Source organism: Halichoerus grypus, chromosome 9 (genome assembly GCF_964656455.1).
Source record: "Halichoerus grypus chromosome 9, mHalGry1.hap1.1, whole genome shotgun sequence".
NCBI lineage: Eukaryota > Metazoa > Chordata > Mammalia > Carnivora > Phocidae > Halichoerus > Halichoerus grypus.
The window spans coordinates 142,976,023-143,259,883 of record NC_135720.1 but is presented as its reverse complement, the minus strand read 5'-3'; the positions used below and the strand labels follow the sequence as shown (position 1 = coordinate 143,259,883).

At 43.6% G+C, this 283,861-nt stretch overlaps 20 protein-coding genes, 19 non-coding genes and 1 pseudogene across 47 annotated transcripts in view; 22 read left to right on the top strand and 18 right to left on the bottom strand.

Annotated features, from left to right (window-relative positions):
• Window positions 1–845, bottom strand: part of LOC118524382 (olfactory receptor 2W3-like) — a 921-nt gene extending 76 nt beyond the window's left edge. Inside the window, exon 1 of the mRNA XM_036074502.2 lies at window positions 1–845. This exon is cut by the window's left edge and continues 76 nt beyond it. Within this exon, the coding sequence (XP_035930395.1) occupies window positions 1–845 (845 nt within the window).
• A 24,744-nt stretch (window positions 846–25,589) lies between these two features.
• Window positions 25,590–26,448, bottom strand: LOC118524380 (centromere protein H pseudogene; annotated as a pseudogene).
• A 73,098-nt stretch (window positions 26,449–99,546) lies between these two features.
• Window positions 99,547–100,491, top strand: OR2B2 (olfactory receptor family 2 subfamily B member 2). The gene has a single exon (XM_036121605.2). It carries the CDS (start codon window positions 99,550–99,552, stop codon window positions 100,489–100,491), a length of 942 nt encoding a protein of 313 aa, XP_035977498.1. The 5' UTR covers window positions 99,547–99,549.
• Window positions 100,492–119,376: 18,885 nt separating this feature from the next.
• TRNAG-GCC (transfer RNA glycine (anticodon GCC)) lies at window positions 119,377–119,447 on the top strand. The gene has a single exon. It is a non-coding gene; the product is annotated as a tRNA-Gly (tRNA).
• A 379-nt stretch (window positions 119,448–119,826) lies between these two features.
• On the top strand, window positions 119,827–119,898 carry TRNAM-CAU (transfer RNA methionine (anticodon CAU)). The gene has a single exon. It is a non-coding gene; the product is annotated as a tRNA-Met (tRNA).
• A 1,606-nt stretch (window positions 119,899–121,504) lies between these two features.
• On the bottom strand, window positions 121,505–124,495 carry LOC118554190 (histone H2B type 1-C/E/F/G/I). 2 transcript variants are annotated; one of them, XR_013441497.1, is made up of 3 exons: window positions 124,039–124,495; window positions 121,726–122,315; window positions 121,505–121,605 (listed from the first exon to the last, which is right to left on the bottom strand). XR_013441497.1 is itself a non-coding variant. In XM_036121578.2 (2 exons), exon 1 carries the CDS (start codon window positions 124,426–124,428, stop codon window positions 124,048–124,050), a length of 381 nt encoding a protein of 126 aa, XP_035977471.1. In that variant the 5' UTR covers window positions 124,429–124,495; the 3' UTR covers window positions 121,662–122,315; window positions 124,039–124,047. The 2 variants fall into 2 exon arrangements, 1 of the variants encoding a protein (XP_035977471.1); XM_036121578.2 differs by lacking the exon at window positions 121,505–121,605 and having other exon boundaries at window positions 121,662–122,315.
• A 249-nt stretch (window positions 124,496–124,744) lies between these two features.
• H2AC17 (H2A clustered histone 17) lies at window positions 124,745–125,464 on the top strand. Its single transcript, XM_036121562.2, has one exon. The coding sequence runs from the start codon at window positions 124,758–124,760 to the stop codon at window positions 125,148–125,150; it is 393 nt and encodes a 130-aa protein (XP_035977455.1). The 5' UTR covers window positions 124,745–124,757; the 3' UTR covers window positions 125,151–125,464.
• Window positions 125,465–126,201: 737 nt separating this feature from the next.
• On the top strand, window positions 126,202–126,689 carry LOC118554195 (histone H3.1). The gene has a single exon (XM_036121603.2). The coding sequence runs from the start codon at window positions 126,236–126,238 to the stop codon at window positions 126,644–126,646; it is 411 nt and encodes a 136-aa protein (XP_035977496.2). The 5' UTR covers window positions 126,202–126,235; the 3' UTR covers window positions 126,647–126,689.
• Window positions 126,690–134,824: 8,135 nt separating this feature from the next.
• H4C13 (H4 clustered histone 13) lies at window positions 134,825–135,191 on the top strand. Its single transcript, XM_036121577.2, has one exon. The coding sequence runs from the start codon at window positions 134,825–134,827 to the stop codon at window positions 135,134–135,136; it is 312 nt and encodes a 103-aa protein (XP_035977470.1). The 3' UTR covers window positions 135,137–135,191.
• Window positions 135,192–135,867: 676 nt separating this feature from the next.
• On the top strand, window positions 135,868–137,006 carry LOC144379139 (histone H3.1). Its single transcript, XM_078055834.1, has one exon. The coding sequence runs from the start codon at window positions 135,883–135,885 to the stop codon at window positions 136,291–136,293; it is 411 nt and encodes a 136-aa protein (XP_077911960.1). The 5' UTR covers window positions 135,868–135,882; the 3' UTR covers window positions 136,294–137,006.
• A 1,377-nt stretch (window positions 137,007–138,383) lies between these two features.
• On the bottom strand, window positions 138,384–141,035 carry H2AC16 (H2A clustered histone 16). The gene has a single exon (XM_078055836.1). It carries the CDS (start codon window positions 141,009–141,011, stop codon window positions 140,619–140,621), a length of 393 nt encoding a protein of 130 aa, XP_077911962.1. The 5' UTR covers window positions 141,012–141,035; the 3' UTR covers window positions 138,384–140,618.
• Window positions 139,382–140,077, top strand: H1-5 (H1.5 linker histone, cluster member). The gene has a single exon (XM_036121558.2). The coding sequence runs from the start codon at window positions 139,397–139,399 to the stop codon at window positions 140,075–140,077; it is 681 nt and encodes a 226-aa protein (XP_035977451.1). The 5' UTR covers window positions 139,382–139,396.
• A 169-nt stretch (window positions 141,036–141,204) lies between the features above and the next one.
• Window positions 141,205–152,180, top strand: LOC118554185 (histone H2B type 1-K). Of its 2 annotated transcripts, XM_036121572.2 has the most exons (3): window positions 141,205–141,259; window positions 141,407–141,826; window positions 151,548–152,180. In XM_036121572.2, the coding sequence occupies exon 2, from the start codon at window positions 141,429–141,431 to the stop codon at window positions 141,807–141,809; it is 381 nt and encodes a 126-aa protein (XP_035977465.1). In that variant the 5' UTR covers window positions 141,205–141,259; window positions 141,407–141,428; the 3' UTR covers window positions 141,810–141,826; window positions 151,548–152,180. The 2 variants fall into 2 exon arrangements, with proteins under 2 accessions (XP_035977465.1, XP_077911966.1); XM_078055840.1 differs by lacking the exon at window positions 151,548–152,180 and having other exon boundaries at window positions 141,407–141,954.
• Window positions 146,457–154,662, bottom strand: LOC118554182 (histone H2B type 1-K). Of its 2 annotated transcripts, none has more exons than XM_036121565.2 (2): window positions 154,161–154,662; window positions 146,457–148,997 (listed from the first exon to the last, which is right to left on the bottom strand). In XM_036121565.2, the coding sequence occupies exon 1, from the start codon at window positions 154,562–154,564 to the stop codon at window positions 154,184–154,186; it is 381 nt and encodes a 126-aa protein (XP_035977458.1). In that variant the 5' UTR covers window positions 154,565–154,662; the 3' UTR covers window positions 146,457–148,997; window positions 154,161–154,183. The 2 variants fall into 2 exon arrangements, with proteins under 2 accessions (XP_035977458.1, XP_077911965.1); XM_078055839.1 differs by lacking the exon at window positions 146,457–148,997 and adding an exon at window positions 152,207–153,209.
• Window positions 154,663–154,806: 144 nt separating this feature from the next.
• LOC144379140 (histone H2A type 1-E) lies at window positions 154,807–161,936 on the top strand. The gene is made up of 2 exons (XM_078055835.1): window positions 154,807–157,155; window positions 159,818–161,936. Exon 1 carries the CDS (start codon window positions 154,889–154,891, stop codon window positions 155,279–155,281), a length of 393 nt encoding a protein of 130 aa, XP_077911961.1. The 5' UTR covers window positions 154,807–154,888; the 3' UTR covers window positions 155,282–157,155; window positions 159,818–161,936.
• A 6,283-nt stretch (window positions 161,937–168,219) lies between these two features.
• LOC118554187 (histone H4) lies at window positions 168,220–169,360 on the top strand. The gene has a single exon (XM_036121574.2). The coding sequence runs from the start codon at window positions 168,262–168,264 to the stop codon at window positions 168,571–168,573; it is 312 nt and encodes a 103-aa protein (XP_035977467.2). The 5' UTR covers window positions 168,220–168,261; the 3' UTR covers window positions 168,574–169,360.
• Window positions 169,361–171,436: 2,076 nt separating this feature from the next.
• Window positions 171,437–171,748, bottom strand: LOC118554188 (histone H4). The gene has a single exon (XM_036121576.2). It carries the CDS (start codon window positions 171,746–171,748, stop codon window positions 171,437–171,439), a length of 312 nt encoding a protein of 103 aa, XP_035977469.1.
• A 4,426-nt stretch (window positions 171,749–176,174) lies between these two features.
• LOC118554186 (histone H2B type 1-C/E/F/G/I) lies at window positions 176,175–176,616 on the bottom strand. Its single transcript, XM_036121573.2, has one exon. It carries the CDS (start codon window positions 176,592–176,594, stop codon window positions 176,214–176,216), a length of 381 nt encoding a protein of 126 aa, XP_035977466.1. The 5' UTR covers window positions 176,595–176,616; the 3' UTR covers window positions 176,175–176,213.
• Window positions 176,617–176,894: 278 nt separating this feature from the next.
• Window positions 176,895–177,810, top strand: LOC118554181 (histone H2A type 1-E-like). Its single transcript, XM_078055837.1, has one exon. It carries the CDS (start codon window positions 176,924–176,926, stop codon window positions 177,308–177,310), a length of 387 nt encoding a protein of 128 aa, XP_077911963.1. The 5' UTR covers window positions 176,895–176,923; the 3' UTR covers window positions 177,311–177,810.
• A 2,392-nt stretch (window positions 177,811–180,202) lies between these two features.
• On the bottom strand, window positions 180,203–180,994 carry H3C10 (H3 clustered histone 10). The gene has a single exon (XM_036121560.2). It carries the CDS (start codon window positions 180,783–180,785, stop codon window positions 180,375–180,377), a length of 411 nt encoding a protein of 136 aa, XP_035977453.1. The 5' UTR covers window positions 180,786–180,994; the 3' UTR covers window positions 180,203–180,374.
• A 541-nt stretch (window positions 180,995–181,535) lies between these two features.
• Window positions 181,536–183,144, bottom strand: LOC118554176 (histone H2A type 1-E). Its single transcript, XM_078055831.1, has one exon. The coding sequence runs from the start codon at window positions 183,127–183,129 to the stop codon at window positions 182,641–182,643; it is 489 nt and encodes a 162-aa protein (XP_077911957.1). The 5' UTR covers window positions 183,130–183,144; the 3' UTR covers window positions 181,536–182,640.
• A 175-nt stretch (window positions 183,145–183,319) lies between these two features.
• On the top strand, window positions 183,320–189,074 carry LOC118554183 (histone H2B type 1-C/E/F/G/I). Its single transcript, XM_078055838.1, has one exon. The coding sequence runs from the start codon at window positions 183,363–183,365 to the stop codon at window positions 183,741–183,743; it is 381 nt and encodes a 126-aa protein (XP_077911964.1). The 5' UTR covers window positions 183,320–183,362; the 3' UTR covers window positions 183,744–189,074.
• Window positions 189,075–189,458: 384 nt separating this feature from the next.
• Window positions 189,459–189,530, top strand: TRNAQ-UUG (transfer RNA glutamine (anticodon UUG)). The gene has a single exon. It is a non-coding gene; the product is annotated as a tRNA-Gln (tRNA).
• A 3,622-nt stretch (window positions 189,531–193,152) lies between these two features.
• Window positions 193,153–193,224, top strand: TRNAQ-CUG (transfer RNA glutamine (anticodon CUG)). The gene has a single exon. It is a non-coding gene; the product is annotated as a tRNA-Gln (tRNA).
• Window positions 193,225–195,782: 2,558 nt separating this feature from the next.
• On the bottom strand, window positions 195,783–195,854 carry TRNAM-CAU (transfer RNA methionine (anticodon CAU)). The gene has a single exon. It is a non-coding gene; the product is annotated as a tRNA-Met (tRNA).
• Window positions 195,855–200,890: 5,036 nt separating this feature from the next.
• TRNAV-CAC (transfer RNA valine (anticodon CAC)) lies at window positions 200,891–200,963 on the top strand. Its single transcript has one exon. It is a non-coding gene; the product is annotated as a tRNA-Val (tRNA).
• Window positions 200,964–202,289: 1,326 nt separating this feature from the next.
• Window positions 202,290–202,363, bottom strand: TRNAT-AGU (transfer RNA threonine (anticodon AGU)). The gene has a single exon. It is a non-coding gene; the product is annotated as a tRNA-Thr (tRNA).
• Window positions 202,364–206,595: 4,232 nt separating this feature from the next.
• Window positions 206,596–206,678, top strand: TRNAL-UAA (transfer RNA leucine (anticodon UAA)). Its single transcript has one exon. It is a non-coding gene; the product is annotated as a tRNA-Leu (tRNA).
• Window positions 206,679–213,369: 6,691 nt separating this feature from the next.
• Window positions 213,370–228,540, bottom strand: LOC144379137 (uncharacterized). Of its 6 annotated transcripts, none has more exons than XR_013441495.1 (5): window positions 228,127–228,540; window positions 224,520–224,586; window positions 219,793–219,896; window positions 217,741–217,863; window positions 213,370–215,528 (listed from the first exon to the last, which is right to left on the bottom strand). XR_013441495.1 is itself a non-coding variant. In XM_078055832.1 (5 exons), exons 2-5 carry the CDS (start codon window positions 224,544–224,546, stop codon window positions 214,399–214,401), a joined length of 456 nt encoding a protein of 151 aa, XP_077911958.1. In that variant the 5' UTR covers window positions 224,547–224,586; window positions 228,127–228,540; the 3' UTR covers window positions 213,370–214,398. The 6 variants fall into 6 exon arrangements, 1 of the variants encoding a protein (XP_077911958.1); XR_013441494.1 differs by lacking the exon at window positions 217,741–217,863 and having other exon boundaries at window positions 213,370–214,710; window positions 214,983–215,528; XR_013441496.1 differs by lacking the exon at window positions 217,741–217,863 and having other exon boundaries at window positions 213,370–214,710; window positions 215,166–215,528.
• Window positions 228,541–231,346: 2,806 nt separating this feature from the next.
• On the bottom strand, window positions 231,347–231,420 carry TRNAI-AAU (transfer RNA isoleucine (anticodon AAU)). Its single transcript has one exon. It is a non-coding gene; the product is annotated as a tRNA-Ile (tRNA).
• Window positions 231,421–233,610: 2,190 nt separating this feature from the next.
• TRNAT-AGU (transfer RNA threonine (anticodon AGU)) lies at window positions 233,611–233,684 on the top strand. Its single transcript has one exon. It is a non-coding gene; the product is annotated as a tRNA-Thr (tRNA).
• A 3,179-nt stretch (window positions 233,685–236,863) lies between these two features.
• On the top strand, window positions 236,864–236,936 carry TRNAV-AAC (transfer RNA valine (anticodon AAC)). The gene has a single exon. It is a non-coding gene; the product is annotated as a tRNA-Val (tRNA).
• Window positions 236,937–238,468: 1,532 nt separating this feature from the next.
• Window positions 238,469–238,550, top strand: TRNAS-CGA (transfer RNA serine (anticodon CGA)). Its single transcript has one exon. It is a non-coding gene; the product is annotated as a tRNA-Ser (tRNA).
• A 1,165-nt stretch (window positions 238,551–239,715) lies between these two features.
• TRNAR-ACG (transfer RNA arginine (anticodon ACG)) lies at window positions 239,716–239,788 on the top strand. Its single transcript has one exon. It is a non-coding gene; the product is annotated as a tRNA-Arg (tRNA).
• A 1,450-nt stretch (window positions 239,789–241,238) lies between these two features.
• On the bottom strand, window positions 241,239–241,312 carry TRNAI-AAU (transfer RNA isoleucine (anticodon AAU)). The gene has a single exon. It is a non-coding gene; the product is annotated as a tRNA-Ile (tRNA).
• A 2,363-nt stretch (window positions 241,313–243,675) lies between these two features.
• Window positions 243,676–243,748, bottom strand: TRNAF-GAA (transfer RNA phenylalanine (anticodon GAA)). Its single transcript has one exon. It is a non-coding gene; the product is annotated as a tRNA-Phe (tRNA).
• Window positions 243,749–254,189: 10,441 nt separating this feature from the next.
• Window positions 254,190–254,283, bottom strand: TRNAI-UAU (transfer RNA isoleucine (anticodon UAU)). The gene is made up of 2 exons: window positions 254,246–254,283; window positions 254,190–254,225 (listed from the first exon to the last, which is right to left on the bottom strand). It is a non-coding gene; the product is annotated as a tRNA-Ile (tRNA).
• A 17,779-nt stretch (window positions 254,284–272,062) lies between these two features.
• Window positions 272,063–272,135, bottom strand: TRNAT-CGU (transfer RNA threonine (anticodon CGU)). The gene has a single exon. It is a non-coding gene; the product is annotated as a tRNA-Thr (tRNA).
• Window positions 272,136–278,203: 6,068 nt separating this feature from the next.
• TRNAL-CAA (transfer RNA leucine (anticodon CAA)) lies at window positions 278,204–278,309 on the top strand. The gene is made up of 2 exons: window positions 278,204–278,241; window positions 278,264–278,309. It is a non-coding gene; the product is annotated as a tRNA-Leu (tRNA).
• A 3,679-nt stretch (window positions 278,310–281,988) lies between these two features.
• On the bottom strand, window positions 281,989–282,094 carry TRNAL-CAA (transfer RNA leucine (anticodon CAA)). Its single transcript has 2 exons — window positions 282,057–282,094; window positions 281,989–282,034 (listed from the first exon to the last, which is right to left on the bottom strand). It is a non-coding gene; the product is annotated as a tRNA-Leu (tRNA).
• Window positions 282,095–283,861: the final 1,767 nt, after the last annotated feature.

Genomic DNA, 283,861 nt, shown 5'->3' with positions numbered 1-283,861 from the left:
ATGGGGGTCACCAAGTTGTAGAAGAGGGTAAGGAATTTCCCTTGGTCCTGAGAAGAATGATTTCCTGGTTGCATATACATATAGATAATATTCCCATAAAACAAGGAGACCACGGTGAGGTGGGACCCGCACGTGTTGAAAGCTTTCCTTCTTCCCACGGCCGACTTCATGCTCAGCACCGCTAGGGCAATGTAGCTATAGGAGACGAGGATGAGCCCCAGGGGCACCAGGACAATCATTACTGATAAGATGAAAACCGTGCTCTCCACAGCCACAGTGTCCACACAGGCAATTTTTATCAGAGCTGGCATCTCACATAGGAAATGTTTCACCTTACATCTTCCACATCGTGGCAGCCTCATGGTCACTGGAGACATAGCCAGGGAGTTGAGGAGCCCGACACCCCAGGCCACAGACACCAGCTTCCAACAAAGCTGAGGGTGCATAATGATGGAATAGTGGAGGGGCTTGCAGATTGCAGTGAAGCGGTCATAAGCCATGACTGCCAGGAGGACACATTCTGTGCCACCCAGACCCAGGAACATGAATAGCTGGATGGCACAACCTGTGTAACTGATGGTCTTGTCTGGGCCACCCAAGTTGAAAAGCAGCTGGGGGATGGAACTGGTGGTAAAGCAGAGGTCTAGAAAGGACAGGTTGGTAAGGAAGAAGTACATGGGTGTGTGGAGGCAGGGGTCCAGGCAGGATATCAAGATAATGATGATGTTGCCCACCAAGGTCACAAGGTAGAAGATGAGCACAAACACAAAGAGGGTCTGCTCTAGCTGGGGTCTGTCTGAGAAACCCAACAAGATGAACTGTTCCCGGCAGCTCTGGTTGGTCATGACAGTGGACCATCAGTAGAGGCCTGCAAGGAAGCAGATAGGAACACAATGCACTCTTACTGAAGTAGGCTAAGGGACTAAGACCAGAGTAATAACAAGTGCAAATAATTAAGTAAGATTTCAATATACTATGCCCATATAGATTGTACATTTTAGGAAGAATATCTCTTTTTATTAGCTTCTTTCGTTTCTTTTTGGATACCAAAAAAAAGTAGAGATCATTGTAGAATTTTTGGAAAACACAGACATCTATAAAAGATGGGAAAAGGGTTTTCTGGAGGCAAGATGGCAGAAAAGTAGGGGACCTCATTTCACCTGGTACCTTAAATTTAGCTAGATAACTATCAAGTTATTCTGAACACCTATGACTTCATCCTGAGATGTAAGAAAAGAATTGCTGGAATTCTACAAATAGAAAAGCAACCACTTTTTGCAAGGGAGGAGGCATGGAAAAGTGAATCTGAGGGGATATATTGGAAGATAAATGGCAGGGGGAGGGAGCCTTCATAAGCCAGCTACTGGAAAGTGATATAGCCCCAGAGCACAAAATCAGAAACTTTAGAAGTCTACTCCAGTGAGGGATGTCCCTGCCTAAAAGGTGCTTAGGTGGTGAAGTGGGGCAGAATCCTAGGTGGGACAGTGTGGTATCAGTATCCTTGAAGTCACAGGAAGACTGGGGGTGCCTGAGCCAGCAGAGTTTCCAAGCATTGGAACAGAGAAACTGGTTATGGTCAGTGAGCCTAAGAGGGACTTCTCAGCTCCATTTGCAATAAACCTCCAACTGTGGCTGATCAGGCAACAGCTCTCCCTGCAGGGACCCTGCAAAGGACAGAAACAGGAGGACCCTCCACCTTTCCCTGGGAGGGGCAGCACGGGTGCAGGCACAACTGGGTGACTGCTCTCCATGAGGGGGCCCTACAAAGGGCAGAAATATAGGGACCCTCCACCTTTCCCCAGGAATATTGGTGTGGGCATACACCACGGGAGTCTGCAGAGTTTGGTGCACACAAAAGTGAAAACTGCTTATCCCTGAGGGTTTACTGAAGAGAGGGGACTGCGATCTCTTGGCTCTGGGGTTGGAGATTGGGTGTGTCCATTTTTATTTGCAACCACCAAATAAGTGAGGAAAGCCTTGAGGGGAAAAAAGCCACGTAGAACAACCAGAAGCAGCTCACACTGATCTTGGCCCCCTGGCAAGGGGCTGTGCAACTCTGCCCAGACAAAGACACCTGATAATCAGTGCAATAGGCCCCTCTCCCAGAAGACCAGCTGAAACAACAGATGAATACCAAGTTTACCAAGCACACAGGACTCCAAAACTCTAGTGCTAGGGGAAAATAGTATATAGAATTCGAGGTTTTCCCTCATGATTCATTTATCTTTAAGTTTTAAATTTTCCTTTTCTTTTTTTCTTTTTTCCTTTTCAACTAGTTTCTTATTTTATCAACTCTTTGTTTTTAACTTTTTTAACTTTCATCTTTTTTTTACATTTACATTTCATAGATATATTCTTCATTTTTGGCTTCCTTTCACTGTATTCAATTTTATTTTTTTTATATATATAAGTTTTGCTTTCTTTACAATTTTGGGATTCAGTGTCTTCTAACAAACCAAAATACACCCAGGACCAAGTGGATTACCCTGTTTTGTCCACCTGGGAGATTATATTCTCTCCCTCCCTGCCTTTTTTTCTTTTTCTTTTCTTTTTTAGTTTCTGACCTCTTCAGATTTGTCTAGTGTGTATTTCTCTTGGGTCGTGGCTGATATTTTTTACTTTGTTCTCTCATTCATCCATTCTCCTCTGGGCAGAATGACTAGAAGGAGGAACTCAGAACAAAAGAAAGAACCAGAGGTAATCCTCTCTGCCACAGATCTAATTGATATGGATATAAGTAAAATGTCAGAGCTGGATTTCAGGATAACAATTATAAAGTTACTAGCTGGGCTTGAACAGAGCATAAAATACACTAGAGAATCTCTTAGTGCAGAAATAAAATCTAATCAGGCCAAAATTTAAAATGCTTTAACTGAGATGTAGTCTAAATTGGATGCTCTTAAAGGTAGGGTAAATGAATCAGAAGAGAGAGTAAGTGACATAGAGGACACAGAAGACAAATTGATGGAAAGGAAGAAAGCTGAGGAAAAGAGAGAAAAACAACTAATGGACCATGAGGGGAGGCTTCGAGAAATCAGTGATAACATAAAGCAAAACAATATTAGAATTATTGGGGGTAGAAACATTTAGCTGGCAGCAGATGTATCCACAGAGACCTGGCAGGCCAGAAAGGACTGGCATGACATACTCAGGGTACTAAATGAAAAAATAATGCAGCCAAGAATGCTTTATCCAGTAAGGCTGTCATTCAGAATAGAAGGAGAAATAAAGCGCTTCCAGGACAAACAGCAATTAAAAGAGTATGTGGTCACAAAAACCAGCCCTGCAAGAAGTATTAAAGGGGATCCTGTAAGTGAAGAGAGAGTCCAAAAGTAACATGGATCAGAAAGAAACAGAGACAATCTACAGAAACAGGGACTTTACAGGTAATACAATGGCATTAAATTCATATCTTTCAGTAGTTACTCTGAATGTAAATGGACTAAATGCTCCAATCAAAAGACACAGGGTACCAGATTGGATAAAAAAGCAAGACCATCAATATGCTGTCTACAAGAGACTCATTTTAAACCTAAAGACACCTCCAGATTGAAAGTGAGGGGGTGGAAAACCATTTATCATGCTAATGGACATCAAAAGAAAGCTGGGGTAGCAATTCTCATATCAGACAAATTAGATTTTAAACCAAGGACTATAATAAGGGATGAGGAGGGACACTATATCATACTTAAAGGGTCTATCCAACAAGAAGATCTAACAATTATAAATATTTATGCTCCTAACTTGGGAGCAGCCAATTATATAAACCAATTAATAACCAAATTAAAGAAACACATTGATAATAATACAATAATAGTAGGAGACTTCAACATCCCACTCACAGCAATGGGCAGATCATCTAAGCAGAAGATCAAAAAGAAACAAGGGCTTTGAATGACACACTGGACCAGATGGACCTCACAGATATATACAGAGCATTCCATCCTAAAGCAACAGAAAACACATTCTTCTTGAATGCACATGGAACATTCTCTAGAATAGATTACATACTGGGTCACAGATCAGATCTCTACTCAAATCTCAAAAGATTGGGATTATTCCCTGCATATTTTCAGACCACAGTGCTTTGAAACTAGAACTCAATCACAGGAGGAAATTTGGAAGGAACTCAAACACTTGGAGGTTAAAAATCATCCTACTAAAGAATGAGTGGGTCAACCAGGAAATTAAAGAAGAATTAAAAAAAAATTCATGGAAACAAATGAAAATGAAAACACCAGTTCAGAACCTTTCAGATTCAGCAAAGGTGGTCCTAAGAGGGAAGTACATAGCAATACTAGCCTCTCTCAAAAAATTAGAAAAGTCTCAAATACACCTAAAGGAGCTGGAGAAAGAATAGCAAATAAAGCCTAAATGAAGCAGGAGAAGAAAAATAATAAAGATTAGAGCAGAAATCAATGAAATAGAAACCAGAACAGTAGAACAGATCAAGGAAACTAGAAGCTGGTTCTTTGAAAGAATTGGTAAGATCGATAAACCCCTAGCCAGACTTATCCAAAAGAAAAGAGAAAGGACCCAACTTAATAAAATCATGAATGAAAGGGGAGCGATCATGACCAACACCAAAGAAATACAAAAAATTTTAAGAACATATTATAAGCAACTATATGCCAACAAATTAGGCAATTTGGAAGAAATGGAGACATTCCCGGAAACTTATGAACTACCAAAACTGAACCAGGAAGAATTAGAAAACCTGAACAGACTCATAACTAGCAAGGAAACTGAAGCTATGTAATAAAAAATCTCCCAACAAACGAGTCCAGGACCAGATGGCTTCCCAGGGGAATTCTACCAAACATTTAAAGAAGAAACAATAGGGCAAAAATTAACAAGACAGGAAACAACAAGTGTTGGTGAGGATGTGGAGAAAGGGGAACCCTCCTACACTGTTGGTGGGAATGCAAGCTGGTGCAGCCACTCTGGAAAACAGTGTGGAGGTTCCTCAAAAACTTAAAAATAGAGCTACCCTACAACCCAGCAATTGCACTACTGGGTATTTACCCCAAAGATACAGATGTAGTGAAAAGAAGGAGCACATGTACCCCAATGCTCATAGTAGCAATCTCCACCATAGCCAAACTGTGGAAGGAGCTGAGATGCTCTTCAACAGATGAATGGATAAAGAAGATGTGGTTCATATATACAATGGAATATTACTCAGCCATCAGAAAGGATGAATACCCACCATTTGCATCGACATAGATGGAACTGGAGGGGATTATGCTAAGTGAAATAAGTCAAGCAGAGAAAGACAATTATCATATGGTTTCACTCATATGTGGAACATAAGGAATAGCACAGAGGACCATAGGGGAAGGGAGGGAAAACTGAATGGGAAGAAATCAGAGAAGGAGACAAACCATGAGAGACTCTGGACTCTGGGAAACAAACTGAGGGTTGCAGAAGGGAGGGGGTAGGGGATCGGGCAACTGGGTGATGGGTATCAAGGAGGGCATGTGTTGTGATGGGCACTGGGTGTTATATGCAACTAATGAATCCTTGAACACTACATCATATGGTGACTAACATAATGTAATAAAATAAAATAAAATTTAAAAAAAAGAACATTACATCAAAAACTAACGATGTACTATATGTTGGCTAACTGAACATAATAATAAAAAATACATAAAGAAGAAATAATGCCTATCCTTCTGAAGCTGTTTCAAAAAACAGAAATGGAAGGAAAACTTCCAAACTCTTTTTATGAGGCCAGGATTACCTTGATCCCAAAACCAGACAGAGATCCCATCAAAAAGGAGAATTACAGGGCGCCTGGGTGGCTCAGTTGGTTAAGCGACTGCCTTCGGCTCAGGTCATGGTCCTGGAGTCCCGGGATCGAGTCCCACATCGGGCTCCCTGCTCGGCAGGGAGTCTGCTTCTCCCTCTGACCCTCCTCCCTCTCATGCTCTCTGTCTCTCGTTCTCTCTCTCTCAAATAAATAAATAAAAAAATAAAAAAAAAAAAAAAAAGGAGAATTACAGACCAATATCCCTGATGAACATGGATGCCAAAATTCTCATCATGATACTAGACAATAAGATCCAACAGTACATTAAAAGGATTATTCACCACAACAAAGTGGGATTATTCCTGGGCTGCAAGGGTGGTTCAACATCTGCAAATCAATCAACATGATACACCACATAAATAAAAGAAAGGACAAAACCATATGATCCTCTCAATAGATGCAGAAAAAGTATTTGACAAAGTACAGCATCCTTTCTTTCTTAAAATTCTCCACAGTGTAGGGATAGAGTGAACATACCTCAATATCATAAAAGCCATCTATGAAAAGACCACAGCAAATATAATTCTCAATGGGGAAAAAATGAGAGCTTTTCCACCTTTTCTCTTAAGGTCAGGAACATGGCAGGGATGTCCACTATCATCACTGCTGTTCACCATAGTACTAGAAGTCCTAGCCTCAGCAATCAGACAACAAAAAGAAATAAAAGGCATCTGAATTGGCAAGGAAGAAGTCAAATTCTCACTCTTTGCAGATGAATGATACTTTATGTGGAAAACCCAAAAGACTCCCTCCACCCCAAAATTGCCAGAACTCATACAGCAATTCAGCAACATGACAGGATGCAAAATCAATGCACAGAAATCAGTTGCAGTTCTATACACTAACAATGAGAGTGTAGAAAGAGAAATTAAGGAGTTGATCCCATTTACAATTACACCAAAACCCATAAAATACCTAGAAATAAACCTAACCAAAGAGGCAAATGATCTGTACTCAGAAAACTATAGAATACTCATGAAAGAAATTGAGGAAGACTCAAAGAAATGGAAAGACGTTCCATGTTCACGGATTGGAAGAATAAACATTGTTAAAATGTCTATGCTACCCAGAGCAATCTACACATTCAATGCAATCCATATCAAAATACCATCAACATTTTTCACAGAGCTGGAACAAATAATCCTAAAATTTGTATGGAATCAGAAAAGATCCCGAATAGCCAAAGGAATGTTGAAAAAGAAAAGCAAAGCTGGTGGCATCACAATTCTGGACTTCAAGCCCAATTACAAAGCTGTAATCATCAAGACAGCATGGTACTGGCACAAAAACAGACACATAGACCAATGGAACAGAATAGAGAACCCAGAAATGGACCCTGAACTCTAGGTCAACTAATCTTCAACAAAACAGTAAAGAATATCCAATGGAAAAAGGACAGTCTCTTCAATAAATGGTGCTGGGAATTTTGGACAGTTACATGCAGAAGAATGAAACTGGACCATTCTCTTACACTATACACAAAGATAAACTCAAAATGGCTGAAAGACCTCAATGTGAATCCATCAAAATCCTAGAGGAGAACATAGGCAACAACATCTGTGATCTTGGCCACAGCAACTTCTTGCTAGAAACGTCTCCACAGGTAAGGAAAACAAAAGTATAAATGAACTACTGGGACTTCATCAAGATAAAAAGCTTTTGCACAGCAAAGGAAACAGTCAACAAAACTGAAAAGCAACCTATGGAATGGGAGAAGATATTTGCAAATGACATATCAGATAAAAGGCTAGTATCCAAGATCTATAAAGAACTTATCAAACTCAACACCCAAAAAATGAATAATCTAGTCAAGAAATGGGCAGAAGACATGAACAGACATTTCCCCAAAGAGAACATACAAATGGCCAATAGACACATGAAAAAATGCTCCACATCCCTTGGCATCAGGGAAATACAAATCAAAACCTCAATGAGATACTACCTCACACCAGTCAGAATGGCTAAATTTAACAAGACAGGAAACAACAAATGTTGGTGAGGATGTGGAGAAAGGGAAACCCTTTTACACTGTTGGTGGGAATGCAAGCTGGTGCAGCCACTCTGGAAAACAGTATGGAGGTTCCTCAAGAACTTAAAAATAAAGCTACCCTAGGACACAGCAATTGCACTATTTACCCCAAAGATATAAATGTAGAGATAGGAAGGGGCACCTACACCCCAATGTTCATAGCAGCAATGTCCATAATAGCCAAACTATGGAAAAAGCCCAGATGTCTATTGACAGATGAATGGATAAATACAATGGAATATTACTCAGCCATCAGAAAGGATGAATACCTACCATTTACATCGATGTGGATGGAACTGGAGGGTATTATGCTGAGTGAAATAAATCAATCAGAGAAAGACAATTATATGGTGTCACTCATATGTGGAATATTAAGGAACAGCCCAGAGGATCATAGGGGAAGGAAGGGAAAACTGAATGGGAAGTCATCAGGGAGAGAGAAAAACCATGAGAGACTCTTAACTCTAGGAAACAAACTGAGGGTTGCTGGAGGGATGGTGGGTGGGGGGGATGGGGTAATTTGGTGATGAGCATTAAGTAGGGCACATGTTGTGATGAGCATTGGGTGTTACACCCAACTGATAAATTATTGAACACTACATCTGAAACTAATGATGTACTATATGTTGGTTAATTGAATTTAAATTAAAAAATTAAATAAATAAAAGATAGGAAAAGATTATCCATACCCCAGAAACAACCACTACTGCAATATTGACTTATTTCCTTTCAGTCTTTTCTTGAATACATCTAAATGGTAATGTGTTTATAAATTTTATATTCTGGATTGCCTTTCACTCAATTTTATATTGTGAAAATTTGCCTTGGTTTTAAAATTGTACAAAAAATAATCATGAATGTATGATTATTATAGCTGTGTCATCATTTTCCAAACATTTCTCTGTAGTTAGTCATTAAGGATATTTCCAATATTTTAAAGGTTTTGAGAGAGATTGTGGAAGGACCTGTTTTACTGCACTCTAACTAACATGTTTTTCCTTAAATCTTTGGCAGTCATTTGATCCCCCAATAAATCTCATATTTTTAATTTGAAGTTATGAGCCATAGAATCGATTCAGGTTTTTGATGCTTATTAGCTTTTCACATTTGGGAAAACATTTCTTTGTCACTGAGCTGCATTGTCACAGATCATAGAAGTCTTCCAACAGAACTAGGAAATGACCATTTGCATATCAGGGAAAATAGGAGTAAAGGCTGATTTTCTTTTATTCATTGGAATTCAAGGCACAACTTTTCCATTTGTGTTCAACAGCTGAATCTATAACAACAAATAACTTCTTTTGTAAATAATGAGATCCCTGTTTCTACTTTATCCTATGTTCTCGTTCTCCTCACCTACAAATATATTCACATATTTCATAAAATTTTGATGTTATGAAGGACACAATTATGTAAAGTTTTCAAGGAATATCATATTTTAACAATTTCTTCCTTTAATGAGCAATGTTCATAATTATACTTTTTAACTGGATATAACTGAGACAGACTTATAGTTGTTAATCACATCAAATTCTAAAATGGCATAAATTAGAAAATGTCTAAATATAATCATTATATAAATATAAAACTTACATTGATATAAAAATAAAATGATATGATAAAATTATAAGTGACATAAATATAAAATGATGTAATTCTATTTATATCATTTAGAGTATGTACTTATATATTTATAAGATATAAATTTACATATATACTTACTTATATGATTTAGAAATTTTAATACATTGACAGAGAATACGATCATGTTGCTTTAAAAAATATATGCTTTTTTTTTATACCCAAGAAAGAACTAAATGCCAAATAAGATAGAATCTAGGTAAATAAATTTTTCACATTTCAAACTGATCAATTCAAAAGTCATAAATGTGTTCTTTATAAAAAACATTTCTATGCACAAGAAAAATCTCAAAATCCTTTTAATACTTCCTGGAACCAAAGATTCCCTTGATTGCATTATGTAGTTGAAGAAGTAAAAGTTTTAGTTTCATTTTAATGTGTCAAAGGCATTGCCAAAATCACAGACTTTAAAACACTCAAAGATGATCTTATGACCTATCACGTAAAGGACATTTCTCAGCACCTCGAATGATTAATGATGTCTCCTGTGCTCTATCTACAGAATATGGTGGGGTGGGTTTTTTTGTTTTGATTTTTGTTTTTTTAAGTAGGCTCCACATCCAACACAGGGCTTGAACTTAAGACCCTGAGATCAAGACCTGAGCTGAGATTAAAAGTCAAATGCTTAACCAACTGAGCCAACCAAGCACTGTACAGAATATGGTGTTTTGAGTCAGAAGACTTTGACTTGGTGCTATGTGGATCGTCCTGTGAGCCACCTCTTGCTCAGGTGCGTAAAGAGCTTTGTGAATCTGCCAGTAACCACTTTAGTTAAGTAACTAGTTCCTACTATAGTTGGTGGACCAGAGAGATCCGGGAGAGGCAGGAGAGAGTGAAGGAGCCACATCTCAATCTCCACCTCTGAACAAGTAGCTCATACATATTGATGTCTTACACACCATTACTTTTGTTTGTAAAGGACTTTGCACATAATAAACCGTGCTAGAGATATTAGTTATTACTATTATAAGCAGGAAAGACCAGGTCTATATTTTATATGACCAAGACAAGAACTTTTCCCATGCTATTTGGAATATGAATATTAACTGTGTTATCAGCAAAGACTAAACAATTTAAGCCAGTTTAAATTAATTATAACTGTATAGATGACTTGAGAAGCAAACTTTTGACTAGATGTTATACCCTAAGTGATCTGAAGAGAACCCTGATGATCTGTATGTCAATACAGCCTTAGGTCAGAAAAATTAAGATTAGCATCTGTGAAATAAACATTACTAAAAACATTTATATTAATAAGTCATTCTGTATTCAATAAATATTTATAGAGCTCCTATTATATATCACTCACTGTGTTACATGCTAGAGATACACTACTTACAAAAATAGATAGTAATTTACCTCATTGATTTATAGTCTAGTGGGAGAAACATTCATCAAAAACTCACACAAATCAATGTATAATAACTAATAGTATTATTAAGCCCTGACTTACTGCCAAGCACTGTGCTAAGTATTTTCTTAGACTGTTTTATTTAATCCTCATACCTGAATTTGAAGGATATAGGTACTAAGTAACTTACCAAGGGTGCACAGTTAGGAAGTTGTAGATGTGGGATTCGGGTCCAAGCCTGTTTGACTATCAAGCCAAGTTTCTACACACCGTGAGACTGAAATAGAAAGATAATTCATTAACCCATGACCTCAGTAATCTTCCATTTGATACAATTCAGGTGAATCCAATGATTTGCGTCCTTTAATCACTGGTTTGGTCTCAAGTGAAGAAGAATGTCAAAGAAGTCAATGTAAGACAAATCAACCTAAGGAAATATTACCAAAACTCAGTTTTCTTAAACAAATAAGAAATACATAATTATTAATTGGTTCACAAATTGCTGGATTTTAAATTAAAAAATAAGTGATAAATTCATACACAACTATATATTGGCCAATATAAATTGCTAAAAATAACCTTTTTTGGAAAACTGGATATTGCAAAGATAACCTAAAACAATTATTGAAAAGGATTATGATTGAAATTATTAGAAGACCAACATGAAAATTACATGATCACAGAGCACAATAGTTAAACATGCATTTTGCAAATATTTTAAATCAATAATTACAGCCAGAATATATATTATTTTATCTATCAATTGATCTATATTGGCAGATAGTATTGGTTGCTCTTATTTTTAATTATCTAAATCAATAATTATGACCAGAATATATATTATATTTTATGTGTACTTTATATATATTTTTTCTACCTATATTGGCAGATACTATTATTTTTTAATTATTTATTTTATGTCATAAAATATGTTATTTTATATGGGTTTTTTTCTTACTTATTGAACATTGATTTTCCTTAGGTGTCAGATGGGTAGAAATGTGTGTGGACACATGGGAAGAACTATGATTTTCTGTCTTATCTCTGTGATAAGTTAATTTTGCTAATCTGATTCTCCTTCACCTGTTAGGGACGTAGAGGTGTTAGAAAACTTAAGTCAAATTTGACAAACAAGAGTTAGCTGCTGGAAAGAGCTGGGAGCTGTCCCATAGAGGAGAGGTGGAAGGAAGGCAAGAGAGACAAGAAATTTGTAAATGTAGTGAAAAAGATAGTTGAGAGTCAACGTAGTGGTAAAGAGCCCAGACTTGAGCATGGTTTCATATCCTAGTAATGCTATTGAGTATAAGAGACCTCGGGCAAGTTATTTAAAACACTCTGTGCCTCAACTTTATCATCTGTAAAATGGGCATAATAATAGTTCTTACTTCGGAGAGTTGTTTGGAAGATAAAACAAGTTAATGTGTTTATATTGGGTTAAGAATACAGACACCAAACAAATAAATGTATACTTTTAATTTGTTGAATTATTTATCAGGACTTTTTTACTCTATCAGGCACACTGACTCTAAACATGTGCAGATATATCCCAATTACAGGTCCAATAAAGCTTCAGTTCTCACGCAGATTGATTAGGCTATGGGAAATTGTCAGGCTCAAAACACGTGACAAATTTCAAAGAATTACTATGAAAATTTGGAGATGAAATTTGTTCTGAAATTTGCGAGTGTAGGATGGATGAGGTTGTCTTGATGATGCTCTCCTACCATTAATGTGTCTCCATGTTCTCAGTTTTGGGAAGGCAGCAAAGTTAGGGTGAATCTACTTCGGTCAGAGCAATGCTAGTTTGAAGGCTCAGCTTGGTGTGTAGCTACGTGGCCTCAGGCAAGTTACATTCACATGAGTGAGTATCCTTATTTGTCTAGCAGGATGACAACAATAGCAACAACATCCCTTATCCTGATGTAAAGATAAAGAAGTTAACTTATGAAATGTTTATAATTCTGCCTAATAACATCATTCACTCAAAGGCCTATTATTATCACAACAGTTATATTCCTTGTAAGTGCTTCTGGCCATATGTGGTTCAGGAACTGCTTGGCTTTAAAGGAGGGTTGCTTTGTTGTGTTTACATATGGTATTTATGGGTTTTATTTCTTTCATCAAGGCAGCATTCTGGGAAGAAAGAGAGCTATGGAGTCCACAGTGTCCTGTACATGGAGGGAATGAGTTTTGGCCTATAATTTTTGGGAGTAGAGACATAAAGAATATTTCAAACTCCTTTCCCTATTATTGTCTGTCCCACCGCAACAAATAATACTCCTTGTCTTTTTAAAAGAAATTTAAAATTTTATTTTTCATCAATAACTTTGCCTCTGTTTACAATTCATTCACTTTTTCCAGTCTAGTCTTTATTCAGAAACTTCTAGTAGGTTAGCCAACTGCTGGTGTCATACTTGCACAGAATGAAACTATGGAGAATATTTGGGAAAAAATAAAACATGAGTGTTTATCATAAAATTGATGCTGTGGTAAATTCTGGGGGTAATATGACAGATAATGTATAGATGATCCATGCCCTCACACAGATTATAGTCCAGTGTGGGATTTGGAGAAAAATAAGGCAACTATACTGGAGGGTGATATATCACGTGATTGGAGGGTGTGTAGACCCAGACGGGATGCTTTCCTGAAACCCAGGGGATGAGGGATGTGTTCTTAGGGGAAGTGGTACCTCAGATAAGAGCTTAATCAGGAAAGAACTAGAGGCAGGAGAAAGAGTGGATATGGGGGAAGTTGAAAAACCTCCGTATTGTGAAATGTGATGGGGCAGCGGCGTTCGGTCGGACGCGAGAGGCAATAACGGCTAGTATACGCGTGGTCTTGTAGCTCCTGCTCAGGAGTTGGTCTTTACGTTAAAAAACAAACAAACCAAAACAAAACAAAACCCCAAAGAAACAAAAAACAAATAAAAAATCGAGAAGCACTGAGTGATTGAAAGTAGGTATGTTACTGCATTGGGAATTTGGGCCCTACTCCGGCTGCAGCGGATTGGAAGAGGGGATTCTGTCAAAGGTGCTGCAGCTGACCTGCTCTGGGCTGAGAACTGGCGTACAGCCGCCGAGCCTCGGAGAGATCAGCCGCAGCCCTGGGAGATCTATCAGATGAGAGATGGGAGGGGAAGCAGCTCTTCAAGTTGCGTCTCCCTATTTGCACAGATGCCTCATGAAATGGGAACACAGAGGGAGGGAAGCGCTTCTGTGTTGGTGGAGAGTCAATTTAATTTGGGAACCAAGTGAGAAGTTTCTACAAGACCTCATAGTGAACAGGTCTGTTAGGCAGATGGACATCTATCAGCAACCTTCCCACCTTATCAAATCACTCATAGTCAATTGCTAAATGTATGCAATTTTGTTTATCTGGAAAACGAAAAGAACTTTTAGGAAATTTTCAGTTTTTAAAAAAATTAAAGTGACAAATCCATCTAGGCACATATTAAGGCAATATGATACATAGCATGTTGTAAAGATTTGGGAAACAATTCATTTTGTTAATTTACTTTGTTTGCATTAGTTCATCTATAATTAGAGTCACTGATCACATGAGGTACATAAATTAATTAAGAAGTTGAAGATAGCTAGTTCTCAAAACTCACTGGTATGAAGAAATTTATACAGTCCATGTCTTGAGGTAAAAAATAATGACATACAATAAAATCAGTAGAATTTCCCAATAGCAAAAGAAGAAATTGATTCCACTTTGGCTTGAATTAGTGAAATCTTAGGCTGAGGGACATTTAATCCAATGTGATGAGTCAGTTATTATGGATGGATTTTTCAAATGTCTGAAAGATTTTATCTTTTTATAAGAAGTTTTCTTACAGTATTCCAAGATAAAGGAAACATTTTGAAACATATTTTATCCATACAAGTTATATAAAAATGGTACAACTTTACAAATTATTAGCAATAGCTAAACATGGCCAAAAAGTGAACTTAGGAGACCTATCTCTGACATCATAATGAACACCTGATGAATATGTAGATTTTTGAAGTTTGGCTAGACTGTTCTGTGTCAGAATCCAGGAATCTGAACTCTGTCTGGAACTTTATAAGCATGAATTTTTAGTATATCATCTGTCTACATGAATTCTACTTCTACAATTATCTGTCTTCTTGCCATTACCAACTCTATTAAAAGTCATGTTTCAATCCAGCATTTCCTTCCTTGTGTAATTATCCCTATGGTCCTCTTTTTTCCTAGATTTGTCAAAGGAAAATACAACCATTAATAATATCATTAAGTGTGACCGCCAATCCTATTTTTATGGTTAACAGGAAAGTGGATCAAGGTAAGAAAAATTAATTTATTGTTAGAAAATAAATAAATTAAATAAATAAATTACCTGCCTTCTTTTAAAGTATCCATGAAGAAATATTGTCAGGATTTACTTCTGTTCTCATTCTTGTTTTCTTATTCTTTTCTCTTCTCTGAAAATTAACTTTAGTTCTAGGAAGTTGGTTCGTGGTCTCTGTTCTTGAAGATATTTGCCCTCTTGTGACTTTACCTTGTAACTTGCTTCTGAGCTTGAAAATAAATTCTACGAGGACATCAGTGTGAGAGAGCAACTGCTCACCAGGTGAGTGTACAATTCACAACCACAACTGTGACCTCAGTTACTTTGACCCTCAGCTGGTGTTGAGCTGAAACACAGTACCATTTGTGAAGCCATACTGAGGCTTCAGCGCATCCCACACCAGGAGTCTGAGATCAGATCTTCAGACTCCTAAAGGACTATTCTGAGGTAATAAAGACCATTTATACTTTAAATTCTTACTAAATGTCTCAGATTGGAGAACTAAAAATGTTTTCCTCTCTTCACTAAAGCCTTTGGGAACGTATGTTCCATTGAAGCAATTAGACAAGTTTGCTTTGACCAGAAAGGAAGACCGGTGGGACGCATATAAGAAAACTCAGATCTGTGCTTCTGTCAGAGTTTGAACATGGGGGCCCTCATGTTCACTTTGAATAAGATCCCTATTTCCTTTAGCTCACCTCTGAGGCCGAGGAGACTTAGCCAAGCCTGAGACTATCCCAAAGGATCTAGTGTTCTTTTAAGTGCCAGAAGTTTGTTTTTAGTTTTGTCATGATTTCAAACTTACAGAAGAATTGTAAGATTGGTACAAATCCTGCATTATTTCCTACATTATTTGAGAACAGTTTGCTCCATCATACCCAAGTACCTTAGTGTACTTCCTATAAACAAGGTCATTCTCTTATATAACCACAATACAACCATTAAAATTATGAAGCTTACATTTACACATTATGACCTATTTCACACTCTCCATTCAAGTTTTAACTGTTGTCCCATTAATATTGCATATAGCAAAAGGATCCAATTCAGGATCATGTATTGCATTGATTTCCCATATCTCTTTAGTCTCCCCAATCCAGAAAAGTCCCTCAGTCTTTCCTTGACTTCTATGACTTTGATACCTTTGAGGAGTACAGAATAGTTATTATAAAATAAGCCCAATTCCTCAACATGGTCTTATCTGATATTTCCTTATGATTAGATAGTTTACACATCTTTGGCAGAAATATCATAGAGACCAGGGGTACCTGGGTGGCTCAGTTGGTTAAGCCTCCCACCCTTGGTATCAGCTCAGGTTATGATCTCGCAGTCATGGGATCAAGCCCTGCGTCAGGCTCTGCACTCAGCACGGAGTTTGCTTCAGGTGGTCTCTCCTTCTCCCTCCCACTCACTCTCTCTGTCTTTCAAATAAATAAATAAATAAAATCTTGAAAAAAGAAAGAAATATCATAGAGATGATGCTGTGTCCTCACTGCATCTTATCAGGACGGCACAAGAGGTCAGTTTGGCTCATTACAGGTGATATGAACTTTGATCACTTGATTAAGGTAGCATGTTCTGGGTTTCTCCACTTAAAGTTCCTCTTCTTTCTTATTGTAATTAAGAAGTATTTTATGGGGCAGTAATGTAAATATCCCGTTCCTCATTACTTTCTCTATTTGCTTTAGTACTTATTAATGTTTCTTGGCTGAATTAATTATAACTATGATTTTCTAATTCCACTGTTCTTTCTACAGTTATTAGTTGGTATTTTACTTAAGGAAAAAAAAAAATCACTCTTCTTCCTTCCTCTTTTTCTCTCTTTCTTCTGTCTTTCCTTCCCTCCCCACTCCCTCCTTCTTCCATTCAATATGGATTCCTATTTATTCAATTGGTTACAATATATTAATATCATTATTTATTTATATGCTGAAATTATCCCAGATTTGTACTGCAGGAACTCCTCCAGCCTGGCTTCTACGTCCATTTTAAAGAAACGTTTATGGGGCACCTGAATGGATTGGTCAGTTAAGTGCCTCCCTTTGGCTCAGGTCATGAGCCCAGGATCCTGGGATCAAGTCCCTTGTCAGGCTTCCTGCTGGAGCCTGCCTCTCCCTCTGCCCTTTACACCCCCTTCATGCTCTCTTTCACTCTCTCTCAAATAAATAAATAAAAATCTTTAAAATGAAAAAAAAGAAACATTTACTTTGAAATAATTTTAGATTTACAGAAGGGATGCAGCATAGTACAGAGTTCATGTGCTCTTCACCTGTCTTCTACTACTGTTAAAATTTTATGTAACCATGGTTCTGTGTCCTTTGACCTGTCCCTATCATTGTTTGAACACTTCCTTGCTTTTTAACACAAGATATTCCAGATTCATCTTATCATTCTCTTGTCCCAACTCTAGACTCAGCCATTTCTGCAAGGGGTCCTAACCCACAAGGATTTGTGGCAATTTGCCTCCACTTTGTGAAATCAGTCTTCTGCCAGTTTCCAGATATGAGCTAGCACACAGAATGAGAGATCATGGAACTAGAACGAAATCGGTTCCCATTGAGGAAGGACATGCACTGCCACAGTGTTTATAAACTCTGGCTGGGCTTCAGCAGCAATCTCCCCAGTTCCTCCTTGAATGGTACTGTGGTAACTTACCAGATTGACCGCATATGGGAAAAAGGAAATTCTCAGAGTTTTCAAGGATTTTTGGCTATGGGGGCTGAGATAACATTGATACCAGGAGACACAAATGCCATCGTGGACCCTCTGTTAGAGTGGAGACACATGTTGGCCAATTGATGAATGGAGTCCTGGCCCAAGTACATCTCAAAATGGGTCTGTATTAGTCTTATATTGTGGCTTTTACAAATCATCACAAACTTGGTGGCTGGAAACACCACAAGTTGATTAACTGAGAGCTCTGTAGTCAGAAGTCCAACATGGGAGTCACTGGGCTAAAATCAAGGTGTCCATGGAGGTGCATTCCTTTCTGGAGGCTCCAGGAGGGAACTTGTGTCCCTGCTGTTTCTAGCCTCTAGAGGCTGCCTGTACTATTTGGCTTGTGGTCCCTTGCTCTATCTTCAAACCACCATTTGACTGAGTCTCATGTTGTTTTTCTGAGTTGTCTGTCATTGCTCTCTCTGATCACAGCTGGGTAAAATCCTCTGCTTTTAAGAACTCATGTGATTAGATTGGACCCAGTCTAGATAATTCAGGATAATCTCCCCATCCCAAACTCCATATCCCTAATCATGTCTGCAAAATCCCTTTTGTCATAAGGTAGCATTCACAGATTCTAGTGACATCTTTGGGGAGCTATTAGTGTGCCTGTCAGAGTTCAGTGGATCCATGGATCTTATGGTGGTCATTTCCTATGTTCCAGAGCATAACTGGGATGAACTGGTTCACATTGGTTCTTTTTTTTTTTTTTTCTTACTATATTGCTGGCTGATTATAAAAGGATATAACTCAGAATGGCCAGATGGAAGAGATGCATAGGGTAGGGTATGGGAAAAGGGTGTGGAGCTTCCACACCCTCTCCAAGGGCACCACTGTCCCCAAATCTCCACATATTCATTAATCCAGAAACTCTCCCGCATTGGTTCCTGACTTGTTGACTGGGGTCCATTGTGGTATAAAAGCCTAAAAGGAGGCCCATTAAACTTCGCCCAACTCCCAGCCACAATAGTATATCAGAATCAATATCACATTATGGTTGAAGCAGCAGATTAATGCCACCCTCAAAGACAAAGGTATAGGGATAGTAGTTTCCATCATATCCCCATTCCATTCACCAGTCTGGCTCCTACAAACATCAGATGGATTGTCATGGGTGACAGTGGTTTATTGCAAGTTCACCAAATGGCAGCACCATTGCAGCTGTGGTGTTGGATAAGGTATCGTTAATAAAACAGGTCCACATACATGCTAGTCATTATTACACACTCATTGACCCAACAATATGGACAAGTAGAGGCAGTTTGGATTTACTTGGTGTGGACAACAGTATACATTTACAATATATTTCAGAGATACGTTAATTTTTTGTCCTCATTGATAGTAGAGCCTGAAAGGACCTTGATTATCTGGCCATTCTGAAGAGCATCATACTCCTCACCATATTGATGACATTATGTTAACTGGCCAGGTCATCAGGAAAGTAGCAACTACTCTAGATGCTTTTTAGGATACATTTACCGCGCAGAGTGGGAAATAAACTCTACAAGATTTAGAGTTCTATCACATCAATAACATTTTAAAGTGGTTAGGGGAAAATAGGTAGTCCAGATCCCTATGTCATTTACTTTAGTTTTACCAATGCCTCTCTCTCAACTTACACCAATACAGTAGTGGGGGGTTCACTAGGACCACCTGAAACAGGAAGGAAAACACAGACTTGGTTAACAGATGAATCAGCTTGGTATGTTGGTGAGAGCCAAAAATAGAGTGCTGCTGATTTATAACCCCGCCGGCACTCCAGGATGTCTCAGAAAGACACTGGTGAGAAGAAATCCTCCCAATGGGCAGAGCTTCAGGCCAACCACCTAGTCATCCACTTCATATTGAGAAAACATAGGTCTGAGGTAAGGATCTACTATATTCCTAGGCAAAAGTGAATGGGTTTGCTGGTCTATCAGGGACCTGGAAGGAACAAGATTGGAAATTTGAGGACAAGAGGGTCTGAGGAGTAAATAAATATGTGAGTGGATCTGTAAGAGTGGCCACACCAAGTATGCATCTCTGTATCACATTTGATGACCACCCAAGAAATTAACTACAGAGGAGGCAATAAATAGCACCACACATGGGCCCAATAGGGACTCCCTCTCACCAGCATTGAGCTGGTTATTGCTGCTGTGAACCTATGTACCTAAGAGAACTGGAAGCAGGGCACCTGGGTGGCTCAGTTGGTTAAGCGACTGCCTTTGGCTCAGGTTGTGATTCTGGAGTCCCAGGATCGAGTCCCTGCATCAGGCTTCCTGCTTAGCAGGGAGTCTGCTTCTTCCTCTGACCCTCCCCCTTCTCATGCTCTTTCTCTCAAATAAATAAATAAAATCTTAAAAAAAAAAAAAAGAATTGGAAGCACACTTTTGGATTAATGTTGCTTGAAAATGAAAATTGAAGTTGCAGTCTATTTAAAACTGAAAGACAAAGAAGTCATTATATATGAACACCTGTAGTGTAGGGCCAAAGGAAAGAGGAAAGATTTATAGCACTAAGTCCTGTTGACAGAAACTAAACAAAATGGGAAAAATGAATTAAAGTTTCAATTCAAAATGGTAGGAAAATAACAGAAAAATGGATGAAAGAAGAAAGACTAGAACAAAGAAGACTAAAGGAGAAATTGATGAAATAAGGTCAAAATGAAAAATAGTTAATCCATATAACTAATATTTTCTGTTCAAAAGATGCATGAAATAGGTAATTGGTTAGTATGATCTTGAAAAAAGAATTAACAAAGTAGCATGAAGGAGAATTAGAAGAATGAAAAAGATACAAGAAGATTTTAAAACAAGTATTAGAGAATGTTATTCAACTCCATCTCAATCTGTGATGTACTAGATAATATGAGCAATATTCCATGAAATATACATACCAAAATTGGCTCCCAATATGAAAACATTAATATTCAATACATAATTCCATAGAAGTAATTGGAAATGTAATAAATATCTATTTCTCTAAGACACACAGATGGTTTTATGAATGATTTTATCAAACTTTCAAAGAACACATAATTCCCACAATCATTTCAAATCATTGGAAACTATGAAAAGCTACTCAAGTCATTTTACAAGGCTGGAATCATCCTGATATTATTGTCAGACCAAGATAGTAAAAGAGAAAAAAATTAGGCTCAGCAGTGAGCATAGAAAGAAATATTCCAAATAAAATTTTAGTAAACAGAATCAGTATAAAGAAAAATAAATTTATAATATGAACAAATGGAGATTATTCCAACAAAGCAAAGAAGGGTTAATATTATGAAAAACATAATTTACCACATCTACAGCTAAAAGTGAAAAAAAAAATCATGGGACAGATATTTCCCACCAATAGGATACTTTCCACATAAATATGAAAAGATTTACCTTCTCTCTCTCCCCTCCTCTCTCTATATATTTATACTTGGTATATAACTCAAGAGGATTAAAAGGATATAAAGTAAGCATGTTGATACCAAAAAATATTCTGTTAAATTTAGTATTCATTAATGATCGGTACCTTGAGTATATGGTCCATGAGTCGGAAACACAATGATAGGCAAGCTACCAGAAAACCCAAGTAGAGTGACTTAAACAATTAGATGTTTATTTATCTTATGAAAAAAATACAATTCAGGTTTGGTGAAGGAGCCAACAGTGTTATCACAGAATCCAAACTTTGTCTACATTTCTGTTCCATTATCTGTTAGGTAACACATTCATGCCCTGGCAAGTCCCCTACAGTTTCACTAAGACACCAGCCACTCCTAGCCTTCTGTGTGCTTTGCAGGTAGGAAACTAGATAAGAGAAGAATAAAACAATGAAAATACTTGAGATAATAAAGATGTTGATTGTTTAGTGTTATGATGATATCCCTGAAGCCCTAAGAAATTTGGCACTCAAACTATCAGAACTGATGAGCATTTGGAAGGAAATTGAGCCATATGCAAAATCAGTGACAAAACTTTTTTGCTGTTGCAAACCAGAAATAACCATTGGACACTAAATAAGAAAATGCTATTAAGAAGAGTGAAAATAATGAAGAAAAATATCAACTTTAGCAAAGTCTTGAGTAACTACAGAAATATGCCATATTTTTGGAAGAGAAGCCTTAGTAGTTTACAGTTAATTTCGCTTAAATGAATTTATAAATTTATTTCCATCCCAATAAAACATCATCATAAGATTTTAAAATAATCTCAAAAAACTAGTCTTAGACTATAATGGGAAGTTTCAATGAAAAATCATTATAGGATATTTTAATGTATGGGAAAACCTAACTTTTTAATAAATATTTTATTTTAGAATTGTTTTAAACTTACAGAAAAATTATAAAGATAGTACAGAGAGTTCCCATATAGCCCACATCCAGTTTCATCTATTATTTTTTTAAGATTTTATTTATTTATTTATTTATTTATTTATTTATTTATTTGAAGGCAAGAGAGTGCACGCATGAGCAGAGTGAGGGGCAGAACAGGAGGGAGAGGGACAAGCAGACTCTGCTCTGAGCACTGAGCCCACAGACCCTGAAATCAATGACCTGAGCACCTAAGCGGAAACCAAGAGATGTTTAACTGACTGAGACACCAGGCACCCCTCTTCTATTATTAATACCTTACAATAATATGGAATATTCATCATAATTAACAAACTAATACATTTACATTGTTATTAACTGAAGTCCATACTTTATTCACATTTCCTACATTTCTACTTAGTGTACTTTTTTCCATTTCAAAATCCTTAACAAACTAAATTTAAACTGTATTAAAAAAGTAATTATGTAGGAGTGATCAACCACACTTGAAGAGAAGCACAAAAAAGGGACTTGGCCCACAATTCATTTGTAATATTTAAAATTGTGATATTAACATAAAAACAGGCAAGCAGATCAATAGAACAGAATCAAGTATCCACACGGACAAGTGCTATGTTGATTTTAGTACACAATAAAGAAGGGGTTATTCAATAATTAGCATTTGCAGAAATGGGCTATTTTGGAAAATAAAGGAAATTTAGAAATGTGTCTTTCAATACTCAGAAAATTTCAGATGGTTTAATAATTCAGTTTTTAACCTATAAAACTTTAGAGGAATATATATCAGAATATCTCCATGATTTTAGAGGAAAGAAAGCTTTATCAAACAAAATGCAAAAAACAAAAGTCACAAAGAAACTGATCAATTGAGAAGGAAAACCCCTCTACATCAACTAAAGGAAAACTTTTTCCTACTCATTCCACTCACAGAACCTTTCTGTGACCAGATGTGTGGTTTTTTTCTCTACACTGACCAATTCTCTAACACCAGCTGGGTGTCCTACAATTCATCTCAGATCTGACACTGTCTACTTGGAGTTAGGGTCTGATTCCACAAGTTAAAGGCTCAGTCCCACTGGACTACCCTACTTCAGACACAAATTGCAAGTCCCAAGCTATCACCTGTGCTTCTGACCAGGACAAAGATAAAAAATATATATATTTCTTACTATATTATAGTATAACATTAATAAATATCATTACATTGCTTTATAAACTCAGTACAAAAAATACTTTGTTAATAAAACCTTTAAAAAGAACGACAATAGGAGAAAATACTTAACAGTAAAATAAACTTGGGTGCCTGGGTGGCTCAGTCAGTTGGGCGTCCAACTCTTGGTTTTGGCTCAGGTCATGATCTCATGGGTCATGAGATTGAGTCCCGAATTGGGCTCAGCACTCAGTGGGGAGTCTGCTTGAGATTCTCTCTTTCCCTCTCCGTCTGCCCCTCCCGCCACTAGTACATGTGGATGCACATGCACTCTCTCTAAATAAATAAATAAATCTTTTTAAAAAGTTAAAAAATAAACTGTATGGGGTTTAGAATCCTGAGTAGGTAAAGTAACCATTCGATTCAGTAGGAAAAATACAAATATCAATGGAAATGGAAAAATATATGAATTGTGATTCACAGATGAGAAAATTCTGTTAGCCAATAAAATATATGAAGATTTTCAAATTCAATGGTAATCAATATGATGCAAATTCAAACAATAATTTACCATAGTTCACCTATAAAAATGAATTGTAGTGGCACTGTGGGGTGCATGCTAGAAGGGATTATATGTTAATACCATGTAGGAGGCAAAGTTCAGTCTTCCTGTTAACATAGGGTATGAAGTAATTAATAGAATGGGAATAAAAGAAACAGTTTAAAAGATATTTCAACAATGTAATTGAAAATCTTTGATGTATGTTGGTAATAGAGAAGACAGAATAGTTAATTGTTATATAATAAAAGAAATGCTGTTCTCCAACATCTAATTTAGTTATTCGATGGTTAACTTGCAGTAATATAGAAACAAAATGTATTCTTCCAAAACAGAAGTAAACTGTCTCATCATACGCTACAGAGAAGATATTATAAATATACTCTAGAGAATATACTTTAGAGAAGTATAGGAAGTATAGGAAAGATTTATTTATTTGAAACTGAAAAAAAAATGTACACACACTAAAAAAAAAGCCCAGCAAAATATAAAATGAGAGATGAAAAAACAAAAAAGCAAATTAAAAAATAAAAAAGCAGAATAATCCTAGAAATGAAGTATAAAATACAATCTTACTATCTTCTTCCTTAACTATGTGAGGCTATGAATTTCATGTAAGCACTGATTTCGAAAAATTCCAGAAAATAATATTTAGCATTTTGTCAGTATTTTCTAAATGTTTTATAATCAGTAGCCTTTGTGGAAAATTCTAGGTATGGATTATGTCTGTTTGCTTTCAAGATTTGATGTTAGGTTTTACTTCTTACTGTGATCAGGAAATTATGTCTCTAATATTCCTGTTTTTTAGAATTAATTAAAATGTTCTTTATAGTCTAAGACATGGGTACTTCTGGCAAATGCTCCATAGATATTTAAGACAAATGTGTATTCTGTTTTAACTTGTAAATTTTAAAATAAATTTTCATTTAGAACAGTTTTAGATTTACAGAAATATTGTAAAGATAGTACAGAAAGTTTCCAAATAGCTAATATCCATTCCCCTATTACAAACATATTAGTATAATACATTTGTCACGATTAAGAAGCCAATATTGATACACTGGTATTAACTAAAGTCCATGTTTACCTTACTTTTATCTAATGTTCTTTTTTTTTGAGATAAAACTAAAATGAGATTTATTTCAATAAAATACAACTGATAGTTGAAAAAACATCAAGATGTGGATACCCTTTTCTAATTTTTCTAGTATTTTAGTTGACTGACAAATGCACAAAAGTATTCCAAATAATGGGAGGTGGAAGGATGGGTTAAATGGGTGACGAGTATTGAGGACACCTGCAATTAGCACTGGGGTATCATATGTAAGTGATGAATCACTAAATTCTACTCCTGAAACTAATATTACACTGTATGTTAACTAACTGGAATTTAAATAAAAACTTGAAACGAAAGAAAGGAAAGAAAGAAAGAAAGACGAAAGAAAGAAAGAAAGAAAAAGAAAAAGAAAAGGAAGAAAGAGAAATAAGAAAAGAAAAGAAAAGAAAAAGAAAAAAAGAAGTATTCCAAATGAGAGTTGGGACTGCCAGAAATGTTGTAGAAAAAATGTCCACGTTCAGTGGAAAGCTAGATTAGATGTCTTTTGGGGCCCTTGCAAGGATAAGACTTTCAGATTCTTTTAGAGAATGCCAGTCACTTTAATTAACATAGTTGAAAGAACAAATTCCATGTTATAGTGTTAAGCTACAAAAACTTTGCAATATTAGTTCCGAAAATACTAAATAAAAATTTTACTTTAAATTTGCTATTTAAATGACGTATTAAAGACTGAAACAAAAAATAACAAAACAGAATTCTTATTAGATCATGGTGAGATTCTTCTCAAGCTGTAGAACAGTCTCCTTAAAGGCAGACTCCTCTGCCCAGTTGGCTTTACTTCCTAAAAGGAGGTTCTGAAACACATGTTGAATAACTGTCGTAATTTGTATCTCCATCTGCAGGTTTTGTGGTATGGTCTTTATCTTGTCTGAATTTTCCGTATTGGCCAAATCATCTTTCTGTTTGTTCTTTTCAGTCTGTATTTCTAAAAGCTTACTTTCTGAAGCTTGTTTTAATTGTAATCTCTTCTTTCTAGCATCAAGTAGTTTTTCCTCCAAATCCCAAGATTCCTGGTGTGATTTCATTATTAATTTGTTTAGCTTTAATACGTGTTTCATGTTATCCATGAGCGCATTGGTCTTGGGGTTAATTTTCGCCAGGTTTTTTTTAAGTGCAGTTGAAAGTTGCATCCTGTCTAATGCAAGCGTTTTTATGTCAAAAGCAATTTTCACATCTTCCATTTCATTTTCCAGGTCTTCAATTTTAGCTTCAATTTGCTTATCTTGCATAATTTGTTCTGGAGTTTTTTCTTCATTTGAATCAACCACTGATTTATATTCCAAGAGTTGTTGTTTTGTCTGCGCTCTCAGCCTGAGCAGCAGGGTCAAGCGGTCCTCGGGACGCGCCGTCTGGGCGCGGGCGACCTGTGGTGGCCCGCCTTCCCCTCCTCCCGCTCCGGAGTCCGCGGGCTGGTGGCCGCTTGCTCTCGGGGTGGCTTCTCCATTCTGACTGGCGCGAAGAGGAATTGCCTGGGACAGAAAGATGCAGCCTCAGGAGCCGATTTTCCCGCCACTAAACTGACCTATCTAATGTCCTTTTTCTGCTGCATGATCCTATCCAGCACACCACACTATTTAGTGTTAGGTTTATATCTAATCATCGTATTGCCTTAGACTTTTCCTGGTTGTGAGTTTCTCAGACTTTCCTTGTCTTTGATGACCTCCACAGTTCGGAGGGTTTCTGTCCCTCAATTGATATTTGTCTCATTTTTTTCCTTATAATTAGACTGAGATTATATGTTTCCAGGAGGAAACACAGGCAGATAAAGTGCCATTCTCATGAAATCCTATCAAGGGTACATACTATCAACATGACTTACCCTGTCGATGCTCTGGATTACCTGGCTGAGGTGTATTTGTCAGATTTCTCCACTGTAAAGTTACCCTTTTCTCCTTCTGCATACCTTCCATACACTTCTGGAGAAGATCACTATGTGAATATCAGAGTTACAGAGTAAGAGTTGTGACTCCACCTCCTTGAGGGTGGAATATTCACATAATTTAGAGTTTTTCTTTTGTTTTATTTTATTTTATTTTATTATGTTATGTCACCATACAATACGTTATTAGTTTTTGATGTAGTGTTCCATGATTCATTGTTTGCGTATAATACCCAGTGCTCCATGCAGAACGTGCCCTCCTTAATACCCATCACCAGGCTAACCAATCCCCCCTCCCCTCTAAAACCCTGTTTGTTTCTCAGAGTCCATAGTCTCTCATGGTTCATCTCTCCCTCCAATTCCCCCCCCCATTTTTCCCTTCCTTCTCCTAATGTCCTCCATGCTATTCCTTATGTTCCACAAATAAGTGAAACCATATGATAATTGACTTTCTCTGCTTGACTCATTTCACTCAGCATAATCTCCTCCAGTCCCATCCATGTTGATGTAAAAGTTGGGTATTCATCCTGATGGCTGAGTAATATTCCATTGTATATATGGACCACATCTTCTTTATCCATTCATCTGTTGAAGGGCATCTCGGCTCTTTCCACAGTTTGGCTATTGCAGACATTGCTGCTATGAACATTGGGGTGCATATGGCCCTTCTTTTCACTACATCTGTGTCTTTGGTGTAAATACCCAGGAGTGCAATTGCTGGGTCATAGGGTAGCTCTATTTTCAACTTTTTGAGGCACCTCCACACTGTTTTCCAAAGTGGCTGTACCAACTTGCATTCCCACCAACAGTGTAAGAGGGTTCCCCTTTCTCCACAACCTCCCCAACATTTGTTGTTTCTTGCCTTGTCAATTTTTGCCATTCTAACTGGTGTAAGGTTATTTATTTGACAGAGAGAGACACAGTGAGAGAGGGAACACAAGCAGGGGGAGTGGAAGAAGCAGGCTTCCCACTGAGCAGGGAGCCCGATATGGGGCTTGATCCCAGGACGCTGGGATCATGACCTGAGCCAAAGGCAGATGCTTAACCGACTGAGCCACCCAGGTGCCCCTTTTTTTTTGTTTTAAAGATTTTATTTATTTTTGTGAGAGAGAGAAAAAGCATGAGCAGGGGGAGGGGCCAAGGGAGAAGCAGACTCCCCACTGAGTGGGGAGCCGGATGTGGGACTCGATCCCAGGACACTGGGATCATGGCCTGAGCTGGAGACAGACGCCCAACTGACTGAGCCACCCAGGCGCCCAATTATTTAGAATTTTTCTGCATGAGACCTATGTCTATTCTCCCCATGTATTTAGTGTTCATTTATTTATATCAATATGGATCACATATTTATTTTATACTTCAGGTTATATCTCAATACATTTTATTTATTTTGTTGCTCAAATTGCTATGGCTTTGGCCACTGGGAGCTCTTTCAGTTGTCTGCCATGTCCCTTTCATACACTCCCACCATGTGTTGTCTTAGAGTACTTCCTTATTGTCTGGTACCATAAAATGCTCCAAGATTATCTTGTATCTTCCCTTCCTTAATCCTAAAATCGGCCATTTCTTCAGAAAGCCCAGGTTCCTTTTATTGGAGACCAGTGTTAGAAATCAAGACTTGAGTATGAGGTTTGCTCACAGTCCTTGGGACGTCAATGCTTCTAGACCCTCTGAGTTGAGAGAGCCAATACATGTGTGCTGCCTGGTTTTGGTGTGAGGGTAATACTGGCCTCATAGAATAAGTTAGGAAGTTTTTCTGCTTCTTATAATTTTCTAGAGGAAGCTGTAGAAGATGGGTATGAGTTTGTAAGTATTTTGTAGAATTTACAAGTGTAGCCAGTGGGGTCTGCTGCTTTATGCTTTGGGAAAGTATTAATTATTGATTCAATTTCTTTAATTGAAATAGTTATTCAGATTATCTATTTATCCATGTCTGAATTTTGTTGGTTTGTTCTTTTAAGGAATTGGTCCATTTCATCTAGTTTATCAAATTCATGGTCCAGATTTGTTCATAGTACCCTTTTATTATCCATTTGAAGTCCCTGAGGTCAGTGCTCATGACCCCTCTTTCATTTCTGATATTGGTAACTTGTGTCCTCTCTCTCTGTCTTTCTGTTTAGTCTGGCTAAAAGTTCATCAGTTTCATTTATTCAGCCTTTGATTTCATTAATCTTTCTTGATTGTTTTCCTGCTTTCAATTTCCTTGATTTGTCTCTAATTTGTCTTTTCTGCTGCTTGCTTTTAGCCTATAAATATTTAAACTTATAACCTGGATCCACATTTTATTTTATTTAAAGATTTATTTATTTATTATTTATTTATTTTAGAGAGAGAGAGAGCACCAATGGGAGGGGGCAGAGGGAGAAGGAGAGAATCTCAAGCAGAGAGTGTGGAGCCTGACACGGGACTCGATCTCACGACCCTGAGATCATGACCTGAGCTGAAACCAAGAGTCGGTTGCTTAACCAACTGCACCACCCAGGCATCCCTGGATTCACATTTTAGATTATTGGATCTCTCTCTTAGTTTGGTCTGTTTAATTTGTCAATGAGTATTCAGGTTCAGTTGAATTTTCTTACTGAGAATGTTTCCATGTTACTTCCTCTTTTAAATTCTTACAGTGTAACTTGTGAAGTTGATGCTAAATGATTTCATTGCACATCTTTATTGTATATAGAAAACGCCATCACGGGGTGGCTGAGTGGTAGAGTCGGTTAAGTGCCCGACTCTTGGTTTCGGCTCAGGTCATGATCTCAGGGTCATGAGATCAAGTCCCACGTCGGGCTTTGTGCTCAGTGGGGTGTCTGCTTGAGATTCTCTCCCACTGCCTCTGCCCCTCCCCCTGCTCTTTCTCTAAAATAAATAAATAAACCTTTAAAAAAAAAAAGAAAGAAAACCCATTGCCACAACTGTCCTTTGTTATCTTGTTCAATGTTTTGAATCTTAATTTAAACTTGTCTGCTGCTATATTTGGACTCTTTTATTATTATTATTATTTTGCATATGTTTGATGTGCCTTTGAAACCATTTAATGTCAATCTTTCTGTGTCACTTTGTTGAAAAACTAAAGAGAATTCTTGGAAAGTTACTAGTTTAACATTTTACCTCTGCTCTTAACCTCAAAATATCCCCTCTACCTGCCAGAGCTAACTGTTGGAACAAGCAGATGGATGGCTTGAGTGAGACTTCAGGCTCTCTTAGATATCCAGGTCAGGGTGCCTTGAGGGCTTTGTCCCTGGAAGTCAGCAAAATGAGAAAAACAGTCCGTCGACCCCTGGAGCTGATCCTGAAAAGATGTCAATTCTACCTTTTAATACCCAGATATAAATTTGTTGGAGCCCACATCCATATGTTGGGAGTGTCTCCACACTGCAATTGGAGTGATATTTACAGATGCATTATTATCATGTTATCCCTGTGCATATAGCATCTCAATTGAAATACAAGCTCCTTAACATGTCTTCTGAGTCCTGTGTGATGCGATTCCTACCTACTCCCCCAACGTCACCTCTCTTACCACTGCACCCACACTACCTGTGTCGAAGTTCTTTGATAGGTAAACTTTTTCCCACCTCCTCTTCTTGAAACCTGTTTTTCTCTAAAACTGTACTCATTTTCTCTCTGCTTCTTTAGTTGAATAATGCCACCTCATCCTTTAAATCAACAATTTAATTCCCTTAATCATAATGTCTCACTTAGCCCACACCTACACCTTATTACGACAACTTATACTTCGTAGTCATAGCTTTTATACCGAGCAGTTATAGGGCTTATGAAGAGAACTCACAGAGTCAGAACGGGATGGTGTTTAAGAATGTGGACTCTGGATCCCGGTGGCCTGGAGTCAAACACAACTCTGCCACCTAGTTGTGGGATCATAGCAGACTTAACCTTTCTATGCCACAGTTCTTTCATCTGTAAAAATGAAAGTAAGAGGAACTAAATCATATATTTTTGGTGAGGATTAAATAATATATGAAGAGCTTCGAACAGTTCCTGGCACGCAATACATTCATATGTTAGCTATTAGTACTATTGTTTTTATGGCAAATTGTACCTATGGATTTGTACGTGAATTTGTGCTTACTGTTTTCTCCCACACTGGTCTAGTAGTTCTCAGAGAGCAGAGAACGTGATAATTACTCTGCACTGTGTCTTCAGCAGTGTCTAATGAATTAACATTTGCTTAATTACTTAATTAACATTAAAGTCATGAAATAATTTTGGCTTTCCAACATCAGCTAATATCCTGCAACATAACATTTATGAGACTATGTGAGGTGAAAAGTTGTGGACGGTAACAAGGACGAAATTACTGGAGCTTTTTCTACCTAACACCAAATAATGTACTCAATCTCATAAGAAGTTATTAATTTATAACACTCGCTTTCAGCTATTAAACCGGAAGGACCAATACAGTCAGTACTCTCGGGAGCATGGTGGAGGTAGAGTGCTGTCAGTTACAGCCGAGACAGTCCTGCAGCTGCTTCAGAAACTGTAAAGGAACTGGGATAAAATACAATTTGACTTCAAAATGTGAAATGTAGAGTTTAAAAACTCCCACTTACTAAGACTGATTACTTCCTACAACCAGAAACATTTATGACATTTAGAGGGGCGCTGTTACAAAGAAGACACAGAAGAAACCCATGAATCAATAGCAAGCTGCTTTACATCCTCACTCTGACTGACTAATCTCAGAATATACCAAACTGTTGAATTGTGTGGGGAGCACGAAAGCCATAATTTTCTGTCCCTGCCTTAAACTGGGCCCAGACACACTTTCCACTCCCCATTTTATTTTTGTTGTTGTTGTTCATTTTGATTTCATAGTCATAAATCCAACTCTGCAATCCAGCTAGACTTGCAGGGGAGTAAGGAAAATAAGGAGCCCATAGAACTGCAGCAAGAGCACAGAGATCAAAGGATGTTTTGAGCAGATGGGGGTGCAGGGGTGCTCTCCTGAGCTACAGAAGGAATAGTCTGGTGGTTAAGATAAAACACAAGTCAAATTTATCAGGTTTGTCCACAGTCAGCAATGGTGGTCTTCTTGCTGGTCTTGCCGTTGCTGGACCCAAAGCGCTCCATGGCGTCCACAACAGTCCTGCCTCCCTCGCCTTGCCAGAGACCACGCTTGCCATCACACTCAGTCTTGGCAGTGCAGATGGAAAGCTGAACCGTCCGTGTTGGGTCCAGCGTTTGCCAGGACCCATATGCTTCAGGATGAGACTCTCATCATTAAACTTCTCCCCACACATGGAGTTACTGCCAGGGCCATTGTGGCGGGCGAAGTCACCCCCCTGGCACATAAATCCTGAAATAATCCTGTGAAAGCAGGAACCTTATAACCAAATCCTTTCTCCCCAGGGCTCAGAGCACTGAAGTTTTCTTTTCCTTTTTTTAAAGATTTTATTTATTTCTTTGACAGAAAGAGCATGAGCAGGGGGGAGGGGCAGAGGCAGAGGGACAAACAGACTCCCTGCTGAGTGTGGAGCCCCACGTGGGGCTCGATCCCAGGACCCTGAGATCATGACCTGAGCCAAAGGCAGATGTTTCACCGACTGAGCCCTGCAGTCGCCCCGAGCACAAGTTTTCTGCTGTCTTTGCAATTTGTCTGCAAACAGCTGGAGGGAGACGCAGCCCACGGGCTAGCCCTCCACAGTGATGTCAAAGGACGCGGTGGGCTTGACCACGGCTGGTGTGGCTGGTGACGCCTGAGCAGCGGCATCTGCGGCTCCAATCCCTATTTTAAACAACACTGAGACCAAGCAATAATAACTTAGCTACTCGCTCCAGGAAATATCAACTGAACGGCTCACTTATCAAGGTTTCTTTCAAGTCTTTGGCCTTGCTGTGCCCACCAACCAAAGCTACTATTTTTAAGCTCTGCCCAAACGCAACCAATTCTCTGTCTTGCAAGGTTCACTTCATAATCACTCATCCCAGGTCTGAAAACCTTATAAATATCCTTCCCTAACTTTTCCCTTTTGAGACACCAATACCGCTGTCGAGAATTTTCCATTTCTGGGGTGGGTGTGATAAACAGCTTTGCTTGATCAACAGCTGTGTATGGCGGTCTTTGGGGAATTTGACGATCAGTAGATACAGTGTAAGTTTTTGGTGGACATACACGTTTATTCTTTTTTTTTTTTTTACTGTGAATAAACTCCATTATCGACAGTTTCCACATTTCATAAAAGACAATAAATTGGAAGGAAAGTCCATCTTATGAGTGAAAGCAAACAATATAGTATGAAAATAGTAAGAATCATCTTGATTCCTGTTTTCTTATGCTTAGTAGGGACTTTGCTGAGGTCTACCTGTAGTAATGCATAGGAAACACCAGGAACATCCCAAAGGTGGTTTGCTGGGTAACTGAAAAGAAATGTTAAAATTGAATAATTCTTTGGGTTTACCAAGATGCCTTGAGGTAGAGGGAGTGGGAATTTTTTTCTTTAATTTAGTGTAGGTTTTTCTAACCTTGGTGATAACTGGTTTGTGGTTGCTAGGATACACAGGCTTTGCCATTCAGAGAACATGTTCTCAGAACATTAATTAGTCTTTTAACATTTGTTAACTTCTGTGCTGAGCGCATGGCACATCCAGTTTTTGAATATTGACTCATGCACATCCCCAGTGAGCTGACCATTGAATTGGTGATCATGTTTTTCCGTAGTGCTCATACACATTTATTCTTATTGAATATATGCCTAGGAATGAATTTTGAGGTCAGAGAATAGGCAGATGATATATTGTCAAGTAATGGCCTCTTCCCTAAATCCACGTCTTATAGTTCCCCCACACATCAGCTATGTGAGTAGCTTTGGCCAATGGGACGTTGCAAACATGACATAAGCAGAAATTTGAAAAGGGATTGTCCTCTTGGAACACTGATGCCATGTGAAGAAGCCTGGGTTGGTTTGTTGAAGACAGATAATCAACAGCCATCACTTGACATAGGAGTGAAGTCATTTTAGACTATCTGGTCCCAGACAAACCATAATACTGTAGTGCCATTCCCCACTCTTGTCTTCCCTGAACAAGACTAGTGGAAGAACCATCTGGCTGAACGCAGCCCAAGCTGCTGATCTAGAGAATCATGAACAAATTAAAGAATACTGTTTTATGCCACTAAACTTTAAGATGGTTAGTTAATGTGGCAAACATAACTGATAGGGTATATACTAACTTTAATAGAAACTGACAAACAGCTTTCCAAATGTTTGTACCATTGCAACACTCCCTCCAGCTGTGTAGGAGAGTTCGAGTTTCTCCACATCCTCACCAACGCTTGGTGTTGTCTTCCTTGGGTTTTCAGCCATTATTCATAGTAAGAATGTATTGCACTTTTTTGGATGAGTACTGAGTTGAGCATCTTTTTATATGTTTGTCAGCCATTTAGATCTCTTTTTGTGAAGTTCTTGTTCAAGTTAATTGCCCATTTAAAAAATTTTGATATTTTTCTTTTTAGGATTGATGCTGGAGTTCTTTATAGGTTCAGGATACGAGTCTTTTTATCAGGTATATAGAGGGTAAGTATTTTCTCCAGTACTCAGTAGCCTGCCCTTTGATGTTCTCAACAGTGTCTTTTGATAATCAGAAGTTTTGATGAATTCTAACTTATTTTTTTCATATATTGTTAGTATTTTTTGTGTCCTGTTGGAATCCTTGTTTACCAAGGCCATGAAGACGTTTTTCTGTGTACTCTTTTCCAGGCTTGTGGTAGTTTGTCTCCATGATGTTCACCAATTTCTTCCCTATGCACACATCATGCCATTCCCCTAATAATAGAAAGACTGTATTCTTCCTTTCCCTCTTGAATCTGGATTGGTGGTCTCATGACTCACCTGACTGATAGAATGCTGTGAAAGTAGACATTCTGGAACTTCGGAGTTTTGGTCATAAAAAGTTTAAAGCTTCTACCATGGTTTTTTAGAACACTCACATTAGAGGAAGCCAGCAAGCATGTTAGAAATCTAACTACTCTGAGACTACTTGGTGGAGAAGGAGTGCTCCCAGTAAGCACCCAGGCATTTCAAACATCACAGATGAAGCACCAGGCATGTAAGTGAAAGAACATATTGAATACTTTATTCCCAAAAGATGCTATAAGAAGAAGACATGAGGCCCCAGACATATGGCCCCATCTGAGCTGTGACAACCATTTTCCACTTTAGAAGCCGTCCTTGTTGAGGACCCAGACATCATAGAGCAGAAATGAGTGTTCCTGGAAGTTCTCTTTCTGAACCAAAACTGACAAGTGGCTGTGGCCCAGGGCTACTCTAGAGTGGTGTCGCATTTAGGGTGGGTTATTACTGGGTTATTAGTGGTATCACCTTTTATATTTGCTACTATATTCTCGTTGAACCTGAGCGAAGATTAAGGCAAGGCCTATTGTGTCTCTCCACTGGACTTACAAAGTCTGGTATTTCTATCCTTTTTCATAGAACTGATATTATACTAATAAAGATAATATAGTATGAGCTTTCAGAAAAGAAGACTTTCCTGAAAAATGTACAGTTCCTAGGGTGCCTGAGTGGTTCAGTTGGCTAAGCATCTGACTCTTGATTTCAGTTCAGGTTGTGATCTCAGGGTTGTGAGATTGAGCCCCGCCTCAGGCTCCCTGCTCTGCGGGGAGTCTGCTTCTCTCCCTCTCCTGCCCCTCCCCCTGTTCATGCTCTCCTCTAAAATAAATAAATAAATCTTTAAAAAATGTACAGTTCCTCAAACAAAGGTAATATTTATTTTTCCTCAAATACTTCAGGAAGTTTTTAGGGCTCGAATATTTCTTTTTTTTTTTTTTTAAAGATTTTTTTTTTTATTTCTTTGAGAGAGAGAGAATGAGAGAGAAAGCACATGAGAGGGGGGAGGGTCAGAGGGAGAAGCAGACTCCCCGCCGAGCAGGGAGCCCGATGCGGGACTCGATCCAGGGACTCCAGGATCATGACCTGAGCCGAAGGCAGTCGCTTAACCAACTGAGCCACCCAGGCGCCCAGGGCTTGAATATTTCTAATGATTAGTTTAGTCTGACTGTATTCTTTCCCTGAAATGACTATGATGATATGATCATGTTGGAATGTTTGCTATCAGTCAATATTATGAGAGGCACTTACCATAGCTCAGCTTACAGAATTTTTATGTTGAAAATTAATACAGGAAAATCAGGGCACCTGGGTGGCTCAGTCGGTTAAGCGTCTGCCTTCAGCTCAGGTCATGATCCCAGGGTCCTATAGAGTCTTGCATCGGGCTCCCTGTTCTGCGGGGAGTCTGCTTCTTCCTCTGCCCTTCTACCCACTCATTCTCTCAATCTCTCTCTCAAATAAATAAATAAAACCTTAGAAAAAATAAAACAGGAAAATCAAATCAGCTAACGTCGTTACTCTTAAATTAAATAATATTAACAAAGTTTATAGACTTAAGTCTAGACTCAAAGTGGAAATAACCTGGCAATACTGTTGAATCTTTCCAAAACCCTAAAAAGGGCAATTCAACCATTTGTTCAGAGTTTTGATGACTTAAAGGAGGAAGAGTCAAAATCTGGGAGTTACCCCCGTTCAGCCAAAGGATGCTGTGTATTTCCTCCATCTAAGGATGCGTTCTGACACGAAGCCAAACAGCTGCACACCCTGGGGGCTGTGGGCCCACAGTCAGCCCTCCATCCTGGGCTAGCCCACTGTTCCCTGGCCAGTACTATCAGCCCCCCTCACTGGCTGCTCTTCTCAACCACCTACACTTTCAAACATCCACACAATCGTCTTGCTTTTCATAGTTAAAGCAAACACATTAATGCAAACACAGTATCAATAACTGTTTAAACCAACCCCATTAGATTTGTAGAATAGTTCATATTTTACAGCTAAATAACCTAGGAATCAAAGAGATTAAGAAGCATAAGCAAGGATACACATTTAAAATATGATGGAGCTGGGATTCAATTCTAACTCAGTAACTAAATGGTCTATGCTCTTTCCACTGCTCTTTAGTGAAGGAAAATAAAAGTTAAAGACTAGAAGGGAAAGAAAAAGGGTATTTTCTGAGATCCAGGGCTAAATCTGGACGCTAACAATTCTATATACACCATGAGAAATTGATGACAAGAGTGAATTCAGAAGGAGAAACGTTTTTTTAATTTCTGGGGCATCTTATAATTTCATGGAAACCTGTATCCAGCCTTTGAAAAGGATATCACCGCATACAAATGAGGAATCACACGGAGGTGTTTACTCTATGTTAACTAACTGGAGGTAAAATAAGAACTTAAAAAAATAAAAAATAAATAAGCTGAGGTGTTTAAGGATTAGACAGTTTAATCATAAGATGTTTGAATCAAATATAAAATTAATTCCATCTGGACTGATCATTTGCATTGATTTGAAAGTAACTTCTGGGCATAATGTGTAGATTATACTTTTAAGTCAGAAAATGTTATGATGAAATCTTTATACAGTTGCTCTTGAAGAACACAGGTTTGACCTGTGTGGGTTAACTTACACACGGATTTCTTTCGATAAATACATGCAAATGTATTTTCTCTTCCTTACAATTTTCTTAATAACATTTTCTTTTCTATAGGTTACTTGATTGTGAGGATAAGTATAAAATACATGTAACATACAAAATATGTGCTAATGGACTCTCTATGTTATTGGTAAGGCTTTTGGTCAGCAGTAGACTATTAGCAGTCAGCCTTTAGGGGAGTCAAAAATTATACGCAGATTTTCAACTCCATCAGGGTGTCAGTGCTCCTAGGCCCCCCACTGTTCAAGAGTCCACTGTATTTATTCACAGTCTTAGAAGGTTTCTGCACCAACGTGACCAGAAATTTTCATCTGTGTATCCCAATAGATCAATAATTACTCCCTTGATGCAATTAATTTGGTCAGCCTCAAAAGAATTAGGGCTAGAGGTAATATTTTACATGGGATTCAGGATCCTACCAATAGAGTACATTTCAAATATATATGATTTGCAGTTATAACCAACATTCATCAGCAAATGAATGCAATAAATTTGTTATTTTGCCAAAATAGGTCAAGCAACATTTTTATTCACCTGTACAAGAATAAACATATCATCTGTGTTATTTTTTAAGCAAAATTTGATGAAATTAAAGGGAGACATAGTCAATTTCACAGTCATAGCTGGATATTTTAACATTCATATTAGTTGATTTCTCAGCAATTGACATAACTAGGCAAAAAAAAAATCAGTAAAGACACAGATGTTCTGAACACTATCAACCATGTTAACCTGACTGATACTGATGTCTCAGGCCACCTTGGTCGGAAAACTGTCCCAAGAACATAACTGCAGCTTGTTTTCAGCACGGCAACTCACAGCAGGCAGTCTCCAGGAATAAGACAGGCGTCCGCCCCACAGAACCTTCAAACCTGCTCAATAGACACCTTCCTTTCCTGCAACACTTGTCAAAAGAAATGGCAGACCTCAGTGGGCACATTGTCTGGTGGGTGGTGACCATCAGAACTTTCACAAAGACGCCTGTGTGAAGTCCCTAAGAAATCATCTAACAATTTTCAAAGGAATTCAACATTTTTGTTATCTTGGGTTTTGTTTGATGTCATAGAATAATGAAGTTTCTCATTTTACTTTTCTATGACTGTTTCTACTGGGACTCTTTAGATAACATTTTTATTTTTTATTTTTTTTATTTTTATTTATTTTTTTTTTTAAAGATTTTATTTATTTATTTGACAGAGAGACACGAGAGAGGGAACACAAGCAGTGGGAGTGGGAGAGGGAGAAGCAGGCTTCCCGCGGAGCAGGGAGCCCGATGCGGGGCTTGATCCCAGGGCCCTGGGATCATGACCTGAGCCGAAGGCAGCCGCTTAACGACTGAGCCACCCAGGCGCCCCTAGATAACATTTTTAAAGAAGCCTGCCACACTCCCCTAACATAGGGCATAGTTTGTATGGCAATAATTCTAGTTAATGCATTAAAAATTACGGCAGAAAAAATATGGTAGAAAAATTATGATAGAGATAGATTGTTGTTTTTCAGATAGCCAATCAATTCTGGACTTTCAGAAACTATCAATTATGCAAAGCAAAATAATTTTTTTTTTCTTCAAAAAGAGAATAGTGGCTTTTTTTTTTTTAAGATTTTATTTATTTATTTGAGAGAAAGAGAGAGAGACAGAGAAACAGCATGAGAGGGGAGAGGGTCAGAGGGAGAAGCGGGCTCCCCGCTGAGCGGGGAGCCCGATGTGGGACTCAATCCCAGGACTCCGGGATCATGACCTGAGCCGAAGGCAGTTGCTTAACCAACTGAGCCACCCAGGCACCCGAGAATAGTGACTTTTTAAACAAAAAATCAGAAGGAAGTTATTTTTTATGCTTAAAAAGTAAGTAAATTTTTTAATTTAAATTTTCTTATCAATTGCAACTGTGATATTTAATTTCACACAGAATGGATATGAATAGCTATGTCTTTGTGGAGTTTTGTGAGCCCTCCTCAAGTTGATAAATATTATTTTTAATAAGCATCATAATAATGAGTGATATTCTCATATTATGGATTCATTCCTTTGAATGGCTATTTTTTTTAAATGATCCCCTAAGACAATAAAATACTTAAGTGAAAAGAAGTTTGAATTTATCTTTTTTTTTTAAACACTTCTAAAGAGAGTGAAAACTGCGGTCCAACAGAAGAATTGCTTTGGTACCACAGTAGAGACAGAGTAATTAGTTTGTTGTGAAAAATCCTGAGCATGTCTTCAGGGAGTATGTCAGGAATGAAAGGACAATCATATATGATAAAAAAAATTCATATAATTTATAATAGGTGTATGACACTCATTCCACATTCACATTTGTTCTGTTACACCTCCATAAATTACTTCAGATAGATGTTAAACCTCTCGAAGCAGAATAAACCTTTTTCTTTTTGATTCTGTCTTAAGAATACTCCCTAGAAATTATGTCAAGACAGGAGTGCCTGGGTGACTCAGTCAGGTAAGCGCCCACCCCTGATTTCAGCTCAGGTCATGATCTCAGGGTCCTGAGATTAGGTATAAGATTCTTTCTCCCTCTGGGGATGCCTGGGTGGCTCAACTGGTTAAGGAGGTCATGATCCCAGTGTTCTGGGATTGAGCCCCCCCCCCAATGGGGCTCCTTGCTCCGCGGGAGCCTGCTTCTCCCTCTGCCTCCTGCCCCCCCCCCAGCTTGTGCGCTCTCTCTGACAAATAAATAAAATCTTTAAAAAAAAAGATTCTTTCTCCCTCTGCCCCTCCCCCTGCTCGTGCTCTCTCTCTCAAATGAATAAATAAAATCTTTTAAAAAAATGGGAAATGGGGCACCTGCGTGGCTCAGTCGTTAAGCGTCTGCCTTCGGCTCAGGTCATGATCCCAGGATACTGGGATCGAGTCCCACATCGGGCTCCCTGTTCTGCAAGAAGCCTGCTTCTCCCTCTTCCACTCCCCCTGCTTCTGTTCCTGTTCTCGCTATCTCTCTGTCAAATAAATAAATAAAATCTTTAAAAAAAAAAAGGGGGGGAAATGAGTAACAAATAAGGAATAATGAAATGGGGACTTTGAAGGCATTATACAGAAGAAAATCATTTTATTTTATTTTATTTTTTAAAGATTTTATTTATTTATTTGACAGAGAGAGAGAGAGAGATCACAAGTAGGCAGACAGGCAAGCAGAGGGAGAGGGAGAAGCAGGCTCCCTGCTGAGCACAGAGCCCGAAGTGGGGCTCGATCCCAGGACCCTGGGATCATGACCGGAGCTGAAGGCAGATGCTTAACCATCTGAGCCACCCAGGCGTCCCAGAAGAAAATCATTTTAATGAGGAGGGGAGAAATACCTTTCTTAGGTCAATCTGAAGAGGTTTAAAATTCTGAACTGTTGTTACTGTAACAAACAGCCTCTAGACCATGGCAGAATTCATAGTAATTCCCCTCGAGTTTATGACTCATATGTAGGAAAAGAAAAGGTTTTGTCCCCTAAAAGTTGGGGATGACTTTTGATACACATAGAGATTCCTCAATGGCTTTTTTCCTCTCTTATCATAGAGTTTACATTGAATTAAGAAAAAAATTATAAAACATTTGACAGCAAATGTAAACTCAAACTCCATATTGCGATAGATGCACTTGTAATCTTGAAGAACAGACAGAATTAGTGTATCAATTAAAGTGAAGGACTGATTTCTGGGTATAATCAGCTAAAATTAATAATCATCCCAAGCTATTACTGATTACTTACATCTACAAGGCATTTTAATAACAACTTAATACCTGAAACGGTGCTAAAGAGGATTAAATAAATAATAGCTTTATGATCAAGGAATTTATAGACTAATAGGAGACATATTAATATAATAATATTAACTAGAAAAACTGTCATTTCAGTGTATAAACATGCAATTGGTTAAAAGAAGAGACAGAGCATTTTTAAATCAAAGAGACTCAGATAATTTTACAAATATTATGTGAATGTAAGCTAACAACTGGAGCATGGGAAAGATTTGGACAGGGGATTTGCATGGGCACTGTGGGAATGGGTGATGTCGTGGTATTAACAGTTAAAGAAAAATGAGTTTCTGAATGGTAGAATTCTCTTGTAGGGTCTAGAGCATATCCAGCATGCTGGGACGACTGCACGAGTGGATAAAGATAACAGGGCTGGGGCTGATTACTGGGTGACCTGTACATGCATTAGACACTCAGTAGCAAGAGCAGTGTTATTCAGGGGATAACAGCAAAGGTTCAGACTAGTACACACCACTGCTGAACCCCACTTATCTTCTATGTGACCTGTGTTAACTTGCAAAGGATCTATAAACCATAGTTTTGTCGTTTTTAAAAAAACAGGATGAAAATACCTACATCCTTTCATTAAGAGGTTTGAGGCTGTATACTTAGTTTTATTTTTATTTTTTTTTAAAGATTTTATTTATTTATTTGAGAGAGAGAATGAGATAGAGAGAGCATGAGAGGGGAGATGATTAGAGGGAGAAGCAGACTCCCTGCCGAGCAGGGAGCCCGATGCGGGACTCAATCCCGGGACTCCAGGATCATGACCTGAGCTGAAGGCAGTCGCTTAACCAACTGAGCCACCCAGGCGCCCTGTATACTTAGTTTTAGAACATAAATAAGATACACGGTTAACTTTGTAGGGGAAAATGTATCCTTCAGTAGAAAATTATGCATTACTGGATTCTGATTCTGTGTAAATTATATATTATATATTATCATTAATTGTAAACTATAGATAAACTGAGAGGAATGCAAAATAACTCTTGTCAATGACATGTGAATTCAGTTCTGTCAGGTAGAAATGGAATTGGCTTCTCTCCCCACAGCAGCAGCAGAATTTTCTTGTCTCCTTTTGCACATTCATTCCAACATTTCTTCACTTTTATAAATTTGTGCTTTTTGACTTCTTTTTATTTTTTTTATCTTTATAGACTTTTTTAAAGTTTTTATTTATTTATTTAATTGACAGTGAGAGAGAGACAGTGAGAGAGGAAACACAAGCAGGGGGAGTGGGAGAGGGAGAAGCAGGCTTCCTGCAGAGCAGGGAGCCCGATGCGGGGCTCAACCCCAGGACCCTGGGATCATGACCTGAGCCGAAGGCAGTCACTCAACCGACTGAGCCACCCGGGCGCCCCAAGATTTTATTTTTTTAAGTACCGTCTACACCCAACACGGGACTGGAACTCACAACGCTGAGATGGAGAATTTCAGGCTACCCCAACTGAGCCAGCCAGGAGCCCCTTGACTTTTTTTTTTTTTAACTGGTTATTAAGTTTGCCTGATTCCTTTACTAATTGAGTGGAATAAAATCTTTAAGACATGTTTATTTTATATTTCTATGAAAATCATTTCACTGTTCTTCTCAGGCTTAATTCTTTTCACTGAATATAATTTTGCTGAGATAGATCCATATTACTCGTGGCTATGGTTGGTTCCTATTGATTCTGGATACACTTCAGGGTATTTATCCATACTTTTAAAAACCCAAGGGTTTGACTCATGGGCTAATTCTATTATAAGCACAAAGTAAATGGCAGTATTTGGGAAAAAAATCACCTAGGACTGCATAACTTAGCACATTGTTGCTGCTGCTCACTGTTGCCTCCCCGAAACCTTTTCGGCGCCCCCTTTACCTCGTATTCCTTAAGGTGTACATGAGTGGGTTCGACACGGGAGTGAGCAGGTGGTAGAAGAGGGTGGGAAACTTGCCTCGGTCCTGGGGGAGCTGTCTCCCGGCTGCTGCGCGTGTGGATGGTGCTCGCACCGGACGGGGAGCCCGCGGCGAGGGGGGACGTGCAGGCGCACGGCCGCGGCGACAGTAAGAGCGGGGCCGCAGGACACGAGGACGGCGAGGGAAAGGCCCCCACGGCCGCCGCTCGGGCGTCCACGCAGGCCGTCCCGTCCGCGCTGGCGTCTCGCAGAGAAGTGGTCGGCCCGGAGGGGTCCTTGTGAGCGGCCACATGAAGGCGGGGACAGTCTCCCCCAGGCCACGGCCACCAGCCGCAAACAAGCTGGGGGCGCGTAAGGACAGGTGGCGCAGGGCCCGCGGAGCAGCGCAGCGAGGGAAGGCGTCCCCGCCAGGAGGATGCGCTCGGAGCCCCGCGGGAAGGAAGGGGCAAAGCGGGGCCCCACAGCCAGCGAGCTGGTGGTCTTGTCGGGGCCCCGGAGCCTCACCAGCATCTGCGGGAAACGGCGAGCGCCGACGCGGAGCTCTAGAGAGGGGAACTGGCCAGAAAAGTCCATCGGGGGATGGAGTCGAGTGTCTACCGCACAACGAGGATTACGGCTGGACTTCCCGACACAGCCGCTGAGCACAGGGTGAAATCTACTCTGAAGAGCACCAGCTCCGGCTTGGGGCGCTGGGAGAAGCCGCCGAGATAAAACCATACCCTGAGCTGCCACTGGAGTTTTCCATTGTCTTCCTTGCACATCGTCTGTGTACCTGGTAAGAATAAAATGAATACTGGATCTATATCTTCTGAAAACCAATGAATGTCAGGAATTTTAAGGAACAGATAAGCCGTCAAAGTCTAGCAACCCATGCTATATTGGGATAGCTTCTGCCCAGCCATTTAAGCCATTCATCATTTGTTCAAGCATGTAACAAATTATTTCACTGTTGGAAAATTCCAACTTATAACCATCGTCCTTTTACTGAGTAGGAGTTTTCGTCCTCATTCATAAGACAAAGTATTTCAACTTTATTGAATATACATCATATCTAATCTCTCTTCATATGGCAACCATTTAAATATTTTAAGCTAAAAACTAAATTTTCTTTAGGCCAAGATGTTTCGTTTCCCACAACGATTCTTCCTATAACAAGGCCATCAAGTCTGTTACCACCTTATAACCGTCTTCCACATTCCCTCAATGTTGACAATGACTTTCTGGAACTGTGACAACCAGGGCTGAGTTGAGTATCCAAGATATGATTTGAAAAACACAAAGTACAGGGAAACTACTGCTACCATGACCTGGATATTATATTCTTTTTTTTCCAAATATTTTATTTATTTGAGAGAGAGCACAAGCAGGGGGAGGGGCAGAGGGAGAAGCAGGCTCCCCACTGAGGGCAGAGCCCGATCCGGAGCTCGAAACCCAGGACCCTGAGATCATGACCTGAGCTGAAGTCGACGCTCAACTGACTGAGCCACCCAGGCGTCCCTGGATATTATATTCTTATCAAGGTGCTATAAGTCTGCAGCTACTTCATAGTGTCAGTGTTAACTTTTTACTTAGGTTATAATTGGATCTACTAAATATTTACTTATCCTATGAAATGCTGTCAAATCTGACCTCTTTCATTCACTTCTTTGAAAGAAAAAGACTTCTGTAGCGTAGAATCCCAGGATCGGGGAACTCTGTCCAGTAATAAAATGGCAACTTTGGGTACATTTGTCTTCTGGTAGTCTTTTAGAAACATTGAAACACTGTGATTAGCTTTCAGAAGAAAGGTGCATAGCAATAGAGATGAATGGAGAGAGAAGGAAGGAGACTGTGGTGCATAGAGTAATTTTAAAAAGTAAACTGAAGAAGATTGACTCTAATATGGCTAAGAAGAATAAAAGACAGACTCATAATTGGAATAGAGGCTCTTAGGATAATAATGAGCAAAGAAAGGACAAGTATGAAAATGGCAGAATAGCAGAAGGAAATAAATGTAATTCAGACCCTTTGTCATGTTGATTCTTTGATGATAGAAACAAAAATAGCAAGACTAAAATTATTAAGTGGACATGATAAAATATCTACTGTGCTGTGTGATCTAGAGAATCCTGGGCTGCTTCAATTCATCATAATATATTCAACTAGTAAGCTGGGAAAAAATAAAGGCAGAGTAGAACACAAATTATTGTCACGAATATTTTCATTTTCAAATAAAAAACTTATCTTCAGTGAAAACTTCTCAGCTTCAAAGTTCTTATAGTAAATTTATTTTCCACAGTCAAATACATTATACCAAAGTAAAATAAAGAAAGTTTTCTTAATTTTCTCTAATCATTTAGGCCGACCTGGCTTTAACTTTCCCAAGGGATTTAGAGTTAACACATAGTAATGTTTTTTCTTCAGGTTGGGATTTGTTCCCTGGGATTTTATGGAAGATGGTGCAGTTAATATAAGTAGAAAATAACAATAGGGTGATGTGAGACAAATGCACCAGAAATCATATAGAAGTGGTTACAAAGGTCTCAACTTGCACATCAAGCCCTGAACTGACTTCATACGTTAGATTCTAGTTTCTTCCTCAAGAGTTGTAAAAGCTGTGTGATTATTCCAATGATTTGACTGAAGTGATAGAGTAATGATATATCCCCACCTCAGAGGAAAAGTAAAATGGAGTAATTCCCATAGGGTAGTTAAATTATAAAGAAAAGAGACAACTGTAATAGAAAAATAGCATTAGCATTCTTCCCTGTCTGCCCACCATTTGGGCCAAATACCCAGCCTTCAGGAGGCTTTTAGGAGCCTTCAACCAAAACCCCAAGGCAAAGACTTCCTGCTGGCACCAGAAGATAACCAACACAGATGTGAATGCTCTTATAGACCCAGATAGAAAAAATAGAAGACTAATTTCTTAGCATCAAAGATGGTGCCTAGAGGGTGACATAACATGTTTCCTTGTTGAGATCACAGGGACTGCATACTCCTTTGGGTAATTAGCAGGGCTGCAGAAGAGACTAGAAGAATATATTCTTAGGGAAAATCTTGGAATAACACCAGATGCTTAGGAATCAAAACTCTTAGATTCTTTTCTTGGTTTCTATCTGGGGTCATATCCTCAAAATTTGATCTTTTATTTTTGTGGTTAACTATTTCTGGTGTTTGGTGAGGCAAAAAGTTCAAGTTTGGCAATGTAGTGCGAATATGAATAGCTTTTGAACACCTCTTTATCCTTGAAATGAGATTTAGTCTGTTTTCTGAGGAAAAAAATTTAAATTCTAATTTCTTTCTCTCTTAATATAACTTTCAAAAGGATACCACAAAAGAGTGTGTCAAGTTTCTCTTTGTTACTTGATTTGTAACTTTTATTTTGACTTAGATTGGTTAAAGTTCCTGGAATATTGTAAACATAAAATAAATACTAGGAATTTGATTGATTGATGTTCTTTAAATTATATTCAAACAAACAAACAAAAAAATGGAAACCACACTGACTACCCTTTGGAGAAGGTAAAATTGCCCCCAAGAAACTCTAAAATGATAACATCATCTCTTGCAACCAGTGAAATCAAGGACTAGAGACATTCTTCTCAGAATGATGATAGCCTAAGAGTAATCATAAATCGTATTCACTGATGTGACACATTCCAGCTTACATGTTTTCCCCAAACTGATGTTATTTGAAACTCATGACCAACCCTTAAGAACCCACTTCCAAAGCAAAACATACATATAAATTATCTGGGTTTAAAATGGTATTTTACAGTTATAAAAATAATAATGAAGTTAAAAAAAAATGTAGGAACCAAGCATTACAGCCAATGCACCAACTGCAATGGTTAATGAGTCCTCAGATAAAGCCTGCTAATCGTTTTTGAAAACAGCAGAATAGCTACAACAACTATTTGGAACAAAAGCAAATATTTTTGGTATCAAAGGGGTTTTGCTAACATAATAAGCTTTTTCAGATAAGGATTACACTTGGATAAGACAATGGGAAAAGGATGAGATAAAATGTAGTGAAATTATAATTCATATGATCCCAAAATACATAAAACTTTTTTAACCTCGTTTATAATTAAATAAATACAAATTAAAACAATGAGATATTTTCAGTTTGGTAATATCCTATCAGTGAGGATATGAGAGGTTGGCACTCAAATGTTCTATGTGGGAATGTAAATCAGGCTTAAATTTTTGGAGGATAGTTTACCAAATTTAAATTTGGCAAATCCACAGTCTTTGACTCACTAATTTTAATTCCTGGAATTTATTATTTGAATTGCTTCCATAGGTATGTAAAGATATATATAGTCTATATTCCATAATCTCTCTCTATATAATAGAGATATATATTAGATATATAATAGAGATATATCCTATAATCTTCTATATATATCAGTTACATTGTGGCTAAAAAAGGAAACAGACTAAATGTCCATTGATTGAATAATAATTAAATAAATGCACAGTTGTGAAATAAATAACATTTAAAAATCACACAATGTGGTGTGTGTGTGTTGATATTGGTATTGATACAGAACTGATATGAAATTGATATGGAAACAAAAATAAAATATATAAGGTATATTTCAGGTATATTATATATGAAATATTTAAAATATATTTAAGTATATTGACCATATAAAAGTTATATTAAATATAAATTCCATTTTTAATATGTTAAAATTAATAAAATTATTAAAATATAATTATGTTAAATATATAAAATATGTTATACTTAAAATTTTTCAAAATTTCAGATATAGTGCATTCTCACTTCTATGTTTACATAAATATGCAAAGATAATTGGTGTTTGGAGGAGATGAATTTTCAATCTTCATTTTTTTCAAATTAAAAAAATGTTAACATATAACTACATAGAAATGTAACATATAACCATGATTATGTTACTTTAAACATTTAAAAGAGTTAAATAAAATTTTGGAAGTGAATAAAAATAATTCAGCTTGAGTTTAATATTTAGGTTTGACTCCAGAACAATCTTAACCTCACAAAGAATACATATCTTTGCATCTCACTTCTAAAGCATGAACGTTATTGGGATTGGCTACGTGCGTATTTTATAGAGCCCATGATTCCACACCAACCGAGAGTGCTCCAGCGCTCAGTCTTCTGATCCACAGTAATGCAGTGGTATAATTAGATTCAGCACTCCATCATTTCCTCACACAACCCAGGAATTTGGTAGGAGATAAATTATTTTGCCTCTTTCACAAACCGACATTTAGGTAGAGAAATAAATATTTTTCAAAGTCAAAGCAGGAAAAATGATTTGTAGCACTGAGACCAAATCGCAATTCAGCTGGTAAAATCTAGCACAGTTTCCACTAGATATTTGCCTGATCTGTCTAAATTAGACTTCACTCTGATTCTGTGGGCTCAGATGGAACCTGTAAACATAACATTACCTCAAGTATTTTTGTATAAACTACTAGTCTTTTAAAAGAAAAAAAATTAGCTCAATTTTCTTCTTTTTTCAAGGTAACAGTATGAATAAGTATGGAAGAAACCAGATATAATAATACGTTGTTTTCTACCTTTAAATATTTTACAGTTCTTTTTTTTTTTAAGATTTTATTTATTTGACAGAGAGAGTACAAGCAGGGGGAGTGGTAGGCAGAGGGAGAAGCAGGCTCCCCACTGAGCAGAGAGCGGATATGTAGGACTTGATCGGGGGACTCCCAGATCATGACCTGAGCCCAAGGCAGATGCTTAACCGACTGAGCCACCCAGGCGCCCTTTACAGTTCTTTATATGAACATAAAGCTAATGAATCTAAATAATTAAGAAGAAAATGCAGGGTTGTGAGTCTTTTGTTTTTTTCTATTTGCTCTGTCTTCTAAGTGAAAAGAAAATATAAGTGCTTATTATTTCACTGAACAAGTGATTTATTTGCCCTGATAGTTATGTTCTACAGGAGATGAGAAGGAAAGATGGAATTATAGACTGGAAAAACTGAAGAATGAGAAATGTTTGGATCTGTTTAAAATAGCAGTTTTTCTTAGACCATTTTTGCTTTCTGGTAAGACTGAAATATGGCTACATTTACTCATGTGATTCCCTCTGGATAACTGTGGAGAATCTTAAGGGATTTTTGGATGATGAGGTCCATGAGCAATATTTAAAACTAGAGCAGACGGGAGAACAATTTTCAACTTCTGCAGTTTTTATAAAAGTTGGAAGGAAGAACAGGACCCTAGAGAGCTCATTACAAAGCTTCTTAGACTAGGCTGCTGATGACAATGATCTCATCTTCTCCACGTCCACAAGGATCAGCTCTTGGAGAGTAGAACTGATTGCCATGTTCTCTCCATGCTGCATGCAGCTATTAAAAAGTTTCCAATGAGTTTCATTATAATTCACAGAATGGAGCAATCTCTAGGGTTATCTGCCTTAAAGGAGAAGCAGTCAATTAAGAACTGATTGCCGTGGAGAGCTAACTTGAGTCAGCCCCTATCACCATTGGGTTCCCTTAGCTGTGCAGTTGCTGCTCAGAGCTACTCCGGAGCCCTGGGGATTTGTTCAACAATGTTATTCACACTTGACCTTTCAAACAAAACACCAAATCTCAACTTTCCCAATATAACGGGAATAATCATCCCCTCACTTCTGGATGGCATTTTGTTGAGCAGGGATTTACTAGGAGTATCTAGGAAAGCTGTTCTCTGTCAGTGACTTTTTGTTGTTCTATACTTACTCTTCAGCAATAATTCCCATAAAAACGTGTAAGACAAGATTACTCTGGGAATGCAATAAACTTACTTAACAAACATTCGGTCATTGTGAAAGACATATGGTGTATAAATAAATTTTATGCATCTGCCCTTACGGATCTCACAACCCAGAGGAAGGTAAGAATGAGGAAGTTATAACATTCTATAACTATAACATATAGTTATAGTTTTATATATATAACTATAACTATTCTATTCAAGACAGAAAAAAAGGATAAACATTGGTTTATTGATTCTATTGTGTTGTTAATTGTTCATTATTTTCCCACTCTACCATATCTCTCTTCCCTTTATTTTTTTTCTTAAAGATTTTATTTATTTATTTGAGAGAGAATGAGAGAGAGAGCACATGAGTGGGGGAGGGTCAGAGGGAGAAGGAGACTCCCCACTGAGCAGGGAGCCTGATGAGGGACTCAATCCTGGGACTCAATCCTGGGACTCCAGGATCATGACCTGAGCCGAAGGCAGTTGCTTTAACCAACTGAGCCACCCAGGCGCCCCATATCTCTCTTCCCTTTAGGTATTGTATTCACTGTTGCATTCCCAATGCCTAGCAAAGTGTTAGCAGTGACTCAAAAAATGATATGTTAATATATCAGTTAATCTATAAAGTGATAGTAAATATAACATGTTGAAGACCTGCTGTCTTTTACAGGGAACATTTTGCAACAACAACAAAAAAACACAGGTAATTTTCAATAGAATGGATTCAAAATGATGACATCTGTATCATCTTTTTTCCTCATGCATTTCCATTTACTATACGTAAATATTCCTCACTTTATTGACAACTACATACATGTAGTTAAATAATAAAAATAATAAGTGGAAACAGGTGATATATAGTAAAATTAAAGATTCACATATATAATGTTCCAGAAATTACATACCTATAGAAAAACTTGCACATGGGCCCAAGAGATTGATACAATGTTGAATACAGCTTTATTTGTAACAGCAGATACTTGGAGAGCACCTAACTAAATAGCAATTGGAGATTAATACATGCTTGTCCATTCATGCAAAGGAAGATACTACAATATAGAAAATGAATCAAAATGGATGAATCTCACATGACATTAAATGAAAGTGAAGAAAGTTTGGCATTGGTGAAGCAATCATGCTGGGACTTATAAGCCATGTTAACAGTTTAAACTTTACAATAATGGCAACGGAGGGTTTGGGGCAAGAGTGAGTTAGTGCCACGGTTTCAACTAAAGTATGACATTAATAGATAAAGAAGATGTGATATATATATATATATAATGGAATATTGTTCACCCATAAAAAGAATGAAATCTTGCCATTTTCAAAGATGTGGATAAAGCTAGAGTGTATCATGCTAAGTGAAATAAGTCAAAGAAGGACAAATACCGTATGATTTCACTCATGTAGAATTTAAGAAACAAAACAAATGAGCAAAGAAAAAAAGAGAGAGGCAAATCAAGAAACATATTCTTAACTCTAGAGAACAGGGTTACCAGAAATGGGGGGGGGGGGTGTTGGGTGAAGCAGGTAATGGGCATGAAGGAGGGCACTTGTGATGAGCACAGGGTGTTATATGTAAGTGCTGAATTACTATACTGTACACTTGAAATTAATATTCTACTGTATGTTAACTAACTGGAACTTAAATAAAAACTTTAAAAATGGGGCACCTGGGTAGTTTAATTGGTTGGGCGCCCGACTTTTGATTTCAGCTCAGGTCTTGATCTCAGGGCTGTGGGTTCAGGCCCTATGATGGGGCTCCATGCTAGGGGTGAAGCTTACTTAAAAAAATATAAAGAAATAGCTTTAAAAAAACACTTAAAAATAAATAAATAAATGAATGAATGGATAAATAAATAAAGTCTTAAAAAGCATAACGTATGCCATTAATAGATATGTTTCGGTACGAGCAATTTCACTGGTGTGGGAATGAATGTGAGGGGAACAAGCTTAGAGGCCAAGGGAGAAATTAAGAAATTATTGTATTTACACTGGTGAGTGATAGAAGTAAGAAGTAAACACAAATTCAAGAATATGGATATTGAAGAGGAGAAACTGACAGGATTATTTATTGCATGCAAACAATGAGAAAAAGGACTGACTCATGGCTGCTATTTGAAATTCTGGTTTGACCAACTGAATCCTCTCTATAATCTCAGTTTCAAACATCTCTTTCACAAATAACACCTCTTATTTTTCCAGCTGACTTTGTCTTGTAATCTGATTCTAATTATCCTTCAACTGCTCTAATCCTTTGGTCTACCTTTTTTTTCCTTCCTATCCTCTTTCTTAGCCAAAATTTGCAATATCAAAACTTTGGTTATGTTCAACTCTCTATCAACTGCCCACCTCTCCTAATGCAGCTCAATATGACTGGAGAAAAGTCTATTTTGTTTCAAATCCACAACCACACACCTCAAGTAAACCCTCAATGCCCCTGGGCGGTTGTGTCCTATGTCCTCAGTCCTGTGCTTCCCATGGCACATCTCCTAGTTTCTCAAGCTACCAGCACCTCCTCGTTCACTCTCACTGTCAGTTTATGAACTTTGCACCTAGTTCTCCTGAGAAAATCAAGGCAATCAGAAGAAACCTTTACAGACTCCTCTTTAGTGACCTCTTCTACCACCTGCCGACATCACGCCCCAAAGTATCCTCTGCCACCCTGCCTATTACCACAAATGAACGCTCATCATCAGAGCAAAACCAGACCCTCCACGAGTTCATCATGTCCCACTCTGCCTCATCTTCTCAGGGGTAGAACTCCAGAAATTTGCCCATCCTTCTGGATCATCAAGTTCTCACTTTTTACCATATCATTGCCAATTCTCCAAATCCTTTTGTTATATAATGATCACCTTCTTGTATATTTTTTAAGTTATTAGGTGTAGTGTTTACTTTATGTAGTCTTTGACAGAATGCAAATCCTGCAAAGGCAGAGATTTTTGTCTATTTTGTTTACTCATGTGTCTCAAATTCTATAATAGTCCATGGAGTTTGGTAGCTATCCAATAAATATTTGCTAAATAAATTGAAAAAATAAACATAAGTACGTGTGCAAGTAAAGTCATAAATAGGATTTTAGTGTAAGCTATGTAGAATCTAATATTCTGAAGTTCATCAAAAGTAGGAATATTTAAAGAAAGAAAACACTGAGCTCATGGATACAGAGAACAGATTGGTGGTGGGGGTCAGGGGTGGACAGGTGAAATGAATGAAGGGGGCCAGAGGTACAAACTTCTAATTATAAGATAGATAATGTGTAGATGTCTTGTACAGCATGGTGACTCTAGTTAATAATACTGTATTCCATATTTGGAAGTTGCTGAGAGAGTAGATCTCAAAAGTTCTTATCATAAGAAAAAAAAACTTATAAGAAAAAAGTTTGTAACTTTGTATGATGACAGATGTTAACTAGGCTTATTGTGATGATCACTTTGCACTGGATACAAATAATCATTATGTTGTACACCTGAAACTAATATAATGTTATAGGTCAATTATACCTCAGTAAAAAAAGAAGAAATACCTACAGGCTATATCTACAGGTGTGAAATTAAGAAAAAGAGACCTGGACTGAAGACATATATGTATATAATCTTCCTTATCAACTGACTTTTTCTTTATTTTATTGCCATCTAATCATTAACATCATTACCACCTCCACCATTCACAGAGTCCCATTCCTTGAGCTTGCATACGTCAGTCATTCTTATAGCCATTAAATTTTTTTTTAAATTACTCAAGTAAAATGCTTATCAGGTGTTGTTAGGAGAAGCAGATAGTGAGAAGATGAACACTTGGCTTCATGGAGCTGATAATATAGAACGTGGAGAATACATTTAGTTCTTTTCTTATTTTTTTTAAGATTTTATTTATTTAGTTGACAGAGAAAGCAAAAGCAGGGGGAGCAGTAGAAGGAGAGGGAGAAGCAGACTCCCCAGTGAGCTGGGATCCCACTGTGGGGCTCGATCCCAGGACCCTGGGATCATGACCTGAGCCGAAGGCAGATGCTTAACCAACTGAGCCACCCAGTTGCCCCCATTTAGTTCTTTTATTGATCCTAATTCATCATGAAGCATTCTCAAGTAATTTTTGCTTACAAGACAATATCAATGGTTGTTTGGCATAAAATGGTTAATAGCTGATCTCTCTGGGACAAGTAGAGCACAACTCTAATTATGTGGATTGCAGAATGAGTATTTTGGTGGGCTGGGGGAAGACTATGAAGGACAGACCATACATCTTGGTTGGCACCAGAAAACAGATACGAGTAACAAGGGTCACTGGGAAGAATGCAATCATCCAATTTAAAAATGGGCAGAGGGCCTGAATAGACATTTCTCCAAAGAAGACATCCAACTGACCAATGGACACATGAAAAGAGGCTCAACATCACTCATCATCAGGAAAATGCAATTCAAAACCACAATGAGATACTACCTCATGCCTGTTAGAATGGCTAAAATCAAGAAGACAAGAAACAAGAAGTGTTGACAAGGATATGGAGAAAAAAGAATCCTCGTGCATTGTTGGTGGGAATGTAAATTGGTGCAGCCACTGTGGGAAACATTATGGGGTTTCCTCAAAAAGTTAGAAATACCACATGACCCAATAATTCCACTATTGGGTATTTACACAGGGAAAATGAAAACACTAACTCAATAAGATACATGCCCCCTTATGTTTATTGCAGCATTATTTACAACAGCCAAGACATGGAAGCAACCTACGTGTCTATCAATAGATGAATAGATAAGGAAAATGTGATATAGATGCACAATGGAATATTACACAGTCGTAAAAAAGGATGAGATTGTGCCATTCAACGCAATATGGGTGGACCTGAAGGGTTTTATGCTAGATGAAATAAATCAGGCTGAGAAAGACAAATACCATATGATTACATTCATAAACAGAATCTTAAAATTGAATAAACAAATAAAAAGCAGAATTGGAAATATGAATACAGAGAACAAACTGCTGGTTGCGAGAGGGGAGGGGCTGAGGGCTGGGCAAAATGGGAGAAGGGGAGAGGGAAATAGAGGCCTCCAGTAATGGAGGGAGTAAGTCATGGGAACATAAAGCAGAGCCTAAGGAATACAGTCAACGATACTCTAATGACCAGGTACTGGGACAGATGGTAGCTACATTATGGTGAACACAGCACGATGTCTCAACTTGTCAAATCACTAGGTTGTACACCTGAAACTATGTAACATTGTGTGTCTACTACTATACTCAAATAAAAAAGAAAACAAACAAAACACCAAAATACATTTTCCTTAAAAATGGTTTGGATTACAAAAATTAATTTCTCAGAATTGCAAAAAAAAAAAAAGAAAGAAAGAAATGAAGTCAGTTTGTATGTCTTATTCTAAATGAATCTATATTCTAAGTGAATACACATAAAGGATTTATATATTTTTAATAATCACAATGTAACTGATAATAGCTTATAGAATTTCCCTATAAATCATTTTCTACCAGTATAAAATTATATGCCAAGATAAAATCAAATCTACCAGTATAACATGAATCAACTAATCCTTCATTTAAAATTAAAAACTATTTCAATTTTGATTTCTTGTCTATGTCCTCATAATTTACCAAGTTTCACTGGCTTTGAAACACACATTTGCTTCTAGTTATTTAATATGCCATTTATTAGGACCTTTAGCAGTGAACTAATTCAGGATATTTCCATTGATTTTGCTGAGATAAATATAAGCTATTACCACCTGCTCGCCTGTGTATGGGTTGATGTTACATCCCCGGCTAAATGCTGGATTTTCTCACTCTGTGACTGACCTTTGGGGATTCAGAATGATGAGGTTCAACAAAGTCTTGGAAATCTTTTTTAAGCTGTGACTATGGAAAAAGCATTGAAATAAGAAAGGTGACCAGATGGGCGCCTGGGTGGCTCAGTTGGGTTAAGCATCTTGACTCTTGGTTTCGGCTCAGGTCGTGATCTCAGGGTCCTGAGATGGAGCCCCAGGGTGGGCTCTGCGCTCAGTGAGGAGTCTGCTTCTTCCTCTCCCTCTGCCCCTCCCCCTGCTCATGCAGGCTCTCTTGACTAAAATAAATCTTTGAAGAAAAGAAAGGTGACAATGATGAGGGAACAGAAGGCAAGCTGAGGACAAAGCGGAAGGGGACACCCCACAACACCCCCCCATGGGATCTATGTGACATTCCTCTCGAACTCCTGGCTGCCCTAAAGCTAAGGAAAGGAAAAACAAATGGTTAACTTGTAGAGATCAGAAATCCTGCAAGACCTGAGTGTCCCTCAGTTTACAAATGTCTTAGCAATCTACAAGAACAAAGTATTTCTATCAACGGTCTAGCTTCCAGAAGAGAATGTAGATAGAATTAAATGTCCTCATAACCTGCAGCCCTAGGACAGAGACTTTAAGCGGGCAGAGTGTAATGTTCCTCAGGGAATCTCCCAACTGTCTTCACGTTAATGCCTTGCTAGAGGGAAAAACAACCTTGACTCAGACAATGGCAAGGCCTCTGGTATCTGGTAGGTCCTCTTTAGCATATGAAAGTCCTTTTGAAAACCTCCCTTTGCCTCACCTCCCCCAGCCTCACAGTATATAATCAGCCTCCCCTCCCAACCCCGGGGCAGCAGCTCTTTCTGCCCACGGGTCCTGTCCCCAGGCTTTACTAAAACCACAATTTTGCACCAGAGGCGTCTCAAGAATTCCTTCTTGGTCGTCGGCCCCGGACCTCACCCCACCGAACCTCACCTATATTCCAAAACCCCATCAACAAGAGCTGTCGTTCAGATCCTGCCACGTCACTGCACAACTGGACGGCTACTCAGTGGTTTTAGAAAGTAATTTAATTTGCAACACGGGCATTTTCTGTTTTCCATGTAACATAGAAACTGTTGGGGTCTAAGTTTCCTCAAGTTATCATGCCTCTGTGAGCGTACAAAAAGCTTTTATATACTGCACTGAACCTCCGTATTGCTACTGGAGTGTGAGGATAAATAATAGTGATTTATTCACACAACACTGCAGTTTGGCTTAGAGAGGAAAGTTGGTCATTCCCCTCCCCTCTCATTTCATGAAAGACTGACTCAGGGAGAAACACAAATTAGGAAGCTCAGAGGAGTTCTTTTCCTGAGCTCGTACATAGCAGATTGAGGATTAGAACCAAGGACTGCTCTGCCCCAAAGTCTTAGTTTTCCGTAGAGGTAACAAACACATGCAAAGTAGTATTATCAGCAAATAAATGGAATGAAGAAATGGAGGCTTAGTCAGATTTTTGCGATATAATGATAAAGTCCATAAGATGAGTTTGCAGAACACCGACATTTCAGCATGTTTTATAGAATAATTTTCAGAAAAGTGTTTTACAAACCTCTATATTAAGCATTGTCCAAAAAGCTTTGAATTCAAATAAGACCAAGTAGGAGCATGCCGAATCAAGCTCTTCATAAGCTCTTCAATTGTAAAGTGGATATGACGAAGTTTGTCCAACTCCTTGTTCCCCTTTTCCAGTGGCAAATTATGAGATCTCCATTCGGGATTAACTCAGAAAATCTAAGAATAGGAAAAAAATATTGCAGACAACCAGAACGTGTGGCATCCCAATGCAAAGTATTAAGGCGTTAACTGCTGTTTTCAGAATTCTTGCCAGATTTGCAACATAAATGAGGACAGGGAATTGTCTTTATTAAATCGTGTTGGTGTGTGTTCTGATTTATAAGGGAAGGCAACCCTGTTCTGCGCTCTATAGTAATTGACCCTGATAGCTAATGGGCAGAGAGGAAGATCTCGGGGAAGCCAGTTCCATTTTTAGCTTGGATTTGCTCTAACATTACCCTTTCTCTGGAGACTGTCTCCTTAGCTTTTTCCAAGATGAAAGGGAATGGCAATAGGGACGAAAATACCTTATCAGATAAGACTTGAGTTTTGTGCCATCAAACTGGGAGTTAATTTCCTCTTGTAAGCTGCTAAGTGAGTTCTGTGAAGCCACATGGAAAAGAAAACTGTCCATTTGCTCTGAAATTCTGAGATCAGTTTTTATACCATGAAACAGATTCCATTTAATCTACCATAGAAATGCTTTTATTGCCTTGATTTAGATAAAGCAGTTTTATTTCTAATATACCCAAATATTTCTATCTTTTCTTTCATAGATTTTTGCAGTGGGTGTTGTACCTAAGTGATGAATCACTAAATTCTACACCTGAAACTAATATTTTTTTTTCACCTACAACTAATATTACACTGTATGTTAACTAACTGGAACTTAAATAAAAACTTGAAACTAAAAAGAGAAAAGATTTTTGCATTTCTAGACTTAGTGAAGAAGGTCTCCCTCTGTTTAGTATGGTTTTGTACATTTGTTTTTGCAAGATTTTAAAAAATGATTTATATTTTTCTATAGTCTCTTCTATCTAGGATTTATTTTTATATGTTCTACTAAGTAGCTCCCTATCAATTTTTCAGATGAGTAGACACATTAAGTATTAAAATATAGTTATAATTATGAGAGTACACACATTTTTAAAATATATTTATAATTATGAAAAGTTTATACTTATAAAAAATTTTTACGAAGCCCAGGGAAACATACAAATAACACAATAGAAAAAATACCAAATAATTTGAACATACAATTCAGAATAGCAAATCTATATGAGAAGATTTTAAATTCCCAATCAGATAAATACGTTGAAGTAATAATAAGTCACTTACTGGATTGAAAAAAAAAAGTGAACAGCAGGAACTCCTCTTCCTAATCTTGCTTAAGAGAAAAGGCTACTCTCACAAATTATGGGTAGAAATGTAAAGTATCACTAGATTTTTATAAATAAATAGGACAGTTAATTTTGAAAATACACATATATTTATCTAACAATATTATTCATGTAAATCTACCTGATGAAATAAAATTTTCAGTATATAAAGGCATAGGAACAAGAACTTTTATTGTTACAATGTTTGTAGTAGCCAAAGATGGAGAAAAAATTTAGTCCCTCGTTAGAGAATGGACTAATAATTAATCTGCACAAGAAGTATTTGCCTGAGATATTGCTGATTGAGATGAAGATGCAAGAAAAAGAGCACTAACATGCTCTTAACTATATAAAACAATGACTAAAATGGCCTAAATATAATTTTATGTATCATACTCTTATATGGGATTACATGAGAATAAGAATTCCTTCTTTCTGTGGAAGAAGGAAGGGGCATCAAGTAAAACAGGAAAGGAAAAAATTAAGATTTAATACACCAAAAATAATGCATAATATTTTAAAATCCCCAAACTAATAGCAGTGTTTACCTCTGAAAGTAAGAATGGGCATGAGGGTAGGATCCTTTGGGGAAAAATAATGCTTGTGATGTAGGATTTCTTTTTTTTTTTTCACAAGTTCTTGTAATAGTTGAGAAATTTAAATAAAGAAAATAGTACTTTATTTTATTTAAAAATTTTTTAGAAGATTTTATTTATTTATTTTAGAGAGAGTGAGGAGGGAGGGCCAGAAAGAATCTCCAACAGACTCATGCTGAGCTCAGAGCCCGTTGTGGGGTTCAGTCTCAGGACCCTGAGATCATGACCTGAGCTGAAACCAAGAGTCAGACGCTTAACCGACTGAGCCACCCAGGCCCCCCAAGAAAATAGTATTTTTAAAAGAAAATGGAGGGCTAAACCAGTGAGAAAATCTGAATAAAAACAAATCTTTAGTTTATAGAATAGACCAAGGTAAATAAACTAAAAAGTTTCAGTAGTCCTTAAAGTGGAAAATTAAGAGATAATGCCTGGTTATCAAGGGCCTGGAAATAGCAGAGAACCTGCAGAGCTTAGTACTAATAGGAGTACCATCTGATGGGTGCTCACTGTCCTCTGCAAAGTCCTCTAAAATAGCTACGCTTCTATCTTCAGTTTGTGGATGTGGAAACAGGCTCAGAGGACTTAACCAAACTTCCTGAAGGTCACGGAATCTGTTAGGAAACAAGAGATAAACTATGAAATATACACTCTGGTTCATTTAAATTTAATTTCTCTTCTTGGCTAGTGCCAATCTCCCTTCCCCCCTTTTCTTACCTTTATTTCCCAGAGGGCTGCTTATCGGCATAGGCCTCTCTCCCTCTCTCTCTCTTTTTTTCCCTAAGGAAAGAGCTCCTGGAATGCTATAATTTAGAATATTAATTTCTTTTTTTTTTTTTTTAAAGATTTTATTTATTTATTTGAGAGAGAGAGAATGAGAGACAGAGAGCATGAGAGGGAGGAGGGTCAGAGGGAGAAGCAGACTCCCTGCCGAGCAGGGAGCCTGATGTGGGGCTCGATCCCGGGACTCCAGGATCATGACCTGAGCCGAAGGCAGTCGCTTAACCAACTGAGCCACCCAGGCGCCCTAGAATATTAATTTCTGACCATCTAATCGATTACTCGGTATGAGAATGGAGCAGACATCTGCACAGAGATGTTCTGATGAAGCCGGTGTGGGCTGGATCCCTCAGTGCTAGACCCCAGGAAGAACTGACTGTGTTGGGAGGAACCGAGCACTGAGAATGGCAAACCTGTAATTGTGCATCCAGGGGCACCAAGTATTAAACCCCCCAGAGCCTAAGTAAGCATCTCAAGGCCTCTGGGTCAGAGGCAATTTCAAACTTGGAGATAATAAACTCAAAGCTCACTGCCAGGTGGATATGGAAACTGAAGAACGGCATATGAGAAACACAGGGAGGGTCCTGGATTACTGCCACAGTGTGCGTGGGTCTGTGTTGGAATTAATGGTGGCTAAGAACGTGCCCACGGATGGCAAGGACTAGTTTAAAGTGCAAATCAAAGTAGGATATCCAAACGTCTTTCTCAGTTTATAGTTTCCCTTTTTAAGATGGAAAGGTCTTGGGATATCCTTAGGTTCAGTATGTAAAAGGCGCAGATTAAACTTGGAATTCCTTGCATTAGATGGGTTCCCGTGAAATAATATTATGACTCAGGCAAAACTGAATTACTGGCCTCGGAGTTATTGTTGGTGCGGCTCTGGAAGGGTTGAGGCTTGTAACCCTGGCATCTTATCCCACAAGTATGTAGGGTTAAGGGCAGGCTCAGCAAGGCCTCCAAAAAGTGAGCATTCAAGACTAGAGGCTAGATACAAATACAGAGAAAGATTTGGAAGTGGTGTGAGGTTGAGAACCTTACAGAGTTTAATGGCCTTGGAAATAGTATTCTATTCCAAAAAGCAGAAGCGGGAATGGTCTTTCTTTAGTATATTTTATACGTTACAACAACACAACAAACACTTAACACTTACTACATGCCAGGAACTGTTCTAGATGCTTTCATGTATTAACTCATTTAAAATTAAAACAGTCCTTTGAGCGTGGCAATATTATTATCCACATTTTACAAGCGAAGAACCTGTGATACACAGAGATTAAGTGCAAGGTGGAGATGAGATTCCATTCATTCAAGAAGTCCGTGTTCTTAAACGCCTGGTCCTTCTCTCTGTGGAATCCACATAACCTCAAAATTAACTTTCTCTCTGACATATGTCCATTGGATTTGAGGGAGGCTGGAGTACCGTGCAGCAGCCCCTGTTTGAGAATCTGTCTTTGCCTTGTTCCAGAGGGGGCCGATCTGAGCGTCCGCAGGCTACAGGTGCCCTACGATACCCCAGCAAAGGGCCAGGGGGAAACGTACAGTAACTAGCACAAGCCCCCAGGACACCAGAAATCACCAGTGCTGACTGCTTCCTACTGGACGTGGACTATTATGCTGGTCGGAGAGGCGTTAACTAGACGGAGCTTTAGGAAGCATGTGTCATGTGAAGAGGGGTTTTGTAAATCTTTCTCCTAGGAGTTGCATACCCCCTGATTCTGGTGACCAGCATGAAGCCTCTGCGTCCCCTGAGTCTTCAGTCTTTACTGAAGTCTCACTCCTACAGAAGGCTGCAGCTGAACGAGAAGGGGTTGGGCGCGTGTTTTGAGGGTGAATTCCAGCATATCCGGAATTGGCTTGAACTGTTTTACTGAAAAAAGAGATGTAGTGCATGGCAGATTTGCACCTAGTCTAAGTGAAGCCCCAGGAGGACTCTCGTTGATTAGTAGCAAGAGAATGCCTGCATGACCAGCAGAGGCTAAGAAACCCCATCTAAGAGCCCTTGGTGTCCCCTGTCTTACTGGTGTTCCATGCATATGTCAGGGGCTTTTGATCTGAAATAGAAAACACGTCCATACAGTTTTTAGAGAAAGGAAAATCGGTGTTGATGCCAGACTTCTCCAAACCTCTAACTATGAAGCGGCCTTTAATGCTGTTGCTATTTTGTATCCTTTTCTTAAACTGTACTCTCTTAAGCACGGTTATGTTGGGTCCTGTGAGTCTTCCATAGCAGTGGGATCCTGTCTGCACTGTCGGTGCACATGACATTGGTTTCAAAATCGAAGAGAGAGGGATTTTCAGGAAGGGCTTAATAAGGGAAGCCTTCTTGGAGAAGTGAATTTCTAACTGAACATTTAAAAGGTGACATTTATTAAAAAAAAAAAAAGAGAACAGAAAATTCTTGTGAAAGCCTGCTATGAATTTTCACATATTCCATATTATTTAATATATAGGAGAAAAACGATAACGAGAGTGAGTTAAGAAAAGCAGGAAAGAATGTTCCAGCTAAAATGATAAACAAATGCTAAGACAAACAGGCAATGAACAGTTAGTTACCTTATATCAAAGAGAGAAAGATTAAATTGCAGCGAGTCCCCTAATAAATTCCTTTCAGGTATTTAAGTGGTAGTTAGTTTATTCTATTGGTTTAACATACTTGCCGCGTTAATGGTAAGGTTGCAATGCCTTCTTCCTATTTCAGACTGACAAGCATAGCAGTCAGAAGAGAACTTGCGTGAGCCCCCAGCTCAAAGCTACCTGACCGTCAGCACCTGGGCTCACGTACTTGGCCTTCCCTCTTACTGTTATAACCTCTTGCTCCCATTTCGCCAGACTGTCCCCTCATGAACCAGATCCTGCTCCTTTCCACCTACTCAAGGTCATCACTGCTGCAATTTTCTCTTTCCTGAATTTTCGTTTTACTGCTGGATCATTCCCTTCCCTGGTTTTTAAACTTGTTATAATTCCTCGTGTTTCAAAAATAATCCTGGTAGTCTCATAAATCTTCCATCCCTACCACCAACACCCATTTCTCTGTTTCTCTCCATCGTTAGGCTTCTCGGAGGATTTGGCTGTGCTCACTGCTTGCATCTCACGTTTTCACCTTTGTGTCTTGTGTGCACTCCAGCCAGGATCCTACCCCATCGCTCCACCGAGATAGCTCTTCGCGGGTTTGTCCGGGAGAGCGCATCACTAAGTCTGTTGGTCAGTTTTCATCCCAATCTCTCGTGGCCATTTGCAGCATGTTAGATAGTTGACCAGTCATCCCTCTGGAAACACTTTCTGTTCTTTCCTTCCGGGGTCACCGTGCTCTAGATGTCCCTCCCACTCACTGCCCATCCCGGTCTCTGCTTCCTCCTCACCTCCCTGACCTAAATGCTGTTCCCGAGGCTCCCTCTGCCCTAGGCTCTCTTCCCCGGAGAACCGCAGAGCTGCTTCCACATCTCCACCACGGCTTTGCTTAAACGTACTTTGCATGCTCTTCCTTGACCCTTGCCACTTAAAACTGCAGCCCTGCCACGTTTCCTGGCTTCTGTCCCTCCTATGCTTATCTTCCTAATACTTACAAATGTTACTGTCGTAATGAGGTTTCCAACATTTGTCCACTACGAGCTCAGTGCTTATTGCCTGGCGCAATATATATTTGGTGAATGAGAAGGAAAAATGTGAACATAGACAAAATATAAAATAGGTTCAGGTTGTCTTCAGGGTCCCTGTACAACCCATCAAAACAAGATGGAAAATGATCTGATAATCTTATTGATAAGCATTTATTGAGCTATCATCTCATCGCCCTTAATTTAAGATCACAGCGGGTTTAAACACAAACACACACTTACAAGCATATATGTAATATTTGTTTCTTTGGAGAAAGATTAAGCTCCATGGCTAAGAGATACACAAGTGTACCTGGGGAATTGAATCCTGATGCTCATTTCTACCGAAACCTCCATCTACTCTGTGTAAAAGATCAGTCTATAAGGATGAAGCATTAATTAGTGAAAGGAAGAATCTATAGAGGATAAAAATGAAATATTTCTGGTATTTTTTATTATGGGGGGTATTCTATTATTCCCATGAGATGGCGGAACAGGTAGAATATATTTGATTCTTTCTACTTTATGCCTAAGTAAGTAAACTAAAGAAACTTTATAAACTACTTCATAAACTAAGTAACAAGTGGTGCTAGGCCATCATAATGTTATTAAGAACATAGTGGCAATTTTTCCCCTTGAGATCTGATGCTCATCATTCCCTATTACCTATAATAGTGGTCTTAAAATTTTTTAGAGAAGAATGTAATGAAACTTAACCATTGTGGAGGAAAAGGGAAATTTTGAAGAGAATTAGTTGGAAATTCCATAAGGTGCTTCCAAAATTGCTATTTCTATAGAGATTTATACTCTCTCTTGATCTCCTGCCCCCACTCCAAGATGTTATTGATTCTAAAATAATGCATATCTAAACAGCAAAGAAATTATATAAAATTTCATTAGAGATTGATTCTAAAGGATTTTTATTTACTTATAAGTGCATAGCATATTTTTGCGCCAGTAGGACACATACTATAAGTTGTTTTTCGGTGCAAGAAGTGGAAAATGCCAAGTCATGGGTCTCCAAATTCTATACTTCAGCTGCATTAATAATGCCCTTAATAAAGATCATCATGGGGGGGCGCGGAGCAAGATGGCGGAGGAGTAGGAGACCTGGATTTCGTCTCCTCTCAGGAATTCAGCTGGATAGGGATCAAACCATTCTGAACACCTACAAACTCAACAGGAGATCGAAGGAAAGAATAGCAACAACTCTCTGAACAGAAAAGCGACCACTTTCTGGAAGGTAGGACGTGCGGAGAAGTGAATCCGAGGCGACATTTGGGAGGATAGACGGCGGGGGAGGGGCCTCCGTCGGCCGCTTCTGGCAAGTGATAGAGCCGCGGAGCACAAAATCGGAACTTTTAGAAGTCGGCTCCGCTGAGGGACGTCACTCTGGTGGCGAAGCGGGGGGTGGAACCCTCGCGGGACAGTGTGGTCTCAGGACCCTCGGGGTCACAGAAAGACCGGGGGTGCCTGAGTGCGGCAGAGCTCCCAGGGATCGGAGCGGGGAAGCCGGCTGCAGAGACGGAGCCCAGGCGCGGGCTCTCAGCTCGGGGTTGTCATAGACCGTGATCCGCGGCACAGTCGGGCCACTGCTCCTCCAGCAGGGACCCAACAAGCGGCAGATCCGGGGAGACTCACCTTCTTCCCCCGGGAGGAGAGGCGCGGGAGCGCACCGCGGGGATCTGCTGGGTTTGGAGACTCCACACGGGGTCGGGTGCTGGAGATAGAAACGCTCGGTCACAGGCCGGGTGAGCACGGAGTGCGGCCGGAGACCGGGGACACGGGAGTGACTGACGGCTTTTCTCTGGGGGCTCGCTGAGGAGCGGGACCCCGAGTTCTCGGCTCCGCCGGGGCGGAGACTGGGAGGCCGCCATTCTCACTCTCCGCCTCCAAAGCTGTACGGAGAGCTTGCAGGGAACAAAAGCTCCGGAGAGCAAACCCGAGCAGATTACTTAGCCCGGACCGGCAAGGGCGGGGCAATTCTGCCTCCGGCAGAGACATTTGGGAACCATGGCAACAGGCCCCTCCCCCAGAAGATCAGCGAGAACAGCCAGCCAAGACCAGGTTTACCCATCAGTGAGAACGGCAGAACTCCAGCGCTAGGGGAACACTGCACATAGAATTCATGGCTTTTTTTTTTTTTTTTTTTTAAAGATTTTTTATTTATTTATTTGAGAGAGAGAGAATGAGAGAGAGCAAGCACATGAGAGGGGGAGGGTCAGAGGGAGAAGCAGACTCCCTGCCGAGCAGGGAGCCCGATGCGGGACTCGATCCAGGGACTCCAGGATCATGACCTGAGCCGAAGGCAGTCGCTTAACCAACTGAGCCACCCAGGCGCCCTAGAATTCATGGCTTTTTTACCATGATTCTTTAGTCTTTCAAAGTTAATTATTTTTTTTAACTGTCTTTTTTTCTTTTTTCTTTTTCTTTTTTTTTGAATTTTTCTTTTTCCCTTTTTCAACCAACATCTTATCAATCCCTTTTTTAAAAAAAAAAACATTTTTATTTTTCATTTTTAAAGTCATATTCTATCCCTTCATAGTAGTTACCCGTATTTTTGGCATATATATATATAAGTTGTTCTCTCTTTAAAATCTTGAGATAGTTTCTTCTAACAGATCAAAATATACTCTAAATCTCTAGTGTATGGTTTTTTTCTACTCCCCTGCCTGAGCACATTCTCTCCCTTTTTTCTTTCTTTCTTTTTTTTTTTTTTAATCCTCTTCTTTCTTTTTTCAAACAACTTATCAAATCCTTTTTTAAAATTTTTTATAATTTCCATCTTTACAGTCATATTCCATCCCTTCATCATATCAACCCTTATTTTTGTACATATATAAGTTTTTCTTTCTTTAAAATTTTGGGAGGGACTTTCTTTTAACAGACCAAAATACACCCAAAATCTAGTGTGTGGCACTGATCTATAATCCAGCCTGATCATATTTGATCACATTCTGTTTTTGTTTTGTTTTGTTTTGTTCTGCTTTTGTTTGTTTTTATCTTTATCTTTTTCTTTTTTCTTTTTTTCTTTCCTTTTCTTTTTTCTCTCTTTCCCTTTCTTTTCCCACTGCTTCAGGTCTTTTCTGATTTGTTTAGAGTATATTTTCTGGGGACGTTGTTACCCTGCTAGCATTTTGTTCTCTCATTAATCTATTCTCCTCTGCACAAAATGACAAGACGGGAAAAATCACCTCAACAAAAAGAACAAGAGGTAGTACCGACTGCCAGGGACCTACTCAATACGGACATTAGTACGATGTCAGATCTAGAGTTCAGAATCATCACTTTAAAGATACTAGCTGGGCTTGAAAAAAACATGGAAGTTATTAGAGAAACCCTTTCTGGAGAAGTAAAAGAACTAAAATCGAACCAAGTAGAAATCAAAAAGGCTATTAATGAGGTGCAATCAAATATGGGGGCGCTAACTGCTAGGATAAATGAGGCAGAAGAAAGAATCAGTGAGATAGAAGACCAAATGATGGAAAATAAAGAAGCTGAGAAAAAGAGAGATAAACAACTACTGGATCACGAGGGCAGAATTCGAGAGATAAACGATACTATAAGACGAAACAACATTAGAATAATTGGGATCCCAGAAGAAGAAGAAAGAGAGAGAGGTGCAGAAGGTATAATGGAGCAAATTATAGCAGAGAACTTCCCTAATTTGGGGAAGGAAACAGGCATCAAAATCCAGGAAGCACAGAGAACCCCTCTCAAAATCAATAAAAATAGGTCAACACCCCAACATCTAATAGTAAAACTTACGAGTCTCAGAGACAAAGAGAAAATCCTGAAAGCAGCTCGGGAGAAGAGATATGTAACCTACAATGGTAGAAACATTAGATTGGCAACAGACTTATCCACAGAGACCTGGCAGGCCAGAAAGGACTGGCAGGACATATTCAGAGCACTAAATGAGAAAAATATGCAGCCAAGAATACTATATCCAGCTAGGCTGTCATTGAAAATTGAAGGAGAGATAAAAAGCTTCCAGGACAAACAAAAACTAAAGGAGTTTGCAAACACGAAACCAGCCCTACAACAAATATTGAAAGGGGTCCTCTAAGCAAAGAGAGAGCCTAAAAGCAACATAGACCAGAAAGGAACACAAACAATATACAGTAACAGTCACTTTACAGGCAATACAATGGCACTGAACTCCTATCTTTCAGTAGTTACCCTGAATGTAAATGGGCTAAATGCCCCAATCAAAAGACACAGGCTATCAGATTGGATTAAAAAACAAGACCCATCGATATGCTGTCTGCAAGAGACTCATTTTAGACCCAAAGACACCCCCAGATTGAAAGTGAGGGGGTGGAAAACCATTTACCATGCTAATGGACACCAAAAGAAAGCTGGGGTGGCAATCCTTATATCAGACAAATTAGATTTTAAACCAAAGACTGTAATGAGAGATGAGGAAGGACACTATATCATACTTAAAGGGTCTATCCAACAAGAAGATCTAACAATTGTAAATATCTATGCCCCTAACATGGGAGCAGCCAATTATATAAGGCAATTAATAACAAAAGCAAAGAAACACATCGACAACAATACAATAATAGTGGGGGACTTTAACACCCCCCTCACTGAAATGGACAGATCGTCTAAGCAAAAGATCAACAAGGAAATAAAGACTTTAAATGACACACTGGACCAAATGGACTTCACAGACATATTCAGAACATTCCATCCCAAAGCAACGGAATACACATTCTTCTCTAGTGCCCATGGAACATTCTCCAGAATAGATCACATCCTAGGTCATAAATCAGGTCTCAACCGGTACCAGAAGATTGGGATCATCCCCTGCCTATTTTCAGACCACAATGCTTTGAAACTAGAACTCAATCACAAGAGGAAAGTCAGAAAGAACTCAAATACATGGAGGCTAAAGAGCATCCTACCGAAGAATGAATGGGTCAACCAGGAAATTAAAGAAGAATTAAAAAAATTCATGGAAACCAATGAAAATGAAAACACAACTATCCAAAATCTTTGGGATACAGCAAAGGCAGTCCTAAGAGGAAAGTATATAGCAATACAAGCCTTTCTCAAGAAACAAGAAAGGTCTCAAGTACACAACCTAACCCTACACCTAAAGGAGCTGGAGAAAGAACAGCAAATAAAGCCTAAACCCAGCAGGAGAAGAGAAATAATAAAGATCAGAGCAGAAATCAATGAAATAGAAACCAAAAGAACAGTAGAACAGATCAACGAAACTAGGAGCTGGTTCTTTGAAAGAATTAACAAGATTGATAAGCCCCTGGCCAGACTTATCAAAAAGAAAAGAGAAATGACCCAAATCAACAAAATCATGAATGAAAGAGGAGAAATCACAACCAACACCAAAGAAATACAAACAATTATAAGAACATATTATGAGCAACTCTATGCCAACAAATTAGATAACCTGGAAGTAATGGATGCATTCCTAGAGATGTATCAACTACCAAAACTGAACCAGGAAGAAATAGAACACCTGAACAGACCTATAACCACTAAGGAAATAGAAGCAGTCATCAAAAATCTCCCAAAACACAAAAGCCCAGGGCCAGATGGCTTCCCAGGGGAATTCTACCAAACATTTCAAGAAGAATTAATACCTACTCTTCTGAAACTGTTCCAAAAAATAGAAATGGAAGGAAAACTTCCAAACTCATTTTATGAGGCCAGCATTACCTTGATCCCAAAACCAGACAAAGACCCCATCAAAAAGGAGAATTACAGACCAATATCCCTGATGAACATGGATGCAAAAATTCTCACCAAAATACTAGCCAATAGGATCCAACAGTACATTAAAAGGATTATTCACCACGACCAAGTCGGATTTATCCCTGGGCTGCAAGGTTGGTTCAACATCCGCAAATCAATCAACGTGATACAATACATTAACAAAAGAAAAAACAAGAATCACATGATCCTCTCAATAGATGCAGAAAAAGCATTTGACAAAGTACAGCATCCTTTCTTGATCAAAACTCTTCAGAGTATAGGGATAGAGGGTACATACCTCAATATCATAAAAGCCATCTATGAAAAACCTACAGCGAATATCATTCTCAATGGGGAAAAACTGAGAGCTTTCCCCCTAAGGTCAGGAACGCGGCAGGGATGTCCACTATCACCACTGCTATTCAACATAGTATTGGAAGTCCTAGCCACAGCAATCAGACAACAAAAAGAAATCAAAGGCATCCAAATTGGCAAAGAAGAAGTCAAACTCTCACTCTTTGCAGATGATATGATACTTTATGTGGAAAATCCCAAAGACTCCACCCCAAAACTGCTAGAACTCATACAGGAATTCAGTCAAGTGGCAGGATATAAAATCAATGCACAGAAGTCAGTGGCATTCCTATACACCAACAACAAGTCAGAAGAAAGAGAAATTAAGGAGTCGATCCCATTTACAATTGCACCCAAAACCATAAGATACCTAGGAATAAATCTAACCAAAGAGGCAAAGGATCTGTACTCAGAAAACTATAAAATACTCATGAAAGAAATTGAGGAAGACACAAAGAAATGGAAAAACGTTCCATGCTCATGGATTGGAAGAACAAATATTGTGAAGATGTCAATCCTACCTAGAGCAATCTACACATTCAATGCAATCCCCATCAAAATACCATCCACTTTCTTCAAAGAAATGGAACAAATAATCCTAAAATTTGTATGGAACCAGAAAAGACCCCGCATAGCCAGAGGAATGTTGAAAAAGAAAAGCAAAGCTGGCGGCATCACAATTCCAGACTTCCAGCTCTACTACAAAGCTGTCATCATCAAGACAGTATGGTACTGGCACAAAAACAGACACATAGATCAATGGAACAGAATAGAGAGCCCAGAAATGGACCCTCAACTCTATGGTCAACTAATCTTTGACAAAGCAGGAAAGAATGTCCAATGGAAAAAAGACAGTCTCTTCAACAAATGGTGTTGGGAAAATTGGACAGCCACATGCAGAAGAATGAAACTGGACCATTTCCTTACACCACACACAAAAATAGACTCCAAATGGTTGAAAGACCTCAATGTGAGACAGGAGTCCATCAAAATCCTAAAGGAGAACACAGGCAGCAACCTCTTCGACCTCAGCCGCAGCAACTTCTTCCTAGAAACATCGCCAAAGGCAAGGGAAGCAAGGGCAAAAATGAACTATTGGGACTTCATCAAGATAAAAAGCTTTTGCAAAGCAAAGGAAACAGTCAACAAAACCAAAAGACAACTGACAGAATGGGAGAAGATATTTGCAAATGACATATCAGATAAAGGGCTAGTATCCAAAATCTATAAAGAACTCATCAAACTCAACACCAAAAGAACAAAGAATCCAATCAAGAAATGGGCAGAAGACATGAACAGACATTTTTCCAAAGAAGACATCCAAAGGGCCAACAGACACATGAAAAAGTGTTCAATATCGCTCGGCATCAGGGAAATCCAAATCAAAACCTCAATGAGATACCACCTCACACCAGTCAGAATGGCTAAAATTAACAAGTCAGGAAATGACAGATGTTGGCGGGGATGCGGAGAAAGGGGAACCCTCCTACACTGTTGGTGGGAATGCAAGCTGGTGCAGCCACTCTGGAAAACAGTATGGAGGTTCCTCAAAAAGTTGAAAATAGAGCTACCATATGATCCAGCAATTGCACTACTGGGTATTTACACCAAAGATACAAAAGTAGGGACCCGAAAGGCTACGTGCACCCCGATGTTTATAGCAGCAATGTCCACAATAGCCAAACTGTGGAAAGAGCCAAGATGTCCATCAACAGATGAATGGATAAAGAAGATGTGGTATATATATACAATGGAATATTATGCAGCCATCAAAAGGAATAAGATCTTGCCATTTGCAACGACGTGGATGGAACTGGAGGGTATTATGCTGAGCGAAGTAAGTCAAACAGAGAAAGACATGTATCATATGACCTCACTGATATGAGGAATTCTTAATCTCAGGAAACAAACTGAGGGTTGCTGGAGTGGGGGGTGGGGTGGGAGGGATGGGGTGACTGGGTGATGGACACTGGGGAGGGTATGTGTTCTGGTAAGCGCTGTGAATTGTGCAGGACTGTTGAATCTCAGATCTGTACCTCTGAAACAAATAATGCAATATATGTTAAGAAAGAAAAAAAGAAGAAGAAGAATGTAGCAGGAGGGGAAGAATGAAGGGGGGGAAATCGGAGGGGGAGAAGAACCATGAGAGATGATGGACTCTGAAAAACAAACTGAGGGTTCTAGAGGGGAGGGGGTTGGGGGGATGGGTTAGCCTGGTGATGGGTATTGAGGAGGGCACGTTCTGCATGGAGCACTGGGTGTTATGCACAAACAATGAATCATGGAACACTATATCTAAAACTAATGATGTAATGTATGGGGATTAACATAACAATAAAAAAATTTAAAAAAAAAAAGATCATCATGGCTCAATATCACGTTTTACTTAATTTATAAAGTAGGGAAAATCAACTATATTCTAATTATTCTACCTTCTTATGGGAATAACAGAATATTGTCTATAGTCAAAACTAAACCCAAAACCCATTCTAACAAGCCCTAACTAATCTAAAATAAAATCTAATCTATCTGGACAAAGTACAAGAATTAGTGCTTACAAATAAGAAAATATGTACATTGTGTCCGAAAATGATATTTTTTGAGAACAATTTATTTAGGTATTTGGTATTTTTTCTGGAGCTTCTAGAGTAACCTGAACTTTCTTAAAGACTTTGAGGGAGCTTAAAAAAGAAATTGTTAAACCCAGCTTTTATCCAGTCCCTACTGGGCAATACCCCCACATTTAAAAGTCCTTATTCACTTGCACAAATTTTAGCATAACATATGTTTTCCCAGATTATGAGATGGGATTTATCCAATTGGTAATATTTCAGGTCTGAAGAAACCTGTCTGCCTTTAGGATTCATTCATCTAATACAGACTGTTCCAATCAACTTCCATTATGACTGGCAAGGGACTGCAGTCATGGGTATAAATGTGAAGAGATCGACATCCAGAGAACACCCAATCATAAAGATTCCAACAGTACCCCAGAATTCGTGTCACTCCTCTCTGCCTCTGTCCAAGGTTATCCTGGTGACAGAGGGGGGAAGTGGAGGTTAATAAACTTCAAACATTTTAAGCAAGAAGCTCTTTGTCAGATTCATAGAGACTGAAAGTCCGCTGGTGTTTCCAGCGCCTGGGGGGAGGGGAGAAGGAGGAGTTACTGCTAATGGATACAGAGTTTCAGTTTGGGAAGACGAAAAAGTTCTGAAGGCAGATGGTGGTGATGGTTGTATGACAATGTGAACGTTCTTAATGCCACTGACGATACTCTTAAGAAATGTTAAAATGGTAAACTTGATATTGTGTATATTTTACTGCAATTAAAAAAAGAAAACTAAAAAAAAGAAGACCTTTCAACCTTTTTTTGTCACAAATAAAGTACTAACAAGTACTAAATATGAGCAAGAAACTCTGTCTTCCGTATAAAGCAAATACCTTTCTCTGAGATGCCAGCGCTAATTGGCATGGCCTGTGTCGGTACCACGAGCCCCGAGGCCCTGGCATTTGCCTTGGCAATCTTTATCATCCTGGCACCACTCTTCCTCATCCTCATCTCTTACGGTTACATTACACAAGCAGTGTTTAGGATCAAGTCGGCCGCTGGGCGAGAGAAAGCCTTCAACACGTGCAGCTCCCACCTGATTGTCGTCTGTCTCTTCTACGGCACCATCATATCCATGTACCCCCAGCCAGCACACACTTATTCCCAGGACCAGGGCAAGTTCCTCACTCTCTTCTACGCGATCGTCACTCCCAGTGTTAACCCCCTGATCTACACACTGAGAAACAAGGATGTTAAAGGAGCCATAAAGAAGGTGCTAGGGAAGGGGAGTACTGAAGGATAGCAAAAGTTTGGGGGTTGTCTTTCGACCCATCTTCTGTACACCTTGGTAGACGTAGCAAATAGAGGACTATTCTGACATCGCAGACTGAAGAGGCGCTCAGTGAGATGGGGAGCTCAGTGTTTAGCAAGGTTGAGAAAATGCAACATTCCTGAGTCCACACTCCTCTCAGGTCCCTGTGAGCCAAGCACCGATCACTAGGAGGGCTCCAGTTTGGGACCAAACAGCAACCTATGCTTGCAGAATACCAGCCATGAGCGCAGACAGCAGGCATTCTTGTACCCAGGCCAGCTTCTGCCACAGTGATTTGTACTCAGTAGGTCCTCAACATATATGAAAGGAATACGCTTAGAAGTGAAAAAAAAAAAAGTATTTATTTTTTCTAGAAAGTTCACATGTACTTTTATAGTGCCAAATTTCTGAATGAGAGGCAAAATAAATCATTCCATTATGTAGCTCTTAGTATCTCCAATACTGCAACGTGGATCCATAGTGTGGCTCCTGCGTATTTTCAATCATTGATATAACTGAGTTTAGCGATATTTATGTTTGACCTTCTGAGGCAAAAGTGAATGAAGAAGGTTATGTAACAAGCCCTTCTCCATCACCTCTGACTACATGTTACCTGTTAGAAAAATGAGCATCTTTGAAGAGTATAGAAGGGCGCCGGGGTGGCTCAGTCAGTTAACTCTTGGTTTTGGCTCAGGTCATGATCTCAGGGTTGTGAGATGGAGCCACCCCTCCTCGGGTTCCTCCCTGGGTGTGGAGCCTGCTTAAAATTCTTTCTTTCTCTCTGCCCCTCCCTCTCCCCTACTCCCCCCACCCCTGCTCACACACACACTCTCAAACAAACAAACAAACAAACGAGTATAGATATACTCCCTCAATGAAATGACTGGTAAAATGGTAAAGTGGAAATGCCTTTGGAAATGCTGGATGCTTGACTCAGGATTTCAATAAGTACTTTTTTTTTAAAGATTTTTTATTTATTTATTTGACAGAGAGAGACACAGTGAGAGAGGGAACACAAGCAGGGGGAGTGGGAGAGGAGAAGCAGGCTTCCCCCTGAGCAGGGGGTTGGATCCCAGGAACCTGGGATCATGACCTGAGCCCAAGGCAAACGCTTAATGACTGAGCCACCCAGGCACCCCAGGATTTCACTAAGTCATTATTTGGTCTGAGGAGCACAATATTTGGGAGTTTTTCAGATTCATGGCTATGATTATTTACCAACAATTTGCATCATTCTTTTCAGTTTCACAGCTCATTATTTCAAAAGCTCATTATTTTACAAGGAAATAAAATGATCCCCCCCCTTTTTTTTTTTTTAATGGGGAAGCCCGGTATGTAAACAAACCATGGATAAGAAAAGTGGCTTATATCTCTGCATCAGAGAACCAGGCTTGCTGTTGGGTGAAACCTCATTCTTAACGTTGTCTCATCAATACTGGGAAACCTAGAGTCATATCCAAACTCAACAGGGTGCAAGTGATCAAGCAAAATCTTAGGAAGAAGATGACCTCATTACTGTTTATAGCTATATCTCTGATTCTGTTCAGTGTATGACCCTAGCATATCTTCTGCTCCTTTACCCAGTCCTATCCTCAACCTCTGTGATAAAATTATGTTTCATATCACCGTGGTGTATTTTAACTCCAGGACTGGGTAAGTTCTCTGAAGTTGGCAGTGCTTTCCTGTAAGGATGAGACAGATAGAAAAAACAATGGCCAGAACTCAATTCCCAATGGAGCTACTACCCAATGTTCTTTTTTATTATGATTATGTTATGTTAGTCACCATATAGTACATCATTAGTTTTTGATGTAGTGTTCCATGATTTATATCCAATATTCTTTTGATAGCCTTTCCTCTCCTCTCATTCACACTTTGTTCTCACAAAGAACTCTACTTCCAGGAAGCCTACATTGATTATTTTATTTATGTGTCTCTTAGTATCCTGTAGAACTGAAAGGTGGTATATCTTCTAGTACACTTTCAATTATTTGGCAGTGGTTTCGTGTCTTAGGGTGAGTGTGTTATATAATGTAAGCTAACCAAGGCAAAGTCTCATTCTAACATTGCTGCGCATTTTCCTAAGCAGTTAGTAGGAAGTGATGGAGTTGTGATTCGTTATATCTCTCAGGTGCATCAGGGCACAAAATAGGGTTCCACTGCCCTAAGAATGCTTTGTCATAATTTTTTTTTTTTTTTTAAAGATTTTATTTATTTATTTGAGAGAGAGAGAATGAGAGACAGAGAGCATGAGAGGGAGGAGGGTCAGAGGGAGAAGCAGACTCCCTGCCGAGCAGGGAGCCCGATGCGGGACTCGATCCCAAGACTCCAGGATCATGACCTGAGCCGAAGGCAGTCGCTTAACCAACTGAGCCACCCAGGCGCCCCAGAATGCTTTGTCATAATTAAGTGATGAGTTGGCATGTGTTCCTAACAGCTTTAAGGTTTTGTACACTAAACTCGGGCAGTTATTGGAAGTTGCAGGGCTGTCAAGGTCATCACCCCAGAGGCTGCAACGAGCATCCCCGGTGGTCGTGAACGGATAGGATAACGTGGAGGTGGGTACCCAATCCACTGATGAGATGACAGACAACCAACACTTAGAATCAAGCCAGCGCTGAGAGCTTTTCCTCCACCTCCTGTAACATGGAAATTTAAAAAATACGTAATAGTCAAGAAAGAACATATATGTATATACAAATGATTATTCTTTTACATGATATGTGGGTGTGCCTGTCCTTATTTAAACCTAATAGAATGGCTTCTAAACACACAGCCACGATCATTTTCTCCCAAGAGCTATACGCATTAATTATTTAATGGTACAATGCAATTTATCATTTGTTGCATTTAAGTAAGTTTCCATTGTTATGGGAAACAAGACAATTTTGTATATCCTCTGTGACTTCTGGATCCTTGACCAGATAATTTCAATTTCACAAGATTTTAAAAAATTGAACCAAACAATGCCCCAATATCAACTGTTTTGTAATTTGTCTATAAAGAGTCAGAATGGAGATTTATTGCTTACATTGTTTGGAGGAATGAATGATCATGTCTCAGGGTTAAGAGAAGTGTTGGCACTTCATAGCTAGACAAGCTGCTTGTTCTGTGACAAATGGAAGAGGAGATCAATGCAAAGGACAGAAACCCTGAAGAACATTTTAGAAATTTCTTTCATTGACTCTCCATTTGGAGTTCAAAATCTCAGTGTTAATATTTAACACTCACAATTACAGAGAGCTCATTATTCAGTAGATTCTCATGCGATGCAGAACCATAATCAGTATTTTTAGTCTTAAGATTTTCCAATTCAGTAGATTCCACTACGTTTTAAATTCATTTGGGGGGTAAAAGTGCCATTAAGGAGTTCAAAAGCTCTCTCCAGCTTCCTCATAGAGTGAGTGATATTAAACCACAATCTTTAAAATTTGATCAAGCTTATGTAAATAAAGTACACAGACATTTATGCTGTGAATATTGGCATAATAAGTCGACTTGCATGTGACTCAGCTGTAGTCTAAGGTGAAAAAAAACCCAGATGACTGGCTGGAGGCCAAGGTCACATTTCTTCCTGCACAGGATCATTAACTTACCGAATTCGACTGCAGTGTCACAAATGCATGTCCATGATTCCTTGTCTTTCTTGGGACTTCACTTGGAAGTCCAAGTGGGATGACCAGCGTGAAAACTAGAAGGAAAGGAAGATGACATTTTGGAAATCTACAGGAAAGGGAAGGAGATAAAGAGGCAAGACCCAAGCAGCAGTGAATCTGGACGGAGGAAGAGAGGGTGTGGATGAGCACACAGTCGTCATGCCACCTGATGGCCTCCAATATCCACATTCCCCTCCCACCCCAGATCAGAAGTCAGATAAGGAGCTGGGGTGTCTCTGAAGCACACTCAGTGTGGGAGCTCTTAAAGATCAAGGGATTCAAGTTTGAAAAGAAAGAACTTCTCAGAGGTTTCAGAGTTGATATAGGATTGGATACTTCCTCCTCTGCCTCACCCTATGGAGTTAGAGCTTCTTTTAAAAAAATTCCCTTAACTAATTATCTCTAATGAGATTTGGGAGAGCATATGGTCTCAGGGGAAGTACCACTCTTCCCAACAGCTCCCATCCCCCCGCACAACAGATTCACCCAGACTGAGAGGGGGCACCAGATCTTCCTCACTGGGTCTCATCAAGTGATGATAAACACAAAGGCCCAGCGAGTGGCTGATTCACACTAATTCAGAAGGAAACCTAGAATCAGTGAAAAGATGTGCCAGGATCTATATGTGCCTCAGTTACTTTTGTGATATGTGTCCCCTGCTACTTTCTTAGTGCATGCAGTGTAGAGAGGGGCTATTCATAGTCCTTTACCATTGTGTTTATTCAAGATTAGCTTTCTATGTAATTATAAGGTCCTTCATAATACAACTTAACTTGAATATCTTCCATTTAAGACAGATTTATCAAAAAAAAGATAAAAAAGAGATTGTTTTGACATTTAAATTAATACAAAAACAAAAAAATAGACCAAAAATATTAGAATAACTTCATTTCAATTTACCTAGTTTAGTGTAAAATTATTAAAATTATCTCAAGAAAGTTACTATCTATCTGACTGACAAATGACTTCACCGGAGTCATTAGACTAAACAGGTTTTGGTTGTGTTTTTTTGTTTTTGTTTTTATTTGACAGAGAGAGATAGCAAGAGCAGGAACACAAGTAGGGGGAGAGGGAGACGGAGAAGCAGGCTTCCCGCTGAGCAGGGAGCCCAATGTGGGGCTCGATCCCAGGACCCTGGGATCATGACCTGAGCCGAAGGTAGCCGCTTAACCACTGAGCCACCCAGGCGCCCCAGGTTTTGGTTTTTAAAAAAGACAAAAAATAATAGTATGCATATCCATTTCAGATCCCTTTCCTATCTGTTACAGTCATAAGGTGAACAATATAGAAACAATTGCATTTCAAAAGCTCATTTTCTATATTTAGCTGTCAAAGACTTCAAAGGAAGAGATTTTAGTTGATCCACATGAGATACTTGTACATCTAAAATATCACTTAGATTTTAATAACCATTATTATTAATATCTTATGGCCTACTAACTTCAGTGACACTTCTGAACACTCTGCCAAGTAGAAACAGAACATAACTGGACATTACCATGTCAAACACTGTGTTTTAAAAATAAACATTATTAAAGTCATATAGTATAATCTTTTTTTAAAATTTTTTTAAAATTGTTATTTATTTGACAGAGAGGGAGCACAAGCAGAGGGAGGGGCAGAGGGAGAAGCAGGCTCCCCGCTGTGCAGAGAACCTGATGTGGGACTCGATCCCAGGACCCTGAGATCATGACCTGAGCCAAAGCCAGAGGCTTAACAGACTGAGCCACCCAGGCGCCCCATCTTATAGTATAGTCTTAATACCACTACTTAGAGTGGTAGAGATGGAATATATGAGCTAGAAACAACGACAACATCATCATCTCCATTAATTTATAAATGAATGGCATACAATGATTTTTTCTGTCAACAAATATTGAAATACCTAGATGAGAAATCAAATCTAATCAATATTAATTCCGTATTTGAGCGAACTTCTTGGCAGTCAGATGAGCAACCCCCTGAGAGTTGCTTCTTATTCCTAGATGGGGCTGTTAGTTCGCACTACCATCTCAGCCAAAGATTTTCTCCTGGAAACCGGACAGAAGTATCTAGAGAATTTGATGCTGTCAAGAATTTCCTACCCGAGATAATGAGTCCGTCTGAGAAATGAAGGAGACGAGGTCCTCACAGGGTACTTAACTCCGTGAGGGATGTGAAACTGTCAGCCAAAGAGGACATTTTAGAACCAACCTTAAAATTTTTTTACCGCCTCGTTTCTACCCCTTTTCTTCACACCTGGCCCATCACCACCCTTAACTATTACAAATACATTTAAATTTGTAACTGACGGAAATGTTATAGCTAAGGAAAGCCCTTTTCTAGCGTTACCAAATGATGTAATATGTTGTAATGTGACCCCATAGAAAGAAGTCTATAAGTCTATGTCAGTCATTTCCATCAAATGCAATTACCTTTTTTTTTTTTTAAGATTTTATTTATTTATTTGACAGAGAGAGACACAGCGAGAGAAGGAACACAAGCAGGGGGAGTGGGAGAGGGAGAACCAGGCTTCCTGCCGACCAGGGAGCCCGATGTGGGGCTCGATCCCAGGACCCTGGGATCATGACCTGAGCCGAAGGCAGACGCTTAACGACTGAGCCGCCCAGGCGCCCCTACCTTTTTTTTTTTTTAAGTAATCTCTGCACCCAACGTGGGGCTCAACTCACCATCCCGAGATCAAGAGTCGCATGTTCTTCTGACTGAGCCAGCCAGGCGACCCCCATCAAATACAATTACCTTTAAACAAATCTCTTTTATTGTAACTGAATCGAATTTATCATCACTGTAGCTTTTGTGGAAGTAAACAACAGATTATTTAGAAAACTTTTATGACACACATTCATAAAATATGATGTCATGTGTCCATCACTGCTTTGAATTCTTATTTCCCAAGTCTGCTTTTCTTGATTTTTGCCTCATTGTGATTTGTCCAGTCACCAAGTGTTAAACCATCACAGTTTTCCTGAGCCATCTCTTTCCCTGCATGCTCATATTCCTTAAGTTTTTAAGACTACCGGTATCATCTTTCTTTCACCCCTTGCTCTTCTTTTCCCTTTCCACTTCTCTGGCTCTAGCTGGTAAATCATTAACTCTTGCCTGATCTGTTACAAGACTCTAGAGTCTCGCTACTTTAAATTATTTTTCACTTTGTTACAAAAGGAGCCTTTCTAAAATATAGGTGTTATCATGCCGGTGCTTAAAGTCCTGAAGTGACCCTTATTATTGCCTGTGGAAATACACATATATTCCTTAGTATTAATGTTGGTTCTGGACCAGCTTCCATTTCCAGTTCCATCTACAAGAGCTTCTGTTTATTTTACACTTCAAATGCATTAAGCTATTCAGCATTTTCCTTAAACAATGACAAGCTGAATCATCTCTGAAAAGGGAAGGAGAACAGCCTTTAGAGACAGAATGGCTCAAACTCCAGCTCAGAAACAATCAAGGCAGGCTTAAAAACTGGAAACCTCACTCACTATCACTGGGGAGAAAAATTACTTTGAAGAGTTTCTGTGAAAGTTAAATAAGGTAAGAAATATTAAATAGCTAGCATTGTCCCTGACATGAAGTAGATCTTTGATAATGGTGATTTTTCCTAACTATATGTCTCCTTGCTTGTGATGTGCTTTCAGATGGGAATGTTAATTCTATTAAACAAATACTAAAATCATGAAAGCTAGTTGGAATATGCTTCCTAGAAGATCTTCTTATTGCTCTTTGTTTTTGGGTTTTTTTTGGCTATATTTTTATCTGGGTTCCAGAAGCTCTTTATTTGCAATCCTATTACATTTGTACTATACTTATTACCCTCTATATTGGATTTTAGTTTATTTTAAAGAAAACCTAAAGATGCAAATGATTAGGGAGTAAATTCTTGGTTAAGAGGATAAAATAGAGGGGTGCCTGGGTGGTTCAGTCGTTAAGCGTCTGCCTTCGGCTCAGGTCATGATCTCAGGGTCCCGGGATTGAGCCCCGCATCGGGCTCCCTGCTCCGCGGGAAGCCTGCTTCTCCCTCTCCCACTCCCCCTGCTTGTGTTCCCTCTCTCGCTGTCTCTCTCTATATCAAATAAATAAATAAAATCTTAAAAAAAAAAGAGGATAAAATAGAGTGAGGAAAAGGGAAAATTTAGAGGAGTTTAGCAAAAATGAAAGAATTGATATGCTTGCTGCAGTTGTATGTAGGGGTAGAAGATAGTAAAGTAGGAGGAAAAGAATGCTTTACCTGATCTATTTAAGGATATCATGAGAAACCCCTTTGGTGGAAAATCACATCATCTAATGCCTTTATTGTGCATTTACACAAAGTCAAGTATACAATAAAAAGTATTAGACATGAAAAGAGGCAAGACCATATAATCCGTAATCAAGACTAAAAAAAAAAGATCATAGAAAGAGATCCCTAGATAACCCAGATCATGAAGTCAGTAGATGAATATTTTAACATAACTGTGATTAGTTTGTTGAAAAATATGGACGAAAAAAAAAGCACTCATGAAAGTTTCACCAGAGACTTGAAATGTAAAAAAAAAAAAAAAAAAAATGTAGAAATGAAAAGTAAAATAACTGAAAAAAACTCAGTCTGAGTTTAACATCATAACAGAGAAGCAGTGACAAGAAGTAGGAAAAAAAACAACAATAACTGTAACACCAAGAAAGAACAAGATGGAGACAAATTATGGACATAACCACATACAGGTCAAACGCAATTGGTTTAAGATACAAATGATTAGGGTATTAGAAGGAGAAGTGAGAAAGAATGGGGCAGAAGAAAATACAAAAAGATAATTGCTTAGAATTTTCTAAAACCAATGAAAAACATCAACTAACATATTCAAGAATTTCAGAAACCCTAAAAAAGATAAACTAAAAAATAAAACTGCATAAAGGTTTATTTTCTTAGACATGCTACCATAAGCATGATTCATAAAAGGAAAAAAATCAATAAATTGGACTTCATCAAGACTGGAAACATTTGCTTTGTGAAAGTCCCTGTTATGAACATAAGACTACCTACTGACTGGAAGAAAATACTTGCAAACCATATATCTGACAAAAGACTCGTAACTAGAATATATGAAGAACCCTCAAAACTCAACTGTAAAAACACAAATAATACAATTTGAAAATGGGTAAAAAATATAACTGACGTTTCACCACAGAGGAAATAAGGATGAATAAGGAATAAGCACCTGAAAATACGTTCAACATCACTAGCCGTTGGGGAGATGCCAGGAAATTCTGTGAGGTGCTAAGACCATCGAGGATCCTATGGTTTATGGTTATGGCATGGAGCTTAGAGCTTAGTGGTGAAACTGGTAAAGGTGTACTCGGCTCCTCTCCTGTTGGTGTTATTGGCTCACTGAAACGAACAAATAGCCACATCAGGAGGTACATGCCAGGAAGCAGAAGCTAGATCATTCTGATAGTAAAAAGGCCACAACTTCAAGACCAATTACAATCAAAATCGCCCCATGATTAAGCTTACAATAATCCATTTCATTCACTGGACTCATTTGTCTATGCATAGGACAAACCAAAAATGTAAATAGGGACAAATGCAATCTTTCAGGTCTTTAATGAGAGCTTTATTGTCTGAAACCCTCCCAGGAAGTGGTATTGATTTGGGGTGACTATTTTCATAGTGAACAATTCCCTGAACTTCCATGTTGCCCTTCTAGCCATATGGCTCTTGCCCTGTGGGTCAAAGAGTCAATGTGGAGATTGTTTCCGTTGTTCAGTACATATGGTCCATACATCCAGAATCAGGGGAAATGACTACAAATTGGATTTGTGGGCCCCCTGGACCCACATAAGATAAACCTGAGTGAAAACAGATACATGTCATTAATGTGGCAAATCTCAACACTTAGTGGTTGACTAAGTAGTCAGAGTCTCCAGGGAGAAAAAAGATTAGCTCAGAGCTAAGATCCAATAATCCTAAAAAAGGGGAATTCCTTCCCCAAGTACACAATTATTCAGATAAATGGTTGGAGGTACCACTGGAGAAACATAGGAGAAATACTCCTATACTTGTGGATTTATAGGAGATTTTTGCAGGATGCTGGCACTCTCATCAACATAATTCTCAGTGCCAATTCTTACTTCCACGAGACAAGTCATGTCCTCTGGGCCATCTCACGTTTAGGAAGTCAGTGATCCGGCCGCACAGAGTAAATCCATTTATATTCTAATGAATTTCTAGGAAATTAAGTGTACTTACTGTAGCCCATGATTTAGCCCAAATTTTAAAATAAGTAAACATTAAAGCATTCTCAGCTATTTAAACTAGAACATTAACTCTAAATCGGTTAGTAAATCCACACTGATTAAATCACCTCAATGTAAAATGTTCTCCCTCCCTGGAAACCATTCCCACACATAGTCACTACGTTTCTAATGATAAAAATTAAAGCAAATTCCTGCAGTTCTTTCAGTGTGAAAGCCATCCTCGCCCCCCGCCCCCCAGTTTCACTTACAGTTGCTTCCCCAGGGCACACTGTGCTCTGATCCTTGGCAATGCGGGGGTTTAGGAATAGGGAGTGAGAACTGTCAACCTCTAGCAACTGCTTCAGTTAAGATCCGCTCAACTGAGGGCTTCCCTAGAGAGAAAAGGAGAGTTTACTTCTGTCATGGAAATCTCCATGGATTTTAAGGGTTTAGATACACAGAATCATCTAAAACCACAAAAATGTCTCTATTCCAATTCTTGGGGTCCCATTCTTTCCAAAAATAATCTCCAACGTTCCATTAAAAATAAATCACGCAGGGCTCTGAACTGCTTTTACTCACATCACTTCTGACAGCAAAGGTATGGGGTTTTCCACTTCTCCAACTCTCGGGCACCACTGGAGGTCCAATAATTCAAATCAGTTCTGACACTCACAACCCCAAGTTAGCATCAGACCCCACAGATTAAGGGGCTCAGTCCCACAAGACCACCCCACTTCAGACACAAATAACCAAGACGGGAGCCACCTGTACTTCTGACCAACTGGCTTTAAATTCAGGGGTTCCCACAACCCCCTCCTCAGGTTTGTTAATTTGCTAGAATGGCTCGCAGAACTCAGAAAAGCAGCGTATCTACTATGACTGGCTTAGTATAAAGGACACAACTCAGGAACAACCCATTGGAAACGATGCATAGGGCAAGATATTAGGGGAGGAGGGGTGAGAGCTTCCCCAGGCCTCTGGGCACGCCTCCTCCCAGCTTGTCCATGTGTTCCCCAGCCCTTCCGGTGGTGATATACTGAGATATACCTCAGTCATTCAGGTATATCTGATTAAATCATTGGCTGCTGGTGATTCACTCAATCCCCAGCCTGTCCGCTTCTCTGGAGGTCAGGATATGGGGCTGAAACTTCCACCCCTCTAATCCTGTGGCTGCCTCCTCCTGCACCCAGCACCCATCTTGAAGCTCCTAGGCCCCAGCCACGGTCACCTCATTAGCATAATAAACTCAGGTATGTTTGAAAGGAATGTTATGAATAACAAAAGCTTTTCATTCCCATCACTCAGGAAATTCCTAGGCTATTAAAAGCTCTTAAGCCAGGAACCAGGTTCTAAGACCAAATATACATTTCTTATAGCACAATATCACAAGGGCTATGAATTTGATTTAGACTTTGATTCAGAAACCCACAGGATCATTCTCTGCAACTTATTTTTTTATATTTAGCCCTACAATGACCAGAAATAAAAGATTCGCTAGGACAATCTTTTATTTAAAAAAAATCTTGGTTTTCTGATCACAATTTGAGTTGATTATTTGAAGCCTGGAGCTTGTAGTATTATTTATTTAGTTAGTTTGTTTGTTGTTTGTTTTTTATTAGTTTCAGAGGTAGAATTCAGTGATTCATCAGTTGCATAGAACACCCAGCGCTCATCACATCACGTGCCCTCCTTAATGCCCATCACCCAGTTATGCCATCCCCCCATCCCCAGGCCTCCCCTCCAGCGACCCTCAGTGTTTCCTAGAGTTCAGTCTGTCTTATGGTTTGCCTCCCTCTCAATTTTCATCTTATTTTATTTTTCCTTCCCTTCCTGTAGTATTATTTATTTAAGTTCTCCAAAACGTTTGCAAGGAACTCTCCCAAACTTCAGGCTTTGTGTCCCTGTGCCTACCATCCTGATCTATAGCAACAGAACTTTAATGCAGAGCTTCATTCCAGATACCACAGGAGGTAACTTAAGTTGCTTCTTTGAGCCCTAAAGACTGTACTCTACCTGATGTGGAGAACAAAGGCAAAAAAAAAAAATTTTAAACTTCCTTGTAACTTACAGACTATTGACAAGTACTTGAGAGGGGCAGGGTGACCGTCCTCAAGGAGGTCAGCTGCCTCCATGTTAATACTTTGCTAGAAGCAAAAGGCAACCTTAGCTTGACCTTAGCCTGACCTCCAGGATCCTGTAAAAATCCCTTTGGAAACTTCCTCTATCTCTACCCACCCAAAAAGATATATGCTAACAATCGTCCCCCAAGCATATGGCCCACTGATAGACATCTGAAGGGTCTCATGACTAACGATTTACTAGACAGTGGTAAATGACCTTTTCCCAACAACAGCTAGCCCCTCCAGGTCCTGGAAACCCTGCTTCCAAATTCCTTACAGAGTTACGCTGTCCTTAACCCCCTCCCAACTTGAAAGTATATGATGGGCCACTCCTCATGACCCCAGTTCACCTCTTTCTGCCCATAGATCCTGTCCCCGTGCTTTAGTAAAACCACCCTTTTTTGCACCAAAGACGTCTCAAGAATTCTTTCTTGACTGTTCGCTCCTGAATCCCAGCATTTCACATCATACCTAATTCCCATTCTCTAATGCTTCCCAATCTTTATAGGCTGTGGCTCAAGGCAGATAACCAAAATTAGGTCACCGTATCTTTGAGGGCCAGATACCATTCCCAGTACCAATTACCATATGTAGAAGGCTTCCTAATTGCTAACAAAATAATTCCTTTGGGGTCACTTAGATAAAGGAATTATCAGGAAGTACTAGAAAATTCACAAGCTCATGAGAGTGCTTTGTGCTGAGCTTCCAGAAGTGGCTCCCAGAACCACAGTGCAGAACCGACATGACAAGGGCTATGTCTGGGCTGCCTCATTCTGCCTTTGCCTGAGTCAGATTCTGGGGCCAGGGGACTGCTGCCAAAGCAACTAGAAAATTCTAGAACCATTTCCCTCTACTGTGGTTGGAAAACCGCTTTTGCTACTTTCAGTCCCACGTTTCTACTGTAGAGGAGCAGATCCAGGTTTAGGGGAGCCTGAAGCTTACACAGTTTGGGAGGTTCTCTTTAATAAAATACATACAGAATAATAAATAAAAATTCGATATAATAACTAATATGTATTTAGAATTAGAGACGTAATCACACAAATTACCTATTTCTAAAAGGAGATAAATATCATTATCACCACTGATTGTGGGCAGGATATACCACTCTAAAACATGTCATTTTAAGGGGTGCCAGGGGGCTCAGTCGGTTAAGCGTCTGAGTCTGAGTTTCGGTTTAGTTTCTCAAGGTCATGGGATCAAGCCCCACACTCAGCACAGAGTCTGGTTAAGTCTCTTTCTCCCTCTCCCTCTGCCCTTCCCCCATCATGTTTTCTCTTTCTCTCTGTTTCTAAAATAATAAATAAATCTTTAAAAAAATATGTCAGTTTGACACAAGGATTATTTGTAGTTGAAGACAAATGAGAATCAGCAGATGCAGGCAAAGTTCTCTGCCCTCCCCTTTTCTGTCTAAAAGCAGGGCGTATATTTTTCCCTTGGGAAGGTGTCCCCTCTTCTACAGCAGGAAGAAAGAGCAGACTGAGCACTGAGATGAGTCTACATAAGCCAGTCTTTTTATTGAAATAGCCCTTATATTCCATCAGTTTCTTCCATGTACTTCCTAGTCACTTCTCCACAATTTAGTGTCCCTCGAAGCCCAAACACCCTTTCCTTTATTAAAATAATACATAAGCTTCTGAGTCTAGCTGCTTCTTTGAGTTTCACTTCTTTTCTCAGAACTCCGATACACTAAAATATTAATAAAAATTGTATGCCTTTTCTCCTGCTAATCTGTCTTCTGTTAATTTAATGTATATGCCCTCAGTTACTGAACATAAGAGGACAGAGGACAGTATTTTCCTACCTGACATCACAAAATCTAAAAATATATATATATCATTTTAAAATTAACTGCCTGATACACATCTATGCTCTCTGTTCCTACTTTGTGGATGAGCACTCCTTAGTTACTTTTCCATTTTTTTTTTAGTGTAAAAATAATTTTATGTTACAATTTCCTATAGAGAGAATAGAGAGATAATTGAATATCTCCTTCAGCATGGTGTGGTTGATCAAATTTTACCTGTTATAAGTTAACAGAAATAGTTTAGAAATTTCCTATTGCTTTCACAACTCATTACCAAGAAGGCTTATAAATATTTACTATTGTTTCACTTTTGGGGAAAACCTGTGTTCATTTCCATTTTTACATGTTTTATAAGATTTGGGGGATATTTCAAGTTTTCTTGTGAGTAACATAACATAATAGCACTTCATTAATCATTTTCTCATTGATGTCCCATGTATATATCGTAGTGACATTTTACTACTTTTCCGTTAGCTTCATTGATGTCGGTATCGTCTTCAAATACTAAGAATTCAAATCACTTTCAAATATGCTTTGATTCAAGTCTTTTTGTTAATTGGAAAATCAAAAAAATTCAAGATCGTATTCACTATTTCTATTCATATTTTATCTGAAGAAAATACAATTGCAGTGATTTCTGTACTCAGACTTACTGGTTGGTTGTTGTTGTTGTTGTTGTTGTTGTTTTTCCCCCAAGATTTCATTAATTATTTTGCCTGACAGCTTTTCTGTAGGTATTTTTTTAATAAACAAATTCAGGGGCGCCTGGTGGCTCAGTCGTTGAGCGTCTGCCCTCGGCTCAGGTCATGATCCCGGGGTCCTGGGACTGAGCCCCGCATCGGGCTCCCTGCCCATTGCGGAGTCTGCTTGTCCGTCTCCCTCTGCCCTTCACCCCTGCTCATACTCTCTTGCTCTGCTCTCTCTCAAATAAATAAGTAAAATCTTTAAAAAAAAATAATAAAGAAATTCAAAGATGACAACGGAAAGTGCTCTTTGTCCCTACACCTCAAGGATCTATAATTTCTCACTTGTTTTACTTGACCATTGCAAAACATCTTTCCAAATGGCAGCCGAGCTTTATCAACTCTTTGAAAAAATTCTTTGCATTCATTTGTGTCGGGATTCTCTTTTACAGCTCTGAAATACACCCCGGCATTCGCCGGGAGCCCTCACGGGGACGCGTCCTTTACTCCGAGGCTTGAGCTGCCCCCACCTGTCGGGCTGGCGTCCTCGGGACCCCTCACGGCCCGCCCTGCACCTGCCAGCACCATGCGGTGGGTCAGCAGAAGAAAGGAGCTACTTCACTGACCAAGTCCTGGTCTTTCCTCCCAGAGAGGGAAGAGGACCCCCCCTTTACCTCTAACAAAGGGTTTTATAAGTTTTTTTTAAAAATTAGCTAATTGTATAAGGAGGGGCTTACTCTTTAACTTTGGTTTATCATTATATTGGGTGGTTTTTCCATTCTCTTAGGGTCATGGAATTACCCACAAGGAGCAATTTTAAGAATGTCCAGCTTTGTGGCTTTTACTACCTGAGGGAGTGGGGTCTTGTGGTTTTCCCTAAGTCACACCTTGTGACATTTTTTATGACCGGCTGACTTTTAGGTTAAGGGTCAACCTAAAACCAAAATGGCTGTACTTTGGTCAACTTATCTCCCTAATCCCCTTTCCCTCCTGCCTCAAGAGGGAAGTTGGAGTGGAAATGAGAGAGGCCTTAACTAATTACAGATATTTTTTGTGGAAATTTTACAAAACCATGATGTTTATGGGCACACATCGCTAGGATCCTTCTCAGAGTCTTGGAGGGCGCCTGTGCCAGGGAGGGACGTACGAAGATCGAGTGTGATCGGCTTCATGCTAAATCCACTCCTGACATTCCCTGAAGCCACCCGCACCAGCGAAACTGTGCTGTTTATTACAAATTTAGCTAAAATCTGAATCAAGAATTCTGCTTACGGGCAAGATCGAATAGCTTTTAGAAGTCAAGAACTAGAAAAGCCATAATAAACACAAAAAATCATTTGTGTAAAATATCAAAGAGCTACTAAAGCAACAAAGACAAAAAAGTTAATAGGTATTCAGTTTAATATTCCATGGAATGAAGAAGTGTGAAGTGAGCTGAGGTTGCTTTTTCCCTCTGGGAACTATGCTGATTCTGGATGCCAGCAAGAAGCTGGTAACTTATCTTTAGCTGGTAAAAGGACTGATAGTAGGGAATAAAGGAAAAAAAAACCCAGAAATTTGTCATTCTTCTTTAGCTAATGTGACAAAAATGAATCGAGGGCCTGAAATACAAGGGAATTTTCCCCTCAAGATATTTGAGAAACTTTAAGTTAAGAAGGGAAGGAAATTTTAAAGGTTTGTCCAACACCTCTGAAAAACACAGCTGAATTTTCCACAATCTCATGGTATGGAGGAGTTAGTTCAGAGTTTAAGACTAACCCAGAGGTTACTGTACAAGTCTCTCGGTTGAAAGACCTCAAGAACAGGGATAATGAGGGGCACCTGGGTGAAGACCTCAAGAACAGGGATAATGAGGGGCACCTGGGTGGCTCAGTCAGTTCTGTGTCTGCCTTTGGCTCAGGTCATGATCCCAGGGTCCTGGGATGGAGTCCTACATTGGGCTCCCTGCTCAGCGGGTCTCAAAGGACCCTATATTTTTCTCCATCTTTGGCCATTAAAACATTTCTACATCATACATTAATGTCCATTTGTCCTTATATAACATTAGATTTCTTTCTATGAGAGAGATTTCAAGGGGTGACAGCACAAGGTTGAGAATATGTAGTTTTTAAAAGTCATTGCCGTATTTTTTTCCCCAGAAAGCCTTTAATACTTTGAATTTCCACGGGTAATCTGTGAGTAGCCTTTTTCCTTCATTCTCATTAGCAATAGAATTCAATTCTCCTTTTGCTTCCAGGCTGGTGAGTATGAAGAGTTTTATCATTGTTATTTTAATATATACTTCTCTACTTGAGAATTTGGTCATATTTTCTTATATTGGTCATTTGGACTTGCTTAATCTCTACATTGTTAATTCCTATAATTTGTCATTTTCCTATTGGGCTACTTGTGTGTGTGGGGGGGGGGTCCTTCAAATTTGTTAAAAGCTTATGGTTTTGTCTATTCAATGGATCCTAATATTTTTTCAGAATTATAAATATATGTCTTCCAAATCTATTCATCTGGAAAAGAAACTGAAATGAGCCTGCATGTTACAGTACATAAATAATAAATATATATTCTGGCTGGAATAAACATTGCAATATAAAAAAAAAATTAAAGCTTACAAGACAATCTATGCAATCTTGAGTTCAAGAAGAGCTTAGTAATTAAGCCTAGAAATTTTAAAATCCATGAAAGATAAGGTGGATATATTGGCTCTATGTTAATTTTTTCTTTTTATAAAGATTTTATTTATTTATTTGAGAGAGAATGAGAGAGAACACATGAGAGGGGGGAGGGTCAGAGGGAGAAGCAGACTCCCTGCCGAGCAGGGAGCCCAATGTGGGACTCGATCCAGGGACTCCAGGATCATGACCTGAGCCGAAGGCAGTTGCTTAACCAACTGAGCCACCCAGGCGCCTGGCTCTATGTTAATTTTTAAGATTACTTTATGTAAAATGTATTATAAACCAAGCCAATAAGCAATTTTCTTAAGATAAATTAAGTAAAGGTCTATTTAGAGAATTTACACATGGAATAAAGAATTCCTTCCTGATAGAATTAACTGCATGCTTTTAGAGAACTCAGTGAGTAGCTGATAAAAGTAAACGAATCCCAATTCAACAGCAAAAAAATCAAACTTTCTTGGATACTTTAGTCCCCATTGTCATTACTTCTGTCTTAGAAAAAGTTGAGGATTTGGTCTCTAGAGGAAGTTTGCTGAGCAAATCAAGAGCAAAGAGAAATATCACTTCAAAGATCTCTTTCCTTCCCCATTGGGTCTGTGGCTAATTACTATAAACTATGGGGGAAGAGTTTTGCAATTCAGTGTTTGAGATTTCCGCCAGGAACCAAAACAAACACCAGTAATGATAGAGAAAGTACACCGTACATACTTCTATCCATTTTGCAAAACTGGTTAGGAAAAACCCTCTGAAAATAGCAGCTGATGCCCTCATTCCAAGGGATGTGATACCTGAACACCACATTCTGTGACACTTCGTCCTTATCTTCCAGCTAACTCTGAATGGAACCTCATGACTTATATGGAGTGTAACTAAAAGAAGCTGAATGAATGTCATCAAACCAGTTACACAACTAAGTAACCTATGAAGATGTCCCTCTATCTGTGAACTTTAATTCTATTTGATTCGAACCTTCTTGGACACAGAAATAAGTGCATCTATCTCCAATGCTTAAAATGGAGGTAAGTAGAATACATTTCAAAAAATTACTAAATTTGGGGCACCTGGGTGGCTCAGTCGTTTAAGCGTCTGCCTTCAGCTCGGGTCATGATCCCAGGGTCCGGCGTCCTGGGATCGAGTCCTGCATCGGGCTCCTTGCTCAGGGGGAGTCTGCTTCTCCCTCTGCCTGCCGTTCCCCCTACTTGTGCTCTCTCTCTCTCAAATAAATAAAATCTTTAAAAAAAATGAAAAAAATTACTAAATTTATTTAGTATTACTTAGTAATACACTTATATACTTAGCATACTATAGTCCTATAATATACTTATATGCCAAGTATAATATTACTTATACTTAGTAAAATTTGAGTGTTCGAAGCACTCATTTCATAGACCGTTTATATTTCACATCTCAGCAAAGACCAAATTATCTGCTAGGAAAAATATGATTCATTCCACTTTAGCTTCTATGAAACTTTATATATAATAGTATTTTGAATATGTTGTAATCTCTGTGGAAAATAAGAACTTTAGTGCAGGTCAGTCTTAGGTGCTAATCCTTAGTCTCCTACTTACTAGCTCTAAGATCTTGGGCAAGTAACTTCTCTGAGGGCATAAACTCAGTCTGCCAGCAAAATTAATCATTCATAAACAGGGAAAAACTTTTTTTAATAAACTTCTTTGTAAGTTATACCAAACCAAGCTATAATACGTTAGCTGTGTGAAAAATTACTCCTAATATTCTTCCTTATACTCCAGCAAGAACATGGCATCTATGGGATATTTGGAAGCCTATCTCTTAGGCATATGAGATAATTCGAGAAAACTTAAAAGTAATCAACCCCATAACATTACAAAAGATAAAACTGACCTCCAAAGCCATTAACTTACTTGCCCAATTATACAACGACTTACTGGCAGGTTTGGGACTAAAATTCTTGTGACCTCTCTTCTCCTGATACTCTGTCCATACTGTAGCTTATAGAGATGCTTCTAAGACTCTGTTAAACCTTATCTTTTTGAATGTTTAAGCTCAGATAGGGGATGGGAGAATTCAATAAAGAGATGGCAGATACAAAGTCAACCTATGTACAGGTTTAAAAGGACATGATGATAGGTATTCGTCTGGGCAAATATTCAGTACTATGGGTTAAGATATTCTAAGAGGATCACAGATAAGGTTTGCTAATATCCCATCAGCAGCCTCTAAAATGCTCCTTCTGTTAACTTAGGTTTCAACCCAGATGTGCTCCCTTTCTGATCCCCTTGGTATCTCACAAAATCAAAATGTTCTGTTTTGCTGCCCAGTTGAACGCTTGCCACTCAAAATGAGAATAACATCCCCGTGAGATGCTGCCAATAGGGCTTTGTACTCAAAAGCAGAGGAATCTACTCAGTGATCTTCAAGGTATTAGCCACAAGGGCAAGCAGCTGACGTATGCGTAAACAGGAAAACAACCAGGAGGGTATCTAAGTTCAGAGATGCAGGTAAGAACTTCTTAGACTTTTGTTTGTTTGTTTTAGATGTTAACAAATACTTCAGTCCTAACACTGAGAATATGAATCAGAATTCAAACTACTTCATGCCTCTAGGAGGAATTACTGCACTGAGGTCAGATGGGGATCCTGTTTAGAGAAGGGTGTGTTTTGGGAGGAAACTTTGGTATAGCAGCACTGAAGAGATCCACACATTGGGGGAGAGAGTCTGTGAGCTTGAGGTTGGGAATGTGTGGGCAGGAAAAGAACGAATTTTGAGACAATAAAAGTTATCAGAATTGAAATACACAGTGACCTTGAAACATAACTAACTACCAGGCTTCCTACGGTACCATCTACTTTAGGAAAATACTGAGGGAGTAAAGAAGGTAAGAAGACATTTTTAAAACGTGAAGATACTCTAAAATTTTAGGAAGCATGCCATAAGATTTTATATTAACTTTTAAAAAACAAGCAATAAAAACATCTCATCAAGTAAAAAATTCTCCTGTGAATTGAAATTTATATTTAGCTTTACAAATTGGATGAGCTAGAAGAGTTTACTGTTCAAAGCCAGAGATGAGATGCATTTCCATACTTTCTTTCATTTTTTGAAAGATGGACAAGCTTCATGCGCTGCTCAACTTTTGTTTTCAGTTAATTACCCAATTACTTCAGAAATTACAGACTTGCTACCAGTTGTGCTATTTTGAGGTATTTAAACCAATTGTCTTTCTTGCTGTTGAAAAACTCCCTAGACTGATTTCAAATCATAAGGGCCAAATGTCCCCTATTGCAAAATTTTAATTCAATTCATGAGGTTCAGCTTGGCATTTATTGTATATTTTGCTCTTTACAGCTTCTGTGGATGTGGGATGCACTAATAACCCGGAGCACTCACGGGCTCTCTCCTCTGGTCGCCCACACTCACATATACACACACCTCTCCCTCAGATCATAGTCCAATTTTCTAGCAAACAAATTTGCTGATCCAATATGAAATGTATTATAGTTATATGTATTTTTAAATAATTCCTCCCTAAAGGAATCTACCTTTTATTACCATAAGAATTGACTTGAGTCTTCCCTACTAAGTAAAACTAGGTAATAGAAACAAACGTTAATGGAATAATGACATTTTTATGTTGGTATCGCAGCATACAAACTGGGCATTTACAGCACTTTCATACTTAAATACATTCCATTGAAGGAGAGTGAGCCAACTCTGTGTCCAGCTCTGGGTTTTCACTCAGTGTCTATATCACCAGCGAAATTCATCAAGAAGCACTCCTGAGAAAGGGCAATGCACTTTTACAAAATTCAATTCTATGTAGTTTGACATATTTAAAAAGCAGAGGTAAACTGAAGTTCTTAATTTTACTCAAAAGGCCCTCACTTTATGAAATAATCCACTGTTAAGAAAGAACAGTCTTTGTCTCCTTACAACATCATTCACGCCCTTTTTCAAAACTGGAGTTGCCCATTGTTTTCCATTCCTTTAGAAACATACTAGAATGTTTACATGTGTGTAACAGTAACAGAACCAGACCCAGAGAGAATAGGCAAAGGTGATGCCTTGAAGTCAAAAGCTTTCAGGCAAGAAAACTGAAAATCACATGTATGCTTATAATCTTTTCATAGATCCAAGCTCTGGGCCCACTCTGCTGCAGGGGGGAAGGGCAAGCTCTGAGGGTTTGCTCCCCTCTCCCCCGCCCAAGCTGTTTTTTAAACTTTCTGCAACAGTTACTAAACTCATACCTGTTTTGTGTTCTTGAGGCTTTCGTATTCTTTAAAAAGACTTAATTATCTAGAACCAAGACAGGAAAGAAGGATGGTAAGAGTTAAAATGAAAATCACATAGGCTACATTTAAGTTTTGTTTGACAGCCCTCAGTTAGATATTAGCTAATCAAACTGTATAGATTTTCCTTCCCCAAATACACTGCTGGTACTTTCACGGATGGGGATTTTAGAGCAGAGCTGGAAGACAGCCTACTGACTCAATGCCCTTCACAGGGTCTCACATGAATAAAAGCCGAAAGAAATAATAAAAATAAAGTAATAAGGTAAAAATAAAAATCTGAAAATCAAAGGAATAATAAACTGATATGTAATTCATCCTGATACCCTCTGTGGGCTTGCATCTGGTTTGGTGACTGCACACACAAAAGCCTTCTTTTTGAGGAGGAAATAATTGCAGGCATTGAGGTGCAGAATCCAGAAAGAAGGGTCATGCTGAGTTCATGAAGCCTTGGAGCCCACTTGGCGTTGATGAAGTTGTCCTTTGATTTGAATTCATGCCAAAATAAAACTATTTCCATAAAGAATATTTTAAAAGTTATACCATGACAAGGGAAACTTACTTTTTAAAAACTCCTAGACATAAAGATGAGTCTAAGTGTTGGAAATCATAAACTCATGAACACCTGTTGCTATATTTTTATGTACATACATATATCCCCTAAATACCATAAACTCCTCTACACTAAAAGCTGTCTCTGATGTTTCCTTGGATCCTCAGGGTCTAACACACTTCTGTCCACAGAGGAGACACTTCGTAAGTTGAAGAATTAGGTACCCATTTAATTTTTTGAGTAGCTAGACTGTGCTGTGAATTGCTAGTAGGGTACTAAGATGAAGCAAAGGTGGATCCTATTTTCAAGGAACTATCAGGCTAGGAGGGTACATATGACATATACAATATATGTGAATATAAGATATATACAAGATATATAAAGTAATAAGACAAACCGAAAAGAAGAAAGTGTTACAGTAAAGCTAGACAAAATTCAACTAAAAGTTCAAAGGAAGGAGTTCAGTAAATGGGAAAGGCTCATGAAGAAGTCAGGATCTAACAGTGATAGAAACCAATTGAGTTAGGGGTGGCTGGTTGGCTCAGTTGGTAAAGCATGTAACTCTCAATCATGAGGTGTTGCATTCAAGCCCCATGCTGGGAGTGGAGCCCTTTTAAAAAAAAAAAAAAGAAAAGAAATTGAGTCAATGATGTGACGTTATTTTGGAAACAAATATGATAATAAAAGGAATTTGGCATGAAAAGAATTAGGTTTCCTGGAATATAAAAATGGTTGAAATTGTTTCAAGGTATTTTCTTCATGTTCATTCATGCAATATTATCTATCTAATAACTCTGTGCTTTTCCTAGGGAAAAAAAAACCCTTCTAAAACACTAAATGATATCACAATTATTTAATCTAAAGATATGTTTTTAAGAGTGGATAAACCCTTGAGGTTACTACGTGTTTGGAAGATAAGTGAATGTACAAAAAAAAAAAAAAAAGATGAGCAAAGCAGAATGTAAGAATTTGGTGCTCTGAAGTCTATCAAACTTCTTCCCCTGATTGCTTTCTGGCCCAGTGTTATTCCCGATTGTACTCTGGTTTCCCCTTGTGCCCTCACTGACCACGGAAAGCCTGGGAGGATGTTATATATGACGTTATGCACGAACTAGGATGTTATATTGATGATAAAAGCAGTTTATTACTTTCAGTAAGTACCGAATCTCAGAGTGAGGGAGTCAGTGGATTAAGAAAGAGTTAACTGATTCCCTCATTGCGTGTTTCGGTCTCAGGCTGAGCTCTAGAAAGAAGCACCAGGTCTAGGGCGGGTCAGGGGGGGCCACTGGCCCATGTGAAGGAGAAAACACATCTGCTGTCCTCAGTGATGACGTACCTCCTGTTTCACTCCTCAGTATCGTAGTTTGGGAGAACTTACACCTTATCCAAACAGGGGCACTTCTGAGAATGGAAGCTGCTTTCTCAGAAACAATCAGGACAGTGGGGGTGAACCCAGCAGTCCTGGGTAAACTGGGGCATTTCAGTCACCCCAATTACCTGGACTTGAAGAGATCTATTCAACAGTTGTGCAACTCAAGGAAATTGGGAAGTATGTGAAGTTTGTCTTCCCTGGTGCCATTTTTACTATTTTTCCTGATTCTTCCATTCCTGGGCAACACTTTTTGGCCAACAAGATAATAAAATACCACCCCCCAACACACACACACACACACACACACACACACACACATCTTTTAGAGAAACTCCCTGCAGATTCAGACTTAATTTTAAGAAAGTATGAAGAGTTAAAAAAATTTTCTTGTGATGATTTGTACCCTCATGAGGATCAAAGTCTCAAACTAAAGCAAGGCCCATCTGAGAGTAAAATACAGAGAGTCCATTGGTGAGTGGGGATATTTAAGAAAATATATTGCAAGAGTAATGTCTGCTTATTTAAATCAGAAAAAAAACAGTTAAACTTACACATAAAGCCTGTTTTACACTCACCCATCCCCATTTCCCAGGGGTAACATTTTTTTCTCCTGTGTTCTTCAAGGTAACTTTTAATTCACACTGTAGTACGTGTGTGTGTGTGTGTGTGTTTGTATATATATGCGTGTGTATATATTCATATATATAATTTCTTTTTTTTAAGATTTTATTTATCTATTTGACAGAGAGTCGGAAAGAAAGCACAAGCAGGGGGAGCAGCAGAGAGAGAGAGAGAAGCAGGATCCCCACTGAGCAGGGAGCCTGATGTGGGGCTCCATCCCAGGACCCTGGGATCATGACCTGAGCTGAAGGCAGACGCTTAACCGACTGAGTCACCCAGGTGCCCCTATAATTTCTTTTTTTAATTAATGGGATCATACTACACCAATGTTCAATAACCGCCTTTTTTCACTTAAAGATACATTTGAACATCATTTCATATCTATATCTGTGACTATGTATCTCAACTTTATCAGCTGAGAGCAAGAGAGGGGATACTTAGGGGGGACTAATAGTCCCTAGAATACATAAAGTTAAAATACACATTGCTAACATTTTTGAAGAACAAGAATAATAATGAAAAATTTACATTCCGATATTGATAAAATAATGAAATAATTTTGAGTGTCCTGTTAAGATTTCTTTGGCATGAATTCATTTTTAGCAGGTAGAATGGACATATTCACACCTCTAGGAAATGCAGGGCTCTGAGTAGCTTCTGCCCAAAGCATCTCAGAGTTTCCACATCACATCCATCCTTTCCCGAATATGTCTGTTTCTGCGGGCCAGGCACCATGCCGGGCAATTTACACTAACAATCACATGTCTACTTCACAACAGATGGTTCCTATGATCCCTGTTATTCAGGTTGATGGTTTGGGGGTTAAGAAGGAAATGGGAAGCTTTCAATGGGCAACCTTAGGAAATTTCGAGTTCTAAAAACCGTAAGTAATTCCTCTCTGAGCACCTCAGAGGCCCTGAATCACTGAAGTTCCTTTCATCCACACTGCTGTGTTTCTGGGGGTCAGTGTCCAGATGGAAGGGTGGGCATCTGTGCCTCAGATCAAGACAATTTAAAAAAGCGTCATTATTTTCACCCTACAAATGAAGCGCCGGAAGATCAGAGGATAAGAAACAAGGGTAATGTGACTAACTGGGCAAAGTGTGATCCCAGGCCTGTCAGACTTCAAGATCCTTATTATTAAAAAATCCTAAATGAATTCTGAGCTTCTAAAAAGTAAAAGAACATATCTCCTAGGGGCACCTGGGTGGCTCAGTCGTTGAGCGTCTGCCTTTGGCTCAGGTCATGATCTCAGGGTCCTGGGATCGAGCCCCTTGTCAGGCTCCCTGCTCAGCAGGAAGCCTGCTTCTCCCTCTCCCACTCCCCCTGCTTGTGTTCCCTCTCTCGCTGTGTCTCTCTCTGTGAAATAAATAAATAAAATCTTAAAAAAAAAAAAAAAAAGAACATATCTCCTTAAACTGTGTCTGATAACTTTCTGGATACTATCTACATTTTTTTTCAGGGTGGGAGGGGTGAGATTTAAACAATTTTAACTAATTTGCACAAACAGGGAATCTCATTGGCATTAAGGAGAGATTAGAATAAATTCCAATGGCAGAAACTATGCAAGCTTCTTTTTTTAAAGATTTTATTTATCCATTCATTCATTCATTCATTCATTTAGAGTGAGTCGGGGGAGGGGCAGAAGGAGAGGGAGAGAGAGAATCTCAAGCCGACTCTAAGCGTGGAGCCTGACACTGGGCTTCATCTCATGACCCTGAGATCATGACCTGAGCCAAAATCAAGAGTCAGATGTTTAACCCACTGAGCCGCCCAGGCGCCCCAGAACTATGCTGACTTCTACCTAAGAGTAGGTATCCAGGCAGAAAGAAGTGAGAACAACAAACTTGCAAAACAACAAAAGGTCAAAGGACACATTCCGTGAAGGTGGAAACTGATGACATGCTTTAAAAATTTTGAAATTCATTTTGCGAAGAAACACAGAAACACTTTTGAAATACTTGGAAAGATATTTATATTTTTATCAATACATTTTTCACATTATTAATGCCATCAGTCTGTAATTTATATAAATTATTAACAAAGTGATGATAACCAACTGACAGTAAATAAATATGCATTTGTTAACTTACTGACCTTTTATGTTTCAGGGAACAAAGAGCTGAACCACTGATCATGAGCCAGGTGAATGAGAGCGTCCCACAGGAGTTCATCCTCCTCGGTTTCTCAGACCGACCATGGCTGGAGCTCCCGCTCTTCGTGGTCTTCCTGGTTTCCTACATCTTGACTATCTTTGGCAATCTGGCAATAATTCTTGTGTCTCATCTGGACCCCAAACTCCATACCCCCATGTACTTTTTTCTTACCAATCTGTCGCTCCTGGACCTTTGCTACACCACAAGTACGGTTCCCCAGATGTTGGTAAACATATACAACACCAGGAAAGTGATTAGTTATGGCGGCTGTGTGGCCCAGCTCTTCATTTTCCTGGCCTTGGGTTCCACCGAATGTCTTCTCTTGGCCGTCATGTCCTTTGATAGGTTTGTAGCTATTTGTCGGCCTCTCCATTACTCAGTTATCATGCACCAAAGGCTCTGCCTTCAGCTGGCAGCCACATCCTGGCTTAGTGGCTTTGGCAACTCAGTGCTGCAGTCCACCTGGACCCTTCAGATGCCGCTCTGTGGCCATCGAGAAGTAGATCACTTCTTCTGTGAAGTCCCTGCTCTGCTCAAGCTGTCCTGTGTAGACACAACAGCAAACGAGGCTGAACTCTTCTTTATCAGTGTGCTATTTCTCTTAATACCCGTGATACTCATCCTTATATCTTATGCTTTTATTGTCCAAGCAGTGTTGAGAATCCAGTCAGCTGACGGCCAGCGAAAGGCATTCGGCACATGTGGCTCCCACCTGATCGTGGTATCACTGTTCTATGGTACAGCTATCTCCATGTACCTGCAGCCACCATCCCCTGCCTCCAAGGACCGGGGAAAGATGGTGTCCCTCTTCTATGGGATCATCGCACCCATGCTGAACCCCCTTATATACACACTTAGAAACAAAGACGTAAAGGGAGCATTTAAGAGGTTGATTGTGAGGGTCTTCTTATTCAAGAAATAGGAATGCCCAAATGATAGGCTTTCTTAAAGACTTGAGCTTTATGCATTTTAATAATTTAATTGTCTCCACGTTACCTTATTCTCACTACTCTTAGAAAGAACTATTATGGTGATCTTCCTCAAATAAAATATCATTGATAGAAAATTTATTTATTTTCTACTGCCCAAATATATTCATTTTACGAGTCCCAAGAACTGGTCTATTATGATCCCCTGAAATAGTGTGACCTTAAAATATTTAACATCTCAAGCTTTATACCCCTGGTTTGTGTACTTGGGGGAGAGTTAGAGTCCTGTGAGACTAGAATAAAAGCATAGTAGACAAGACATTTTTTTTTTTTTAAATCATTTTATTTATTTATTTGACAGAGAGAGGGACAGCGAGAGAGGGAACACAAGCAGGGGGAGTGGGAGAGGGAGAAGCAGGCTTCCCGCCGAGCAGGGAGCCCGATGTGGGGCTCGATCCCAGGACCCTGGGATCATGACCTGAGCCGAAGGCAGACGCTTAACGACTGAGCCACCCAGGCGCCCCATAGACAAGACATTTTTATACACATGCAAATACATCCACACACACTCAACCCACACTCAACCCAAATACATTCACACAGGCTCAACCCACACTTCTCTAGGAAATTTGACAGAAGTCCATAAAACCATTCACAGCCCCCTCCTCTTAACTGTAGATATAAGGTTAATAGCCCTAGCTTAAATTATTAGCACTATCCCCACATCAACATAGTGCAAAAATCCACAATAATTTTTATTCCACTGTTTCACTAGATCTTCTATTCTCCTGCTTCTCTACTTTCCATTTCTAAATTAAACTGTCTTATTCTATTCCATCTACCAAATAAAATTGTAGCTACATTTTAGCCCTGAATCAAATGGTTGTTTTTTGAAAAAAAGTTTTTCATGATTCTCTTACTGTCTATATTCTCTCTCTCCTTTTAAATCCTAAAGCACTTATAGTCTAAATCATGAAAATAGCACATCATATAATGATGTCCATTACTTGTCTAATGCTCTTTTCTCGTGCAAGAAGCAAAGCTTATTAATTCCATGTGGGTTCCCCCGAGGTAGCAAAGACTGTAATTTATACTAATTCCACGTGGCCTTCAGAGCTCATCAAAGGGCTGAGGAAAACACCTAGACACTGCGAGTTGGCTATTGGGTTGATTTTAGGATTTACGATTGTCACATTGTAATCATTTTAACTGCCTCTTCACTATCCTTCTTTTCCCAATTTTATCCTTCTACTAAATATATCATAAAAACAGAAAATACAATAACTAAGAAATGCAATTAGCACGTTTCTTCTTAAGATCTTCCAATCACAGCATACATTTCTGCCTCAGGGTAATTACAACACAACACAACGGATCTTTTTTTTTTTTTTTTTTTTTTAAAGATTTTTATTTATTTATTTGACAGAGAGAGACACAGCGAGAGAGGGAACACAAGCAGGGGGAGTGGGAGAGGGAGAAGCAGGCTTCCCGCTGAGCAGGGAGCCCGATGCGGGGCTCGATCCCAGGACCCTGGGACCATGACCTGAGCTGAAGGCAGACACTTAACGACTGAGCCACCCAGGCGCCCCGACAACACAACGGATCTTAAAACTTGTAAAAAAAAAAGTATCAGAACCACCTGGAGGGCTTTAAAATCCACACCCCCAGATTTTCTAAGGTCTGGGTGAGGGAGGGGGCTGGAAATTAGCATATCTAATGAATATCTAATGAATGCCTAGGTAATGTTGATCAGGGGACCACACTTTAAAGACTGCTGGGCTAATATTTAAAATAAATGAAGAGGTTTTTTTAAATTTTATTTATTTATTTGACAGAGAGAGAGAGAGACACAGCGAGAAAGGGAACACAAGCAGGGGGAGCAGGCAGAGGGAGAAGCAGGCTTCCCGCTGAGCAGGGAGCCGGATGCGGGGCTCGATCCCAGGACCCTGGGATCATGACCTGAGCCGAAGGCAGACGCTTAACGACTGAGCCACCCAGGCGCCCCTAAATGAAGATGTTTTGCTGAGTTCCTATCTTTTATCTCCATCGATGAGGAATATAATTAAAAGGGAAAATGGAAGCAAAACACTAAAAGAATAGATTGAAGTATGAGAGGACATTCCCCAAAGAAAATGCATTCATATTTTGAAGTCTGAATAAATAATATACTGGACTTCCAGAGAGAAATTTTGATATGATCTCAATGTCCATGTCAGTAACCTTTAAAGAATTATGAGGCATAGCAGTGAAATCAGAGTGATGGGAATTGAGGTATTTTGCAATTTTAAAGATGAGCCACTAATTGATTCAATGCATGATGTAATGGTAAACTTTGAAGTAATACAATTAATACAAGATACATATACAAATATTTTACTATCAGTTTGTGATTATTTTAAAAGTTATGTAAGTTAAAATATTATATATTAATATATGTTAATATAAATATATGATATATATTTTTATTTAAATACATATTGATTATTTAGTATATTAGTTTATGTGCTATATTATTTATTACTTAATGTAATGTACTATTTGATATATTTAATATATTAGTTAATATATTTAATACATTATTTAAACTATATACTCTAAATAACTAGAATCCATTCTGGTTTCATTTAGAACAACAAATACTAAGCTAACAGTCTATTTTTATAGATGTACTAGACTGGTATCATTAGGAAATGTTATACATATGTCACATATCTCGATTTCTGAGTAGAATTTGCACACTTCTCATAGTTTTGTATAATATGATGTAGTACTAAGATGGTGAAGCATTTCTATTTGCTCCTGTGTGTGGGGCGACCCCATTGAGGATGGGGGGCTAGCAGTGTGGGAGGTGAAGGATTCACCCAGGGCAGAACAAAAGAGAGAGAAGTTTTTTGACTACACTGCAAGGGAGCTGTGGGCCCGACAGCAAAGGAGAGACTGCCACGAGACAGTGGTGAGGACCCACAGTTACAGGGCAGAGTGGGGGAGGCATGGGGATGTATGGAACGTTCCCCTTTTTGTTAACTGTGCCTAGTTCTAAGCAGCCCATTGGTTAGTTAGGGCTTATGGCTCTTTCGAGGTGGGTTGCCTAATGAGCCTATTTGCATTCAGCTCGGTGGTCACTGTGGGCCCTTGTGCTTTGCTCAAGGTCCTATTGCTCAAGCCTCGTCTAAAAGTGGCCTCTACACTATCTGCTAGTAAAACCTCCCTCAAAAGGTGATTCCTAAAACCCTACCGCTCTGGAAGGAAGGTACTGTTGTCACAGGAATTATATTCGTTTGTCCTACTAGAACATGCACTTATCACTAACTTGTATGAACTCAGAGATGACAGGCATACTAGATTAAAAGTGACACCAAACCGAGAGAAACTGATAATTCTATGAAAGTCAGAAATAAAATTAAAAGATAGAAGCCATAAGTAAATGGGTGAAATTGAACGTAAATTAATGCAGAAGTATTTCTTTCATATTATGTACTACAAGCTAGTAGGAATATGAGTAGCAGGGAGTCCCATAACGTCTCACCTGGGAGCATACTGTCAATAAAGCACGTAATCATTGGCTTCCTTATTGGCTTTGGTTCCAGGACTCAGCTTTGAAGAGATACATTATGAGACTAAGATGCTCCACAGAACAACAGTGTGGAGGGCAAGGGGGAGCCCATCCCCACCCCAGATGGGCCACTTTGTCATGTTGATTATTCTAGATAAAAATTACTTAACAGACACTCTGTGCAAGAAGGACACTCTGACCCTCTGACCCTCCTCTGTCCCCTGAAAGCAGGAAAGAAATCTCCCAGAAAGTTGCCCTCCTTGTGCCAGGAGGTGAGAGACAGCCTTCTCACCAGAGGCAGGGAATCCAGGGCCGAGAGGGCTGTAGAGACAATCCTTGTTCCTTCTCACTAATGACTACTGAGCCCAAATCCTGTTTAGAATTCCTCACTACTTGAAGTTCCCAAAGTTCAGTTTTTTTTGTCCTGTCAAATCCTCATAGATTTATCGTCTCTTTGTCTAAAAAGTATAAACACTGTCTGCCTTGGTCATTTCTTTAGGGCTCAATTTCATAATTGGGCCTCTATGTGCCCAGAATAAAACTTTGGTTTTTTTTGTTTTTTGTTTCTTTCTCTTGTTAATCTGTCTCCTGTCGATTTAATTCTTAGTCCAGCTGGGAGAACTTGAGGGTAGAGAAGAATTTTCCTTCCCTTTCCAGCACTCTCCCAGAAAAGGACATCAAACAGTGGGTTTGCATTTTCTTTACTTGCCACTCTTCAGTTGAGCCCCCGAGCCAGACCACTGAGAACGAGCCTCAGGCGGGGTGTACTGCATACTGATAGGCATGTATATTTGTGGTAATATGATTATCATATTTAATGTAAACAATGGACATAAGTGTGACTATGTCTATATTTAAATTACACAGAAATACACAAATTCAATTGTCTTTCTGAAGCGGGAGAGCTAGGTTCTTGTCTCACAGAGTCAAAGAATGAATCTCGCCGACAAAGGAGTGAATAAAGCGATAGCAGTTTATTAAGCGAAGATAATAGAAGTTTATTAAGTGAAGATACAGAAAAAGCTCTCAAGAGTGAGATGGGTCCCGACAGGGTTGCCAATGAAGGCTTTTAGTGTTGGTCTTTTATAGAAAGCTAACCAGGGAACTTAAATCCTTTTAATGTTTCTATTGATATCACCATTGATCAAGGACTATCAATAACACCTTCAATGGCTTACTTCCTTTTTATGGTCTGGCTATTCCTTGTTGGTCACAGGTGATTATCAAAAAAAAGACACTCACCCCACACACCTAGGGCAGGGTGGTTCCTTTTGTTCCCAGATCTCTGGTTTTTGTCCTAAAAGTCCTTTATATGAATTTCCTTGAAGATGAACCATTTTACAAGAGAATAAGAACAGTGGTTTTCCCACACCTCCACATTTTTTGGATTTCTGTAAGCCTGATCACATAGCCCCATATCTATCTCTCCCTACCTAGCCCCGCCTGTCCCTTACTCATTTCTAATTACTATCTATATGGTTCTAATGTTCATTCACCTTTTAAAAACTATATCGAATATATGAATTGCTTGTATCTGCACAAAAGAGTTTCATTTCTCCACCAATTTTTGCCCACTGGTCAATTAAGTGTATGTATTGAAAAATTACATAATCTATCTCCTATTGTTTCAAACAGGAAAATGTATTTAGTTTAAAAATTCTAATGGCGAAGGTAAAAGGAGGTAATTTTGTCCTAAAAAAGATGTTTATTTGGAAAGAAATGGCTTGAGATAAAATCTGAATGCAAAAGAAAGTTGTAGAAGGTTTGTGATGGGAAATCCTTGGGGAGGAATTTTTGGTGTGGTCAGAACGGACTAACATTGAAATGAATGTATTTTAAAAGTACATTGGTATAACATGGAAAGTCTGCTTTCTCTCTTTTCAAAAAGTTTTCTTGAATTGTTGGTCTGCTCTTGATAAGAAAATGTAAACAAAGGTTTTTTCTCTTTTGTCTGCCCAGAAAACCAGTTTCTGTGTTTTGCCTTTATCAGGTCTTTGATGATCCCTAATCCTATTTAGGCATGTGTTTTAAAACTTCTTAAGATTTTAGCAAACTTCCCCAAGATTTAAATCGTAAACAAGTCTCATTGACTAATTAGGCTTGTTTGTTTGGCATGTTACCTTCTGGTAAAAGGTCATCATCACTCAATATTTTGATTATTAAAGTGTTATATGTCACAGAAATACCCGGATTTCCTTGCCAGCTAAGTTGTAACCTCTCATCAGATGTTTAACCATGTCCATTTTTGAGTCTTGTCGTTTATAGTTACTGTTCCTATTGTCTTGTAAAATGGTTCATCTTCAAGCAAATTCATATAAAGGACTTTTAGGACAAATACAGGTTTTTGACATCTTAAATTCTAAAACTGAAATGGGACAGGATTTCCAGAACTAACTAAAAAGCTGCATTCCCACTGAACAAGAAATAGTAACATGGGACTAAATAAACTAAAAAGATTAGATTATGGTTTTGTGACTCTTATTTAAAACATTGCTGATTCTCTAATGCTTACTCATCCAGATTAAGGAAACTTTCCCTTAACATCTATGACTTAACGGAGACGTGATAAAGTATTCATCTGTGAACAAAGCATTTACCTTTTCTCTCTACCTGAACCCTCTGATTGAAAAGGTCTCAGTAAATGTTCTTTCTTCCATGGCAATCATGGTCATTTGCATAAGTTCAATAAGAATCTGTTCTCCATGTAACAGGACACCATTGGAAATGTTGGTTGTTTTACCAAAGGCTTTGACTAGAATGTCATATTTGAGAAAGATATGCATAGACTCAGATATGACCAAACAGCTTTAAGGAACTAAGTTGACTTTATGAAACCTGGAGCCATAAAGCCCCTTGAAACTGTTGGCCTGATACCTTGCTTACAGAGTTCCCAGCAGCCTCACCAGGTGAGTAGAGAATGTCACTTCCTGGCAGGTGCAGGAACCTCAGGATACATTGGGGGCCTCATGAAGAGGAATCCGCCCACATCTAAGGGTATTGCAGGCATGTCTGATGGCAAGTACTTGGCTTGGCTTCTGGCCGGGAGAGGCTACTAAAAGTTCAACCTAGAGATTCCTTATAAAAGTTCCAGCAAAGCAGATTCTAAAAGAGCTATGTGATCAATCATTCTTGCTGAGCTTATGTAAATAATTAAACCAAGTTTGTTAAAACTGGACTTGTTCTGCAAATGAATTAGTCTTGATTTGGCTATCTCTAGAAATGAGGATTACTTTAGAGAGAAAAATTATGTTTCAATAACCCACCTTTGTGGATGTTAAATCCTAGATCTGATGGTCTTTAAATGTTGTTTGCTTAAGCTAGACAACTTGACGTAAACTTCAGAGAAATACCTTTTCTATTTCTACAATATCTCATGTTTAGATAATCTTTATGCTTTTTATTCTGTGAGGATAATAACAGGACCCCATGTGCCTATGATTATTTAATCATAGCTGGAAAATGGGATTGATTCCCCAACGATTGTATAACTCCACTAGCACCTTGACCAATTTGTGTGGCTGGGATGATAAAATTTTTCCTTAAAAGCCAGAGCACATCCCACTCCATGGGGTTGACTATGGACTTGTGGAGATAATGGATGACCCCACTTTCTTTACGATTGCATTGGATACTGTACCTGGGGTTGCCCTTATCTCTTGACAAGTCTTCTCCCACTTGCCAGTGATTCCTTGTAATTAGGATATTGTTAAGGCTGGGCCTCAAACAAAGCGGTCTTCTTGATGGTTTCATCCCTCATAGTCCTAGTTATCCTAGAAGCCACCCCTATTGAGGTACAATTACAAACAAAGGCTTTAGCCAAGCATACAGCAGTGTTTCTGGTAAAAGGAACCTCAAAGCTCGCTATGGGACAGTAATGACTATGAAGTCATGTAATGACTATGAAGACTGGAATGACTTCACATCAGGTCCACAGTGTCTTAGGGATCAAAGGCCACCAATAGACGAAGAGAGGCAATGCTTACAGGTACGCCTGAAGTAATACTTAACACCTGGCAGCTACCCTTATGCCCAGACCTGACCATCATACTTTTATAGAACACAACTGTTCAGAAGTTATTGATCTTGTCTATTCTAGTCGACCAGATTTAAGATGCCCTTATTGAAAGTGCAGGCGACAGTTGGTTTACTGATGGTAGTAGTTTCATGGAGATGAGGGGTAAGAAAAGCTGGGTGTGCTATAGTCAGTCTAAGTCAGACTGTTGAGGCCAAAGCCCTGTCAGCAAACACGTCTGCCCCCAAAGCAGAATTAATAGCACCCAACTGTGCTTTGCAATTGGCAAAAGTCTTAGAAATTAATATTTATACTGACTCCCAAAAATGCCTTTCTAGTCTTACATGCCCATGGAGCAATTTTAAGGAGGGGATTATTATCAAGCCATAACTCCCCGATCAAAAATGGGCCTGAAATTCACACAAATTCAAAGGATGGCCCTCCAAAACCGAATAGCCCTTAAAGTCCTGACTGCAGTTCAAGGAGGCCCAGTATTAGATGGCTGGCTCCTGGCTGGGACCCAACAGCTATGCAGCTCTAACCTGTGGCCACGGCTTCCCCCAGGCTGGATAGGCCACTGTACTCTGGGTTCTGCCTAGATGCACGGACGCATTATTAAAGCCATTATACCAACCCAGCCAACCTTCCAAATTTAAAACCATGGTGGACATGCTCTGTGTCTCATTGGTATAACCACCTAACATCCATCTTTGTTCCCTCTCTGAGACTGTAGGATGTTGTTTGGCACGTGGAAGCTCTTAATAAGTACATGGTCAGAGCCCTAAATGACACTCAAAATAGCATTGCTCTATTAAATACTAAAGTAATACAAATGCATGAATATAAAACTTGCACTATCATAAAAACAATGCTGCATATACATTCCAGATTACCACAAAAATATTTCTGGGTTTCTAACTCAAATTGGCACTTTAAATGATCTCTTTAATGATTGGTTAAAACTCCTGGACTGGAGGAAATTTCTCAAAGGTCAACTATCAAAGACCTTTTATTCAGACTTCTCTTTCTCATTATAATATTAACCTTGTTTTGTTGCCATTTCCGGTGTCTCCGTGCCTAGTGTCAAGACTCCTTCACTGCAAGACTCCATAACTTCCAGCTGACAGATGATCTTTTCTACTCAAGGAGGTTCAAACATGTCGACTGCATTGGATTCAGCTCCCCCCCTTTCATTGTTCCCCAACTGACCAATATTGACCCAGAGGTAGGGACATCTCTCTGCCCCTATTCGGCAGGAAGACGTTACAGAAGATGAGACATTCCACCTTTGAACCTTAAAGATTTAAGGGTCAAAATTGTTCAGGGGGGGAAATGCTGAGGGAGCAGAAGGCTGGCTGAAGGCAAAGCACAAGCTGACACCCTGCAATGGCCCCCCATCCCCCACTCCTGGGTGGGACATGTGTGACATTCTTCCAGGAATCTCCCAACTAAATGTTAACACCTTGCTGGAAGGGGAAAAGAACCTTAACTTGACAATGGCAAGACCTCCGGTATCTTGTAGGTATGGTCCTCTTTAGCATATGGAATTTTTTTTTTTTTTTAAAGATTTTATTTATTTATTTGAGAGAGAGAGAATGAGAGACAGAGAGCATGAGAGGGAGGAGGGTCAGAGGGAGAAGCAGACCCCCTGCTGAGCAGGGAGCCCGATGCGGGACTCGATCCTGGGACTCCAGGATCATGACCTGAGCCGAAGGCAGTTGCTTAACCAACTGAGCCACCCAGGTGCCCTAGCATATGGAATTTTTTTGAAACCTCCCTTTTCCTTACTTCCCCTAACTCCCAAGTATATAATCACCACTCCTCAAGACCCCGGTGCAACTCTTTCTGCTCACAGGTCCTGAACCCGTGTTTTAATAAACCACCATTTTGCACACACACACACACACACACACACACTTAATGACAATAAATAGTGATGATGCTTAGGTAGGGGTAGGAATAAAGTTGGATTCTTGTTCATTTGATTAAGAATCTAAAAGTTCTCAAAGTTAATGTTATTCTTCTTTCTTTGGGGGTTTTTGGTTACATCGCCCTGATGGTATGGATGCTGTCGAAGGTTGAATGATGACTCTGGAAAGATATGTTCACTTCCTAATGCCCAGAACCTGTGAATGTGACATTCTCTGGCAAACGAGGTGATGAAGTCAAGAATCTTGAGAGTGGTAGTTATCCTGGATTATCTGGGTGGGCTCTAAGTGCATCACGGGTGTCCTCCTGAGAGAGGCAGAGGGAGAATGGACCAGGGCACACGGAGGAGGAGGGGATACGAAACCAGGAGAGCAGGCAGTGGGATGACAAGTCAAGGAGTCGTACCGAGGCATGCCGGCAGCTCCTGGAAACAAAAGGAACGAGGAACAGATCTCCTCCCTAGCCCCACCGCTTCCAGAGGGAGAGGACCTTACGGACTCCATGATCTCCAGAACTATGAGATCATCAGTTTCTGTTATTTTAAGCCACCAAGTTCCTGATAATTTGTTATGGCAGCCCCGGAAACAAATACAGTTGATTTCTCTGCTGCATCCTGTATTAACATAGTCCGCATATCACAGATGTCATCTTCAGGAAGTTATTTCTTATACCAAATCCCGCTTAGATTGCTACGGACACAGTCATAGACTTTCCAGGCTGGAAGGGATCTTACAAGCCATGCAGTCCAGCTTCCCTCCAGTACTTGAAAACCCTACCTCCACAGAGAGGTTTACCCACTCGAGTCATCCCGTTTTTTCCTGGGGTAGCTTCTGCTCAGCCCTTTCCTGAGAAGCCACGAGAATGCTTCCAACGGCTTCCATGTGACATTCGCCCAAACACTTGGTTGTGTCTACAATTTTCTCTCCATCTGCTTTTGTTCCTTTGGTCATTAACAGAAATGGTTATGAAAAATGTGATTTAACTATAAGAATTCCTAAAACAGAATTTGAAGAGGAAAGGCATTAGGTAGATTATGTAATCCAGTCTCTGTTTTATGTATGTTTCTATTTTCCCACATTGCCAGAAGGGTTCACTGTGTCATCACCATGTAATGTCAATCTTTTGGGAGTCCCGTCTTATATCATGCTAAAATCTGCTTTGTTTTAACCCATCAGTAGGAATTCTAACTTTTATGGAACAAACTATGCTCTGTGCATGACTGCCCTTTACCTATTTATTGTTTTAAGTTTTATTTATTTAAGTAATCTCTACACCCCACATAGGGCTCAAACTCACAGCTCTGAGATTGAGTCATACACTCTTCCAACTGAGCCAGTCAGGCCCCCCATGACTCCCTTTTAAATACGTGAAGATAATTGCTGCATCATGCTTTAACATAGCATAGTCTACCCATGTTAAACACATCTGTGCCGTCCATGATTCTTCAAAGGTGAGTCCTGGAACCGAAGCCAGTAATGAAGCCAATAATTATGTGCTTTATTGACAGTATGCTCCCAGGTGAGACGTTAGGGGACTCCCTGCTACTCATGTTCCTACTGGCCTGTAGTACACGGCTCAGGTCGTGGTCCCGGGGTCCTGGGATCGAGTCCTGGGTCGGGTCCCTGCTCCGCGGGAAGCCTGCTCCTCCCTCTCCCACTCCCCCTGCTTGTGTTCCCTCTCTCGCTGTGTCTCTCTCTGTCAAATAAATAAATAAAATATTAAAAAAAAATGTTTTTATAAAAAAATAATAATAAATAATCAATATGACAAAGTTGCCCATCTTGGGGCAGCCTGCCCTTAGCCCCCAGAGCAGTCTTTTTTTTTTTTAAATTTTATTTATTTATTTGAGAGCGAGAACACAAGCAGGGGGAGCATCAGAGGGAGAGAGAGAATCCCAAGCAGGTTCCACGTCCAGCACGGAGCCCTACACAGGGCTGGATGGTGGGATCTCACGATCCTGAGATCAGACCTGAGCTGAAACCAAGAGTCAGGTGCTTAACTGACTGTGCCACCCAGTCACCCAGGAGCGAGGTGCTCGCTAGCTGTTCCTTGGTCAGGAGATAAGTCTTGGTGTTCTCTACATCAGGCACTTGTGGGCAGTCAGTCTCTAGGGTCTTAAGTTCCCTTCTAAAGATGCAATGCAGGAAAGTCTCCGTTTCATCCCCTCCAGTTCCGTTTTAGAGTGAAATCCTTTCTCAGGGACAAGGGTTTGAATGTCACCACTGGCCAAGGGTCTTGGAATTTTGAGACCAAAGATGCATATTCCCTGACCTCTGGGATTTTCACTTCCCTGTCCATCAGCTTCCCTCCTTAGGTGAGCCTCCTTCACCCTGTAAATGCACTGTTTTCCACCTTTGAGCCCATGTCTCTCTCTCCTAGAGGAGCTCCTACTTAGCCCCCAAGAGGCGGCAAACCTCTCCTCCACATATTTGTAGCAAACCTGATTCTCCCTGGATTATCCCTGTAAGAGTGACAGAGGCACCTTCCCACTCCCAGCCTTGCTCCTTGGTCTCTAATCTCTGGAGTCTCACTAGAATGGGGAGATTTGCAAGCAGGTTTGCAGCCACTCCCCAGATCCCCAGGAGGCAAGAAGTTGTCCTTTAAAGTCATATACCCTCTCTGTGCCTTGAAGAACAGGATGACCCAATGTCTAGACACAGACTTAAATCTGCATAACAACCATACCCTTGTTTACTCTGCCTGAAAATTTCCCATAACTGGCTTCCCTCCCAGTCCCCAACAGTGGCTCTTTTGTCTTTAGCTGGAGAGGTATTTAAGGTGGTGGCTTGAGCCATTTTGGGGAGTTTTCGTGGGTCTCTCCCAAGTATCCAGGAGGTATCCACATCATGCTTGATTGTTTTTCTCCTGTTAATCTGTCTTTTTATTACAGGGGTGTCTCAGCCAAGAACCTAGAAGGGCAGAAGCTATGAAAATTAATAAAAGGAAGTATCTTTAAGAATGGAGTCAGAGGGCCAGCAGAGGGCGCTCTCGCGCCAGCGCTCCCTGTCAGTTTCAGATGCAACAGAAAGACCTTGCAGGTGGCTTTACTACCCCAGCAGGGGGAAAAAAGCCTTCCTCCCCTCCATCGCTTACAGCCCAGTCAATGAGAGACTATCTCAACTCAGCTGATGAAAGGCTAGTACACTTTGAAATCTCAGGTTGCTCCAATGAACTTTTAGTTTATAACAGCCTTCCCAAATTCCCCGATCCTCTACAAAAGGGCGTTTTCCTTTGCCCATGGTTCTGACTGTCCCAGATTGCAAGTCTCTGGCTATTGCTAAGTGAACCCATTTTTGCTGGTAAAATAACTGGCAGTCATATTTTTAAGGTTAAAGGGGAAATTAGTTTTCCTCTCCTACGTGTAGGACAGCTGTGAGACCTTGGTGAAGTGAGTAAGGGAGAGAGGGGTGGGAGACAGATTAGAGGTAGAGGTATGAAGGGGATCAGAACATGCTACCCCAAAACATGCCAGATTAGCATATGGGTTATTTTGAGCTGAAGGCAATTGAGATTCAAAAGAGGCAGAAAGAAACCTCCTTGGAGCTCCCTTATCTGACTAAAAGCAGACAATTCTGAGAAATGAGGTCTGCCAGAAATCCCTTCTCTGGGGGAATTTTATGGCCATGAGGCAGATGGAAAGTCAGCACCAAGATGAGTCTGCACAAACAAACTTTACTAACATAACCCTTATCGTCTATTAATTTCCCCATATATTTCCTTCCCACAATTCACTGCTCCCAGAAGCCAAAGCCCTCTTTCCTTTGTCAGGTCATTTCTCCACAATTTTTCACCCTTTGTTAAAATGGAATGTCAGCTTCCAAGGCTAACTGCTTCCTTGGATTTTTCATTTCTTTTCTGTGGAGTCCCCATGCACATAAATTTGAAAATAAAATCTGTATGCCTTTTCTCCCGTTAATGTCTTTAATTGACACATTCTAGCAACTGAACCTAAGAGGGTAGAGGAAAACTTTCCTCCCTACAGGAAGGATGGGTCACTGTAGGATTTGTTTTTTATGGTGGGTAAGATGGTCTGAATAGAGGAGGGACATGATAGACTATGGTACAAACAGGGCAGAAGCAGGGAGAGCAGTCAGCAACATTTGCAATAATTGACTAAGAGATGCTGGTAGTATGGACCAGGGTGTAACGATAGAGGTGGTGAGCAGTGGTGAGATTCTGGGTACTGTTGGATGATAAAAATTCAGCTAAATAAATGTGAAGATCTAATTGGCTTTATTAAATGATTCATGAATTGGGCAGCATCCCATCTAGCAGATAGAGGGGAGCTCCACTAAGCTAAATTAAAGAAAGGTTTTTCAAAAGTAAAAATGAACTATTGGAACTTCATCAAGATTTAAAAAAAAAACAAAAAAACTTCTACACAGCGAAGGAAACAATCAACAAAACTAAAAGGCAACCTGTGGAATGGGAGAAGATATTTGCAAATGACATATCTGATAAAGGGTTAGTATCCAAAATCCATAAAGAACTAATAAAACTGAACCCCCCCAAAACAAATAATCCCAGTTTAGAAATGGGTGGAAGACACGAGTAGACACTTTTCCAAAGAAGACATCCAGATGGCTGACAGACACACTAAAAGATGCTCAACATCACTGATCATCAGGGAAATACAAATTAAAACTATGATGAGATACCACCTCACACCTGTCAGAATGGCTAAAATTAACAACACAAGAAGCAACAGATGTTGGCAAGGATGCAGGGAAAGGGGAGCCCTCATGCACTGTTGGTGGGAATGCAAACTGGTGTGGCCACTGTGGAAAACAGTATGGAGGTTCCTCAAAAACTTAAAAATAGAGCTATAGTCCAGCAATTGCACTACTAGGTATTTATCTAAAGGATACAAAAAAAGATAGAAAGGAGTACAAGCACCCTGATATTTATAGCAGCATTATCAACAATAGCCAAACTATGGAGAGAGCCCAAATGTCCATTGACAGATGAATGGAAAAAGAAGATGTGGTTTATATATAAATAATGGAATATTACTCAGACATCAATAAGAATGAAATCTTGCCATTTGCAACGACATGATGGAGTTGGAGTGTTTTATGCTAAGCGAAATAAGTCAGTCAGAGAAAGACAAATACCATATGATTTCACTCATATGTGGAATTTAAGCAAGAGAAAAGATGAACATATGGGAAGGGGGGAAGGAGAGAGGGAAACAAGCCATAAGAGACTCTTGAGGATAGAGAACAAACTGAGGGTTGATGGAGGGAGGGGGGTGGGGGATGGTCTAGATGAGGGATGGGCATTAAGTTGACCATGGCCTTAATGATGTGTGAGGGGCACTGGGTGTTATATGTAAGTGATAAATCACTAAATTCTACTCCAGAAACCAATCTTGCACTGTATAACTATAACTTAAAATTAATTTAAAATTAAAGAAAGGTTTTTAAAGGCAGAGAGAGGGCATTAAAAAAAGAAGGAAGGAATTTATTAGCAAGGAATGCATTGTTTAGGCAAGGCCGCCCTCCTAAGGGGAGCGGAAGGGGTCTATAGTAAATTCCCTAGTATTGACCAGGAAATCCTGTGTTGACCGGTTGAAGGTTACATTCCAGGAGGGTGAAACTGCAGTTGGTTTAGGGATTAAGTCTTGGTTTCCTGATTTGGGGCTTTAAGCTCAGTGATGCCATTTGGGGCCTGTGGTGGTGGTTGCTTTTTAAACAATCTAATTGGCTTTCTTAAGTGATTCATGGAGTGGGCAGCATCCTACCCAGCAAGTAGAGGGGAGCTCTGGGGAGGTATACAAAATGGGAGGCTTTTACAGGAGGGAGGGTGGGATAAGTAAGTTATTAGCAAAAGAAAAGAAAAGATTGTCGCAGGCAAGGTCACTTCCCTTAGGGGGAAAAGCAGAGGGTTTTATCCTGCAGATTACCTTCTTTTGCTTTGCCATTAAGGATGGAGAGGCCCAGGGGGCAGACTACCTCACTAGTGCGGACGAGAAAGTTCCTGGCTGACCTTGTAAGGCTGCGTTTCTGGGGGAGGTCAGAACTGCAATCGGGTTAGTTATGAAGCCCAGGTTTGGTGACCTGGCCCAAGTGACACCATCTGGGGCCTGTAGTTTTCTTTTTAACAGTATATTTTGAAGTGTGAGCTGGCACTGTTTACTGATAGATTAGACATGGCCTAATCTCTAAAGAGAAAGACGGGAGTCAAAACTAATTCCGGTTTCCAGATAACCTTTCCTCAAGTCTGTGGGAGTGACATGAAGGGGAGCAGAATCTGCCACCCCAAAATACGCCACTGTGACACATTGGTTTTTGTTCTTTTTTAGTTAAAGGTACTTGAGAAACAGCCAGTGCAAGAAGGATAGTCTGACCCTGCTTGTCTCCCTGAAAACAAGAGATCAGTCTCCCATGTGAAAAGTACCCTCCCTGTACCAGCAGGGTACAAGGCATCCTTATCACTAGAAATAGGGAATCTAGGGCTGTTAAAACGAAAACCACAACTGAGGGGTAGCAGAATAATCCACACCGAAATAAACTGATTTTTTTTTTTTTTTTTTGAGAAAAAGCAGACCCAGAAGCTCTAAAAACGGAGTAGAAGGTACCCTTTTGTAAAGATGATTTACATTTAGAAGAGAAATCTCCATGTGTAAGGGTGACTCCCTGTCTATACCGGGAAGAGAGTGATGACTGTAAATCACTAGAAATTCTATGGGGGGGGGGGGGGAGGCCCCAGACTTAAGTCTGTATAGCAACTTTACTGTGCTTTGCCTGGCAACTTCCCATGACTGCCTCTTTCCCACCCTCACCTCAACATCTTTAGCCGAAGTGGCTTGGGCCGTTCTGGGGAGTTTTCCTAAGTACAGCTCTCTCCTATGGAGACCTGTTATTAAACTCGCTTGTTTCTTCTTGTTCATCTCTTTTATAATGGGTGTGTGTGTGGGGGGGGGGGGGGTCCTCAGCCAAGAGCAATGAAAGATAGAGGGAAAGTTGTTTTCCTCCCCAACAGAGCCTATATCAATAGGGGTAGAGAGAAAATCAAGTTAATAATAATGCAATATGTTTGCTCTCTCTGTCTTGTCAGTTCACAAATGTATCGTTTCTTTGTCTGACAGGTACACAAGCTCCCTGCTTTGGTCACTTGGTTGAGTCTCGTATTTTGATGGGGCTCCCATACTAGGAGATTAAATTCGTTTTTCTCCAGTGCATCGGTCTTAGGTCAGTTTGATTATTAGGCCAGCCAAAGAACCAACGCGGTAAGGGGACAAATGCATCCAGCCCTACACCTTGCTCCTGCCCAGTGAGATCAAGAGGAGCTGTTTTTCAGGTTTTCGGTAGTTCTTGCTTTTAAGGGACTAGGTCAACAGGAGTATGTGCCCATTTGAACCTAAGACCATATAGCCCGGGGGGGGGGGGGCGGAGGGGGGAGGGCGCCCGCGCCTGCTTTCCGAAGCGTCACCGCAAGCAGGGGGCGGCAGGGCCAGTGTGAGTCTTGTCAGTGTGGCGCTTCCTGAGCACTTGCTGCGACAGTCATTCTTGGGCCCCACCAGCGATCTGCTGAACCGGCAGCCCCAGAGTCCGTGGCCCGGCTGTCCAACAGGCCCACCCGGTGACTGCCACGCATGCTGAGGTTTGAGAGCCCCTGGCTGAAACTAACTGGGAGACCCTGAGCTGGGGCCTAGTGTCGCTGTGAAGAGCAGGAGTGGAGTGATGGGGAGCCAGCCAGCACGGTGCCGGGGAGGGCGCCCCGCACACCCCGCTGGGGGTGCGCGTTCATCCGCCTGCTCGGCTGAGCATCTGGGGGCTGCCCGCCAGGTCTCAGCAGCTGCCCACGCAGCAGGGAGCTGGACACACCAAGTCTCTGTGGGGAGCCCCCCGTCTGGTGAGCAGACAGAAAAGAAAGGGAAACGAATGGCATGTCCTGGGGAACTAAAGGAGTGAGAAAAAACACAAAGTAAGAAAGAGGGGTCGACTGTGTGCGTCCTTCTGGGGGGGGGGGGTATTGCTGCGCCAAGTAGAGTGTTCAGGAAAGGCCTCAGTGGTAAGATGACCTAGAGTTTCTGGATGAAAGACACTCCTGAGGAGGAGAGAGACTGAGGAGAGGAGGGACTCGGTGACTATTCGAGGGGAGAGCTCGGGGTCACAAGGGAGAGACACTGAACACTTGTTGAACTGCAAAGCTCTGCATGGTTGGAGCAGGTGAACAAGGCCGGAGTAGGAATAGAGGAGGGTGTGTGTGTGTGTGTGTGTGTGTGTGTGTGTGTGTGTGTGTGTGTGACGGGCAGGTCGGGTCTTGTGCATGATTTTAAGGAATTCATGTTTATCTATACCTCGTGACACGTTATCTCTTTGCCTCCCTGCCCCCATCTAAGCCGAGCCCCTGAGCAGGAGCGGAAGGGGAGGCCGTGGCTCCTGGAGAGCGCAGGGCTGGGGAGGCAGGAATGAGCAGCGGGGCCCTCAGGGAAGACCGGACTCGGCTGGCCGAGGGCCTGCCTTCAGCTGCGGGTCATGGTCCCGGAGCAATGGTGGGATTTTAAAGGTGCGTTTAGCTTCTGAGTTTGGCCCTTACCTTTGTCCTCACAATTGGCAGACGTCCCTGAAGAAGAAAGACTGTGGGAAAGTCTGTGCTGCGAAGGGAAATGCGGGCAGGCCCTCCTGTGTCCTCTGATCTAGTCCAGCGGGAGCTATTTTCCAGCTCTGTGAACTGTAGGTAACTGACAGCGATAGAAAATACTCCGTGTCTGTAGCCATGCAAATTAGTTGTGTCTCCTGATGGCACATCTTCCTCCTCCTCGGCCCACTCCCCCGTCCCACGCCCACCGCGGAAAAGCCCGTGGCGCCCCTAGTTACACATTCACATCAAATTCCCTGATCTATACGTGGCATCCCTTTGAATTCTCCTCTGACCTGGTAGTAGCATCTCATCAGTTATTTCATGAAGGGGCTAAAAAAGGAGTTCATTTTTATATTCATAGGACCGTTATGATTGTACCTGTTTTGTTTCTTGTTTTGGAAATCACCTTTCATTGAGACCTCTTCGGTGCCACCTGCGTAACCACGGCAACCGAAGCCTGCCTCTCCCCCTGCCTGGCTTCTCTCCCCGGCGGCCCGCAGAGAGCGGTGCTGGGCCCCTCCCTGCGCGGTCCCGGGGGTCCCACCCCGCTGTCCCCGCCGCGTGCCCGGGGGTCCCACTGCGTCGCCCCCACCCGTCCAGGCTCCGGGTCGCGGGATTGCCACGAAAGTGAGGTTTTCCTGGAAAATGGGGAAGAAGGATGATTACAAGGTTCTAGTCAATAAGAGCAGAAAACGAGCTTAAAAAAAAAAAAAAAGAAATGCACGTGTATTGGTATCAGCGAGAAAACCAGCAGGCTGCCCTTTTCTACCCCCGGCGTGGCCGTTCTTCCACCAGGCATTGGTGGTTCAGTGGTAGAATTCTCGCCTGCCACGCGGGAGGCCCGGGTTCGATTCCCGGCCAATGCAACGGTGCGTATACTTTTTTTTTTTTTTCCCCCTTAGCAATCCTTTCAAATCGTTTTCAAATTGCCCCCGTGTAGTAGTAGGATTCCTTCCGCGTGCGGTTTCTGAGGCTGCTCATCCCTTCTGGGACTCAGACGGGACGCAGAGCCGCTTCCGCGGAGGTCAGTGGCGCAGGCTGGCGGCCGCCGTTTCCCCGACAGGGGCATCGAATTTCCTGCTTTCAGAATATGTGGAGTCGGCGTGCTCTGGACTCATTCTGTTGTTGGAAGCGTGGATAAAACGGATGTGCGGGCTTTGAGGAGGAAGAAAAACTGGGACAAAGGCCGCAGCCTTTAGAGGAAGATATAATAAAGGGATTACTTAGAGGCCGCCTGCCGCAGCGAGCAGAGTGGCGCAGCGGAAGCGTGCTGGGCCCATAACCCAGAGGTCGATGGATCGAAACCATCCTCTGCTAAGCAGCGTCTCGTTTTCGCTTTGTTTTTCAACCTTCCCGCCACCCCCCCCCCCCAGATTGGATGCGTTTAGAACACCGGCCTAGAATCCTCTTTCCCCTGTGTTTCAAAGGAAAGCTTTAGTAACTTTTGGACGAAAATAATGCACCAATCAGAGATCTCAAACTAAGCAAGGTCAGGTGACCCCTGTCGGAGAGCAGAGAATTGATTTTAACCCATCAGCTAGGGAAAAAAAAAAAAAAAAGCACACAGCAACTGAAGCCCTCTTTTAAACGGCAGCCCCAATCCTAGTATCTTTTTCAGGGCAACTCTACCTGAATTTGATGGGCATCTCTCCCCTTCTTGTCGGGGCCGTTGGGTGAATAATTGTTATTTGCAAGGAGCAGCTGCAGCTGGGATGAGTGGTGGATAGAGCTCGAGCCTTCTGACTCCTCGAAGTCTTCGCCTTCACTTGTAGTCCTCACCTGGCGGCTCTGGATCCAAGTCCTGCATGGATGCTGACTGTTGAGATTTCCAAACCGCAGAATTTCAGAGGCCTAGTCGCTCCCTGCGTGGAGCCGTATTCCTCTTGCAGAGCTGAGTGTCCATTTGATGAGCTTTGGAGGAGGACAATGAGACTGAGACCAGCTCAGTCTTCCCCACCTTCCTTCCCGCATTCATCACCTGGAATCATCTGCACTTTATTAATATCTACAACTTACATTCTTTCTCTATCAGGTTGTAAAATAACCTGATGAGTTGAAGGCGACCAAAGACGCGCCCCTCCACGGATCACGTACCTGGAGGCTGCCTCATGGCACCAGTGAGTCAGGGAGAGGCCACCCTGGGATCCCCTTCTTCCGCTTCCAAGTAGTTGGTAATCTGTTCTGACAACTCACATCTCTTTTATTAATAACCCCCTTTTCCCTTTTTATTTCTCCATGTCAGCATTTCATTCTCAGGCCTGCAATTTTATCGGTAGGTACCGACTGGTGGAATGCCAGCACTTAACCTTGAAAACACAGACCTCTTCTAGTGCAGGACAGAGAAAGCCCCTTCTCTGCAGCTGCTGAGGAAGAGATCCTGGAGGGCTTCCTAAAATGGACCTGGCCACTGATACTTCCGATGAAGGATTTTCAAAGACGGCGACTGACTTCAGATTGTATGACCTCTGAAAGTCACGTTTAAATTCTAAGTCTGCAAATGATTGTCTTTCTCTTTATTTTTTGATTTTAAATTTTTTTAATTTAAATTTTACTTAGTTAACATACAGTGCAATATTGGTTTCTGATGTCTTTCTCTTTAAAAATGTGTTGCCCTCGTCATAAGATGCTAACTGGAACTGCCTTTTTGCCTTCAAGACCTTTACCTTTGTGATATTTCTTTGTTCAGTCAGAAGACAATTTGGTTCTTATTTCTTTCATATGCATGAAGGTAAAGTAAAAAATAAAATAAAATAAAATCAGTGATTCACTAGACAGTTGATTTACACAGAATGTGAGTCTGTGTCTCATTTAGACAGACAGTAGAAAATGGGCTAAAAGAGAGAGAAATAGCCTGGGTTCAGGGAGCAAGGGTGGGCCGTTTGCAGAAGGGAGTCACAGTAAGAAGGGAAGGAGTGGAACTTACTTTAAGATTCTTGTGGCCTCTACAGTTTCTTTCCTTTTCCTTTGTGATGAGACAGGAGAGATGGGGACAATCAGCAAAAGAAAACGGAGAAAACGTTGAGACTAGACCAAAGAAAAGTAGGTAGAGAATATATCACAATAAGACAAAGGTCACATAATTAGAGAGGAACGGGTTTATTTACCCAGGTAACTATTAAATCCATAATAAACAACTCCAAATACCTTTCACCACTTCTATTTCATCGCTGGTAGTGGCTTAAAGAATTTGAAAGTTTTCTTTTAGCTCACTTCTTTATCCATTTACTTAAATGGCACAAAGTAGCTGGTGGATGCCTGGTCTCTGCCCAGAGCTGCCAAGCAAACAGATTCTTTTCAGGGGAGGGTTTAGGAAGCTGGAGAGATCTGGGCATGGGATCTGGGCTTTGGTGGCAGGAGAAGGACATAGGACAGCTTGTCATGGGCACAAAAATCTGTTAATGCCCAGAGATCTCCACCTGTGAGCTTAAGGGTTTGATGAAGCATGCAGACATTTTTTGTTTAATCTGCACTACGTTATACATTTTTTACTAGCTGCCTATACTGAAAATTTAGAATATCCCATATTAAAATGCATATCCCCTTGAAAAATGGAAAGTTTCGCTGTCCAGGGATTGCGGCTCCACAGGGCAACGATCAGGTGAAACCCATTGCATAGGCCTTGTTTTCTTCGGGTCTCCGACGTTCCAACTGGTCCCCTTCACGGGCAGATGCTAGCTGGCATTTTTCAACGTACAGTTGTTCTTACAGCGGCAGTAAGAGAACAGTGAAATACGCTATTAAAACAGGGAAAACAAAATTTGGTGTCAGGAGTCCATGTGCTTCAAGCAAACTAGCAAAGAGCACCTTTCTTTGTGGAGCTGAGGCCTGATTTCTAGTATCCAGCCAGTTTCGCTCTTATGGGCTGGGCCTTTGTGAGCATTTGACTTTAAACCTCTGGTTTGGGGGACAGCACAGCTGTCTCTCTAGTGGCAGCTTAAGCTAGATGTAGGTATTTTATGAAAGACAATTTGGAATAGAAGGTTGAGAGCAAAGCATGGAAAATGGCCTTATGTGCTGTTATGGATTGAAGCATGTTCTCTCAAAATTCACATATTTGAGTTCTAACCCCAGTGCGACTGTATTTGGACACATGGTCTTTAAGAGGTAATGAAAGTTAGATGAAGTCATAAGGAAGGTCCTAATCCTATAGGACTGATGTTCTTAGAAGAAAGGGAGAGACTCCAGAGGTGTGCAAACAGAGAAAAAGGCCACATGAGTTCTCAGGTGCAAGCCCAGGAGGGAAGCCAAGCCTGCTCACACCTTGATCTTGGACTTGAAGCCCACAGAACGCTGAGAAAATGTTTTTTTAAACGACCCAAATAAATGGTATTTTGTTGTGGCAACACCAGAAAACGAATGCAAGCATTTTAATAGGATGTTTGAACTTGGTTAGGCAGGGAAATGTCAAAGAAGGACTAAGAGAAACATTTGGAAAGAAAGTCTACGAGCAAAGAGCAAGAGTCAGACTTAGGGGGAAACACACATATTTAAAAGGACAGAGGGACCTGCAAAATGACCAAGGTTACCAAGTGTATACTGACTTGTTTGGTAAAGAAAGTGCAACTTAGTTACATGTAATCATATTCCTAAATCCTGACGTGTCTTCAAAGAGCTGCCCAGCAAAATCAAGGGTATGAGTGTTCTGTCAGATGTTTAGGTTTACAGGAAACATTAAAGTATTTATACTTTGAGGACCAGAAATACAGAACAGGGTTTGTTTGTTTGTTTTAGGTTACTGAGTATTTTGATTATTTATTTACTTATTGACATCTTTGACTCCCCTTCTTTCATGCGCACGACCGACTGTTGGAGAGACTTAATCCAGTGGCTGAAGGGAGATAGAAATAGTGACTCTATGTACCCCAGCTCACGGTCGTCCTTGGGAAGTTGAACTTCGAAGAAAACATCTCAATTCGATCTGGAAAAAGCAACGCCTTAGATCTCTGCCTCCGCTTTCGGCCACAGGATGGCAGTAGAGGGCAGTGCGCCCTAACCGGCCGCTGCGAGGGCCCCCCGAGGAAAAACATCAGCGCCAGGAACAGCGAAGAGAACGGAGGAAAGGAATAGGATGCAGAGCTCAAGAACACGATGAAATTAGGGAACTGCTCTCCAAGTAGGGTAGTTTATCGGCGAGATCTGCCGCCAGTCCCCAAGGCTTAACGACAGGGGCCACTGATAAAGTGTAACCAAAGGCGAAATTTCGGCGATTGACTGCGGCAGCGCAAAACTAGATGCCTCGTTCAGAGGGCGTCAAAGAACCCACACTAGATCGGCATGGTAGTGAGCCTCAGTGTTTACCCAGCGTCTTACCCTTCTTCCCAGCTACCTCCCCTCTCTAACCCAGCCCCCCAAACACTACCAAAGGCAACTCACTACAGCCACAATGCATCAGCTCTTCTCTAAAAGTGTAGGTGGCTCTGAAAAGAGCCTTTGGGGTTGGGATCACAAGACGCTTACTTGGCAAGTTCACTTGGAGCTGGTGTACTTGGTGACGGCCTTGGTGCCCTCGGACACGGCGTGCTTGGCCAGCTCCCCGGGCAGCAGCAGGCGCACGGCCGTCTGGATCTCCCGCGACGTGATGGTCGAGCGCTTGTTGTAATGCGCCAGGCGGGACGCCTCGCCCGCGATGCGCTCGAAGATGTCGTTGACGAACGAGTTCATGATGCCCATGGCCTTGGACGAGATGCCCGTGTCGGGGTGCACCTGCTTCAGCACCTTGTACACGTACACCGAGTAGCTCTCCTTGCGGCTGCGCTTGCGCTTCTTGCCGTCCTTCTTCTGCGCCTTGGTCACCGCCTTCTTGGAGCCCTTCTTCGGGGCCGGGGCCGACTTGGCGGGCTCGGGCATGGCGGGGACAACAGCGAAGGTGCTCGCGAAAGACGGGAGGAAGGAACAGCGCGAGCAGAGCGCAACTTGTCCGTTTTATATAGAAGCCCTTATGCAAATAAGGCGTAAAGTACAGTCCCGCGTCTGATTGGTGACCGTTCAGCCCGACGTCAGAGGTTAGTTCTGCCCAATCGGAGCGCAAGGATCCCAAAGCTGCCTTTCCATTGGGCGACATAAAGCCACAGCCTTAGCCAATGCGCGACCTTCCTTTTGGCGCTCGACAGGGTTATAAAAAGTGCTGGGCCGGCGCTGTGGCTGCGGCCGCTGCTCGCGGGGGGTTTGGGGCCGTGATGTCCGGACGCGGCAAGCAAGGCGGCAAGGCCCGCGCCAAGGCCAAGACGCGCTCGTCGCGGGCCGGCCTGCAGTTCCCGGTGGGCCGCGTGCACCGCCTGCTCCGCAAGGGCAACTACGCCGAGCGGGTGGGCGCCGGCGCGCCCGTGTACCTGGCGGCCGTGCTGGAGTACCTGACGGCCGAGATCCTGGAGCTGGCGGGCAACGCGGCGCGCGACAACAAGAAGACGCGCATCATCCCGCGCCACCTGCAGCTGGCCATCCGCAACGACGAGGAGCTCAACAAGCTGCTGGGCCGCGTCACCATCGCGCAGGGCGGCGTCCTGCCCAACATCCAGGCCGTGCTGCTGCCCAAGAAGACCGAGAGCCACCACAAGGCCAAGGGCAAGTAAGGTCTCGATAGCAACAACTTCAAAACCAAAAGGCTCTTTTCAGGGCCACCCACCACTTCTGAGAAAGAACTTAACACTCTCCTGAAACTTAGCTACAAACAACCTAAATGTAAGGAGCAGGAAATAACTGGCCTCCTTCTTGATTTGGCCAATTCTGGTAAAGGCCATACAATGCATATTTTGGTCAATTATAAAACCACTAAACCACCTTTATTGTGCCCTCCCCACGAACACACTGCTCTGGTTAATTAAGAAGTAAATTTCTGTTCCAGCTAATACACTAATTAAACCTGTTTTGTGTTGTTTCTGGGTCTTTATCACCAGCAGAACCTGATGGTTCATTGGTAACGAAAAGCTTCCTAACAACACTTCAGAGCTACTCTAGAGAAAAGCTCTTTAATTACCGGTCGCTGTAGATGTCAGCACTCCACACCTGCTGATTAAATTTAGCACAATTTACATATTACGTAGCCCAATCAGCCACTTGATTGCACCAGAGTAAGTTATTGATGTCAGAACCGCTCGCTGGTACTGAGGAGTCCAACACTCAAGCTCCCCTCCCCGCACCACGCGGGGCAAAGTCAAGTCTTGGTGTTCCGGGCTCCGCGGCGCCCGTCTTATTTGAAAACTGACTTTGTTCTGGGTCTCGGCACAATCAGCAGAAGCAGATCTTAATGATGCAGTTACGAAACGCAACTTTTCTTCGACTAACCAACACATTATTCTGATATGATTTTTTTCCCCATATTATATGGAAAAGGGGAAAGGACTGAAATTTAAGGACACTTTAGGCTCTGACTTCACAGATTCTAGGTCCGATTCCTTTTCACTGGTGGAATCTTAACGTTTTGGTTGAAAACAGTAAACTTAGGGTGGAGTATAGCCATAATTTTTTTCTATAAAAATAGGAAACAAAAATAAAAGCAAGCGTGGAAAACAAAACCGACTCAGATGAGGATTGGATTGGGAGCCAATCAGGTTACTCCTGCGACAGCTCTGACCAATCAGGAGGGGCTCATGAGTATAAAGTCCGGTCCCCACACCAACTCGGCAGTCGCTGGTTTTCGCAGCGCGAGTGTCCGGCCATGGCCCGCACGAAGCAGACGGCCCGCAAGTCGACCGGCGGCAAGGCCCCGCGCAAGCAGCTGGCCACCAAGGCGGCCCGCAAGAGCGCGCCGGCCACCGGCGGCGTGAAGAAGCCGCACCGCTACCGGCCCGGCACGGTGGCCCTGCGCGAGATCCGGCGCTACCAGAAGTCCACCGAGCTGCTGATCCGCAAGCTGCCGTTCCAGCGGCTGGTGCGCGAGATCGCGCAGGACTTCAAGACCGACCTGCGCTTCCAGAGCTCGGCCGTCATGGCCCTGCAGGAGGCGTGCGAGGCCTACCTGGTGGGGCTCTTCGAGGACACCAACCTGTGCGCCATCCACGCCAAGCGCGTCACCATCATGCCCAAGGACATCCAGCTGGCGCGCCGCATCCGCGGGGAGAGGGCCTGAGCCACACGGTCCGCCCGCTCCTTCACAAAGGCTCTTTTCAGAGCCACTTCCGTTTTCACGGAGAGTGGCTGTTGTACTACTGGTTGGGACAGTCCGAGCTTCGTGGGACAGGCAAGGACGGTGGGGGAAGGGATGCCGCGATCTCTAGCAACTGCAGCATCCCCCCTTTCTGCGATTGGTGTAGGTTGGGAAGGCCTCGCCTGTACTCGCTCCTCAAGGAAGCCGTTCCCGAAGAGGCAGCTAATGTTTAAAGGCCGCAGTGTCTACAGAGTCACCCCTTGGTCCCTTGAGTAATCCAGATGTCAAGAAAGAAAGCCACCACTCGGAGGGAAGGCACTTTACCAAGTAGAGTAAGCTTCAGAGCATAAATAATAGGTACCTCCTGGCCCCACACCTGAGCTGACTCTGGGGGCAGAGTTGTGTAACTGTGCTCCCCAAGTGCATGGAAGAGCACCTTGCACGTTTTAGTTGCTCCGTAGAGTTGGCTCATTGGATCTGTCCCAGTTCTCAGGAGGTGGGGAGTGCGTCCAGGTTAAAGTCAGGCAGTGCTGGGGTTTTGCCTAGGATCTAGCAGGATTTTCTTACTGACACTCAGTGTGTCCTCCACAACTCCAAGAAGGAACAAAATGCTGGAATTTGGCTGCAGCCGTAGCTCTGTTTACCAAGAAAATGAGCTAGTATTCAGACTATTTTTCTCTTGAGAATTGAATTTCTCCGTGTTTAGCGCTAACATCTGGTAACTACGGGATAAAGCTCTGAAATGTTTATTCTCTTTCACACCCATTCGAAGATCCTGTAACATCAGCCAAGTGGCCCCCTGGTTCTTTGCCAGCTTCCAGGAGCCTGGTAATGGAGAGCGTGCATGCGGAGCCAACTACAGGCAGCCCGACCTCAGTATCTGGTTGCTGAGGCCTGGACACCCATCACCTGACATAATGGTGACTTCCCTGGGGGACAAGCCCCAGTGAGACCATTTGGGGTAATGCCCCTACTGCACTTGACCATTATCCCTTACAGGACACTTCAGACATGTTCCCCAAAATTTCATGTGAATCTAAGTTCTAAAAGTCAAGTTTTGCCCCATTTTCTCTCCCCATAGAACATGCATGTCCTAAGGTCAAGATTTTTCTCATTCTGTTTACTGTCATATCCCTAGAACAGTAAAAGCCTGATACACAGCAGGTGCTCATTAAATTCTAGTTGAAGGAATGTATGGTTAATTTGCTGTCTTTTAGACACAAGACAGCTCCCACTCGGCCATAGGTAGTCCCTGAGTGCTTTACACCTTCCATCCTAGATGCTTTTCGTCACCACTGTCTCGATTCCCATGGTGAGCAGATAAAACACTGACAACAATTATATAAAGCTTTACAGTTTCCGAAGTATATTTACATATCTCTTTGTATATGGAATTGACAACAGCTGGGGTTTAGACAGGGCCTATCCATACACTCTCACTAGCTCTAGAAGAGTTTATCTTTTCCAAAAGTATCCAAGTATTAGGGGATAAAGCTGGTTGATCTGTTTAGAATTCTTTCTTTAAGCCCTAGGATGGAAGAAGATCTGATGAGCCTCCAATGGCTGTAAGAAAATAAAGGAGAATGAGTTTAAAACAAAACAAAACAAAAAACTAGGGGCAGGGAAGCCTATTTTCCTTGAAGTGAAGAGGCCAGGGCAGAAGCTAGGTTCTTATGTTTTCTAGCTCCTCAGAAAGGACATCTGCTGGGACTGGGGAGTCTATGGATCAGTAAGGATATATTCTATTTGAAGGCTGAGTTTGGACATAGAAAAGGTGGTTTTAGGACATGTTCAAAAATTCTTTGATACGCTTACCTTCAAGAAAATGGAGCCTAATTCCTTTCCCCTCGAGTTAGGGCTGGATTTAGGTACTGGCTTCTAGTGAATCGGACAAAGCCAATGGCCCGAAGTCAAAGTGACAGAGACCTACTTTGGAGGCTAGCTCACAGGAGATAGTATTTCCTGCCTGTTCTCTCTCTCAGGCCACTTGGTCTGGGGGACCCTGGCTGCCATGTTGCGCGGACACTCAGGCAGCCCCGTGGAGAGGCCCACTCGATACTAAACCGATGCCTTCTCCAACAGTCCGGGAAGAACTACCAGTAGCCATGGGAGTGAACCATCTCCAGCCCCAGTCAAGCCTCGGGAGACCATAGCCCCTGTGGACAGCTTGACTCTTCCTGAGAGACCCTGAACCAGACCACCCAGCTAAACCATTGTCTGTTTCCTGGCCTTCTGAAGCCGTGGGAAATAATAAATTTGTTGTTTTAAGCTGCCAAGTTTTTTGGGGGGGGGGGTGGTAATTCATTATATAACAATAAATACCTGAGCAAAAAAAAAGAAAAAAAAGAGGAATAGTTAAGAGTCACCCGATGGACTCGACTAGTCTAGATGAGAGGACCACATCCCACAGCTCTAGCCCTCACCATCGGGACAGCTGGACTCACAGGAGCTTGCCTTAGTCCCTGTGGCGTTAGCGGCAGGGTTTTCTCGTGCCGCTCTCCAGAGAGGCCGGAGACCAGCTTTGTGCTGCTGGCTTAGAGGGGACGACGCCTTTGGTTGCGCATAAGGCTGTTTGAAGGTGTGCATCTGGGGGGTGACCTCTAGCTACAGACTTTGAAGGCCTGGGGGGTAGTGTAGCTGCAGGCGGGCTAGACAACAGCCGAATCCTCTCTCTCTCACTAGTGATCGCTCTCTTTCCCTCTTTGTTGGAAAACTACCTGTCTGAGGTACCATTTCTAATGGTCCGACATACTAGTTAAGGAAACCATTAGAAGTTTTTATTCTGTGACTCGCCTTTTTCCAGATCCCACAGCAGTATAGACTAGCAGTCACGTAGATTATAAGTTATTTTAGTTGCCATTTTCCTTAATAATGAAATGGATACTTTATTTCCTCAAAAGATTGCATTAAAGATTAAATGTGGCAATATATGAAACTGTAGGAGAATACCCCAGAGAATGTATTAAGTGCACAATAAATACTCAGTAAACCTAATTTCATCTCAGAATCCTAGTTTGGTATGTCTCTTGTAACATTGAGGAAATACGCCCCAAATCCTCTGATAAGATTAGATTGAGGAGTCAGTCATTCTTGTCATTGGTTGAGATTTGGGAAATGATCCAATTTGATCAGTCACACATTAGCAAGTCATGTCATTTCTGCTAGTGGCCAGTCTTATTTCTTGGAAGATTTCTCTTAGTTTCTGTCTCACAAGGTGAAGCTTTCAAAACGTGTCTTCCAATTCTGGAAAGTACTTGGAGCACAAGAACTATTTCTGTTTAGGGGGGCAGGGAAGAAGTTGAAAAAGTAGATGAGAACAAATGCTTCTAGAATGGCCCACCCCCCAGTCCCTCCAAAGGGTAGAAGCCCTGAGAGGATATCAAGCAGGAGAGCAAGAAAAGTCACCAAGAATTCATTAGGAATGGAGTTTAGGGGCCGCCTGGGTGGCTCAGTCGGTTAAGCGTCTGCCTTCAGCTGAGGTCATGATCCCAGGGTCCTGGGATCGAGCCCCGCATTGGGTTCCCTGCTCAGTGGGGAGCCTGCTTCTCCCTCTGCCTCTCCCTCTACCTCTCCCCCTGCTTGTGCTTGCTCTCTTTCTCTCTGACAAATATATAAATAAATAAAATCTTTTAAAAAAAAGAAGCTTAGACTGTGCTCACTCTGCAGTGGGATATATTGCCAAAAGTCTCTCCCACCAATGTGGTGGTTCTCGTGATGAAAGAGGTTCTTAAATGTAAAAAAAATGAATTTTTTAATATCTCTTTGCCAATGATAAGGTATCTGATCTGGACAAGATTAGAAATAGTGTACTTCCTTAGATGGAAACTGGTAGAAAGTACATTTAAAATTTTTCACCTGAGAAGAGGGTTTATAGGAATGATAGTTCTGTGTAAGAAAATATGCCTTTAGTGTATTAGTTTATTGTCTATCTTGAAAGGAAAAAAGTCTGGTTTTAAATGGAGACACTTTAGGGGCACCTGGGTGGCTCAGTCGTTAAGCATCTGCCTTCAGCTCGGGTCATGATCCCAGGGTCCTGGGATCCAGCCCCACATCAGGCTCCCAGCTCAGTGGGGAGTGTGCTTCTCCCTCTCCCTCTGCCCCTCCCCCTGCTTGTGCTCTTTCTCTGTCAAATGAATAAATAGAATCTTTAAATAAATAAATAAATAAATAAATAAATAAATAAATAAATGGAGACAGTCGAATGGCTGGCAATTATATGAAGAATTTTTAATCTTCACTTGGTAATCAGATAAATGTAAATTAAAATAATGAAATACTGGGCAACACCCATCAAATTGGTAAAATCAGAAAGCTGGATGTAATCATGTGTTGCACGGGAGGTGGAGAAACTTATTTTCATGTGGTGGTTTGTTTACTGATGGTGGTTTTACACAAGACATTTTGAAGAACTGTCTAATTTACTTAGTAAAATTGGGTGTGCCCAGGTCTATGCCCCAAGGAAATTCTCCTACAGACCTATAAGAGGACATATTGAGAATATTCATCAAAATGCTATTTGTGAAAGCAAAAAGGTAGAGATAAATTAAGGGCCTGAGTAAGTAAAATATAGTGGATGCATTCTAAGGAATGCTCTTTCTTCTAGGATCAAGGAACAAGTAAATGGCAAAAACAAGATCTGAACCAAAGGCTCAACTTAGCTGCTATCATTCAGTTCATACTTGGACACTTGTGTGCCAGGATCTCCAACAGAATTTTCTAGCTTTACTTATAACTAACTCAGAATAACCACCAAAACCAAAGGCACCAAATCTGAGTACTTTATAAACATGATTTACAGAACACCAGTGTCGTCTCTGGGTGGGCTGCTAGAACAAAATACCACAGACGGGGTGGCTTATAAACAACAGAAATTTATTTCTCATAGTTGCGGAGGCTGGAAGCCGAAGATCAAGGCTTTGTCAAGTTCAGTGACTAGTGAGAACTCAGGTCCTGGTTCACAGATGATCATCTCACTGTGTCCTCACGTGGTGGATCACTGGGGTCTCTTACAGAGGCACTCACACCATTCAGGAGGGCTCCACACTTACGACCTAAGCACCTCTCAATATTCCCACCTCCAATTACCATCCCATTAGGGGTTAGGTTTAAACATACACGTTTTGAATGGACACAAACATTCAGTCTATAGAGACCTGTTCACTGTCAAAGAGTAGAAGCTTAGGAACTGTGTTCTTAGCCTCTACCCCTTGTTTTGAAGCCAGGAGGGCTCGGGGACCCCTACACAAGGGGCCCTCACCTTCACCTTGATTCTTGTGTTCTCAGTAACCAACGCTGGAGATATTATTAAGGTGAGATGAATGAAAGTTTCTGGCAACATTGTTTAATACATTAACAGGCATGGAAACTAGCTAAATTAAGGCAAGTTTTGAAAACAAAATAAAGATCATCACTGATTACACGAGAGTAAGAAATTGCAGAAACAAGGTAGAGTATTAGATAAAATAAGGAATGACTGCCAGGTGGAGAGTACATCTGAGTTGAGAGTTTCAGAAGAAAGCAAGGGTTTCCTCTGATAAAAGAGTTTTGCAAATCACTTTTCAAGCCATGAGCAGACAAGACTATGGCTTAGTGACCCTAGGAAACAGGGTGGGGGAAGACAAAGAGGCCAGGGAGGACAGTGGAGCGTCCTCAGACTTCTTCAGTTGGTCTTAATAACACACGGAGGCATGAGAAGCTGAAGGGAGCTTTATGCATGAGAGCAGGGATGATGATTGCTCATAGGCTGGGGCAAGGAGGAAGGGAAACCCCATGCTTCCAGGTCTCGTATTTAAGATTCTGAGCTGGTAAAAGGCTAAATATACGTGGAAGGGTAGGACACTACAAAATGGAAGAAAAGATTTGAGAGTTTAAGTTCATGGAGTGGGAAAAAACTCCAAAAAGCTAGTGGTGTTTTGGATTAGTGTATAGATGTGCGTATTTATATGTAAATGTGTATGCATTTGGGGGACGGGAGAAATGAGAATCAGGAAAGGGACTAATCACAAGTAGGTAAATTAATTTTGAATGAAGAACAAAAATAAAAAAGTAAAAGATATGTAAACCTACCAGTCAATTCCAAAGCCTTAACCAAAACCAACAAAACAAAATCAGGTGTCAAGGAAATGAATATGTGGCAAATTAAATTGAAAATATAACAATATTGGAAAGAATTGATCCCAACATTTGGAACTAAGAACATTAAAAAATTGTCAACTACATAAGTGTGGATCAGTAAGCAATTTTCAGAACATTGGAAAGGCAAGTACACCTCATTTATTCATATGACTAAGGGGGAAGGGAATTTCACGGAATTTAAAACAGTCAAACATTTTTCTTGGAAAATATCTCTACATAATGTGAGGGGGGAAAAAAACTCTCTGTATTTATCCCAATTATTCAAGAAATTATTGGACAGTTCATGTCAATCAGCATTATCATATGCTGAGACAGACCAAAAATTTTTTAATAATTTTTTAAATTAATTTAATTTAAATGAAATGAGAAGCCTAAACTCTTTTTAAGCTTAAAAAATCTGCAGGCAGTCTATTTGTTCCCTGCATGAAAGTGGGAGAAGAGACTGAAGAAAGCATCTAATTTTTTTTTTTTTGAAGATTTTATTTATTTATTTGATAGAGATATAGAGAGGGAGAGCACAAGCAGGGGGAGTGGCAGGCAGAGGGAGAGGAAGAGGCAGGCTCCCCGCTGAGGAAGGAGCCCGACGTGGGGCTCGACGTGGGGCTCAGTCCCAGGACTCTGGGATCATGACCTGAGCCGAAGGCAGCCGCTTAACTGACTGAGCCACCCAGGCGCCCCAGAAAGCATCTAATTTAACACAGCATTACACCTTTGGTTAACATAGATGTGAGTGTAAATATTTTCAGGGCAGAGCGCATGCAAATGAAACGAAATCAAAGTACAGATCCTCCAGAGTATGTTACCTTCAACAGATAAAGGAACATTCATAACTTTTCTCAGTGTTTCAAGACTTGGTCTTGGAAAGGTTGGTCTTAAAATAACACTTTCAGGAACAGCTGCTGTATGAGGAAGCAGAACCTGCCTGGTTTTCTGCAGCTGCAAGGGAAAGATTGCAATCACTCCACCAGCACATACAGGTTGGACATCTTCGAGATTAAGCTCTCAGGTTCCATTTTTAAACAGGGATAGAAGCTCAGTAAGAAATGGATTAACTCAAAGATGGTGGGCATGTAGTTTTCAACTTAGAGTAATTACGGAGTCTATAATACACTTGGTAGCTGATTCCTAGAATAAAATTAGGCATTTGTTCAAGGAGTAAATAATCACACACCGTTGAAATAGAAAGTGTAACCCTAACGGTATCTGGAAAACAAGCCAGGCCAGACGGAGGTCATTCCAAACAGCCCCAGTCATGGAAACCAACCAAGGAACTCGTCTTTCCAAGTTGTTGCTTTTTCCTGGAATAAAGTCGTTCCTAGTCTCTTCATTCTGCATCTTATTTGTAAATTAAAGGCAGAGGGTTTCTGGGTGCAGTGGATTTCCCAGTTGAACAAAGGAGTGGGGCGCGCAGAGGAGGGAGCTCTGAAAGGCGTGCTGGCCCGCTCCTCGGCTCTCCGAGGGCCTTGCTCCTCAAACAGCTTTAGAAACGGAAAGTGTTTCCAACGCAGGTAAAGAGACTTGCGGCAGGGATGGAAAAAAGGGAAAGAGAGCGAGTGAAATGTAAAGGACGGAGAAGCAAGCTGAAGGAAGGTGAGGTTAGCCGCCCCTCGACGCCGTGACCCGGCGGGGTTGACCGCAGCCGTCACCGACCTGACGGAGGTCGCTGCGCGCCAGACGGCTGCACAAACGCCCGGGGGACTGCGAGCCCGGCTCCGGAGAGGGGCCCCTCGACGCCGGCAGCTACCAGTCACGACTGCAGCGAAGCTCAGCGACGGGGAGCCCGGGGCTCGGCCCGGAGACAGCACCCCCCGCGGGGAGAGGCGCAAAGCGCCGCCCGAACTTCCCAGGAGGCGTCCGGTTCAACCGGGTTTAAGCACCGCCTTCGCTGGTCCCTGACGCGCGGGCCGGGCTCTGGCTCGGGGCCTCCCCGCGGATACGGCGGGCCTGCGTGTTCCCAAACAGGTCCGACACAGCACTATATCAGTTGCTACCTCGGGGGCCCCGGCTTGTGTCTGTCTCGCAGTCATGTCCGGCCGCGGCAAGGGCGGGAAGGGCCTGGGCAAGGGCGGCGCCAAGCGCCACCGCAAGGTGCTGCGCGACAACATCCAGGGCATCACCAAGCCCGCCATCCGGCGGCTGGCCCGGCGCGGCGGCGTCAAGCGCATCTCCGGCCTCATCTACGAGGAGACCCGCGGGGTGCTCAAGGTGTTCCTGGAGAACGTGATCCGGGACGCCGTCACCTACACGGAGCACGCCAAGCGCAAGACGGTCACGGCCATGGACGTGGTCTACGCGCTCAAGCGCCAGGGCCGCACCCTCTACGGCTTCGGGGGCTAAGATCCGTCTAAGTCGCAACGCCTCTCACACAAAAGGCCCTTCTAAGGGCCACCCACGAAGTCTTCTAAAGACCTGTAACCCTCTTCCCAATCCGCTTCCAGAGCACCTGACCACGATCAGATGAGCTTGGGGTACAGAGGATCCGTTTCAGATGGGAAAGTACAATGTGCCTACGGTTGTCCAGGAGTGCCGAGACCTCCGGGGGCTGGAGTCACCCCCCTGAGTGCACTGTTAGGGACCGTTGCGCTCAAAGCCGAGCTCATTTACCCTGTGTTCCCCAAGGTAAACCTGGCCAACCCTTGTTATAAAAAGCTGAGTGGTTCTCAAGCTCTTTTGAAAGTCCTTGCAGAGAGCATAGCTAGAATTTCAAATAATGCTAATGCCTCCATTTTACTCCGTCCCCTTTAATTTTCAGTAAGCAATATAATCAAGAATCCAGTCATAACTGGATTTTATTTAAAATAGTGGAAGGAAGGCACTTTCGGATTCTCAAGACAATAGTTTAAAGAATTTTGATGCATCTTAGAGGCTTAAAAAAAAAAAAAGTCAGACATTTTCTTTGTCCTTTATCCGAGAGACCTAAGCGGGAGGCGGGAAAATGCTCCCTGTCCTTAGAGGACCGAAGCGAGAGCCAATCTGTGCGCGGGGTGGGCGGGAGGCTCCTGGCCAATCCGGGCCCCGGGCTCGCTATAAATACTGGGCCGCCTCCTCTTCTTGCAGCTCTAAGTTGTTACCTCCGCTTGGCCATGGCCCGCACGAAGCAGACGGCCCGCAAGTCGACCGGCGGCAAGGCCCCGCGCAAGCAGCTGGCCACCAAGGCGGCCCGCAAGAGCGCGCCGGCCACCGGCGGCGTCAAGAAGCCGCACCGCTACCGGCCCGGCACGGTGGCCCTGCGCGAGATCCGGCGCTACCAGAAGTCCACCGAGCTGCTGATCCGCAAGCTGCCGTTCCAGCGGCTGGTGCGCGAGATCGCGCAGGACTTCAAGACCGACCTGCGCTTCCAGAGCTCGGCCGTCATGGCCCTGCAGGAGGCGTGCGAGGCCTACCTGGTGGGGCTCTTCGAGGACACCAACCTGTGCGCCATCCACGCCAAGCGCGTCACCATCATGCCCAAGGACATCCAGCTGGCGCGCCGCATCCGCGGGGAGAGGGCGTAGATGTGATTTCCTGCTTCCGTGCCGACTTTAAACCCAAAGGCTCTTTTCAGAGCCCCTCCATTGTCCTCAGGAAGAGCTGTTAAGCTTCGAGCATGTGACAGTCCTACGAGAAAGAACTCGGGGATGTTTCGAGGAAGCTCTTGGGGGCTCAATAGTGAGTAAGCTGAGGACTGGAGAAGGTGGCTCTGTTCAGTAAACTGTATTTCCACAGGCAGACCCCGCGGATACTGCGCGCAGGAAGGAGCTGTTTCTGGATGAGCATTTTTAAAATGACCCAACCATTTCAGAAATCAAGCCTTCTAGGCTACAGCAAGTGAGGGAAGATGGACGCGCAAGTTTTAGGAAAGTTGAGCTCAGGTTCTTAGGGATTGTTGTGTAAATGGCAAGTACAGTTTACCTTTGCCAAATGATCCCAATGCCTTTACTTCAGAAACGTGCCTTTTATTTGCTTTCCTGTGACGTGAAGGAACAAAACCGGGATTGCCAACAAGTGGTGTTCTCTTTTCCGCTGTTTCAACGTAATGTTTGAGAAGAGTATGCTCTTGGGCTTTGTGTATGTGATTGTGGTGGAAAATGGGCCAACAATGACCTAGACACCGACCTGCAGGCTGTATGTACAATGAGCTCCCAGTAGCTCTAAAAATTTGTCCACCCGTTTTAAAAATGTGCTCCTCAGTCTGAAATTGGATTCTCATGATTTTTTTTTCCAAATAAATCAGAATGGGAATTAAATCATATTTTAAAGCTGTTACAGGTTTCCACACTTAGAACTCTGGGTTTCCTAACCGACCTTGACTGCATATTTTGTCCAGTTATTTTAAGATTTTGAAGTCTCTTCATGCATTTCACGTATGAATATCATTGACCCATTTTGCTTCTTTTGATCAACTCCTCACTCCAGGAGTTAGCAATTCTTCTCTGGAAAAACTATTCTTTCCCCTATTTTGATATATCCTTTCAGAGAGGTTCATATCCAATCTACTGGCTCCTGAAGCTTTTTGGAATGCCTGGGGATTGAGGGCAAAGAGTTCTGACCCAAGGGGCCAGAAGCTCTTCTTACAGGTTAGTTTAGAGATCCTTAGTGGCTCTTTGTAGGGACTACTTGATGCCTCTTACAAGCTTCAAAGATTGTTTTCTCCCCACGCCTTGAATGATTTCCCCATCATAATAGTGCTGAGGCCAGGTGGTCTAGGTTCAAACCTCAGAGCTGCCAATTACTAGCCATATAACCGTTTGCCAAGCTACTCATCCTTTCTCTGGGTCTCAGCCTATATAGCTGTAAAATGTGGCAAATGAATTAAAACTGTAGAGTATTCTTCTTGGCACTTAGCGAACGCTCAGTGAACGTCAGTCCTTGATTACACCTCTCTTCTGCCCCTTAAGCATGGCGGTCCCCTCCGCCCTGACCTTCTGAAAGTTTTGTGGTTGAAATAGTGGGAAATGCTTGATTAAAATATTTTTCTTGTTAAGATATTTTCTTTATTTGCATTGTTCTGAAAGAGGCAGGCTTATAGCAATACACCATAGTCTATGTGGAGGAGTCCAAAGCATAGCAAAATGGCCAAATAGCAAATATTTGACACTTTGCAGGCCGAATATGATCTCTTTTATTTTTTATAGCACAATTAATAAAATATAAAAACCACTCTTAGCTTGAGAGCCATACAAAATAGGACACTGTCCAGATTTGGCCTTAGATGGCTACAGTTTAAACTTCAGGAGCTCTTTGGAGAGAAATACGTTGGCGACTTTAAACTTCCCTACCGTTTTTCACAGGGAATAACATAGTGAGTGTTGACTGCAGTAGAGATTCTAATCATTAGACTCCCCTTATCATCCAGGCCAGTCACAAAATCCCATCCATTCCCCACTCCACCCTCCCCCAAATAAATAGCAAACTTAACCACCCTCATGATTATTGCCTCAGTTCTCTTGGATGCTAATATATTTCTGAATTCTTCTGACCCTCTATAACGTGCAGTCCCTGAATCCCCAGTCTACTTTTCTCATGAGTCAGTAGCCAACTATTTCTCTGAAGTACAGGTCTCTCCTCCCTCAAACACACAATAATGCCCACATTACAGAAGATAGTGTTTCTGACAGTGCGCTTTATTAAATGTTGGTGGAGATAAGGAGTTTGAATTGGGGAGCATTGGGAAGAGCACCTTGAAACCTGACAAAGTCCCATGTTATCTAAACAGTGTGTGTTTTTGAGGACTGCTGGAAACCCTTGAATACTTTCAGCAGGTTTGAGTTTTTCTTAGAGCATACTAAGCATCTTTCCGATTTATTATAATGGATTTGCCTAATACTAAAGGGAGATAGCATCTCAAGCAAAAACATATCAAATTTAAGTTTGAATTTGAATCCAGGTCATTGGATCCTCAAGCCAAAGCTCTTCCTCTTCCTCCTGCTGCAGGTAGACGTCACTCTGGCTACTGAACTTTTCCAAGCTGAAAAGACACTCACTAACGACATTGGCACGTGCACACTCCTAGGAGGCAGAACTGGTTTTTAAAGTCCGATCTATGTGGTTAATTTGGGGCACTAGGCAATCTATTGCCCTGCCTCTGTGTTACTTGCTACAGTTAGAAACAACGTTTATGCCCAAACCCAGGAAACCGTGTCTTTCCTCTTGCAAAAATCAAAGGCAGAACCTAGGGACAAAGCATGTTTAAAAGCGTCCACTTGATACTTAGTAGAAAGTTATTGCAAATTTCAACTAACTAGCAGGATGCCCTAAACCCAGTGGATTCTTAGGACAAGCTGAAAAGATTTTTAAAAGTATCTTTCATCTGTTGCGCACGATTCATGAAAACACAAACCCGTGTGTGAACGTGGAGCCTGCTGTCTTCCTTGAGAACTTCAAAGCGTCAAATTCTGTACAATTCTTTTCAGCATTTAATCAGGTTTTGGGAGCTAACAAACACAATTTGGGAGTCCAACCGGGAAGGGCGGCTGCCTGAGGGCAGTGGATTGGACGCTCCACCAATCACAGAGCAGCACCGGCTTATATAAGCCCCTGGCCGGACTCAGGCTGCACTGCAAGACTTGCGCTTTAGATTTGCAACCTCTCTTCTCGTAGCAGTTTCTGCTCTTGGCCATGTCGGAAACCGCTCCCGCTGACACGGCTGCCCCGGCGCCGGTGGAGAAGTCGCCTGCCAAGAAGAAGGCAGCCAAGAAGGCGGCGGGCGGTGGCGCTGCGAAGCGCAAGGCGTCCGGGCCCCCGGTGTCCGAGCTCATCACCAAGGCCGTGGCCGCCTCCAAGGAGCGCAGCGGCGTGTCCCTGGCCGCGCTCAAGAAGGCGCTCGCGGCCGCCGGCTACGACGTGGAGAAGAACAACAGCCGCATCAAGCTGGGCCTCAAGAGCCTGGTGAGCAAGGGCACCCTGGTGCAGACCAAGGGCACCGGCGCCTCGGGCTCCTTCAAGCTCAACAAGAAGGCGGCCTCCGGGGAAGCCAAGCCCAAAGCCAAGAAGGCGGGCGCAGCAAAAGCCAAGAAGCCCTCCGGGGCCACCCCTAAGAAGCCCAAGAAGGCCGCGGGGGCGAAGAAGGCGGTGAAGAAGACGCCCAAAAAAGCCAAGAAGCCTGCCGCCGCTGGGGTCAAAAAGGTGGCCAAGAGCCCCAAGAAAGCCAAAGCCGCTGCTAAGCCCAAGAAGGCGGCCAAGAGCCCCGCCAAGCCCAAGGCCGTGAAGCCGAAGGCGGCCAAGCCCAAAGCCGCGAAACCCAAGGCAGCGAAACCCAAGGCTGCCAAGGCGAAGAAAGCGGCTCCGAAAAAGAAGTAGGAAGTTGGCCTTAAAGGCAACACAACCCCAAAGGCTCTTTTCAGAGCCACCCAAATTTTTCTGGAAACAGCTGTACACAATTGTTGCAAATTTTCCCGGCCATCCGCAAAAAACTAAGAAGGTAAACTTTAAGCATACATACTCTATGTCCTTGTTCTAAGTTAAATTGCAGGCCTCTTTTTCGCGGTTGAGTATATTTCTGTACGCAAGTCAGTACTTCGAAAAAGCCCGCGCTGCACTCCCATTGGTCCCGGTTTGCATAGTAAGTACTTGGTGCCCAACCCCCGATCCTCTCTGCGCACCAAGCTACAAGCTAGTACTATATTACTGAACGGAGTTGAACGGGGAAGCTCGCTAACGAGTAATAGGTGACCACTTATTAGGTCCAGGTAGAGACTGGGAGAGCCAAAAGTGTAGTAAAATATGAAGCTTTAACCTCTTAGCGTCGAAATTGAGAAAACTGCGGTCCCAGCTCTTCTCCAGAAATAGTGGGTGGCCCTGAAAAGAGCCTTTTGGTTTTGAAGTTGTTGCTATCGAGACCTTACTTGCCCTTGGCCTTGTGGTGGCTCTCGGTCTTCTTGGGCAGCAGCACGGCCTGGATGTTGGGCAGGACGCCGCCCTGCGCGATGGTGACGCGGCCCAGCAGCTTGTTGAGCTCCTCGTCGTTGCGGATGGCCAGCTGCAGGTGGCGCGGGATGATGCGCGTCTTCTTGTTGTCGCGCGCCGCGTTGCCCGCCAGCTCCAGGATCTCGGCCGTCAGGTACTCCAGCACGGCCGCCAGGTACACGGGCGCGCCGGCGCCCACCCGCTCGGCGTAGTTGCCCTTGCGGAGCAGGCGGTGCACGCGGCCCACCGGGAACTGCAGGCCGGCCCGCGACGAGCGCGTCTTGGCCTTGGCGCGGGCCTTGCCGCCTTGCTTGCCGCGTCCGGACATGCTGACAAGTCACCAGTGTCTAGGATCTGAACCGAGTAGCAGAAAGCTTCACTTCTTATAGTGCTCACTGGGCGCCAAAATAAAGCTGTCCCATTGGCTAAAATTACAGTTACATTTAAACCAATGGAATCCTGGTTTTGAAAGACTCTTATTTTGATTGGATAACTGCAGGATGCCATCCAGAATTTACTACAATCACTGGATTTCTTTAATCACCTTCTTCGGCTAAGAAGCTGTGAGTGAAGAGGGCAAGTACAGCCTGTTTTTCTTTACCCTTTCGGCTTTGGTGGTGGGGAGGGGGTAGAGGGGGTGTTGGTTACTGTCCCCCGTGCCAATTAAGAAGCTGTGAATAAAGAGAGCAGTTAGAGCCTCACACTCATTGTGTTATTTTCAAGCCTTCAGCAGTTACTCCCGGCCATGCCCGAGCCCGCCAAGTCGGCCCCGGCCCCGAAGAAGGGCTCCAAGAAGGCGGTGACCAAGGCGCAGAAGAAGGACGGCAAGAAGCGCAAGCGCAGCCGCAAGGAGAGCTACTCGGTGTACGTGTACAAGGTGCTGAAGCAGGTGCACCCCGACACGGGCATCTCGTCCAAGGCCATGGGCATCATGAACTCGTTCGTCAACGACATCTTCGAGCGCATCGCGGGCGAGGCGTCCCGCCTGGCGCATTACAACAAGCGCTCGACCATCACGTCGCGGGAGATCCAGACGGCCGTGCGCCTGCTGCTGCCCGGGGAGCTGGCCAAGCACGCCGTGTCCGAGGGCACCAAGGCCGTCACCAAGTACACCAGCGCCAAGTGAGCCCGCCTGCTGCCAAGGTATTGATCAGACACCCAAAGGCTTTTTTTGTTGTTGTTAAAGCCATCCACACTTTCCAAAGAGTGAGAGGCAAAAGCAAATGTTTGGGGTTTTTGTTTTGAGAGGCAAAAGCAAATTTTCATCTGAAGGCTTTTGTACATGTTTCTTCATTTGTGCAAAGCTACATTTTGGTCTTGTGCATTTTCAATAAGGTCTAACTTTTTTTTTTTTTTTTTTCCATGTTACAAACATCAAACACTCCAAAAGAAATTTATTATTCAGGGGGGCCTGGGTGGCTCAGTCGGTTAAGCGTCTGCCTTTGGCTCAGGTCATGATCCCAGCCCTGGGGTTGGGCTCCCATCTCAGTGGGGAGTCTGCTTCTCACTATTCCTCTCCCTCTGCCCCTCTCCCCCTGCTCGTGTTCTGTCTCAAAATCTTTAAAAATTTTTTTTATTGTGCATATTTCATTTTACTCTCCAAATTCTAATTTTAAGAACCACCCATTGAGCTAATTAGTGAGAAAACTGCAAATTAAGGTGAAAAAGAAAAATATCCCTCAACTTGCAGTGAAAATCTTATTGGCAGAGCTTCTATTTATCTCCCTTTAGGTTATATCACCATTTTTCAGTCACCATCCTCCTTCCCAGTAGAATGCTCTGTGAATCACATAAATTGATTTAAAGGAAACTTACCAAGTCACATTCCCTTTCACTTATTCTTTAACATCAATGCTAGGTATGTTCCTTCTTGCTCCCTCACTCTAGGACTACATTTGCACAGAATAACCTCATGGTGTTGGGATAAATATGGAGAAAGGAAAATGAGAACCTAAATTAGTCACCTCTTTTCACCAGTTAAGGATGAGGATTGCTAATCCAGGCCCTACATCTGCAGTTGAATTTTTCTACTGGTTACTTCTTGTACACGTGTCTTGGCTAAGCCAAAGTCCCCTGCACTCCACCTCCGCATCTTTCCTAGTGAAGTTCCACAAAGATGGAAACTGATCCTGCTTCATGTTCATCACTCACGTTTTCATGTCCTCTATTTCTGGTGTGGCATTTCTGTTCACTGTGATTTTCACATGGTCAAGTCCCATTTTATGTCAACATATATATTATGAAAAATGGCTATATTTTTCAAAATCACAAAAAAATTTAGAAGAGTGGCATTGTTTTACACTTTGTATCTTTACTATCTCATTTAATAGAAGACAGCTAGATTCTTGCACAGTATTTGATTCTGCATTCAATCTATTGCAATATAATTGTCAAGTGAAAAACAGTGCAAAAATTAAGTTTCAGGATTATTACACAAATAAATTTAGCCTCACAGACCCACCAGAAGGGTCTCAGAAATCCCCTTAGGTCCCCAGATTGTATTTTGAGAATCAAAAAGAAAGCAAACATTTATTTATTTATTTACTTATTTAGCAACCATAGTGTTGGTATCTTTGGGGATGCCTTTGGCAGAAGCTGATACACAGGATAATTTGAGAATTCCTTGCAAATCAGTTTGTGTTCCCAATGATGACTGTCATTAAAATGAAATTGCTGTCCTGAGATGAAATTTCCGTGAACAAGAGAGCATCAGTGAGTTTCTCAGGGGGCTCTTTCTGAGCCTTGATCTATAGCATTGAAGGAGGTGGGGCTTTCCTGTGTCGGCATAGAACTCAAGAGTACCAGGAGGGAAGCTTTCTCTGGGTGTGATGCTGACCTCAGAAAGGGAGGTACAAGACCTGGGGAAAGAGGAATCCTGAGACACACAGTGTAAAGGTCTGATCAGCTCGTCACAGGATTGGTTCCAATTGATTAGCATCATGAATTCTGCCAGTTTACATGCTGAATCCATTCCAAGTGACAACTAAATTGTTCTGTTTGTTTAATTTTAGTTCTCACATTAGCACTACTTAAACATGGGGGTTCTTTCATGCTTTCTGGAGCACCACCCCCCCTTTTTTTTACTCCTACTGTCAGTTCAGACATCTGAGATGGTCCTTACTTTCAGTCAGTGTGAATGGGTCTTGGACCCATTAATTCAAAACTTGTAATCAATTCTTCTTCAACGACTTTTGGTTCTTGAATAGAGACCAAAATCTCCATCTAGGGGTTCTGTTAGGGAGTTCTCTGAGCACTCTGCACCTGCCTGACTCAGGGAACCTCAAGACCACTTTAATGGCAGGTGCTGTTTCCAGAGGATAAGTGCATGTTACCCTTTCCACTGAAAGTCCTTTATCTGGGCCCAGAATTTTTTTTTAATCTAACTCACTTTTCTTCCAGAGCTAATAGCATCATTCTTCTCTGCCAACAAAAGACACCGCCTTCTTAAGGTTAATTTACCAGATTTGTTCAATCTAAATAATGTGTCTTTAAAAACAATCCAATTTAAAATTTAGAAAGCACACAATGGACTCTTATCCAGATATATATTAAAAGAATACTCATAATACCTTAGTAATTTTTATATTCCACTTTGAGCTTTTGGAAAAACTATATATAGTCCACAGAATAAACCTAAGGATGCTGTTAGCATGTATAGTTCCTAATGGTTCTCCCAGTCGTTATCATCTGTACACAACTTATTTGAAAAGAATATGGAATTTGAATTTTTCTAACATTCTTACTCCAAGAGGGTACCAAAAAATAGAAGGTTATGGACTGTCCAGTTTCTGATTATTCCATTAGTTCCATTAAATATAATATAAATAAAAATATAATATATAAAATGTATTATATGTATAATTATTTTAGGGTATGTATGTATTAATGTATGTATATAGTGTATTTGGGCTCACAGAATATATAACTAAAATCTCAAAGGATTAGGATCTAGCTGTAGTCTCCATCTCAGTGCTGTTCTATTAACTAGGAGCATGAAATAATCAGAAAATGGAGACCCAATGCCTTTGAATTTTTTGGCATCCCCTTGGAGTAAAAGTATTGGAAAAATTAAAATAGAATATATTTTACTGTAAGTGTATAAATAACATGTTTTATATGTATATATAATATATATGCACAAATATATATATATATATATACCATATATACACACACTCATTGTTTTATGATATAATTATTTAAATTGCAAGCAGTATCAAGTTTCAGTTACTTGGAAATAAATATAAATAATTGTATTTGGCCAAATGCAAATACATTAATACTTACAGAATACCTTAATGTTCTGTTCGCTCATTTTCAAGATATGAGTTTAAAATGTTGGCGGGGGGGGGTGGGGAGTAAATTAAGATAAAGCTACAGTGCAATCAAATTAACACCAAGAATTCTTTTTAAAAAATCCAGTGTTATATTTTAATGTTACCCCTCAAATTTGAGTGGAAGAATTTTATATAGTTCCATATTCTCAAAACACTTTCATAAGGACCAACCAGCAAAAACCACTAGTATGTTTGGGTTATAACATATTTTAGGTGCAACTCCATATTCACATCACATGTACATATTTCTAATATTAATTGGGGTGTAATTCATAGTTGTCTTTTTCTTAGACAAGTGCAGGGACTTTAGAAAGTTATCATTACTGAACATTTTAATGCAACACCTGAATATTTGCATGAATAATCCATGCCTATATTCTCATTTTTATATTCTGTATTATTTTCACAAAGCAGCTGTGATATAAAAAGTCATTTTTTTTTTTTAAATAAAACACACCCAAAAAAGCCTTCATTTAATAGTGGATTGTTTCTCTTCATTTTAAGCATCTGAGGAAATCCTCTGGGAATTATTTTGTCTCTGTTTTGTTATAACAATACATTAAAATTATTCTCTTTCTTTTTAGGATTTTAATTTTGAGAGAGCACAAATGGGGGAGGGGTGGAGGGAGAGGGAGAAGCAGACTCCCGCCCCCACACACCCCAGTTGAATCATACAGTATGTAGCCTTTTCAGATTGGCTTCTTTCACTTAGTCATATGCATTTAAGGTTCCTCCATGTCTTTTCATGGCTTCATAGCGCATTTCTTTTTAGCCCTGAACGTTATCATAGTCTGGTTGTACCAATTTATTTATCTCTTCACCCACTGAAGGACATCTTGGTTGCTTCCAAGTTTTGACAATTCTGAATAAAGCTAATATATACTTCTGAGGGCAAGTTTTGTGTGTACATAAATTCTCAACTCCTTTGAGTAAATACCAAGAATGTACTTGCAGGATTGTGTGGGAAGAGTATGTGTGGTTTTGTAAGAATTGGCCAAACTGTCTTCCAAGGTGGGAGACACTTTTCCATTTTGCATTCGCACCAGCAGTGAGCGATGGCCCACCTCTCTTCACATCCTTGCCAGCATTTGGTGTTTTGACTATTCCAGATTTTGACCTTTCTAGCTGGTATGTAGTGGTGTTTCTTTGCCTTTTAATTTATGTTTTTTATAGTGATGGCAGTCTATCATGTTACTTCATTGTTCTGTATTCCTTTCACAAGAAGTTTACTCTTGTTAAACCCTGCTCTCATTTACAGTTGAGTTGGAATCTAGAGATGTCATGGGAAGCCCACTGTCACGCCAGAACCCAGACCCCCGTGCATACGCGCGTGTTCCTGCCAAACACAGGATTCAGGGGCAGCAGGACAGGAGGGAGAGCATGGTTCATCCATCCAGCATATATTTACTGTTCTGTGCCAGGGATCATCACACATGTTTACTTTTGAAAATTAGCAATTTTATTATAAAAGATGTTTTTAGTTAGTAACATAGAGGCCAAAACCTTTAAGATACTTCAAGTATGGATAAATAGTAAGTAGAGCATATGTCGTTAAATAGAGATTGTAGGGATGAAAGAGTCCAGAGATCTGGCTAAATGTATGAGACGGTAAATCTTTGGAATTCACGGACACAAGAGTCACATAAAGCCCTCACTCAGTAAGCAGGGGGCCTTAGATGAGCCCCGCTTTGGGCCCACCAGGAGCTCACAAACAAAGCCTGCGTCTGTCCCACAAACGGCGGGGAGTGCGGGTGTGGCCCGGCGCTCTGCCCCGCATCTGTCCCGGGGGCCGATGCCGCAAAGGAGAGCCGAGAGGTACGAGAGTGCACGCGCCTGACTCACGCAGCGTGGCTCTCACCCACTTGTCCACCAAACTGGCAGCTTGCGCATCTTTTCTCCCTTGCTTACCGCATTTCTAATTGATTTAATAAGCTGTAATTTGAGCACTTAGATGCAGCCCGAGAGCCTTTCTCTGCTGTGTCCCCGGGAGAGCTTGTGTGGTGCGATGCTTGAGGCTACCTGGGCCTCAAGGTAATTTCTTGCATGATACTAATGATGGAATGTCATAGCAGGACCGCAGAACAGGGACATTTGGGCAGCGAATGTAGGAGACGAGGAAGAGCTGTGGGGGAGCACTGCAGTCCGAGGGAAAGGAAGTGCACACGCTCCCGGGGCACCGGGCTCAGTGTGTCTGAGAAGGAACAGCAAAGGGATGGGGTGGTTGGAGCAGAGGAAGCACGAGGGACCCTGGGATCGGGGGCCTAAGACAGACCGGGGCCAAAGCACACAACACCCCAGAGACCAAGGGAAGGGCTTTCAAGTTTTGAAGCTGATCTGACAAGGGTTTTAAAGGAATCTCGGGGCTGCTGAGGGGAGGCAGAGTCGAGGAGCACCAGGCGGGGAGCAGACACCTGGTTGGAAGCCTCTGCCATGACCAGGAGAGAGGAGGCGGGGTGTGGAGTAGGGTGGAGGTGCTGGAGAGTGAGGGACTCGGGGTCTGCATCTGTGTCTCCCTCCATCGCTGCCAAGAGCACCTTCTTGCCCAATCTTATCCCTGCACGCTTCTGCCAAATTAAAAATCTCTAAAATGTCACTTGCCTCGTTAAAAACCTTTTCCAAACAATGCTTCTCTTCCTGCACAAATGAATCCAGGCTCGTTTCCCTTGGTACCATGTTACCTGAGCCCTGAATGCTGGTTCTACTTTGAAGAATTTGCCCATTCTGTTCCATCTCCCTCAGAACACAGCACACTAGGGGGCGCCTGGGTGGGTCAGTCGGTGAAGCGTCTGCCCTCAGCTCAGGTCACGGTCCCAGGGGCCTGGGATCAAGCCCCGCATCGGGCTCCCTGCTCATCGGGGAGTCTGCTTCTCCCTCTCCCACTCCCCCTGCTTGTATTCTGCTCGCAGTCTGTCAAATAAATAAATAAATAAAATGTTAAAAAAGAAAAAGAATACAGCACACTAGATCATGATGCATTAATCAGATAGATCGTGTATAAAGCTCCTTCAGTTTCCTATATTAGGATATATGTCCTTTAGGACAATGGCCGTGTTTTTTTGCATTGCCTGTTTCCCCAAGGACACACTCAGTGATAACTGGCCCCCTTCTTCCATCTCACCCCCTGCCCCCCAAGACACATTTATTTTCATTTCTTTCCTTCTAGGCTGGTACAACATCTCAGAAAAAAAAGGACAGGAAAACAGAAAGTGAAAACTAAGGTTTGGGGATAGCTTGTCCCCGGACAAGGAGGTGCAGTGGGCTTTGTCCTTCCCAGAGCGCGTTCTCACTCCATGTCTAACTACTGAAGTTCCAGAAAGGGCAGTTCTTCAACATCGTGGACTGATCTTACGGAGAGAGGACAGGTCTGATACACAGGCGGGAGGCATCTGCGATGAGCTCACTGTGCAAAGGCCTCCCCGGGAGGTGGCTTGGGGAGTTCATTCCTTCTTTGGGATCACCAGGCCTCTGTGTCGTAATCTGAGGAGAGTTGAGTCCCCATTTGTTCTGAAGGTCTAAGGTACAGCTAGCCAGTGTCACAGTGGGTCCCACAGAGGTGGACCACCACTTGTATTTCAATGTCCTGCTGTGCCTTTTCTGCTCACTGGGCTAAAGCTGAATGTAAATCTCATGGTTGCTGCCCGAGTTCAAAGCCAGCGGACTGGTGCCCCTGCAGACCCAGAGCTGGCCGGGGTGTCAGCAACTGGGGGGGACTTCTGGGTGAGGGGCCCTTTTCCTTTAAAAGCTGTCCACCTCGTCTCCAAATCAAGGCCCCCTGCCTGTTCACACGTCCACAGGTAAGCTGCTGGGAAGACAAGGAGTTTGGGACTATTCCACGAGGCACAGGGACCAATCGGCTCACCCAGGGCTGATGTCTCGCAACGGACGTTTCAGCATCGCAGACTATTTCTGGGGACATTCTGGCATTCCTGGAAGCTTTCCGGGCGGCTCCCACCGTTGACATCTCCCTCCTGCAGCTTCTGCAATGAAAGTAATCAGTGTCTGCCTTCTCAGAGAACAATAGTGGCCCTTAGCGAGCATTCTAGAAACCAAGCACTGTTTTTAGTCTGTCCCAGGGCTTGGGGGAAGGTGCACCACTGACATTTAGGAAAAGATCAGGGATGCTAGATGTCCTATGAAGAACTGAGTCAGGTTTTGCACGACTTCCAAGTGCCCCACAGCAAATCTGAAGGTAAAAAACCTGTTAATCAATCCTAGAACCTGACTCCTACAAAGAAGCACGAGGTCTTTGCGCATGTGTGTGTTTCTGTGTAGTTCAATGGGCACCGAAATTTCCAAGAATGCCATCATTTTATAAATTGAGATTGTATTTTGTTCTTTTCAAATGTCCCCCAAGAATTATTGTTTAAAAAAAAAAATGTCACATCACTGAGAGTAAGTCTCTTCTTGGTGTTTGATCCTCTGAGTCGATCTACAGGGTCCTTTTTGCTTTCAGGATGATTCTACCTACAGGTTCTGTGACAACTGATTTGTGTGTCGACTTGACCGGGCTGTGTGTTACCCACATATTTGGTCAAACATCATTCTGGGTGTTTCTGTGAGGGGGCTTTTGGATGAGAGTAAAACATTTAAATTGGTAGACTTAATTTGTAAAGCAGATTATTCTCCCTAATGTGGGTGGGCCTCATTCAATCAGTTGAAATTAAGAATGGAATGCAAAGGCTGTCCTTCCCCTGAATAACAATTCCTCATGTCTGGTTGCTTTGGAACTGGGACATTGGCTTTTTCCTGCCTTTGGACTCAGACTGAGACATGGGCCCTGCCTGGGTCTCGAAGCTGCTGGCCTCCGGACTGGAACTACGCCGTCGGCTCCCCTGGGTCTCCAGTTTGCCAGCTCAGCTTGCAGATCTGGAGCCTTGTCGGCCTCCATACTCACATGAACCAGTTCTTTATAAGAAATCTCCTAATATCTATATGCACATCCATCCCACTGGTTTTATTTCTCACTAATACAGGTACAAATACCCAACTTCTAATTTATGTTTTTGAGTGTAGGGCCCAAGCAATGACATGTTGTTGAAATTATCTCCTTTATTGTTAAAATAACTGTCTCTTACTTTGTTTTTATGTAACAGTATGGTGTTTCATGATTTTGAAAAATTATTCATGCATTTAAGTATTATTACCTAACAATTTAACATCAGCAAAAAAAAAAAAAAAAATTAAATATCAAAGGGGAGCCTTGGGGATGACAGCTATGGGAACCACTGCTTTTCATAAATTAACCCCAAGAATGTAACCTGTTTATTAAGCTACCCAAGCACAGACATCACAGCGATGTCAATAACACAGGTCACGACCCCCTCTGCCAATCTCAACGGCCGCGGCAGGCCCTGACCCGAGCCTCTGCCCTTGTGCCTTGAAATTTAAGGTTTCCCCAAATTAATATCTTTGGGATTCCAGTGTTCCCTTATAGCTTTTCATAATTTCTCCATCAAAAAGACTTGCTAATTTTTGATGTAAATGCAGACCTTTGGCGGGCACTGATTTTATTCTTCCTTCTATCGGTGGGAATTCTGGTACACCTGCAGGGGTCGGGGCCTTTGTCTTTCTCGTCTACCCCACCCATGTTCTTTGCACTTTTCAGGCCCTCTGTAAAGTCGTCTTAAGCTGAAGCAGTCCTATTCATTGACCCCTAGGAATACTTGCATGTATGTTCAACTCTGTAGGAGTTGATAGGAACTTTTTATCCTTATTCAAGTCTGGAAAAAAATATCCTTGTGCTTTTTGTTAATTGGTTTTGTTTTTCAATACCACACATCTGCTTTACTCTTGAAACCTCCCAAGAGGCTGATTCGGTGATGTCAGAAAAGGTGAGCCTCTGAAATGGAAGTTAAAAGGTATCAGACAATGGATAAATTAGTCATCTGCAGAAAAAATACACATTTGAGATGGTTTGGACAGTTATAGATGACGAGATGCAGGCGTTTTTCACATCAAAGAACCTAAAATATAACTAAGATAAGTTGTGGTCTAATTTAATGTGCCCGATACAGTGTCCTAACTGAAGGATGGCAAACTGCACGGAATCTAGAAAGGAGTAAAAAAAGAGTTAAACTTTGTCAGTAAATTTTGTTCAACCACCATAGAATGGAGTTTTCAAGGAAGAAAATATGAATTTCTCTAAGCTGGACAAAGGCCAGTTTCAGGTAACATAACTCGGGAAAAAAATCTCTCCTTTAGGATAAGACTCTCTTGTCTATTTTAATGTTCCAATTTGTTCTTTTGTGTTCTAAAAATTGTTCTTTAGAGGAAAAAATGACAAAAAGTATTATCAGGGGCAAATCATGTGAATTATTAAAGCTACCAGCTGTTCCAGTATAAAATCGTAAAGTGACATCCAGGTTTGGCTGAGCTCAAGTCCATTTCCCAAGGCTGATCAGCAATGACACAAATTAATCAAGATACTTTGAACAACAAAGTGTTAGATGCCTGGATCACCAAGGCGCCAATAACCCACAAAATCTAGCTTTGAGTTCTTTTTTTATTTTTCTCTCCTTTTCTTTTAGGAATTGCAAGTTTCTAAATACTGGACTGTAATGGGCCTGATATGTGAACCTCTTATAGAGGGGCCACAGATTCCTTCTGCATGCTTCTGTCCATTCTGCACAGAGTTCAGCTACCCCTTCCCCATATTCTAGACACGGTTCCTGCTGACAACTGCAAGTCATCCCAGCAGTCCTTGCTAGCCCACCATACCTGTCTGGACCCACACCTACACAGGTATGCGGATCCGTAATGGCTTCTATCTGTACACACATGTGTTCTCCAGGTCCAGGACATACATGGTTAGCTAACTGAATCCGTCTAAATCCTCTTCCCATTTCCTCCCCTGGATGTCTATCTGCTGTTTCCCTCATTCTGTAAAACAAAGAAATACCAGAATTTGCTATCGATTGCATCAATGGATTAATGAACAGGATGAAAGGCTTCTGTGCTCTGAAAAGTAGTGATTAAAAGAACCAAATAGGGTGCCTGGGTGGCTCAGTTGGTTAAGCGACTGCCTTCGGCTCAGGTCATGATGCTGGAGTCCCCGGATCGAGTCCTGCATCGGGCTCCCTGCTTGGCAGGGAGTCTGCTTCTCCGCCTGACCCTCCCCCTTCTCACGCTCTCTCTCTCTCAAATAAATAAATAAAATCTTTAAATAAATAAATAAAAAATAAAAGAACCAAATATGTGGTGAATTTACTATCATCAACTATACTGAGAGATGATGGAAGGAGAAAAGATACATAAATTTAAAAAGTATAATTTCTTTTCTAACAGAATTGAGGGAGGGATATACACACATACATATATATGAATACATGAAAGATACGAAATACACACACCTGCGTACCCCCTCATACACATTCCGGTCAGAGAGCTGTCACAAAGATTTTGAAAATCTGAGTAGACTGAAAGTTTACAAGAGCTGGAGGAGGAAGGTTGCTGACTTAATTGTAGCCCAACTCTTGAGTTTTCTAAATTCATAGGCCTTCTTAATGACCTGTCAGTCTTTTTCTCCCACTCTCTAAAAGAAACACCATAAGGTTTGGAATTCTCCTTTATAAGATTTCCTTTATGACAAAGTAGATGATGCTTGGAACTTGTTTTTATGCAAGGGTCTCCTCCCTACTATAGTTTTCAGTATAGTATCTGATACATAAAGGGAATATATGTAACATACATCTTAAGTTTAAAACAAATTGTATCAAACACCCAGGATGGAACTTCTAGCAGTAAATCTAGAATGCTGGCAACAACTTGTATTTACCTCTGTTTTTGTCTACATCCTCTCGCTGTGACTGTCACTGAGGTATCCGTTTCCTGATTTTTAAAAACTCATTCATAAAGCTCTTAAAAATGTTTTCGAATCATACACTTACATGTGCTTCTCTACATGCTTAAATAATTATTTTTGAGCTTTATTAAGTGGTATCATCTATGAACCTTCTGAGATTTAGGTTTCTGAAATTCAACCAAGTACTACTGTGTATTTAGTTTTTTTCCTCCCCCTCTCTGTATGGACTCCTATTGAGTGACTATCTCAATAAATTTGTTGATTCTTTTGGCCAGGAATATGCGGTTGCTTCTCCTGTTTTGCGAATAAGAACAGCGCTGCTCCCTTCTCCTGTGTCTCCTGCTCAACGCGTGCAGAATATTCTCACGCGAACACCTCAGCTCCGTAACTGGATAAAGGAGATGATCAAAAAAAACTTCACCAAATACAATTCAGTGTGGAAGTGTTCCCCCCCCCCACCCCCGAGTCCCGGCAAAGACCAAAATACCCTTAAACGTGCCGTTCCTAAGGGCTTAAGTCGGGGAGAGGGATTTTGACGTCCTGAATTGGGGGTGAAGGCACAGCGCTTCCCCCCTCCCCTAGTTTTCTTTTTAAATGTCTTCCAATAGAAACACGAAGTGCAAGTGACACGGAAAGAAAATAGGATGGAGTGGCTTCTGACCGGAGAGGTAGGAACCTGAGCCCAGGCCTTCCCACCCAGAGAAACCAGGGAGGGGAGCGGCAGCTGGTCCCGCCCGCCGCGCGGCGCCAACTCGGGGTTCGGCCCGACTTCGGGGCGCGGCCCGCGGGGCACTTGGAACCGCCCGCGCGGCGTCTGGATTGGCTCCCACGCCCACGGGCCACGGGACGCGCACGGACACTTTCAATCCGGCTCCGACTGCCATTTTTTCCTGCTGCCTTTCTAACTCAGTACGTGGCAAATACAGACTCCGGGGACCGAGCCAGCGCCGCCCCCGAAACGGCTTGTGCGCCTCTGAGCGCGTGCCCAGCACACCTGAGAATTAGGGACAGAGCGCTAGAGGCATTGTTAGTAAGACCTTTTGCCAGGCTGGGATTTTCAAAGGTGACCAGGTTTTGCTTTGGAGACAAAGAATATTTTATTTTACTCCATTTGTCTGATAATGAACATGATCCTTCCTGACCGAAACCTTTTTAAATACATCTCCGGCGCTACTTCAGCTTCCCAGACATTGTAACTAATTTCCCGCCGGGTGGAAACACGGAATTCAGATACTGTTTCTTTACAGCAAATGAAACACCCAGGGTAAATGAGTGCCAGTTCTCTTTAGAACGCTGAGTGGCTCTGAAAAGAGCCTTTGGGGTGTGTGCCGAGCCTTACCGATTGCTCTGCAGCAGGCGGGCTCACTTGGCGCTGGTGTACTTGGTGACGGCCTTGGTGCCCTCGGACACGGCGTGCTTGGCCAGCTCCCCGGGCAGCAGCAGGCGCACGGCCGTCTGGATCTCCCGCGACGTGATGGTCGAGCGCTTGTTGTAATGCGCCAGGCGGGACGCCTCGCCCGCGATGCGCTCGAAGATGTCGTTGACGAACGAGTTCATGATGCCCATGGCCTTGGACGAGATGCCCGTGTCGGGGTGCACCTGCTTCAGCACCTTGTACACGTACACCGAGTAGCTCTCCTTGCGGCTGCGCTTGCGCTTCTTGCCGTCCTTCTTCTGCGCCTTGGTCACCGCCTTCTTGGAGCCCTTCTTCGGGGCCGGGGCCGACTTGGCGGGCTCGGGCATGGCCGGGAGTAACTGGTAAAGGACCTGAAAATAACAGGAAGAACGAGTCTGAGGCTCTAAGTGTCCTCTTTATCCACAGCTTCTTAAACAAAGGAGGCAGTGAGTCAAATCCTGTCTCTAATTGGCGAATTCTGCAAACGTCACGTATTAATTTTGTTCAATCAAAAGAAGTGTATTTGAAAACCAGGATTCCATTGGTTTAAGTGAAACTGTAATTTTAGCCAATGGGACAGCTTCATTTTTGTGCCCAGTAGAGACTATAAGTAGGGTAGCTCCGGCGGGTTCAACTCTGACCCTACTCAGGTCTGTTCCTTTTTCTCCACCATGTCCGGACGCGGCAAGCAAGGCGGCAAGGCCCGCGCCAAGGCCAAGACGCGCTCGTCGCGGGCCGGCCTGCAGTTCCCGGTGGGCCGCGTGCACCGCCTGCTCCGCAAGGGCAACTACGCCGAGCGGGTGGGCGCCGGCGCGCCCGTGTACCTGGCGGCCGTGCTGGAGTACCTGACGGCCGAGATCCTGGAGCTGGCGGGCAACGCGGCGCGCGACAACAAGAAGACGCGCATCATCCCGCGCCACCTGCAGCTGGCCATCCGCAACGACGAGGAGCTCAACAAGCTGCTGGGCCGCGTCACCATCGCGCAGGGCGGCGTCCTGCCCAACATCCAGGCCGTGCTGCTGCCCAAGAAGACCGAGAGCCACCACAAGGCCAAGGGCAAGTAGGAGTCTAGCAGAGTGTGTGCCTCAAACCCCCTGTGCAAACCAAAAGGCTCTTTTCAGAGCCACCCACTTAATCAACAAAAGGAGCTGTGCCCTTAAGTTGCATTGTTGGCATAGCAAGGTGTTGAATGCTGACAAACCCAGTAAAGAAGAAAGAAAAGCTTGCCTAAGGTATTTGTAAATCTGTCATTTGACCCAAGAGTCCCTACATTGAAGTCACCTTGCAAGAAGAAAAGACAAACTTGCTTTAATGAGCCCATGTGAGCAAAATTTGGGTATCCTTGATTCCTCTGCAGGATCAAATGTCCATCTGGAACACAAACTTGGCATCCTATTATGGCAGGGACAGATAGAGGGAGGGACAGGCAAAGAGGAATCTAGTAGGACCTGAGGCCACTGGGTAAGCTCCCTATCAAGTCTCTGGCCTCCCCGGAATACCAAGGAGGAAAAACAACCCCAGGGGGCTGGGCTGGGGAAGATAGTCTTGCTGGAAAACTTCCCCCGGGGCCAATCAGACAAAGACATGAAGAAATCCTGAAGGATCTGGGCTGCAACAACCCCAGCTAAAACTGCGTAAAAGAAAATCTGTCCTTGCTGGGGGTGGGAGGGGGTTACTCTCGGATCCCCCCTCTCCGTGTGAAGAGCTGATTCTATCCTCTTAAAACTTTGCTTTGCTGCCCCCCACTCTGTGTCTGGTCTCCCTCTTCATTCCTCCGAGCGGCGTGACCGAGGACCGTGGGCACCAGAAAGCTGGGGTAAGAAAAAATCCTGAAACTCTTGGGGGCTCCTCCAGGATCTCTGGTGGTCATCAAGGACCTCTAACCGTGAGTAGTGGACCCCGAGTCTCTCCTCTCTGTTACAGTCAACATGATGGGCACTCATCATCTCAGAGTGCATAGCGCGGCTGCCATCCTCAAGTCTCGAGTGGTAGGTTCCCACCGGTCCTTCCTCAAGGGGAAGGAATGCAAAATCCCCGGGAAGGTCCCCCCAGACGTCCTCTTGCCAGAAGCCTCCAAGGGATCGCAACCACAATTCCCCGTTACGGTGAGGAACAGCCTTCTGCCTCTGCCCTCCGTATGTGGTGGCACCTCTGAGTCCTACCCCCTCACCCGTTACCCTGTCAGGTGGACAGAACACTTAGACACGTGGCCTCCTCCGGGATCTGGCCCAGAACTTGTTAGAAGTAGCCCCCCCACCCCCCACACACCTTGAATTCCCTTATTGGGGTCCCGCCGGCACTGTTCTACCTGCGACCCTCCAGCCACTGAGCATGCTTGTTGTTTTTGTGTGACGGACACTAGATCCTCACACCGTATGGATCAGGCTCGCTGGACATCAGGAGGGATTGCCTCCGGGACACACGGGGACCATTTTGTTACACTTGGCAAGGTGCACGCCCCTCTGCTCAGCTGCGACCATCCTAAGATGGACGCTGTCTGGCCGGAACACATCTGAGTAGGTGTTGCTGAGAAGGGCAAGGGAACGGACCTCTACCTTGGCTGTTTCCCCCTTCCCCGGCAGCCCGCCCTGTGCCTCCAGAAATTGGCCTTTGTTAACCACTTAAAACGGGTCTGTCAGACAGAGCAATTTTATCAGGCCCATCATGCCAACTTTCAACGGGCCAGGAAAATTCTGGCACATCCACCCACCACTAAAGGAGCCTTACTGGGTCACAGCCAGGATCCTTCGAGGCCCGTGGCTGGGAAATGCAAAGAGAATAAGAGTCAGGACAAGCGGGGTCGCTCCCTGGAGGTAGAGCCCGGTAAGAGAGACTCCTAGCGCCTCGCAGAAGAGACAGCGGCCCTGGCTGCTGGTCGCAAAGCCCCCAGGACACTGGATCGGGAAGAAGCCCTCCTGATCAACTATGAGGAACTGAGGTAAGGGATGCCATTTCCGCTCTTCCTAGAGACGGGCAATTGCAATCCCCTGACCAAAGCCAGTACTCCTTTGCTTCCTGAATAACTGTAACGGTTTGACCCACAAACCTTAAAGAAAAGGCAGCTTACTTTCTTTTGTCCCAAGGCATGGCCACAGTACGAATGGGAGGAGGAGACATGGTGGCCTGAGGGATGTATCGGTTATAATACCCTGTTACAACTGGGCTGGTTTTGCAAACATGAGGGAAATGGGGAGAAGTACCCAATGTGCAATGTTTCTGGGCTTTAAGGGAAAATAAGGGCCTGGGCCAGCCTCCTGGCCGCTCTCTTTCATGGCTGGACACTGGGGGACAGGAACGCAAGAAGACCACACCTACACCAAAGGCAGACAGGCAGATGGCGTCCGCAGAGGATTTTCCACTCCTCGCTCCATCTTCCCTAGGGTCTCCACCAATTTATCCAGATTTCAGATCAGGTGCCCTGACCTGCCCGCCCTACCCTGGACCCCCTGCTGATGCTCGGGGGCTCTATCTCTTGCAAGAATATGTAGGACCTGGAGGAGGACCAAGGGGACCTGTCGCTGTGGCTCAGGTACACGTGCCCTTGTCGTTGCAAGACCAGAGATGAAGGGGGGCCTTGGGGAATTTTCCAACAGCCCAGATAAATATATAGAAGCCTTCCAAAATTTCACTTATGTGTTTGAATTAACCTGGAAGGAGGTAATGCTCCTCTTAAATCAAACCCTCTCTGAGGTGGAGAAATGCGGGGTCCTGGCCACCGCTGAGAGAACAGGGACGAAGAGCTGATTAATTTTCAGGGCACAGGTGGACCCATGGGGGACTTCCATTTCCTAACTGGAGCCCAAGCTGTCCCTTCCCAAGACCCCAGTTGGGACCCTAACGATCCCCTCAGAAACTGGTACCTCGGTCACTTCCAGGCCTGCGTCCTGGAGGGATTAAAAAGGTCAAAGGTTCAACTGCCAAATTATACCAGGCTATCCACCGTCCCCCAAACTCGAGAGGAAAACACGACGGCCTTCTTAGAGGGGTTGAGAGGGGCTCTCATTAAATATGCAGCTATCTCCCCCTATTCTCCTGAGGCTGAGATCATTCTCAAAGACAAATCTGTGATCCAGTCAGCCCCAGATATTCAGAAAAAGCTGCAAAAGTCAGCTGCTTAGAAGAGCTCTTAGGAGCTGGTAAGTGGGTCTTTTACAACCGGGACCAAGAGGAGAGTAAGGAACAAGAGCAGAGGCTAAGAAAGAATTCTGAGGCCCTAGTTGCAACCTTATAAGCCCTGAGGCTCTGGTTCCAGATGGCAGGTCTGTGCCCCCAGGGCACCGGAAGCCGGAATGTCCTCAAAGGGGACAGCCAAAGTCAAAGCCCCACAAGCCCTGTCTTACTTGTGGAGGACCGGAAATTTGAATGCCCTCAAGCATCCCCATCTGCCAGGGCTCAGATGACCTGCACCCGACAGGGTCTGATGGGACCTGGAGCTCTTCGTGGTGGCTCCCCAGAACAGCTTGCCGTTGGGAACCCGGAGCCTCGGGTAATTCCCGAGATAGAGGGAGTGCCAGTCAATTTCCTTCCACCTTTCTGGTTCCTCTCTCCACCCCGGGCCAGCTGTCCAGACTCAGTGCTGTTGTCAAGGGCATCACTGGACAGCCCAGAATCAGATCTTTTTCTCGCCCGCTGGGATGCACCTGGGGAAGATCTAATTTTCTCTCGCTCCTTGTGAGAGCCCCACACCTCTCTTAGGTGGCGATATTATGGCCAGTCTGGGAACTCTCATATTGATGGCCCCTGGACAAACTAGCAATTGCCTCCCCTTAATAGAGGCTGATATTTATCCCCAGGTCTGGGCAGCTCAGGGAGAAGGGGGTCGGGCCTTACCTGCAGTGCCCATTCGCACCCACTTTAAAGACCCCCACAACTTTCCCCTGTCGGAAACAATACCCTCTAAAACCAGAAGCAGAGAGGGCCTTTTGAGCACTCTGATCCACAAATCCCCAGAGGCAGACAGTGAGTGGGGAGCTTGGGGAAGATTGGCAAATGGATTTCACACATATGCCTAAGGCACAGGGGTACAAAAGTCTCCGGGTTTGGTAGATACCCTGCACACACTGGGTGGAGGCCTTCCGCTGCGGAACCAAAAAGGCCGCAGAGGTGGTAAAGGCACGGGTAAATGAAATCGTCCCTCGGTTTGGACTCCCCCAGCCCCTTCAAAGTGATAACAGCCCCTCCCGTAAGTCCCAGGTGACAGAGGGAGTATCCAAGGCCTTGGGAATTCACTGTCACCTCCACTGTGCCTGGACACCCCAATCCTCGGGAAAGGGAGAAAGCACTAATAAGGTTATTTAAAAACACCTCAGAAAACTAGCACAAGAAACTAGTCAAAATTAGGTGTCTCTACTCCCTATTGCCTTACTCCGGATTAGAAACACCCCCACGGAAAGGACTTATATGGGAGACCCTTCCGTGTAAATGACCTGCTGGTGACAGGGGAGTCTTTGACTTGGTAAACAGTGTCATCCCTCTGGCAAGGTCTCCACAAGCTCTTCGGGAGCTTTTTAACCCCCAGCTCCAAGACAACCAACCTTCCCTGTATCGTCCCAGGGACCAAGTGCTTGTGAAAACTCTTCCCTCTTTATCTTTGTCCCTAGAGTCTGTCTGAGAAGGCCCCCACACAGTCATCTTAGCCACCCCAACGGCCGTCAAGGTACCCGAGATCGAGGCCTGGATCTACCATTCTAGGGTCAAGCCCTGGTTTCTAGTGGAACAAGACAACAGGAAACCAAGATAACCACTGCGAGCCTGGGAAGGGCTCAAACGCATCTTTAAAAAACAGAAAAGCCAGCAAAACCAAGCTAAGTACTTCAACCCCTGATCAAACATGCCTTCGAATGCATTTATTCTCTTTCTCCTTCTTTCTCTTCCCGAACTTCTACATTGCCACTCATCTGCAGGGACTCTAGGATGGGTTCAACTCAATGCCACTCCCCTCAGTTTGACTGATTGTTGGATATGTGGGAATGACTCAGTAGGAACTGCTGTGCCCGCCCCTATTGCGGTCTGGCTACGGGCTAATTACTCCGTCACCCCTTTTGTCTCCTATATTAATTCATTCCCCACTCAAAATATAGAGCAACTATTTTTTAAAGCCTGGAAGAAGGACATGGAAACCAAAGTAGCCAGTGTCCCTTGGTCCAACAATACCCCAAACCTTGCCTGGTTGGATCGGCTCCAGCTCAGTACCTCAACAACATTCCCTATTTGCTTTGAAAACTCCATTTACACTCCAAACTCAGGGTTCTTTGTAGGAAATCTTTCCACGTCCCAATGCAACTTCACCTTCCAAGTCACTTCGACCTCTATAGAGGAACACTGGAATGGTTCCCTGTTCAACTCCCTCAGCTCCTACAAAGATCCTGATAAACCTCACCTCTTCCTCCGGGCCCAGTATCCCCCAAAGGAAAAGACATCTTTTTGTACCTTCGCTAACAACTCCTGCTCAGCAGGGTGGTCTCAGGTGTCCTGCAATTCTTCTACACTAGGATTGGCCAAAGGTTTACTCCTCTCATCCCAAGAATTCTTTCTTAAAATCTATCCTTCCAGCTCACTTGCTTCCACAGTGGGCGAGCGGCTCCATTTAGATGCTTCCCTAATATGGAAAAAATTGTCAGGAGCTGCCTCTACCTCCCCGCCAAAGCTTCTCTTTAAATATGGGTTCCACCTAAATCTCCAAGCAGAGGACGGTTTATTCTTCTGTTGTGGGAAAAGGGCATACATCGCCTTACCCCCGCAGTGGAGAGGGCGATGCTCTTTAGCCTACTTAGCTCCGCTCACGGACTACGCCCCCGGGTCCAGCCACAGGCCGCAGGCTGTAAACCAAACCAAGCCTGGGGTATAGAGACTCGCAGTACGCACACAGCAAAGAAACTCCTTGAGGGCATGGCCCTCCAAAATCCCCAGGCCCTGGCCCTCCTAACCCCCCACGCAGGGGGTACCTGCACCCTCCTCCAGGAAGAAAGCTACTTTTATATTAACAACACGGGTCAGGTGGTCACTCATTCAGATCCATCAGGTAACCTGGTGGCCCAAATAGAGGACCTCTCCTCCTGGTGGACCTCCCTTCGGGCCCAGCTGTTACGCTGACTATGGCCATTCATGGCCCCAGTATTAGTCCTCTTCCTTCTGCTTCTTTGACGACCTTGTATTCTAAATGACCTTATCCAATTTGTGTCTTCTCGTTTAGAGTCCATCAGGCTTCAAATGGTCCTGTCTATGCAGCCACAGATGGAGACAGCCCCTACCTATTATAGGGGCCTCTGGACAGACTTCTGAACCAGTCGACGCCCCTCCCCAGCAGGAAGTAGCCATAGATCGGTCATCACCCCTGTTCCTTACGGCAGTTAGGAGTTAACTGTTCAGAGGGGGGAATATGGCAGGGACGGATGGGAGAGGGACAGGCAGAGAGCCATACAGTAGGACCAGAGGCCCCAGGGGTAAGATCAGCATCGTGCCTGCTCGGCCTCCCTGAAAAACCACAGAGAAAAACAACCCCAGGGGGCTGGGCTCGGGAAGATAGCCTCGCTGGAAAACTTCCCCGGCTGATCAAAGACATGAAGAAATCCTGAAGGATCTGCCCTGAAAGAACCCCAGCTAAAACTGCACAAAAGGCAAACTCCTCTCATTGCTCGGGGGGGTATTTTTCTTGGATTCCTCCCCCAAGTGGAGAGCTGATTCTATCCTCTTAATAAAACTTTGCTTTGCTGCCCCCCACTCTGTCTGGTCTCCCTCTTCATTCGTCGGAGCAGCGGGACCGAGGACAGTGGGCACCAGAAAGCTGAGATAAGAAGAAAGTCCTGAAACACTATGACTGGCCTACCTTCCCTTTTCTCCTAATTCAACTGAATCTCACTGAGTAGGACTCACGCCACTAAAAGGTCCTGCATTAGTCACACGGAGTGGTAGGTTCCTTGTTTCAAATAGGTTCAGGCAGAGAATGCATTTCGTAGTTGTCCACATACACAGAAATGACTAAAGATGACATGGAATTACGTTAGGAAGATCATGTGCTTTTGCAACAACTGTGAAAGGTGGACATTGTAAGTCAGATTTTTACCTTAACTATGGGGACCCAATCAGTCATGATGCTGTCCATTTCCGCCGCTGCCCCTTTCACCCCCTTCATCATACCCTTCTCATCACCAAGTCACTAGCTGGAGAGGGCCTTCTGTTCCTCTCCACCCATGGACACAGCAGCTAATGTTTACTTCTTACTCATGGATATCTTAATGAAAATCAGATTCTATGGCATTCTTAGTCTGTTGGAATAAATTTATTTTCTGAGTCTCTTGAAATATTTGTATGTCCTATAGTTAAACCTGAACTGCAATCACAAGCCAAGACAGACAGAATTGAAGTGACCACAGCAATCACAAAGAGGAGGTAAATGTTACCTTTAAAAACGTGTCTTTTTTATTTATGATTATATGATGTCAGAGGACCCAGATCCTGATTTCAGTAAATCTGACTGTTCAGTTGTTCCCTCTTAAAAAGTCACCTGCATTATCTGAGTTTGTAAATTTTAAACAGCAATTTCTCTTAGACCTAGAAATGTCAAGTAGAGTTATACAGCTCAAGGAAAGCCTGTGAGTTCTTTCTTTTAGTAAGAAAATATGCTGTTTTTATCATTGATGTTGATGGCGTGAGAGGGTTCAGTACAAATCTCCTAGAAGGAGCCACTTTGACACGTGGATTATTTTGAGCTGAAGACAATTGGGCTCAAAACACTCAGGAAGAGCTTTTTACCTCCCCCCTTAACTGCCTAAACGAATTTGAATAGGTCCAGTCCAGGAAGTGAGCGATCCGCAGAGATAAGTACAAAGAGTCTGAGCCAGGTGTGGTAAGCTGAGGGGCCGCAGGACCTGTTCCTTCACATTCCTCCCTGTGTGTCCTCGGTCTCCGCAAGGCTGGGCAAACACTTGTTTGCCGAACATTTGCCCTTCCCATCTTCCTGTGAACTTTCTTTCTTCCCTTCGATAACATACAAGCCTCAAATTTAGATGAGCCCCTGACTGTTGGGGAGCCTCTCCTGTCTGTGTGGGGCTCCTGCATGAACAAAATTAAATGTTTTTCCCTTGTTATTCTGTTCTATGTCAACTTAATGACTAGACCACCCAAAGAACCTAGAAGGGAAGGAAGGACAAGTTTTTTCGTCCCAACAGATGAAAACTGCTAGTACTTGCTTTATTGCATTGTTCGTATTCCTCACAAGAACCACTACATTGTTAAACTGTTTTTCAAATTTTATTATTGGTGTGGTTTTGATTTATCAAACCAATGAGCCCATAATCGAATAATTGACAAATAAATATACATTTTTGTTTTAAGTAAAATAAAATACCCAAGCGTGATACATCATTGATTATGATTCCCTGTTGACTGAATTTTTTTGTTTATCAACTCTCACTCCAATGTCACTGGATAAAGTGTGTACTATTATTAGTTACATAATCAGAAAAACATTTTAAACTTTTTTTAAAGGAGGTAACAAAGTTTGAACAGTCTTGATAAAAAAAATTCAGATATTTGTAATTGCAATTAGATCCAGAAGAACAAGTTAGAACTTCATAGTTTACACTGTGAAGCTATTTTCATAGGACGTAAAGTTTAATTTTAGTAGCAGAAGATTTATGGGGAAAAAAATTTTTTTAAACTGAAGTGTGGTTGACCCAGATGGAAGCAGTATTTAAGCTTTCTTTCTGGAGTTGGTCTTCCCATTAATTTCTCTCTCCGCAGACTCCATGAAACCACCTAATAGTGTCTTCCCAAATGAGATTTATTGTGCATCTTATCCAGTAGTTGACAAAATCCCTTAGAGAGTGGGTTTTATTCATATTTGCAACTTCCTTGACATTAGTTCAATGACAACCCCATAAAATATGGTCAATAAATTGTGTTAATTTTATAATAACAAAAACCATATAACATAGGTAAGTGGTACAAAATAAAAACAAAAAAGAGCACCTGGGCGGCCCAGTCTGTTACACGTCTGCCTTGGCTCAGGTCATGATCCCAGGGTGGGTGTCGGGCTCCCCACTGAGCGGGGGGTCTTCTTCTCCCTCCCCCTCCCCCCCGCTTGTGAGCTTGTGCATTCTCTCAAATAAATAAATAAAATATTTTTTAAAACGATAAAATAAAAACCAAAAAAGAAGTTGAAAGTTAAACAAGGATGGAAAGCGTGACGGAAAACAGAGGGGTTTTTAAGTGAGCAACTTGAAAGCAATCAACCAGTGGAGGCAGCGTGAGGATGAGACCGGTCCAAGGAGCAAAGACCAGTTTGAAAGGCTGAAATTGCCTTTTCAGTTCATGATATTAATTTATCTGGAAAAAGGTTGTTCTGGATGACATTATTAATTTGGTTTACCTCCTGCTTGCTCCCCCAATCTATCAACAATCTCACATTTAAATAAATGCTACGGATGCTAATGAATTGTAGTTACCTGGTGGCAGAATGAAACAGCTTCAGTGACCTGGGGCACTGGTGCTTTGGAGGAAGGTGGGGACTCTGGACAAGGGCAAACACCCAGGGTGGAGAATTAGGGATCACCCAACCAAGACAAATTTCTGAGGCTCTCAAACAATGCCTTTCCCCTGACGGTGTGTTTTTTTGTGGTTTTTATAAATCTCTCATCTTCCAGACTTTTACATGTGCTTACTGTTTAGATTGTTTCTATGAAAATATTAGTTTTCCTGGTGTAGTGGTAATGTTTCAGGAGGGGGTTTTGGTAAAGAGGGAGTAGCAATGAGTCCTTTGCTGTGATCATCCTTCACTTACATTTTTAGCTGTTAGGATACTGTTTAGAAGTTATTTCAAAACACAATACATGATAAAGATGTACATACAGAAATAAGAAATTTGCACAGAAGAATAAAGTAACAGATGTTTATTTTGTTAGGGTAATAAATATTAAAAATGTATTTTGACCAAAAATAAATGTCCCTAAAAATCTATTGAAGGAGAGCAGATTTTGCCACCCCAAAATATGTCTCTTTGGCATAAGGAGGATTATCTTTTTAAGATATTATTCATTTGAGAGAGAGTGAGATCACACAGGGATCCTGATGCAGGACTCAATCCCAGCACCGGGATCATGACCTGAGCTGAAGGCAGATGCTTAACCTACTGAGCCACCCAGGTGCCCCCGGTATAGGGATTATTTTGAGCTAAAGGCAGTCAAAATTTAGCAGATTCAGGAAACCCTCTTAACTTCCCCCTCAACTGCCTAAATTTACATTGGAAAGGAGGCCTGTACCGGGAAAAGAGCTATTACCAGAGATACCTTTTAACCGAACAAAGTTATCTGCATAACAAGGTAACCTTTATTTTCCAAACAATTCTCTCCTGCCTGTAAATGGTTTTCTTTCCCCTTATTCTCCCAGACCCTTACCCTTTTCCTTAGTTCAGGATGTTATATAAGACTCAATTAACTGGGTGCAGTGTGGGTCTTATATTTTTGAGGCTTCCCTACATATGAAGTTTGTTTTACTCATGTTAAACTGTCTCATATCAATTATTAGATCAGCCAAAGAACTTAGAAGGGAAATATTCTCCCCTACATACTATTAATACATATTTAAGATAAATGTGGACTCTTAATAATATGATAATATGTAGCAAAAATAAATATTCATTATTTAGCATTTTATATATTATATAGAATATGTTTTAAGTCCATGTTTATTAAAGTAAAAAAAAAATTTTTTTAAGATTTTATTTATTTATTTGACAGAGAGAGAGATAGCGAGAGCAGGAACACAAGCAGGGGGAGTGGGAGAGGGAGAAGCAGGCTTCCCGCTGAGCAGGGAGCCCGATGTGGGGCTCGATCCCAGGACCCTGGGATCATGACCTGAGCCGAAGGCAGACGCTTAATGACTGAGCCACCCAGGCGCCCCAAAGTAAAAATATTTTAAAGTAATACAAATATAAATTATTTTAAATTTAGTACTAAAAATAAAAGTTGCTTATTATACTACATAGAAGCATACTCTCTATACTCAGTATATTATATAAATTATCTCCATTATTTTTTTTTAGAGAGACGTGGGAGGGGAATGGGTAGAGGGAGACAGAGAATCCGAAGCAGGCTCCAGGCCCAGCACAGAGCCCAACGTAGGGACTGAAATCACTACCCTGAGATGATGATTTGAGGTGAAATTGAGTCGGACGCTTAACCAACTGAGCCACGCAGTTGCCTCTCCATTAGTTCTTAAAATAACTCTATGACGTAAGTATTGTTACTATCCTAATCCCACTCTAGATGAGCAAAGATTTAGAAGACATAAGCAAGTGCCAAAAACCCAATTGGTAGAGGAGATAAAATCTAAAATGAAGTTTTTCTTTCTTTTTTTAAAGATTTATTTATTTATTTATTTGACAGAGAGACAGCAAGAGAGGGAACACAAGCGGGGGGAGTGGGAGAGGGAGAAGCAGGCTTCCCGCTGAGCAGGGAGCCCGATGCGGGGCTCGATGCGGGGCTCGATGCGGGCTCGATCCCAGGACCCTGGGATCAAGACCTGCGCCGAAGGCAGACGCTTTACGACTGAGCCACCCAGGCACCCCTAAAATGAGGTTTTTCTAAGTAGAGTTTCGGCTACTAAGAACTTTTGAAAACAATTGAATAATGGGTGACATTAGTTAGAGGAGTTTACAAAATTATGTTAGGGTCAAGAATTCCAAAGTCTGATCCTGTATTTGTTTTTTACAAATAAAATTCAATGTATGCAAAAAATTAACCTGTATTAAATATTATATAAAAACCAAAACTTAAAAACAAAACAAAAAACAAAATTTTTAGTCATTAAAATTAAAAGGCTTAAAAGCAACTAGAAGCACAAAGTTTCTGAATTTAAGTACTTGATTTTTGTAGGGCTTTAATTGTATTCTAATTAATTTATACTTAATGCAATCATGATCAGAAGCTCAAAGGGATTTTTTTCCAAACCACTACAATGATTCTAAACTTACACACAAAAAAGGAATCTTGTGAAACTAGATCAGAAACTTTTGAAAAGAAATAATGGGACCTGCAGTGCCAAATTATGACCTGTAATACAACCATCATTTAAAATATTGATGTAATAAAAAGAACAGTGTAGGGGAGGAAAAATAATTTCCCCTCTACCCTTCTAGGTGCTGTGAGCCTCCCCCCTATAATAAAAGACAGATTAACGAGAAAAACAAACAGCCGTTTAATAACATGTATACGTCCTGTATACGTGAGAGATACTCTGAAGAAGTGAGTAAAACTCCCTGGAAAGGCCCAAGCCACCGCCTTAAATACCGTCTTCAGCTAAAAGATGTTGATGTGGGAGGAGAGCGCACAGGGAGCCGGGTATCGGTTACCAGCAAAAGGTAAACAAGGCTGTGATGCAGAATTAAGTTCGGGCCTTCTCCATGGACAAAATTGATTTAATCATCATTTAATCATCCTTCTCTTTCTGGTACTGAGAGGGAGACACTTACAGATTGAGATCTCCTTTATAAATGTAACATGTCCCTTAAGAAAGAGTTCTACTCTGATTTTAGAGATTCTTCCTGCGTCTGGTGTTTCTTAAAAATAATCTGCTCAAAAATAGTCTTTATGCCAAAGAGGCACATTTTGGGGTGGCATATTCTGCTACCCTTCATACCAAAGTGGCCCATTTTGAGACGGTTTGTCCTGGACTCCTACACTCCTCTTTTGGGGTGGCATCTTAGGGTTCCCTTCCCAGCTAACAATCATTCCCTTCTGAATGAGAAACGACAGCACCTCGTTGTAAACTAGAAGCCCCTACTCACGTTCTCATAGGAAGAGAGCCGCAGATACAAATACCAACGGGCTCAGGGAAATGCAGAGCTTCCGCGGGAAACCGCCCTGCCCCCCGCCCCACAGTCATTGGAGCTCCGCCCAGAGGGGGCGGAGCCCGGGGTGGGGCAGCGGGGCCGCGGTTCCCGCCCGCGCTTCCAGTTCTCAACGAGGTCCGGCCTCTGCTTATAATTAGTCCTGCCGGAGGAGCCGGGCCGCAGCTGTGTCCGAGTCGCACAGAGCTCACAACAGTCATGTCCGGCCGCGGCAAGGGCGGGAAGGGCCTGGGCAAGGGCGGCGCCAAGCGCCACCGCAAGGTGCTGCGCGACAACATCCAGGGCATCACCAAGCCCGCCATCCGGCGGCTGGCCCGGCGCGGCGGCGTCAAGCGCATCTCCGGCCTCATCTACGAGGAGACCCGCGGGGTGCTCAAGGTGTTCCTGGAGAACGTGATCCGGGACGCCGTCACCTACACGGAGCACGCCAAGCGCAAGACGGTCACGGCCATGGACGTGGTCTACGCGCTCAAGCGCCAGGGCCGCACCCTCTACGGCTTCGGCGGCTGAGCCTCACCCAAGCCGTCACACGCAAACAAACAAATGGCCCTTTTCAGGGCTCCCCCCACTTTCACCCGAGGAGCCGTGACACTGGCTTGTTGGCGATCGCTGGTGCGCGTGGCCAGGTTTCGCTGCGGGTCACCGTCACCCGCACAGGTCGCTAGTCCTGCCAACCAACCCTGTGCCGAGGCGTCTTGCCCTAAGTTGGTATCTTAGGATGCTGCGGAACTTCCTCCAGGGGGTATGTCCTGTGACAGCTTTTAGGGCTTGTTGGCTCCGCACAGCTTCCTTTCCAAGACTTTGCTGTTCCGTGGACACACTGGGAAAACCCTTCTACCTCCGGTAAAATCCTGGCAAATGTCCTAGTGGAGAGTCGGCTTGAGAGTTGGAAAAATGTTCAGACCAAAACTCAGAAACTTGTGTTCTGTCAGGAAAAAATGGCAGTTTTTAAGTCTGATTGATTATAGTTGACCTCAGCTTGTAAATGCGACCTGGCTTGTCAACTCAGAAGGTCACTTATTAGCCTGGAGGGACAATTAATGGCCTATTGCTGGTCTCCATCACTTACCACAAAGAGTAGAGAACTTCTAAAGTTCGTAAAGGTATTCTTGTTTGTCTTGTAAGGGTGGTGATCATAGTTGGCACTCCTTCAGCCTTTATGATGGAGAAACGATGTATGTGTCATTGGTGATTGCAAGTGAAAAGTAACAGTTAATGTAACATTAAGATTAAGCAAATGCAAGTATGTTCTATTCAATTTAAAAAGTATAATTGTTATGCATATTAAAACATTTTATCTGGTTAACAAGGATGTATAGTTTATTTTTTATTTGCTCTTTTTCCTATTGCATGATATATAACAAAACAGTTCTCACAATTGTATGTGGTTAATCACAAATACAAACTATGTCTCTTCTCATGAAATGAGAAACTATGTGTGGCCCAGTGGCCACTTGGGAAACTACAGGAGTTTAGATATAAGTAATACCTTAAAGGTTTCATTATTCAAAATTTAGGGCCTGGATTTAGGAAAAGTATTATCAAGAAGTTTTGAAAGTTTCATTAAATCAGGCTATGAACATAAGTCAGATATCTAAAGACAAATACTAGAATATTAGCTATAAAAATAGCATTGAAATAATATATAGAATACTTAGGGATTTTTTTTTTTTTTTTTTTTTTTTGGTTTTTAAGAACTGAGAGACTTTTATCAAAATCATTCAAGAAATTAATGGAAAGCAGGGTGCCTGGGTGACTCAGTCAGTTAAGCGTCTGCCTTCGGCTAAGGTCATGATCACAGGGTCCTGGAATCGAGCCCCACTTCGGGCTCCCTGCTCAGTGGGGAGCCTGCTTGTCCCTCTCCCTCTGCCTGCCGCTCCCCCAGCTTGTTCTATCTCTCTCACTGTCAAATGAATAAATAAAATCTTAAAAAAAGAAAGGAAGTAATGGAAAGCCACAAATACATAATTGACCCTCAGAAGGTGTTGGGGGGATAACCCAGGAAACCGCTCCACAAAGGTAGTAGGAAACAGAAGTTTTATTATTGAATAAGCGTTAAACCAGAATGTGATGCGTATCACAGGCAATCTGCTACAGCAATAGCAAAGACAAAAAGAAATCTCACTCTGTTGGGTAGCTAAATGGACACAGCCCATCTAAAATACTGTAGTGTTGCAATTTGGAGTCATATGTTAGCTGGAGTTAGGCCAAGTCTTCCCAGGAAAATGGGAGCTCACCATCATTAAGACAGCACTGTATTTCAGAGGCCTCTAGGGTCCTTGAGGAAACATTCCTGAGCCAGGCTACTTGCACATTTAGCATTTGACCTTACAAGGGTTAAAACTTGGTGAGACAAGGAGATGTTGAAAGTTTTTAACTTCAGCTTTAAAATGTATACATCTCATCATTGCTTACCCTTTTGGGCAATTGCTACTTCAGTCTGTATCTGCATTAGCCAAGCTTCCTACCAACACCCAAGTCTTCCCCTTTGACTTTGGGTTTCTTTCTCTAGTTAAGACCCCCTCTGGAAGAATCCTAAAAATTACTTGGAGCATAGGTCTGGATTTACGGCCTAATCCCGTGTTTTTAATTCCTTTTGCACTCTGTACCAAGGATCCCTTTTTAGTAGCTCTCCTGGGCTAGGGGTTGCCTTTTCTCACGGCAACATTTCTGTAATGCAACCTTGTTTCCCTTATCATTTAGTTGACAGGCCTTTTAACTGCATCCCACCCTCACCAACTGTTCTGTGGGTATCGGCCTGGTAAGTCTTCTAGGAGCTTCCAGTCTCCACTCCCAGGGAACACCAGGACAGGAGTCCAGGGCCCATCACATGCTTGGTCTCTCAGCAACGGTCACACTGTTGCTCTCCAATTACGTCTACTTAACACGCAGAGGACACCTGGCACCAGAATGGAGAGGACTACGTTGTAAGGCCTCGTGAACACGGAAACGCGCCTTCTCACGAATTCAGCGCTGAGGGACGGGTTCTTGTTCAACCCCAAAATCTGCACCCCGTCCATACCGAGAAAGCCGTTCTGCTCAAGTCCTAAACCCGTTTCCTTCCAACTGTCACGCCAATTAACGTTCCACCTTAAAATATGAACGTCAGATGTTAAATATAATTAAATGCCAACGTTATTAGCTTAATACAACTCTCCAAAAACCTGCGAGAAAACGTGGAAAATTACAGGACCAGTCTCTTCTCTAGTTGTACACAGGGCAACTTCGTAAGAAGGGGATGGATATATACTTTCAAGGCCGAAATCTAACCCAAGTAAAAGGCAAACTAGCGTCACGGCTCCTCGGATGAAAGAGTGGGGGCCCTGAGAAGGGCCTTTGGTTCCCAGTAGGAAGCGAGCTGGGAAGCCGGGGCTCAGCCCCCGAAGCCGTAGAGGGTGCGGCCCTGGCGCTTGAGCGCGTAGACCACGTCCATGGCCGTGACCGTCTTGCGCTTGGCGTGCTCCGTGTAGGTGACGGCGTCCCGGATCACGTTCTCCAGGAACACCTTGAGCACCCCGCGGGTCTCCTCGTAGATGAGGCCGGAGATGCGCTTGACGCCGCCGCGCCGGGCCAGCCGCCGGATGGCGGGCTTGGTGATGCCCTGGATGTTGTCGCGCAGCACCTTGCGGTGGCGCTTGGCGCCGCCCTTGCCCAGGCCCTTCCCGCCCTTGCCGCGGCCGGACATGCCGAGAGCGGAGACCGCACACCGTCTGGCCGCGTCCCCGGTGCTGCAGCCTTTATCCCGCTGCTGCGGACCGAACTGAGAACCTCCGACAGACGGGAAGTGCCACCCCGCGGGGGGAGGGAATGCGACGAGACCAAAAAAAACGAGTCTTCGGTTTCCTGTGCTATGTTTTGTTTGTACCTCGTAACCATTTTGTTACTCTGAAAACTTTAAAAATTGCTTTCCACTGCGAACGCCAAGCGCGAATTTTGTGAGAAACACAAAAAAGGGAAGTAATGAGATAACAACCTTTTATCCCAGCACACAGGGAACACTTAGTCCTGCTGGCTAGTTTGGGACTTTGGTGAATAGATAGGTGCACATATTTTTTCAAAGAAAATTCACAGTGCCGTGTATGACGTTTTGGAACTTCTTTACACTGATTACATTTTAATTTCCCTTTTCTAAAGACAAAAAAGTTGTTTTTAGTATCTACTTGTTACTCCTTCTTAAGAATTCTCTATAGCACACTTTAACCAATTCCCTGGCAATTCCTTAATAAGCCACATGTTTAAAATAATTGTTTTCCCTATTGATTGATGTACCACTTTTAACACTATACTTGGAACTGTAGGGGCCAAAGGCAGGCTACCCTACGATGGCTCCCTTTGACGTGAAGATTATTAAAATCCAGCAAATTTTGGAAAAGCTTTTTACCTCCTCCACAACTGCCTAAAAGGAAATTAGATAGAGGACCTGCTCCAGGAAGAGAGTTATCACAGCAGAGAACTGTTTTATACTATGTGCTAGGTACACACGATGGGGGGGAGCAAGGCCGGTTTGATCAAAACCCTTTATGTTCCATTGTTTCTGAGTGGCCCAGAAACATTTTATTTACCAGGCATTTACTCTTCCTGTGAATTACATTCCTCCCCTTTGAAGTTCCAGACTCCCATCCCCTTCTCCTTAGTTCAGAAAGACATATATACTTCATTTTACTTGACTGTCTTTGAAATTTCATGTCTGTATGGATTCCCGGTACGTATACTATTATAGTTTATATTTTCTTATTAATCTGTCTTATGTCAACTTGGTATTTTCCTGCTAATCTGTCTCACGTCAATTTGGAGGCTAGAAGGGCCCCCAAAAGGACAGGATATTCCTGCTCTCTGACAGAACCATTACTAAAAATTCTATTCTGTTCTATAGTTTAGTCAGTTTCCTTTGCCAAAGGAAATCTATTTTCAGTTGAATCTTTGGAAATTTTACATTAGGGAAAGTGAAAAAAGGGATTATTTATGTCTGTGTAATACTCCATCACAAGCATTTTCTATGATACATTTTAAGTAAAATCTCTAGTATTTAACATAATGTGCTTTCTATTTTTTCTATTTTAAAGGAGATCTGTACATAATTTATTTCTTGAGGATAACCTAGAATTGAAATGCTTTGTCAGAGAGGATGTAGATGTTGTGGTATTAGATTAATATTACTACATTTTCCACAAAATTCTTACCACATTCAGCAATAACTGTTGTGCATGTAAGTTTATCATACATACTCAAAGAGGCATATTTTGAGATGATATATTCTGCTCCCCTTCCAAATACTGTAACTTGTTTCAGGTTTAAAGGAAAAAGGAACCCTCTGGAATTTTTATCATAACTGCATCGCACTGATTAACTGGGGCAGAAAAACAGACATCTTTAAAAGAGTGAGTTCTTCATCTTTGTATATTGTAGGAGCTGGACATTTTCCCCTTATTTCCTTCTAGGTTCTTTGGCTGATCTACTAATTAAAATGACATAAAACAGATTAACAGGAGAAAAACATTTAATTTCAAAAGTACAGAAGCCCTGTAAAAAATAAGACTTAAAGGCAGTCAAGCAATTAAGGCTTCTATGACATCCCCAGCTAAGGAATGGGAGAGGGGCCTGGGGTTACGGAGGGGAGAAGGACAATCCACAGCAGATAAGATTAGAGTTTCATAATCACATGTCTGCCCCGCCAAGCTGAGTCTTTCACATTAAAAAAGTTATGTCTGATAATAGCTCTCTCTCTCTCTCTGTTATCAACCGCTTACTTAAATTCTTTAAGGCAGTTAGGGGGAGGGCAAAAGTTTCTCTTGACCCGTGGTATTCTCAGTTGACTTTAGTTCAAAATAGTCCATGTGTCCATGGCATCTGGGGGAGACTTGTTCTGAACCCCTTCACTGTCATAATGTTATGTTAAAGTAGTGCCTGGCTCACGGCAGAGGGGTAATGAGTATTTGTTGAATGAAAGGTAGGGGAATGAAAAATTCTCTGTCCTCTTTGGATTTCTGCCTAAGAATTAAACTGACAGGAAAAAAGCATACACGTTTTGTTGAATTTTTACATGTTACATGGCAGCCCTCACAAGAGAAGGAAGTCCCGAAGCAACTAGTCAGGGAGATTTCATATTTTTAGAAGAGATACATTTGTGAAGAATTGACAAGACAACGAGGTTTGGGCTTGGGGTAGTAAGTTGAAGAAATAAGGTTTTTTCTTGTGGCCTTTCAGCCCCAAATTCCTTCTGGTGATAAGCCGGCCTCCTTCCCTCAGGGTGGGTGCCTGTCCCAGGGGAGGTTTATCTCCTGCTTTCAGGGAAGGGCGGAGCAGGGATGGGGGGGTGGGTCCAAGGGACCTTTCTGCTTCTGCAGTTTTCTCAAACTCTTTAAGCTTTAGATATTCAATATATGCCTAGGTGCTTTGGGGCATCGAGTCAGAATGAACATGGCAAGTCTCCTTTCCTCCCAAGCCCACTTTCTGAAACCCTTTCTTGAGTAGTGATGTTGCACAAGCTGAAAGCAAGACATTCCAACCTGTCCTCCTTCACCATCACTCTGCAGCAAGGCCTCGCGTTCTGCTTCCTTTTCCCCCTTGACCCCCTTTCTCCCCCTCCTCCTCCTCTCCCTGCCTCCTCAGTTCAGAACCTCACTCCTGGCTGGTATTTCCAAACTTTTCACCTGGATCTCACCCCCCTTTCTATTCGTTCTCAACTGGGCCACCAGAATAATGATTCTGAATCATACATTTTACAAGATTTTAAAATTCTGCAGAGTCGGCCTTCCTCTAGTAGATAAACTTTGTATTTCTTTTCAAGGTGTACAAAGCTCCTCAGTATCGTAAGGTTCACTGCCCCACCTTCTACTTATCTTTCCACATTCATCTCTGGCCATCCCAGCCTGCAGCCATGCTAGAGGATTTCTAGGTCCCAGGTACTCGACCTGGAGCACGCCTCCCCTCCCCGCTACACCATCTGCCCTGTTCAGCAGACTCCATTTTGCTAGCTTCCCAGTTTTGTTTTAGAGTCCGTATTTTCTTAACTGTTTCTTTGGAAGAAGCTGGGACTTTCCCATTGCAGGTACATTTCTTAGTGCCTATGAGGTACCCGAGACCAGTGTGTGGGATAAATGTGAGAGTGAAAAATGGTGGCTGCTTTGAGTAAGCAAATCTCAAAGTTAGCCTGAAGAGGTAACCTGGCCACACGTGTTCTGTTCTTGCAATGCACTCTGCAGGTCCTTACTCTTGAGCAAAGGTGCTAACGGTAGATCTTCCTGGATTTACTGCAGCTGGTCCAACACAGCACCCAAACCAGGCATGCCTTTAATATGGCTTCCCCTGTCATCAGAGGCACCAGACTTCCCTGCCAACAGAAATGAAAAGACATGCTGCATTACTGGGAATATTATTTTAGAGAATTGAAGAGGTGGAGAAGAAACATTTCCAGCTCTTCACTCAGCTCCACGAGAAAGAACTCAGGTTTATTTTGCAAACCATACTGGTTACACCACTAATAGGCCTTTAACAATGCTTGGAATTTTAATGGGAGATGGTGGGCCAAGGGACCATGGTGTGGATACCTGCAGGGGTGACCTGAGGGAGTTAACTAGTTGAGAAAGTAAAAAGTGGAACACGATCTACATTATACTGCCTGGTGACACCAAGTCACCAAGTTTCCAGTCAGCACTACTGTCCTAACACATTACCTCCCAAATATAGCTTTAAAAGATGGAGGCTGTGGCCCTACTTCAGCCTGGGGAGCAAGAACCAGACATACTAGATGATTAGTTCTGGTCTCATCCACTGAGACCTACCACTCCAAGATCCTGCTTAATCCTTTAACTCTAGAGGCAATTTAGCGAGGCCTACCCAAATAAAGCTGAAGGAGCCAGGAACTATTAGGAGAGGGTCTCCACAAGACTTCCAGGGATACGAGGTGTTATTTGCATTAGTGTCTTACTAGAAATATACTAAAAAGCAACTGCAAACTAAACGCTGAAATAGGTACGAGGCAAATCCCAAAAGCAATTACCTAGAACACTAGTTTACATAATACTACTTATGTAGAAAAATTAATGTTCACTTCTACTTTTTACCAAAGTTAAACAGCGAACAAGCTCTTTCTTAGAAAGGGTGGATGGCTCTGAAAAGAGCCTTTGGGTTGCGGTCAGCTGCAGGCGGGCTCACTTGGAGCTGGTGTACTTGGTGACGGCCTTGGTGCCCTCGGACACGGCGTGCTTGGCCAGCTCCCCGGGCAGCAGCAGGCGCACGGCCGTCTGGATCTCCCGCGACGTGATGGTCGAGCGCTTGTTGTAATGCGCCAGGCGGGACGCCTCGCCCGCGATGCGCTCGAAGATGTCGTTGACGAACGAGTTCATGATGCCCATGGCCTTGGACGAGATGCCCGTGTCGGGGTGCACCTGCTTCAGCACCTTGTACACGTACACCGAGTAGCTCTCCTTGCGGCTGCGCTTGCGCTTCTTGCCGTCCTTCTTCTGCGCCTTGGTCACCGCCTTCTTGGAGCCCTTCTTCGGGGCCGGGGCCGACTTGGCGGGCTCGGGCATGGCGGGGACAACAGCGAAGGCGCTCGCGAAACACGGGAGGAAGGAACAGCGCGAACAGAGCGCAACTTGTCCGTCTTATATAGAAGCCCTTATGCAAATAAGGCGTAAAGTACAGTCCCGCGTCTGATTGGTGACCGTTCAGCCCGCCGTCAGAAGTTAGTTCTGCCCAATCGGAGCGCAAGGATCCCAAAGCTGCCTTCCCATTGGGCGACATAAAGCCACAGTCTTAGCCAATGCGCGACCTTCCTTTTGGCGCTCGACAGGGTTATAAAAAGTGCTGGGCCGGCGCTGTGGCTGCGGCAGCTGCTCGCGGGGGGTGTGGGGCCGTGATGTCCGGACGCGGCAAGCAAGGCGGCAAGGCCCGCGCCAAGGCCAAGACGCGCTCGTCGCGGGCCGGCCTGCAGTTCCCGGTGGGCCGCGTGCACCGCCTGCTCCGCAAGGGCAACTACGCCGAGCGGGTGGGCGCCGGCGCGCCCGTGTACCTGGCGGCCGTGCTGGAGTACCTGACGGCCGAGATCCTGGAGCTGGCGGGCAACGCGGCGCGCGACAACAAGAAGACGCGCATCATCCCGCGCCACCTGCAGCTGGCCATCCGCAACGACGAGGAGCTCAACAAGCTGCTGGGCCGCGTCACCATCGCGCAGGGCGGCGTCCTGCCCAACATCCAGGCCGTGCTGCTGCCCAAGAAGACCGACAGCCACCACAAGGCCAAGTGAGGAGGAAGTTTAGAAACAAAGAACAAAAGGCTCTTTTCAGAGCCACTTCTGTAGTCCTAAAAAGGTGACACTTGTCATTCTATGCTATCACTACGGGTTGATTTGGGACACCCATTTCCAGTTAGGCTTTAGTCCTAGCTAATCCTTAACCCTTGTCCATACTCCAGAATTGGTTTTTAGTGGCCAAGGACGGGCTGCCGCTGCCCTAGGAAGTTAGCACAATGGCATATTGATTACTGTGAATTGAGGCTACTCGGGAAGCAGCCAGATTATAGACACTCGGACCTTCTTTAACCCGAAAGCAGGAATTAAACATGTGAAAAATGCCCTCCCTATACTAAGGTAAAAAGACATCCTTGTCACCAGAGTTAAGTGGACTCTAAAGGCTGAGGAGTTGTAGAAACAAACCTTGTTAACATTTTACTAATCTACCTGAGTTCAAATTCTATTTCCTCACTAATTCAGGCTCCCAAGTATGTTTTCTTATCCTGTCAAGTCCTCACACATTTGTCTAAAAAGTATAAAAACAGCCTCCTTGGTCATTTCTTTGGGGTTGAAAATTTCAGTGGGCCTCTGCATGTAATAGAACGTGCTTTTCCTCCTGTTAAATCTGTCCCATGTTAATTTATTTCTTAAACCAGGTAGGGTAGAAGGGTACCTGAAGGGTAGAAGGAAAAATTGTTTTCCTTCCCTATAGTATTTAGGATACATTGCCAACAAGTTGACATTTGTGAACTAAATAGACTATTATTTCAAAGTCATTTATATTGAATATACAAGAACAATAAATTGACTCAAGATGATTACTTAAGTCCATACCTGCAAATTAGTTGGGGGTGGTTTATGGGTGACAAATTTTACTGTCAAATCAAAGCAACTTTGGGGGGATGCAGGAGTGGTTTCCCTAAATGGCACACAGAAACCCGTTGGGGTTGTCAGTAGGAAGGTAGTAAATCTTGTATCTTAAAAAACTTGCTTTTAAAGAATTTTTTAATGATGCTTACTATAAGTATTCAAGTACAATTTATAGTGTGCTAATTATCCATGTTACTACCTGACAGCACATACATTACCACACTGCCAAATGAGATCTTCAATATAGCAGTACAAGCTTGGTGATCACAAGGATGATACTGAGCGCTATTAACTTGATTCCAAGTTTTGATGATGGAGACCCACACTTTGAAGAAAAAAATAGGAACACTTCTGAGAAGCCAAAGGCTGTTTTGAGAATAGTGAGGTCAAAGATCCTGGTGTGTTGTCCATGTTTCTATATAGGCAAAGCAAATCCTTTTATTCTAGGCCTCAGAAAGGATTGGAATATTTATTCCACTTACTAGTTTTGCCATCTCAAGAAACAGAGACACAAAGACTATTTCTTCTGTTTCCTCTTTTATTGAATCTTAATGTACTTATACTTTCTATAATTTTTTATTATTCAGTGAATAAGTGCATTAAGGACACACCAATAAAACACTGCCTATCCAAAAGAAACTCAATCTAATGGGAAAAATCACACAAAAGCAAATAATTAAAACACAATATAGCAAGAGACGTAAGTACAGGATATTAGGAGGGCATAGAGGAGTAAGATCTGTGAGAAGGAACATCTGATCTAAAGGTTAAAGGAAATTGGGAATTAGAGGAAAGTCTGGGGATCTCCGCAGAGAATGAGCATCAGACTCATGGCTTGTGATATGTTCAGGCAAATGGCATGAAGTTTAATACTGGCAATAAAGCGGACAGGATGGAGCCAGAGGGGATCTGCAGGCCACTCCCTTGGTTTAAAATACTACTTATATACTAATGACTCCTAAATCTTCCATCCCAGACTTAACTCCTGAGCTCAGATGTGCATGTTCATTCTTGTGGATCTCCAGGAAACTCTAAATGCATATCCGATTGGTCAACACCATCACTACTCCAGTGGCCTTCTTAGTAGATGGCCCCACCATCCACACATTAGCTCGAGCCAAAATGATCTGGTGTCACTGAGTGTTTGTTTTTGTGTGTCATTCTTATAGCAAAACTCAAGTTCCAGTACAGGGTGATGAGAGAAGCTTGGAAGCCCAGAAAGAGCTTAGGGAGAAGGCCACAAGATGACCAGTTTAGCACATGGAGTGTTTTGAGAAGCATGGAGTATCCGTGTCCACAGAACTAAAAATGTCCACATTTAACTTGAACCACTTGCTGCTCCTGAATAAACCTTCATATAATCAGAACCAAAAGACTAATTTAGAGAATTCAATTTACTGCTTTATCTCCAGGAGAGGGGACTCTGCCCAGCCAGCAACAGTATTGATCAGTGGGGACAGGGACTTCTGTGGGTGCTTTGTTTCCCAGCCCATATGAAAGGAAGGCACTGCTTAACACTCAAGAATACCAATCTGGTTAGAATTTGGCCTTAGATTGGATCACCACGGCCTCAAGTGTGTTGGGGAAAGTGAGTCGTGAGGGAGGGCTCACATCATTTCCTTCCAGAGGAAGGCAGATTACTGACAGGACACAGAATACTTTCTTTTCCTGGAAGGTATTAGGACATTTCTAACTGGTAAAATATTGGCACCATCCTAAATTCCAGCTGTGGAGATCACAGGTTCTACTTAAGATGAAGTCACTTACAGAAAGGCAAATAGCAGGATCATGGTCGATGACTGAACAGTTAGCAGTTGTGATCTTACTACATAATTTCTAAAGTACCATGCAACTTAGAAATTTCTTTCCATCTGCTTCACAAAGTAGAAAAGGAAACGATGCAGTTTGCAAGTAGTCTTCCCGTATGCTTAAACGAAGCTGTGTACCGATCTTAGTGAGATGCACACCAGAGCCGAACAAGTAAGGTAGGGGAAGTATAAACCAGAGCACAAACCCGTCAAGACAGAGGAAAATGCACTTATAAGGAACTTTAGTAGATACTTTTAAGAACAAAATTGTAAAATGCCCGGAAATGTGGTCTATCTGGCAGATGAAACTGCACTACAGATTACAGGGAAACAGGCCTTTTCAGCGTGCATGTGGTGGCTCTGAAAAGAGCCTTTGTGAAGGAGCGGGCGGACCGTGTGGCTCAGGCCCTCTCCCCGCGGATGCGGCGCGCCAGCTGGATGTCCTTGGGCATGATGGTGACGCGCTTGGCGTGGATGGCGCACAGGTTGGTGTCCTCGAAGAGCCCCACCAGGTAGGCCTCGCACGCCTCCTGCAGGGCCATGACGGCCGAGCTCTGGAAGCGCAGGTCGGTCTTGAAGTCCTGCGCGATCTCGCGCACCAGCCGCTGGAACGGCAGCTTGCGGATCAGCAGCTCGGTGGACTTCTGGTAGCGCCGGATCTCGCGCAGGGCCACCGTGCCGGGCCGGTAGCGGTGCGGCTTCTTGACGCCGCCGGTGGCCGGCGCGCTCTTGCGGGCCGCCTTGGTGGCCAGCTGCTTGCGCGGGGCCTTGCCGCCGGTCGACTTGCGGGCCGTCTGCTTCGTGCGGGCCATGGCTTGAACGCCCAATGCCAGTAAGAAGTGAAAACGGGTCAGAGTATTTATAGTGAGAGCCAGGAGCTGATTGGACAAAAGGGGACCAGTCTACACAACCGGGAACCGGATTGGTTAAGGACTCGAGCTTTTTCTGTACCGAACGCCCTGCTATGACTTGCCGGTGACCTTCATATATATGTTTTCTGTCCGCTTTCTACTGGCGATTTCCAGTAGAAATAAATGCAAGCTACATAAGAAATAGTAATTCTTCTAGGATCCACATTAGAACAAGGTAAAACCAGGAAAAATTATTTTAAATAATATTTTGTTTAACCCAATATATCCAAAATATTCATTTCGACATATAGTCAGCAATTGTTAGATATTTTACATTCCTTTTTACTTTGTACGAACACGGCGGAATAGTGTATTTTATAGATTCTGCACTTAAGTCAGACTAGCCACATGCCCAGTGATTACCGGCACAATTGGCTAGTGCTTACCACACAGGACAGGTCAACTCTATACCCTCTCCTCTCAATTTCTTATTCTTTGAATACTTAAAATTTAAGATTTGTTTTTATTTTTCAGCTAGAAAAATATAATTTGCATGTGAGCAATCCAAGGCAAGGAATTTCACAAAGAAACACATCCTTACATGAACTTCTTTTCATTTTCAGAGAATATAAGACAATCCCATTACAGCATGCTTTATTTTTCTGCTATCCTGGAAATTCAAAATTATAACAAATCTATTGTCTTGTTCAATTTGGGGGTGGACAGGCTGGCTCTGCGATGGGCATGAAGCATTGTATGTCTGTAATTTAACATGATTACTCATAATTCCTTTGTCTTTTTTTTTTTTTAAAGATTTTATTTATTTGACAGAGAGAGAGACAGAGGGAAAGGGAACACAAGCAGGGGGAGTGGGAGAGGGAGAAGCAGGCTTCCCGCGGAGCAGGGAGCCCGATTCGAGGCTCGATTCCAGGACCCTGGGATCAAGACCTGAGCCGAAGGCAGATGCTTAACGACTGAGCCACCCAGGCGCCCCATAATTTGTCTTAAAGAATCTAATCCCCCACCCCCCCACCAGTAAGCTATATGGGGATAAACTAAGCCACCCCTTTGCATCTACATCCAGTAGTGCTAGTTAGCAACTGGCAAAACCATAGGGTAGGTTCACTGCATGGCATGATGCATCTGGATGCCTACTGAGCTAGAAGTTACCAAAGCAGGCAATTATAGAATCTAATTTCATTCGTGAATCAAGACCTTTAAGTCACAATTTTAAAAGGGCATTTAAAAAAATTAATCAGCTACCTGCTAACTTTTCAAATAAAGAAGCTGATTAAAAATTATTTCCTCAATTTAGCAATGTGAAAACATAGGTCACATTAGGTGTGTCTCAGAATTCTAAAGGCTCTGAAAAGTTTTGGATTGGTATGGAGGTCTGGGTTGATCCCTTTATCTTCAGAATGTCTTTAATTACCAAGAACCAAGAAACAAGGTTTTGAAACTGCTGCGTTTGCCTCAAATCCATCGCCAGAATTTACACCTTTGAGGCTTAAAATGGGAGGTTAGGAACGTCCGTAATTACGTGAAGGAGACCCTCCATAATGTATTTATCAAATGCTGATGAATGCGAACCAGTCTTTAGAATATTCCCATGAAAGCATAGGATTTTAAAAATTTCAGGCTTTGCAAAAGCTAACTTTGATCAAATTGTCCTCCCTTAACCCAAGTTGTGAGGTTGATGTAAACTGCGGTAGAGTGAAGGTTTTTCAAATGTGTTCAGTTCTTCACAGGAAGTCGTAGGTGGCTCTTAAAAGAGCCTTTGGTTTGGGAGAGTTGTGTGTCCAATTGAACCACGATTCTACTTGCCCTTGGCCTTGTGGTGGCTCTCGGTCTTCTTGGGCAGCAGCACGGCCTGGATGTTGGGCAGGACGCCGCCCTGCGCGATGGTGACGCGGCCCAGCAGCTTGTTGAGCTCCTCGTCGTTGCGGATGGCCAGCTGCAGGTGGCGCGGGATGATGCGCGTCTTCTTGTTGTCGCGCGCCGCGTTGCCCGCCAGCTCCAGGATCTCGGCCGTCAGGTACTCCAGCACGGCCGCCAGGTACACGGGCGCGCCGGCGCCCACCCGCTCGGCGTAGTTGCCCTTGCGGAGCAGGCGGTGCACGCGGCCCACCGGGAACTGCAGGCCGGCCCGCGACGAGCGCGTCTTGGCCTTGGCGCGGGCCTTGCCGCCTTGCTTGCCGCGTCCGGACATCACGGCCCCAAACCCCCCGCGAGCAGCTGCCGCAGCCACAGCGCCGGCCCAGCACTTTTTATAACCCTGTCGAGCGCCAAAAGGAAGGTCGCGCATTGGCTAAGGCTGTGGCTTTATGTCGCCCAATGGGAAGGCAGCTTTGGGATCCTTGCGCTCCGATTGGGCAGAACTAACTTCTGACGGCGGGCTGAACGGTCACCAATCAGACGCGGGACTGTACTTTACGCCTTATTTGCATAAGGGCTTCTATATAAGACGGACAAGTTGCGTTCTGCTCGTGCTGTTCCTTCCTCCCGTGTTTCGCGAGCACGTTCGCTGTTGTCCCCGCCATGCCCGAGCCCGCCAAGTCGGCCCCGGCCCCGAAGAAGGGCTCCAAGAAGGCGGTGACCAAGGCGCAGAAGAAGGACGGCAAGAAGCGCAAGCGCAGCCGCAAGGAGAGCTACTCGGTGTACGTGTACAAGGTGCTGAAGCAGGTGCACCCCGACACGGGCATCTCGTCCAAGGCCATGGGCATCATGAACTCGTTCGTCAACGACATCTTCGAGCGCATCGCGGGCGAGGCGTCCCGCCTGGCGCATTACAACAAGCGCTCGACCATCACGTCGCGGGAGATCCAGACGGCCGTGCGCCTGCTGCTGCCCGGGGAGCTGGCCAAGCACGCCGTGTCCGAGGGCACCAAGGCCGTCACCAAGTACACCAGCTCCAAGTGAACTTGCCAAGTAAGCGTCTTGTGATCCCAACCCCAAAGGCTCTTTTCAGAGCCACTTAAGTTTTACCAGGAAGGAGCCGTTGCGCTTTACGTATCGAAAAACGCCTGGTATTCCGTGTAAGTGTCGGCGTCCCGAATCACGATCTCCAGGGACACCTCGAGCGGGTCTCCGGTAAGTGGGGCCGGAGGCGGGGCTTGGCGGTGCTCGCAGGTCGGCGCGCGGCACGTTACGGTGGCGCTTGGCACCTCCCAGTCCCAGTCCCTCCTACCTTTGCCACAGCTGGACCTGATGACATTATAGACGGGAACCCTAAGGCCAGAAGTAAAAGTCGGCGCACTCCCGAGGGAAGGGGCGAGGCCACGTCTAAGAACCCTTCAGGTAAACCGAAAACGAGAGCTGCGCGGGCGGGAAAGCCTCTCCGTGCTGGTTCTGCCTCCTTCCTGGTTCCAAAAATGGAGGGAGGGAGGTCCCGAAGCTTCCGAGTCTCTGAGGCCGTCTTGGGTGAAGGTGAGGCAGTGTTTGCGGTGCCTTCGCAGGGGAAAACGGCTGCTGTGGACTCAGGTGTGAATATTTGAGGCAAGAAAAAGAAGTTAGCGAATGCGGGTCTCCGCTAGCTACTTGCCAAGCTGCAAACGCGAGCACAAGGTACCGTGAAGTTCTTCAGCTCCTTGGAATAGGGATGGAAAGATGGGCTTCCGGCTTCAGCTCCGCCGCTTGCTGAGCATGGGTGTGCTGAGCCGCTGAGTGCCGAGCTGTGGGACGCACATCCTGCTAGCAAACGCGGGGTCCGGTATGGCTTGTTCCAGGGCCCGGGGTGTGCGAACTTAGAACAGCTCTGAAGTAGGTACAGTCATGTCTGTCTCTCAAATAAGGCAAAACAAGTAACTTTCCCAAGTTCACACAGCAAAAAATGGAGTGAATAGAATTTAAGCTTCCAAATTTTGAGTCCGTGCTTGTAGTAGGATCTGCCTGTTTCATAATCCCCACATTTGTGAGAATGGCAAGTGCAAATGAAGACTGAAAACAGGCCTTTGCTTCTACCAGTCATTCTTTCATGGTAACTACTCATTTATTCAAATTTATTGGGCATTAACTATGTTCCCAGAGCAGGGCTAAGTTCTTAGCACAACAAGGCCACTTCTTGGCTCTGTGTCTTGCAGCAAATTACATAAGGCATGGATCTCTATATTTTCTCTAAAATGGGAATAACTTGAAGATTATTTTGATAAATGTAAAGGGAGCTTGCAGCTTTTATTGTCTCAATGTTCGTGTTTTTGCCCTTCTATTCATATGTATCAGAATCACATGACATAATAAATGTGAAGACACGTTATTAAATAGGAAAGCATTTTGCTACAGGAAAGCCAGTAAGTCAGTTACAGTCTGCCCAAAATTCTATTTATTATCTTCTGCCACCCTGTTGCAATAAGGTATTAACAAAACTGCAGTAATATTTATTACTCTTTCCAGGTTCTAAAATGAATCTCTGTAATAGTAGACCAACTCAAAGTGATCAAAGTTAACTATTTCTACCTTGCCTTCCAATAATCTTCATTGACTTTACTAGCAAAGAAGATGCCAAAGTGGATTTTAAAATGCTTTTCTTGCTGCCCCCCCAAACCCAACTGTATTTCCTAAACCATTCTTCCATCCAATTAACTAACATTTTATTTAGCATTTACTGTTCACTATAGGCTGCTCATTGTATGTTGGGTTAGGAATGGAAATTCCTGAACAAGACTCCGTGATCTTAATTCTCATTCATCACTGGTGGCCCTGAAAATAGGTAAAACTTTCATGGAGGAAAATTTGGCAATCTCTCTCAAAACAATGCATATATTTTTACACCCACAAACACCACCTCTGGAATTGCACCATTCTTGAAAATGTACAAAGTGGCATATTACAGGGTTTTGCAACAGCCCAGTTTGTAGTACAAATGACTAGGAGCAATCTGAGTGATCAAAAACAAGGGAATGAATTACAATGCATTATTCTATCTGATGGTAAAAACAATTGAGAATGCTCTTCTTCATAATAACAGTACCTAGTAATTATTGCTTACCAGATAATGTCCTAAATTTATTGCCAGATAATGTCCTAAAAGATTCCTTACATACATCCAATTATTTAATCTTTATAACAACCTTATGAGTTAAATTACTACTATGCCTGTTTTATAGATTATAAAATGGGGATTCAGAGAGGTTGAGTAAATTGCCTGAGGTTGCACAGCTAATGAGTAGTGAAAACATAATTTTTTTAAAAATCTAGCTTCAGACGCCATATTTGTAACCACTGTATATTATCAGCCTTTTCCAGGTATTGATATGTGATGATTTCCAAGATCTATTGGCAAGTGCAAAAAGTACAGGGTAGTGTGCAGTAGAACTTTCTACATGTATGTTTATACGATTGTGAAATATCTCTAGAGGGATACTAGGTAAGCTGCCATGGATGAAGGGAGGATCTTTTCAATTGTAACCCTTTTATGTTCTTTGAATTTTAAATCATGGATGCATTGCCACTGAATGAATGAATGAATGAATAAATCTGGGAATCCCCCTGCTCAAATATTGATAAAATAATATTAATAAATAAATGCCTCAGTAAAGACGTGTGTGGAAAGCCTCAGGAGCACAGGATAGATAATGTTCCCAGTAGGGGTGGGGGTGATACACAACTCTTCTAGGCAGATGAAGTAAGAAAATGGGTATCACATTCCAAGAATCAGTAGTAGTTGGTGGGGCTAGAGTCTACAAGGGTAGGCAGAAGAGAGCAGCCCAAGGGACTGAGCAATGAGTCTGACGGAATGTTAAACCCAGGGCTTCATTCTGTACTAGGCGCAGGCTCCTTAAAATGATGACAGGACCTCAGGATAAAACAACTAGGTAGGAATTGTGAAGAGTTTATCAAGTAAGATTCTGAAATATGCCAAATTCTAGATGCCAGTATGAGAGTGTATGGTTATTTAAGTGAAGCAGACTCTCAAATTATTTATTAAATCAATCCAGCATTCATAGGATTTCTTTGCTCCATGAGCATGAAGGAGAAAAAGAAAGCAGCACTGGTCTATTTTGGAACTAGTAGAGGAATCTTAAAAGTATTTATTACCAGTTGAAAGGAAAGACTTCATATGCAACATTGTTACCTTTGTAGCATATGATCAAATAAGCCAGGAGACCAGAATGGCACACTGCTCCGATCCAGGACTAAGATCTGTGCAACAATGTCTAGCGTTTGAAAGTCCCAGGAGACTCCTTACAAATCAAGTGACACTCCAGGGTTTTTATTAACTGAGAATAATGGGGTGGCAGCTTTGAACACTGACCCAGAACTCCATATTGGCCAGGCAACATGGTACGCAGACAGGGCCCCACAGAGCGGCCTTGAATTTATATTTTACATGAAGAAATAGAAAAGAGGTTGAAGAGGATTTTCTTTCTTACAAGAGAATTGGCATCCTTTGGGCTTTGTCTTCTACCATCCAGGAGGTCCTTCTTTCGTATGTACTTACTGGCTTATTGTCAGTCAGAAGGGACTTCTTTGGTTTTTCTTTTTCTGTTTAGTATAAAAACATTCCCCATCTTCTTTCATGCAAGCTTTTTTTCTAAAATGGTTTCCTTTAACCTCTCATTTTTCTCTATGAACTTACTCTTCAGTCTGTCTCAGAACATAGAACATGTTGACAAGATAGAAACTGTCATAAAGGTCTGAATACACAGAGCTTGGGACTATGTGTGTAACAGGAACATAATTAAGCATCACGCATTAAGGGAAGAAGAAGAATATGCACATTGTTGCAAATTCCAGTTATAAGTCAGGCAAATCATTGGAGAGCCAGTAACTTTACCTCTGTGTGTACAAAAAATTAATGTATTTAATCATAAAATAGGACCATCTATTATACGGCAGGTGCTAGTCTAGCATTGAGGAGACACAGTGAAAAAAGCCTGTGAGAGTTCCTGTTCTTGTGGCACATCGAGGGGAAGAGGGAGCCAGACAATAGGAAATAAATTAATAAAATCTATAATATGTCAGCTCCTTGATGAAGTAGTTTGTATAAGATAAAGCAAGGAAGTGGATAGGGAGCTGGGAGTCACAGCTGGAAGGAGGGTATGCAGACAGGGCCTCGTTGGGGATTCACTGGCATGGAGTGCTGAAGGAGTCACCATGGGGGGAAGCTACTCTAGGGGGAAGAACAAGGGCAAAGTACCCCAGTCAGCTCCCTGCTTAGCATGTTCTGGAAACAGCAAGAGAGGCTGGTGTGGTTGTAGAAAAGGGAGTAATGGGGTGAGAAGTTTTGAGCTTCACATGTCTGCCTCTTTCTCTGAGTCCAACTTAATTCCTGCATTGAGCCTCAAAACCCTGAAGGTTTTTACATAGTTGAAGATAAGCTCTGCAAAATAAGAGAAGACGGCCCCACCTCCGCTAGGATCTAGATCTAGGAAAGCGAGTAACATTCTTGTAAAACTCTCCCTAAAGAGGTGAATTCTAAGAGGAATCTTGTTCCCAGCCATACATACCCCCAGCATCAAGACAGTCTGGAATGACACTGAGGGACTGATGTCCCAACGGATGGCTTTTTACTGCTTAATAGAATAACAATACGTGGTGCTTAGAGGATGTCTTTGGGGATTTCCTTATCCTTAGTCAGCTACTTCATATTTTTAACTCTTCCCATTTCATCCGACTTTTGCAGATCCCAAGGCTAACAATTCTGTAAACAATCATCATTTTTGGAAGTATATAACAAGATCTTAAACAGGCCCATAAGAAGACATGAACACTGATGTTCATTAACATATTACTTACGGTGACAAAAAAAAATTGAGGACAGTCCTCCTGGGCAGTACTGAGGGAGTAGATAGGGACAACTGCCGTTTCTAGAGGGTTTTGTGGGGTTTTTGGGGTTTTGGTTGTTTTTGTTTTTGTTTTTGTTACTGTTACTGTTACTGCATAGTAAGCCAGCCCAAAATTTGGTGTCATAAAGCCAACCTCTTGCTATATTCCCGGACTCTGGTCAGGACGCGCTCGGGGATGTCCGGAGCCTCCGACGGGAGTTTTCCTGAGGTGGGTGGTTCGTGGTAGAGGCGCTGAGGGCTGGAATCCTCTGCAGGCTTCTGCACCCGCGGGTCTGTCCGTTGCCACCGCGCGTCCCCCGGGACTGCCAGCCGGAGCTACCGTGCGGCCGGGCTTCTTCCCAGGATGGTGGCCTCACGGCGGTCAGACTCCTACAGTCCGAAGGTGAATCTGCCAGGACACGCAGCCAGAAGCTGTCACCTCCCCCCTCAGAATAAAAGTCAAAGCCCTAACAAGGCCCTACCCTGCCCTAGTTGTATGTGTGATAATTCGGGGTGGATGGAAGGGGACAAAGGCGGGAGCAGGAATGTCGCTGTTAGAAAAGGCCCTGAAAACCAGATGAAACCCACAGGTCCGTTTGCAAAAGCTGTGCGATCCTAAGGATGGTTCTGTGTCTGGGCCTGTGCGGCGACTCTCAGGACTTCCAGCCTCTCTGGTCCTGACCCGTACGAGCCATTTGGGCCCCGCGCATGGAGACCACCGCCACACTCACGTTTTCAAGACACCCCCGCAAGGCGCGGGGCAGTGTGATCGGAAAGGGGGGGGAAGCAATCTTAATATTGGCGGCTGGGAGTCCGGCCTCCGTGCTGCACATTCATCACAAGAGTTACCTGCGCGGCAGCGGCCCCCGCCGGCCCCATGGTGTAATGGTTAGCACTCTGGACTTTGAATCCAGCGATCCGAGTTCAAATCTCGGTGGGACCTTCGCGAACCTTCTTTGCAGATTTTTTTCATTTTTCCTCCTGCTATCTCCTCTCTTAAAACTAACATTTCCGCCTGTAATCCAGCCAATACGGCAGCCAGGACGAGCCCGAGTATCAGGGAGTCTGAGCCCACGTGGGGCAGCGAGACCGGGGCAGAGAGCGGCGCAGGGAGAAGCGGCGGCGGGTCCAGTTAGCGGGGCGGGGGCTCCCCCGTCGGCCCTGCTTGCCTCCCAGAGCGGAATCTGTGCGCACAACCGAGGACTTGGGCCTTGGAAGGAGGGCCACGGTGCTACTGTAAGGCCCGAACGGGACGGGAACCCGGGCCGAGGAGCGGCTCTCATACGTGCGCAGCCGCTTGTTTAATAGGCCCTCCCTGCTGCGCAAGACAGCGCGCGCTCCGGCTGGGGGGATCGGTCCTGGGGCCTGTCACCTGTCCGTTCTCCGTCCCACAGCCCCTGGCTCGGGGCAGGAGCTCGTCAACACTTGCCCAGGGCAGAGCCCTTCGCCGACTCCGGTTTCATCATCCCAGAACCCAGAGGAGCTCCTGTCCACGCTTGGTTCCAAAACGTTCCGCTCTGCTTCCCCAGATTTCTTCGGACTCCTTTTCCTTCGAGGACCCCACGTCTACACCTGCGCTAAGAACAGGCTTTGCCCAAGACTGGAGCACAAGTCTCCTTGGAGGTGAATTTCAACCATGACTTTTTTTTTTTTAAGATTTACTTATGTATTTATTTAAGAAAGAGAGTGGGCAAGCGGGGAGGGAGGGGCACAGTGGAGGGGCAGGGGGGAAGCAGACTCCCTGGTGAGCCCGGAGCCCAGACCAGGGCCTCAGTCCCCGGGTAGGGAGATCATGATCTGGTCCGAAACCAAGAGTCGGAGGCCGCAACCATGACTCGTCTTAATGAGGCCACTCAGTAGCTAAAGGCAGGAGGGGTGGGGGGATTGGACCACTGTATTCTGCGTGTTTTGGGGTGATAATTCACCTCAGGGAAGAAAGGCTCCTTTCGCTGCACACCTGCCCAGTCATCCTGAGGTCTGCATGCGCCTAGTTTTGATCACCTGTTGGTTGTAAGGAGCCCAGCGCCTGTCAGGGGCCCAGCCTCTGGAAAGCACTAATGGCACGTTTGTGATTAAATTGAAGATGTGTGAGTGCTGCCCAGGAAGCACGGTTTGGGGCTGAAGGTGCCCCTATTTCCTTTCTGCGGGCTCAGGAGGGAGACACTGTCTTCTGAGCCGCGCACTTCGTGGGCTCCTACTCATGCCCCACCTTGGCTCCCACCCCCGTCAGCTGAGGGCGGGAAGAGGCCCGCAGGGGGCGGCCCAGGAGCAGCACGGACCTCCTGTCTGCCAAACGGAGAGCCAGGGCTGCTCAAGTCAGGGGCGCCTTCTGGACCCCGCAGGGCCAGGGCCATTGGACCTGTTTTTCCCTTTGGCATTGGAAAATGGGATCAAACTAGTGTATTCATCTCTGACTAGTTTTGTCAAGGAATGAGAAATCTGCGGGTTTCACAGCGCAGGCTTGAAAGTATTTCCTTTGTGAGGACTTTTCCTTATCCCTGCCAGGTTTTGACAGTTTGGACTCACCTGTGGAGGATTCTTACCCTCTCTCCCGAGGATCTCCTACCGCCTCTGTGCAAACAACGAACCGACCTTGACCATCCTCCACCTGTTCTAGCTTGAGGACAGTTCCCAGCCCAGCTTTCCAGAAAAGACCCAGTTGCCCAGTGAGAGCCACCCTGCAAAACTCCCTTTGCAAGGGAATCCCCGAGAAGCCCGGTATTTACAGGGAGAGCTGCGTGCCGTGGGGCTGAGCTGCGCCTGTTTGGGGCGTCGGGGGCGGTTTCGCGGCGCGGCGCCTTACCGCCCGTGTCCACCAGAGGGCGCGCCGGCCGGCAGCGCGGCTCCGCGACGCCCCGAGACCCCGGGAGCAGCCCCCCGCGCAGGCCGGGAATTGCATCGCCAGCAGGCGGCCCGGATCCACAGGCTCCGGATCCCGGGAGCGCACCCGGGGCACCCGCGCCGCCGACCAAGTGGCCGCGGCCCTCGCTCCTCCGCCGAGTGCAGTCGCGCCCCGAGCGGGCGGGAGGCCCCCGGGTGGCTCCGCCCGGCGCGCGGTCAGGACGGCGTCCGCTTTGTGCAGGACGCGCCCCCTCCACACACGCGCGCGCGTTCTCCAGGCCGCCTGGGCTCGACAGGGGCGCGCACCCGAGTGCCGGCAACGCGCGGCAGGTGGCGCAGAGCCTCCGCGTCGGTGCGGGGCCTCCCCTGCGCCCGCTTTCCGTCCGGGAGGAGGACGCGAGGGCGCGGGGCTGGTGCGGGAGCGCTCCTGAGGGGCCCCCACCGCGACCCGAGGTGCCCCAGGGCCGCGGAGACCCTCCTCCCGCCTCGTCCCCAGTCCCCCCCCCGACAGGTGCCCCAGCGACCCTCCTCCCGCCTCGTCCCCAGTCCCCCCCCCCGACAGGTGCCCCAGCGACCCTCCTCCCGCCTCGTCCCCAGTCCCCCCCACACAGGTACCCCAGCGACCCTCCTCCCTCCTGGTCCCCAGTCCCCCCCCGACAGGTACCCCAGCGACCCTCCTCCCGCCTCGTCCCCAGTCCCCCCCACACAGGTACCCCAGCGACCCTCCTCCCTCCTGGTCCCCAGTCCCCCCCCGACAGGTGCCCCAGCGACCCTCCTCCCTCCTGGTCCCCAGTCCCCCCCCACAGGTACCCCAGCGACCCTCCTCCCTCCTGGTCCCCAGTCCCCCCCACACACAGGTGCCCCAGCGACCCTCCTCCCTCCTGGTCCCCAGTCCCCCCCCCACACAGGTGCCCCAGCGACCCTCCTCCCTCCTGGTCCCCAGTCCCCCCCCACAGGTACCCCAGCGACCCTCCTCCCTCCTGGTCCCCAGTCCCCCCCCCACACAGGTGCCCCAGCGACCCTCCTCCCTCCTGGTCCCCAGTCCCCCCCACACACAGGTGCCCCAGCGACCCTCCTCCCTCCTGGTCCCCAGTCCCCCCCCCCACAGGTGCCCCAGCGACCCTCCTCCCTCCCGGTCCCCAGTCCCCCCCCACAGGTGTCCCAGCGACCCTCCTCCCGGCCCGCGGTCCGAGCACTTGTACTCGCGTGAGCAGCACTCCGGCAGGGCGTCCGCGGCCTCCGGCCACCTTCTCAGTTAGGACCGTTGTTGGTGGAAGGAACAGATTCTGATAAAGCAGCGGGAGGACCTCAGGGCTGTGCCTCAGGTGGCTCCCCAGTAAAGAGCGACAATGGTCCCAGCTCCGGGCGGCCGTGAGCCTGAGGTGAGAGAACGCCCCGAAACACCTGTCACGGAGCCTGCTCCTCGGGGAGGGCTCGGTCTCCGCCACGGCCTCGCGCGCTTGCCAGCGAAGGGACAGGGGCGCGGGCGCCCAGCTCCCCAGCCGCGTGGGAGGGAATTCGCGGCTGGAGGGGGGTTCCTGACGTCCGGAGTCAGGGCTGTTCAGTAAGACTCTGGTGTGGAGGGTGCGCCCCGGGTGACCGTCCGCCTCATCCCAGAGGAGGAAGAGCAGAGCGTGCTTGTAGGTACCTTTTAGACAGAAAGGTCAGGGGACTTGGGGAGGAAGAACTGCCATCCAAACATTAGAAAGTGACATCAGTAAGCGGGCCCCATGGTGTAATGGTCAGCACTCTGGACTCTGAATCCAGCGATCCGAGTTCAAATCTCGGTGGGACCTCAATCTGTGTCTTTTAATTCGATTCCTAGCTCCTTTCTGTAAACTACTGATCATTTTACTATCTTTACTAAATCCTTTCCATTCCAGCCCCTAGAAATTGTCATCTGCAGACCCATGACCTAAAGGCGGAGGGGGGGGAGAAATCCCATCCCTTTCATTAAGTTCCAATACAATTTTCTTTTTCATATACTGTATACGTGTGAAAAATTTTATATTTACTTTTTATTGATTGCATGCTATTGAATTTAAAGACAACTCAAACCAGAAGAAAAACACTTAAAATAGAAAGACAAACACTTGAAATAACTAAAAATCATATCTCAATTTTTATGTTCTTCTGTTTTAGACTAGTATGATAAGGTAATTAATCACAGCCTTTAAGTATAAAAATGCAATATTTTGGGACATAATTCTGTGACAGTTATAGAATAGAAATACTTTTAAAAGAAAAAGAATTCATGAATGTTTTTCAACTGTTAAATAAAAGCATGCCATATTTTTTAAACTGAGGTATAATTAATATATAACATTAGTTTCAGGTGTACAACATAATGATTTGATATTTATATATATTGTGAAATGATCACCACAATAAATCTAGTTAACGTCCATTACCATACGTGGTTACATTTTTTTTTTTACTTGTGATGAGAACTTTTCAGATCTCCTCTCTTAGCAACTTTCATATATGCAATTCAGTATTATTTATGACAGTCACCATGATATACATTACCTCCCCAGGACTTACTTCTCTTGTAACGGGAAGTTTGTACCTTTTGACCCTGGTCTTCCATTTTGCCACCTTCTGTTTCCATAGCCACCGATTGGTTCTCTGTATCTATGAACTCTTTTGTTTGTTTTTGTGTTAGATTCCACATAGAAATGAGGTCATATGGTATTTGTCTTTCTCTGTCCTACTTATTTCACCAAGTATATTTTTAGAGAATGCTAGTCCATATCAAATTGTTAGAGCTTTTAGTTTCCAATGGACAAAATCCAATCATTGATTGGACTCTTTCTTCATGTCCAAATTTTACCATATGCTAGCCGTTACATTCTTTGGAGTGATTTAAATTTATGAGGAAACCTTTTAGAAGACCACTGGAAAGCAATGTGTGAGAACACAAAATACCGTGGCAATTCATAAAGACCCCAAGGAATTAAAATTGCTTAACGACACTGTTCTTGGTTAAAACAATGGAGGGATGGGCCAAAGCAGCCCCCTCCATCATCTCCGTCAGACTGGTTCATTTCTAATTTCCAGGCGGATTTTTCACATGCTTTCAAAAGGTAAAAGTTTGCCAAAAAATATACTCAGCGAAATGTTCTTCCCATATTCCTTTATACTCAATTCCCCCCACAACTATTACTACCCTCTAAGATAACCAGCTTCATGGGTTATCTAAGAATAATACGAAATGTGTAGGTTTTCCTAACTCCCCTTCTTAAAAAATGGTAGCATAGTGTAATGTTCATCTGCACTGGTTTGCTCACCCCACCCCCCACTTAATAATATCTCCTGGAAATCAGTCTAGTCTTTTGTAGCTGCACAGGGCTTCTCCTTTGAGTCTGTATGTCACTGTTTATTCAACCGATCTACTATACCTGGACATTTAAAGTTAATTAAAATGCTCTTAGGGGGTAAACAAGCAAAATAAATTGAAGATGGTTGGTCTTGCCAAACAGGAACATCTTCACCACTAAACTGAGGGAACATACCAGGTCTACCGCATACACCTTCTTATTAATATTTTTGCTTTTGATATCTTGCTCTGTGAATTCCCATTGTTTAGAAGAGTTTATATTTTCCTGCCACACTCTAGGCACGCATTAAAAGTATTTCGATTAGTAATTTTCTCTCAATTTCTTCTGCAAATATATCAGAACGACTATTTTTCTTCCTTGTTTGTCCATGGAATTTGATGCACAAAATGTTTCATTTTAATGTATTCCAATGTTTTCTACCATTTCACATTTAACTTCTTGTTTTTCTCATGACATTGCCAAGAATCCAGTTTCTGTGGATATGGATAAGGAGAGGCTATAAAAGACATCTTCCCAGTGTACATAAATTGCTTTAGAGAAGAATTTGCAGCCCATTACCATCAACTTGAAATGAATGTAATGAAATCATGCATAGAAATAGACAAAAGAGTGAAAGAAGCAGAAAACTCCCACCCAAGCAAAAAAGACAATATAGATTTACAGTAACCAACGGTCTCAGGCAAAAGTAATGTTTTTCCTTCAAGTGTAAAAAAATATGGAAGGAAATATAAAGTGCTATGCCACCTCGAGGTAGATTCTATTCACTGGAAGGTGGGTTAACCTGTTGGAAGCAAACACGGGTTTGTCACCTTCCCTTTTTCTCTTCTAGATAAGATTTGCCTCCACTTTGAAATGAGCAAGAAGAGAACTATACACTCAATTGGGGAGAAGGGTGGAAAATACCACACATATCTAGAAATCAGATACAATGTCAGAGATGAATTTTAGTTAAGGTGCACGCTCTTACTTTCTGAGGCCACCTCCCTCCAGACACAGGGAGTCAAAAAACCGCTTAGCAGAGGATGGTTTCGATCCATCGACCTCTGGGTTATGGGCCCAGCACGCTTCCGCTGCGCCACTCTGCTCCGCGGGAGGTGGGCCTGCTCTTACTATTTACCATGGGAAGGATCGGGCCCTTCGCCGGCTTGTTTCACACTCCCCTTACTTCCTTCTCCCCTGCGCCTGGCTCCAGCCTCGGCCTCCGCAGGACCGCCTCCTCCAGGAAGCCGGCCGCGCCTCGGGGAGCCGCTCCGGGCCCCGCCCCCGCCCCCTCTGCGGGCTAGGAGGAGCGCAGCAGCCCGGCTCCCCGGCCCCCGGAGCGGCTGGGAGAGGCGTCTGCGCCGCGGACCGCGCGGCTCCTGTGGTTTCTGCCTCTGCCTTGGGCTTGGAGCCAAGGCCGAGCCTGCGGCCGGTGCCCTCCAGACCCCGGCACCCCGTGCCCTCCAGCCCCCCGCACCCCGTGCCCTCCAGACCGCGGCACCCCGTGCCCTCCAGCCCCCCGCACCCCGTGCCCTCCAGCCCCCCGGCACCCCATGCCCTCCAGACCGCGGCACCTCGTGCCCTCCAGCCCCCCGGCACCCCGGGGCCCTCCAGCACCCGGACCTCCGTGCCCTCCAGCCCCCCGCACCCTGTGCCCTCCAGCACCCCGGCACCCCGTGCCCTCCAGCCCCCCGCACCCCGTACCCTCCAGCCCCCGGCACCCCATGCCCTCCAGCCCCCCAGCACCCCGTGCCCTCCAGCCCCCCGGCACCCCGTGCCCTTCAGTCCCCCGCACCCCGTGCCCTCCAGCTCCCCGGCACCCCGTGCCCTTCAGTCCCCCGCACCCCGTGCCCTCCAGCCCCCCGCACCCCGTGCCCTCCAGCCCCCCGCACCCCGTGCCCTCCGGCACCCCGGGGCCCTCTAGCACCCCCAGCCCCCCGCACCCCGTGCCCTCCAGCCCCCGGGGCCCTCTAGCACCCGCAGCCCCCCGCACCCCGTGCCCTCCAGCCCCCCGCACCCCGGGCCCTCCAGCCCCCGGCACCCGCGGCCCCTGCGCAGCCTTCCCCCGCTGGGTCACCCGCTCCTGCACCTGCCTTTCTAGGGGTCTCTCCGCCTTCACGGAGGACCTGTGGACCCAGCCCCAGGGCACATAGGGTGTCCGTTACTCTGGAAGGGGAGGGCAAATCATTCTCTCTACTCTTGGAAGCCCTTGGCTGGGAACTCTAGGCACCAGCGTCCGCTAAGGACAAAGAGAGAAGCGTGTGCGAGAGGCCAGTCACGGGGAGTTGGCCCGGACAAGCCCAGGACGCAGGAGGAGGTGTGTTAGGCAGATTTAAGGTCGTGCCTTCTCCATCAGAAGGGTCTAGAGCTGTCCTGGGGATTAACTTCCGTCTTGCCCGGTGGAGAGGGGAGGATGGGCCCCTTTGTAAACTTCTGTCCTGCTTTGAGGCCCATGGGGGGAGGGCAGAGAGCTTTTCTTGCTGCTTCTCCGGGGCCTTCAGCTCAAAATAATCCTCATGCCAAAGTGGCAGATTTGGGGTTGGCCTCATCCTGCCACCCCTGACTCCAGCCATTCTTTCTGAGTTTTTTTCCTTCTTGAAGAAACACGCAGGCAGCCTGAGGCAGATATGTGGAGGTTAGGAAGACACTGCAAAACAGGAGAAAGCTGAGGAATTCGAGTGCACAAGATGGATCCCCAGCAACACAGATCCAGGTCCCCCCAGAGGTGACCCGGGACCACCAGATTTGGGGGCCTGGCACGTACCGTCTAGGGATGAGACTCAGCAGCTCATGTTGTTACCCAGCCCCTGCTCCCTGAGGTCCACAGGGTCCCTGTGACCTGGAGGCCTCGGGAGACCCAGGAGACTGCCCACCAGGTCCCTGGACACAATCTCCTTCCTGCATTCCTTCTGGGGTGTTCTTCCGTAGCTTCTGCAGACTTCGTCTGCCTTCCCTGTGAAGTACTTTTCTTGCAAGGCCCATCTATGACAATGTATTCCTTCTACTCTTGTTCGTCTGACAAAGTCTCCTTCGGCACATTGAAGGATAGTCTCACTGTAGCAGAATTCCACACTGGTAGTAGTTTCTCTCAATGCTTTAAATATTTGACTCCACTCTTCGTGCTTGCATGGTTTCTGAGAAGTCCGCCATCATTCTTATCCTGGCTCCTCTCCAGGCAAGGCCTCTGGCCTTCTTCATCAAACCCCGCATAAAAGCCCTCGGCTTTAGCCCTGTCTCCGAGTCTTCCTTCCTTAGGGAGCCCCCCGCCCTGTAAAACTGACATAAATGTGTGTGCATTCCTCCTGTGCATCAGTCTCTGTCAGTCTAATTTCCAGACCCAGCCAGGGACCCTCAGAGGGGAAAGAAAAACGTTCTCTCCCCTGAAAGCCCTTGGTACATTAATCATAGTTGTTTTAAATTCCTGGTCTGATGACTCCAAAAATTTCTGCTAAGAATCTAATTCTCAGGCTTTCTCTGTCTCTAAAAATTGTGTTTTTGTCTTTCAGCATGACTTGTCATTTTTTTGAAAGCCAAACACGAGTGCTGGTGAAAGTAACTGAGGTCAACAGGCCTGCAGTGTGGGGTTTTACATTTACCTGGCTAGGAGTGATGCTGTGTTCACGGCTTGCTGAGGTCCCTCTACTGCCCTTATCGTTTCCTCCCCTGTTGGGTCTGGCTTTCCCTAGAGACTTCTTAAATAAGGTCTGTGATGTGCAGTTCTTTCTGGAGTCATTCAAGTTGTGAGGGGACAGACCGGAAGCGCTGTGTGCTGTGGGCTCAGTCTGTCAGTGAGAGAAAATGAAATAATATAAAATGCTCAGTTAAAACCACAAAAGACAGAAAAAGATTAGAAGACAAAAATAGGAATGAAAGACGAAGGCATCAAATAGAAAATTTGGGAAATATTATGGGAAATATTAATCCAACTCTATTAGGAATCAGTTTAAATGTCAATGGTCTAAATGCACCAATTAAAAGACAGAGATTGTCAGAGTAGACCAAGAAACAAGACTAAAGTATATTTTGTCTACAAGAAACCCACTTTAAATATAAGGACATTTATAGACTAAAGGTCAATGAATGGAGAAAGGTATACCATGTTAACATTAGTAAAGAGAAAGAAGGAGTAATGATATTAATTTCAGACAGAGCCAACTTCAGACCAAGGAAAATTATCAGGGATAGAAATGAACATTGTAGAATGATAAGGGGTTCGATTCTCCCTTGACGAAATCAGCATCTCCAGACAGCTTATCCAACAACAGCAGAACACACATTCTTAAACTCAAATGGAACATTCACCAAGATAGACCACATTCTGGGCCATAAGACACACCTTAACACATTTAAAAGAATTGAGATCATACATGTCTGCTCTCAGACCACAATGAAATCAAAGTAGTAATCAATGACAGAGAGCAGGAAAATCCCCAAATACCTGGAGACTAAACTGCACACTTCTAAATAACACATGAGTCAAAGAAAAATTCTCAGGAGAAATTTAAAAATATTTTGAATTAAATGATAATGAAAATACAACTTATCAAAATTTCTTTGATACAGTGAAAGAAATGCTTATAGGGAAATGTATAGCATTGAATGCATATATTTGAAATGAAGAAAGATCTGAAATGAATCATCTAAGCTTCCATTCTAGGAAAGGAGAAAAAGAAGTCCTAATTATCCAAAGTAAGCAGAAAAAAAAAAAAAAAAAGAAAGAAAGAAAAATTAGAGCAGAAATTAGAAACAGGAAATCATTGAAACCAAAGCTGGTTCTTTGAAAAGATCAATAAAATCAATCAGCCTCTCACCAGGCTAACTAAGAAAGAGAGAGGACACAAATTAATGATATCAGAATTGAAAGAGGGGACATCACTACAGATCCCATGCATACTAAAAGGATAAGAAAGGACTATTATGAACAACCTTTATGCCCACAGTGTGGATAACCTAGATGAAACGGACCAATTGAAATTGTGAAGACAAAATTTGCCAAAACTCACACAAGAAGAAAGAAATAATCTGAACAAGCCTACACGTGTTTAAAAAATTGAATCAATAATTAATAACATTCCAAAACAGAAATTTCAGGCCCAGATAAGGTCATGGTGAATTTTGCCAAACATTTAAGGAAGAAATTATACCAATTCTCTATGATCTCTTTCAAAATACAGAAGCAGAGGGAATACTTCCAAGCGTGCTCTCTGAGGCCAGGTTACCCTAATACCACTATCAAACAAAGACATTACAGGAACAGACGCCTCCAGACCAGTATCTCTTATGAACACAGATACTAAAATCCGCAGCAAAATAGTAGCAAATTTAATCCAATGACGTACAAAAAGAATATCCCACGACCAAGTGGGATTTATTCCAGGTGTGCAAGGCTGGTTCAACATTCAAAATCACTTAATGGAATCCATCACACCAACAGGCTAAGAGAGAAAAGTACATGATCAGATCAAAAGATGTAGAAAAAGCATTCAACAAAATCCAACTTCCTTTCATGATAAGAACTCTCAGCAAATGTCTGTACCTCTACTCTGTGAACCTGAAACAGCTCTTTAAAAAAAAAAAACAAACTCTATTAAAAAATAATAAGTACCTATATTAGGAAAGAAAATGGTTTCTGTTTGCGGAATTTAATGAAAGGAAGTGAGGTTTTGAATTTCAAGGTAGGCCGGGAATAGACTGAGAGCCATGCCTGGGGGCTGTGCGGAGAGGGGGAAGAACAGCTATCAAGGGCCTGGACTAGGGACCCATAAAGAATGGGGGGGGGGGGCATTTCACAGAGTCTGAAGGTAAACCCAGCAGAGTCTGGCAATCATTTCCATGCTGGTGAGCCGGTGGGAAGGAATTCCGAGGGATGCAGGAGGAAGATGCAAGCTTGGTCGGCGCCAGGATGTTTGAGATTATTCTGGGGCTGGTCATGGTTTTAGCAGAAGGCTCCTAGAACTTGAATACTTAAGAATATCTGGGAGTCGGGTACCTCCTGGCCTCGGCGTGGTGCTGGTTTGGATCGGCTTGAAAATGCGGCTGCAATGACTCCCAAACAGACCCGAGTGGGGAGAAGAGCCCAGGGCTTTAGGAACCAGCGGGGCGCACGCAGGAAGCCGAGGAGAGCGCGGAGGCGCGCGCAGGGGTTTCCGTGGTGTAGCGGTTATCACGTTCGCCTCACACGCGAAAGGTCCCCGGTTCGAGACCGGGCGGAAACACGCGTGCCCCGCGGCCGGTGAGCTTTTCTGTCTCACAGGTAGATCGCGCGTTTCGCGGACACCTGTCACCCCTTCTGACCCAGCCTCGCATTGAAACCTACCAAGGGCACCCAGCGCGCAGGCTGCGTGGAACACAGCCCGAGTTAGTCACGGGGACGCGCCGGGACAAGGTGTCTGTGCGCCCTGTCGCCAAGGCCAGGTGACATTTACTGGGACCTGGAAGGAGGAGTCGCTTGAGAAAAGAACATGAGCCAGAAGAACGTGCAGCTGGAGAGAAGATTCTTCCACCAAGTGTGTTTTCACAGGGTTTGTCTGTATGGTGTAACATTCCCGCGTCAGTACCTTCGAGCTCCCTCCTAAAACTACTTGATGTCAGGGACCATCACTTGGGATTCCATTCCACTTTTAGGTGTCCTTTAAAATCCAGCCTTTGCGGAAAAAAAAAAAAAAAATTGCGCTCCCAGAGAGGGCTGGCTTCGCCCTCCAGCCTCTGCATGGGCACCAGGCCAGACCCGTGATGGAATGTTCTGCGATGGCCGGTTGGAAAATCTCAGTAACTTTTAAACAAAAGGCCCTGCGTTCTCATTTTGCACTGGGACCGTAAGTAATAGACAAGTTCTCCCAAAAGCTCACAAAAGGAGCAATCATCCAAGTTCAGCGTTCCTTACAGGGAGGAGCAAGAAGCTGAGAACAAGGCCACCCTGTGCTTGACGGGAATGCGCACATTACTGAGGGTGAGGGGATGCGTTTGTCCAATATAGTCATACTTGACGGCACGCCCTAGAATATCAAAAGAAAAAGATCCACTAGCGCATTAAAACTTTATTGCAGGGTTTGACGCATTTTTTCCAGCCTTCTATTTTCATCTGAGTCCTTCAGGTCCCGTCCCTTGTTTAGCTTTCTTGTTTTCCCTTGTGTTTTGTTTCCATATGTTTCATCACTGATCATTCTTACTCTTTCAAGATTCCATCATTTTGCTCTACTTTTCAAAATATTCAGTGATGTCCTAGAATGCAGAATCATGGGAGAAGGAGGGATCCTATTACAGCACTCAATTTATACAGTATGCACATTTTATCTCCTTTTTCTTGTCTTGTCTATATTCAAAGCAAAATGTGGAGACTGCACGTTTCTTAGGAAATGTGGAGAGTAGCTACAAAAGTTTAAAACTAGGAAACTATAGCTCAAGTCTAGTTCATAGCATTGACTTTGCTAATTCATGGTGAATAATTCTCTAGCTCTTCTACAAAGTGCCTCAGTCAGGTAGACTGGTGTTGAGGTTTCAATCAGCTATGAACCCAAGTTTTCATAAAACCACAAAGGGAGAGGCCCCGCTGGGATTCGAACCCAGGATCTCCTGTTTACTAGACAGGCGCTTTAACCAACTAAGCCACGGAGCCCCACAGTCCATCTTCTCTTGTCACATATTGTTTTAAAAATTTCACGCCTTAATCTGTGTTCTTATTTCAGCAATTTCTTTAGGATCTAGCAAGAAGGCGAACCTGGACCCCAGTCAGAACCAAAGAAGAATGCTCCCTCTGTGGAACGAGAACCGGGTTGAGAAGCCCATCTCGCTTGGTGCTGAGACCCATCACATCCCTTCGGACCAGCAGTGAGCCGGCCCTTCCAACTCTGTGGGTGAGTGATAGTAGAAACGAGGCCCTGATTTTATCCATATGTCCCCCTAACTTTTGACCTCCAATGATGCTGTCTCTCCCACATGTCAAAATATAGTCCCTCCCTCCCAGTCGGATTCCTTTGTAACATCAACGTGAAATCCAGGATGGCATCATCTAGATCGGGGGAAGGCTCAGACGAAATTCCTCGGTGGGAATGCTCAAGCAGGATTCCTCGTGACTGGAACAGCTATGGCCTGAAGGTACAAGTCACGTGTCTTCCCACAGACAGGCACAGGAAGCAGCGGCTAAGCTCTGTACCCCCCAGGCAGAGAACACAACCAGGGACACTGATCTACAGCAATTCCAGAAGCCAGTGGGCACATGCTGCCACTTGATTGGGACTCAGTCGTGCTGCCTGGGAATTGTCCTCCTGGACTCTTGGCTTCACCCTCCCAATCATCCATCCTGTTCATACGACATTTCTCTTACTAAGTCTCCTTCCCATCGCAGTCTGGGAGGCTCAGGGTCCTCTTTTCATTTCGTGCTGTCCTCCTTCCCTTTTCGTTCCAGCCGTCAGTGTTCACCACCGTGCTCTTGACACCCCTGCGATGTCACGAACATTGTTGGAGCGTCTTCCCTTAGATCTGGAGCCCGCAAACTCTGACCCGCAGGCCATATCTGGCCAGCTCCCTGTTTTTATAAAGTTTTATTGGAACATAGCCACACTCTTCTCCTATTATCTGTGGCCACTTCCCTGCTTCAACAGGAGATGTGAGTCGTTTCAACAGACCCTGTGTGGCCACAAAGCCTAAAATATTTACTGTCTGGTCCACTGAAGAAAAAGTTTTCCAACCTCTGTATTAAATAAAAACTGCATTCGCCAACCTAATGAATATAAGCCCTTGTTTACCTTGGCTTCCTATAAAGGTGCTGGCGGGCCCACCCTTCCGATTTGTGGGTTTGCGGCTGGGATTCGCAGGGCAGGCCCGGGTTTTCTGCGGAGAGATCACCTGGACTCACTTGGCACTGCCAACAAAAGATTTCACAATGGGTGCCTGAAGGGCATTTCCTAACCTTAGCATCGGCTTTCACCTGGAGCCGCTGGGAAAAAGAAACAGCTTCTTCTTTCGAACCCTGTAAGCTCTCGCTCATTTGTATTCAACAGTTCTTCCCTTAGCTTAAATCTCCCATCTCCCGTCTGACGATGAACAGCAGGAGAGGCTGAGCAAGCCGGCGCCGTTGACCGGGAGTCTCCGGCTACACTGGCCGCCGGCAGGTTTGCAGTCCGCATTCGGAAACGGTGCAGGAAGTGCGTCTCTTCAGGGCAGCTGCTGGGAGCTTTCCAGCACTTTGTAAGCAGCTTGCTTTTTTCCAGGGGCTCTTTCTCCAGCCCCTGGAGTTTTAACCCCACTTGATCATGAACCAGAATTCCACTGAAGGTGCAAGAAAGCCCCTCGGCCACCACTGGGCCTCCCTCTCTCCCTGTCTCTCTCTGCAGCTTTCTCCTCTCTGCTACTCTGTTCCAAATAAGCTAAGTGCACTGGCCTCCCTGCAATGCTATCTTTGCCCCCAGTTCAGCGACGCTGCTTGGCTCAGATTCCCCCCCCCCCTCGCCCCCGGGGGTGCAGAGGCCTAGAAACTGCCTCTAGGCAACAAGCTAAAACCTGTGTAAGGCCCATCGCCTCTGTTCCGCTCCGGTCAGGGACCAAGGTCCTGCTCTGACAGTAAGGGTCAGAACATATCCCACTAGTCCCATATTTGTGTCTAGCATCCTCGTTGTGTCCGGGGGAGGGCAATGCCTCCCCCCGCGAATGCTTCACAGGTGGAAACAGAAGCCGCCATCTGTTGGCAGAGCTCCTTTGCCGCAGTGTTAGAACTTGAAGTTCCATCCGTGTTGCTCCATGGTCACCTTCTCTGTCACTGCAGATGAACGTGCATGCTATTCTAAAGTATGCATTTACACTGCCTAACAATGAAAAGCAAAGTTTCTTCCAGTTTCACAAGACGCACCCATTGCCGACACTAGCTTCCTTCCGTGTGTCCTGTGTCACGGGTAGGATTTGAGGGGTGGGAAGAGTCGGGGAAGATTCAGAAGCAGGAGCAGAGTAGCTCCGTGCTAGAACGGGGACAGCCTCCACCAGAGTAAGAAGTTCTCCAGGAGGACAGCCTCGATTTCAGATCCTACCGGCAGGATTCGAGGGTTCTTTAATTCCTAGTCCTACGATAATGGGTTTTTACTCCGCTTTTTACTTTTGCCAATCGAATGGCGGTAGAGTACTGTCTCTTTTTATTTTTTATTTCTGTGGTGATTAATGAATTGGGAAATTTTTGCATAATATTTGTTAGTTTTCGTGTATCTCTCTCCTAAATTGCTTGTCCTATCCTTTGTCCATTTCCTTTTGATCTTGCTGCTTTTCATGTCTCCTTGCTATTATATCATCTAATTATCCATCTCACCCCTGCTATCTGGGGACAATTTAAATATACTCTCCCATGATCACATTCATCTATTGATGTTTCTATTATGGCCTTTATTTTACATATTCTTCATTTTAATGGAAGCAAATACTAAAATTGTATTTCCTTGTTGTTTGTGCTTTTGAAGGTTTTAAAAGTTCTCTGCTCACTGGCACATGAGGATATTCTCCTTCATATACTTCTGGTAGCTTTATTCTTTACTGTCACACTTAAGAATTAAACTTAAAGCTGGTTCTACTGTGTAGCCCATGTGAAGAACAACAGTACTGGAATATTTTGGAAACCTTTGTATCTGTCTATACCTGATGGACTCTATCTCTGATTTGTTTCTTCTGGAACCCTGCAGGCATGCGCAACCCCATCCCCAGCCCAGTTCTCACCCCAGCACTGAGAGATCTGGGTTTCCCTCAGGGCTTGGGCGGTGCAGGACTCTCTTAGGCAACGTCTCCTTTCTAGGAGTTGAACCTTGATGGGGCCAGAGACAGAACCCAGAGCAGGACAATCACCGCACCTATGGGGGCCATTCCTTGTACCTGAATTTATCAGGCAAAGAGAAAGATCTGGATGGGGACCCAGTCAGTCTGAACATTCAAATGAGGGTTGGGCTTCTTCATCAACTGAGATTCTGGGAAGAGTCATCTTTGGACCCTCTGCTTGTCTTGCACCCCTGACATAGCCCCCTCGTCCTGCGGTGCCTTCCCTCGGCTGCCTGAGGCGCCCTCGCCCCCGTTACACACGAGGTGCTCGGCATTGTTACGTAAATTAATTAATTATATGCCAGCCTGTGCTACAGGATTTCATTTCAGCTCCGTGTCCTCCAGAGACCCCAGATGTCCCATCTCATGGATCCTTCGATTCCCCACGACCACTCTTAGCGCCCTCGACCGAGTGCAGTCCCACGCGGTGGACGTGTCAGCGGAGGGCGCTGGCTGGATTCTCGCGGTCCACCCCTTATCGGGGTTCGGGGGGTCCTGCCGTCCTTGCAGCCCACACTGAGCTCGGTGCGCTCCTTGTGGATAGCGGCTGTCGGGGAAAGCGTCCTGTCATTAAAATCAAAGTCACGAATGCGAACTGTGTCCCCTAGGGATTTCCACGCCCCGCCCCCCAGGGCTCGCTCGTTTTCACCCCCCCCCCGTCCCGCGGGGCGCAGCCCTGCAGCCTCCGGCCCGGGGCTCTGCAGGGGGGTCGCGAGAGCAGGAAAACCCCGCTGTCTTCCGGCAGAATCGGGGCGGCGGCGGCGGGCAGAGGGAGCAGGTGCGCCCGGGCCCGCCTGTCCCTTACGCTCCGTCCCCGCCCACGCGTTTTCCTCTTCGTGTCCAAGAAGAAGAGCGATTTCTCTGAAACAGGCGCTGATCTAGCGAGGGCAGCTCGGGGCAAAGTGGGCGCTCGCCGAAAGCACGAGAAGCGTGCTGTGTTCTCTCTCAGCCCTCCTCGTGCAGCTCCCCAGAAACAGAAGTAATGCGGCATTTCCTTCACGCGCAGCGCAACACATTGGATCCAATAAAAATCTAATTGCCGAGGACAGGAGCCCAGCCACCGGGATGGCCGAGTGGTTAAGGCGTTGGACTTAAGATCCAATGGGCGTGTGCCCGCGTGGGTTCGAACCCCACTCCCGGTAGAGCAGGTTTTCGCCTCTGCAGCCCTTCCCGGCAGCAGGCTGGCCCTTGGCGACGTGCATGGGTCGGACCCCGGCTCTGCTTTTCCATCCCTGCGCGAAAACATTGGAAAGTATCGTTAGAAAGTGTTTCCCTGCTCTGCCTTCGAGCAGTGGGAGGACTAGGCAGGAGTACCTGCGTGAGCTGTTTTGGCCCCGACCCCATCAAATTGCCAACGTAAGGAAAACTCACCAGGTCCACAGTCTCCCTAATGAGATTTTAACTCCAGGCCCTTCAGCTGCAAGGGGGATGGAAACTTGGAGGCTTCGCCCTTGAAGCCACAGGAAGGAAGCCCTCGTTCTCTGTGGCCCCTGCGAAGCGAGAACCACCTGCCAGGGGATTCTTACTGTTTCTAAAGGTGGTCGTCAGAGCTCGGCTGGGGCTGCCCCTCCAGCTCGCCCGGAAAGCAGAGGTGAACCCTCACCAGCAGAACATGAGTGATTTGAAATCTAAAAATGGTCCCTCAGTGGAGTTTGATTTTGCCTTTCTCGGCAAAATGTTGTTGTTGTTGAGCATTTTTTAAATTTATGAGCCATCTGTACTTCCTTTCCTGTGTACTCGTTTTTCTGTTGGTTGTTAGGTCTTTTCTTATGATTTATAGGCGCTCTTTAAATATGAATCAGTTAAGCCCTATTCTGATATGTCACCGATAATCCAGTTTGTTATTTGCCTTAGAATTTTGCAGTGATTTGGGTCGGTGGCCAAAGTGATGAGTCTTCTGGTTCAACGTCTGACTTAGGTGTGCCTTTCCCCACTAGGAGATCAAGAAGAGTGACAGAGGAATGCCATGCTTTCTTCTAGAATGTTCATGATTTCTTTTTTGTATTTAGATCTTTATCCAATTTTTCCTGTGTTTTAATATGTGAAATATAGATCTAACTCTACCTTATTTCCAGAGAACTGCCAGTAATGCCAACACCATATTTTTTCATTTAAATTCAATTTAATTAACATACACAGTATTATTAGTTTCAGAGGTAGAGGTCAGTGACTCATCAGTTGCATAGAACACCCAGTCCTCGTTACATCACGTGTCCTCCTTAATGCCCATCACCCAGTTACCTCCAGCAACCCTCAGTTTGTTTCCTAGAGTTCAGTGTCTCTTATGGTTTGTCTCCCTCTCTGATTTTGTCTTATTTTATTTTTCCCTCCCTTCCCTTATGTTCATCTACTTTGTTTCTTAAATTCCACATGAGTGAAATCATATGGTATTTGCCTTTCTCTGACTGATTTTGCTTAGCATTATACCCTCTAGTTCCATCCATGTCATTGCAAATGGCAAGAGTTCATTCTTTTTGATGGCTGAGTAATATTCCATTGTATATATATACCACATCTTCTTTATCCATTCATCAGTCGATGGACATCTGGGCTCTTTCCATAGTTTGGCTATTGTGGGTACTGCTGCTATAAACATTGGGGTGCATGTGCCCCCTTTGTATCACTATGTTTGTCTCCTTTGGATAAATACCTAGTAGTGCAATTGATGGGTGGTAGGGTAGTTCTATTTTTAGCTTTTTGAGGAACCTCCATACTGTTTCCAGAGTGGCTGGACCAGCTTGCATTCCCACCAACAGTGTAAGACGGTTCCCCTTTCTCCAAATCCTCGCCAACATCTGTTTCCTGAGTTAATTTTAGCCATTCTGACTGGTGTGAGGTGGTATCTCATTGAGGTTTTGATTTGTATTTCCCTGATGGCTAGTGATATTGAACACTTTTTCATGTGTCTGTTGGCCATTTGGATGTCTTCTTTGCAGAAATGTCTGTTCATGTCTCTGCCCATTTCTTAACTGGACTTTTTGTTTTTTGGATGTTGAGTTTGATAAGTTTTTTATAGATTTTCGATACTAGCCCTTTATCTGATATGTCATTTGCAAACATCTTCTCCTATTCCAAAGGTTACCTTTTAGTTTTGTCGACTGTTTCCTTTGCTGTGCAGAAGCTTTTTATCTTGATGAAGGTCCAATAGCTCATTTTTGCCTTTGTTTCCCTTGCCTTTGGAGAAGTGTCTAGCAAGAAGTTGTTGCAGCCGAGGTCAGAGAGGTTGCTGCCTGTGTTCTCCTCTAGGATTTTGATGGATTCCTGTCTCACATTTAGGTCTTTCATCCTTTTTGAGTTTATTTTTGTGTATGGTGTTAGAAAGTGGTCCAGTTTCATTCTTCTGCATGCCAACACCATATTATTGAATATCCATATTCTCCCCATTGACTGAAAAGCCAGACTACTAAATTCTGTTCTAAAATGTATAGGACGGGATGATTTGAAAGACCATGAACTTTGGAACTCGACAACCAATGTTCTAATTCTGGCTTTCCCACTGACTCTCTGAGCCTTGATATCTTTCTTTGTTAAATGGAGGTAATAATCCTTACCTCATGAAAGGCAGTTGTAAGGATTACGTGCCTGGTGAATTAAGAAGTCTCTTTGTCACTATATAGGTTAGTCCCCTTGCCCCTTAGAAGAAACTCCCACATTTCTTTTATAGCAGGCCTTAACAGAAACCCCCAAATCAGATTAAAAATTAGATAAAATTTGTCCTGATAGTTAAATTGCATCTATGTTTTGAGATCAAACACTGGGATTACACATTTGAAAGTTCTCTGATCCTGGGGGCAGCTCAGTGGATCATTTTCATGAGCTGCCTTGAATTTCAAGTCTGAGCCTTAAGATTCATGTTTGCTCCTGGCCTTCCTGGGCAGAAGGAAGGGAGTTCCTCCCAAGAAGTTCATCTGTGTCTTCACAGTCAGAAGTAAGTTGGTTTGAGAGAGACTCAGTTTCCATGGAGAGGCAAGACTCATCCCTACCAAAGGTGGGTTTTGTCATCTTTTTTCTTTCCTGTGGATTAAGGAGAGAGAGAAAGGATGAGTGGAAGTGGAGGGTTTATTTTTTTCTGAAATGAGACTCCAGGTGGCAAAGATTTTACCAGATTGAAACTTGCTGAAGAGAAAACACAGCAGTCTCTTAGTGGTCAGTGAGTAATGTTGTTCACTGTCATGCCAATAGCACCAGGTCCAGGTTCCATCCTTATAGAAGTTATCTTATGTCACATTTCCTCACCAGAGAGTCAACTGATCTAAAACTACCATCCCACACCTATCTCTGCCACCAGAAAGATCTGAACCTGTTGTCTCAGGCACTTGATTTTATTAAATTCCTCCAATCGTCAGTGATGCTGGCAATTTCCACTCAACTCCAACCTCTGTTGTTGTTTCTTGAGGTAGGCAGAATTCTATGGTGGCCCCCAAGATGCCTCCCCATGGTGTAGAAGAAGCCCTGTAAAATCCTTTACAGGTATTAATTTTTCATCTAATACATAATTAACAATAGCTACCGATTCATCCCTTAAACTTTTTTTTTTTTTTTTGCAACATGCATCTTGATATTGGGAACACAACACTGAGGGAAAATAAAACCAAGCTTCTCCCCTCCCACCCAGGCTCTCTGGATAGAGGAAGAGACTGACAGGTAGCTTTTATTTTCAACAGGAAATTGATTCGAGGAGGAAAAATGAGGCGATCTGGATTGGTTTTGTCTTTGTACAGAAAATGTAAAGCCTGCCACGCTCCTACCACCTCACTCTGGACAGTCCTGTCTTTACTGGTTCTATCAGTCGGCCTTCCCCAGAGAAACAGAACAAACAGGATGGAATATACATGTTGGCTCCTGTGATTATGGAGGCTGGTAAGTCTTCAGATCTGCAGTCAGCAACTGGGAGACCCAGGAGAGCCAACGGTGTACTTCTAGCCCAAAGACCAGCAGGCTTGAGACTCAGGAAGCGCCATTGTTTCAGGCTGAGTCTGAAGGCAGGAATAACTGATGTCCCAGCTCAAGGCGGTCACGTGGGGGGAGTTCCCTCTTCCTCAGGGGAGGGCCAGCCTTCAACTGATTGGATGAAGCCTACCCACACTGGACAGGGCAAGGTGGTTTCCTCCGCCTACTGATTTACATGTTAAACTCACCCCAAATCACCCCCACAGAAACATCCGGAATCATGTTTGACCAAACATCTGGGAACCCCATGGCCAAGGTGACACATAAAATTAACGATCACGTGTAAGAGAAAACATGATTAAAAAATAAGAACACTTTTCAACACTCTTACTTAGCACAGTAAGAATGAAAGAAACAATGCAATATATATTTTTTGCATGAGTAGTATATTCACACAGCTCAAAAATGAGAAAGTATTAGAAGGCAAACTGAAAAGTCTGTGGCCCTCCTTCCCCCCGTCGCTCCGGTTCTCACCAGCACCTTCACCTTAGCTTCTAATGAGCGTCCTGACTTTTTTTTTTAATTTATTTGTCAGAGAGAGAGAGGAGAGCACAAGCAAGGGGAGTGGCAGGCAGAGGGAGAAGCTGGCTCCTGCTGAGCAAGGAGCCCGATGCGGGTCTCGATCCCAGGACTCTGGGATCACGACCTGAGCTGAAGGCAGGCGCTTAACTGACTGAGGCACCCAGGCGTCCCAGCATCCTGACTTTTTTAAATGATACTTGCAAATATGAACATAGCCTTCATTTACCTATCTTTTTACATAAAAGATAAAATATTTACCTGTCGTTCTGCAGCTCTGTTTTTCATTTAATAGATTTTGGAGAGCTCTATTTTATCAGTACTTGGCTTACAAATAGCATCTCCAACTTTGCACACTGAACAAGTGTGGTTTATTTTCAAATGAGTTTATCCAACCAGGAAGGAGTTGAATCTGAAACTTTCTTTCCCACTGCCCCTCTAAAGGAGGGAATGAGAACAAATTGCAGGTTTATTGGAACTAGAGGGAGAAGGAGAAAATGACATCCTTATTATTATTACTATTTTTTGCTCTAATGAGGAACAAAATACTTTTTGCCTGAAGCAATACAGTGTCCAGAGATACTTGAATTAGGGGTTTGGAAGGAGCTGGTGATCAAGAGAAATTATATATTTACCCAACAAATATTTATTGGCCTTCACTCTTCAGACTGTAATAGTTATTATCTTTTAGTAAAAATGTTTAAGACAAAGAATTTTTTTAAAATAGGGTACAAAGTTTTCCCAGGATGATAATCCTTTTAAAAAATGTATACACATAGCATATGTATATAAATGTCCAGAAATATATATACAATAAAATGTGCTTAACAGTGTTTACTTTGGAATGTGGGGTATATATTTTTTTCCTTAGCCATATTTTTATGTGTTTTGACAACAACCCTCTATAATACTTGTATAATTAAAAAGAGGAGAAAAGTAAATTCAGAAATAGTGAAAAAAGCCAATCCTTTGGATCTTTTTTTTTTTTATTAGTTTCAGAGGTAGAGGTCAGTGATTCATCAGTCTCATATAACACCCAGTGCCCATTACATCACTCAGTTACCCCATCCCCCCACCGCTCTCCCCTCCAGCAACTGTCAGTTTGTTTCCTATGATTAAGAGTCTCTTGTGGTTTGTCTCCCTGATTTTGTCTTATTTTATTTTCCCCTCCCTTCCCCTATGATCCTCTGTTTTGTTTCTTAAATTCCACATATGAGTGAAATCATGTGGTATTTGTCTTTCTCTGACTGACTTATTTCGCTCAGCACAATACCCTCTAGTTCCAACCACGTCGGTGCAAACGGCAAGATTTCAACCCTTTGGCTCTTTACACTGAAGATATACCCAGCACGATGGAGAAAAGATGGAATACGTAAAATAAAACTTGCCCTGACAGCATAGGGTTGACACTCAGGGTCCCTTACGCAGGCTAGGAATCAGCTGACCTACAGTCCATATTTGGTATTAGTGATGAGGAAAGTCAAAACGACAGAAACTTAGAATAATTAACATTCTGGTTTATCGTCAGGATTCTGTAAATTTAGTTATCTGGATAGGAGGATTTCTACAAAGATAGTCACTCTCTGGTAAAAAGATAAGTTTGCTTTTCAAAGGCTGTGGAGTGTAATAGTTCAGAACAAGGACTTTGGAGCAGATTGCCCAGATCTAGGTAAGTCTACCCCTCACCTGAGAGCTTGAGAAGGGAAAAGTTCACGGACACATGGACACATGGACACTGCAGCCCAACAATCTTGTCTCCCAATTCTGGCTTAGACACCTACTCTCCCTGAGCCGCAGTGCGTTCGTTATTAAGACAGAGATAACAGCCCCTACTGCACTGGACTGTGAGCGCGCACACGCACACGCGCACACACGCACACACACACGCACACGCGCACACACGCACACACACACGCACACACACACTGTGTGTAGCGCAGCACCTGGTAAGCAGTAAGTGCTCAGGAAAGATTAGTTCCTTTGCCCCTTAAAAGAGAGCCATTCTCTTCCTTTATGAACTGTCCTTAATGAAAATGTTCCAGATTAATTTCTGTAGCTTTTAAAATAGTCTAGAACTCATTTCTCACTTCTCTAAAAACTGTATCACCTCATCAACACCTTTACCGGCCAAACACCTGTGCGGGACGTGCCCAGTGGGACAGACAGCTTGCAGCCCGTCTGGTCTCCAGGACCCCGGGCTGCACCCCGGCATAGCTATGGTTCTGTACGTGGCAGTGACGCATGGTGACCGCCCTTCTGTGACCCCAGACATGCGGAAGGCCTCTCCCCCGAACACAGGAACTGTGCCCGCCAGCAACAGTTGCTGAAATACCACCACGAGAAAAAAAAGACCAGTCACAACACTTCCAGAGGGAAGAGGGTTTTTATTGACACTTCAACTTCACAGATGGGGAAAGGCCTTTGAGGACAAGGAAATACCCCCGTACCACAGGCCCCCAGCAAGTGCAGAGCTGCAGAGAACGGCAAACAGGCACCCACGGAATCCAGGAGCCAACACGCAAGGCCGCCTATCTGCTTCTCCCGCACACGCAACTCTACCCGCTTCCCTTCCTCTGCCATGAAACAGACCTGCGGTCCGGGGCTCCGGAAAGATAAGTGACCAGAACAAGGGGAAGAAGTCAGTTCTTTCCAGAATCAGTGACACTGTCTTTGGCACGAATGGCTGAGAAATCCCCAATTACGGGTGGAGAGTCCTCTGCATTATGCTCACGCCTTCTGCTTGGTTTTAGGCTCAGCTTTGTGTCTTCCCATGAGATGGGGGTATCCATGTGGTGTGTTCAAGATTTTAAAACTCCAACAGCTCCCACACGCTGGGAATTGTGAAGGCAGACGGCCCCTAAGAAAATAACTATACCGATGGATCTGGTGAGGACCATCTCTAATTTTCAAAGAGCGTAACAGGCCCCGAGACCAAAGTGCGGGTTAGCCACACACGTTTTTGTTATCACCCCGTAACACGTCGTCCCAGCTGACTTCCCAGACGCATGACTTGGGCAGAGACCCAGGGCCCTGCATTCGGAAGAGCCTCAGACTCGCTTTAATGCTTTGCTGTCAGTGTCTTGAAATTGTTAATAATTTTTGAACAAGAGACGCCACATCTTCATTTCACACTGGGCCTCACAAATTATGTAACTGGTCCTACATGTTGTCTTCTATGTCCCGTTGTCAAAAAAAAGGAAATAATTCTTTCCCATATTCTGCATTCTACCCCTTGTTCAAGGTATGTTTGGTGCAGAGAGATCGCTTCTCAATCCCAATTTTGGGGTTTATATTGCAAAACTGAATTGTAGGAAGAAATCAAGAAGGAACAGAGTTTTTAATATAGGTCACTGGACAATAGGAAGAGATTGTGGACAAGCATCGTAAGGGACATCAATGCCCAGAAACCAAAGAGGAAAAGGAGAAAGTTAGATAATTGGCTGTGGATATAACTTCCACATGTTTGAGACCTGAAGACAAAAGAAAAGGGAGATCAAAGAAATGAGCTTTATCTACTTCTTGGGAGGTTAACTCACCTTCCTCCGTCAGAATCCAGTGATCACTCACCAGACAGTAGAAACAGGGCAGAGCTGGACACATTCATGAAGTAAGGAAACTTATAGGTGACTTTTGGTGGATCACGTCCCTGAGATATTTCCAAAATTTGTATGTAGTGCATAAATAATGAGAGGAACACAAAAGTACCTGTGGACCCAAGAAAGGGGAGAGACAGATCTCCTGATTAGCCTCCACCAGTCCTCCAAGGTTTCACTGTAGGGTCATGATCAATGAAAACCAGAATCACGTCATTGTTACTGCCCCTCACTTTCCTTCTGCCTCCATTGAGACCATGTGTTTCCCCTAGACTTTTCTTTTCCCCTGCACTCTCCTGAACAGTGTTTAAAAAGCTCATCAAGCGAAAATCCCACCCCAACCCAAAGCCAAGACCTTCCGAGTTCACTCCTGCCTCTCCTTACCTGTGACAGTGAAGATAAAAGCACAGGAAACATACTGTTTCTGGGTCTCAGAGAATAACTGAGGGAAGGTCAGCAACAAAAAGTTGAAGCAGAGTGAGAGAAGGGTGCTGATCATGAAAACTCCACCCAGTATGAAGTAGGCTAGGATCAGGGAAGGATGACGAGAGATTCTGAGAAGTTCACCCTTTTTTAGGGGTCACTCCCCGGTTTTCCACGTGCCCAGGTATACAGGGAGCACCAGAGGTCCTGGGAGCACCAGCAGGAAGGAGTGGCTGGGACGGCGAGGTGGGCAGGAGGCAGGTACCCAAGGCTGCAGTTACACCAGGACTCACTTGGCTTGTGTTTGGGCACCCAGCACATTTGACTACTGCAGTCTTCGAAGGGCACACTGACGAGGACATTGGGATCTCCAGGCAGTTCTATTTCCACCCAGGAGGAGACAAGGAAAGACCACCACATGAGGCCAGTGGTGGCCAGGAAATGACAGGTGAAGATCACATCTCTGTTCAGGTTCTTCATCCTCAAGCACCAATGGAAAGACATCACCTAAGAAAGGGAAGAAGTGGGAGGCGTTTCCCCAGACCCTCCAATTTCACACCTCATCCTTCAAAGACAATTCCTAATGATCCCTCATTCCTAACACTTTCTTAAAGCTCCCATTCTAGCCTCAATATCCCCTCTACAGTTTAACTCCTTATTTAACAAGGACTGTAGGCCCACAGTGTGTCACCCCTGAAGTTCTAGAACATTGCCTCATCATGTCTCTCCCAGGCTCCAGCCATTATCACCACCATTCCAGACTCCAGACTGACAGCCCCTCCCCCAATAACTTTACCAGGTTTTCCCCCCGCTTGGAAGCCCCCTAACATCTCCCCGAGCACACCTAATGTAATCCCTCAAGTGACATCCAAGCCCTTCCTTAATCTCACTTCAACCTATTTTCCAGCTTTGTTTCTGTCTATTCCCTCCAAAAATTCAACCTCTCTGCCAAAAAACATTCGCTACATTGTTTCCCAAATCCTGTATAGGTAAGTGTTCCTCGAGTGGGCTCCATTTAAACCTTCTGTCCTATTGCCCACTAATTACCATCCAAATATCCCTCATTCACTCAGTAAATAAATGTCTCGACCACCTACTGTGGTCCCTGTCCTGTGCCAGGTGCCTGATACTGGTTTGCAAACAAATATGGTTACCGTACGGAGATATCCCTAGACTGTGTAACCCTTTGCCTTTGCTCAATCCCATCTACTAGGTCCTCCTGCTTCCCTCTTCTCGTCAGTATAAATCTATCCTTCAAGGCCCAAGATTGGGCTGGAAGCTTACCCAACCACATTGTCCAAACCGTGTTCACCCTGTGGGGTTACACAGGACAATGACTGACTGCCCCATTTCATAGTCAATCATGTATTGCTTCAAGCGAGGAGGCCAGCATGGTGGCTGGAGTGAGGTGAGAGGGGAGAGTGCTAGAGGTCAGAAAGGAGATGGAGGCCAGATTGTGTAAGATCCATCAGGTAACATTAAAGAATTTGGTGTGTATTCTGAGAAGCCATTGGAGCAGAGGAGTAAGATCGGACTCACATTTCTATGGATTGGCTCCGTTGCTATATTATGATTAGTCTACAGGGCACAGGTTTAAGCAAGGAACTCAGGAGTTACTGGAGTAGTGATGCCCCATGAGATGAGAGGGTGGCCTGGAGCATGTCCTTGGTTGAGGAGGGCATTAGAAGTCTCACACTGGGCTTTCTTTGCAGGTAGTGATGAGCTGAGACATGTGATATGAGAGAAAGAGGAGTCAGGAATGGCCTCAAGGTTTTGGATTGAGATCTGTAAAGTCTGAGTTGCTCTTTAATGATATGGGTAACACCAAGTTGGAGGCACCAGGGAGTGAGAAGCAGTTTGATTTTAGACATGTTACGTTTGATATGGCTTTTAGATCTCCAAAGATGATGTTAGGTGATTGCATATACCAGCATGGGGATTAGGAAGGAGGTCCAGGCTAGAGACACCGGGATTTAAACTTGAGAAACATCCACAATACGTGGGAATTAAAACCAGTGAGAGGAAAGGCTTCAGTGTGGCCCAAGGACAGAAGTGGTCCTAGGACTCAGCTCTCAGGCTTTTCAGGATTTAGAGACCCAGAGACAAGAAGTGCCCAACAAAGAGGACTGGGAAGAAGTCCCAGAAGCCAAGAGAAGAAAATGTTTCGAGGAGGAGGAAATGTCTTGTGTAAAATGTCATCCAGAAGCCAAGTCAGGTGAGGAGCGAAAATGGATCACAGTTCATCAGTGAGAAGGCCACTGCGACCTTGACAAAAGCTCTTTGCGCAGAATGAGAAGCAGAGCCTATCAAAAAGACTGACAGAAGAGGAGGTCCCGGGGAAGAACACACAGGGGGGAGGTGGGCATGATAACAATAGACAACTCTTTGAAGAGCTTGCCGAAGAAGCAAAGGGGCTGCAGCTAGAGGAAAATGTGGGACCAAAAGGTCTTTTGTTTTTAACATGCAGGAGGCAGATACTGGCAGCTTGAGGGAGAGGTCAGTATTCCTGGGGCTGGCCACAGATGAAAGAATGAGCAAATTATGCAGTCGTTAGGAAGACCGCCAGATTACACACCAAGTTGCTAGCTGGGGTACTGAGAATGTGTGGGAAATGTCTTCTGACTGCTTCTATCTTCCTAGGGGAATAGAAGGCAAATTCACAGCTGAGGTGAGCACAGGGTAGGAGGCACTGGAGATCTGCGGAGAGGTGCGAAGTTACCTAGAAGAGTGGGCTGGGGAATGGTGTGGGATCACGGGGCAGCACGAAGGGCTCACTCGAGCTGTATGGTCATGAATTTACAGCTGGACTAGTCGGTCTGCTTTCTTTTCCAGTTTCATTCACCTGCATGGGTTTAGGCAACGAATAAATAGAAATGCAGGTTTTTAGAAGGATAAGCATTTTGTACAAGTATTGAAAAAGCAAGTGGGTTGAGGGTGTGGGCAAGAGAGTGGCCGCAGTGGTGGGCCACGGAATCTAGTTTGGGTAAGGAGGGAAGTGAGAGTGTGAGCGGGGGGTGGGCAAGACTGTAGGACAACGGACACGTATTTGGTACTAACTTTATCCTTTTTACTTATAGTAGCAAAGGAAGTAGTGGATTGCAAAACTTCCAGTTAAAAATATTCACACATGGAATGTCTATTTATGACTGTGAGCTGATGTAAAAGGTGAAAAACACCGGTCTGAGTTTGGGCCACATGAGGGGGTTGAAAGGAGAGTGGAAAAAAGATCCCTGGATGAGGGATCGGGGAACTGGGAGGCCAAGAGCACTGGAAAAATCGCCTTCCTGGATTCTATCACCACCAAGAATTATGATAGGAGTAGTATCAGCAAGTGACAGTGCTCTAAGGACTTAAATGATCAAGGAATGACAGGAATTATTCCAACAGTCTGTAGATGACAGCAAAACGAAGGAAGAGTGGTCAAGTCTAGGAGAAAAGTGTTTTTAGGAGAAGGGAGGACAAAACAGTCCGGAAGGGGCAATGAGGAGCAAGAGGGAGACCTACCCATCTCCAGGCCCAGTGGTAACAAAGGGTGGGGAAGAAACAGCCGCTACCGCTCAGAAGGACTGCAAGGCAGGCAGGATCAATAGGAGAGAACCAGATTTCCGTTAGAGTAAGAATATGAAAGGAATAGTCGGAGAGACTGAGAATACAGGCAATGTATCCTGCCTGCTCACTGGTGGGCCCACTTAGTGACATCATAAAAGTGGGAAAATCCTTACGGACCCAAGATTATGATTTAATCTGCCTTTGCGAGCACGCAAGCGTTCTCAGCTCTCTCTGGCACTCGACACAAAGCCATCCTTTGTCTGTGTCCCTGTTTTCTGCTCTAGAAGAAGGAAGAAACCCTATGCTCGGAAACAAAGTCCCAAGGTGACGAAAAGAGAGGTCAGGCTCACGAGTGAGCAGCCAGCAGCTGACAGGTTCTGGGCTGGGGGAGGGGAGGTGTAATGAATGAGGGTGTGGGGGAGACTTCCGGAGCCCTGAGCTGTGGCGGGAGGAGAGCATCGTGGGCCATTCCCTCTGCCAGCTTCTCTCTCCCCACTAGGCAAATGAGATTCAGGCCTCCAAAGACTACGAGGCCGAGGAACAGATGGGATCTCTTAAGTGTCCATGCTACCATGTTTGCAGTTCTGTGCGAGTGTAGTTTATAATGAACACTCACTTCTTTGCTCAAGGGCCACCTTTGCTCTCCACCCCACATGAGAGAGCACTCCTCCTCCTTCTCTGTCCACATACGCGGCTTTATTTTTCTTCATAGCTCTTACCTACCAGAGATACTATTTTTTGTTTCCTCCCACTGGCCCATAAGGTCCCCCCTTGTCTGTTTCCCCATTGCCTAGAACAGTGTGGCATGTAGTCACCTGGGCTACTTGCTGGATGATGAACCCATCACAGAATGATGGCCCCAGTGCCCAGAAAACCATAAATCACAAGTGGAATATTCAAAACTGGGACGGTCAAGAGCTAGAGCTCCTTTACCACAGAGCTAGTTAAACCTCCAGGATGGTCTCAGGAAGCAGTCACTGGAACTATGGTGCTGGCAGGGTCAGGGCCCACCAAGAGCGCTCGGGCTGTACTCCAAGAGCTGGTTGATGGGTCAAGGTGCGCTAAGAAAAACGGATCAGTGCTATTTCTGGAGCAAGACATGTGGACCACCTTATTCCCACAAACATACCAATTTAGCTACAATTCATGGACAGACTCCCTTTCTGAAAAATCAAAAACTAAAAGGCTTCTGCATCCTAGGTGAACACAAAATTCGACTCACCAAAACTGGTAGATTTGGGACACACTCTTGCCGGGTTTGCCAGGATATTCATCATCATCAACACAGCTCAAAGATGACTCGATTAATGGGATACACCACATTAACTGAATAAAGTATAAAAATCACAGGATCATCTTAGTAGGTGCAGCAAAAGCATCTGACAAGATTCGACAAACTTTTATGATAAAAACTCTCGACAAACTAGGTTTAGAAGGATGTACCTAAACATAATTTAAGATCAAATATTAGCCCACAGCTAACATCATTCCCAAACGTGAATAAATGAAAGCTTTTCCTTTAAGATCAGGAACAAGGCACGGATGTCCACTCTTGTCACTTCTATTCATCGTAGTAGTAGAAGCCCCAGTCAGAGCAATGAGGCAAGAAAGAGAAAGAACAGGCATCCAAATCAGAAATGAAGTAGTAAAACTATCCCTGTTTACAGCTGACATGATCTTCTAGAGAGAAAAATCGTCAAGACTCCATTTTAAAAACTGTTAGAATAAAGGAATTCAGTAAAATTATAGGATATGAAATCAGCCCACAAAAATCACTTGCCCTTTATCTATACACTAACAATGAACTATCCAAAAAGGAAATTAGGAAAACAATCCCACTCAAAATGTTACAAAAAAGAACAAAATACTTAGGAATGAACTTAACTAAGGAAATAAAACACTTGTACACTGAAAACTACAAAACAGTGATGAAGCAAAGAAGTCACAAATAGACTTCCCATTGGGTGGAAACCTCAATATTGCTCAAATGTCCACACTACCCAAAGAGATCTACGGAGTCGATGCAGTCCCTATCAACATCCCAAAGGCATTTTTTACAGAAACAGAAAAAAAATTCTATAATTCATACAGAAGCACAAAGAACCCTGAATAGGTTCAACTGATCTTCAACAAGAACACAAGATGGAGAAAGGATAGTCTGTTCAACACACACTGATGGAAAACAATATTCATTCGCACGCAAAAGAATGAAACTGGACCCTTATACTATACCACATATAAAAAACAAAATATATTAAAGACTTCTATGTAAGACCTGAAACTGTGAAGCTACAAGAAAACATAGGGGGAAAGATTCACGATACCGGTCCCGGCAATGATTTCATGGATAAGACACCAAAAGCACAGGCAGGAAAAGCCAAAACTGACAAATGGGATGACATCAAATTAAAAACCTTCTGCACAGCAAAGGAAACCATCAATAGAGTGAAGAGGTGACCTACAGAATGGGAGAAGGTATTTGCAAACCATGTGTCTGATAAGGGATAATTCTCTATCTAGATAAGGAACTGCTACAACTCAATAGCAATACACAAAAACAAAAAACAAATAGTTCAACAAAAAATTGGGCTAGACTCGAACATTTCTCCAACGAACATATATATAAATGGCCCCACAGGCCCATGAAAAGATGCTCAGTGTCATTAATCATCAGAGGAATACAAATCAAAACCACAATGAGATGCCACCTCACACCTGTGAGGAGGGCTATTATCAAAAAACAAGGACCTCCCCCCCCCCCCAAAAAAAGAACAGTGTTGATAAAGATGTGGAGAAAATGGAACACCTGCACCCTGTGGGTAGGAATGAAATGGTGCAGCACTTAGGAAATCAGTATGGAGTTTCCTCAAAACATCAAAAACATATCGTGCTCCAGCCATCCCACTTCTGGGTATTTATCCAAAAGAAATGAAATCAGGATCTGGAAGAGATCTTGGCACTCCCATGTTCACTGCAACGATGTTCAGGACAGCCAAGATGAGAACACAACCTAGATGTTCAACAGGATAAAGAAAACATGGTCTATACATACAATGCAATGTTATTCAGCCTTAAAAAAAGAATGGAATTCAGCTAATATTCGACCACATGGATGAACCGTGAGGACAGAATACTAAGTGAGATAAGCCATTACAGAAGGACAAATACTGCATGATTCCACTTATTTGAGGCATCTCACATAGTCAAATTCACAGAAGCCAAGAATGGAACAGGGGTCGCCAGGGGCTGTGGGGCGAACGGAGGTCTTCATCAACCGGCACAGTTGCAGTTGAGGATGAGTAAGCTCCAGAGATCTGCCGTACAGTGCTGTACCTACAGTCAGTGGTAATCTACTGTTCATTTAAAAATGTGTTAAGATAGGGACGCCTGGGTGGCTCAGTCGTGAAGCATCTGCCTTCGGCTCAGGTCATGATCCCAGGGTCCTGGGATCGAGCTGCATCGGGCTCGCTGCTCAGCGGGAAGCCTGCTTCTCCCTCGCCCACTCCCCCTGCTTGTGTTCCCTCTCTCGCTGTCTGTCAAATAAATAAAATCTAAACAAAAAAAAAAGGGGGGGGTTAAGAAGGTAGAGCTCATGTTAAGTGTTCTTTCCACAATAAAAAGAAAAGAAAAATGAATCAGTGTAGTTATGGATGAGAGAAGAAAAGCAACTTAGTGCAGACACAGGAGAAATTACAGGAGGATGTGGGGCCAGCAAAGAATGAAAACAGGCTGAATACCTGTGATTCTAAACTCATTTCCCCTGGTGTGGGTTACAGAGAGGCCAAAAGTCCTAGAGTAGCATGAAGGTTAATCTCTTGGAGCTCAAGAATTTGTGACTACTGCTACCAGGACAAGGTGTCTCCTGGAATTAGGACATATTCAGAATATTTGAATATCCACCTAAAAATATGTGAAAAGGTTGAAGATGACCCAAGATACTCAAATAATCCCCTCTCAGAGGTGTATAATGACACTGTGAATACAAACAATTTGTGACTTGCAGCTTAGCTCCATGTTCTCTGCAGACATACCTACTTCCCAAGTGAGAAACTTAAACTGAAGTAATCTATTTGTTTACATTTTGTAGAACATGATGACCATGATTCTAAGAAATATCTCTTAGTATCCTTTAGTTTTCAAGCTGGGATATGCGAATCCCTGGGAATCCACGAACACACTTTTCAGGGAATCCACTTGCGGATCTTGGGCTTCCACATAGACTCATCATGACTGATCCACCTGAAACATCCTGCTTTCCCACCTACCCTTTTGTCACAACCCCTCGCCCACTAAGGAAAGAGGGGGTAACTCTCAACCAACCCAAGTCATACCCTTCATGTTGCCCCAAGAGGCAAAGTTTCCTCAAAGCATCTGACCAAGGGCTCTAAAACAATGATGTGAGTGAGCAAGAGAACGGCCTTCTGCAGCTCAGGTGGTTTCTCGTACATTTACTTTCAACAAAAGAGGGTCTAACCCAGTCGTCAACAACAGATTAACAAATTTTTGTAATACATAAAGTGATTTTGGCAGTAATATAGGGGTCAGAATAATTAGAATTGCATTCCTACTTCAAAAATCCTTGAATTCCTACCTACTTATATAAACTGATATAATCTCTCTTATCTTCAATAATGAAAACTGAAAACTGATGAACTTGTCTCATTCTTGCAACAAGGAATATTGATCCATAGATACATGAATTAATTAGAAAATCTAAGCAACATCCATCTTATTAAGAGATGCATTTGCAATTCAATTTTAGTTTATTAACTTATCAAAATATACAATACATTCACAATGAATTTGATTTTATGCTAATAAAAATAATAATACAGAAAACAAATTTACTCTTAAAGCTGTTAAGGTCACTGGAATTTTAAAAAATATATGAAATTCAATGTTTATACTTTTTTATTTCAGAGAAGTATGACAAGGTAGATCAAAAATAGCCATGTTACAATAGAATTTATTTTTGTGGGGTGGGGGAATGAAAATACAAGTTCAGGTACAAAAGAGGAGGATGTAAAATTTCAAATGTTAGAGGAAAATTATTTTTTTAAATGGATGACAGTCCGTTTAAATAATAAATAATATTTTTTAAACAAATGATAGTCCATTTAAATAAATAATAATAATAAAATAATAAATAATAATTAAAATAATAATCACTATGGTACTTAGATTCCACTGGATAGATTTAGGAGAGTGATGGAACACATTTTAAAATATCATAATTTACAATGGACTGGAAATCACATTCTTTACCATTGTTTAAACTTATGATGTAAAATTTTATACGCCAATCTAGAAATGTACGAGGGGGTAGATTATTTTTCAAAGGGGTAGGTTTTCAAATTTTGGAGACCACTTCTCTAGAGCAGGAATTCTTATCATGGGATGTAATGTAGTTGTTACAGACACAGGCTCAGTAGTTAGTCTAGACATTGGGCAAGTGACTTAAATTCAGCTCAGTCTACTTGTCTGTAAAATGGGTATAGTACCCTATCTACAGAGATTAACCTGTCAAACCTCAGATACATCAAAATCACCCTGGGGGTTCTTAAAACAGACTGCTGGGCCCCTACTCCAAGAGTTTCTGATTCACGTGTGCTCAGGCACCCAAATGTGCACTTCCAACAAGTTTCCAATAATGCTAATGCCGTTGGCTCAGGGACCACACTTCTGAAAACTTTTGGTCCATCTCCTAAGATCCTTATGCGGAGTGTAATGAGGACGGTAAAAGTTAACACCTCCAGTGGTTAGAGCTGTGCTGCCACAGAACAGGTGCGAATGTTCACCAGCCGGTATCACCAGTTAGGACTGGGATCCCTGCGACGGAAACGAGTGAGCACATCATTTAACAAGAGGTCCTGAGGTGAAGCACCCAGGGCTGGCCCCGCTGGCCAAGAAGGTCATGACGTTCCCGGCACCTTCTGTCTTCTTGCTTACCTGTCTTTGTCCTGTGGCTTTCGGCATCACAGACGCGTGACAGCCGCCATTCCTCCGAGAGTCTTGTCTGCGGTCCAGACAGGAAGAGAGAAGAGCAAAGAAGTTCAGGGTAAGGAGCTGATGGAGCATGCCAGCCAAGTCACCCTCCACCTTTTATAAAGACTTTATTTTTTTAGAGAAGTCACTCCCTTTAGAAACAGGTTTCTAGAAGCCCCTCACAAGTGATTTTTACTTGAATCTCAATGGTCAGACCCAGGTCCCATGCCAACCACTCCAACCATAAGGGAATCAGGGAAGAATTTTTGGCTTTCTAGCTACTATGGTGCAGGAAACTGAAGGAGAAAGGGATTTGGATAGAAATATACAGCATCAGGGCGCCTGGGTGGCTCAGTTGGTTAAGCGACTGCCTTCGGCTCAGGTCATGATCCTGGAGTCCCTGGATCGAGTCCCGCATCGGGCTCCCTGCTCGGCAGGGAGTCTGCTTCTCCCTCTGACCCTCCTCCCTCTCATGCTCTCTGTCTCTCATTCTCTCTCTCTCAAATAAATAAATAAAATCTTTAAAAAAAAAAAAAAGAAAAGAAAAGAAATATACAGCATCAGCATGTAGACATCGGCCCCTGGTGATTAATCCAACTTCCAGCCCCTCTCCCCTTGCTGGAGGTCAAAGGGGGTAGAGCTGAAAGTTCTAATCCTCTAAACTCAAAATTGGTTCCTAACCCTATTTTAAGTTACTAGGAGCTTACCAAAAAAAAAAAAAAAGAAAAAAAATCACTTTATTAACATAAACTCAGGTGTGGTTGAAAGGGGTTTGTAATGAATAACAGAAAATATTCTTTTCACATTTATCACTCTAAAGATACTTCAGGAACCAAAGGGTAACACCAAATATTTTAGCAAAAGATGCCCCTCTTACTCTAGTCTCTTAGGAAACTACAAAGATTTTGGGACCTATGAGCCAAGAACCATGGATAAAGACCAAAATATATATTTATTATATTATCATAATAGTTTATTCATACATAAACAAGCTATTACTAAGACAGAAATCTCTAAGATACAGTGTTAAGTGGAAAAAATAAGTGTAGTATGCCACTTAACATACAAGAAAGAGTGAAAATAAGAACACAATTTGTGTTTGCTTGTATTTTCACAAGGGAACTCTGCAGAGACAGCTAAAAACACTGATAAAAATGGTTACCTGTTTGCTGTGGTGGGAAGGGAACGGGGTGGATGGGAGGTCGGGTAGGAGTGAGACTTTACTGTGTACCTTCTTTAGTATTTTGATTTTGAACCGCATGAATATATAATGTTTTTTAAAAAGTAAATATATAATAAAGACGTTTCAAAAATTGAGAGACTATAGCAGAAGCACCCCATTGGCTTAAAAGTAAAAAACGCAGGCTCTGATGTCATACAAACATGAATTCAAACCCTTGGTTCTGCCACTTACTAGCTATGTGAGCTTGACCATTTACCAAGTTAAACTCTCTGAGCCCCAGCTTTACACACTGTAAACGCATCTCTCGTTCAGGGTTGTGAGGATTAACCACAAAATATTTGCAAAGCCGTTTAGTAGTAGCTGGCATAGAATTCCTCCATGTGTGTTCCCGTAACTATTGCAACAGAGCAAAGATCTTTTGAAGGATTTTTCAAATCACTGGAGCTTTCAAGAGCATCACTGAATTTTCACCCTAAGCCCTGATAGAAAAGACATTAAAATTCTATCACTGAGCTTTCAGCAGTACCAGAAAATGCTTATATGGACTCTCTTTTTGCTGAAGAAAAACTTGCTTAAACTTAAGAGAAAAATACCACGGAGTTCTTCATCTTAAACAAAGAAAGGGATAAGAAAGAATTCTTTCCCTCTGCTCATTCCTTGTACTACGGTGCTAGTAAATTTCACTCGGCGAACCACACACACGAATTAAGCGCTGGTTAAGCCACAAGGCCTCCACTAGACCCAGTGTCAAAGAACTGTGTCTGCCCAGAAGGAAGGGCAAGACACACCCCTGGGATCTGACTGGAGCCCGGCGGTTATCGTCACCCTCTGCACATTAACACTGCTCAAGAACTTTAATCTCTAATGACTTCAAGGTAGAGGCAGGCTGTTGAGGTCGATGGACTGCTATCATCTGATGGACCCCCTGTCCCCCCGTCCCGCCTCATGACATCACACATCTCACACTGACCTGATGCCCAGAATTATCAGTGCACTCAACACAGTCACAACGCTTCTGCCTTCCAGAGAATGGTTTTGCAGAAGATGCTGTCAGCCTGAGCAGTAAACTCCAGCACCTGCCGCCCCAGCACCCGAGCCCGAGCAGTGAACCCCAGCACCTGCCGCCCCAGCACCTGAGCCCGAGCAGTAAACCCCAGCACCTGCCGCCCAGCACCCGAGCCCGAGCTGTAAACTCCAGCACCTGCCGCCCAGCACCCGAGCCCGAGCTGTAAACTCCAGCACCTGCCGCCCAGCACCCGAACCCGAGCAGCGAACCCCAGCACCTGCCGCCCAGCACCCGAGCCTGAGCAGTGAACCCCAGCACCTGCCGCCCAGCACCCGAGCCCGAGCAGTGAACCCCAGCACCTGCCGCCCAGCACCCGAGCCTGAGCAGTGAACCCCAGCACCTGCCGCCCAGCACCTGAGCCCGAGCAGTGAACCCCAGCACCTGCCGCCCAGCACCCGAGCCCGAGCAGTGAACCCCAGCACCTGCCGCCCAGCACCCGAGCCTGAGCAGTGAACCCCAGCACCTGCCGCCCAGCACCTGAGCCCGAGCAGTAAACCCCAGCACCTGCCGCCCCAGCACCTGCCGCCCAGCACCTGAGCCCGAGCAGTAAACCCCAGCACCTGCCGCCCAGCACCCGAGCCTGAGCAGTGAACCCCAGCACCTGCCGCCCAGCACCTGAGCCCGAGCAGTAAACCCCTGCACCTGCCGCCCCAGCACCTGAGCCCCAGCAGTAAACCCCAGCACCTGCCGCCCCAGCACCTGCCGCCCCAGCACCTGAGCCCGAGCAATAAACTCCAGCACCTGCCGCCCAGCACCTGAGCCCGAGCAGTAAACCCCTGCACCTGCCGCCCCAGCACCTGAGCCCCAGCAGTAAACCCCAGCACCTGCCGCCCCAGCACCTGCCGCCCAGCACCTGAGCCCGAGCAGTAAACCCCAGCACCTGCCGCCCAGCACCCGAGCCTGAGCAGTGAACCCCAGCACCTGCCGTCCAGCATCCGAGCCCGAGCAATAAACTCCAGCACCTGCCGCCGAGCACCTGAGCCCGAGCAGTAAACCCCAGCACCTGCCGCCCAGCACCCGAGCCTGAGCAGTAAACCCCAGCACCTGCCGCCCAGCACCCGAGCCCGAGCAGTGAACCCCAGCACCTGCCGTCCAGCATCCGAGCCCGAGCTGTAAACCCCAGCACCTGCCGCCCAGCACCTGAGCCCGAGCAGTGAACCCCAGCACCTGCCGTCCAGCATCCGAGCCCGAGCTGTAAACCCCAGCACCTGCCGCCCCAGCACCCGAGCCCGAGCAGTGAACCCCAGCACCTGCCGCCCAGCACCCGAACCCCTCCGTGCGTCCCCCACCCCCAACCACACGCACAAATAGGGACGTCCTACCGTCTGCAAGGCCAGGCCGCTCCGGGTGCATCTCCCTGGTGGGGAGCGGCCAGGCCAGTGCCATCTGCTCCCGGGCCCGAGGACTCGGCACCGTCATCCACTCCGTTCCCTCCCGAAGGCCGAGGAGAAGCGACTACTGCCTCCCCCTCCGCCGGGCGCCTCCCGAGCCAGCCTGTGTGCCGCGGGGCAGCTCCGGTCGCAGACCTACGTTCCTGGACACGTCCCCCCACGTCCCGCCTTCGTCAGGTGGCAGGCTCCAAAGTCTGGCCCTTCTCGAGCCGCCTCAGAGCCCACGGCGGTCCTGCGGGGCCTCCGGACCCGGGGAGCCGCCTTCCCGCTCCGCTGCAGCTCCGGGCCGCAGACACACCGCGAGCACAGCGACCGCTCGGGTCCGCAACCGGACGCTCGGCCTCCGCCGCGGGCGTCATTTCCGGTCCGCTCTAGGAACTTGGAGGTTTCTGCGCCTCGGTGGTCGGTTCGCGATGTGACTACCCCACCCGGGTCTCTCTCTCCTGGGTCGGCCTCCGAAATGGGCCGGGAGGGGTTCGGGTTTGACCGAGAATAGTATAATGAGCCCGATAACCATATCTAACACTTCCAATAATTATCAACTCATGCAGTTTTATTCGTGTATAACCCCAGCGCTCATTCCCCCCATCTACACGTTGAAGTAAATCTCAGACCTGAATCATCCGTAACTTCAGCTCAGCCTGGGGTAGGGTAAGGCGAGGGAGTACCTGCCTTGGGCACGAAACTGAGAAGCCTTACCAAAAAGCTTAGCACACGAAAAAATATTTTAAAGCGATATTTTTTAAAAATCAAAATCAATGCAAAAGATCCATAATGAAGACAGTATCCAAGCTTTTAGTAGGGAATCAGTATTACTGATTTTTCCTTTTGCCTCAGGCTCCAGTATAACTGGCACAGGACTAATATTTAAGTACGTATCTCTAAAAGATAAGGAAAAAATATAAATAAACAAAAATAAAAGATAAGGACTTGAAAAAACAATCACAATACAATGATCACATCTAAAAATAAAAATAAAGTCAAGTATTCAATTACTGTTCAAATTTTGCCACTTGTTTTATATATTTTATAAATGGGTTCTATAATATATTACAATTATATGTAGATATTATAATGATAATCTGTATAATATAGAATATATTACAAAAAGCATATATATAGATAGATTACACATATACTCTTTAAAAAACAAGCCTTTGAACATATATGTCTCTCAAGTTCTTTGAATCTATAGTTTTTCTCTCTCTCCTTTTATCTGTAGAAGAAACTTGAGGTTTTCCACAGTCTGGATTTTGTTTCCTGTGGACTTTGAAGAAGGCACACAGCAGAAAACCAGTCTTTCACTCCAGTGAAGAGGAGCAAAAATAGTCTTTCCTTCTGCCCTTCTAAGTTCTCGATGTGAGCCCCCGTAACAAAAGACGAATTAACAGAAAAACAGACAATTTTATTTAATGTGTTTTATGTAACACGGGATCCCTCATAAGGAAATGACCCAAAGAAGCAGATAGAGTTGCATGTGCATATACTGAATTGGACAAAGGGCAGTAAAATCAGGAAAATGTGATGAGGCAACGGGGCTGGAGCTAGGATAATTAATTGGGTGAAGTGACTAGGAAGATTAGGGTTAATTTAATAAGATTTCCCTGAGCCTCAACTTTCTATCCTTGAGAATTAGAGTGTGACTTTTCTGGTATAAAGAAGACATCTTTCACATGGGAATTTTATCTCCTACTTTTAAGAATAAGAAGAAAGTTTGGAGTGGTTTTCTTGTATCTGATGCTGTTCAAAAGCCCTTAGCTCAAAGTGATCATTGTGCCAAAGTGTCATATTTTGGGCTGGCACATTCTGCCACCCTTCACCAGCTTCTTCCTTATTTCCTAATGACAAAGCCCACAAATCAACCAACCTACCTCACAGAAGCAGAATTTCCAGCTGGACCGCCTGGAGCTAGAGATCGTTCTGAGACTAAAATGGGCAGGGGAGGCCAGAGCACCAGACCCTCTTCCTTGCCAGCCTCCTTCAGCCACACGGGTCATCTATCTCTACAGTACTGTGTGTTCACTTGGTTTTAGGGCCTTTGCAGTTGCTGTACTGATGAAGAGGAAGAATTTTCTCTACCCTTCAAGTTTCTTCTAGCTGGTCTAAGAATTAAATTTACATGAGACTGATTAACAGGAGGAAAAAACCCAAAGTTTCATTATGTACACATGGGGGGGGGGGCAATAATGAACAAAATTAAAAGCTTCCCTCCACAAGGAAATAAATATTTGTTAAAATTGTACATAATTTCTTTTGATTATTGAGCTGTTTGGGAGTCCATATTCAAGCCTCTAAATGTGATATGGCTTAAGAAAGAAAATGCTTTGTTCACACTACAGAAAATTAAGGATATAATTTCCACTACTTCCTTCCCTGGGTTGGAAAAGCCTACACTTTGTACAATGTTGAGAGGTTTCCAGATTCAACTTCTGGCTGGCAGGACCAACTCATTTGAAAATAAGCTTTAATTTTGATGGCGTACAAAGTAGAAAGTGCAATTAGAAATACTCAAGATATACTAAGAAAAAAAGTGCAAATGCAAAACAATGAGTAAATGATTATCTTTTGTGTGAAAAAGAAGAAAAATAATAATCAATATAAATATTTACGTATACATGCCCAAGGAAAACCAGTAAGGATAAATGAGGAATTATGGACAGAGATTACCTAGGAAGTGATTTTGAGATGTGGGCTAAGAATAAGGGTGAAAAGGAAACATCTCTATTATCTTTTTAAAGTTTCTTTTTGAAATACAAAGATGTTGGTCATTCTTACTATTAAAGTTTTGGAAGATTTTTTTCTCATTTTTTAGCCTTTTTTTCTTTAAACTGAACTGGGAAATGCAGAATGACCCAGAAGGAGTGATATAAAGGGTGATTCCACAACTGGTTAATTCAGGGATTCCCCCCCCCTCCAAAAACAGTTTCTTCACAGGAAAACAAAGCAAGACCAACGCTGTCTGCTGTCTCTAGTCTTTGCTGCCAAGCTGGATCTGCTGGTGAGATGCAGGAGCGCCTGGAGCGGAGGCTGGTACTCCGCTGCGTCCATGTGAGGACCAGACCTCGCCGCAGACCGGCTCAGAGATCCGTCCCCGCGGCGCAGCCCGAGGTCGCCATTACGCCCCATGCGCCACGCAAAAGCAGCGCGTACATGGCCCGTACGGGGATCGAACCCGCGACCTTGGCGTTATTAGCACCACGCTCTAACCAACTGAGCTAACCGGCCAGGATGTTCATCGCGTCCTCTAAACGCCACTGAAACAGCGGTTTTTATTTTATTTTATTTTTTTAAAGATTTTATTTATTTATTTGGCAGAGAGAGACACAGCGAGAGAGGGAACACAAGCAGGGGGAGCGGGAGAGGGAGAAGCAGGCTTCCCGCGGAGCAGGGAGCCCGACGCGGGGCTGAAACACCATTCCTATCTTGAGGTTTATCTTGAGAAAAAGAGGGAATTGTTCCCACCCTTTGCGCCCTTCCCCTCTCGAGGGGCAGAGGGGGGAGAAGGGAGGGAAAAAGTTCCATTCTCCGCTTCAAGGCATCACGCTTCTTCCAGGAAAACCTGAGAAGATTCAGGCCAACGTCCGGCAGCGGGACCAGGTGGCTCCCGGCTCCTGGGGCCTGTTCGCGGCAGGCCAGCTCCGCCCGGACCCTGGGGACCCGGGACCCGCAGCCCCCGCCGCCCCCCCAGTCCGCCCCGAGGGTCGCCGATGTGGAGCTGCAGCGCGGCTCACCGGACGCGCGGTGGCGCCCGAGTGCGGGGCTGGCGTCGGCGCGCGCACGGAACCGGGGTGGTCGCCGAAGAGCTTCTGACCCCGCGGGGACCCCCCAGACCAGGCCGAGGGCTGCGGGAGGCAGGGCGTGACCAGAATCAGGGCCGTCATCTGGCCCGGGAGAAACGCCGGGACTGACCCGGGTCGGGAGGCTCAGGAGGACGGCGGGAAACCTCCTCGGAGGTGCGCCCTCTCCCGCCGGCGCCCGACGCACCTGCCGGCAGGTGCGCGCCCCGGGGGGGCCGACGGAGCCGCCGAGTCCTCTCCTCCTCCGCTCTCGCTGCCGCGCTCTGCTGCTCTTCTTCCCACCACGGCTCTTTCTGAGCTAGGGGTACTAGGATTTTCAGAAGCTTATCGGTCTGTGTACATTCTAAACACCTTTACCCTCCATTTGTAAGAACATATGTGCACATCTGTGTATTATATGGTCTTCTTCTGGATACGCACTGTAGTCTGTAAGATGTTTAGTACTTGATATTCTCGGTTTTTTCCTAGAAATGAGAATCATATTCTTTGACTAGCTAAATTTCCCATTTAGTTTCTAACCTCCCATTCCACATTCTTGCTTCTAATATCATAAATTATTCTTCTGGTCCTTGAGCACGTTTTAACTAACTTTATACATCGTTTGAACCAATTAGTAGATATCTTCTTTTTTTTTTTTTTTTTTTGGTTCTGTAGCAACAGTTCTGTAAGTCTGTAGGGTAGAATATTAATACTACCACTCTTGTTTTACCAGGGCACTTGCTGTGGTAAATGATTTCTGAGTCTGGGCCACATTCAGACTTACTTTGACCTCTAGAGATCGAAGGAGGCATCAGTCACTTGCCTTTGGTCAGGTTGTGGGCAGTTTTATTGGGAATGCTCTTAGAATCAGCAAATAAGAGAGGGTAAGGGAAGCGGGGTCGGCAAGAGGCAGAAGTTGAGCTTGATGTAGTTTAACAGAGGCCCCACTGTTCTCTCAGGGGTATTTGATCATGGAATGGCCCTTCAGAAATGTCCTGCGTTGAGTCCAATAGGAGGGGGGGAGGCCTTTATACTCTTCCATCAACCAGTCTTGGATGTGAGCACCCCCAATGGTGGGTGTAAATTTGAGCAAGGTGCCTCTTCTGTTGAGGACAGTTCCCAGAGACCAACCCAGTTGTGAGCCATCGGCAGTCAACATTTCTGAAGTTGGGAAATGAGTGCCACCATCCTTAAGCGCCATCTGACAGGTGCAAACATATCCTCGCAGTTCTTTTGGCAACCGTGTGTCAGACACCTGTTGATTTTGACCAGTAGCTTGTACTTTTCCACACTAATAGAGGAGAGCATAGGTGTGGTTAAAACAAAATGGTGGTTAGTATAAAGTCAATTCATTTTTCCTTTTGGGTTCAACAAAGGGCTCTGTCCCTGCCACCAGAGTTTATAGTCTAGCGAATCTAGGGGTGTCCACATTGAAACACTGATCCAAGAAGAGACAGTCATCTCAATCCAGTCCCTATGTTCATCCTTCCAAAAGAACATTCTTCTTTGGTTTTGGCTGAGACAATGTCTATTCTTTTTTGTTTTTGAAACATCTGGTAAACTAGTTACTAAGTTCATTACAGTTGAAGTGTGTGAAATCATACTCAAATAAGATGCAATCGGAGGGGCTGCTGTACTTGGCTCCGTGGCTTAGCTGGTTAAAGCGCCTGTCTAGTAAACAGGAGATCCTGGGTTCGAATCCCAGCGGGGCCTGGTGTCCTCCTTTCTTCCTGGCTTTTGTGATTTAACCTCCTATGTTTTCTCTAGGTGAGTAGGAACGAACTTGAATTTACACTGGATGAATCTTGTAATACTCAGGCCCTTGAGAAGCATTCCCAACATATATATACCAAGAGTAATTTAAGGACTCCTAGCTGAGGTTTGCCCCTTTGTCCTACCATTTGAGATCAAGTGACAGAGACTCAACCACTTTAACAACATGCCCTTTCAGATATTCTTTGTATTACTAAGAAAGGATTAATTTCTTGTTGATTGCTGAGCATCTGGGAATGCAAAGATGTTAGAGGACTATTTTTTAAAACTCCTTAAAGTGAATTTGAATCTAACAGATGATATCATGTAACTCCGGAAGCACTGAGTGGTTAACAGCACTAAATGATAAAAGGTGGCTACTCTGTAAGACAGTTTTAACCATGTCCTGGACATTCACAATTGTGTCTTTGCTGAAGGGAGTTCTCTGTAATGGAAATGCTATTTCTTTCCTGACACAAGTTATTCTTTATTCAAACCACCTCCCCTATTAAATGTTCCCTGGCTTGGGATCCTCAGACAGACCTCTCCTCTTTTGTGCTATTAAAGTAGGCGTGCTGTTGTTTTAGACCAGCTGTGTGGTTCTTTCTTCTTCATGTCTAGCTATTCATTGGTGAAGTTGGGCATTGGATAGTTTGGTGAATTCACCTGAATGAAATGTCCATTAAAAAGTGAAAGGTAAAGCATGGCCACGATGAGAAATGTCAGGGAAAGGGAAATGGTTAGGAAATATGTCCACTTGGTGTCTAACCAGGAAACTTTAGGTTTGAAACAAATGTGATAATGACCACACTGTGGATAACTACTTCTGGAAATCATTACTCTGCAGACTCAGCTGAGATCTTCTGGATTCATCTCTCCCTGTTACCTGTTATCACAGTTTCTTCTCTGTATTGGGATTGTTTAATGCTGAGTCTGTGTCTACAATTCCGCATACACAGCACATCAAACTTAGGAGTGTCAAACACTCTTAGATGGTTAAGTTTTAAGTTCTTGAGTCTTGTACCTACACATGATTGCAACTGGAAGAATCTCAAGCATCTTGGTGCTTTCCAGGGCTGATGTTCACATCTTGACTCATCGCAGAGTCTCTGGAGTTGATCCTTCATCCTTCAGAATTTCTTCATCAACTCTAAACCTCTTGATTGCCTGCCTGGAGCTAATCTCCCCAAATATCCACATCTAAGACAGATCTCTCCCTAGCTTCAAACTCACATTTCAATCTCCACTTGGATTTTATATAGGTACCACTAACACAGTGCACCATAAACTGAACTAACATCAATCCCATTGGAAACCTGTGGTTAACTTTGATTCCTCCCACCATCAAATCATCACAAAGTCTGTTGACTTTGCCTTCAACATGAGTAAGATGTCTTTCCCTTCTGTCCTTCTATTGGTCTCTATTTGGGTCTTCAATATCTCTTCTTGACCATAATCTATAATAGCCTCCTCTTGTTCCCCCCTGTCTTCAAGATTGGTCATCAAAGCCATTCTCGACATGTGTATTCTACAGTAGTTAAGTGTAGTGTCTTTTAAGTGCTAACTAGGTCAAGTTGATCAGTTACTAGCTATGGTTCAAATCCTCTATATCCTACTTATTTCCCCTTTTCTTTCAGCTTCTCATCAGCCACTCAAAGGAGTCTTTAAAATCACCAACCATAGTTGTGGTTGTTCTATTTCTTGTTTTAGTTTTCTCAGTTTTGCTTCATATGAGAATAAGTCCTCTTGGCAAATTGTTCATTTTATTGTTATTGAATGTGTCTCTTTATCTTTATGCCCTGCTTTTAAGCAGACAGAGAGTCTTTAGTACCCTAGGGTCTACTCTGTCTGATATTGATATATATCCGATATTGATATAATGGTTCATTTTTTCGAGGTATATCTTCCCTCACCACTCTACTTTCAACCTGTCATCTTTATTTGTCTTATGTGTCTCTTGTAAGCAGGGTACAGGTGGCTCCTGTTTTTCTTTGTTTTATTTTACTATTTAGCCTGCCAATCTCTGCCTTTAATTATGTGTTTATCTCACTTACATTAAATGCAATTATTTATATTTGGATTTAAGTCCATCATCAAGTTAATTGTTTTCTATTTGTCCCACTTGTAAATGCAATTATTTATATTTGGATTTAAGTCCATCATCAAGTTAATTGTTTTCTGTTTGTCCCACTTGTTTTTTCTCTTTTTCTGCCTTTCTTTGATTTAATATTTATTATTCCATTTAATCTTTGTTTAACATAAAATGTATTCTCTTTTCCCCCCAGCTGCTTTTAAGATTTTTTAAATTTTAGTTTTCAAGCATTTCAATATAATTTGGGTAGTTACAATTTTCTTTATGGTTAATCTGGCTGTCATTTTCTGAGTTTATTGAATCGATGCGTTGATGTGACTTTTTTTTTCATTGAGCTGTGTCCTTAAGATTAGTGCATTTTAATTATGTAAATTACACTTTGATTCTTTTTAAAAAAAGAAATCTTGGGGCGCCTGGGTGGCTCAGTCATTGAGCGTCTGCCTTCTGCTTCTCCCTCTCCCACTCCCTCTGCTGTGTTCCCTCTCTCACTGTCTCTCTCTCTCTGTAAAATAAATAAATAAAATCTTAATAAAAAAAAGAAATCTTCACTGATGACATCTACACTCCAAGAATTAGCAGTCCAACTTCTCTCCTCATATTCAGATTTAAATATACCTTCCCCTCTTTGGAAGGCACAACCCGCATTTTCTCTCATCTGGCCCACATATTCCCTTTTAATCTAATTTATTTCCATACCCTGCTTCAAATCCTTGGATATCCTCCCACCACCAACATCATGCCCACTCCATTCAGCTCCCAATGAAAAAATCCCTTTTCTAACTTCTCTGCATCATATTTCATCATACTCTTTTCATCTATGAAGTCTCCGATCTGGTGTCATTTTCTCTAGAAAGCCATCAGGGCACTGGGGTAGTTTCCAATTTTTTGGCTGTTCTAAACAGGCTTCTCTGAACATTATAGTAGATATATTTGGCAAGAGCATTTCTAATGGTATATGACAGTGTTAACTTCGTAAAGGGAAATCCCTCCAGAAAAAAGACCTGGGGCATCAAGAAATACTAACTTTTAGGGCAGGCTTCCCCGTGGGGTTTCCGTAGTGTAGTGGTTATCACGTTCGCCTAACACGCGAAAGGTCCCCGGTTCGAAACCGGGCGGAAACACACGCTTTTGCTTCTGAGCCTATTTCCTTTTAGCCATGAACTTGTACTTTCTTTCGAGGGTCTCAGACTTAAAAAAAACGCGAGTATTTGAGACCCTGAAATATGTCACTTTAGCGTAAGGATGATTTTGAGCTGAGAGCTATTAAGAAAAAGCAAACAGAAAGGGCTCTCTGTCTTTCTCTGTCTGCTTAAAAGCAGGGCATAAATGTCCCTTTGTGAAGGTGTTCCCCTCTCGTCTCTCATGACAGAGGAGGAGAACTACCCTGATCACTAGAGATGGAAAGTCAGCACCAAGATGAGTCTGCAGAAACAAATCCTGGTAAAATAATCCCCGCTTCCACTAGTTTCCCCATATAGTTACCTTCCCACAAATGTTGCCCCTAGAAGCCCAAACTCCCCTTTTCTTTGTCTACCTACTTCCCTACAATGTTGTTAAAATGGTATGAAATCTTTCGAGTCTAACTGCCTCCTTGGGTTCTCGTTTCTTTCCTGGGAAGCCTTCATGCATGTAAAATTAAAATAAAAAAAATCCACATCAACAAAATTTGTAAACTTTTTCTCCTGTTAACCTATCCTTTGTCAGTTGGACTCATAGGCCCCTGCTACAAACCTAACAGAATAGAGGAAAAATTCTTCCTCCTTACATATGGAAATTGTGAAGATCAGGGCTTTGGGAATTTGAAGAAAATACACACATATCCAAAAAGATGTTAAGGATGAAGCATGTAATGTGGAGCCAGGAGTACTTGCGTTTGAACCATAATTCACAAGGTTCCACACAAAATAAATAAGGTGCATAGTGTGTTAAAGGACCATGAGTGATATGGAGAAAAATAAAGCAAAGAACAGGGAGGAGTCCTGGAATGAGGGGAGTGTAGGGCTTAGATATAATGTTCAGGCTGTGTTTCCTGATAAACTGATATTTGAGAAAGCACCTGAAGTAGGTAAGGGGCTGGGTCATACATATATCAAAGCAAGAATAGTCCAGCAAGGGGCGCAGTGGGAGAAACGAGATCTTGGGCAACTCACCAGCCCAAGTGGGGGCTTTGGCATTTACTCTGATGAAATGAGGAGATGTTGTTGAGTTTTGAGCAAAGCTGTGCTCAAAGTGTTTTGGGTTCAAAAAGATCTCTCTGGTTGCTTATCATTGAGTGTTTTGTAAGGATGGAAGAAGGGAAACCTATTAAGAGATTTTTGCAATATCCCATGTCAGAGATGAAGATGTGGTGGCCCGGGGTGATCGCAGTTAGGTGGTGAGAAGTTGTTCGGATCTAGATGCATTTTGAGGGGAGAGGAAACGAGAATCCCCTCACATATGTGGAATGAAAGAATAACTGAAGTCAAGGGTGTTGCCAAGATTTTTGCGTAAATATCTGAAAAGTTGAAATTGCCATTAAGTGAAATATGGAAGCCTGGGCTTGGAGAAGGTTTTGAGAGGACACTCAGGAACCAGTCATCCTCTCTCTAACACGCTACATGGTAAATGACATGTACCTGTCTTCACTCTAATGAATGAAAGACTCAGACGAGGGGCTGTGATGGCCGAGTGGTTAAGGCGTTGGACTCGAAATCCAATGGGGTCTCCCCGCGCAGGTTCAAATCCTGCTCACAGCGTTGTGCTTTTTGGTGTGGGGCCCACCCCTTGAAGCTTCTGCAAAATTGAATGGCTCCCCGCCCAGCACCGCAAGGACAGCTCTTAAGCGGCAGTTCCAACTTACAACTCAAATCCGTTAGGAGGGCAGCGCCCCCTAGTTACGAGTTCCATCGTCTTTCATCGTCTGGGTGCCAGCTCAGTGCCCCCACTGTTCACACCCAGCTTCGGACTTGGAGCGCTCAAAACCACTGGCTGGTGGAGGTGAAGTTGTTAAATCTGCTGAGTGCCTGAGCACAGCAGCAAAGAGAACACGGGAGATGTTGAAATTTGGGGGAATAGATGCCCTTTCTGATCATAGAGCCAGCAGCTTCCTTAAAGGCATTCTCAGGCAGTAATCTTTAGTGTTTGTACTGACATCAAAGGCTGGTGAGAGCCATAAAAAATTTAGGATAATACTCCATCATATTTGCCAAGTGCTCTTTGAAGCACTTTTTACAAATAAGGAAATTGAGGCACAGAGAGGATATATTTGGACTTCTGACTTTGCCTTTTCAAGCCCATATGAAACCTCGTCCCCTCAGCAGACTAAACCTCTCTTTTATAAGCACTTTTGCATTTGCAGCTCTTTTGAAGAGCCAAGTAAAATTTAAGCCAATTTTGTATTTGTTAGTAAATGAGTTCCTGGTTTCCAAGTTTCTTTGTCAAATGCCATTCTTAAAATGTATACTTCTATTGAATTCTTGCCTCCTTATTGCATTTTGTGTTTATTGCAATTTGTGGGCAGATGAATATTATGGGTGGGGGAGGGCAGTAATGAAGAGCTCAAAACTAGGCACTAATATAAACTGGGTAAGGAGTGAAGAGAGAACGTGGAAACTGAGTCCATGGAGATACGTTCAAGTAAAATAACAAAACAAAAATAAAACCAACAGCTACTAAGCACCAAACAAGTTTCCAAAGCATACAGTCAGAAAATAAGTGAAGATTGACCTATTTTCAATGAAAACATTTTATGTAAATGTGGATAATGCAAACCAGTCACAAAATAAATTATGCTTTCCCAGAATTGGTACAGATTTTGTTCCTAATCCCTGTCTAAATTAAAAAATCAACCACTTCTTCGTCTGATATGAATTGTGTATAGTACCAGAAAAATACAAGTATTGATAGCTTCATGACAGGTGCGGGCCAGTGGCGCAATGGATAACGCGTCTGACTACGGATCAGAAGATTCTAGGTTCGACTCCTGGCTGGCTCGCTGAGTTCACTTTTTCTTCACACTTTCTAGGTACCTTTTTTTTTTTTTTTTTTTTAACAAAGCATTGAAGCAATCCTTAAAGTCTTTCGAATACACTTTCCTGGAACTGATCCTTCACTTTCGCGGATGCTCTCCCGCACCGACTGTCCGCTGAGCCTGAAAGAGACGTCAGAAGCATCAAAGGAACGATCCTCTAAGCTTTTCTTGTCATCGCTTCTTGAACTTGAGACAGGAGATTGGCTGAAAAAGACCATTAGAAGGAAGGTTTTAAAATCAAAGAAGCTCTAAAGAAAAATAAACAATGACTTTTCTTCCAGTGTCTTCTCCATCGATGTTTTTTCCCCACTGGGAAGAGTCCTCACCCTAGAGGTCTCTCCTGCGCAGTTCCTTCCTCGCGTGGCCACCAAAGAGAGAGGGGACAGACATCTCCTGGGGAAATGTTGAGGCAGGGAAGGTTCGGCTGCGGGGACACGGGTGCGAGCGGCCCTTTGCCTCAGCTGAGCCCTTTAGACAGAGGTTGGCTCTGAAGACCGCGGTCGCCACGCACCCCCGACGTGTCCCCACGTGCACGGCCGAGCCTTCGTCGGGACAGAGCCCCCACCCCCACCTCCCCGAGGGGACAGAGAATCAACAGGGAGGAATCCCTTGTTTTGCAAAGGTAAACAGCCGGGAAACGATGAGAGCGTAAGGAAGACCTGGGAGGTGGCAGCTTTCGGGCTGCCTCTCTGGACAGACCTGCCTCCTCCCTGCGCGTCGAGGCCGCGCGTAGAGGCTGGAGAGAAATCACTGCCAAGTGGGGAAGAAGTCCTCAGACCAACCCCGAAAAATCATCTTCATATGTGGGCCGATTTCCGAAAGTGCAGCTCGTCTCCTCGGTGCGCATCGCAGGTGACTTGCAGGCCCCGCGTCGCCTTGGGGGCGGAGAGCAAACCAGAGAAAGCAGGTGCGCCCGCAGGTGCACGGAGCCCGGCCCGCGCGGCGCTCGGCGCCCTGTCCTCGCAGGCACCCGGGACGGAGGGTTCTCGATGAAAAGGAGGGACCGAGCACAGACCCGACGGGAACACAGCGCGCGTCTCGCGGCCCTAGCCGACCGGGTCGCGCTGCGCACGACTGCTTCTCTCCCCTGAAGCTTCAAACTTCTATGACGCGCCCAGATAACACTGTCTCCTGACTTGCACTGAAAACTGAGCAGGCGTATTTCAAAAAGTCCTCAATTTCCCCATTCCTAAAGCACAGCCGCCTGGCTCCCACGATACTCCCTCAAGTTTCTTCGGTAAAGTCTTCCTAGCAGGTGTTACGTTACTTTTTATTAAAAACAAGCGAAGCGAGACGAAAATACACAGCCTTCTGTTGAGAGGGCCAACGTCTGAACTCTCGATTGTGGCCCTGGCGGTTTGGGGTTATAGGTGTTCGAGTTGGGCAGGCAGACAGGCCAAAAGGTCACCGCGTGTGGCCCGTACGGGGATCGAACCCGCGACCTTGGCGTTATTAGCACCACGCTCTAACCAACTGAGCTAACCGGCCACCCTGAGGACAGGGCTCTTTTTCTAGAAAGGTAAGTTTCTCTACATTTCTGTTTGTCTGAAACTAAAAGGAATTTCTTCTCTTCTTCCCCCTCGTTCTAAGGGGACCTTTCAACCATATTCACAGACTGTAATGAGTCTACATCCTTTCAGTTCTTCGGATTTGGAGAAGAAAATCCACGGCGAAACTTCTGTGCAGGGGCTGAGTCTAGTGCAGCTGTGGAGGGTGCGCTGTAGCCGGATTTCCAGTTGTTGGTGAAGGGAGTCCCCCCTTTTTGGAAGCACGTCTGGAGCACTGGAGCACAAATTGCACACTTGTCTTTCACGACTTGTAACTGAATGTCCCATGAAGTTCAGGCTGTTCCAAGGCGAGGAAACGAGCGGTGGAGGGAAGGCTCCGGGGCCCCGGGTCGCGGAAGGCCCGCAGACACCTGCGTGACGCCATCAGCCATGCGGTGCGGCGCTGGACGGCGGCCCCCGGCAGCCGGGTCACGCGCTGAGTCGGGGGGACTTGTCTCGTTAGGGTGGGAGAGGGGGGCCGCGGGGCTTGCAGAGGGCGCGGCGGCGGCGGCGCGGGCTGAGCCTTCAAGTTCTCCCCCGACGGCACGTTCTGTGCGTCGCTCAGGTTGCGGGGCGCGAGCCGAGGGACCCCGGCCCGGGCGGCGGAGGCCGGCGTCGGCGAGGCGCGCTCCGCGGTGCCCAGCGAGCCTGCTGGCTCCCCCCCCGGAGACGGGGGGCCGCCGGGTTAGTCCCCCTGTAACTTCCCGGTTTCCTGGCTGACCGACGCCAGGCACTTTTCAGCGAACACTTTCACTGGGAGCTAAGTGACCAACAAGTGACGACTGTTGATGGGAAGGCCGACGCGGCTCGGGAGCGAAGTGTCCTCGGGTGGCCCCGCTCAGGTGGAGCGCGGAGTCCCGCGGTGTCCCCCTTGCCTTCCTCCAGCCGGCAGGGCCCTCGCCGGCGGCCCGGGGCTTCCGAGCCTCGACCCCGCGCGAAAGGACGCTCTCCGACGCGGCCTCTGCAGTCTGCGTCCTGCTTGTCGCCGCGGTGAGCCGCATCCCCGAGCGTGTCCCGGACCCCGAGGTCCGCAGGCAAAGCCGCCGCGACGCACCTCGCTTGTGTGCGGGCCTTGCAACCCCAAAAGGGTTACTCTTGACCCCTCCCTCCTGCGGCCGAGCGGGGTTTCCGGGGGGCAGGCCCCCCTGACTTTCCCGACTCCGCCCTAGGGTGTCCGCGAGGATTCCTCACGCCGGGCACTCGCTCTCCCAGAAAAACCAGCACCTTCCCAGTTGGCAAACCCAAGCTAGGGGTCCGTTGTCCTCACCCCCACCTTCAGCTACGTCCCGGGTAGACTGAGGGCTCCAGATCCAAGAACTGTATTTTTCTGTACCCTGCTTTTGAATGAAATATTGTGTATGAACCTTACTAATAGTGATTCCGGATCAAAAGAAGGACTGTTAAAAGATCTGTCCTTTAACATTACACCGTGGTACAGAACGAATCTCCACCGATCTTAGACTCCAACTTCCCCCAGATCCTCCTGGGAGGCCACCGGAGCGCTCGGTTTCTTGTTTATCCTCCTCAAAATATTCTATGCATAGTCAAGCATACCTTTAATATCTTCACCTACATCATTGGCAATACACAAGGGAATACCTGCCTCAAATGTCTTGTAAGAAAATTTCAAATTATGTGTGTTACATTCCAGATTAGAGTCTATGAATTATCCAACACTTCCTCGGGAAAAATAATAAATCAATATTAAGAATCCCTATTATATTTTACAGCATATACGTATGTATATATACCATCCCATATAATCTTAATAAATACTACTAAAATTCAGTTTATGCTTATACTATCATTCTTGCCTTTCTTCATAGTAAAATGACGCACTAGGCCTGTCTCAGCAGCTGAAAACCAAATGCTGTATAAGATAAGCAAAACTTTTTACAGGATTCAAAGTGCTGACAACAATGTAAGGATCCGTAAGGGCCAACACTAAGTGAAGACAGGAACAGAGGTAATTAAGAACTGAAAGTGCCCATGCCCTGATTCTTATAGATGCACTTAATAACACCCGAGTGCTCTGAAAAAGGCACTGGGAGGTTTTCTTTCTTTACTTCAAGGAATTGCTGGAAGGAATTAGGTGTATGGACGTAGAATTGTGTTTTGCCAAAGAATTTACAAGGGCCCTTTCCATGATGAGGGTAAATGTCTGTAGCTCCTTTCCACATCACTGGCACTGTGGACTCAACTTATTGGAAGGTGATTGACATTGGTATGGGTGGGTATTCACGGTTTACACAGCCAATCAGTAATGGGAAAGTCAACGACTTCTGCAAAAGAACAGGCGATACCTGCCGAGACCCGGGATCGAACCAGGGACCTTTAGATCTTCAGTCTAACGCTCTCCCAACTGAGCTATCTCGGCCAGTCTTTAAGGCGTTTTTTTGTCAATTACTTTTACAACCTTTTCTGAACAGCTTATTTTCCTTTTTGGATGCTACATTTCAAGAAAAATAAGTAAAGTCTTTGTCTTGTTTTCTGCAAATGTAACATTGTGCCCATTTCAAAAATGATTATACCTACATAAAAATTAGACAATGGGGAAACATACTCAAAGTTTCCTGACTATTATAGGAAGAATGAAAAAACAGTGATAACGAAAATCTTATATACGGTTTCTAAGGATATGAATTAGACAACCGTTGGGGTGTAGTGATTCAAATCTTCCTGCTGGAAGAATTCAAGACACCATCTGGGATAAATTCTAGTTTGGACCGCAAATGTTTTTTTTATTCTTTCAGTTGTTTTTATTCCTTTCCCCATTCATTTATTAAGGTATAAATTGCATACAATAAAGTGTGCAAATCTTAAGTGCACAGCTTGATGATTTTTACAAATTTGCATTCCTGGGTAACCACCTCAGCTCTCTCAGGATCCCTCTCCTTTGCTATCCTCCCAAAGTTAGCCACCAGTCGGAACTCTCACTATATGTGCTGTCATTTATTTTGTACCTTCCCATACATTAAATCAAATTGAATCTGTGTTCTTCTATCTGGCTTCTTTCACTCAATATTGTCTTTGAGATTCATCTGTGTTTTTATCTATGAAAACAGTTTGTTCCTTTTCATCACCTTCCATTTGGTCAGACCACAATGTACTTGTCCATTCTAATGCTAATGGGCGCTTGGTTTCCAGTTTTAGGTTACAAAAATCATGGAACCTTCTTGTGCAAATTTTAGGTGAACATAAACACTCATCTATCAGATAAATAGATACATATATACATGTATACATAGATAGGTACATAGATATGCAGATAGATGTATGAAATTGCTAGGTCATGTATGCTGGATATGTGTATGCTTAACTGTTGCTAAACAGTTTTCCAGAATGCATGTATCCGTGTACACTATTAACAACAATGTTAATGAGGCTTCCGGTCACACCACAGACTAGTGAATACTGGATATTGTCAGCCATTTTAATTTTGGCTCTTCAGGCCAGGATGTAGAGGAAGTTCTTTGTGATTTTAACTTGTATTTTTTGATGACTAATGATACTAATTATTAACAGGGGAGAGAATAAGATATTTTTGGTGTTTCTCTATATTTTTTTAAATATTTGCATTATGGGAGTATCTATTATTTGGATAATGGAAAAATGAAAAAATTGAAAATTTTAATAATTGAAAAAAATTGAAAAAATAATAATTTAGCATATCCCATATTAAAAATTATATGAGATATTTGCAGTCAACAAACCCCACCTCCTATATAATGCAAAAAGTTATAGTATTTAGGCATGGACAAGGCCAAACACAAGTCTTTGCTCTTTTGCTCAAACCTGCTGATAAGGCCAAACACAGACCCTTCCCCTTTCACTCCTAGCCAAGTTCTTGTTCTTTGTCTCATGAGTGATTAGCTAAGATGAGAACTGTTTGTCCCTGTGTGTCCCCAGTTCAATGATTTGAGAAGGACTCAAGGACTCAGCATATAGTTGTCCTCACAGCTATTATTGATTATAGCAAAAGGATACAAAGCAAAGTCAGCAAAGGGAAAGGCACATGGGGAAAAGTCTGGAGGAAACCAGGTGCAAGTCACACAGGATGGGCTTAATTCCTTCAACCCAAAATTGTGACAACACATGAAAAATGTCCACCAGGCAAGTTCATTAAAGACTCGGTACCCAAGATATTAGGGGGATGCCTAGCATATATCAGAACTCCAGACCCAGAAAGAAAGCAGGTGTTCAGCAAAAACTGTATGGTTAACATGAAAAGCTTAGGCAGTGAGCCACTCCTGTCACCTGGGAAATGGTGGGAACTCTCTTAAAATCTGAGTTCCCAGGTGCCAGCCGAGGGCCAAGCAGGCCTTCCTAAGGAGAACAGTCTCAGGCCTGCTATGCTAACTTTCTGTACAATCCCCTTGAAAGTAGCTAGACACACAAATGAACACATCCCACTCATCTGATTGAAGCTTCTCCAATGCAAAACAATCCCAAATAACCTCATCTGGAAGTTGTGGACTATCCCTATAAAAGTCTATGGCAAACTACCCTGCAGAGAACACTCCGATCCTTCAATCTGGGGTGCTCTCTGGATCGCAAGACCCTAAATAAAGTCAATGTCCTCATTTATCTGGTGTTTGTCTTTGACAGTTTGGTATCCTGAGTCACACAGGAGGAAAAGCCCACCTGGGACACCCATCTCATCCACCCAGACACTGAGTCCTCCCAAGCCTGTTGTGCTCCTTTCCTCATGGGATCCCACAGGGAACCCAGCTCCTCATCCAGGTGCTCCACACATTCATCTGTGGTAGGTTGGTAAGGATTTAATTTCACTTCTTTGTTTGAGAATTCTTTTGGTTTGGTTTGGTTGCTGGCTTTTGTTTAACCTTGGTATTATGGGTAACTCCAAATCCACCCCCAAGCCCCCTTCAAAAGCCCCCACCATGACATGCTTTGGCACTATGGTGACAATTCAGTTCATTTCCTCCCAAAATGGCAGAATTTAACTCCCAGAACTATCTTTTTTTAGTACGTCCTTGATTATTTAAGATAACAAAGTCTTTCCTCTTTTGAAACAGCTAAGGTTATTTATAATCATATTACCTCCTATGTTGATTTTTTAAAATGGACTTTATTCTTTAGAGTATTTTAAAGTTACATAAAAATTGTATGGGAAGTACAGTGTTCCCATATTTCCTCTTCTCCTAACTTCAGAGATGCCCCTATTATTAACGTCTTGTGATATGTTTGTTATGATGGATGAACCAAGGTTGATGCATTGTTACTAGCTAAAGTCCATAGTTTACATTAGGATCTACTCTTTGTGTTGTACGGTTCGATGGATTTTGACAAATGCATTAGGTAAATGACTAGTAGGCATTTCGATGTAGCCTGAGGCTACTACTGACCTTCTGATGACGTGAGAGAAGGAGGATTATCAGACCCCAGTTGACCGCGGGCAACTGAAACTGTCAAAGTGCAGCCGTGTGTAAGGGAGGGTGACTGTGCCATCGGTCCCCAACGTACAATGGTTCAGTTTACGATGGTGCAAAAGCAATACACATTCAGTAGAAAGCATACTTTGAATTTTGATCTTTTCCCAGGCTGTGATGTGGGTGGGATCCTCTCTGGTGATGCTGCGCAGCGAGCCGTGGCTCCCGGTCAGCCGCAGGATCACAAGGGACAACAACCCATACACTGAAAACCATTCTGTCCCCACACAGCCACCCTGTTTTTCGCTTTCAGTGCAGTGTTCGATGAATTGCGTGAGATACTCACACTTCATTACAAAATAAGCTTTGTGTTAGATGATTTTGTCCAACTGTAGGCTAATGTAAGCATTCGGAGCACATTTAAGGTAAGTGAAACTAAGCTATGATGTTCTGTAGGTTAAGTGTATTAAATGCATTTTTGACTTACGATATTTTCGATTTATGATGGGTTTATCGGGACGTAATCCCGTTGTAAGTCAAGAAAGATTTGTATTTGTAAATATTTTCTATTCATTTCCCTTGTTCTTTGTTTTATACGTTGTCCCCCACCCCCACCCCCGTTTCCGCCTTCCCTGGGCTTACTCGAACATTCCCTGTGATTCTCACCAGCTGTGAGTCTCTGCTCCTGGTGACTGTGATTCACTCTGCACCTCTCTCCAGGTTTTAGGTCGGGAGGCTGCCCTGTGGCCTCAATATTCTGATATATATAAGGAGAGTTACTAATTTTCAGAGTGTTCAACTTTTCTCTTGTTCTGAGAATGAGACTGGTGAGTCCCAAACTTTTCACATGTTGGAGCAGAAACGGAAAGTCTTCTGTGTCACATTTAAAATTTTATTGTCACTTGGTTAAATAGGCAGCCAAGTATTATTTCTCAGTAACTTGTGATCCTATTTAGTTAGGTTTACTACCTGACACCTTTTGCTATTTTTCTTCCTCAAATCAAATCCTGATGTCATTTGCACCTAAATCCAGCTGAGATTTCTCAGAGGGTTCCTACAAAATCAGCAAAGACTTGCTCTTTAATATTGTAAAAAGAGAGGTGTTAGACATAATTAAATTTATTTGCTATACTACTATCGATCAGTTTCACGAGAGGCATTGTCAGATCAGAAGAGATGTTCAGCCTTCCACCTGAGTTAGCCAAACAGCAAAGTGGGAGGGCACAGTCCGCTAGACTTCCCTCACTTCCGACACTATTTGCAAGTTTTGAGGTTTCCCCAAAACACCTTTGGGTTGGATAATTTGCTAGAAGGAGTCACAGAACTCATCAAAGCTGTTATACTCACTGGTTACAGCTTATTAGAGGGAAAGGACACAGATTAAAATCAGCCAGAAGAAAATACACATGGAGCAGATTCTGACAGAGTTCCACAAGGAAACTCCTGTTGTCCTCAGCGTAAGTTACCCTCCGGGCAACGATGTGTGATGATGCAGAGTATCGTCAGCTCAGGAAGTTCACCTGAGCTTCCACGTCCAGAGTTTTTACTGGGGCTTCATTCTATCGACATAAGCACTTGATGACCCCGTGTGCTTGAACTCACTCTCCGGGCTGACAGAGTAACAAAGCCTTCACCCTAAATCACATGGCTGGTCTTTCTGAGATGACTACGGTATGCAGCCAGATCCATCCTAAAGATATATCCTACTATTAGGTATGACATGGATTATCTCCCAACAGCTAAAGCAAAGACCAGGTCTCTCTTTGGGCACAGCCCAATTTTTCACCACATGGGAAGGGAGGGGTTCCTCTCCACACACTCACCTAGAATGGTATCTGGCAAAGAAGAGAATGTAAGTCATACTATTTTTTGAAGAAACTAAGACCATTGGTAAAATAAAGGAAATGTCCAACCTTCCCTGTGTGTGGGCCCTGCCCCTGGGCTCCCGGGGAAGCTCCACGCTAACATTTACCCAGGTCAGAATGACTCAGCAAAACCTCAGAGCGTGGGCTCCATCTCTGCCCTGAGCACTATGTACATCTCCTTCCTTAAAGAAAATAACCAAAAGGAGCTTTCCAAGCATAAAGATAAGAAAAATTTTAAACCCCCCCTGGCTCCCATTCGATTAAAGTCATACAGCCTCACGCATACTAAAAACATAAGATGAAGTCTGTAACTTTCTGGAATGTTCTTCATCATGATGTAACATGATTGTAACTTTTTAAAATGTAAAAAACGTATATAACCCCGTACCCGATGTTCCCTCCCCGGAGGACTCTCTTCTTTGTGAAGATTGTGTATCCGGAGCAGCTGACCTAACTTGGGCTCAGATAAAACTCTTTTCTTTCCTCTTTAAAAATTGGACTAGGGAGGTACTTTATACCTACAAGTACTTGGAACCAGAGGAATGTATTATCTAGGCAAAAAATAAAAAATAAAAATTAACAAAACTGTTATATGAAATATAATTTGGATGTAACAAAAGACATAAAACTAGGCCATATTTGTAATGGATAAAATCACTTGCAGAGCTTTTTAAGGATCTGGACCTTTTCAGTCTGCACCAGAAACAGAAATGGAAACCGGGAGAAATAAACAAATAGTAAAGAGACCCAAAAGGTCAAATTGTAAGAAAAGTTTCTTGTTCAACAATTTAAAATTCTATCACTCCATAAATAGTTTTAAAAAATAATTAGACACAGGGGTGCCCGGATGGTGCAGTTGATCAAGCGTTGGACCCTTGGTTTCACTCAGGTCGTGATTTCGGGGCCTGGGATGAAGCCTCACGTCAGGCTTGTACTCAGCACGGAGTCTGCTTGGGGTTCTCTCTCTCCCTCTCCACCCCCGTCTCCTCTCTAATAAATAAAATCTTTTAAATAATGTATTGGACACATATGAAGAGGGAAATTTTTAAAGTAGACTATCTGGTGGCCCTTTCTGATGATGGCAATGTGAGGTCTGGGCAGGGGGGTTACTCTACACAGGGGTTAAAACAAACTCATTACCAAATCTCCTTGTCAGCCAAGCATATGTATTAATCCTCATTTGGCAGAAGCATATATAAACTCTAGAAAAGCCTTGAGTTGTAGTGTTTAAAATATCCAGTATTTTCACCTGGAACAATCAAAAGAAACACATTTTTTTTTCTCCTCATCATTCCATCCAAACCACCTCACTTTTTCCTCCTTCCTTTGTTGTCTTCCTCTTCTCTCCCCAAAGTTCTGAGTTTATGCCATTCTACCGTTTTGAGACTCTATGGATATTTTGAGAATTTTCTACATGTCACATAATGGACTATGTAATTAAAAGTTTTTTTAAAAAGTCACGGTAATTGTCCTCCATAAGCAAACTAGTAGAAAAGACAGTTGTGTATATAAATACATCTTTTTTACAATGAGATAAATGCGAATTTAATACTACAAATGATCTATTAGTAAGAAGGAAGAAACCATCAGATTTTTTTTCTGGACCATGAAGAATGAGCAGGAATCTGTCATGCAGACCAGATGAAGAAGAGCGTTATAGGTAGAGAAAGGAGTCAAACAGGCCTCCTCATTTTTTATCTTTTTTATCTGCACTAGCAAATCCCTTCTCTGACCTTTCACTTTACATTCTTTAGTGAAAGGAACTTCAAGACAAAACAAAACTCTCTTGTTAATACTGTTCATTTCTCAGTAGCTACGTTTAACCTTCATTTTGCTAAAATAAATGAATTAAGTCAATAAAACAAAAGAAATTCTCATCCCAAGGGTTAAGGGGGGAGACAGAGGGAGGCAAGGAGCAGAGACCTCCCTGAGATCACAGGTAGAGAAAGTTTACTGAGAGGTGAGTCAGGAATTGAGCAGGGTGCTAAAGAAACAAAAGCAGTTAAAAGACAGTCCTTGTCCGCCACCCCGGTCCCCAGGAGCTTCTGATCCAACAAGTGAGGGGGGAAAGCAAAGAGAAGCCTGAGCTAATGCATCAGGGGCTGGCTGAGCAGGCAAAGCTCACAGGGGAGCATCCCTGGGAACCGGGAGGCGCAGGCGCGCAGTCACCAGTGGAGAAGTGGAAAGAGGAAAGAGCCAGGGCAAAATGAGGGTATTTGTCAAGGCACAGAGGCCTTTGGGAACATGGACTGTGAGCAGGAAAATACTGAGAGACATTAGGAGGTAAGAGAGAATCAAGGAGACTAACAGGTAAATATGGGGAGCATAGAAAAGAAGGAATCAAAAATGAATCTCGGCTGCAGAGTTTAGCACAGCATTATACTAAGTAAAAGTAGTCTAAGGCCACAAACTGTATGGCCCCATTTACACAAAATTCTAGAAAAGGCAACAGGATAGCAATGGAAAGCAGGTCAGCCGTGGCCGGGGCAGGGGTGCAGGGAAGGAAGGATTACACAAGCGAAGGAGGAAACTCTCAGGGAGGGCACTGTGCTCCATCTCACACACGGTATGTGATGGCCCTGGCAAAGCAGGGGTTCCTCAGAGATGTCCCCACGATAAGCCCCGGGAGCTGGGAATGTGCTGCTGCACTGGGCGAAAGGGACTTTGCAGAGGTGCTTAAGGTAAGGATCTTAAAATCGGGAGATCATCCTGGATTATCCAGGGGGGTCTGATATAATCGTAGGGTCCTTAAAAGATGGAAGAGAAGTATTAGAGTCAGAAAAGGAGATTCGACAACGCAGGCAAAGACCAGAGGCATTCACTTGCCGGCTTTGAAGGTAGAAGGTGGCTGAGAGCCAAGGAATGGGAGCAGGCTCTAGAAGGTGGAACAGGGAAGAAGAAGGACTCTCGCCCAGAGCGTCCAGAAGACCACCAGCAGCCTGATCTCAGCGTAGGAGGAGCCACTTTAGGCTTCTGGCCTACAGAACCGTAAGACAACAAAAGAAGAAGAAGAATGTAGCAGGAGGGGAAGAATGAAGGGGGGGAAATCGGAGGGGGAGAAGAACCATGAGAGACGATGGACTCTGAAAAACAAACTGAGGGTTCTAGAGGGGAGGGGGGTGGGAGGATGGGTTAGCCTGGTGATGGGTATTGAGGAGGGCACGTTCTGCATGGAGCACTGGGTGTTATGCACAAACAATGAATCATGGAACACTATATCTAAAACTAATGATGTAATGTATGGGGATTAACATAACAATAAAAAATTTTAAAAAAAAGAACCGTAAGACAACAAATTTGTGCTATTTTAAGCCACTAAGTTGGTGAAAATCTAACTAAAAAGGAGACATCAGAAAGAAAACTGCATTGCTGTTTTCACCCCACAGAAGCTGGTGTGATCAGAGTCACAGCGGAGTTGTCAAATCAAGCCATGGACACTGGGACAGCCCAGCCCTTGGTAGGTCAGAGCCCCCCAGAGCAAACAGCCTTAACCCCGGGGACACTTCTCTGTGCCTGTGACATTTATACTTTCACTCCATCCCGGCCTTAACTGGGATCATAAATAACCTCGCTTCAGGGGTCAGCTTTATGAAAATGATGGAAGCGTCTCTTCTGTTGAAACGTGCTGGTGTGAGGTCTTTTTCTCATTCTTCTCTGACTGTGCTTCTGGGGCCACACCCGCCGCCAGGCCTTGGCCTTTGTTCTGCACCCCGCCCACACCGGTCTTGGGCTGTGTGCACCCACCACCTTCTTCCTGACCTCCAGGCCGCTGCTGAAGTGCCACCTGCCCGGAGAGGCCTTCCCTAACAGCCCTGCCCGATACAGCACTCCCAGCATGCTCTGCGGTCTCCTCTCCTATCCTGTTTTCAGTTTTCTCTATAAAACTTCATCTACGTGTATATTTAGTTTTTAGCTGATCACTGTTGTTTCCTGCCTACTAGAACTTAGCTTCCAGAGCCCAGAGGCTTCCTCTTTCTACGTCACCAGTAACCCCGCACCTAGAATGGACCGGCGGGAAACGTAGGTGTTGCACATTTGTGACATGACTACGTTCGGGAGAAAGAGCACAGGAGAAGGAGTGGGTTGAAGCTTGATCATTTTCTCCCATGTTGCTGTGACAGACCTGTGGGGATTTCGGTCAGAAGAGCGCGGATGGTCAGCAGGATGCCTGGCTCTGGGTTCAAAGGGGAGGATCGGTGGGTGAGAAATGGTGCATGGTCTTCAGTATTTAGAGAGGTCGTAATCAAGGGCGTGAATGTAATACAGAGAATATGCATATCATTAGCAGAGAGGAAAGCGGGGGACAGAACTGTCAGGAATATCATTCTTAAGGAAGAGAGAAGGAGGGCCCCCAGAAACAGAATAAATCTAGAAGAGACGGGATCAAAGCAGAGTAACCTTGAATCATGGATTTCGGACACAACGTCAGAATGAATGTAATTGTCCAAACAGGACTTGTTTTTTTTCTGATGAAAATAAATACATACCCAGGCACCCCTGCCCGATGTTTGACTGCTGGAGGCTGGCTGTGGGACTCAAATCACATTCAGATTTCACGGGCGGAATTCAGCAACCTCACCGCGCCTTGCGGCATCAGAGCAAAGATGCTCTTTCCCCGCCCCAGGGATGGCTGACCCCGGGAACTGGCCCGGGAACTGACCCCAGAGCTGACCCCAGAGCTGACCTCGGAGCTGACCCCGGAGCTGACCCCAGAGCTGACCTCGGAGCTGACCTCGGAGCTGACCCCGGAGCTGACCTCGGAGCTGACCCCAGAGCTGACCTTGGAGCTGATCCCAGACCTGACCTCGGAGCTGACCTCGGAGCTGACCCTGGAGCTGACCTTGGAGCTGACCTTGGAGCTGACCCCGGGAGCTGACCCCGGAGCTGACCTTGGAGCTGACCTCGGAGCTGACCCCGGAGCTGACCCCAGAGCTGACCCCGGGAGCTGACCCCGGAGCTGACCCCGGAGCTGACCTCGGAGCTGACCCCGGAGCTGACCCCAGAGCTGACCCCGGGAGCTGACCCCGGAGCTGACCCCGGAGCTGACCCCGGAGCTGACCCCGGAGCTGACCTCGGAGCTGACCCCGGAGCTGACCCCGGAGCTGACCTCGGAGCTGACCCCGGAGCTGACCCCGGAGCTGACCCCGGAGCTGACCTCGGAGCTGACCCCGGAGCTGACCCCAGAGCTGACCCCGGAGCTGACCCTGGAGCTGCCCAAACCGCAGAGCGCAGGGCCCAGGTTTTCCGCTCCCCTGCTCAGTTCCCAGAGAGCTGAGGATTCCTTTAAAGAAAGGAGCGGGGAAAGGATGAGGGGTTCCTGCGAAGCCGTGCAGTGGTTGTAAGGTCTCGGGTGGAGGAGAACCTCCTCGGGTGAACTCCATCGGCCTCCTTCTGGTCTGTGGTTTCTTCCTGTTCGAAAACTACCAAATGCCCTCCTTAATCGTGGGAATATCCGCGGTCTCAGCATGGAAAATAAAATACCCTCCTTCCAGCTTTTTCTTTCCGGAGGAGGCAAAAATGCATTAGAATAAGAGGAATCTGAAATCGCAAAGGGAAGAAAACATGCTCCAGGTGAGGCTCGAACTCACAACCTCGGCATCACCCGCACATATACTGCCGTATAAGTACCGCGCGCTAACCGATTGCGCCACTGGAGCATGCTTTCCCCGGCGCCGGCGCGCGCTCTACAGAGCCTCGGGCCCCGTGGGGCCGCCTCCCGCGCCCGCCGCCCGCCCGCCTTCCGAGCCGAGCCGCTGCGGTCTGCACGCCCGCCCCGGTCCCTCCGGGAGAGGGCGGCGCCTCTGCGTCTGAGCCGCGGGGCCCAGCACGCGCCCTCAGGAGCCCCGAGCAGCGGCGGCGGAGAAGGGGCGCGCGGACCGCGGCTGCTCCCCGCCTTCCCGCGTCCGGGGGAGACCCGAGCCGTCCGGCCGACGCGCGGCCTCCCGGAGCACAGCCCGCGGCGCGGGGATGCTCCCAGCGGGCCGGGACCCCGGGGAGCCCAGTCGGCCAGGCCCGGGCGGCACCCCGCATCCTGCCCGCCTGCCTGGAAGCCGCGCGTCCCCCGCATCCTGCCCGCCTGCCTGGAAGCCGCGCTCGAGTCCGCGCCGGCCGCTCGGGCCTCTCCTGCGGGACCGTGGCCGCTCCTCGTTCGTGCCGCCGCTTGCAGCGGCCCGGGCGGCGTCCACACCGCTCCCCTGCTCCTGCGCCCGTGTCGGGCTCGCAGGCTCCTTGCGGATCGTGTACCGCTGCCACGCCGTGCCCGCCCACGACCCTCGTCCCCTCCCGGGGCCCCTCGGGAGGAAGGCCAGTTGGGTGCGTCTCTCTGCTTATCGCCTTGATTTGGGCCCGGGGAAATTGCGGCTCTCAGGGTGCGCGCACCCGAGCTCCGAAGCCTTGGGGCTGTTAGGAATAATGCCCGTGGAGCAGGAGAATTGTTTAACGAAGGGACTAGCCTGCCTGTTCTTTTTCTATTATTATTAACATATAATGTATTATTTGTTTCCGGGCTACAGGTCTGTGATCCATCAGTCTGACACAATTCACAGCGCTCACCATAGCACATACCCTCCCCAATGTCCATCCCCCAGCCACCCCATCCCTCCCACCCCCTCCCCTCCAGCAACCCTCAGCTTGTTTCCTGAGATTAAGATTATGGTTTGTCTCCCTCTCTGGTTTCGTCTTGTTTCATTTTTCCCTCCCTTCCCCTATGGTCCTCTGTCCTGTTTCTCAAATTCCTCATATCAGTGAGGTCATATGATACTTGTCTTTCTCTGATCAACTTACTTCGCTTAGCATAATACCCTCTAGCTCCATCCACGCCGTTGCAAATGGCAAGATTTCTTTCTTTTTTTTTATTAGCCTGCCTATTCTTTTTTTTTTATTTTTTTAATTGTTATGTTAATCCCCATACATCATTAGTTTTAGATATAGTGTTCCATGATTCATTGTGCATAACACCCAGTGCTCCATGCAGAACGTGCCCTCCTCAATACCCATCACCATAGCCTGCCTATTCTTGACCACACAGTGTCTACCAAACAGGACTGAGTAATAGACCAGCAGCCCGCCTTCTGCTTCCAGACACGCGGAAAGTGGGGTGTCTACTGAGCGGCTGTACCCGTCTCATTCCATGGGTATTAACACCTTAACCTGAGAAGCAGTGAGAAGCACCGTAAGCTCTTGGGTAGATGAGCACCTCACCAGAGAATTTCCTCCAACATCCCCACCATACAGTCCTAGAGAGACACCAAGTTCGCCTGAACCTCTAGAGGTTGTTCCATCCACAGAACAACCCTAGCAATGACCCCTCAGATAGAGCTAAAGAGTGGCCAGGCACGGTTCTAAGTGGTTTACGTAAATCTCACAACAACACGCATGGTGCCGTGCTCCAAGTCTGGATCTAGATAAGAACCAGTATCTAGGGAATTATTGTTCTTAAGGGAGGAAAACACCATGACTCGCAGTATCACTGGCTCTTAAACTGACTGTCATCAGAGGAGACAAGTCTGTGACACAACATAGGCCTCAGGGCATGAAGTCACCTTCACGGAGGAAAAAGCAGAGAGCTAAATGCTTGGAATCGTTAATGCTAAAAAAATAACAACCATCTCTGGCCTCCATCTCCTCCTCCATGGAAGCCTAGCCTGCATGGACTACATCACGGGCTCCCTGCCCTCGGCCTTCAGCGGGAATTTCATGGTGGGAGCACTAGAAGGAGATCAGAATGAGAGAGGACACAGAGGCTGCAGTGTTCAGTTTCCTGCATTCTTTTCTGGAGGTCAACTCTGTCTAGTCCATCCAAGTGGACCTTTCCTTCAAGTTCCAGTAATGGCTTCTTTCCTCGTTCCTCAGGCCCTCAGGTGCTAACCACCTGATAGCCCTCTACTCCATCCTTCCCCCCAAACCTGCCCACACCTTTATTAAATAGCCCCTTTCTGAAATCCTTCTAAAAATATCCCTCTGTACCCTCTTGATTTCCTGATTGATAGAAACCGTGATCGAATTGACAAGTATGAATGACGCAATAGTTTGGGAGATAGTTTATAATATCATGTTTTGAATGCGGGAGCAATAGCATGGAAATAAACATATTTTTGTAATTGACGGGGTTCAGAACACACTACCCCAAAATATGGCAACTTGGCAAATTAAATCTTTTAAGCTGAAGGAGTCTGAGAAAATATGAGAAGCAGGGAGGTCACTCGGACCCGCCCCTGCCCCTCTCCCCTGAAGCAGGTCATAAAACTCTCATGTGAGAGTTCCCTGAGGAAAGGGGCACCCTTCTGTCCAGAGACAAAGGGACGCCAAGAAGTTCCTCCCAGTTTACTAGACTTACCTTGTACCCTTTGGCCTATCGTATTTCCCCACAACGGTCCACTCTTCATCAAACTCAGCATAAAAATACTCAGCTTTGACCACTTCCTCGGGTTTTCATTTCCTTATGAAGGCTCCCATGTCCCATAAACCTCTTATCAAGTAAACTTGTATGCTTTCCTCCTGTTAACCTGTCTTTGTCAGTTTAATTTTCAGATCCAGCCAGGGACCCTAAGAGGGCCCAGGAAAACTTTTTTCCCTTCCCTACATAATAGTAATGCAAATACAGGGAAACCACTGGATCTTTAACCTACTTTTCAAGAAGACGAAGGCAATCTGGTAACAACTGAAACATCCTATTAAAGTCATCTCAGACAGGAACTATAGGGAATGCTCAAATTCTCTCTCAAAAAGATGATTCTGAAGAATCCATGATTCAAGGTTCTCATGATCCTGCTCTGGAAAGAATCTGATATGGCTGGGCTCCATCGCCATTTGAGAAAAATGATGTGCTTTTATAATCTGAGAAAAATGCCATTTACCTGTGGGTGTATCTTCTCTCCACAAATCTTTAAGACCGTATTAATAATATGAAAAGGCTGAATTAGGGGCACCTGGGTGGCTCAGTCGTTAAGCATCTGCCTTCAGCTCAGGTCATGATCCCAGGGTCCTGGGATCGAGCCCCGGATCGGGCTCCCTGCTCTGTGGGAAGCCTGCTTCTCCCTCTACCACTCCGCCTGCTTGTGTTCCCTTTCTCGCTGTATCTCTCTGTCAAATCGATAAATAAAATCTTTTAAAAATAAATAAAAATCATAAAAGAGTACTTTGTATCACTTAGCAAAAAATTGGAGAACTGGGACAAAACTGGTGATTTTCCAGGACAAGAGGCTTTCCTAAGGTTGATTCCGTAGAAGCTAGAGGGCCACAGAGACTAATACCCCCGGAGACAGTTAAGTGACTTGTCAGAGAGCCAAGCCTCAGCTTCCCCAGGCCCAGATGGTTTCACGGGAGAGAGCCTTTCAAATCCTCACGGATCACATGTGTGTGACTATACCCAGAAGAAAACCCATCTAGGTTCTGTGAGTGACATAAGCATTACGTTGACATAAAACATTGACAAGAGGGGAAAAAATCAGTTTTAATTGCTCTTATGTATGTATAGGAGTTCACAGATGATTGAGATTTACATACTATCCTGGGATAACACAGAGGAATAGGGATTTGGAGCTTCTGAGTTGGCAGAGGCAAATTATCAAAAGGTACAGGAAGAAATGCTGGTAAATCAGTGTTGCGTTTTTGTGCAGAAAGTGTCTCCAGCAATAAACTTATCCCTGGGACTAGCTCTCTTCTTGGTACAGATACTTTGCCTAATGGAAGTTTCCCTTATAAGTGTAAATTTCCTTTACAAAAGGGGATATTTATACTGCAGTTTAGGCAGTTGAGGGCGGGGAGGGCAGAGGGGTTCTACTGTTGACTAAAAATAATCCATATCCAAAGTGGCATATTTTGGGGTGGAATATTTGGAACCCTTTTAATATTTAAATATTTAAATCATAGCATCATACAGGAAGAAGTGCCTTTGTTTTTTAATTTTACAACACCAGTGTCACTCTGATACCAGCAACAAATAAAAGTAATGCAATAAAAGAGCACCAGTACAGGAATTCTCTGTACTTTCTGATGTAGGAAAGACTTAGGGATAGTAAGTCTCTAAGGAACTTCGGAAGCAAGGTTTCCAGGACCTTGAGGGGGCTAGCTGTTGTTGGGGAAAGGTCATTTATTACCGTCTAATAAAACCTGAGTCATGAGACCCTTCGGATGCATAATAATGGGTCATCTGCTTGGGGGATGATTGCCAACGTGTATCTGGGGGGGGGGGGGGTAGAGATAGAGGAAGTTTCCAAAAGAATTTTTATATTTTAAAGTTGACTCACGGGATCCTGGGGGTCGGGCTAGGATTGCCTTTTGCCCTCAGCAGAGTATTAACATCCAGGCCGCTGAGCTCCCAGAGGAAGGTCACTCTGCGTGTTTCAAGGACTTGTCAGTGGGCTGTAGGGAGTAAGGAAATTTAATAATTTTTCTTCTGCCTTTGTTTCCCACATCACTTTCTGCTCGTTTTCCTGAAAAATCTAAAACTATTCTAAAAAATAAAGTTTGTTAATAAAAAAACTGATTATTTTTGCTTTGTAAAGTAGGAAAAATAATTTTCCCTCTGCCCCTCAGAGTGCTAGCCCTAGATCCCTGTTGTAAACAATTAGCAAAAGAAAAACAAACAGAAACTCCTGTATGTGATGTGGGAAACAAAGGCAGAAGAAAAATCATAAATCGTTAAATTTCTTTACTACCTAAAGCCCATTGACAAGTCCTTGAAACACGCAGAGAGACCTTCCTCTAGGGACTCAGCAGCCTCAATGTTAATACTTTGCTAAGGGCAAAAGGCAATCCTAGCCCGACCCCCAGGCTCCTTTAAGTCTACTTTAACATATAAAAATTCCTTTAGAAATTTCCTTCATCTCTAAACCCTCCAAGATACGTGTTGGCACTTGTCCCCCAAGCATATGGCCCACTGATAGACATCTGAAGGGTCTCATGACTGAGGTTCTATTAGACGGTAATAAATGACCTTTTCCTAACAATAGCTAGCCCCCTCAAGGTCCTGGAAACCTTGCTTCCAAAATTCCGTAGAGACTTAGGCTGTCCCTAACCCCCTCCCAACTTGAAAGTATATAATAGGCCACTCCTCATGACCCCAGCGAGGCTCTTTCTGCCCCCTTTCCCCGTCCTGTCCCTGTGCTTTAATAAAATCACCTTTTTGCACCAAGGACATCTCAAGATTTCTTTCTTGGCCATCGGCTTTGAACCCTAACATCGTCTTTCCTACACCATATGTATGGAAGATATCCAGGGTATCACCCAGTGACTTCCAACTCTAGCTTAAATACCGTCTGTAGTTAAAGACGAAAAAGAGAAAGGTGTAGGGAGGCCAGTTTTGAAGAGGTTATCAGGAAAAGCAAGACAAACATGGGTCATGTTTGTCATGCAGAGTAAAGTCAGTGCCTTCTCCTTTGATAATGTTATGGACCCCAACTTCCGCTGCCTGTCGCCTGGAAGATCATTAGTCAAGAGAGGAATTTTGATTGGAAAGGAATTTGAGCTTTAATCAGGAAACCAGCACACTGGGGAGAAGGTGGATGCTTGTCCAAAAGCCAGCTCCTAGGTTTCTGCCCGGCCCAGGTGTTTTTAAAGGATTTAGGATAGTTCGTCAGCAGGGGGAGCGCAGAGGCCCGCAACATTTCTGGATTCCGTGCCCACGCCAGGATGCTAGTACAGATACTCTCATGCTGGGGTGTGGCAGGGTGAGGGAGCTCGGTTCCCGTCTCGAGGTGTGCAGGAGGACTCTGTTCTTCTTGCAAAGGAGGACAAGATCTACAGAAACACAAAGGGAGGTTAGCAAAATCATTTGTGTGACCTGAAAAAGAAAAACATTTTGCTAAAAAATGGCTAGGCTATTCAGAAAGCTGGGGCAGCTTGGCCTGGGAAAGTTCTGGTCCTTCCCTCCTCAGGGCCAGGGGTCTGCAAATCTCAAAGAGAGAAAATTAGTTCCCTTACAGATCAAGGGCCTTGGGTCAGTGAGGAGTGTGTTAACTAGAAGCAAGTTAACCCTTGAGGCTGGTGGGAGTGCTGTTAGATTTTCTTATGATTGAAAGTCATCCTCTTTCTGGTGCAGAGGACACACGAATGGAGATTTCCTTTATAAATTGCCCTTACAAAGGGTATCTTCTACTCTGTTTTTAGAGCTTCTCCTGTGTCTGCTTTTTCTCAAAAATAATCAGCTCAAAATAATCCTTATGCCAAAGAGGCATATTTTGGCGTGGAACATTCTGCTATCCTTCAGTTTACTAATACCGCTGCAAGAGGGATTCACGAAGAAATCCAGCAGTCCGCTTTTTAAGTGTACTTGCAAAAAAAGCAAAGTGGTCATTTCAATCATTTAAAATTGGTTCAATACTTCATAATTTATTAATGTAATTCACCAATTATAGGTCAAATGAAAAAAATTACATAAACTTGAGGGTGTAGGCCAAATAGGGAATAGGTAAATTCAGTATACTTTCCCTAAAAAAAAATAAGCTCTTAAAAATACTTATGGGTGGGGGCGCCTGGATGGCTCAGTCGGTTAAGCGTCTGCCTTCAGCTCAGGTCATGATCCCAGGGGCTTGAGATCAAGCCCTGCACCAGGCTCCCTGCTCAGTGGAGGGTCTGCTTCTCCCTTTCTCTCTCCCTCTCCCCCACTTATGCTCGCATTCTCCTTCTCTCAAATTAATAAATAAAATCTTTAAAAAAAATACTTATGGGTGTATATGTAGGGGCCTAGGGCAGGCTGCGCCAAGATGGGCTACTTTGGCATAAAGATTATTTTGAATTAAAAGCTGTCAATACCCAGCAGATTCAGGAGAAGCTCTTTTTTTTTTTTTTTTTTAAGATTTTTTATTTATTTGAGAGAGAGAATGAGAGAGAGAGAGAGAGAGCACGTGAGAAGGGGGAGGGTCGGAGGGAGAAGCAGACTCCCCGCTGAGCAGGGAGCCTGATGCGGGACTCTATCCTGGGACTCCAGGATCATGACCTGAGCCGAAGGCAGTTGCTTAACCAACTGAGCCACCCAGACGCCCCAGGAGAAGCTCTTTACCTTCCCCCCAACTGCCTAAAAAGAACTTAGATAGAGGTCCTGCTTCAGGAAGAGAGCTGCCACCAAGGGTAACCACATTATGGTATAAACCAGCTATGGTGGACAGGAGGAAGCTAGCAAGGCCTGTTTGATGAAGATGCTCTCTATGTCCTGTTGTTTCTAAGTGGCCCAGCAAACATTTGTGTACCAGACTTTTACTCTTTTTCATCTTCCTGTGAATTGCATTTCTTCCCTTTGAGTCCCAGACCCCTACCCCCTTGTCCTTGCTTGAGGATGACATATAAGCCTCATTTCACCTGACTATCTTTAGAATTTCCATGTCTGTGTGGATTCCCCGTACACATGCTATTAAATTTTATTTTCTCCTGTTAATCTGTTTCATGTCAACTTGATTCTTAGTCCAGCTAGAAGGACCTTGAAGGGGACAGGAAATTCTTGCTCCCCAACAGAAACACAATTATAATATCCTGTAGGTACAGTGGAGTGCCCTGTTTTGTGTTCTGGGGGATGTGCTGCAGGGATGGGGATGGTGGGTTATCTTCTGGCCTCAGAATACCCTTTCTCAGAGCCTGGGGCCCCTGGGCCCTTCACGCTACTTGGCAGACCACCATCACACCCTCTTGCAGAATGGGTATTGACTTGTCTGGCTGATTCACATGGGACAATCCTTGTATGCCATGGTTTTGTGCAAGTCTAAAGGCATCACGAATGGTCCAGCTCAACTACTCTGGTTCCTACAAACTTTCCTATTTGGAATAGCATCTCTCTCCATCTTGATTTCTTAGAGACCAAAACACCAAAAACAAAGAAGGTATCCAAAATCTTTCTCTACACTTTGACATTCAATTTCACTTTTTTTGGGGGGGGGCGGTTTGAATTTACTTGATCTTTCTACTTTCCAGAAATTTAAGATGCTCTAGTCATTCATTATTCTTTCATATGCTCTGGTTGAGCTTGACTAGATAATAGGAAAGCATTTAAGCTTCCCAATTCTTCAGACTAACCTACTTGGCAGAGGGCTTCCAGCTACCTTCTTGAGGTTCTCGGCAGTGTTGGTGCTCTTCCTATCACCGGTTTAAGCCATGTACTAAACTTTCTTGTTGGTATAACTTTGCTTCCACTTTCTGACTAAAACACCTTACCCTTACCACCCCATCTTAGCTCTCCTTTCCCCCAATTTTTTCCACCTTTCTGAACCAGGACAGAGTGACACTTCCCCAACACATCAGTTCCACACCGCTAGGCACCTGCGAGGCATGGTCTTATCCTCTCAAACTACCGTTTCTCACACCACCAACAAAGGGAAGGAAGATACGCAAGCGCCCGGAATGGGCCAGGCTGAGCAGTAACGCAGAGGCACAGAGGACACGCTGAGGACCAAGAGGAGAGGACTGGGGAACGCCTTCCCCGGTCCTGCCAGCCGCAAACCATCCTTCCCTCCACGTGGCCCCACGGACACCGCACTCTGTGGTGGCCAGGGGTCTGACGGACGCTGCTAAGATTGCTCCTTCCGGTCAGGATCACATCTTAGCTCTTTTTTGTTTCCCCAGCACCTGTCCCATTGCCTTGCACACAGGTGTCCTATCAGTGTTTTCTGAACAAAGGACGGAAATTCTGATTTCACTTTCCACTTGTTCAGTATCATTCCAAGTTTCGTATGAAAACTGCAGAACCTACTCACGTACTCTTTTCTCAAAGAAAAGCACAGGGCTGCCCTTGACTGGTAGTGCCTTTCTGTGGGTCCCTAGGTAGGAATCCTGTCTGTTTCACACACACCTGCCTGCTCTTAGTCACTTTCTCCAGACTCTGTAACGTCTCCCTCCAGCTCCGCTTACTCAAACACAGACAGTCCTGTGAGCTAGAGATTCTAACCGGAAGCTAGTTGCTACCTCTCCCATTCACCTGATTAGACCTTTTTACTACTGACTGGTTCGGGCAGGAGGGTCATCCACGCTGTCCCCTGACCTTGGCAGAATGACTCTGTCACTTCCAGGAGCCATTAGGTTTCCTTTCCTGGGAGACCACCTGCCTGTTCTCTAGGGACTAGACCTTATTTTCCTTCTATGATGCAGGAGGGCATATTATCTGTTTTAAGCAAACATTTATGAGGGACAGCCCCCTCCTCAAAGAAAGAGACCCTGAATAAAAGTACAACCCTGAAAGACTATGGACTATGAATTGGACTATGATCTCTGGTGGAAATCCATTTCTACAACTAAATTTCAGTCTTTCTTGTTTCTTTTGTGATTAGGGGGTTGCTTTTTGGTAGGGAAAAAGATTTTTTAATCACAGAGTTAAACATCTTGGAAATCCAACCCAGATTTTTAAAAAGCATGGTCCTCTCGAAAGAGAAATAGTCATGACAATAATATTAATGGTGACAGCAACAATATGGCAGATTATTGAATGAAATGGATTAACTTGAATAAAATGCTATGAATTCTCAAAAAATAAAATACATAAAATAAAGTATCACGTATATTTTGAACACTGCTTTTGAGTAGTCAACCTATGTTATTAAGAGCCCCATTCATCTCAAGGCAGAAGTTAGAAACTCATTTTCTCAGTCTCCCTGGAACCCAGGGTGCAGAGGTTGACCTAGATTTTTCTCCAATAGACACACTTATAAAGGACTATGATTTAGAGGAGAGTAATGTGAGGAAGAAGCATGGATAGATTTTGTTGATTTTTCCAGGATGTCAGTGGAGACCCATTGGTTGTTAGACTAGGCAGTTAGTGAGGCTCTAACAGATGCCTGGAGGCCAGCAAGGAGGAGGCCATGGGCACCTGTGGGGAAGGTCAGAGGCCTGTCCTGGCAGCATCCACGAGAAGCCGATCCCACCAGACAGGCCCAAGACTGTGGCGCCACGACAGGAAAGCCCTGAGCAAGTGAGGAAGAAAAGGCCCAAACTCTCCTACCAAAAAATCCTTGCTCCAAGTAATGAATATTCCACTCCCTTGTTAACAACTCAATAAAAGAAACCCAAACCCCATGCACACAGCTCTCTCTCTCTCTTTCACCTGCTCTCACATCTCGAGAACGTACTTTGGCTTTAATAAATTTTCCCGCCTATATCACTGTACACTGTGCTGTGTCTGCCCTCGAGTTCTCCCATGAGGAGACCAAGAGCCTTCAGCGCCATCTTTGGGGTGGGCTGGGTGGGGGCCTCAGGGCCTGGGGTCTCTCCAGTTCACCTGGCAGATGGCTCTTGGGAACAGCTAATGTCCTGAAACTTGCTTGGGGTCAGCTCTTCTCAGATGTTATCAGGCGTATGGGGGCCTAGGAGGAAACTCAGAATGATGCACTTTCTTGCCTCCGTCTTGGAGTGGGAACAGAGCTTCTTTGGTTTACTCAGATGCAAGGTGAAATACAGAACATGAGTACATGGGGCCTACCAGAGAAACAGCAGAAATGGAGTCTTCCTAGAAGGTAGTCCCTTTGATGTAGTTTTGGAATGTTGGTGAGGTTGGTGGGGTCCGGAGCCGATGGCCAAGATAAAAAAAAGTCTGGAGACATCTTTGGTGCAAAATGGTGGTTTATTAAAGCCCGGGGACAGGACCCGTGGGCAGAAAGAGCTGCTGCCCCGGGGTTGTGAGGGGAGGCTGATTATATACTGTGCGGCTGGGGGAGGTGAGGCAAAGGGAGGTTTTCAAAAGGACTTTCATATGCTAAAGAGGACCTACCAGATACCAGAAGCCTTGCCATCGTCAAGTCAAGGTTGTTCTTCCCTCTAGCAAGGCAGTAACATGATGACAGTTGGGAGCTTCCCGGAGGAACATTACACTCTGCTCGCTTCAAGTATCTGTCAATGGGCTGAGGGTTATTAGGACATTTAATTTCATCTACTTTCCTTCTGGAACTTAGGTTATTGATAAGAATGCCTTTTCCTTGTAAATCACCAAGACATTTGTAAATTGAGGGAGACTCAGGTCCTACAGGACTGTGATTAAGTCAACCATTTGTTTTCCCTTCCCTTAGCTTTGGGGCAGCCCGAGGGCCTGAGGGACGTCCCACCTGGGAGTGGGGGGTGGGGAGTTGTGGGGTGTCAGCTTGTGCTTTGTCCCCAGCTTGCCTTCTGCTCCCTCATCACCTTCAGCTTCCCTGTGTCATTAACCAGGGTCAGAATAATTTCTCTGTAACAACGCTAATGACTGGTCTTACTTTCCAGTACAGTATAATATCAAATTTTAACCCAATTTAAAGCTTTCTCTTTTCCCAGCTCAGGCCTTTTTAGGCTCTCGAACCTGCAGGGGGTGAGGAGGTATGCTTGCTCTTCTAACTATCCCTCCTCCCCCCTGCTGCCCTTTCGGGCTCCTGCGCGGTCGAGCAGGGGGGGCTGGGCCAGCAGCGGGCACAGCAGAGGAAAGAAGAGGGAAAGGACGAAAAAAAACCACCTTGTCATTTTGTGTAGCTGGTCCTGTGGCCCTCTCCCGGCTTTACAAGGACTCCCGCGCAGAGCGCGTCCTTCACTGCTAGGCAGCGTGTTACATTGGTCAGAAACCCTGCCTCCCTGAGGAAACTCACCTCCGTTCTCCGTGGCAAGCAAAGCTTCTCCTGATCGGGCTTGTCTGTGTGCACCCCGCTCAGACTCTGTCCTCCTGCCGGTCGTCCCCGTCCCCACTGCTGCCCCAGGCCCTGCACACATTCCTTCCTACGCGAGGGAGGGAAGCCGCAGTCCCTCAGAGGAGACACACATCCATCACCAAGAAACACCCAGCTTTTTCTGATACCTGGGAGGGGGATGGTTCACCCTCTTTGTACCTCACTCCTCACTCTGCCATCAGGGCAGCTACTCAGGCTCTTGCTTCTAGATGTTTTTAGCCATCAACCTGTAAGTTTTTTGAACCCTGTGCTTTGGGGATTTTTCTGGAGACTCATCCCATAGGCATGATGATCACTAACTCAATCTCCAACCCCTCGCCCCTTCCTGGAGGATGGTTGGGGGGGAGCAGCTGAAAATTCCAAGCCTCTGATTGAGGCTCAGTCTCCCAGTGACCAGCCCCCATCCAGGAGCCCACCCAGAGTCACCCCATTAGAAAAAAAGACACTCCTGTCACCCAGGAAATTCCAGGGGATTTAGGAGTTCTGTGCCAGGAATTGGGGTCAAAAACCAAATGTTAGACCAAAAGATGCTCCTAGTGCTCTTATGACTTGGGAAACTACAAGGGTTTTTAGGAGCTTTGTGCCTAGAACCAGGGACAGAGGTTAATAGGTATATACAGTTGATCCTTGAACAACGCAGGTCTAAGCTGCATGGGTCCACTTATATGCAGATTTTTTTCAATAAATACAGCACAGTATTGTAAATGTATTTTGCCTTCCTTGTGATTTCTTTTCTTTTCTTTTCTTTTTTAAGTAATCTCTATGCCCAACATGGGGCCTGAATTCACAACCCCAAGATCAAGAATCCCATGCTCTACTGACTGAGCCCATCAGGTACTCCTGTGATTTTCTTAATAAAATTTATTTTCTCTAGCTTACTTTATTGTAAGAGTACAGCATACAAAATAAATGTTAATTGACTGTTTATATTATAAGGCTTCCGGTCAACAATAGGCTATGATGTGGGAAACAAAAGCAGAAGAAAAATTAAATTTCCTTACTATCTACAGCCCATTGTCAAGTCCTTGAAAGAGGCAGAGTGACCTTCCTCTAGGAACTCAACTGCCTCAATGTTAATACTTTGCTAAGGGCAAAAGGCAATCCTAGCCCAAAACCTCCCCCGCCTCCCCCCGGGATCCTGTAAGTCTATTTTAATGTATAAAAATTCCTTTGGAAATTTCCTTTATCTCTACCCAGCAAAGTACATGTTGGCAATCGTCCCCCAAGCATATGGCCCACTGATATACATCTGAAGGGTCTCGTGACTAAGGTTCTATTAGACGGTAATAAATGACATTTTCCCAACAACAGCTAGCCCCCTTCAAGGTCCTGGAAACCTTGCTTCCAAAATTCCTTAGAGACTTACTATCCCTAACCCCCTCCCAACTTGAAAGTATACAATGGATCGCTCCTCATGACCCCAGAGAGGCTCTTTCTGCCCACGGGTCCTGTCCCTGTGCTTTAATAAAATCACCCTTTTGCACCAAAGATGTCTCAAGAATTCTTTCTTGGCCGTCGGCTTCAAACCCTAACGTCTTTCCTACATCAGGCTATTAGTAGTTAAGTTTTTGGGGAATCAAGTTATATAGAGAGTTTTGACTGCATGGGGATCAGTGCCCCTGACCCCTTCCCATTGTTCAAGGGTCAAATATATATATATATTACACTGTATTATATATAAAATATTACACAGCAAGCGCCTACAGTATCCAACCTGGAATATATAAAACCCCATAAAGAAAACCCAGAGAGTTCACCACCATGTCATTCTTTGGGTCCCAAGATCTCTTGATCTTCTTTCCTTTCCACACCTTTATCTCCCATGTAATGCCTAGGATTTGTAGCTGTACTTGGTGGAAGGAATAAGTAGAAGTATGTCTATTCCATCGACAGCAGTCATGCTCCTTTCAATCTATTAGTTTTTATATTTATATTTTATACCCCATGAGTAAGAGTTTATTGTGAAGGTGGATTCTAGAAGTCAGAGAACCATCAGAGTCACAGTTTTTAGATTTGACCTCAGGCACCATGAAGTGGGGGTGGGTAATAGGACATCCAGATACATGTACCCGGAAAACAAAATGTGCTTATCGGGACGGTGTATCCAACGGATGCTCGAGGTACTTGCCACTCACTGCGGCCGTCATCGATGTAATGCCTCTCTCTGTCTCTCCCTCTCCCCCTCCCTCCACTCTCTATCTTGGCAATAAAGAAAATGCCACACCTAAAAATAAACATATAACAACAACAAAAGTAACAGCCTTTCCCCCAAGTCACATTAATGAGGCATTTTATATACATAGAGATGTCAATTTTGCCCAGAGTGCTGCATTTTTTTCATTTTTTTCATCTAATTCATTTATATTTCCTAAACACTCATTAAATTTAACATTTTTTATTAAAAAAGAAAATTCTTTAACTCATTCAGGAAATATTTACCGACTGCTTACTAGGTGCTGGGCATTACTGTAGAAGCTATGGATATAGGATCACAGCCAACAAACAAGAATGCCTGCTCTCAGCTATCTCATACTCCACTATGGGATACAGACGACATAGGAGATAAATCACTGAAATATATGTTCTATTATATTTTGGCAAGTATATAAATACATGTTAATAGTAAGCAGAGAAGAGGGATATTAATGCTGGAGGATACTGAAATATTAGACAGGATGGCAGAAGAAGGCATCATGAGGAAGGGGAGGGTGCAGACTTCAAGGAAATGAAAACCTGCGCTCTAAGGGCATTTGTAGTCCGAGCATGCCAGGCGGGGAGCGGCCCGTGTGAGCACCCTGAGATGCAAGACTGTTGGTTTGCTCCCAGAGGAGCAGGATGGCTGCTATGACTGGAGCCAGCAGAACCAGGGGAGACCAATAGGAGAGCAGAGAGGGGGGCCATACTGGATGCTGTAATCAGGGTGACCATACAGCCCTGTTTATGCTTAGTGTTCTGCTGTGATTATTAATGATGCTGTTTTCATTCTCACGAGTATCCCAGTTTGATTAATAAGGGTCATCAGGACTGTAGCAAGGAGCTTGATTTTCACTCCAATGGAGTTCACGGTTGGATGGTTTGAGCAGGTGAATGAGTGGATGACATGATCTGTCATGCTTCACCTGAGTGACTCTGACTGCCCTACTGGGGGGGCGGGGAAGGCTGGAGAGGGGCAAGAGCAGAGGGAGAGAGATGGGTCAGGAGGCACTGAAATAACCCAGGTGAAAATGATGGTGGCCTGAACCAGAGTGATCGAGGTGGGGGTGGTGGTGGCAAGAAGTTAGATTTTGGAACTATTGAGAAAAAGGAGTAGAGGGGATATGTTGATGAACTGAGCATGAAAGAAAAGTTCAGGATTATTCCAAGGTATTTTTTAATGAAATTCTTATTTTAAATAATTTCAGATTAAAGTTTGTAAATATAGCACAAAGATTTCCAACTACTCTTCATCCAGATTCACCAAATGTTAGCTCTTTATCGCATTTGCTTTATCATTTTCTCAATCTTGATACCTACGTATGAATGTGTATGAATATGTAGCTCAATTATTATTTTATTTCTATCTGAAACTATTTGAGAGGAAGCTGCAGACATGATTTTTCCTTTACTCATAAATATTTCAAACAGTGTATATGTATTAGAAAAAAGAAATTCTCTTACCTAACCACAACACAATTATATAATAAAAGCAGAACATTAAACTTGATACAATGCTATTATCTTACTACAAGTTTTATTTAAATTTATCCCAGTTTAGTAATATCTTTTGAAGCAAAAAAAAAAAAAAAAAAAAAAAAAGGTGTGAGGCCCAGGACTATGTGTGATGCTTAGTTGTCATGCAATTTAGGTCCTTTTTAATTTGAAACAATTCCTCCCTCTTCGTTTGTCTTTCATGACTTTGCCTCTTTTTAAGAATACAGGACAGTTATTTTGTGGAAGATACGTCTATTTGGATTTGGCTAATATTTCAATTATTTATATCGTAAGTAATACTCCGCTGTTCTCAGTACTTTGTGTCACATTGTTGTGATGTCATTTTGTCTCCTTACTGGTGATCTTCACTTTGGTCACCTGATTAAGGTGGTATCTCAAGTTTTTCAACTATATCTTACTATTTTTCCTTTTGTCATTAATAAGTATCTTATTATCCAATAATTTTAGCAGGCATTGATTTGCCTCAGTCACTAATTACCATTATGGTTTTCCAATGGTGAGTTTCTAATTCCATCAATCTTTTTATATCTATTACAGAATATTCCATTGTAAGGAAAGCCTTTTTATTTCTTTCCATTTAAAAGAAAGTTGTTGGTACCACCATGGTCTCATTGTATGGGTTTACATTTGAATCAGAAAGTTATAAAGATTTACATTTATTTTTTTCTTAATTCTCAAATAGTTTCAGATTTGGCCAGTGGATATTTCTTCAAAGTGTGTTCTTTTGGCAGGTCTCATCATCTTTGATGCTTCTTCATACTTTGACAATACACAGTGTTACAAGTTCTATCATCCAGTTTCCTGGGCCTTGACTCTGGATACACACACACACACAGTCACTCAACAAATAGTGGAAGCCACTGGGTTATATAATCACAGTGGGAGGGGCAGTGATCTTGGGACTGAAACGTGATGCCCACGAATAGGCTGCTTCGTAGACACAGAGGCCAAAATGAGTTCATGGGAAAAAAATAGAAATTCAGTCTTTCATTTGGATTTTTGGGGTCTCATTCCGCTGATTGTTTTTTTTTGAGGCATACTTTGAGACCTGACACATGGGCCCCCCCAAAAGTGCTGCTCACTTCATTTGTCTCTAGTTCTGTGCCAAGTAAGGCAAATCTGGGTTTCAGCATCATAATCAGAAGCCGTGTTTTATGTCTTTTTCTTATTCTGGCAAAAGGTTTTTCTCATCGCCTTCTGCTCATCTTTATGTCCTCTCCCTCTGTTCCACCAGACTCTTGCCTTTAGGAGATCATCCGAGCACTCTGAGGCCCAGCAGCAACCTGCAGCTTCCTGTTCACAGAGCAACTTTTGAACAGATGCTCTTTCTGAATTGGGAAAGAAACATACTGGCCTATTACTTTTGATGGAGGAGTTAAAGATCACTAATATTGTTTATTATTTTTAGATGACATCCAGTGTTTGTTTTTGTGGACAACTCATTCCCATTATGAGATACCAGAATGAGACCAGAAGGATTAGTCACTTCATATTTGGTAGAATCTTTATCAGGGCTGAGTTGCTTTCTTTGTTCTTCTCTATTAGCTGACCTTGGTTCCTTGACCTTCAGATAATTTTTATACCTCCTAAGGTATCTGCAAACTCACTGCACTCTGGTCACTTTTCTTTAGCTGGACTTCATTCAACAAACCTTTACTGAGCACAGACTAGGTCCATACTTTGCAAGGCTCTGAGATACAATAGCAAATAAGGTAGACTCCTGTCTGCCGGGGGAGTTGAGTCCACTAAGTAAGTATAATAAAATCAGTAATTATAATTCTTTTAGGCCTACGGTGGCTAAACTAATCAGGACTCTAGATTGTAATTGAAACTCAATACAAATTAGCTAATCTGCTGGCTTATATTGGCGTTAATTGTGGTACTGGTGGCGCTTCAAGGTTTCCTACACCTGAATTTCGGGGATCACCAACAATTTAAAGATGGTACAGCAGCTTTATTCCCATTTATCATGAGGAATTTCCATCTTAGAATTCCCTGCTGTGTTAGCAGTAATTTCCTGAGAATACAGATTTGGTAAACTCATTTCTAGTTCCAGGTTTTGGTGTCAAGGAAACATTCCTTTTCACATCATGTACCAAAGATGCAAAAAGCCGAGCGCTGGAGGCCCCAGTGAGATTCGAACTCACGACCCCTGGTTTACGAGACCAGTGCTCTAACCCCTGAGCTACGGAGCCCCGTCGAGCTACCCCTCGACTCCTTGCCCTAAAGCTGATTACACATGCAAATGTTTCGCTTTCTGCTCCTGAGAGTTTCTGGAAATTTGATGTCCCACCCCCTCCCCTTTCCGAGTTCCTCCGTGACAGTTACCACGCCACAAAGGCTGTCCGGGGACTCGGCCGGACTGAGGAGGGAAAGCGCGCGGGAAACGGCGCGCCTCCCGCCCCAGGCCCGCGGCAGGTGCCAAAGAGGCCCGCGCGCACGGCTGTCGCCACCTCCACGGCCTGCCGGCCTGCGCACAAACACAAACCGAACACCTCGACTGCGGGCGAGTACGCGCCGCTCATGAAAACGACTCGGTAAACTAAGACTCGCGGGGCAGGGAGGACTCCGGAGCGCGCTCCGCGGCTGCCGGGGAGAGGCGGTGCGATCCGGCCGCCAGCTCCGCAGAGGGCCCACCGGCTAAAGCACGGCCACACACAGGCACGACGATGCCCTGTGACCCGGAGTGTCACGAACGCGCGTGATAGGAAAACCAAGCAAAACAAGGAATGGTCATATTAATGAAGTTGAGAGTGAGGGCAGGGGAGGGGATGTCAATCTTATCACTTATTCTTAGTGATCAAAGATCGCTAAGGATAAAAGATCTTTTAGGATTAGAGATCCGCCCCCTGCATCCCAGAGGAGCCAGTTTGTTCGAATTCTCCAAAACCCTCAACTTGTCTGTGCATCAGGGACACTGCCTACTGAAACCCCTCCTCATCCCCCTGCTATCAGAGAAGGGGATTGCGGGCCCAAGGAGGATCATGAAGCTCCAACGAGCCTGTGATTTGCAGTTTTTTTCAGATTTCATCCCATGTTTAGGTACCGTGCTCACCTCCTGTTTCTAGCACCTGAAGAAATTTATAACCTCAGTGAAATACAGGTCTGTTAGGTTCAGAGGAATCACTTGGACTTTTTTTTTTTTTTTTTTTTTTGGTGCTTTATGTTTTAATGATGTTAAGTGAGATCTCAGTGGGCTCTTTTTCTTCCCCTGTCTGCAGAGACGAAGGCTTCTGATCCTTAAATGCATTCATTCAATATAGCATTTACTAACACGTGAGCAATCATTACGGGCAGGACACTGTGGAGGACACTTCTCTGGCTCACCGAGTTCCCGGTAGTTAGGAGACTGCCTCGCCTGCCTTCACATCTCTACCACATAGGGCGTGTGTGACAGACTAGTTTACCTACGAATACAGTTAAATTGCAAGTGCTTTTGCAGCTCTGCGAGGGCCTGCAAAAACACACAGCTCTGGAAGGGTACCAGCCCAGAGAACAGCTCTCTTCCTCCCAACTTCAGACTCCAGAAGTCAACAAAGCCTGAATAAGACCTCTGAGGGCGAAAGACAGGACTGACTGTCTGGTGCTGATGAAATGAGGCATGGCCTCTCCGTTAGAGCTTAAAACACCACACTGAGGTACTAGATATCCATACAGAATGTCATGTATTATAAGATAATACTAGTACTATTTCTCTGCATTTGGTTTAGCCTTACTTAGGATGAATGTGATTTGAGGAGCCAAATGATCCAGAATTCAGTCTATGTAGGACCTGGCCCTTTGACTCTGTGATGCTAACCTAGACAGTTAACTTTTCCCTACTGTTGTTACTAATTTCCACCTCCTTCTAATGTAGGAAATCTTTGCCCAATTGGAATTTTTTTTTAGCAAGGGTTTTCAGAAGACCCGTTGGGTTGATCTCCAAATTTTGGGTTACATTCAAGAGGGGACATCAGGGACCTCTACCTCTCTCTCTCTTCTTGCCATCTCCCATCTGCTAGCGCCTTCCATTGGTTGAGTCCAGACAGGAGCTAGGAGGCAAGAGAGCCCAACTGATGCAGCCTTCCAGGGCAGAGAAGCAGGGCAGAGAATGGGTCTGGATGGGCAGGTGGAGAATGAACAGCACCTGCTGCTGTAAGTGTAGTGATAGGGTTAGTGTAGGGTTGGTTGGGTCATGAACGTGCATCTTGTATGAGCCTTGGCTAACAGCGTAGGCTGAAGCTTGAGCAGCTGAGAAGTAATACGTATTGCTAAACAATTTTTATCATCCCATATTAGGAGCACAGCCATTGCAAGGAGGAATACGGAGATATTTGCCACCTGACATGAAGTGAGGAAGAAGGCATGAAGTATAGGTTCTTTCCAGCAGACGCGTCCCAGTGAGACTGGCATGTGAAAGGCAGCTCTTCTGTCAGGTAAGGCTGAGGAGGCATCTCGTTCTGGAGAAAATGTGGGGATTCTGGTTTCAGGCAATAGCTCAGTTCATTCCAAACAGCCAACTAAGGCTGCAGTGTAGGCATATTTCCTCCTCCATTAGTCCTGCTGGAGGAGTAAGCAAGTCTGTTTCTCTTGGAGACTCTATGATCTGGACAAATAATGTTTTGGAAATCTCATTCTGATGATGCTAGTAGAATGAATTATCTTTTTAAGATGCACGGTCTCGCCCTGCACTTGAGTGTTGGAACACTCCTGTAATAGCAGTGGTGTGCAAAGTCGCCAGGCAGGAAGCATCAGTTCCTGGTCCACAGAGACGTAAGCTTGTTCCAGAATATAATTAAATGCACTCCTGCCTTCACTGAGGAACCTCACTACAAACAAGTCATCAACAGAACTAAACAAGATGCTTAGTGATTAGTTGACTCCCCTCTGGCACAAGCTCCATATCTTGAAACAGAGCAGACTGGAAATGAACATTTATGGATTGTGCTGGTCGCCAGTCACACTTTGAGAGGCTCTGCCTACAGTTTTCCCCCCTTCTAGTCATTTGCCCTCAGAGTATCCACTGACAGTATCCGCACACATGTGTATCACCTGGGGTTGATGGATACGGCTCATTCCATTGGACTGAGTTTGTACACAAAGCACAAAGAAGATCCTGATTTTTTCATAGCTCCTTTTGGCGGCAGATTTCTGGCCAACTGGACTCAACTGGAATCCATAACATCTCTCCTAACGACTAAAACAGAGTGCCACTGTAATTGCCCCAGCTGCTGTTGGCCTTTGCAATCCCTAATAGGTAGACCTAGTGAAACAGATGCTCTTGTCTCTTCTTTCATAGGATGAGAAGGAGGTAGCAGGAGCTGAGAAGGTACAAACACATTCCCCGCTAGACATAAATAACTGAAACCGAGTCCAAAGGGCATGGGAGGGAAGTTCATTGGCAAGAATGTCAGGAATTCCATAAATGAGACATTCTACGCTGGTTCCAGGGAAGAGTCAGAACAGAAGAGCATATTGGGTCCACCAAGCCCACCTGTATGGGAAATCTGGAGATAGATTTATCCCTCTCTCAGGTAAAGAAAGGGAATAAAGTGCACCCCGGGGCAGAGAAGGTGATGGGGCCTCCAGCACAAGACTGATGGAAGAAACGTGGCTAGATCTCGGCCTTCCACAAATCTCTCACCCCCAGATGAGTATCCTCAATGAGAGACCGCTCCAAGAAGAGCTTTCCAAGAAAAGCTAGAAGATGGATTTCCAGCAAGTTCCGGAGGGCACTTTCAAGCAAGTTCTGCTAGCACAACAGGGCAATGTCTCTGCTCTTCAGTGAGCCAGGCTGCTGTGCCCTCCACAGCAAGGTCTGGGTCTTCGCTAGGGGTGGGGTGAGGGGTGGAGGGCTCTTCCTTCCGTGCTAATCTCCGCCCTCACTTCCTAAGGTGCTTTATCAGCCCTCAGGGTGGTGACTGCTCCTTACATCTGCTATCCTTACAGTCCTTAGAATTCGCTTTACTTTTTCCTAGCCAATTCCTTGGTCCTCCAATCTCCCCTGTAGTTAATCATTCTCTGTATTAAAACTTTCCCTGTGCATTACAAGATAAATATGACCTGGGGATATAATGTAAAACATGTCAACTATAGTTAGCAATACTGAATTGTACATTTGAAAATTGCTGAGAGAGGAGATCTTAAAAGTTTTCATCACAAGGAAAAAATTGTCATAGTGTGAGGTGCGCATGTTAACTCCGGTTATTATGGTCATCATTTTGCAATATATACATATATCAAATCATCATGTTGTACACCTTAAGCTTACACAGTGTTGTACATCAATTACATCTCAATAAACCTGGAAAAATAAGTAAATAAATAAGCAAGCAAACAATTTTTCCTGTCAAATTGCTGCATGGTTTCTCTCTCCTGATTGGACCAAGACTGATACCTATGTACCTATTGCTGCATAAAAAATCGTATTAAAACGTAATGGCTTAACTTACACACCACTGATCATGTCTTCTCTCACAGACTTGCTCAGGACTTTGGGCAGAGCACAGCTTGTCTCTGCTCCTGATTTCTGGAGACCCGACTGGAAGACTAGAAGGCTGGGGGCAGGAAGTCACCTACTCACACGTCTGGCAGTCGCTCTGGCTGTGGGCCGGAGACCTCAGCTCCTCTCTACAGGGTCCCTCCCTGTGGGCTTTCTGGCAGCATGGTGGCTCGGTTCGGGGGACAAACGTTCTGAGAGAAAGCCGTTGGAAGCTCTTGTGAGCTAGCTTGGGGAGTCCCACAGCATCAATTCCAGCGCATCACAGATCTTTCCAGATTCAGTGAGAGGGAACACAGACCCCTATCTCTGGAAGGAAATGTGTCAAATCACTTCAAAGGAAGAGCACATGGGATGAACTATGTTGCTATGGCCATCTTTGGAAAACACAATCGGTCACAGGCTTTCTACGGCTGAACTCAGAGCCCCTACTACCTCAGATTCCCCTTAACCAATTTCCCCTGAACTTGTAAAGAAAAACTTGAGAAAATAAATTAATAATAAAGAGGTGTTAGGAAATAGTCTACCCAGAAGGTCATGAAATATTGACTGTGCTGTGCAGGAACCCATCTATCCAAGACAACTGGATTATGGCATATTTTCAGCTGCAATTCTATATTCACATTACATTTTAGTAACATCCATTTTCAAGTATCCCAGATATTTTAAAGCTATATTCAGAAGTTTTCATTTCATAGAAAATACATACATAGACTTCTAACAGGTATAGGAAGCAATATGCAAAAATTCAACATAGGCATATATCAAAATAGACACTTATTTTGCATACTGTTGCAACTGCCCTGCTGAAATACAGTCCCATTAAAAAAGTAACACCTACAAATAATAACTTAATTTTCAAGAAAGATATTTCCCACTCAATTTTAGAGTCACAGATGAAGAAATTAAAATTAATTTTAAGTTAGATTTAAAAGTGATGTCTACTAATTTAAGTATCCTGTGGATATAGACCCTTGCGGTCTAATTATAGAAACCTGTTGAGGCGCCTATTTACCGGAATGTTACATTGTTTCTCTCCTCCACAGTGTAATCCGAGAATACTAGTTGCACCAAGGTTATTGCTTTTTTCTTTTTCTTTTTTGGCTACTTCATTTCCGCAGGCACTGAAACGTATCTTTTCCAGCCCTAAACGGCCAGCCTTGTTTCAGAAGAGCTGCTGCCCCCAGGGCGGCTGATGCAGAGCCTCCGAGGGCTCTAGAGAAAGGAGGGACAGGCCCACCCCGCAGCGCCCGGGCGACCCCGCGGGGCAGGGCACCGAGCCGGATCCCGAACCGTGTGCGGAAATGAAAGCTGACGCGTGGCTGCGGGCGGTGGCTTCACAGTCCGGGGCGGTTGACGACAGGACGAACGCCTCGAAATGCACCGAACGGGGCTCCCGATGAGGAGCGCCGGCGCCCGGGGCAGTGGGGAAGGCGTTTGCCGGCTGAGTCTCCGCCGACCCTGGAGCAGCCTCCCCCTGGGCTGCAGGATGCGGGTCCGAGTCACCGAGGTCACGGTGACCGGCATGCGGTCCAGGTCCCAGGTGGGGTCGCTGCGAGGACCGAGGCCCGGCTGCGGGGAGAGCCCAGGAGGGGCGCCCCCAGCCGCCGGCGCCCTGGGCTCCAGGCCCGCAGGAACGGCTCGGGTCTTCGCGTTTCTGCATCTGAGTTCGGAGCCCGCGCCTCGCCCGCCAGGCCCGGGAACGGTCGTTTTCCGCGATGCAGCGGGCGCGGAGCGCGGGGCCAGAAGCCCAGGGAGGAAGCTTCGAGCCCGGGCCGCCGCGGTGTCAGGATGGCCGAGTGGTCTAAGGCGCCAGACTCAAGCACCTGCTTCCCGCGCTGGGGCTTCTGGTCTCCGCATGGAGGCGTGGGTTCGAATCCCACTTCTGACAACTCCGGTTTTGTTCCCCCTGCACACCCCGACTCTCCACGAAGGAAAAGCCCCTCACTGGAGAATGCTGGGATGTTTTCAGGAGCCGTATCCACGGTGGACCAGTCATCCGCACGTTGGGTCCTGGCTTTTCGCTGACACTGTTGAAAATGCTTAGGTCGGCAATAGCAGGGAAACGGCCATGCTGTTAAAATTTACTAAATCAATAGCTCCCTCTGAAATATTACCTCAGAATTATGTGATTTAGATGTCTTCTCTTTCATTTTTTGAAGTTAAAAAAATGCATCCTATGAAGTTCTACATAGGCTAAAATCTTGGTCTTAAAATTAAGATCTTAGATTTTTGCAGGTTGCTTTTAAATGAGTTTGTCTTCCTGTATTGTATAGCTTTTGAATTACTGTTCAGCAGTGTCTCTCCTGGAGATGTACCTCTGTGAAATTCGAGCTCAGCTCCATGGCTGGCCTTACCTAGTATAGTCTTTGTAGCATTTTTTTCTTTTTTCAAAATTGAGATATATTTGACACACAATATTGTACGACATAGTTCTGTCTGGTCACATAATCATCATTTCTTCTAGTGCTGAGAACAATTAAGATCTAGTCTCTTGACAAGCTTAGTGTTTATAGCACAATTTTGTTGTCCATAATCACTACACTGTGTATTAGGTTTCTAGGAAGTATGTATCTACTAGTTGCATATATGTACCCTAGAACAATATCTCTCCCATACCCCTCTCCCACCTCCTGGTATCCACCATTTACACTCTGCTTTCACAATCTTTTTTTAATTCCACCTATAAAATATATTATGTAGTACTTGTCTTTCTGACTTATCTCACTTCGCATAATATTCTCAGGGTCCATCCATGTTGATTCAAATGGCAGAATTTCCTCTTTTTTTCATGGCTAAATACTATTTTTAATATATATATAGAGAGAGAGAATATAGATAGATCTATATTCTATACATATAATCGAAGGGTATATATAGTGATATATAATTTTATATATTTATATATAAATATACACATAAAATATATTATATATAATTTTATATCTATATCTATATCTATATCTATATTTCTCGCATCTTTATCCATTCTTGCATTGACAGACAAAGGTTACTTGGCTATTGTGAATAATACTGCAATAAACATGGGAGTGCATATGTCTCTTCAATACTCTGTTTTCATTTTCTTTGAATAAATACACAGAAGTGGGATTTCTGTGTCATTGATCATTCTATTTTTAATTTTTTGAGGAACCTCCATCCTGTTTTCCAGAGTGGCTGCACAGTTAACACTCCCACCAATGGCGCATAAGGGCTCCCTTTTCTCCACATCTTCCCGAACATTTGTTATCACTTGTCTTCTTGATGATAGCTATTCTAACAGGTGTGAGATGATATCTCATTGTGAGTTCGGTTTGCTTTTCCCTGACAGTTAGTGATGTTGAGCACCTTTTCATGTACCTGTTGTCCATTTGGATGTCTTCTTTGGAAAAAAATGTCTATTTAGTTCCTCTGCCCATTTAAAAATCAGATTGATTGTTATATTGTTATTAAGTTGTATGAATTCTTTACACATTTTGAATACTAACCCCTTATTCAATACGGCGGTTTGCAAAATATTTCTCTCATTCTGTAGGTTGTCTTTTTATTCTGTTAATTGTTTTGCTGTGCAGAAGAATAGCTTTTTTTCTAAAGAATAATATTAAACACTTTACAGAAGATCTATATGTTGGGGGAGAAGAAAGGGTTGGATACCAGGCATGACAGGGAAAAACAATGCATCAAAGTATAACTGGGAGTGACCTTTTATGGACTAATAACAAAAGTGAGTCATGGACAGCCAAGTGTGATTAATTTACTTCTTTGAATTCAAAGCCTCCCTTCCCCTTCCCAAGATGATTAAATTCCTTTTCTTACACTCTCCTTCTCACGTCTACAAATTTATAACCACCTACCACTCTTTCCTGCTTTACTTTTCCCCTGAAATGATGAAATTCTGAATTATTTTTCCCCGTATTCTCCATTTTTATCTTTTTCAATCATTGTTTTGAGTTGGGACTGTTTATTTTTCTGTTACTGATTTTACTTTCTGTGTTTCAAAGCATCCACAGTATATTTTCGGCTAGATAGGGAAACCTAAAAAAAATAAAATAAAATAAAAATCCTTTTGCAACATTTGCTTCCCTTTGTAAAGTACCCAACACCTGCTGAAGACAAGGAGTACAGGCCTCTGAGGCTCCCTCTAGCTGGGAAACTATTATGGAGCTTGATGGAAATGTGGAAGCAGTGATCTGAGTATTTGCCCCGTTCCCCAGTGTGTCATTTGATACTCAACCTGCACGATGGCAACATAAGGTATGTTGATACTCTTTTAAAGGCAAAAGGCAAAACCAGAAAATGTATGTATTTACACGTATGGTATATCTTTCTCACTAATGTAAAAACACAAAGGTTGCAAATTGATTCCAGCAGCTGTATTATTGATTCTGTTTTGTTTCTTTCAGTTTCTCTCTGTGGGGAAAAGCAGTGAATTTCCCAGTAATTTTGTAACAGCACTCCAACCAGTCTTAAGGGTTAACTTGCTTCAAGCTTATGCGCTTCTTGCTTGCTGATCTAAGTTCCTTAAACTGTAGCAGAAATAACCTACTTTCCTTGAGATTTGCGGACCACTGGCCTTGAGGAGTGAAGGACCAGACTTTCCCAGAAGATAAGGCCTGGCTGCATTCAAAAATAGCCGACTCAGAGTCCAGCAAGTCTGTTCAGGGTCATGTCCACATATGAGTAACCGCCTGGGCACCTGTTTCTCCTGCATGTAGCCCCCTCCCTTTCCCCATGCCTTCCCCTCCACAGCCTTCCAGCAACATCTGGACAGGGAAGATGGTCTTTGAGCTATTAGTCCACCATCTTCCCAGGTTGCCGGCTTCCCTTTCCCATCGTCACTTGTCTCTGAGCACTGATTTTCCAACTGCGAGCAGCCAACCTGAGCTGGGAACCAGTTCTCTGTCCGGTAACAACTTTCCCAGTGGAAAAGCCTAGGACGGATGTGTGGGAGCCTCTTCAGCTGAGCTACTACTCAAGAAAGCCTCGGTCTTCTCGTTCTCATGGTCAGGCAGGAGACTGGCCTTTACTTTCCCAATGGCGAGGCAGACAATGTAGCATCTTCCTCCCACAGACCACAGGATCTGGCTGCACGTCTCTCCCAGGAAAGGGAGGGCTTTCTGGTTACCTTGTATTTGTTTGTTTGTTTGTTTTGTTTGTTTTTAAGACGAGTTCCCAGGCTTCGTCAAGGTCACCAGGTTGGCAGAACAAGGCATGACCTTCTGATGGAAATCACTGCCGCCTTCTCCCCAGGAAGAGGGGGTCACTGGTGGCTCTGAGATGTTTAAATGCGCCCAACGGGCTGTGGAGACACGCAGGTTCTCTAATGGAGAATTTTCATCGGTCAGCTCCCTGGCTGGGGTGCGAGAGATGCCTTCCGACGTGCTGTAGGCCGGATGCTGCCGCCTGTGAAGAGGTCTGGTGGGGGGAGGGGAAGGACGAAGTAACGGAGGGTGCTGCCCTCGTGCGGGGAAATCGAGATGGGGCTGCGAGGACGGGGAGAGCGGGAAGAATGAGACTAGGACCTAAAGGTGAAAATGTTTGATGAGTCTGGCAAGAACGAAAAAGAGCCATGTCAGAAGTGGGATTCGAACCCACGCCTCCATGCGGAGACCAGAAGTCCCAGTGCGGGAAGCAGGTGCTTGAGTCTGGCGCCTTAGACCACTCGGCCATCCTGACACGACACGCCGGACCTGTGCGAAGTAACAACTGTCAGTGATCAAAGACCTTCCATCCAGGAAGGGAGCGGGGAGCTTCTTCTAGCAGGTGCTGGAGCGAACAAGCACTGGGCACGACCTGCAAAACCCAAAGCTGGCACCGGACGAGGCCTGCGGGGAAACTGCGAGTTGGCGACAGGATGAACGCAGCTCTGCAGTCCGGGCGCCCACAGCCCTCCGGAGGTCTTTCTCCCGCTGCCCCCCAACCCTGCTGGCCGAGACCTGCAGGACGGGCCTTAGACGTGGGAGCTGGGGATGCAGGTTTGATCCGCGCCGTGTGGGAACCACCGTCTAGGGGGCTCTCCCCGAGGTTCACAGACTCTCCCGCACGCTCCCTCACAGTACTTTATCTCAAAAAGTTTCATTAGTGGGGAGTGGGACTCTGAGGGGGCCTGAAATATCCTCCGAACACTGGTATTTTCAGCAACTTAACAATCGCCCGCCCACCTTGGGTCACGGCTCTGTCCAGATGCCCTTGACATCTCAGTCACGACTTCTTTCTCCTTCTCTCTTTTAAATTCTCAAAACATATTGGTGTCAGCAATCAGATGAAAAGCTAACAACTTGACTTTTAAACAAATATAATATGAACACAATGTCAAAGATTTCATATATCTCACCAATTAATGGGTAAACTGATAGAAATGCTTGAAAGAAGAGTATGAAGAACAGACAACACACAATCAGAAATGCTGAAATAAGTTGCTAAAATATGCAAAACTGGTTAATATCCTATAGGGCAATAAAACAATGTTTGGGGTTATCTCTTCTACTGGGCAAAATTGTATCTCAACTGAGCAAAATCTTTTGTGCTGATATAAGCAAGAATCACTTGCGTTATTGTCACTTTCTGTAAGTTAACTTCTACCATCATAGAGTTCTAGAAAAGCCTAGTGAATAGAAAGTCAGTTAAAGGTGCACGTTCTTATAAAATAAGATAATTCCCGGAGGGTCTGGCAGACAATGCCTAGCACTTCACTAAGGCAAGGACCCAATAATTTCTGTTGTCCATTTTTAAGTCTTTGACAATTTTTTTCTGACATATATGAAATCTTATATAAGCTGTTTAACTGCAAGCTAATCAGGAGAGTGTTAGTGGAGATGGAGACGTGTTTGATCAGGTCACTTAGTTCTGACTCTTAGTTTACCTATTTATAAAACTGGGGATATATGTATTTAATTGCAGTACTGTGGTCAGGTGGAACATTTTAAAATCTTTTATGCTTTCCTTAGTTTACATGCTTTTGAAGGGGAGCAGAATATGCCACTTAGGTTGTGCTACTTTGGCATTTGGACCCAACTGCCTAAAAGAATTTAGATAGAGGGCCTGGTCCAGGAAGAGAGCTATTAGCAGAGATAATTATAAAGTGTATGGGCCAGGTGTGGTAAGCTGGGGGGGACTAGCAGGGCCTGTTTGTTCAAAGTCCTCCCTGTGTCCCACTGTCTTTGCCTGGCATGACAAACATTTGCTCACCAAACATTTGCTTTTCCCATCTTCCTGTGAATTGTCTTCCTTCTCTTTGAAGCCCCAGACCCCCATCCCATTCTTTAGCTCAGGATGGCATATAAGTCAACTTGCCCTTGAGTCTCTTATCTTTGGGGCTCCCATAGATAAGAAATCAAATTTGTTTTTGTCCTATTGACCTGTTTTATGTCAATTTAAATAATAGACTAGCCAAAAGAACCTAGAAGGATAGAAAGAAAACTTTTCCTCCCCTACACTTTCTAA

Excerpts from the sequence above, each read along its gene's own strand:
- OR2B2 (XM_036121605.2), top strand. The coding sequence starts at position 99,550 with ATGAGCCAGGTGAATGAGAGCGTCCCACAGGAGTTCATCCTCCTCGGT.
- LOC118554190 (XM_036121578.2), bottom strand. The coding sequence starts at position 124,428 with ATGCCCGAGCCCGCCAAGTCGGCCCCGGCCCCGAAGAAGGGCTCCAAG.
- H2AC17 (XM_036121562.2), top strand. The coding sequence starts at position 124,758 with ATGTCCGGACGCGGCAAGCAAGGCGGCAAGGCCCGCGCCAAGGCCAAG.
- LOC118554195 (XM_036121603.2), top strand. The coding sequence starts at position 126,236 with ATGGCCCGCACGAAGCAGACGGCCCGCAAGTCGACCGGCGGCAAGGCC.
- H4C13 (XM_036121577.2), top strand. The coding sequence starts at position 134,825 with ATGTCCGGCCGCGGCAAGGGCGGGAAGGGCCTGGGCAAGGGCGGCGCC.
- LOC144379139 (XM_078055834.1), top strand. The coding sequence starts at position 135,883 with ATGGCCCGCACGAAGCAGACGGCCCGCAAGTCGACCGGCGGCAAGGCC.
- H1-5 (XM_036121558.2), top strand. The coding sequence starts at position 139,397 with ATGTCGGAAACCGCTCCCGCTGACACGGCTGCCCCGGCGCCGGTGGAG.
- H2AC16 (XM_078055836.1), bottom strand. The coding sequence starts at position 141,011 with ATGTCCGGACGCGGCAAGCAAGGCGGCAAGGCCCGCGCCAAGGCCAAG.
- LOC118554185 (XM_036121572.2), top strand. The coding sequence starts at position 141,429 with ATGCCCGAGCCCGCCAAGTCGGCCCCGGCCCCGAAGAAGGGCTCCAAG.
- LOC118554182 (XM_036121565.2), bottom strand. The coding sequence starts at position 154,564 with ATGCCCGAGCCCGCCAAGTCGGCCCCGGCCCCGAAGAAGGGCTCCAAG.
- LOC144379140 (XM_078055835.1), top strand. The coding sequence starts at position 154,889 with ATGTCCGGACGCGGCAAGCAAGGCGGCAAGGCCCGCGCCAAGGCCAAG.
- LOC118554187 (XM_036121574.2), top strand. The coding sequence starts at position 168,262 with ATGTCCGGCCGCGGCAAGGGCGGGAAGGGCCTGGGCAAGGGCGGCGCC.
- LOC118554188 (XM_036121576.2), bottom strand. The coding sequence starts at position 171,748 with ATGTCCGGCCGCGGCAAGGGCGGGAAGGGCCTGGGCAAGGGCGGCGCC.
- LOC118554186 (XM_036121573.2), bottom strand. The coding sequence starts at position 176,594 with ATGCCCGAGCCCGCCAAGTCGGCCCCGGCCCCGAAGAAGGGCTCCAAG.
- LOC118554181 (XM_078055837.1), top strand. The coding sequence starts at position 176,924 with ATGTCCGGACGCGGCAAGCAAGGCGGCAAGGCCCGCGCCAAGGCCAAG.
- H3C10 (XM_036121560.2), bottom strand. The coding sequence starts at position 180,785 with ATGGCCCGCACGAAGCAGACGGCCCGCAAGTCGACCGGCGGCAAGGCC.
- LOC118554176 (XM_078055831.1), bottom strand. The coding sequence starts at position 183,129 with ATGCGCGACCTTCCTTTTGGCGCTCGACAGGGTTATAAAAAGTGCTGG.
- LOC118554183 (XM_078055838.1), top strand. The coding sequence starts at position 183,363 with ATGCCCGAGCCCGCCAAGTCGGCCCCGGCCCCGAAGAAGGGCTCCAAG.
- LOC144379137 (XM_078055832.1), bottom strand. The coding sequence starts at position 224,546 with ATGCCGAAAGCCACAGGACAAAGACAG. Across the intron at positions 214,711-215,314 it reads GGTGCCCAAACACAAGCCAA|GTACTTTTGTGTTCCTCTCA; the intron begins GTGAGTCCTGGT and ends TTGGGTCCACAG. Across the intron at positions 214,476-214,572 it reads TGCCCTGTTTCTACTGTCTG|GTCTCAAACATGTGGAAGTT; the intron begins GTGAGTGATCAC and ends TTTTGTCTTCAG.